General features: G+C 34.9%; 25 protein-coding genes, 1 non-coding gene and 1 pseudogene across 45 annotated transcripts in view; 15 read left to right on the top strand and 12 right to left on the bottom strand.

Annotated features, from left to right (window-relative positions):
- Positions 1-8395: 8395 nt before the first annotated feature.
- On the top strand, positions 8396-8554 carry LOC147402410 (U1 spliceosomal RNA). The gene has a single exon (XR_015178965.1). It is a non-coding gene; the product is annotated as a U1 spliceosomal RNA (small nuclear RNA).
- A 730-nt stretch (positions 8555-9284) lies between these two features.
- APG3 (Peptide chain release factor 1) lies at positions 9285-18254 on the bottom strand. Its single transcript, XM_086444059.1, has 15 exons — positions 17998-18254; positions 17793-17849; positions 16703-16783; positions 16511-16568; positions 16311-16414; positions 15021-15072; positions 14367-14416; positions 13724-13789; positions 13479-13643; positions 13297-13369; positions 12967-13099; positions 11028-11085; positions 10541-10588; positions 10110-10193; positions 9285-9687 (listed from the first exon to the last, which is right to left on the bottom strand). Exons 1-15 carry the CDS (start codon positions 18145-18147, stop codon positions 9616-9618), a joined length of 1251 nt encoding a protein of 416 aa, XP_086300185.1. The 5' UTR covers positions 18148-18254; the 3' UTR covers positions 9285-9615.
- Positions 18255-20988: 2734 nt separating this feature from the next.
- Positions 20989-27155, top strand: LOC147402408 (zinc finger CCCH domain-containing protein 34-like). 3 transcript variants are annotated; one of them, XM_086444055.1, is made up of 7 exons: positions 20989-21299; positions 21458-21600; positions 22331-22393; positions 22495-22614; positions 22744-23034; positions 23123-23416; positions 26431-27155. In XM_086444055.1, exons 1-7 carry the CDS (start codon positions 21233-21235, stop codon positions 26521-26523), a joined length of 1071 nt encoding a protein of 356 aa, XP_086300181.1. In that variant the 5' UTR covers positions 20989-21232; the 3' UTR covers positions 26524-27155. The 3 variants fall into 3 exon arrangements, with proteins under 3 accessions (XP_086300181.1, XP_086300180.1, XP_086300182.1); XM_086444054.1 differs by having other exon boundaries at positions 22313-22393; XM_086444056.1 differs by lacking the exon at positions 26431-27155 and adding an exon at positions 24009-25888 and having other exon boundaries at positions 22313-22393.
- Positions 27156-28525: 1370 nt separating this feature from the next.
- Positions 28526-29823, bottom strand: LOC147402407 (uncharacterized). The gene has a single exon (XM_086444057.1). The coding sequence runs from the start codon at positions 29738-29740 to the stop codon at positions 28790-28792; it is 951 nt and encodes a 316-aa protein (XP_086300183.1). The 5' UTR covers positions 29741-29823; the 3' UTR covers positions 28526-28789.
- An 11796-nt stretch (positions 29824-41619) lies between these two features.
- Positions 41620-42631, bottom strand: LOC147402406 (ethylene-responsive transcription factor FZP-like). The gene has a single exon (XM_086444491.1). The coding sequence runs from the start codon at positions 42568-42570 to the stop codon at positions 41620-41622; it is 951 nt and encodes a 316-aa protein (XP_086300617.1). The 5' UTR covers positions 42571-42631.
- Positions 42632-60184: 17553 nt separating this feature from the next.
- On the top strand, positions 60185-60842 carry LOC147402405 (putative glutaredoxin-C14). Its single transcript, XM_086441634.1, has one exon. The coding sequence runs from the start codon at positions 60402-60404 to the stop codon at positions 60708-60710; it is 309 nt and encodes a 102-aa protein (XP_086297760.1). The 5' UTR covers positions 60185-60401; the 3' UTR covers positions 60711-60842.
- Positions 60843-65775: 4933 nt separating this feature from the next.
- LOC147402404 (membrane-anchored ubiquitin-fold protein 3-like) lies at positions 65776-69380 on the top strand. 2 transcript variants are annotated; one of them, XM_086444052.1, is made up of 5 exons: positions 65776-65936; positions 66241-66375; positions 66487-66714; positions 67787-67957; positions 68912-69380. In XM_086444052.1, exons 3-5 carry the CDS (start codon positions 66582-66584, stop codon positions 68965-68967), a joined length of 360 nt encoding a protein of 119 aa, XP_086300178.1. In that variant the 5' UTR covers positions 65776-65936; positions 66241-66375; positions 66487-66581; the 3' UTR covers positions 68968-69380. The 2 variants fall into 2 exon arrangements, with proteins under 2 accessions (XP_086300178.1, XP_086300177.1); XM_086444051.1 differs by having other exon boundaries at positions 66481-66714.
- Positions 69381-74332: 4952 nt separating this feature from the next.
- Positions 74333-81182, top strand: LOC147402403 (serine/threonine-protein kinase PBL27-like). 2 transcript variants are annotated; one of them, XM_086444049.1, is made up of 5 exons: positions 74333-74824; positions 76478-76677; positions 76838-77027; positions 79332-79723; positions 80347-81182. In XM_086444049.1, the coding sequence occupies exons 1-5, from the start codon at positions 74692-74694 to the stop codon at positions 80953-80955; spliced, it is 1524 nt and encodes a 507-aa protein (XP_086300175.1). In that variant the 5' UTR covers positions 74333-74691; the 3' UTR covers positions 80956-81182. The 2 variants fall into 2 exon arrangements, with proteins under 2 accessions (XP_086300175.1, XP_086300176.1); XM_086444050.1 differs by having other exon boundaries at positions 74335-74824; positions 80362-81182.
- Positions 81183-84087: 2905 nt separating this feature from the next.
- On the bottom strand, positions 84088-85314 carry LOC147402402 (NAC domain-containing protein 87-like). Its single transcript, XM_086444490.1, has 3 exons — positions 84856-85314; positions 84460-84737; positions 84088-84358 (listed from the first exon to the last, which is right to left on the bottom strand). Exons 1-3 carry the CDS (start codon positions 85312-85314, stop codon positions 84088-84090), a joined length of 1008 nt encoding a protein of 335 aa, XP_086300616.1.
- Positions 85315-88679: 3365 nt separating this feature from the next.
- Positions 88680-93032, bottom strand: LOC147402401 (uncharacterized). The gene is made up of 3 exons (XM_086444489.1): positions 92941-93032; positions 90924-92859; positions 88680-90878 (listed from the first exon to the last, which is right to left on the bottom strand). Exons 1-3 carry the CDS (start codon positions 93030-93032, stop codon positions 88680-88682), a joined length of 4227 nt encoding a protein of 1408 aa, XP_086300615.1.
- A 5765-nt stretch (positions 93033-98797) lies between these two features.
- Positions 98798-107803, bottom strand: LOC147402400 (putative chromatin-remodeling complex ATPase chain). The gene is made up of 25 exons (XM_086444048.1): positions 107476-107803; positions 107160-107291; positions 106961-107067; positions 105340-105452; positions 104983-105080; positions 104519-104698; positions 104200-104421; positions 103269-103403; positions 102902-103184; positions 102748-102821; positions 102389-102609; positions 102210-102297; positions 101998-102091; positions 101707-101895; positions 101576-101607; positions 101349-101425; positions 101169-101258; positions 101024-101093; positions 100843-100900; positions 100694-100752; positions 100441-100606; positions 100040-100218; positions 99716-99931; positions 99275-99379; positions 98798-99153 (listed from the first exon to the last, which is right to left on the bottom strand). The coding sequence occupies exons 1-25, from the start codon at positions 107698-107700 to the stop codon at positions 99136-99138; spliced, it is 3231 nt and encodes a 1076-aa protein (XP_086300174.1). The 5' UTR covers positions 107701-107803; the 3' UTR covers positions 98798-99135.
- Positions 107804-110833: 3030 nt separating this feature from the next.
- On the bottom strand, positions 110834-113661 carry LOC147402399 (kinase-like protein). Its single transcript, XM_086441633.1, has 3 exons — positions 112952-113661; positions 111145-111266; positions 110834-111038 (listed from the first exon to the last, which is right to left on the bottom strand). Exons 1-3 carry the CDS (start codon positions 113454-113456, stop codon positions 110994-110996), a joined length of 672 nt encoding a protein of 223 aa, XP_086297759.1. The 5' UTR covers positions 113457-113661; the 3' UTR covers positions 110834-110993.
- Positions 113662-118465: 4804 nt separating this feature from the next.
- On the top strand, positions 118466-123388 carry LOC147402398 (CHY-type/CTCHY-type/RING-type Zinc finger protein). Of its 5 annotated transcripts, none has more exons than XM_086444041.1 (12): positions 118472-118855; positions 119000-119087; positions 119802-119858; positions 119994-120026; positions 120137-120214; positions 120365-120408; positions 120524-120564; positions 121004-121095; positions 121177-121268; positions 121377-121446; positions 122429-122470; positions 122976-123388. In XM_086444041.1, the coding sequence occupies exons 1-12, from the start codon at positions 118806-118808 to the stop codon at positions 123099-123101; spliced, it is 813 nt and encodes a 270-aa protein (XP_086300167.1). In that variant the 5' UTR covers positions 118472-118805; the 3' UTR covers positions 123102-123388. The 5 variants fall into 5 exon arrangements, with proteins under 5 accessions (XP_086300169.1, XP_086300170.1, XP_086300167.1 ...); XM_086444042.1 differs by having other exon boundaries at positions 118476-118855; positions 121013-121095; XM_086444043.1 differs by lacking the exon at positions 122429-122470 and having other exon boundaries at positions 118466-118855.
- A 785-nt stretch (positions 123389-124173) lies between these two features.
- LOC147402397 (putative serine/threonine-protein kinase At1g54610) lies at positions 124174-129156 on the bottom strand. Its single transcript, XM_086444040.1, has 7 exons — positions 128569-129156; positions 127192-127476; positions 126583-126900; positions 125953-126180; positions 125519-125619; positions 125159-125279; positions 124174-124777 (listed from the first exon to the last, which is right to left on the bottom strand). The coding sequence occupies exons 1-7, from the start codon at positions 128827-128829 to the stop codon at positions 124430-124432; spliced, it is 1662 nt and encodes a 553-aa protein (XP_086300166.1). The 5' UTR covers positions 128830-129156; the 3' UTR covers positions 124174-124429.
- Positions 129157-133401: 4245 nt separating this feature from the next.
- Positions 133402-137473, bottom strand: LOC147402396 (rRNA-processing protein). Of its 2 annotated transcripts, none has more exons than XM_086444047.1 (3): positions 137166-137473; positions 134986-135080; positions 133402-133995 (listed from the first exon to the last, which is right to left on the bottom strand). In XM_086444047.1, the coding sequence occupies exons 1-3, from the start codon at positions 137338-137340 to the stop codon at positions 133717-133719; spliced, it is 549 nt and encodes a 182-aa protein (XP_086300173.1). In that variant the 5' UTR covers positions 137341-137473; the 3' UTR covers positions 133402-133716. The 2 variants fall into 2 exon arrangements, with proteins under 2 accessions (XP_086300173.1, XP_086300172.1); XM_086444046.1 differs by having other exon boundaries at positions 134968-135080; positions 137166-137468.
- Positions 137474-139841: 2368 nt separating this feature from the next.
- Positions 139842-142946, top strand: LOC147402395 (pentatricopeptide repeat-containing protein At3g12770 pseudogene; annotated as a pseudogene).
- A 9942-nt stretch (positions 142947-152888) lies between these two features.
- LOC147402394 (CASP-like protein 1E2) lies at positions 152889-155707 on the top strand. The gene is made up of 2 exons (XM_086444038.1): positions 152889-153274; positions 155171-155707. The coding sequence occupies exons 1-2, from the start codon at positions 153012-153014 to the stop codon at positions 155508-155510; spliced, it is 603 nt and encodes a 200-aa protein (XP_086300164.1). The 5' UTR covers positions 152889-153011; the 3' UTR covers positions 155511-155707.
- Positions 155708-160870: 5163 nt separating this feature from the next.
- LOC147402393 (uncharacterized) lies at positions 160871-187074 on the bottom strand. Of its 5 annotated transcripts, none has more exons than XM_086444034.1 (20): positions 186805-187070; positions 186207-186273; positions 184862-184971; positions 183299-183457; positions 182087-182152; positions 181912-182001; positions 181279-181584; positions 180967-181064; positions 179974-180009; positions 178289-178409; positions 177933-178169; positions 175845-175940; positions 175677-175742; positions 175505-175543; positions 175272-175406; positions 170630-170994; positions 165199-165292; positions 163864-164055; positions 162059-162177; positions 160871-161490 (listed from the first exon to the last, which is right to left on the bottom strand). In XM_086444034.1, the coding sequence occupies exons 3-19, from the start codon at positions 184958-184960 to the stop codon at positions 162079-162081; spliced, it is 2298 nt and encodes a 765-aa protein (XP_086300160.1). In that variant the 5' UTR covers positions 184961-184971; positions 186207-186273; positions 186805-187070; the 3' UTR covers positions 160871-161490; positions 162059-162078. The 5 variants fall into 5 exon arrangements, 4 of the variants coding, with proteins under 4 accessions (XP_086300160.1, XP_086300161.1, XP_086300162.1 ...); XM_086444035.1 differs by lacking the exon at positions 186805-187070 and adding an exon at positions 186562-186702; XM_086444036.1 differs by lacking the exons at positions 186207-186273; positions 186805-187070 and having other exon boundaries at positions 184862-184990.
- Positions 187075-198916: 11842 nt separating this feature from the next.
- Positions 198917-202596, top strand: LOC147402392 (P-loop containing nucleoside triphosphate hydrolases superfamily protein). The gene is made up of 10 exons (XM_086444033.1): positions 198917-199712; positions 199798-199881; positions 199956-200117; positions 200210-200316; positions 200412-200596; positions 200701-200865; positions 200966-201184; positions 201292-201329; positions 201409-201536; positions 201772-202596. Exons 1-10 carry the CDS (start codon positions 199490-199492, stop codon positions 202369-202371), a joined length of 1911 nt encoding a protein of 636 aa, XP_086300159.1. The 5' UTR covers positions 198917-199489; the 3' UTR covers positions 202372-202596.
- Positions 202597-206781: 4185 nt separating this feature from the next.
- On the bottom strand, positions 206782-213380 carry LOC147402391 (protein TRANSPORT INHIBITOR RESPONSE 1-like). Its single transcript, XM_086444027.1, has 3 exons — positions 212806-213380; positions 207883-208375; positions 206782-207212 (listed from the first exon to the last, which is right to left on the bottom strand). Exons 1-3 carry the CDS (start codon positions 213258-213260, stop codon positions 207012-207014), a joined length of 1149 nt encoding a protein of 382 aa, XP_086300153.1. The 5' UTR covers positions 213261-213380; the 3' UTR covers positions 206782-207011.
- LOC147402390 (dolichol-phosphate mannose synthase subunit 3-like) lies at positions 209174-216751 on the top strand. 4 transcript variants are annotated; one of them, XM_086444029.1, is made up of 4 exons: positions 209174-209632; positions 214866-215020; positions 215127-215234; positions 216535-216751. In XM_086444029.1, the coding sequence occupies exons 2-4, from the start codon at positions 214919-214921 to the stop codon at positions 216592-216594; spliced, it is 270 nt and encodes an 89-aa protein (XP_086300155.1). In that variant the 5' UTR covers positions 209174-209632; positions 214866-214918; the 3' UTR covers positions 216595-216751. The 4 variants fall into 4 exon arrangements, with proteins under 4 accessions (XP_086300155.1, XP_086300154.1, XP_086300156.1 ...); XM_086444028.1 differs by having other exon boundaries at positions 209188-209632; positions 214882-215020; XM_086444030.1 differs by lacking the exon at positions 209174-209632 and adding an exon at positions 213374-213961 and having other exon boundaries at positions 214882-215020.
- Positions 216752-219255: 2504 nt separating this feature from the next.
- On the top strand, positions 219256-228797 carry LOC147402389 (coiled-coil domain-containing protein SCD2-like). Of its 2 annotated transcripts, none has more exons than XM_086444025.1 (17): positions 219256-220178; positions 220982-221154; positions 221501-221576; positions 221699-221740; positions 222134-222196; positions 223779-223828; positions 223914-223941; positions 224619-224693; positions 224809-224919; positions 225007-225067; positions 225520-225633; positions 225746-225861; positions 226439-226514; positions 226911-226958; positions 227026-227081; positions 227594-227720; positions 228503-228797. In XM_086444025.1, the coding sequence occupies exons 1-17, from the start codon at positions 219861-219863 to the stop codon at positions 228622-228624; spliced, it is 1656 nt and encodes a 551-aa protein (XP_086300151.1). In that variant the 5' UTR covers positions 219256-219860; the 3' UTR covers positions 228625-228797. The 2 variants fall into 2 exon arrangements, with proteins under 2 accessions (XP_086300151.1, XP_086300152.1); XM_086444026.1 differs by having other exon boundaries at positions 219268-220178; positions 227041-227081.
- Positions 228798-230459: 1662 nt separating this feature from the next.
- CSD1 (copper/zinc superoxide dismutase 1) lies at positions 230460-234390 on the top strand. Of its 2 annotated transcripts, none has more exons than XM_086444022.1 (8): positions 230460-230619; positions 232700-232788; positions 232892-232993; positions 233125-233220; positions 233429-233460; positions 233562-233637; positions 233955-234008; positions 234185-234390. In XM_086444022.1, exons 2-8 carry the CDS (start codon positions 232713-232715, stop codon positions 234205-234207), a joined length of 459 nt encoding a protein of 152 aa, XP_086300148.1. In that variant the 5' UTR covers positions 230460-230619; positions 232700-232712; the 3' UTR covers positions 234208-234390. The 2 variants fall into 2 exon arrangements, with proteins under 2 accessions (XP_086300148.1, XP_086300150.1); XM_086444024.1 differs by lacking the exon at positions 230460-230619 and adding an exon at positions 230810-230864.
- Positions 234391-236360: 1970 nt separating this feature from the next.
- Positions 236361-250653, bottom strand: DEG2 (DEGP protease 2). Its single transcript, XM_086444021.1, has 21 exons — positions 250411-250653; positions 250150-250305; positions 249235-249285; positions 247829-247902; positions 247597-247660; positions 245399-245443; positions 245021-245128; positions 243662-243739; positions 242512-242578; positions 242326-242384; positions 241859-241958; positions 241333-241412; positions 240998-241054; positions 239475-239578; positions 238832-238919; positions 238607-238692; positions 237939-237963; positions 237741-237812; positions 237188-237238; positions 237021-237081; positions 236361-236920 (listed from the first exon to the last, which is right to left on the bottom strand). The coding sequence occupies exons 1-21, from the start codon at positions 250594-250596 to the stop codon at positions 236676-236678; spliced, it is 1857 nt and encodes a 618-aa protein (XP_086300147.1). The 5' UTR covers positions 250597-250653; the 3' UTR covers positions 236361-236675.
- Positions 250654-260101: 9448 nt separating this feature from the next.
- LOC147402386 (auxin response factor 2B-like) lies at positions 260102-266153 on the top strand. The gene is made up of 14 exons (XM_086444020.1): positions 260102-260428; positions 261135-261247; positions 261405-261500; positions 261690-261746; positions 261842-261997; positions 262522-262606; positions 262873-262963; positions 263547-263705; positions 263811-263930; positions 264020-264095; positions 264509-264680; positions 264767-265317; positions 265390-265580; positions 265845-266153. Exons 1-14 carry the CDS (start codon positions 260365-260367, stop codon positions 265930-265932), a joined length of 2019 nt encoding a protein of 672 aa, XP_086300146.1. The 5' UTR covers positions 260102-260364; the 3' UTR covers positions 265933-266153.
- A 5529-nt stretch (positions 266154-271682) lies between these two features.
- Positions 271683-277383, top strand: LOC147402385 (bifunctional 3-dehydroquinate dehydratase/shikimate dehydrogenase, chloroplastic-like). Its single transcript, XM_086444019.1, has 10 exons — positions 271683-272140; positions 273065-273170; positions 273832-274050; positions 274502-274842; positions 275253-275316; positions 275494-275602; positions 275922-276071; positions 276192-276340; positions 276428-276590; positions 277179-277383. The coding sequence occupies exons 1-10, from the start codon at positions 271926-271928 to the stop codon at positions 277220-277222; spliced, it is 1560 nt and encodes a 519-aa protein (XP_086300145.1). The 5' UTR covers positions 271683-271925; the 3' UTR covers positions 277223-277383.
- A 4872-nt stretch (positions 277384-282255) lies between these two features.
- LOC147402384 (bifunctional 3-dehydroquinate dehydratase/shikimate dehydrogenase, chloroplastic-like) overlaps positions 282256-283224 on the top strand; it is an 11146-nt gene continuing 10177 nt past the window's right edge. For both annotated transcript variants that reach the window (XM_086444018.1, XM_086444017.1), the window contains exons 1-2: positions 282256-282416; positions 282552-282790. In XM_086444018.1, the coding sequence (XP_086300144.1) occupies positions 282396-282416; positions 282552-282790 (260 nt within the window). In that variant the 5' untranslated portion in view covers positions 282256-282395. The remainder of the gene's footprint in view (positions 282417-282551; positions 282791-283224) is intronic.

Genomic DNA, 283224 nt, shown 5'->3' with positions numbered 1-283224 from the left:
TATAATTCCAATTCAGTACAAGATCTCTTTTAAAATATTTTAAGATTCCAAAGTTGTCCCAAGTTCTCTCTTGTCAATCCAAACATGGGGAGAGAAATTGAGTTTCTCTTCTCTTAATGAGTTTCTATTCTCTCCATTTCTCTCCGTCCAAACATAGCTTAAGAGTTTACAGTGAGTTTATAATTTGCCTATAAGTTTTCCAATCCTCACAACTTAATCTATATATTTTTATTACATAATTCTACTTGAGGAAAACTTACTTAATTCTGGCAACCAAACATAATGTTTTTTGGCTCATAAATTGTACAAGTTGTCTAGCAACTAAACGTGACATTCTTTGGCACATAAGAAGACTCGAGATTGGGATGGATGGTTGAGATTAATATATCAGAACATAGACAAATTATATTTTAGAATAATGCTGAAGTGACCTCAAAGATTGACCTCATTTCACACCTACCTGACGTGGAGATGTGTACAAACCATAGATATTTTTCATTGAGATACAAGTGAAGAGCATCTATGGTTCCGCACATCGACATCAAGAAAGTGTAAAATGTGGTTAATCTTGAGGTCATTCTAGAACAACTCTATATTATAAGAGTCATGATTTTCTAACTCAAAATTTTTCTCTCAATCTTAATGTGGCTGACATGGCAAGGACACAAAACTATAGCTCTTTTTCTTCGAGATCCTCAAGGAAAAGATTCATGGCTTTGTACCCTTGTCACGTCAACTGAGTATAGATCGGGTGAAAATTTTGAGTGAAAAAATCATTAGCGATATTATAAATTAGTAGACATTTGGCTTAGAAGATAAATGTGACCCAAGAAAAAACTAATCCCCTTTCGCTACTACTAACACAATAAGATGTTTTAGCCTCCGTTTTATGCCTCAAAGTTCTTTCACCTCTAAAGCTTTTCTTTGGAGGATCAAATTCTTCAATTCAGAATGAAAATGAGGGTTAGAAGTAGTTTGACACGAGGAAGAGGGAAGACGACCTCTGAAAACAAGTTCTTGTTTTGGATCTTATGGATCTCTAAATTGGACGAATACAATATGTAAAGTTAATGTTTCATATTCTAAGATATACTGATCAAACCGGTGAACCATTGACCTCTTAACTTTGGAAGAAAATAAACCAAATTAAAAAGAATTACATGGAAATGTGTCAAATTCTAGAAACAATAGATATCACCAATGTTTTACATGAAATATTCCTAAGGATAATCAATACAAGAGAAGAGAATAGGATGCATGTGTCAGCCCACCACCATTTCTCTAATAGTTGACATAAGGGATCCATGAGAATTAAACAATTTTGATCTCTAGATATAGAATAGTAAATCAACCAGCAAGTGCACCTAGGGCTGCAACCTGGGTGTGTTGGAGGGTAAACCCAAGCTCAACCCAAGTGGGGCCTAAGCTCACTAACCCAAGTTTGATATTATAAAATGGGTTGTATTGTATTCGGATTAGCCCAATCTATCATTACGAGAATATTTAGACAAACCATACTGAACTTTAACATTAATATTAACTAATTGTCCAAAATTCATACTAATGAGATGGAGCAAAAAAGCTGAATAAAAATACTTATATATTAGTATATGACATCGGGTTCGTGTTGAGTCGGATTGCTTGTACCCTCAACCCGATTAATTGAAATCGGGTTGAGATAGTCTAACCCAGGCTCAAACTCATTTTCTACATAACTCGACCCAAGCTCGCCCATCTATCGGTGTTGAGTTCAGGCCAGCCTGCCCAAGTTGCAGCCCTAGGTGCACCTACAGACTTGGCAAGCTCTTCCAAGAGTTCCTCTGCTCCATAGTGACACAAGACTGCAAGAAACATGCATTAGGCATCAGGAAAAAAAAAGAACAACTTCTCATGTTTGAATTATTTTAAGCTTTAGTAATAAATTGACTGTTTTAAATTCTTCTACTTTTATAAACCACTTATTCGGATTGATAAGTAAGAAAATTGTCATTTTTATTACAGGTAGGTGCATTTCTTAACCTTCTCCCATTCCCTACATTATGAACTGTCCTAAAGCACTTAAAAAGACTACTTCGATTTATACACTAACATATCCGTCACTAAGAGGAATAAAAATATGGTTTTTTTTTCCTTTAAGCCCAACCCATTGACACCCCCAAAGGCACACTTGCATTAGATATGGAAGATAATTAAAAGAGACTGACTAGTTGCAAATCTCCTAGCACTAGTTGCATTCCATCACTTTAAAAAAAATCCACTTGAACTATTGTTAGGATTTCACTCTAAAAACTATAAGTTGCAATGTTTTTCTTCATCTTGAAAATTCATAGAACGACGACAACATCAAAATTTCATAAACTATAAGTTCAATTTTCAAAGCTTTATGACCTTCATAAACTCCTGTTAATGATGGATTATTTATGTTCAATATTGGTGTAAATTTTTTTTGTAGGACATAACAAGTAGTGGTGGGATCATTTTTTTATTTTTGATTTTGAAAGGAAAAAATAAACAATTTTTTTTTTATTGGAGTGCAATTGGTCGGACCCTAATTAAAACATAGAGATTCTATTGCCATACAAACTTTTGCCATGAGCACCTCAATTCATTTGAAATCATCAAAGAATTAGCACGCATCTTGGAGTGCTCTTAGTAAAATTTGGTGTAGCAATAGAAGCTCTTAAGGAGACAATATAATTTAGGGAAAATTAAAAAAAAAAAAAAAAAAAAAAAACCTAAAAAAAAAATTATTTAAAAAAAACACATTTTTTCTTATTATCCAAACGAACCCAAATTGGCACTTTAAGTGCCGATTTTTTTTTTAAAATAAAATAAAATAAAATTCCAGCACTTAAAGTGCCAATTAAAAAAAAAAGAGTCAAATTTGGTGCACACCCTCGATGCCCTATGTGTTGGCTCACAGCCCCACAAATGTTTGACGTGTGGCGCAATGACATCAATAATAGAGAGAGCTTCTCTCTCTTGCCCACTTCCCACATATATATTTTTTTAGATTTCAAATCTTAAAAAGGGTTGTAATTGGGCCCACATTGATTATTACATTGACAATCCAACAACACATTCTTTTAGATTTTATAAAAATATTCTTATTAAAAAAATAAGAAATTAAAAAATAAATTTTTTTGAGCTTGATCCAAAGTGTTGAAAATGGATGACCACCGAACACCCAAATTTAAAAATAAAATACAACGGTGAAAAATAATTATTTTTTTAATTTGTTTTAAAGTTCATATAATTTTGTCCTCTACAACTCCATTGCATCGGATCATATTTTTGAATGTACCAAGGTGATCAAATAAGAAAGTTTACTTTTTTTTTTTTCACTATGGGCAGGAGAGAGAAAGGGCGTTGGCAAAAACACAACGTCCATTTAGCATCACTAAAAAAAAAGCAAACTTTATTATGATTTATTGTTTGTATAAAGTTCGGTACTTAAAGTAGATGCCCCTTTCTCTTTTTTGCCCATAGTAAAACAAAAAACTTTCTGATTTGATCACCTTGTCACATTCAAAAACATGATCCGATGCGATGGAGTTGTAGAGAACAAAATTATATGAACTTTAAAAAAAATATATTTTTCACCGTTGAATTTTATTTTTAAAATTGGATAATCGGTGGCCGTCCATTTCCAGCACCTTGCATCAAGCTCAAAAAATAATTTTTTTTGTGTTGAATATGAATATTTTCATGAAATCTAAAAGGATGTGTTGTTGGATTGTTAATGTGATAATCAATATGGCCCAACGACCCTTTTTAAGATTTGAAATCTAAAAATATAAATATGTGGGTAGCGGGTAAGAGAGAGAAGCTCTCTCACTACGTCAAAAAAGCCCAAATTCTGCACTTATTTAACGGTAAATTCGACGGCCCAAATCTCACGTTTATATTCGCCGGCCCAAAGCCCGCATTTAAGCCCAACACGCGTATTCGACAGCCCCAGCCCAACGACCCACCGGTATTTTATATTTTATTTTTTATTTTTAATAAAATTATCGAACAGTTTCGATTTTCCTTCTCTTCTCAATCTCCCTCTCCTTTCGAAATTTCTTCTCAATCTCCAATCTCCCTCTTCGATCTACTCTTCTCAATCTCCCTCTTCGACTCTGAATTTCTTACCAAAATAGACTGTGGAGAGGCATTCGAGCTGCATTCGAGCGGCATTCGAGAGGCATACGAGAGGCATTCGAGCGGCATTCGAGCTGCATTGGAGAGGCATTCGAGAACACTGATCACCGATCAAACCAGACATTCGAGAGGCATTCGAGAACACCGATTGATCAAACCGATCGATCGATCGATCACTTCGTTGATAGATTTTTGATTTGCTTCAAATCTAGAGATCTCTATTGCTGGTGTCATTGCAGCATATGTCAAATGCTTGTTGGTATGTGAGCCAACACATCATAGGGCGTGCGCCAAAAAACATTGTCCATTTAGCATTTCTCTTTAAAAATAAAAAATTAAAAAAAAAAACAAAACAGAAACTTCGGCACTTAAATGCCAAAATTTGATTTTTTTTTTCTTTTTAATTTGACACTTTAATTGTCAAAATTTTATTGAATTTAAAAAAATATATATTCCGCAAATGCCAATTTGGGTTCGTTTTGATAATTAGAAAAATGTGTTATTTTTTTAATAATAATTTAATATAAAAAAATTTCTTTATAGTTTCCCCTATAATTTATTGTCAACCCAAGTGGAATATCCAATGACTTATGTCAAATAAAAAACTCGTAAATCAACTTACCAAAAATATATTAATTTATCTTTTGTTCTCCAAAAAGATATTTTATAAATCCAAATAGCCCGTGTGTGTTTTCTAACGGACTCAGATAAGTTGACTCGGAGTTTCAAGTTTTGGGTCCATTCCAAACCCAGTCAAGTTTAATCAACTCACCCCAGTTTCAAGTACATGAACGAGTGAAAAACGTAAAACTCCAGATAACAACGCGTTTTATTATTATCCACGTCTCCAGTTAAACAAACAGATTAATTAGAGATAACTCGTTATCTGTACTAAGCCAATCCGATCCCATTTCTAACATTTCTAATAGAAATAGTGTCTCCAAGTTCAAGTCTAACTGGGAAACAATTACTTATAAATATAGGTTGACCTGACCAGTCTCTACGTTTGGTTGCATTAATCTCAACTAGAGCAAAATTTGATTCATTTGGTAATTTCCTCACCACGTAAACTCTTACATTTGCATTGTATATATAGTGTTTTCTTTATGACTGTTTTTAATTCTTGAAGAAAAATATATTTCTGACCAAATGTTTTAATATTTGTGTGGTGAAGAAGAAGAACTAATGATGCGAAGAGAAAGGAGTTCAGGATTCATTTGCTGCGGAGGAGATAATAAGATGGAGCTTGAAGAAGGAGAGATTGGATATTTTGATCAAGATCATCATCATCATCATGACAAAAAATATACTAGTTTTGATATCGATCCAGATGTTGATCTTGCTTATATAGTAAGTAGTATATGTTAGTTTAACTATCTTTATACATGAATTTTTAATTTTCTTCATACATATATTCTATTATATTACAGACTAATTAACAAGGGTTTGTTTTCTGTTTGATTTAGGATCGAAAGGTTGATGATTTACTGGGTCATTTTCGAAAAGATTTCGAAGGTCCACTTACCGTGGAGAATCTTGGTATGTGATTCATAACTCATACTTTGATGTAATATTGTATTTTTCATGCACTACGATGTGATAGGTTTGAAATTTATTTATTTTTTCAGGGCCGAAATTCGGAATGTATGGATCATTTTTACCGGCTTATAAGAGGCCGCCGTCTCATTTAAAATTGACCAAGAAAGATTCTTACACATTTAATCCAGATGTTCATCTTTGTCATATAGTAAGCATAGATACTCACTTCAGATGCATTTTTGTTCTTCATACTTATATATTCAATCCTATAAATTAGACTAACGAGGATCTGCTTTATGTTTCTTTTAGGATGAAAAGGTTCAAAACTTGTTGGGTCATTTTCGGAAAGATTATGAAAGTGGGATTTCTACCAAGAATTTAGGTATGTGATTCATGATTAAGTTAAGCATATTTAGACTTTGACAAACAACATAACTGTTTTTTTTTTTTTTTTTTTTTTTTTTTTTTGTATTTTGGATGTGACAATTTCGCTTTTTTTTTTTTTTTTTTTTTTCAGGAGCTAAATGCGGACAATATAGATCTTCTTCTCAAAAAAATTCTCCACAGAAGAAGACGACACAAATATGTCTGAAAAATAAAAAAAATTCTGAAATTTACCACATTTTGGGGCTTGATCTCTCACCATCATCATCAATGGAAGATACCCATGATGAATCTCCTACAACAATAATTCAGGTAAACCATTTCTTACTTTCTTACCTTTTTTCTCACTGTTTGGGATTGATGATACCTATTGATGTTGTATGTTTTTCTGTTTTGTTTATGTGTCGGACAGAATATGACATCTTTTCCAGTTCCTGGTGGTTTATTATCACCTCTTCCGGATAGTTTGTTGCTCTTACCGGAAAGGGCAATCAAGAGAGTACGAAGATATTAGTAGAGGATGATGGACGTATAGGTACCACGAAAAAGTAAAGAGGTGTATTTTGGGTTGAGTGTGAGACAGGGAAAGAGGGTGTATGAGGGTTTTAGGGTTTGGGTTAGGGTTTGGTATTTATTCTTTTTCTTTTTCTTGAAACTTTGTTTCGTAGAAAAGGTTGCAATTGCAGTTCGACTCCACAACCTCCTCCTTTGCAACATGTATGATAACAATACTATTAAAGAGTTCTGAATTTGTTTCTTAAATTCATTATGACTTTGGAGCTTTTAACGTAGAAAGATGACTAAGAGTGTTGATTTTGAATATCAGCATGGTTTCTATCGTAATTGTAAATAGTGCTGATATTCTAACTAGAAAGTCTCTTTCGATCAATACTGGGCTGACGTGTTACGGATAAGGAACCATAGTTCTGTTTTCTTTGGATACACAAATGCAAATCTATGATTCCGTGTCCGTAACACGTCGGCTGAGTATTGACATGAGTGAAACTTTCTAGTTAGAAAATCATTATTCAATTGTAAAACTTGGCAATTCAATTCTACAGCATCTACTTGGGCTTGTTCCATAAATATATTTTAAATTTTATTAAATATTTAAAATAGATTTTAATTATCTGAGAAAATTTCAAAAACATGTTCAACTTTTGACGAAATTCTAATTCCGTCTCACTGTTCATTTTAATTCACAAAACATGAAGAATGAGATCACAAGTATTTCTAAGTGATGATCTCGTTGATATTTATTTGAAAAATGACAATCTTACTGATTATAAAAGTGTGGATCTCGCTAAAAAGTGACGACCTACGAGATTGCCACTTTTATAATCAGTGAAATTGTCACTTTTAATTTCAAATAAATATCAGCGATCTCGTTACCTTATATCGTTAATGAGATCGTCACTTTGAAATACTTATATATATATATGATCTTGTTCTTCATGTTTGGGGAATTAAAATGATCAATGACTTGGAATTGGAATTAAAATGTTCTTCATGTTTTTGTATTCCTTTCTTTTGATATATAAACTCATAATGAAGATCTGATCACGTCTCGGGATATAGGTTTATAAAGTAAATTCTTTGTGGTCTTTTGCTTTAGTCTTTATTTTTCTGTTTCTATTTTTCTTAATTTATGAACCATTTTAAACTTGTTCTCCTCCAAAAATCTTAATAATTCATAAACATTTTTATTTCTTAATTATCGCTCATCTCTTTTACATGGAATAATTTGGACTAACTATATGGCCTGGGTTTAGTTTCATTAGGCCCTAACCCACTGTATTCTATGGTTATTTTCTTCTCAATTGAACTGGAAGGTATTTTTCAGCAAAATTTTTACAAAAACCGCAAATCTGCATTCAACTATAAGAGGTGTGTTTCATCTATTTATTATGTAAATGATGAATATATTCCATAAAGTGTTGAACTGTGCTAACCAGAGGCAGTACTGTACAAAGAGAATCATAGATTTTTAACTAGTATCTCAAGGAAAATAACCTATGGGCCTAATCTCATGATTGTAAACAACTATGGAAATTGTTTGAAGATAAATAATTTGAGCCAAATCTTTCTAATGATAAAATGGTGTGTTTTAATCTTCAATTGGGATGTGATAACAAATCAGATTGTAATCAGTAAAAGTAGGGGTGCCAATAGCAGCTCACATATTTTATCACACACGTGGGGAGTGGGGCTATGGGTGGTAGTTCAAGGTTGTAGGTGCTTTAGTTTTAGTCCCACATCGTTAACACAGGAGGAAAGAGAAGCATATGGTGATGTATAAAATAGAATTAAAGACGACCAGTAAAACATACTTACCTGGACGGGGTCAATGGGCGATCAAGAAGGTCCATGGCCTAGGTTAGTGACCTCCATTGCACTTAGGAGGGGTGCTCGCCTAAGATCTCCCAAGTGGGAGAGTCTACGTCATTATTTGTTACTGTGGGGGTACGCGTTCGCGCGGCCCCTGCCCCAATTCTTAGTTCAAATGTTTTGGATGGACTTTTGTGTTTGAAGGAAGCAATGAAACGAGATGGTCTGATAGGCTGTCACAAGGTATGGGCAATTTTCCCCAACTCAAAAGAGATTTTCTCTGAACTACATTTACATTTTGATGATCAAACAGCTACGGGGCTAATTTTGGGCTTTGACAATGTCAGTGGGTCCTAAACTGTATGTATTAACTTTGTAACCGTTGAGCTCCGAAGCTTGTCTTCGCTGTAGGTTGCCAAAATTTCATTTCATGAACATAGTCCCCACATCGACTAAGTATAGAAAGGACCAAAGTTGAAATCTACCATAATAGGTGGGTTGAAGCTTGTTCCAAAGCCAGTGTAGTATCTCTTCTTATTAGTTTAGGCCTTCGTTCCACATAATACTAAATTAATTTTTTTTTTACTTTGGAGAATATCATTTCATTGTTTCCCAAATCAAACAATATGCATTGGATCAAAGGATCAGCTGCTAAAAATTATGGGTCTGAATAAAAACACTCATGATTGGAATGGATGGTTGAGATTATATTATAACAGAGACATTTGGCCTAGAAGATGTACGTGACCAAATAAGACTAGGCCACGCGGTTGTAGTTTTCAGCCTCTGTTTAATCCTCCAAGTCCTTAATTTTCACCTCTATAGCTTCTTGGTGTATCAAATTCTTCAGTTTAGAACAAAAATGTGAGGCTTGGCACGACAAGAGAGAAGACAACCACTGAAAACAATACATAAAAGTGTTTCATAGTCTGACATTTACTGATTTTATTTTAAATCCAACCATATATTGACCTCTCAATTTTGTCAGAAAAATAAACCAAAAAGATTTGCATAGAAAAGTGTCAAATTCTCGACACAGTAGATATCACCGATATTTCACAAGAAATCTTCCCAAGTATAATCAATACAAGTGAAGATGTGTCAGCACACCATCATTTCGCTAATAGTTAGCATAAGTGATCCATGCGAGCCAACTGTAATCCCCTGATCAGCAACATGAGAGTTACACATTTTGGTAGCTAGATACAGATTAGAAAATCAGCCAGCAGGTGCACCTACAGAATCGGCAAGTTCTTCTAAGAGTTCCTTCTGCTCCATAGCCACACAAGACTGCCAGAAACATGCATTAGACAGCAGGAGAAAAAAAAAGAAAAAAAAAACCTCTATTTCTCTAACAACTTCTCCTGTTTGAATAATTTTAAGATCTAACAATAAATTAACTGTTTTAAATTCTTCTATTTGGGTGCTCAAATTTGCACTGCAAGGAAATGATCAAAACAATCTCACTTCAGAGTTCTGATACGAACACCTTCTAAGTTAAAAATAAAATAAAATAAAATAGAAGCATAAATACATGAGAAGAAAAATAATGAAGAAAGCAGAATTTTTAGAGGTGGCCGATCATTAAAATCTTTCTAATTCAAAAACACAACTTTTTCTTTCTTTCTTCTTTGCTAAAAACAGAAGAAAATCCTGGAAATTCCCATAATAAAATGCCAATAACAAGTGAATGTAACTGCAAGAACATCTACCTGAACAGCTGTCTCAATATCACCATCCAAGAAGGAGGTCAGTTCAAAGTTCATCTTCAGCCGGTGGTCCGTGACTCTGTTGTCCTATCAAAATTAAAAACCAAATGTGCTATAGTTTCCCACACTATCAAAATGAAGAAAATGGCATCCACCATGTTTTCTACACAACCATATCCCCTTTTCTTATATTTCTATGAACCACTTATTCAGACTGATAAGAAAGAAAATTTTCATTTTTATTACAGGATTGGTGCATTTCTTACCCTTGTCCAATTCTCTACATTATGAGCCTGCTTAAAGCACTTAAGACTGCTTTAATTTATGCACTAACATATCCGTCACCAAGGAAAAAATAAGGCATCGGGATTTTAACAAGAATACAGATCTGCTACATCAAGCTCATGGAAATTCAATAACCAAATTAAGAGTACCTTGAAGTTGTACGTTCGAATTTTTTCTGCACGAGCACCTGTACCAACCTGTCATTTCAGAAAATACCATTAAACACATTTTTATTGGATGCTTAAAACAGTAAAATAAGTAACAGGAGAAAATTTAAAACAAAGTGAAGTTTTAAACAAATGAAAATATGCAAGAAGTATCTTTTATAGCTTTCTCTTGGTTTACAGTCTAAAGAAATAATAATGGAATACTGCTGAAGCTCATATATGTGCTAATGGGCGTTAAAATAAATTTTATTGAAGTATATAAAAACATGACTCTTGTAATGTAAATTATCACCTAGAGAAGTCAACTTGGAAAAGCTATATCAGGCATAGAATTTTGGGATGTGTCTGATATATCACGTTAAATGAAATTTGACATATCAAAGAAGCATCATTTGTTAATTAGAACTCTCATAATGTGGCAACTTCAACATACATATTGTTACATCTCTTCTAAGTCACGATATCAAACCTGTGATTTCCGCTCATTCCTTATTGACACTTGCTGCTCCTTAAGTTTGATCTCATACCTGTAACAAGGAGATACGGTTTACCAGAGAGCACCAGGACCAAAATTTTAGGAATTCAAAGGAGAATCTGAGAAGCTAATTGCATATTCAAAACAGCTAAAAAATAAATTCAAGCATATAAAAATGAAACTCAAACTCAATGAAAATATGTGATATAGACTAGACCTGATGCTAAATTCTGAAATAAGAACTTAAAGTTACATGTGTGATAATCCAATCTTTTAGATATGGACAGAATCATGCAACCAAAAATTTGTTAGTTCTCATGTTTTAGAGCTATTTCACAAAGGTTATTTCATAAATGGAATAAACTTTCTGGGGTGGTAAGGTTCCTCCGAAAATCTCGACTTTTCTATGGATGGCGCCTTTAGGGAGATTTGCTATTATGGATCAGTTGATCAAAAGGGGCTTTATTTCACCGAATCAGTGTAGTTTGTATACTTCTCAGGCGGAATCGGTGGACCATTTACTCATTCATTATCAGGTGACACACCATATTTGGTCGCATTTCTTATCTTTGTTTGGCATCATGGTTTGCTTTCCCAAATCAGTTAAGTTGGCTTTGGAGTATTGGCTGTCATGGGAAAGATCTTTCTCGTCTTCTAAACGGATTCTTTAGTTCTTGGTTCCTTTTGCAGTTTGTTGGGGAATTTGTAAACATCGCAATCATCGCATTTTTGAGGAGAAAGAGACTTCGATGGAAGGATTAGTTCTTTCTATTTTGGAGCTCCTGTTCTCTTGGAGTAAACTTTATAAGAAGTTTAAGGGGGTTTTCTTTGAAGATTTTGTTGTGAGATGGGATAGGGTTTGTTCGTTGGCGTGAGAGTTTTGTTTTCGCTTTTCGTTATTGTTTGCCTTTCTTTTTTCTTTTTTCCTCTTCTTTGTTTTGGGCTGGTCCCCTCGACCCCCCTCGTTTCTTTCTCTTAATAAATTTATCTTTATCGATCAAAAAAATAAATGGAAATCTAATGATATAGTACAGTGGTCCACATGAAACTTTGCTGAAAATTATTTGCATAAAAGAACAACACATGCTAACCTGCAGAACATCTCCGTCAGATTCATGAGGAAGTAATTAAATCTAACTATTTCACTACATTAGCCAATTTCAGTCAGGCCTGCCCATCAAATTCTGAAATAAGACAATGAATTTATATGTGCCATCATTATCGAGCCACACCCCCAACAATGAGCTGCCTCAATTATTTGGTGTTTCTCATCTCTTCCCCTAACTGGAGAAGAAAAGAAGTTCCATGAAGGCCAAACTTTAGTGCTACTTATATCCCAATGCACTAGTGCTGAAGTTTGTGGGAAGTGAGCCAAAAATTTTCTCCCAGACGATTCCACTTTACCAAATCATGCTGAACAGGGTATCAGAACATGTAAGCTTTGCATGATTATAACATTTTTGAATTCACCTAACTAGTAGCATCCAATAAAAGATTTTTATATGTGTGTACATTGGATTTTATACAGCTACCTTATTTATTAATGGTTGCAATATAAGTTTCTGGAAATCATTATATAAACTCTTAACCTATTGAATGTCAAAACTTGCTCCTATTAGAATGTTTCAATGCAATCAAATTTATGCAAGTAGCACCACAAAGTAAAGAGGTAACTCCACTCATGTTTTCCAAACTACAACCTTCTTCCAGATACAGCCAGTAGTTTCTCATCTAAAAATACACAAAGATGTCGAAACAAAAATCTTCTGTAATCGTACGTATGGTAATTTTTAATTCAAATGCTTATGTAAAAATAAGCAAACTAAAAACTGATTAAAAGAAAAGCAAAACAGAAAGAATAACATCATAGATATTGAAACACTAATCTAGATGTCAGTAATTAAACTGCAGCATGTCTTAATAATAAACTCACAGTTTTGCTCGCAGCAACTGAAGTGCACGATTCTTGTTTTGAAGTTGAGTCCTTTCTTCAGTACAAAATATACGGATTCCTGTTGGTTTATGGATGAGATCAACAGCTGTCTCCACCTTGTTAACGTTTTGTCCTGCAAAATAAGCCGATGCAGGTGAGATGAAATGGACCAACTCATTTGATAAGGAAAAAAGATGGTAGATACAAGTCAACAACCAAAATCAAGGTGTAGTGTGAAAGAAGTGGGTATGTCCATAAGTCATGATTTCGATGCATAGAATCACCAAATCCACTTGACTCAAGTGATTATTACAATGTTCTGATCCATACCTCCAGCACCGCCAGACCTCGCCGTTGTAAGCTCAATATCTTTCGGATCAATTACTACCTCAACCTCATCAGCCTGAGACAAAGAAACCATTTAAGAAGAAGAAAAAATGACTTCTTAACAAATCCCTAACTTATGTTAAATAGAGAAGTTTGCTTAATTAATATAATGAGACAAATTGTACCTCTGGCATGATTGCCACTGTTGCAGTTGAAGTGTGCACACGACCCTGAGCTTCTGTCTGAGGAACACGTTGAACACGGTGAACACCAGATTCATATTTTAATTTGCTATAGACACGTTTTCCTTTAACTTCCATAACATATGTTTTAATGACGCCTCTGTCAGCCTGAAAAGTCAAGGTAAATTCACTCATTAACATCAACTAAATATAGCATGTACGATTTATCAGGCTAGCAACATGAATACCTCTGAACATGAAAGTGGGGTGTACTTCCAAGAGTTACGCTCACTGTATCTCTGATACATGCGGACCTAAACAATATATTAAAAAACAATTTATTATGCAAATGGGAATTAAGAAGTCCAACTTGAGATCTTGCTTTGGCATATCTAGAAGTCATCATACCTAATTTGCTCAATGAATGCATACATCGAGAGGATCGAACTCAAACTCAGTGTCAATGAATGCATATGGACAATCTACTTCATGAAGATGCTAGTTTTCAAGAAATGCATATCTACAGTCTAAATAAAGAAACACAACATGCATCCCTCAAACAATAATAGAGATGTTGTCCTTCCTCATTTGGGAAGATGACACACTTCTTCTTAGAAGCTTGAGAATTGTGAATGGCTGACATGTTAAAGTAAGATACTGACTCAATAATGCGATTAGTTAGCATCATGAAAAGAAGAGGTTATTGAGGGTGAAGAAAAAACGAAAACGAAAGAAGGAAAGAAGAAATACTGTGTACAGCAGGATTTTGTTCCCTATTTTCTAATCTCAATGGAGATCACTTCAATTTTACTCTATAGAGATCAGCATAGCAAATTTCTAAAGTCAACCACCATTAGGAAGAACAAAAGCAACATGTACGGATATACCTACAAGATCACCTGCCCATAGTCCAGCTTCATCACCACCGGTACCTGCTCTCACTGCGAAAGAAGATGAAAAGATTTTTTATGGAAATATTTTGTGAAAAATTAGCTTGTTTTACTCATGTGATAGATTATCTTGTCTTCAAGATTTTTTTCTTCTTCTTTTATATGCATAAATGAATGAATTTGTGGTAAAAAAAGTCAAACAAATTGTATCTACAGCTTTCCAACGAGAGACATTTAACAATATGGTAAATTTATAGTAAGCTAAAACAATTTGTTGCACAATATAAGTGTAGTGGCGGTCATGTACTCAAAGAAAACAAGAGCAAACAACATGGTTAACATTTTGATGCTTTACCAAAAAAAAAAAAAAATTGCAGCATGAGCAAGTAACTTAATCAATCTCCAAAAAGTCCCAATTATTTTGATCTTTAGATTTTTGGAATGGGAAGTAGTTTTCTGAAACACAGATTTCTTCTCTGCTGGACTAAAAAAAGGGCAATAACACGATAGCAACTTCATACCAAAAGGAGGATCCAAGGATCTGTTTGTAAATAAGCCTCTCTTATGATGCTACTCTATTAACTGGGACTCGTAATTTTGTGCAATCAGTAAAGGCTAAAAAATAATAGCCAAAATGCATAAAAGGAGCATCTACCTTCAAGCAGGATGTTTCGTGCATCTAGAGGATCACTAGGAAGCAGAAGTACCTATCAGTCAATGATATATAATGATGAGTAGAAAATACAAAAACAGAAATCCTCAAATTATTGTATAGATAGAGATATAGAGAATTAGTTATTCTTATCCCAGCATTCATAAAAGTTTACTTGAAATTGGAAAAATGGAATTTTAGCAAAAAGTGATTTTAAGGATAAAGTTGTAACTGCCATGATTGTCGTTTGTTATCATGTAGAAAGGGAAAGTAGGGGATACGCAAGGATGAAGGAATTGTATCTGGAGATGGACTATGCTTTAAGGATTTGAATGTTGGGGAATCAAGAAACAATGTGGTCATAGGTTGAGTGTAGCATTGATGAGGATGTAAGCATAAATGAGTAGAAAGACTAAGAAAAGTTAACTAGAAATGAATGCATTCAACAAAGCCTAAATAAAAGATAAACTAGAAGGTGCCAGCTAGCTCAGTCGGTAAAGACAATGGATGATGATATAATAAACCTGAGTTCATTTCTCACCACCACTGAGTTATTGATTTCATTAAAAACAAGCTTACCAACAACAAAAAAAAGCGGGTGGGGGGGGGGGGGGGGTGGAATAAAAAGAAAAAATAAATAAACTAAGGGAAAGTTGATCGAGATGGTTTGATCATGTGCAACAAAGAGTAATAACAGCCCCAGTTAGAAGGATGCAATTTGAAGGTTCTAAATGAGTAAAAACGAAAACCAAAAAAGATGTGGATTTAGTAAGTGAAGTGAATACACTTGAATTAATAGAGACAAGGCTTTAGATATAATTGAATGGAGGAACAAGTTGTTTAGCCGACCACAAATTTTTGGGATATGGCTTCGATGATAATGATTAATTTCGGCAATGGTGAACAATCTGATAAGGAAATTCATAGCATGCTTTTTGACAAGATGATCCAACTGCAACAGTAAGAATGGGAAACAAAAAATATCTTAACACATTGATGGAAGTGTAACTTAAAATAATTTTGCACCTAACAATCACCCAAAATGACTATCCCAAAAGAGGCTGTCTTACAACTCAGATGCAGCCCCAAATACCAACACAAAATTAGGATAGCTGATCCATCAAGAACTTAGTAGATGAAGTTTGTTGGACTAAAATAGATAATAAATGACATCATAGATTATGGTGCATTGATATCAGAACAATCCCAATATCAAATGTACCAAGACTTCATCTAGTAGCAGACCACAACCAGCTTTGAAGATAACCAAGCAGCAGGATATTGAATTTTAACCTTCAGATTTTCCTCAAGCAATTTGAGTTGATTTGATAAAGTGTCAATTTCATAAGCTATCATCTCTGCCATATCTTCGTCACTGCCATCCTCTTTTGCTAAAGCTGACACAAAGATAGTAACCAACAATTAAAAATTGAACATATTTCTTCAGACCCTTTTTAAAGTGAATAAAAACATAACCAAAGGGATGGATCAACCTTTTGCTTCTTCTAGTTGTTTCTCGCAATCCTTGAATCTCCTATAGATTGAAACTACCTATAAAGTACGTGCATATTCTTAATAGGAAAAATAGAAACAGAATATTTCACAAATACCACCCACAAGAAGCAGCAAGACTTTGAAATATTAGCAGATAGATCACAAAACATACTGTATACCATCTCCCATACCTCATCAAGCTCAGACATAGATTGTGCAAACTTTTGGTATTCACTAGGATTTGAGACAACATCCGGATCTGCCAGCTTGACCTGCAATCAACAATATATGGATTTAAAAAAAATTTAAACTATTTTTGTAGGAATGATATGTTTTGCGCAAAAAAAAAAAAAAATTTGTTTGAATAATAATTATGGGTATTTTTTTGGGCTTTGGGAATTTGTCGAAAAAAATATATTCCGTAAGCTATGTTTTATCATGTAAAGGAATTGAACAGAGAAAGGGGAAATGGGAACTAAAAATAGGATAGCTAGGAAACGGACTTTAGGTGCAATTATTTGTGCAAAGACTATCGTTAGCTAATTTCAGTCTATCGTTTAGCTGCAATAACTTTAAAAAATTATCCTAAATTTAATTATGATGTAGTGCTTTAGGCTCTCCAAATCTGGCCGAAATTGGTTAGGTTCCCTTAAAATGTTTTCTCCAAACCAGTTGAGAGGGGCGAACTCAAATTTATCCTAAACTTCATGTAACCCAAAAAAAAAGGAATAGAATTCGTGATCCTAAATGTCTGATATGCAAACGTAGGAAGGATCTGGTTGGTAGCTTTGTGCAGAGGTGTCTTAATTGTATTGGTGTTTAGAGGGTATTATGTAGTAAAAATATATAATTTCGACCTATGGTGAAGAAAATCAATCGCCTCTGAGGTCTTAGCCCAATAAAAGGGTGAACATCGTAAATCTGTGTTTACATTTTCTGTTTTATTTCTTGTAAATTTTCTCAACATATAGAACAAGTACAATAAAAAATATAATAAAAAGAACAATGAGGCATAGACCTAAGATCTACATAGACTTCTCAAAAATCATTAAAGATAATTTCTAGAGTTCTTCTGTGGTAGAAGGTGAATAGGCAAATGCTATTAGCTGGGCAATCTTCGATTCTAATACTATACAACAGAGCTTCTAAAAGGTTGGAAATTTAACAAATACAACATCAATTCTCACCGAACACTACATTACTATCGAATTAAAAAAGCTACAAATTGCACGAAATCTGTTTACAGAAGGAATCAATGGTTTCATGATTTCAAGAACTTACTGACAATTCTTTCCATGTTTTCTCGGCAGAATCCAACTTAGTAATCAAATAGGGCTCCTGAAAAAAAAAAAAAAAAAAAAAAACCACAGATGATTCAAATTAACTGACGAAACAAGTAGACAACAAGATTTAGAGAAAGTATACTTAAAGTTCAGAAAAAATTGAAGTTTTATGAGTTTTAGCCCTAGAAATCTTCATAGTTTACCGCCATACAGACGAAGGTTGGATATTTGAAGATCTTCGAAGGTTGGGAAACGAAGAATTTCTTCGTTTTGTTGCAGAAACCAGCTGGAATTGAAGATTGCTTCGAAGAGATTGGGATTTGAGCTGCGCAACTCGTGATTAAACTCTCCATTGTTGGAGAGATTTGTGGAGAAACCAGAGATACAGAAGGAGAGCTTCAAACGACCACACAAATAAAGCCTATCGAGCGGGACTGCGGGAGATACTCAGAACTCAGTAGTAGTGAAAAACAGTAACAGATAATATTTCTTTTCTTTCATTTTTTTTCCACAAAAAATATTTTCTTTGGAAAACTGTTGTTTAATTAGGAAAATAATTTCTGTTCTAGATATAATAATTGGGTCCCCTCCCACACCCAAATTGAGACCAATTCTCATTTTAACTTTCTAGTCATAACTATACATTAGGAAAAATACCTTTGCAGTGGGAGTTGGATATTTTCCAAAGATTATTTAACCATTTGAAGGAAAAAAAAAAAAAAATGAAAAGTAAGAAATTTTTTGAAACTAAAGAATGAAAAAGTCTATCTCACCACAATTATATATCACATTTATTATTTGATTTGAGAGAATTCCTATATGACCCATTTTAATAAATGCATTTCTCAATGCTAAATTGCGAAATGTGAAAATATTCTTTCATTTGCATAATAAAATATAATTGTATGACCCACTTTGCTATAATTTGTAGCAGATAAATGTCCCCTCCAATTAAAATAGGTGGGATCCACACTAAAAGTGTCAATAGGTACAAATTTAATTGAAAACCTCGATTGTATTTCTCATTTGATTAGAATTGATTAGAGTCGGTTCTAAAATGGAACCGAACCAATAGGTTCTATCCAATGGGTGCATGTGGATACCCGGAACCAATTTATTTTGTCATTTCTTATCATACTATAGCTAATTTAAGGTTTTATTTATTTCAAACTAAACGTGTGTTATATAAAATTCTTTAATTTTTTATATAAATTATCGATTGAAACTTAAAATAAGTTCTATTATAAAAATGTATTATTTTTATTAAGATTTGTTTTCTAATCATTAATTTGCATATTTTGAATAACAAATTATAACCAAGTTAATGATTTTGTTGATTATATGTAATTTTTTTTTTAAAAGGAAAAAAAGATTTATTATGATTTGAAGTACTTTTTTTGTCATTCGATTCTTAAGTATTGGAATCGATGGGTAGCCATGATTTTTTACGGTTCCGATTCCATTTATTTTGGGACATGACCTGAAAGCAACAAGACCCGGAATTGAACTAAATATAATAATTATGATTTTAAGTTCCTTAAGAATCGACCCATCGACACCCCTAGTCCACACCACTCACTTTATTGCATTTTTCCTTCACTCCCTTCAACTTTATTATCGTTCCTCTCCCTCTCATTTTTTGCAATAATATCTCAAGAATTTTACGATATTTTTTTTTGTACTTCATTTTTAATAATATTCTTTTAATTTTACTATCCTTTTTACGCCTTCAACGCATTTTATTGTCTCCAACTTAATTATTTTTCTTTTATTATTATTATTATTATTATTTTATCTTGATAATATATGTGTATGAGTTATGCATGCCACCATTAGTGTAATTAAAAAGAAAATGTGGTATTTTAGTCAAATTCTTCAAAATTAATGAAACTCTTTTGTCAAATTGCATGATTCAGCTTTTGTTCCTTAACAAAAAGTCAACCCCGCCGCCGGCTTAAGATAAATTTTAGGGAAAAAGTTGGGATTAATTTTTCCCACAATTTCAGTGATTTGTGAGAAAACATTTTGGTTGTTTTTCCTTATAGGAATCATTGCTGACTAAGAGTGAGAAAATTGTTAACATCAAAGTAGCCAAACTACTTTTGATAGAAATTTTTTAAGTCCATTATATTATTTTTCTAAAAGTTAGTTATGTTTGAAATGTAACATAAAAGAATCTTGTGTCGGGATCGATTCGAAAAGAGAAGAGACAAAAAAAAGTACTTATTATTCCTCCGATTCCAATTCCCTTGCCCACCATATAACCAAAGTTCAAAATGAGATTGGTCATGATGACTTTTAATGGTTAGATGATGCAAATAAGTAAAAAAAAAATACAATCTAATATCTATATTTGCGTTTCAACATTAATGCGATAATATTTTAAGAGTTGTGCTGAGTGACACAAAGATGACAAAAACTCGTGGTGGTGTGCACATTATCGTAGATGTTTTTTTAGTGAAATATAAGTAAAAAAGCATCTATAATAATGTCCACCATATCATTTTTATCACCTTTGTGTCTCCGTTTGTGTAATTTCAACATTTTTTATATTTTAAGTTGTATTAGACGTGAAAAGTTATATGAGTCTTGTTGGAGTAATATTGAAATATACATTGATTCTCATATTGCTGATGTGGAGGTGCACACATAATCAAAAATGTTTTTCACTCATATCTCGATGACATGTATATATGATTTCGTACATACACTATACATTTTAATGTTATTTCAACATTTTCCAAATTATATATGAGATAGATTTTTTGTTTTTTGTTTTTTTAAGTTTATTGCTAAAGTAAGTGTAAAACATAATAAAATAAAAAATTATAATTTATAGAATTCAAATGCTTTATAATAAAAAAGTTGGTGAATGAATCAATTACATAGGCGTGATGATCAAGCTACATAATTTTGATACGTTAATGGAGTAAGTGGTGGGCCAATCACTATGGTTCGTTTGGCCCTAAAATATGCGACGTGGCGCAAGAAGAAGTCCAAGACAGGATTCTCAAACCCCGCAATCAAAATGATCAAATTTCTTATGCAACAAGTGGCAGCTAATAAAGACGCTGTCTGATCGTTATTGTCCTTCTATGACGTACCAAATACAAAAGGTCAGTTTTTCCGCGAAATTACTGGTTCAGGTCCCTGTAACCTTTTTTCTTTCGTTGGCGGTATAAAAGAATGGACGAAAAGTTCTCAAAGACAAGAGAGAGAGAGAGAGAAAGAAAGAAACAAAAAACTTGGAGCGAGAGAGAGAGAGAGACTCGTTCCCGGATTTCTCTCTCTAACAACCTCCCACTTGATCGGACATTATAGGATAGTTAGATCTTTCTAGAACTATCTAGAACTCCCAAGCTTCCTCTCTCCTTGTACATTCTGTAAGCTACACAAGCCCAAGTCTGTACTCACGAAGTTGTACGGTCTCACCCTTAGATGGAAAGGTTCCAATCGGATCCGCCACTAGAATGGAACGCGCCAGCAGTTGAAACCGGACTCGAAGGTCAATCACTTTCTTTTGGCACTTCTGTTGGATTTCATTTCAGTTCAATTTCAAATCTTGCATTTCGTACTGTTGATCTGAAATTAGGGTTTTTTGAGTTTTTTAGGTTATTGAATTGGGTTTATATTTTGGGTTTTGACCTGATTTTGCAAATGTAGAACCCATGTGGCAGTTGGAATTGGGCAGCAGAGATTTCTACCCAGAGCGACCCGGAAAGCCCGATTGCGACTACTATATGCGTACTGGGAACTGTGGCTATGGTGCCAATTGTCGATTCAATCACCCGCGCGATCGCAGTATGGTAACCACTTGATCCCCCTTATTTATTACCTGATTTGGTACAATTTAGGGCTTAATAATTGAGGGTTGACCTCTTTTTGTGTGATTGTTCCATTTAATGTGTGCAATTCAGTTTGATCTTGTAATGTTCACAGTTTCATTATGTTGTCAATTTGGAATCGATGCTGATTTTGCACAATTTGAGTTGTTCCCCCATGTTTTTATTGTCAGTGAAGATGTAACTGAGTTAATTTTCTGAAATTTTTAATATTCCAACTAGCCTTAGTAACTTAGTAAGATTTCAACTCTTGCTAAGGATTGTTGACCTCTCCTGTGGCATCCAAAAACATGATCTGCTGTCACAGGGTTGTAGAGTACAAAATTCTATGAACTTCGAAGAATAAATTAAAAAAAATGTTATTTTTCACCGTTGAATTTGAATTTTAAATTTTGGAGATCCGTGGAAGTTCAATAGCTGTCCATTTTCAAAAACTTGGATCAAGCCCAAATTTTTTTTTGATCTGAGTTATTCCATGAAATCTGGCGGGCTGTGGTGTTGGATTGCCAATGTGGTAATCCATTTGAGCTCAAGGACCCTTAGTTAAAGTTAAAATCGTACTAAGTTAGTAAGGAAAGTGTTTTTGTTTGAGTGTGTGTTGTTTTGATTTGGAGCAAGATATGCATGTTTGAAATATTTAAATGTAAATTGGTATATTTCAATTAAAATGGAATAGGTAAACTACAATACTCAGGCCGAGGGAGGAGTAGGACAAGCAGGGGAGTATCCAGAGCGGGAAGGCGAACCTGTTTGCCAGGTAGCTTGTTGATGGCCTTGTTGGTTGATGAGAGTATAGAATTCATACCGAAACACCATTTCCGTTCATTTTTAGTTATGTATGTTTCTCTTAATTTGCAGTATTTTCTGAAGACTGGGACTTGCAAATTTGGTGCTTCATGCAAGTACCACCACCCACAATTTGGAGGTGGATCAGCGAGGCCAGCTTTACTAAACTATCATGGATACCCACTTCGACCGGTTCGAAATCTTTTATTTATTAAGTTTTGTTATCTTTCTCGGTATTGAAGTGAGTTCTTGAGATGTGGACTTAGATTAGCTCACAATAGGATCACAAGGTGCTAATGTTGTTATTATATTTTACAATAGGGAGAGAAAGAGTGCTCCTACTACGTGAAAACGGGGCAATGCAAGTTTGGTGTAACCTGTAAATTCCATCATCCACAACCTGCCAGCACATCAGTACCAACACGCGCACCTGCATTTTATCAGACGGTGCAGCCCCCTTTGGTTCCTCCTACTCAACAATATGAAGTTTCTGCCCCCTGGCAAGGTGCTAGGGCTCCGCTGTTAACTGGTTCATACGTGCGAAGGGCTTATGGTCCTCCTGTTTTGATTCCCCCAGGGATGGTTCCTATTTCTGGTTGGAACCCTTATCAGGTTTGTTCATTAATGCTTCCTTATCAACGTTGGGGTTTTTCAAAAAATATTTTTGTTTCTTATTTTATTGTTACTCCACTTGATTCAGGCACCTGTGATCCATGTAGCGTCTCCTAGTGCTCAATCCTCTGTTGGAGCAGGCCCACTTTATGGCGTACCACAGCTTTCTTATGCAGGACCTTACCCACCCCTACCTTCCACTGCAGGCCCTTCAAGCAGTAATGAGCGAGTGTTCCCAGAACGACCTGGCCAACCTGAATGTCATTACTACATGAGAATGGGTGATTGTAAATATGGATCCGCATGTAGATATCATCATCCTCCAGAATGGATTGTGCAAAACACCAATGCCCTTGGCCCCACGGGTCTCCCCGTGCGTCCGGTACGTGGCTAGTTCATTTATATATTTATTTTGGTTCTGCTATTATAAGTGGAGTTTCTTGTTAATTTTACTTCACACTGAGAAAATCTGCATCTCGATAAACTTCTTATTGTCGATGTTTCATATCGAAATAAACCGCCAAGCAATTTAATGTTGTAGAAATTACCTGGACTGGTTTATGCAGAGCTTTGATTCATAGTGTCTTGATTTGTGTTATCGTCATTACGTGTGTTTTGAAAGTTCGTAATGATTTAGTCGTGCAGTCTTGAGAACGCTTACTAAAAAATTAAAAATGATTTTGTAGCATTAATTAATCTCAAAAGCAACGTCACTACGAATAAAAGGAAAACAGGTTAGCCCGACATTGTTATCAGGGAATGCTAAGTAAATCACTAAAGGCACTGATGAAATGTCAAAACTAATTTAATATGGATTAGTCACCCCTCTCAAATTTCAGAATTAGATATCTGCATATATTTTACATTTTTACTATTTAATAAGATCGTACTAACTGCAAACATATAATCATAATTGGATATACCAAACTTTCCTAACCGCTTCTTTTATCAATGTGTGCCATATATGTATGTAGGTATGCAATGGTACATGGTTGGAGGGAAGGAGGGAGGGAGAGTAGGGAAACATCTGAGAAGTGAATTTCCCAACAAGTGGGAAACCAAATTGCATGCATTTGGCAAAACCTTGTTTCCTAAAATATCGGCCGGCGAACATGTTTTTTGGATTACAGTTGGAATTGCTAGTCCAGTTATTATGCTTTTTTTTCCATGAGAAAGTTGAAGAATGGTGGAACTTCTGTTCTACTTATTGATGTCTAGGCTTATGCTTTAGTAGTAAGCTAAAAGCTCTTAAGAAAAACTAAAGGAGGATTGGCATAAAAAAAATATAATCTTGGAAGAGATTAGTGTAATTAACTGGGTGGAGGAAAGTGGAAGTATGTTAGCAGAGGAGAAAACCCAAAGGCTTAACCTCAAAACAGAATTTAAGAAATTTCTTCAATGAAAGAGGTATGCTCGAGGCAGGAGTCTGGAGTGAAATGGTTAAAAGAGGGTGATAACAATACATTTTTTTTTCACTGGATAACGAATAATCATTGAAGATCCAACCACGTATTGAAGGTCAAAATCAATGAGGTTATTCTCAAAGGGGTGGATCAGATCAGGGAGAAGGTGGTGGACTTTTAGAAGCATTTCTATTCCGAGAAACTCACAGACCAAATGTCCTAGATAATTTGAGCTTTGAGTTTATTTTGACGAAGTGTTTCAATCGAAGTGGCCTTTATGAGTAGAGAAAAGCTCTGGATCTGATGTCTTTACTGTGGCATTCTAAAAGAGTTGTTGGGACATTATTTTCAATGATCTATTATTGATGATTGAAGACCTTCAAGAGAGAGATTTTTTGTGGAATGATAGGGAAGGGAGTCGGATTTCCCTCTTGTGAAGTGGAAATTTATATGCTTTGTTAAGAATAATTGGTGATTAGAGGTCATGGGTTTTAGGCGTATGAATTCAGCTTTATTGAGAAAATGCCTTTAGAAGTTTGGTGTAGAGCAAGGAAGTCTATGGAGGAAGATCATTAAGGCAAAGTATGTTGTTTGAAGCTTCAGGGGTGGGAGAGCAGAAAGGTGAAGCCCTACTATGGATGTAGGTGTTTGGAAAGGCATTACTAAGATACTTCCATCATTTTGTTGTTAAGTACGTGTTGGTATTCCCTAAGTCCACACTTGTGTTATTCCAAAGTTGCAGATTATGGTCTTCTCGCATGAGGGGAGAATCTCGTGGAAACTAGTACCTTTGTCTTTGGAATGGAAGGAACAAGAGAGTTTTTGAAAGGAGGTAAGACTCTCTTCAAGTTGTGATCATTACCATTTTAGGCTTGGTGCAAGCTTTTCGAGAATTTCAAAGGGAAAGGGCTATTCTTTGAGGATTTTGTGTTTATATGAGATTCAATATGCTTAAATCCTAGGTAGTTTGAGTTTATTGCTTCGTAGCTTTGCAATTAGGAAGGTCTTCTTGACCTCATTCATTTCAATAAAATTATACGTTGTCCAAAAAAAAAAAAAAATGATGTTGTCTATCAAAAATGAAGTAACTCCACTTATTTCTAATTTATGGAGGTATTGGCAGGATTTACTGCCCATTTGTGTATGTGTGTACTGTGCTTCATACATGATGATATATGCTTATTTTCTATTCATCAAAAGTATCACAAACACTTAATTTTCCATTTGTGACTTTTGGTGGAAGTTTGTGAGATTGTAAAGTTTCTTGTGAGCATCTTTTGACATGTGTCCTGACATTCTATCTTTGTTTCGGAATGTTTTGGTGGACCATTCCAATTTTTTGACATGCCCAATGAAACATTGCGAAATTTTGAACGTAATTCTATGTTTTGCAAAACATATGGTACATACAAAAAAGAACCTTTTACTGAAATTCAAATGTTTTGATATATTTCCTGAAACGTAATATAAAAAACAATGTTTCAGTACTTTGTAAGATTCGTTTAATCAAATATATATATAATTTATGCATGGAATGCAATGTTTTGAGGTTTCTATGTTTTTTTGGGTATGTCTCGAAGTGTTACTAATGTACATGAATGTTAAAAAAAATGTATTATTATTTTAGCTTTCATTTTAACCACTGAAAAACTGTTTTATATATTTATTTATGAACAAAAACTAAAATTTAATTATTTAAAGTGAACATTTCTTAACTTTCCAAATGTTTTTGATTCTGTTCCGTTCCAATCTGATTTTGGGGATTTGATGATATGGAATTTTAAACCATATCTTCACATCCCATGAAAGACCACAATAATAGTTTTTTCTGTTCAGGAAGTATTTATCTGCTATGTTTTATTTTGTTGTTGTTGGACTTCAATTTTTGAGGTAAAATGTAAATGATGTCTCGTGGGATTTATTCTCTGATGTGACTTCAAACACGAATGCTTTTACATTACCTATATATGATCTGATCATATTTGATTAACAGGGGACTCCACCTTGCCCTTACTATACACAATATGGAGTATGCAATTTCGGCCCATCATGCAAATTCGATCATCCAATGGGGACACTTCATTGAAGTGGTAGCACAGGTCATGCCCGTGACATTCCTCATTATTCCCCCGCCCCCCTGGATCAAATTTTCATGAACCTATATCTATTCATGCACATCATTTCGCAGGTAAGAACTTCCCTTTTCACAGATCCAAGTCTATCCCACGATACATCCTCTCATCTCTGTGTTCATATAATCTTTATCTCCACCAACTCGGACATCTTGAATAAGCTATGTAGTCGTCCTTGAAAAGTATAGCAAAACCCCACACTTTACTATTTTACTAATAACCATGAAAGCCCCCTTCCATCAGGTAAAAACTGCATTCCTCGGTCCATTGGCAGAGTCTGTTGTATTTATTTACGTTATTGCCAGAACGGAAATGATCCGCCCGTTCTTTTTTTAACGGTGTGATCATACCTACAGGCTTTTAATTTTGTTACCTGCTCAGCTTAGAAAGGAATTGGAAGGTTTTCTTGTTCTACCCTATACCCCCCCTCTATTTTTGTCACAGGGGTTTATTATTGTCAAAAAAAAAAAGGGTAAGCATCTCATTATTGCTCTATCTGAGAAGTTGACATGGGTTTGTTACATTGAGACTTGAATTGCTTTCTATCATATATCAGATTAAGAAGATGGAATGTTAATTTGTCAACTTACGAAGAACTTGTTTGAAGAAATCTCTACCGAAATCATACAAAACTCCATTCCATTTATTAAATGTTTAGGATGGTTCAATATTTTGGGTTATTTCTGATTCCAAGTGGGTCCAGTAGTTATGGGACAGTCTTAATTAACTTAGATGGCAAATACTTGAGTCATTGAAAAATCGATAATTTTATATGTCAAAACACCAAATTTGGTTGACCTGGCCGAGTTTTCATGAATTGGATTGGTATTTTCTTGATCTGATGATTGATTATGACCATTGGGTTCCAGTAGACTTGCCAAGAATGCAATTGATGAGGATAATACTTTGGTGGGGCTTTAACTGATTCAATGTTTTGGATCTTTCCTCTTCAAGCTAAAATCATAAATAATAATGGTCCTAAACTAAATGAAGATTGAGGGCACTATGGTCATTTTTGGGGTTCAGGTAAATGGATTGGTCAATGAGAGCGGTCTGAATAATTCACCTCTGATTATTTTGAGTTATATAGACAATTTATCAGGAGGTTAGGGAAGATCTTTAATTTTTTTTCTTTCTGATTCTGATGTGAATGGCATAGATCAGATCCTCTACCACAAAATGCAATGTGTGATTGGATGACTGTAACCATATAAACTACTACTACTACCATTTTTTTATATATAAAGATCCTGTAGTACAACTAGCTATCCAAAAAAAGTAAATGTATTATATGGCAGAGATTAGCTAAGCAGGTAAATTTTAGAAACTTAAGCACCATTTTCTTCATCGACCGCAATAAATATTAGTTACATGAAGACAGAAAGACTACTTGTAACAAGAGAACTGCATATAACATTTTTGATTTTAGGCTTACCCTCTTGCAAAATGCAAGATTAGGTTTAACCCCCTTGACCTTAAGTCAAGGTTGCTTTTTCTTGATGATTTGACAATGAAATTTTGATATTTTCCAAAATTTGATTTAGTAATTTAAGTATTCAAGAGCATTTTGAAAAAAAATTAAAATTAAAATTTCACTGTTAAATAATCAAGAAAATGCAATGTTGACTTACGGTCAAGGAGGTAAGCCTAATATCACAAATTTTACAGGGGGTGTTTCTAAAATACCCTATTTGTATTCCCATGCAATGATGTATATTTCTTCCCTCTTCTTTAACTATCCTTTGTGAGATTTAGGCTCTGAAGATCACAAAATAAACCCTAAAAAACAAGTGAGCATTCCTTTGAAATCTAAAGTTAACAATGATAAGATAAGAGCGAAGTTGAATCATGATTTGTGACTGAATCTTACCTGATGGTGCTTCTTTTAAAAGTACACTTTATTCCATTTTAAATTGGAACCAAAACAAGGAGACATTCCACTCTCCCGTCTCACTCAAATGTAGGAAGTCTTTAGCCCAATTTCAACAGACATCAAAACAAACGTTAAACTCGAAATATTGGATGTTTTGGAAATATCTACATCGAGAAGGTCTTGACTTTTCACATTTCCTCCAAACAAGATTTTAAAGCTAAATTACGGAGACAGGTTAGTTGCAAAAGAACAACAAAAGTTAATATAAAGAAACGAGAATTACTAATAAGCTTAGTTCAAGAACTTCAAACAGACTTCAAAAGAGCAACCAAGATCTAATACATCACTTAAAAGAAGAATGATGGAGGGTAAAAGTCTGGAGATATGAACCCATAATCAAGATTTTTGATAGGGTCATCGAAAATTGGATATAAAGCTCCCATGCATCCATCTTCCATCGTTAGCGGGTTGTTGATAGCTGAGCTCGCCAGTTCATAGCAATTCATCTCCAATGTATGTTCATCAGCCCGAATTCCATAATTATGCTCGTCAAAGTAAGCAAAGTTATCTAAGTTTGAAGCCTTTGATGATTCTCTTAATGTGTCCAATGGTGTCACTGTTGGGTCAGTTGAACAAAAGCTTTGAACATTAGAGCTACTAAAACTGCAATTTTTAAAGCTCGCGTTGATTGGGTTTGGGTTATAATTTGGTTTCAAGTAGTGATCAGGAATTATGCTCCCTAAATAGCCTGACCCAGAGTCATTGGAGAAGAAAAAGTTGTTAATATTGTTATTGGTGGAAGATCCATTTGAAGTTTGGGTACATGTGGCCTGATTGGATTGGATGGGTTCCAGATACGGGTCATCCAGTTGAAATGGGTGGTTATGATTGATGGGTTGTTTGGTTTGAGGACTAATGAGGAGTTGTGGTGATGGTAGCAAGGTTTTAGCATCAAAAGGTGCAAGGAGAGAGTGACATGGGGTGTTTTCAGCGTAGATGAAGTTGGTTCTTGCTTGGGCTCCCTTCATGGAGAGGGAAGCCTTGTCATAAGCAAGAGCTGCTTCATGGGCAGTGTCAAAGGTACCGAGCCAGTGTCTCTCCTTGGTTGTAGGATTTCTAATTTCGGCAGCGTATCGGCCCCAAGGCCGTCGCCTCACACCAATAAACCTCCCCGGCTCTGCTTGTTTTCGACGCCCTCTTCTCTCACTTGGTTGGGATTTAGTTATGTTCGGTTTGATTAGAGTAAAACCCGTTTTGTCGACTTTGAAGGGTTTATCTAAGGTTTTGGAGGTGGACATTGTGGACTTAGTGAGGGAGTTGGATCAGAATGAGGAGTGAAGTGATGGGGAATGAGATAGGAATGTTAGGGACATTAGAAACAAGAAAAGACTGTATGGAAGATGAATTAAAGAGGTGAGAGTTTCATGGTTTGTGTGAATATGTGAAGTTGTGGGGAGGGAGGGACTTATAAAGCATGTGATTTGATCATGTGAGAAGGAAAAGGACATGGTTAGTTGTCATCAATGGAAAGACCATATCTCCTTTTATTCTTTCTTTCTATTTTTCAAAGAATTATGATATGGGAACACATGGATGAAACCGAAGGTTCTTCCTTTTTCAATACCATCATCACAACTCCTTGCCCCTAGGTTCTAGACCATTTTTTTTTTTGGGAGATTTGTGAGGTGGGAATCCCAAGGCACTATCAACAGTTGGGATGTAAGAATGATGATTAAGGATTAAAGATTAAGGTTGGTTTGAGAAAGTAGATGGAGATGATTGGTTATTTGAAAAGAAGGGCAATTAGAAGGAACTTGTAAGTTAAGGTTGTAAAAGAGGGAGATGAAGACTCAAAAAGAATATGAATCGAGGTAGAGAGAAAGTGGATATGAGCACTCTTGCAGCAATAAAATGACATGACTTCAGATTGAAACAATCAAATTGGAGAATATGATTTGTTCAATTTACCTTAAAATTTGCAAAAGATGATGCTATTGCTCCTCTTACAATAATAATAATTATTTCTCTCTCTTTGTCAGACTTGAGTGCTAAAATTCTAAATCAAATTCAGAGACCCCCATTAAAATGTTGGGTTATAGTTATTGGGGTTTTTTTTGTTTTTTGGTTGTTGTTGTGTTGTAGTTGATAGGAGCAAAACGATAAGAATAGTAGGGTCAAACCTTCTTAGGAAAATAAACATGAAAAACAAAAGAAGGATTTTGTGGAGCAAATCTTAAATTTTGAATTTGAATCAACGATAGAGGGTATTTGCCAACGTTAGACAAGCACAAGAACTTCCACATTCTAGGCAAAATAAATCATTCAAAGTTTGGTTGGTGTTTAACTAAATTGAATATCTAATTAACCCAAATGTCCAGTAAGTTAAAAACAAAAACAATCATATGGTACCGGTCAACTTTGGTACCAATTGATGATCAATGAATAACGTTTGATATATTTGGGCCTCCAGGGTCCGTTTGAACCTCGACTCAACCAATTGCACATAGGACCTCTAGAGGAGACGGTGTGTGAGACCGTGGGATTAATTTCACCCAATGGTGACAATACCCATGATAAAAAAAAAAATTCAAACTATCTCAAGTAAAAGTAGAAAAGTCTGTAAGGATGAGAAGGTCAAAAGGACAATCAAAATCTCAAGAAAAATTTAAATGGATCATACTTACATAAAACAACAATACCTAGTAGGACATTAAACTGTTTGATTAATAGAAACATTGTAATTTTAGTCCACTTTCTTGAGCCTCCACATTCCTATATGGCCTAGCAAATCAAATGGGTCGACTTCTTTTCTTGTTTGTGCAACTTATAAACTTTCCAGTGCTCTAGTACTTGCCACTCTATAAGGTCTTATCCTAATTATAAAAAAGAGTATCGATCTAGAACGGTGCCTTGTTTCTATAATAACATACAGTGTCTATATGACATGTTTGGTTTGAAATTAAATACACCGGACGACATGTTATTATAGAAAACAGCTTGGTTAAGAGCCTAATGTATTTTAAATGCCTACCAAAATGTACCACATAGGCACCGTTCATATTCTATAAGAACATGACTCCTTACTTGATCCTGATTCTTATAGAAATTGTAGTTAACAAAAGAAATAAATAAAGCTTTGACTCCATTCTAAGAATTTTATAAGCAAATTAATGAGAGATAATTAATTCCTTTTGAACTGATCTTCTCCAATTAAGAAAAAAAAAAACAACTAATGATAACTTGACTCAAAAATTTTCACTCGGATTGTACTCGATCGACGTGGCAAGTGCACAGAAAAAGATCTATGGTTGCGCTTATCATGTTGACCGAGTATAAATCAAGTGAAAATTTTCGAGTTAAATATCATGAATCTTTAAAAAAAGATCAATTTTTCTAATTGAAAAGGTTGTAGTTCTACTAATTTAGAGCTAATCTAGGGAAAGTGCCAAAACAGTAATGTACGAGCCTAAAATTACTTCCTTTGCCTTCTTATGAATCTCAAATAAAAGTCGCACTTTTCTACTAAATTTTGAAGAAAAAAAAAAAAAAATTATATCGGCTTTATTTCAAGTTGAAAATGAAGATTAGTTCAGATAACTGGGCACCCATTTTGGGGAAAAAAAAAAAAAGTTTAGTTATATGAATTTGAAGGTAAATTCTGTTTAATGTCGGTATAGTAGTTACTTTTGGCAAAAGAAATAAATACCAAAATGGGTCTGTGACTCCTTCCATAAATATTTCAAAAAACGTGGCGTGGCTACTAATTTTGGTAAAATAAGATTAAAATTTGAAACAACCTGCACTGCTCATTTTACACAGACTTTAAGACGAACTGCTGGTTGGAAGTACGTACAAACTTTTTATAATGAAGGGGAATAATTTGAACGGCCATACTTTTGGGCCCCTCAAATATATTTCATATTTACATTTTAATCCATGAAAACTTGAAAAGGACTAAAAACTTATGTAAAAAATCACCTCCACCTTATGTCCTCACGAGCTAAATGTAGAATGCATAAAGGAGTAAGATGTTCCTTCTATTATTTTTCTATCATAGTGTATTTACTATTTCACCACCTCATCTTCTCCAATAACCTTGCCCCACCCCTGTAGTTCGGGACATTAAGCAGTGAATGATCTTCTTCTTCTTTTTTTTAGATGATGAGGTGTACAGATTGTACGTCTAACTATTTCGGATGAGGCACCTGGTTTCTTAAAGCGTCATATCTCATCTAAATCGCCTTGGTACACACAATACCCCACAAACCTCGCATACCAGGTAAGTCAAGAAAATCTCTGAAAGTGGTCAACGAGGGGGATTGAACTCAATAACCTCTCCGTTCTTGGAGGGAGGCCTTGATTACCATGGCCAAGACTCATTGGTTTGAATGAACATTGAAAATTATAATTGTCCTTCATATTTTATTATTAAATACTAGAAGGTAGTCTGTGCAAACATAATTGTACCAAAAGGGATTATTTATAATTTAAAATATTAATTAAAAGATTTTTTAAGATTACGTAATAAAAATGATACTTTTGTAATTTTGAAAGCTAAACAACGTGATTACACAGTTGTGGATTGCAATTTTTTTTATTTTTATTTATCAAAATAATTTTGATTATATTAAATTTAAATAGAAGAGTAAAGACATTTATGACCACTCAAACTTTGGTGTCGAAACGCTTCACTCTGCCCTTCTCTCATTATAATATAATATTAAAGAAATTGTGCCAATGAGGTGGGGTATTTTTATCTATTAAAAATATTTGATATTTGAATAATGTTTAACATTTAGTATTCAACAGTGTAATCTTTTTTTTTTTTTATTTTATTTTATATATATTTATAATGGGAGTGTCCGAATTAACGTCCAACTACAGGGATTGGAAGAGCCAGGGCCGAAGCCAAGGCATATGGGTCCCTTCCCCGGGCATGTGCAACTCATATTGTGTATCAAACTCACAATTTATGGATTCTCTTCACTTATTGGATCTGAAATTGCCATTGAGCTACCCATCAGGTTAACAAAATAATCTAATATAATTATCTTTTTATAATTTATGATTATTTTTTATAAATAAATAAATAAATTGTCATTTAAAAATAAATATTTTTGTAATAGTAAAATTTGTAATTAAATGGAAAAAATAAGGTTTATACAGAATTATTTCAACTTGAAAGGAATATCTATAAATAGTACTTGATTTGAGGTATGTCTTGTAAAAAACTTAAAATTTTACGGTACTCTTGACTCTGAGCGAAAGATTTGCTCACGTTTCGTAATTTGATTGGCTAAAACTGCCATGTGTAATTGAAATGATTCAGAACTATAGCCCTTCAACAGAGAGGAAAGTTCACGCAGGTTAAAATCTCGTACGATTCGAAAAAAGCATTTAACAATGGTTGAAAAAATATAAAAAAAATACGTTACGATATGATAATATTTCAGGTATAATTCAAATTTGACATTAAAATAATTTAAAATGCATTTAAATATTTAAAATACAAAATAAGAGAAAATATTTCAGAATTTTTCTGCTTTCAGCACAAAAGGCTGAAACAAAATATTTATTTATATACCCCTAAAAGGTTGGTGAGGTGGCCAAGACCAAACTTCACGAAATGAAGGTCAAGAGTTTGGATCGTGCGAGTGGATCCTCTGTAAATATTTTTTCTACTGTATTGATTCGATCAATTTTAAACTCAATAATCCCTAAATCCTTGAATCTTTTGAGTATGGAATATATTTAAAAAGAAAAAAAATCTATAAAAAAAAGATATATTAAAATCTCAATCAAAGGATTTCATAAACGAGCGATCATTGAAATCTTAAATTTAGTGATTTGTGGATGTGGTGATATCTCAATCGCTTAAAACTATTATAGGGAATTGCAGGAAAAGAAACTACTACAAAGGATCCACTCACTTGAATCATTCCTTTCGGCCACCTTCATGAATTTATCCAGAAATTACGTCATGTGTGGGGAGGGGGGGTACTGTATCTGCATGTGCTTGGAGATTAATCGGGTGTTATAAGAGGCCCAAATACCCTAATTTCAACGGATAATTACTAACGAATATAAATAAAGTATAAAATTAAATAAGATAACTATTAATCAAGTAACTAAACTAATATTAAGATATTCAAAATAGAATAGATCCACCATACTTATCTGTCTTATGATTATATGTCATGTGAAGTAGATAACTCGCATCCAAATAGTTAATGAAAGATACTATTTTCATGATTAGTTGTAGTAGTTTCATCTATTTTTTTAACTTATCAAGATTATCATCTACGTATTCAAGAAGCTGCCCAAGTTGTTCAAGATTGGTTACTTTGTATATTGCTTCTCAAAATCACTTCAATTAATTTTCATTTTTAAATTCATCTTTTTATAGTTAGATAAATTGATAAAATCTTCTAACATGTTTGGTATGTTGCAAGAAATAGTAAATCCACAAAAGTTTGTGCTACCACTTTAATAAGTTTTTCAAAGGTTTTCAATTATCAGATCAATTTTACCTAACTTCTTAAGGGAAATGTTGGGATTGCACAAAATTTACTACAATAAACATAGAACAACCGAGCATCATAAAAAATTTACTATGGTTTGTGAAGAAACAACCAACTGCCCAACCAACAAATTTTGCTCGTAATTTCATTTTTCCAATTTTTTTGTAGGTACCAAGATTTTTGAAATGACGAAAAGGGGTTGATAATCCTCTTTTTTTAATTTTTTTATTTCTATTTTTATTTTTTTTATAAGTTTTTTTCACATCAACATCTGTCCTTACCAATAATTAAGAATCATGATTTTCTGAGTCAAAAATTTTCACTCGGTCTGTATGCGGTTGATGTGGCAAGGGAACAAAACCATTGACCTTTTTCTTTGGGTTAAAAAAGGAAAACGATCAACGGTTATGTGCCCTTCCCACTTCAATTGCATACTGACCTGGTGAAAATTTTAGAGTTTGAAAATCATTAGCAAATAATTAATTAAGAAAAATGTTTGAAGTGACATTAAAATTGACATCATTTCACACATTACTGATGTGGATGTATGTGCAGAACCATAAATGCTTTTCATCGAGATTCGAGTAAGAAGCATTTATGGTTATGTGCACACCAATGTGTGAAATGATGTCAATTTCAATGTCACTACAAATGACTCATTAATTAATTATATATCTCCCCAGTGTTCTATTACCACACTAACTTTTCATTATAATGATTTGATTAATGAAATTGAATAAAACACACGAGATAAGACTAGTTAAACACCAAATATTTTTATTTCTTAATCTTTTAGAGGTTTTTTTTATAAGGTAAGAAACCCTAAATGAAGACTCATTTTTCTTTAAGAGAGAGAGAGAGAGAGAGAGAAATACAAAATCCTAAGTTTGGTGAGCCTCACTACCAACTTAATTTGCTTGGGGAGGGGGACGCCTACATTTAACAAGAGTTTTAAACTTAAGACATTCTTTTGGGTCAATTGGGAATTTAAGTCACTCTCATTTGCTTTTGTCCAGAGATATAAATGAGTAAAGGTTATTTAGAATTTGCCAAATTGTCTCATGAGACATTAGACTTCGATTTAAGAGAAATGGCTGACAAACACCTTAAAACATGATCTTATTGAATCACAATTTTTATTTATTTATTATTTTTAATAAAAAATAGATAATAACAATATATTTTGCATTTAAGAATATGTTGTTGTGGTTATATCAGGCAAGGTTGACAGTGATCCATATTCAGATCACAATGATTAAAAGTTACATATATTATAGAAAACTAAATATATATAGCAAACCATTCTCTAAACAAATCGAATTTTCCATTTCAACTAATAAAACACGGAGCTCAAAAAAAAGGAAAAATCACTTTATATTCACAAAAAACGAAGAACATAAGTCATTCTCTAAAGAGCAAAAATATCATTCTAAATCAATAAAATATGAAAGAAGAAATAGTTACCTCGAACTCATGAAGATTGAGAAACCCATGCCAATCAACTATTGTCTTATATGTAAGTTCAACTGTTAATTAGAAGAAAAACGAAAAATTTGTTGTTGAATATATCAATCACCCCACAATAGATAACAAAAAATTATTTTGAAGAAATATGATAAAAATAGAAATTTTATCAAAGCCAAGATAAATATGATAAAAAGGATAGTTATTTTCAAAATAACATTACTTAAGTTTGAAAAATATTATTTGATAATAATTGAAACATTTAAAATAACAAACATAATGGTTTCTATGGTTTTTTTTTTTCTTTCCTTCTCTTGATTCGAGCTTTCCTCTATGTCTAGAAACTCTACTTCTGACCACTAACTTGATAGCCGAAATGTCATCTACCGCAGTGTCCTTTAGTAAATTTAATATTTTACACAACAAAGATTGAATCAAGAAAAAGTACCTCACAGATTTTTGTTTTATTGGAAAAAATCTCCCTTCAACAATGCATTGGAAATTTGATGGAGTCCTCTAATCCAATTGTCTTCCTAACATATTTAAATGATTTTTATTAATTTTAGGTAGAATAATAATATATAATTGACTCTCACTTCCAACAAGTTCTCCCCATGTGGCTGTGAGTAGAATCATAGATTTTTTTCCTTGAGATACACAACTGCACATCCCCATAAATACATGTAATATTGTATCTCGAGGAAAAATTCTATGGTTCTATGCACAACCATGTGGAGAGAGTTAGAAAATCGCTATTTTTTTTTGCAAGATAATGATTTTTTAACACCCCCGACGTGTCATGGGTTAGAATCATAGATATTTTTTCTCAAGATGCACAACTCCACATATTTATGTTGTGTATCATGATTAAAAAAAGATCTATGATTCAACCCATGAAATGTCAAGGAGTGTATGTTAGAGGGGGCGTCAGAAAATCATGACTCTTTTAAGGTAATATCAAATCATGATATTGCTTTTATTAAATTATTATTAAGTATAGGCTAAATTATAATAATTTATTCAGTTACCATATCTTATATTTTATGTTTCGATCAATCTCCAATATTATAAAGTAAAATAAAAGATCTATAGAAAAAAAAAATGAAGAAGAAGAAGGGAAAAAGGAATAAAAAAAACGTCAAAAAGCTGAAATGACACTAAACATTTATTGCGATTATCACAAATCTGATGTAAGATATGTGTACATAATCATAAATGTGTTTTATTATGATACAGAGTAAAAATCATCTACGATTATATATGCATGTCTAAGTCAGAATCGTAAGAATCATGATAAATTCTGTGTCACCCCAACTCGACTCCTGTAGATATTCTATTCTAGAAGAGCATATGGTCACCAGATACATTCTATTTCTAACGACTCGCATTAAACAAACCAACTAACTGCCACGTACTCTGGTTTGTAGTTCGTACCACGTAACCTTAGACCCATCAAGGCAAATTGAGACATAATACGTGTAAACAGTTCCAACGTACAACAGCACATTAAGCTGGGATTTCCTGATTTTAACGTGCCTCCTGCTGACTCTCTCATCGTCGAGACGAAACATTGCTTACGTTTCGTAATTTGATTGGCTGTAGTTGCCACGAGTAGTTGAAATATGTAGGACTAAAAGTAAGATTGCTTACGTTTCGAAATTTTATTGGCTGTCAAATTACCACGTGTAATTGAAATAATACGATCAGAGCTTCACGTTGCTTACGTTTCGCAATCTGATTGGCTGATATTGCCACGTTTAACAGTGAAACTAAATCTACGGTTGCGAAGATACGGACATCTGAGTTTGATTTGACGGTTCAAAACGACCCTCGTTTCCAATGTTACAAGGGGCATGGGTAGGGGTATCAATGGGTGCCCATTTCACCAGAACCGAACCCGATTCAAAACCAGTAGGATGGTTCTGGGTCCCTTTTTAATGGATTCGGTTAGAGTTAGGGTCTCTTAGAATCGATTTTATTGAGATCCAAAATTGATAGGAACCGGTACAAATTTAGAATGTGAACCGTTTAAAGAGAATTTTTTTTTTTTAATTTTTTAATTTTTAACGATTTTGATTGATATATGAACCGAACTAGAACCAACCCATCGACATCAACGACTTATTTTAAAGAAAGGGGAAAAATAATTTAATACATTCTACTTAGGTTTTTTTTTTTTTTCCACATTCATCTAATTATTCCCTCCTTATATGAGATTTTCAATTGTGATATATTTTGATGATATATAATTATAAATGAAATATTCATCATTTTGAAGATTTAATTATTCATGATGAAATGAAAAATATTTACTCTTTATACACTTTATCATTTGATAAAATTTTAAATAATATTATTTGTGATAATCATTTTTGTCCCTACCTATGATTGTGACATGTACCCTCTAAAACATTATTATTCTCATGTAACAAGGTAGAGTCCAACTCCCGAACTCATTTAAATCAATATGTTAAAGTAATTCACATCTGAGTGAGCTCATATCTGACTTGGACTCGAGCTCGTATCTGACTTGGAATCAAACGTGTATCTGACTTAAATCCGAGCTCGTATTTAACATGACCCCCAGCTCATATCTATCTTAAGTTAAATTAGTATCTAATCCCTAACTCATATCTGACCTAAGTTTGAGCTAGTATCTAATCCTTAGCATGTATCTAAATGCAAGTGTATCTTTTTACATTAAATAAAATGCAAACAAGACCTCGTCAGATTAATGAGACATCACATGTCAGAATTCTTCACTTATCTTTTTTCCTTTAATGATCTGAAACACTTACACATCAGACTCAAATGTTTATCTACAAGTGATTGACACATCTTTTAAAGCACTTAAGTAGATCTCAATATCCAACTCATCATACATCTGAACAAGTAATTTGGTGACACCTGTCTTCAAGGCTTGCCTATAAATACTCTCTAGAAACTAAAGAAATGGTTGGTTAGTGATTGGGTTGGCTCTAATCTCTAGATCAATGAATACTAATCATCTTCTTTTTCATTGATTTTTTTGCTTTTATCTGAGTATTAACTAAAGCTTCAGAGGATCATTGGCAAGTATCACACCAAGACCCCATCTTTCCTACCTTCTTACCATCTATCGTCCTAGAAGTCACAATGAGTAGTAGAGAGTTATACCATTGTCTTAAAGAGAATAAGATCGTAAGATCGAGATCAAACCAAACACCAGAATAAGTTAACCAAGTCAACACCAACAAAGAAGGAAGCTCTTCAGATCAAGCCTATAATCAGAAGATAATTCTCATCTTGAAGAGTAGAAGACCTAAAAAACCCTTCACATTAATAATGTTGGACAAATTGCAGAAGAATTCATTGAACATTTGGATCGTCAACAAGCTTAAGCATAAAACCTAGGCCCATAAACCTAGACAAATGATGGAGACAAAATCATCTCAGGAGACCATTTTCTTGAATGAAAACGTCGAGATCATCAAGATCTATGCTTTTGTAATGAAGTTTCACTTTTAGGTCCAAATCATTCATTTATCTTATTTTTTAGACGATTTTTCTATTTTAGAAAAATTTTGTTTTATCAATAACTTTAGTTTTAGATGTCAGAATCACATACTATCGATTGTACCTTAATTTCAGGGCTAAGTAGTTTCTATTTCCACTCTTTATCTGTTTTTATTATTTTTGATAATTTCTGCTATTTTTGTGTTTTACTAGGATTATAATTAATTTTTTTTTTCTAAAAAGGGTTGTAACTACAATGTATAAATCATCTTCAATTTAATAAAAATTCTCTTTAAGAATTCTTTTTTTGGTGGATTTAAGATTTTTTTATTATTTTATTGTTTCATGCTGCATCAATTATTAATGTGTCAGGATCCCTGGACTCCTACGAATTCGACTCCAATCTTAACCATTGGATTATGTGTTTGAATGATTGGGATCATGTGTTTTTTTCATGAGTTGTTCTTAAGAGTCAAGGGATCCCAACCCATTATAAATAAAATTTAGTTCCCCACAAAACATGATTATATAACGATATCTCAAAAATGACACATGTTACTATTCTTGTGTAATCTTTATAAGAAAATTTAATGTTAATAAATAATATTATTACATATTAAATAAATTTACATACATTATTTACCTATGAAAAAAATTCCTTTAATCCTTCCCAAATCTTTAAGATAAGGTTTCAATAATGATGATATAAATTTTAATTTCAAAATTAAAATAAATACATTCGATATATATTAATCCTGGGCCCACGATTCAAATATTGAATTCTTGAATATAGCTATGGGTGAAAAGAATTGGCTCAAAGCCCATGATTAAGAAAAACTTCAAAACCCAACAACTAAAACATACCTTATTTGGTACATAACTACATGCGCATTTATTTATGTGGTGTACATTGTTATGGTTATTGGATCAAATAATTGTCGGTTTTATTATATGTGTTAATGAAAAATTCTTTAGTAATCAAACCTTTATCAAGTTTATATCTTTTTAGGAAAACTAAAAGAGATAATTACTAAAACAGATACATATTTTGCAAAAAGTACCTGATATAGTAATTTTTATGTAAATCATTATGATCATTGTGTGGACAATTTGATGAATATACCTCCATGCCCCTGAGTTGATTGTTCACATGGAGGCTAAATAAGAAAATAAAAAAATGTGATATAACCATTTTGGTAAAAACAAATAAATGCATAATCAGATATATCACCATATCTTCATAAATATAATAAAAATATGTTGGGTTTAATAATTTTTGCAAAAATACTTTGCCATCTTAAAACACCCAATTAAAAGGTAATTTTAAAAAGTCATTATATTTTTCAACTTCTTTAATGATTTAATCAGGATCCAACCATGATCTAATCAAATTAACAAATTTTTGGTTCTCAAAACATTGGTCCCCATATATACTTGCATCAAACGTGAGAAATTTTTTATTTAGAGATTTTTTATCATGACGTTCATAGGCTCTCCATTGTGTGACATGTGTAGCCTAACGAGGGTAGTTTTGTAAAATTGATCGATCTCGAATCCGGTGAGGAAAAAGTTTGTGAGGAAGGTGTTTTTTTTTTTTTTTTTCATCAAACGTCATTAAAGAAACGAGAATTACTAATAAGCTTAGTTCAAGAACTTCAAACAGACTTCAAAAGAGCAACCAAGATCTAATACATCACTTAAAAGAAGAATGATGGAGAGTAAAAGTCTGGAGATATGAACCCATAATCAAGATTTTTGATAGGGTCATCGAAAATTGGATATAAAGCTCCCATGCATCCATCTTCCATCGTTAGCGGGTTGTTGATAGCTGAGCTCGCCAGTTCATAGCAATTCATCTCCAATGTATGTTCATCAGCCCGAATTCCATAATTATGCTCGTCAAAGTAAGCAAAGTTATCTAAGTTTGAAGCCTTTGATGATTCTCTTAATGTGTCCAATGGTGTCACTATTGGGTCAGTTGAACAAAAGCTTTGAACATTAGAGCTACTAAAACTGCAATTTTTAAAGCTTGCGTTGATTGGGTTTGGGTTATAATTTGGTTTCAAGTAGTGATCAGGAATTATGCTCCCTAAATAGCCTGACCCAGAGTCATTAGAGAAGAAAAAGTTGTTAATATTGTTATTGGTGGAAGATCCATTTGAAGTTTGGGTACATGTGGCCTGATTGGATTGGATGGGTTCCAGATACGGGTCATCCAGTTGAAATGGGTGGTTATGATTGATGGGTTGTTTGGTTTGAGGACTAGTGAGGAGTTGTGGTGATGGTAGCAAGGTTTTAGCATCAAAAGGTGCAAGGAGAGAGTGACATGGGGTGTTTTCAGCGTAGATGAAGTTGGTTCTTGCTTGGGCTCCCTTCATGGAGAGGGAAGCCTTGTCATAAGCAAGAGCTGCTTCATGGGCAGTGTCAAAGGTACCGAGCCAATGTCTCTCCTTGGTTGTAGGATTTCTAATTTCGGCAGCGTATCGGCCCCAAGGCCGTCGCCTCACACCAATAAACCTCCCCGGCTCTGCTTGTTTTCGACGCCCTCTTCTCTCACTTGGTTGGGATTTAGATATGTTTGGTTTGATTAGAGTAAAACCCGTTTTGTCGACTTTGAAGGGTTTATCTAAGGTTTTGGAGGTGGACATTGTGGAATTAGTGAGGGAGTTGGATCAGAATGAGGAGTGAAGTGATGGGGAATGAGATAGGAATGTTAGGGACGTTAGAAACAAAAAAAAGACCAAGGAAGATGAATTAAACAAGTGAGAGTTTCATGGTTTGTGTGAATATGTGAAGTTGTGGGGAGGGAGGGACTTATAAAGCATGTGATTTGATCATGTGAGAAGGAAAAGGACATGGTTAGTTGTCATCAATGGAAAGACCATATCTCCTTTTATTCTTTCTTTCTATTTTTCAAAGAATTATGATATGGGAACACATGGATGAAACCGAAGGTTCTTCCTTTTTCAATACCATCATCACAACTCCTTGCCCCTAGGTTCTCGACCATTTTTTTTTTGGGGAGATTTGTGAGGTGGGAATCCCAAGGCACTATCAACAGTTGGGATGTAAGAATGATGATCAAGGATTAAAGATTAAGGTTGGTTTGAGAAAGTAGATGGAGATGATTGGTTATTTGAAAAGAAGGGCGATTAGAAGGAACTTGTAAGTTAAGGTTGTAAAAGAGGGAGATGAAGACTCAAAAGAACATGAATTGAATTGAGGTAGAGAGAAAGTGGATATGAGCACTCTCGCAGCAATAAAATGACATGACTTCAGATTCAAACAATCAATTGGAGAATATGATTTGTTCAATTTCCCTTAAAATTTGCAAAAGATGATGCTATTGCTCCTCTTACAATAATAATAATTATTTCTCTCTCTTTGTCAGACTTGAGTGCTAAAATTCTAAATCAAATTCAGATACCCCCATTAAAATGTTGGGTTATAGTTATTGGGGTTTTTTTTGTTTTTTGGTTGTTGTTGTGTTGTAGTTGATAGGAGCAAAACGATAAGAATAGTAGGGTCAAACCTTCTTAGGAAAATAAACATGAAAAACAAAAGAAGGATTTTGTGGAGCAAATCTTAAATTTTGAATTTGAATCAACGATAGAGAGTATTTGCCAACGTTAGGCAAGCACAAGAACTACCACATTCTAGGCAAAATAAATCATTCAAAGTTTGGTTGGTGTTTAACTAAATTGAATATCTAATTAACCCAAATGTTCAGTAAGTTAAAAACAAAAACAATCGTATGGTACCGGTCAACTTTGGTACCAATTGATGATCAATGAATAACATTTGATATATTTGGGCCTCCAGGGTCCGTTTGAACCTCGACTCAACCAATTGCACATAGAACCTTTAGAGGAGACGGTGTGTGAGACCGTGGGATTAGTTTCACTCAATGGTGACAATACCCATGATAAAAAAAAAAAATTCAAACTATCTCAAGTAAAATTAGAAAAGTCTGTAAGGATGAGAAGGTCAAAAGGACAATCAAAAGCTCATCAAAAATTTAAATGGATCATACTTATATAAAACAAGAATACCTAGTAGGACATTAAACCATTTAATAAATAGATCCAACAGAAAAATTGTAATTTTAATCCACTTTCTTCAACCTCCACATTCTTATATGACCTAGCAAATCAAATGGGTCGACTTCTTTTCTTGTTTGTGCAACTTATCAACTTTCCAATGCTCTAGTATTTGCCACTCTAAAAGGTCTTATCCAAAATTATAAAATAGAGTATCGATCGAGAACAGTGTCACATTTTTATAATAACATATGGTGTCTATATGGCATGTTTGGTTTGAAATTAAATACACGGACGACATGTAATATAGAAAACAACTTAGTTAAGAGTCTAATGTGTTTTAAACTCCTACTAAAATGTACCACATAAACACCGTTCCTATTCTATAAGAACATGACTCCTTACTTGATCCTGATTCTTTTAGAAATTGTAGTTAACAAAAGAAATAAATAATGCTTTGATTCCATTTAAAGAATTTTATAAGCAAATTAATGAGAGATAATTAATTCATTTTGAACTGATCTTCTCCAATTAAAAAAATAAAAAATAAATAATGATAACTTAACTCAAAATTTTTCACTCGGATTTTACTCGATCGACGTGACAAGTGCATATAAAAAGATCTATGGGCACTTTTCACGTAGAACGAGTGAAAATTTTCAAGTCCAATATCGCAAATCTTTAAAAAAATATCAATTTCCTAATTGAAAATGTTGTAATTCTACTAAGTTACAGCTAATCTAGGGAAAGTGCCAAAACAGTAATGTATGAGGCTAAAATTACTTCCTTTGCCTTCTTATGAATCTCAAATAAAAGTCACACTTTTTCTACTAAATTTTGAAGAAAAAATAAAATCAGTAGAATATATATGCTTTATTTCAAGTAGAAAATAAAGATTAGTTCAGATAATGGGCACCCATTTTGGGAAAAAAAAATGTTTATTTATATGAATTTGAAGGTAAATTCTGTTTAATGTCGGTATAGTAGTTACTTTTGGCAAAAGAAATAAATACCAAAATGGGTCTGTGACCCCTTCCATAAATATTTCAAAAAACGTGGCGTGGCTACTAATTTCGGTAAAATAAGATTAAAATTTGAAACAACCTGCACTGCTCATTTTACACAGACTTTAAGACGAACTGTTGGTTGGGAGTACGTACAAACTTTTTATAATGAAGGGGAATAATTTGAACGGCCATACTTTTTGGCCCCTCAAATATATTTCATATTTACATTTTAATCCATGAAAACTTGAAAATGACTAAAAACTTATGTAAAAATTCACCTCCACCATTTAAATAAGATAACTACTAACGAATACCCTAATTTCAACGGATAATTACTAACGAATATAAATAAAGTATAAAATTAAATATGATAACTATTAATCAAATAACTAAACTAATATTAAGATATTCAAAATAGAATAGATCCACCATATGATTATATGTCATGTGAAGTAGGTCACCCGTACCCATATAGTTAGTGAAAGATAATATTTTCATGATTAGTTGTAGTAGTTTCATCTATTATTTGAACTTATCTAGATCATCATCTATGTATTCAGGAAGCTGCCAAAGTTGTTAAAGATTGGTTACTTTGTATATTACTTCTCAAAATCACTTCAATTAATTTTCATTTTTAAGTTCATCATTTTATAGTTAGATAAATTGATTTAAGTCCTCTAACATATTTGGTACATTTCAAGAAATAGTAAATCCATAAAAGTATGTGCAACCACTTTGATAAGTTTTTCGATGATTTCTAATTATTAGATCAATTTTACCTAACTTCTTAAGGAAATTAAATGTTGGGATTGCACAAAATTTACTGCAATAAACATAGAACAACCGATCATCATAAAAATTTTATAGTGGTTTGTGAAGATACAACCAACTGCCCGACCAACAAATTTTGATTGTAACTTCACTTTTCCAATTTTTTGTAGGTACCACAATTTTGAAATGACGGAAAGAGGTTGATAATCCTTTTTTTTATTAATTTTTTCCACGTCAACATTTGTCCTTACCAACAATTAAGAGTCGTGATTTTTTGGACTTGAAAATTTTCACTCGATTTGTATGTGGTTGATGTGGCAAGGTCACAAAACCATTGAACATTTTCTTCGGGGTAAGAAAGGAAAACGATCAACGGTTATGTGCCTTTCCCACTTTAGTTGCGTACAGACTAGGTGAAAATTTTAGAGTCTAAAAATCATTAGCAAATAATTAATTAAGAAAAATGTTGAAGTGATGTTAAAATTGACATCGTTTCACACATTGTTAACGTTGATGTATGTACAGAACCATAGATGCTTTTCATCAAGATTCAAGTGAAAAGCATTTATGGTTATGTGCACACCAATGTGTGAAACGATGTCAACGTCAATGTCACTTGAGAACGACTCATTAATTAATTATGTATTTCCTCAGCGTTCTATTACCACACTAACTTTTCATTATAATGGTCCAATTAATGAAATTGAATAAAACACACAAGATAAGAATAGTTAAACAACAAATATTTTTATTTCTTAATCTTCTAGGATTTTTTGTAAGGCAATAAACCCTAAGTGAAGATTCATTTTTCTAAGAGAGAGAGAGAGAGAGAAATACAAAATCAGAAGTTAAATAAGCCTCACTATCAACTTAATTTGCCTGTGTGCGTGTGTGGGCGCACGCGCGCGTGTGTATAAATTTAAGTCACTCTCATTTGCTTTTGTCTAGAGATATAAAGGAGTAAAGGTTATTTAGAATTTGCCAAATTGTCTCATGAGACATTAGACTTGGATTTGAGAGAAATGGGTGACAAACACCTTAAAACATGATCTTGTTGAATCACGACTTTTATTTATTTATTATTTTTAATAAAAGAAAGATAATAGCTATATATTTTGCATTTAAGAATTTGTTGTTGCGGTTATATCAGGTAAGGTTGACAGTGTTCCCTATTCAGATCAAAATGAATAAAAGTTACAAATATTGTAGAAAACTAAATATATAGAAAATCAAAATTTTCATTTCAACTAATAAAACACGACTCTCCAAAAGAAACTAATAAAACACGGAGCCGCAAAAAAAGAAAAATCACTTTATATTCACAAAAAACGAAGAACAGAAGTCATTCTTTAAGATTGAGAAACCCATGCCAATCAACTATTGTCTTATACGTAAGTTCAACTATTAATTAGAAGAAAAATGAAAAATTTGTTGTTGAATATATCAATCACCCCACAGTAGATAACATAAAATTGTTTTGAAGAAATATGATAAAAATAAAAATTTTTATCAAAGCCAAGATGAAACGTCAAGAGGCATATGTTAGAGGGGGCGTCAGAAAATCATAACTCTTTTAAGTAATATTAAATCATGATATTGCTTTTATTAAATTATTATTAAGTATAGGCTAAACTATAATAATTTATGCACTTACCATATCTTATATTTTATGTTCCCACCAATCTCCAATATTATAAAGTAAAATAAAAGATCTATAGAAAAAAAAAATGAAGAAGAAGAAGAGAAAAAGGAATAAAGAAAACATCAAAAAGTTCGAGAAAAAATTTCGGTAGAGATAGGAAAATACTGAAATGACACAAAATATTTATTGTGATTCTCACAAATCTGATGTAAGATGTGTACATAATCATAAATGTGTTTTATCATGATAAGAGTAAAAATCATTTACAATTACGTATGCATGTCCAAGTCAGAATTGTAAGAATCATAGTAAATTGTGTCACCCCAGCACGACTCCTGTAGATATTCTATTCTAGGAGAGCATATGGTCACCAGAGAGATACATTCTATTTCTAACGACTCGCATTAAAAAACCAACAACTGCCACGTACTCTGGTTTGTAGTTTGTACCACGTAACCTTAGATCCATCAAACCCAAATTTAGACATAATACGTGTAAACAGTTGCAAGGTACAACAGCACATTAAGCTGGGATTTCCTGCTTTTAACGTACCTCCTGCTGACTCTCTCATCCTCGAGACGAAACATTGCTTACGTTTCGTAATTTGATTGGCTGTAATTGCCACGTGTAGTTGAAATAATATCGGATTAAACGTTGGATTGCTTACGTTTCGAAATTTTATTGGCTGTCAAATTACCACGTGTAATTGAAATCATACCATCAGAGTTTAGTTGCTTACGTTTCGCAATTTGATTGGCTGATATTGCCACGTTTAACAGTGAAACTAAATCTACGGGTGCGAAGATACGGACATCTGAGTTTGATTTGACGGTTCAAAAAGACCCTCGTTTCCAATGTTCCAAGGGGCATGGGTAGGGTAGCAATGGGTGCCCATTTCACCAGAACCGAACCCGAATCAAAACCTGTAGGATGGTTCTGGGTCCCTTTTTAATGGAACCTGTTAGAGTCGGGCCACTTAGAATCGATTTGATTGAGATCCAAAATTGATAGGAACTGGTACAAATTTAGAATGTGAACCATTTAAAGAGAATTTTATTTATTATTATTATTATACAATTTTGATTCATGTAGAATTGAATCAGAACGACTTATTTTAAAGAAAGGGGAAAAATAATTTAATATATTCTACATAGGTTTTTTTTTTTTTTTTTTCTCCACATTCATCTAATTATTTCCTCCTTATATGAGATTTTCAATTGTGATATATTTTTATGATATATAATTATAAATGAAATATTCATCATTTTAAAGATTTAATTTTTCATGATGAAATGAAAAATATTTACTCTTTATACACTTTATCATTTGATAAAATTTTAACTAATATTATTTTTGATAATCATTTTTGTCCCTACCTATGCTTGTGAGATGTACCCTCTAAAACATTATTATTCACATGTAACAAGGCAGAGTCCAGCTCCTTAACTCATTTAAATCAATATGTTAAAGTAATTCACATCTGAACGAACTCATATCTGTCTTGGACTCGAGCTCGTATTTGACTTGGAATCAAATTTGTATCTGACCTAAATCTGAGCTCGTATCTAACATGAACCCGAGCTCTTATCTAACTTAAGTTAAACTCGTATCTAATCCCTAACTCATATCTGACCTAAGTTTGACCTAGTATCTAATCCTTAGCATGTATCTAAATGCAAGTGTATCTTTCTACATTAAATAAAATGCAAACAAGACCTCGTCAGATTAATGAGACATCACATGTCAGAATTTTTCACGTATCTTTTTTTCCTTTAATGATCTGAAATACTTACACATCAGACTCAAATATTTATCTACAAGTGATTGACACATCTTTTAAAGCACTCAAGTAGATCTCAATATCCAACTCATCATATATTAGAACAAGTAATTTGGTGACACTTACACATCAGATGTGACAAGTGCACAGAAAAAGATCTATGATTTTGTATACTTTTCATGTAGATCGAGTGAAAATTTTCAAGTCAAATATCACAAATCTTTAAAAAAAGATCAATTTCCTAATTGAAAATGTTGTAATTCTACTAAGTTACAGCTAATCTAGGGAAAGTGCCAAAACAGTAATGTACGAGACTAAAATTACTTCCTTTGCCTTCTTATGAATCTCAAATAAAAGTCACACTTTTTCTACTAAATTTTGAAGAAAAAATAAAATCAGTAGAATATATATGCTTTATTTCAAGTTGAAAATAAAGATTAGTTCAGATAAATGGGCACCCATTTTGGGAAAAAAAAATGTTTATTTATATGAATTTGAAGGTAAATTCTGTTTAATGTCGGTATAGTAGTTACTTTTGGCAAAAGAAATAAATACCAAAATGGGTCTGTGACCCCTTCCATAAATATTTCAAAAAACGTGGCGTGGCTACTAATTTCGGTAAAATAAGATTAAAATTTGAAACAACCTGCACTGCTCATTTTACACAGACTTTAAGACGAACTGTTGGTTGGGAGTACGTACAAACTTTTTATAATGAAGGGAATAATTTGAACGGCCATACTTTTGGGCCCCTCAAATATATTTCATATTTACATTTTAATCCACGAAAACTTGGAAAGGACTAAAAACTTATGTAAAAATTCACCTCCACCATTTATACACAAGTAGACATCCATCTCATAATTACAATTACTAAAATTCAGTTCCATCAACCTTATGTCCTCTCGAGCTAAATGTAGAATGCATAAAGGAGTAAGATGTTCCTTCTATTCTTTTTCTATCGTGGTGGATTTACTGTTTTACCACCTCATCTTCTCCAATAACCTTACCCCACCCCTGTAGTTCGGGACATTAAGTGGTGAATTATCTTTTTTTTTGTTGAGATGATGAGATGTACAGATCGTAGGTCTGACTATTTCAAATAAGACACCTGGCTTCTTAAAGCGTCATATCTCATCTAAATCGCCTTGGTACACACAATACCCCACAAACCTCGTATATCAAGTAAGTCAAGATAAAATCCCTGAAAGTAATCAACGAGGGGGATTGAACTCAATAACCTCTCCGTTCTTGGAGGGAGGCCTTGACTTCTATGGCCAAGACTCATTGGTTTGGATGAACATTGAAAATTATTATTATCCTCCATATTTTATTATTAAATACTAGAACGTAGTATGTGCAAACATAATTGTACCAAAAGGGATTATTTATAATTTAAAATATTAATTAAAAGATTTTTTAAGATTACATAATAAAAATGAAACTTTTGTAATTTTGAAAGCTAAGCTACGTGATTACATGGTTGTGGATTGTAATTTTCTTAGTTTTTTTATCAAAATATCTTTGATTATATCAAATTTAAATAAAAAAATAAGGACATTTATGACAACTAAAACTTTGGTGTTGAATCGCTTCACTCTGCCCTTCTCTAATTATAATATAATATTAAAGAAATTGTGCCAATGAGGTGGGATATTTTTATCTATTAAAAATATTTGATATTTGAATACTGTTTAACATTTGGTGTTCAACATTGCAATCTTTTTTTTTATATTTATAATGGGAGTGTCTGAACTAACGTCCAACTACGGGGATTGGAAGAGCCAAGGCATATTGGTCCCTTCCCTGGGCATGTGCAACTCATATTGTGTATCAAACTCACAATTTATGGATTCTCTACTCTTATTGGATCTGAAATTGCCATTGAGCCGCCCGTCAGGGTTAACAAAATAATCTAATATAATTATCTTTTTATAATTTATGATAATTTTTTATTAATTAAATAAAAAAAATTGTCATTAAAAAATGAATATTTTTGTAATAGTAGAATTTGTAATTAAATGGAAAAAATAAGGTTTATGTGGAATTATTTCCACTTGAAAGGAATATCTGTAAATAGTACTTGATTTGAGGTATGTCCTGTAAAAAACTTAAAATCATACGGTACTCCTGACTCTGAGCGAAAGATTTGCTCACGTTTCGTAATTTGATTGGCTAAAGCTGTCATGTGTAATTGAAATGATTCGGAACTATAGCCTTCGGCAGAGAGGAAAGTTCGTGCGGGTTTAAATCTCATACGATTCGAAAAAGGCATTTAACAGTTGGTTGAAAAAAAAATACGTTATGATATGATAATATTTCAGGTATAATTCAAATTAGACACAAAAAAAAAATTTAAATACAAAATAGGAGAAAAAATTCTAAAATTTTTGTGCTTTCAGCACAAAAGGCTGAAACAAAATATATATTTACATACCCCTAAAAGGTTGGTGAGGTGGCCAAGACCAAACTTCATGAAATGAAGGTCAAGAGTTTGAATCGTGCGAGTGGATCCTCTATAAATATTTTTTCTACTGTATTTGATTCGATCAATTTTAAACTCAATAATCCCCAAATCCTCGAATCTTTTGAGTATGGAATATATTTAAAAAGAAAAAAATCTATAAAAAAAAAGATATATTAAAATCGCAATCAAAGGATTTGATAAACGTACGATCATTGAAATCTTGAATTTCATGATTTGTTGATGTGGTTATCTCAATTGTAGGGAATTATTGGAAAAAAATTACTACAAAGGATCCACTCACTTGAATCATTCCTTCCGACCAGTTTCATGAATTTATCCTAGAAATTACGTGGTATGTGGGGAGGGTGGGTACTACATCTGCATGTGCCTGGAGATTAATCGAGTGTAATAAGAGGACCAAATACCTTAATTTCAACGGATAATTACTAACCAATATAAATAAAGTATAAAATTAAATAAGATAACTACTAATCAAGTAACTAAACTAATATTAAGATATTCAAAATAGAATAGATCCACCATACTTATCCATCATATGATTATATGTCATGTGAAGTAGATCACCCGTACCCATATAGTTAGTGAAAGATAATATTTTCATGATTAGTTGTAGTAGTTTCATCTATTATTTGAACTTATCTTGATCATCATCTATGTATTTAGGAAGCTGCCAAAGTTGTTAAAGATTGGTTACTTTGGATATTACTTCTCAAAATCACTTCAATTAATTTTCAATTTTAACTTCATCATTTTATAGTTAGATAAATTGATCGAGTCCTCTAACATATTTGGTACATTGCAAGAAATAGTAAATCCATAAAAGTATGTGCTACCACTTTAATAAGTTTTTCGATGGTTTCTAATTATCAGATCAATTTTACCTAACTTCTTAAGGGAAACGTTGGGATTGCACAAAATTTACTGCAATAACCATAGAACAACCGATCATCATAAAAAATTTATAGTGGTTTACGAAGAAACAACCAACTACTCGACCAACAAATTTTGCTTGTAACTTCACTTTTCCAATTTTTTGTAGGTACCAAGATTTTGAAATGATGAAAAGAGGTTTATAATCCTTTTTTTTTTTATTATTATTAACTTTTTCCACATCAACATTTGTCCTTACCAACAATTAAGAGTTGTGATTTTCTGACTCGAAAATTTTCACTCGGTCTGTATGCGATTGATGTGGCAAGGGCATAAAATCATCGAACTTTTTCTTTGGATAAAAAAGGAAAACGATCAACGGTTATGTGCCCTTCCCACTTTAGTTGTGTACAGACCAAGTGAAAATTTTAGAGTCTGAACATCGTTAGCAAATAATTAATTAAGAAAAATCTTGAAGTGACATGAAAATTGTCATCGTTTCACACTTGTTAACGTTGATGTATGTACATAACCATAGATGCTTTTCATCGAGATTCGAGTGAAAAGCACTTATGGTTATGTGCACACCAATGTGTGAAATTGAATAAAACACACGAGATAAGAATAGTTAAACAACAAATATTTTTATTTCTTAATCTTCTAGGGTTTTATGTTTTGTTGGAAAAAATCTCCCTTCAACAATGCACATGCCTTGGAAATTTGATGGAGTACTCTAATCCAATTGTCTTCCTAACGTATTTAAATGATTTGTATTAATTTTAGGTAGAATAATGATATATAATTGACTCCCACCTCTAACAAATTCTCCCCACATGTTTGTGAATAGAGCCATAGATTTTTTTTCCTTGAGATACACAACTGCACATCCTCAAAAATATGTGTAGTATTGTGTCTCAAGAAAAAATTCTATGGTTCTATGCACAACCATATGGGGGAGATAGAAAATAATTATTTTTTGTAAAATAATGATTTTTTAACGCCCGCTAATGTGTCATGGGTTAGAACCATAGATATTTTTTCTCAGGATACACAACACATTTATGGGGATGTATAGTTGTGTATCCCGAGAATAAATATATATGGTTCTAAGCCATGAAAAGTCAAGGGGTGTATGTTAGAGGGAGCGTCAAAAAATCATGACTCTTTAAGGTAATATCAAATCATGATATTGCTTTTATTAAATTATTATTAAGGATAGGTTAAATTATAATAATTTATTTACTTACCATATCTTATATTTTAAGTTTCAATCAATCTTCAATATTATAAAGTAAAATAAAAGATGTATAGAAAAAAAATGAAGAAGAAGAAGGAAAAAAAGAATAAAAAAAACGTCAAAAATTTCGAGAAAAAGATCTCTACGGAGATAGATAGGAAAATGCTGAAATGACAGAAAGCATTTACTGCAATTCTCACTAAACTGACGTGTGATATAAATATAACCATAAATGTATTTTCTCATGATACGAGTAAAAATCTTCTACAGTTATATATGCATGTCCACATTCGAATTGTAAGAATCACAGTAAAGTCTGTGTCACCCAGCACGACTCAGATAGATATTCTATTCTAGGAGAGCATATGGTCACCAGATACATTCTATTTCTAACGACTCGCATTAAACAAACCAACTAACTGCCACGTACTCTGGTGTGTAGGTTGTACCACGTAACCTTAGATCCATCAAGGCAAATTTAGACATAATACGTGTAAACAGTTGCAACGTAATCAACAGCACATTAAGCTGGGATTTCCTGCTTTTAACGTGCCTCCTGCTGACTCTCTCATCCTCGAGACGAAACATTGCTTACGTTTCGTAATTTGATTTGCTGTAATTGCCATGTAGTTGAAATAATATTGGACTAAACGTAAGATTGCTCACGTTTCGAAATTTTATTGGCTGTCAAATTACCACGTGTAATTGAAATAATACCATCAGAGCTTACGTTTCGCAATTTGATTGGCTGATATTGCCACGTTTAACACTGAAACTAAATCTACGGTTGCGAAGATACGGACATCTGAGTTTGATTTGACGGTTCAAAAAGACCCTTGTTTCCAATGTTCCAAGGGGCATGGGTAGGGGTATCAATGGGTGCCCATTTCACCAGAACCGAACCCGAATCAAAACCAGTAGGATGGTTCTGGGTCCTTTTTAATGGAACCTGTTAGAGTCGGGCCACTTAGAATCGATTTGATTGAGATCAAAATTGATAGGAACCGGTAAAAATTTAGAATGTGAACCGTTTAAAGTGAATTTTTTTTTTTTTTTTTTTTAACGATTTTGATTGATATAGGAACCGAACTAGAACCAACCCATCGACATCAACGACTTATTTTAAAGAAAGGGAAAAAATAATTTAATACCCCCCCCCCCCCCCCCATTCATCTTATTATTCCCTCCTTAAATGAGATTTTCAATTGTGATATATTTTTATGATATATAATTATAAATGAAATATTCATCATTTTGAATATTTAATTTTTCATGATGAAATGAAAAATATTTACTCTTTATACACTTTATCATTTGATAAAATTTTAAATAATATTATTTGTGATAATCATTTTTGTCCCTACCTATGATTGTGACATTTACCCTCTAAAACATTATTATTCTCATGTAATAAGGTAGAGTCCAGCTCCCCAACTCATTTAAATCAATATGTTAAAGTAATTTACATCTGAGCGAACTCATATCTGACTTGGACTCGAACTCGTATTTGACTTGGAATCAAACTTGTATCTGACCTAAACCCGAGCTCGTATCTAACATGAGCCCGAGCTCATATTTAACTTAAGTTAAACTCGTATCTTATCCTTAACTCATATTTGACCTAAGTTTGGGCTAGTATCTAATCCTTAGCATGTATCTAAATGGAAGTGTATCTTTTTACATTAAATAAAATGCAAACAAGACCTCGTCAGATTAATGAGACATCACATGTCAGAATTCTTCACTTATCTTTTTTCCTTTAATGATCTGAAACACTTACACATCAGACTCAAATGTTTATCTACAAGTGATTGACACATCTTTTAAAGCACTTAAGTAGATCTCAATATCCAACTCATCATACATCTGAACAAGTAATTTGGTGACACCTGTCTTCAAGGCTTGCCTATAAATACTCTCTAGAAACTAAAGAAATGGTTGGTTAGTGATTGGGTTGGCTCTAATCTCTAGATCAATGAATACTAATCATCTTCTTTTTCATTGATTTTTTTTGCTTTTATCTGAGTATTAACTAAAGCTTCAGAGGATCATTGGCAAGTATCACACCAAGACCCCATCTTTCCTACCTTCTTACCATCTATCGTCCTAGAAGTCACAATGAGTAGTAGAGAGTTATACCATTGTCTTAAAGAGAATAAGATCGTAAGATCGAGATCAAACCAAACACCATAATAAGTTAACCAAGTCAACACCAACAAAAAAGGAAGCTCTTCAGATCAAGCCTATAATCAGAAGATAATTCTCATCTTGAAGAATAGAAGACCTGAAAAACCCTTCACATTAATAATGTTGGACAAATTGCAGAAGAATTCATTGAACATTTGGATCGTCAACAAGCTTAAGCATAAAACTTAGGCCCATAAACCTAGACAAGTGATGGAGACAAAATCATCTCAGGAGACCATTTTCTTGAATGAAAACGTCGAGATCATCAAGATTTATGCTTTTGTAATGAAGTTTCACTTTTAGGTCCAAATCATTCATTTATCTTATTTTTTAGACGATTTTTCTATTTTAGAAAAATTTTGTTTTATCAATAACTTTAGTTTTAGATGTCAGAATCACATACTATCGATTCTACCTTACTTCCAGGGCTAAGTAGTTTCTATTTCCACTCTTTATTTTACTATTTTTGATCATTTATGTTATTTTTGTGTTTTACTAGGATTATAATTATTATTTAAAAAAAAAAGGGTTTGTAAATACAATGTATATAAATCATCTTCAATTTAATAAACATTCTTTTAAGAGTTCTTTTTCTTGTGGATTTAAGATTTTTTATTCTTTTATTGTTTCATACCACATCAATTATTAATGGGTCAAGATCCTGGACTCCTAAGAATTGGACTCCAATCTCAACCATTGGATTTTGTGTTTGAAGAGTCGGGATTAGGTGTTTTTTTCATGAATCATTCTTAGGCGTCGAGGGATCCCAACCCATTATTAATATATTTAGATCCCCACAAAACATGATTTTGTAACAATATCTCCAAAAAGACACATGTTACTATTCTTGTGTAATCTTTATAAGTAAATTTGATGTTAATAAATAATATTATTAGATATTAAATAAATTTACATACATTATTTAGCTATAAAAAAATTTCCTTTAATCCTCCCAAACCTTTAAGATAAGATTTCAATGATGAGGGTACAAATTTTAATTTCAAAATTAAAATAAATACATTCAACATATATTAATCCTGGGCCCACGATTCAAATATTGAATTCTTGAATAGAGCAATGGGTGAAAAGAATGGGCTTAAAGCCCATGATTCAGAAAACTTCAAAACCCAACAACTAAAACATACCTTATTTGGTACATAACCACATGCGCGTTCATTTATGTGGTGTACATTGTTACGGTTATGGGATCAAATAATTGTCGGTTTTATTATATATGTTAAGGAAAAATTCTTTAGTAATCAAACCTTAATCAATTTTATATCTTTTTAGGAAAACTAAAAGAGATAATTACTAAAACAGATACATATTTTGCAAAAAGTACCTGATATAGTAATTTTTATGTAAATCATTATGATCATTGTGTGGACAATTTGATGAATATACGTCCATGCCCCTGAGTTGATTGTTCACATGGAGGCTAAATAAGAAAATAAAAAAATGTGATATAACCATTTTGGTAAAAACAAATAAATGCATAATCAGATATATCTCCATATCTTCATAAATATAATAAAAATATGTTGGGTTTAATAATTTTTGCAAAAATACTTTGCCATCTTAAAACACCCAATTAAAAGGTAATTTTAAAAAATCATTATATTTTTCAACTTCTTTAATGATTTAATCAGGATCCGACCATGACCTAATCAAATTAACAAATTTTTGGTTCTCAAAACATTGGTCCCAATATATACTTGCATCAAACGTGAGAAATTTTTTATTTAGAGATTTTTTATCACGATGTTCACAGGCTCTCCATTGTGTGACATGTGTAGCCTAACGAGGGTAATTTTGTAAAATTGGTCTATCCCGAATCCTGTGAGGAAAAAGTTTGTGAGGAAGGTGTTTTTTTTTTTCATCAAACGTCATTAAAGTGGGAAAAATAGAAAAAGAAGACGTGCAATGCAACTGATGGTGGGAATTTATACTTTAATGGGTCACTTTCTAAGGGGGGGATGGATGTATATATCCACAAAAATCATATAAGAATCGTTTTATCTTTCCAGATTTTCTAAGGTAGAGAAAGATCGATGAGGAATAATAAGTGATCAATTTGTACCAAGCTGTACTGATGTATCTCATCCACATCATGTGTGATGCCACGATTCGTTATCCAAACATATCTATTCGAAGTTGACATTCTTCATCACCCACTACTCATCCCATTCAACTCCCTCTCTCTCTCTCTCTCACATGTACTTGGTGACATATAAACTTGTTTGTGTATTTGGAATGTGTGGCATAATCAATTGACACTCCTGATTAGACATGTTCGGGATCAAAACCTAGATCAGCACTCCTTGGGATACAAAATTGTGTTTTCCCATAAAAAATTCAATTTTATATCTCAAAGAGTGCAGATCTACATTCTCAAACATGTCACATCAAGGATGTCGATTGAGTATGTCATGTGGCTAAGTTAGATTATCACTACTCTACATAAAATGACATAAGTTATGTAAGGATGGATGTCTCTAGTATGGATATTAATTATTTAATTTTTTCTTTTTTACTTTTTTATTTATTTTTTAGGATAGGTTTGTCTAGCCCAACTAGCAAGAGCAACCCAATTGATCTCTTAGAATTTCATATCTCGATCAAATTCCTAGGTAAAAGTAATACTCTACAAATCACACATATCAAGTAAATAGGGGATAAATCCTTATGTGTTATTATCGAGGGGATTTGAATTCAAGACCCCTTCTCTTTTGGAGAGCACCATAAATAATACGGGACATATAATTGTTATATATACATGTATTTTTAATAAGATTTCTAACAACTGATGCATGACTTCCGAAGAGAAATTCAAAAGAAACCGTCAAGTATGACTTCTCAAGTTGTGTAGGCTATGGTAACACGTAATAGGGGAATTAATTCTCAATCAATCAAATCAACCTTGAGTCTCAAAAAAGGAGAGTAGGGTAGGCCACCAGAATCACTTTGATGTGAGCAAATAATCAACAAACAAATCACTAACTCGGACACAATTAAAAGGAGATAGTTATTATAGCATATATGTTCCTGTGACGTATAAAATGTGTATCTCATGAGTATATCATGTATCTCTAGGATAAATCCTGGGTTTTGTCTTTAAATGATCATATTTTTATATATATATATTTTCACGAATCAAAATAGATCCCAACCCATTGTTTTTATGAATAATGATTTTCTAACTAGAAAGTCTTCAAACGGTCAATACTCGATTAACGTCTTACAAACACAGAATCATAAAATCTTTTTTCTCGGGATATATAAATATAAATCTTCATAAAATATACATTTGTATATCCCGAGAAAATAGATTTATGATTCCATGTCTGTAACACGTCAGCTGAGTATTGATCACTTGAAGACTTTCTAGTTATAATATCAGCACCCTATTTTTATACATGCTGTATCCGTTTACATTACTTTTCCATCAAATACATCATAGGGTTTTATTTTTTCTTCTTGAAGTAGATATATGAAGGGAAAAGGTAGATTTATTTTGGATAAATTCTTTTTTTTTTTTTTTTGCCACCTCAGCAGATGCTGTGAGATAGAATGGTAGGCAATTCGACATGAGGTAAAGACACGATACTCCACGTAGTTGGATAGTTACCCAGCTTCACATCCTCTTTGCCAACATGTGGCACAATTTTTGGGCTCACCCCATTTAAATATCTGGGCCCACATGGTGTATAAACCCATCAATTGTGGGCCAAACATTCATAATTCAATGGGCCTGAGAGAGAGAGAGAGAGAGAGAGAGAGAGTTCCATGTGATATAGACATATCATGAATTATCTTCTTTGTTTTTTTTTTGATGAAAGATCTCTAAAATCTTTCAAAATATAAATATGTAATTAATTACAATATAATTGTCATTGTTGCAACAAACATTTGCTGAAGAAGGGAAGTCAGCTTCTACAATGTTTTCAAATATCCATAGATGTTAAAGAGTCCTCATGAGGATTATAGCCATCCTTTATGTCCATACCACTAGTTTTGTGTCACAAATATCGAGGATCATATATCAGATATGCAGTCCAGGGGATGATGGTACATCTCAAGAGAGTATCATAAATTATATGGATATTATACAAGTTGTTATTCACAAGGGGGGTCATAATCAAACAAATGATCAAGAGAAGTATTCTAGGCATCCATCCAATCCAATATCTAAAGGAACATTTTTTTTTTTTTTGTTGTTGTTGATATTTTGGATTAAAGAATGAAACCCACCACCCTTATCTGTCTCTATAAATAAGGGCTCACAAGAGCTCAAGTTCATCACAACCAAGACTCAATCAAAGTCTACTTCCAACCTCACATTGCTACCTAACCAGGTTTCCTCATTCAAATTTCGTAACTTCTAAGCCTTCGATTCCGATTCTAAATTTAATTTACATTCCACGAGTTTGTCTTCCATAGTGTTTGAATTTGTTGGAATGGATCGAGTAACGAGATTGGCGACACAGAAGGCGGTGGTGATATTCACTAAGAGCACTTGTTGCATGTGTCATGCTGTTAAGAGACTTTTCTATGAACTTGGGGTGAGCCCAGCGATTCACGAGCTCGACCAAGACCCTAGAGGAAGAGAAATGGAGAGAGCGCTCCTTGGATTAGGGTTTAACCCCTCGGTACCAGCTGTGTTCATTGGGGGTCGATTGTTAGACTCCACTAACACAGTCATGTCTCTTCATCTCAATGGATCTCTAGTGCCAATGCTCAAAGAAGCCGGAGCTATCTGGCTTTGATACAATGTTAAGAGCTCTTGTTCTCCTTGTTTTTCTCTAAAGCAACTAATGAAAATAATCTATAGAGTCTAGTATGGGTTTTTTTTTTCAATAATCATATTTTGCTAATAAAACCATGCTTTCTTTGTGAATTTGTTTGTATGCCTCCTTTGATACCTTAATCTTAAGCTATTGGTAAGTAAATTTGGAATATTTGCCTAGTTTAAAAGAAATATATATATATATGGGTCAGGTTCAAGGGCCATATAAGGAAACATATGAGAAAACTTTCGTTTTTCAAAGTAAGGGTTAGAGGTTTTGGATTGAGCTGATTTTTTGCAAGGATGGTCACTATGATGAGAAGATCATCCTCACAAAAAATCAGCTCAATCAGAAACTTCTAAATCCATCAAAAGTGATTTACAAATTAGTGATAAAAATTGATAAAAAATCGACGGTCCACATTCTAAATCACTTTTAATGGGGTTAGAAGTTTCAGATTGGGCTGATTTTTTTTTTTTTTGGATGATCTTTCCATCATAGAGATCATCCTCACAAAAAATCAGTTCAATCCAAAATTTCTAACCCATATTTTAAAATTTTATTTACCGTCGAAAGTTTTCTCATATGTTTTCTCATATGGCCCTTGAACCTGACCCTATATATACATATATATATATAAAATTTTAGAGTCGTGATTTTTTGACACCCCCATATGCTCCCTGACATGGCATAGACGAAATAAATCTATGATTCTAGCCCATGCCACATTAAATAACGTATAATATGGGGTGTGTGTCAGAGGCGTGTGTTAGAAAATCATTATTCAAAATTTTATGCAAAAAAAGTTGAAAGATGAGAGCTAGTTTGCCTATTGCATGAATATGCCAGATTGTCTACGAAGGCATTGATGAAGACAGACTACGAATCGCATAGTGCAACTGGCATGTGCAACTTAATTGAAATGACACTCATACTAATGATATTACATCTTATGTGCCTCTTTTTTAGCTTTTTGGGATTCTTTTGGTTGCGCCAACGAATCAGAGATAAGTTATCCCATATGAACTCATGATGTCTTGAAAAGTTTGTACATCGATTGATGATTGATTTAGGAGGTGCGGACAGAGATGACGAAACATATTATTTCGACAATATAGTATGTCTGATCACATATATTTGAGATTTGGATTATAAACAATTAGGATTAATTAGATTAGAACGAGTACTTGAATGTCCTCTTACATTCTTATAATCTTCCAAATGAGTTTTGGATCTAAGATCTGTCTCTCACAAATCATGATCTCTACACCTTAAATACAATGTTACTAGCACCTCATCAATGAGTAACAATATCATAGAACATATATTATATGAGTCATGATAATCTGACGCTCCCCTCACATACGCTCACATCACAAAATCGTAGGTTATTTGCCTCGGGATACATAAGAAAAGAATTATGGTTCTAAGTATCCCAAGACAAATGATCTATGGTTCTGTGATGGGGGCGTAGGGGGTATGTCAGAGAGGACATCAGAAAATCATTATTCATATTCTATACATACAACTTATAACAAATACTCAATTCGACTATTCTAATTGAAGCAATATTGATTCACTAAGTATGATAAAATAATACATTATATGATTCACTAATTGGCCTAGTTTAATGTGCTAAGTAAATCTTTGCATGCCTCATGCCACAGACAAACCATTCCAAAAGGGAGACAAAATATTGATAACTATTCAACTTTTTATGGCCCTCTTGTATTCCTCCATATCTAGAAAGCTTTAAAGTAAATGGCCAGCTTTTGTTGGTGATGATGCCATCTAAGAGCTCCCACACCACTTTTTCTAGGAAAAGAGAGGTAGACACTTTTCATTTTATTTTATAATTGTTTGCTTTTTTATTTTACTTATTTTTATATGGAGTGAGTAAATTAGATATTCTCCATACCTTCATGCAAAGATGTTCCCTTCAAGTTCATGTATCATGGTGGGTACCTATACTCTTTTAATGCCCTCATCATTTGATTTAAGTATTGAGGTTGATTGACAAAATAAATACAGTTTAATTAGCTTATTTTTTCATGTTAATTAAGGTTTTGACATTATTTTATGTTGGCTATCAACCTAATGCAACCTTTCTCTTTTACTTGAGCCTGTGAACAGCAATCAATATGAAATGATTCATTCATTCGTGATGATGATCTTACTTGAAATTATCTGAGAAGGAAATGATTTAATAAAAGGAAGGCCCTTCTAACCACCAACTTGTGGATCAAAAAAAATAATATAAAAAATGAAAGCTTTATGTTCGAAAAGAGAGAATTTGCACATACTCCCATTGCATGCAAGTCTTTTTTTTTTTTCCAAGAGTTTGTGCTGGAGTGACCTCAAGATTGTACCTCATATCGCACATACTGACTTGAAAGTGTGTAGGGACCATGGATGGTACTGCCAACATTTTTTTATTTTTCATAAACGAAGTATTCATGTCTCGTGGTGTCAATGGATTGGATCAGATCCTTACTGTATCCCAAACCCATGCCCCTCAACCCTACATTTGAGAATGTAATATACGTCACAAATTTTACCTAAGTATGTGATGTCTATCTTTATTTTCCATAATACTGTTTATTGATACAGTTATGAACGGATCAAGACCCAATTCGATTGTTATATAATGATATTTTAGATCCAAGCTGATAACCATAAGTTCCAAATTTCCAATCAATAAGCTATTTGATTGGATATGGATCTGATCAAATTGGCCCATTCCAAGCCATTGATAGCCCAATTCATTTCCATGGTGTTGGACCAGGGTGTTCATGGGTCAGGCCAATATAATGGCCTTTTAGGTCTAATCAATCATGGGCTTGGACTCTTAGTATAGGGACAACTGTAGGATTATTGTTAGGCCCATTAGATAAACAATATAAGTTTATGCCCCGGGTCTAGCAACTATTGATCTGAACTTGGGCTGGTACTTTTTGGGCCCATAATGGGCCAGATCATGCTCAAATGCACGTGTGTCGGTCACTTAATACATGGGTGATTTAAACATACTCCACGTTTTTGTGAATATTTGAGATACTCTATGTTTTCAAATTTATGACTTGCCCCTTGACCGTAATCTTATCTTATAGATTGGGAAAATGCTACTGCACAGTCACTCTAGCATGATTATATTTTAATAAAAGAAAATGACTTAAATGCCCTAATATTGAAAAATCCTTAATTTTTTTTACTATCAATTATATGTTATTTTCAGTCGATAAATTAATTTTAATCCATTCAACCTCATCTTCAATTCATTATTTTCAATCTCTTTTTAAATCTTTTATAGAAAATCTTAAAATTTTTTATTCAAAATATATCTAGCGTCTTTAAAAAAAAAAAAAAAACATATCTTGTTCTTAGAGCAACTCAAACCATCCTTTAAAACTTCAAATATAAAAGCCCTTTTAGATCATTATTCAGTACTTTATATTTGAAGGGGGGAGAGAAAATTTGAAACTCCACATTTATATCACTATTCACCTTTTTCAATAAATCCTATTGTGACCCTTTTTTTTTTATAAATGTCAATTCTAACCTTCTCTTTTCATGTAATATGATTTGAATGCCACTTTTGTCTCTTATAAAATTTTAAGTCTTTTCATTTAATATTTTAAAAATCAAATCAATCAATCAATCAAGATCGATAGAAATTTATCACAAATTATGTTTGACTGTAAACCTCCAATTTTCAAGATTTTCTTATTTATAATGTTTTATAATGTTGAGATTAGAATTTAAGACAAAACTTTGTAATGTCAGAGAGTGTTAATTTTTACACAACATGAAAAAGGCCTATATTTAATGGTCCTAGGATACCAAATTTCATAAAATTTGATGGACGAAGGCATCAAATTTTTTATTATTAATTTTTTTTTTTTTTACGGATCGAAACCGTTAAATTAATAGAGGATGGGAGAAATTTGATGACTCTAAACCATTGTGTTGGGGATCATCAAAATTTTCAATGACCATAGGTTGTCAAATTTTACATTCTAAAATTTGTGGGCTTTGGCCCGTCGAATTTTCTTGTCAAAATTTTCAGTTTTCACATAGTGTTAATAGGGGTGTGATAAATAATTTAAGAAATTGGAGTGTAATAAATTAAAGTTGGGTGCCAATAGTAATTCTCTTTTTACCTTTTTAATTTGAGTATAATAAGTAAAAGTTGGAGTGCCAATAGTAACACTATTTTTATTTTAAATTTTTTTAATGTGTTTAAATAGTGTTTTAAAGTAATGAATGATGATTTAAGGGTGGAACCCATCAAAGTAGAAAAGTGGCTTGGAGTCTTCATTTTGAAGAATATATCAATTTGAAGATAACTTATAAAGCTCTCAGTTGGAGTTGCTCTTACGGATTCAAGTAGATAAAGTCCCCCCCTCCCTCTTGGCCACCCACAGGGATTTTTTTCCTACTGACTTAGTATGTGTGGTATTGCATGTGCTTAAGGGATTTGGACGAGATATAGTGTTCTAATTGCCTCGCCCCTACTAATCGGCCTATAGGCTCAAAACCACTTATATAAAAAAAAAATTAAAAAATAAAAAGAGTTGTGTTGGAGTAACATTGTGGGGGACATTTTGGTCGTGAAAGTGTGTAAGAACTCTATATTATCCACTGAAGTAACATTAAAATTGACATCGATTAGGGCATTGGTGTGCACAAAATCATAGATGCGTTTCACTCATATATCGATGATAAGCGTCTATGGTTCTATAGACACATCCACTTCAGCAATGTCTGAAACGATATCAATTTCAATGTTAGTGTTGTGGCAAATGTTTGAAGATAATGGTATTTAGGTCATTTTTATTAGTGTATTTGAAAAGACTAATGTCAAGGGGCATATCTCTAATTCGAAAACATAGGAGGTGTCAAATATTCACCAAGATTTAACGGTTAAAACTTCTAAACTTTGGCCTACGAACAGTTGATTACTCTCTCTCCCCCTTTCTAATCTATATATAATCACCTTTAATTCTGTCTTATTTCCTTTTCAGATCTCCTGTAAGGCTGTAATTTCGTAATTTTTAGAGAGAGAGAGAGAGAGAGAGAAAAAAAAAGAAAGACTAAAAGCCTCGTTTAGTGTTCGAAACTCGAAACACCGATACTCGCTGAAAACCTAACGAGACTGAAAGATTCTCTGAGCTTGACTCTCGCATTAATGGCATCTTGAATCAGGTACGATAACTGGCTTCTTTCTTTCTCTCTCTTCAGCTATTTCTAGGTTTTTGTGTGATCTTGTAGATTCCCCCGGTTTCAATTTCTGTAATTTTGTCGATTTTTGTTAGATCTTTTAGGGTTTTTTCTTTGTCTGGACTTGTCTATGATTGATCTGATGTCAAAATTCGGAAAATATTCTGATAGATCTGGCGTTCGTCGTCACTTTGAATCAGCAAGAAATTCAGGATCTTTGTTTGATTCTTTTCTTTTTGAATCTCCGTATATCGAACCTCTGATTTTAGGGGTTTTTTGTCTGTTGTAGAATTGCTGATTTTAGTGCTTGTTGAGAGAAGCGCTCGGATCATATAAAGTGCTTATTTGGTTGAGTTCTTGATTCGAATGATTTGTACGTGTTGGAGTATTAGCGTTAGGAGGGATTTGTATTTGTTGCGAGAAGGTATGAATTTGGTCTAATTTTTTAGATTTTCAGTATCTTTGTTTTAGATTTTGATAATTGAAATGTCGACATAAAAAAATTGGGAATTTTGGTTGTTTGTTTAAGTGACAGGAAAAGGATTGAGTTCTTTGGTTGAAACTTGGAAGAAGTGCTCTTATGGTTTTGGATTGGATCTGTAAGTTTGGAGGTGAAGTCGAATACCCATAATGGCAGAAGGAGAGGAGAGCGTCGAACTTAAATTTCGCATCTATGATGGTACAGATATCGGGCATCGTAGCTATGCTTCATCCACTACTGTTGCAACTCTTAAGGAAAGGCTAGTTACCGAATGGCCTCAAGGTTTGAATCTGTTTGCTTTTGACACCTCCATAGACACAAACTCATTGTTGAAGCCCTCACAACAGTATTATAATCATCTTCTTTGAAGGAAAGAAGAGATAGCTTTGGTGGTTTTTACTTATAAAAAAGAAGAAGATTGATTTGGTGGTTTTTGTTTGAGCCCTGAATGTGAGAATTTACTTCATTTGAGACCGCCTGCTATGTTGATTTTTTTGAACTTTCTTTTGGATGGAAAAACTTAGATTCTAGTAAAGAAAGAGATGAAGGTCGAGAGACCTAACAATAGAACAAGAAACAGCACTGAAGACCTACCTGCCCAATATAAACCAAAACCCATCTAGACAAAAGATAATCAAAGAACACTCACTTTGAATTCCTTAAGCACTTGACACCAAAAAAAATAACAAGCCAAAAATGTTAAGAATAACCTGTGAAGAAAGTTATCCTTCCCTTCAAAATAGGTAGTTTTTTCTATTCATCCAAATGCCCCAACAAACGGCGAAAGGTATCAGCCGATCAGGTTCCACGAAATCCATTTCTTTAGAAACAAAGATTTTGATTTTACCAACATTGAAACAAGGATTTCAAGAACAAATATCACAAGCAAAAGAACTATGGATTGGTAAGTGATTAAGAGATTCAATACTAGCAAACATTAACTGTGGAGATACTCCTATACTCCTGATGATGATATAATTTGGCGTTAATACCTCATCCAATGCAGTGAACTAAATCAGAAAATGCCAACTTGGATGGAACCCTCGGGCTCCAGAACATGGGAGCAGGCATATATATGGTTTGTGAGATCTTCTAAATATATTGTGTTTGGGGTATCAAACATGTATCACCTCCATATAAACAACCAAACCATTGTGTTCTTGATTTGAGCTCAAACCTGGTAACCAATAAAAACGATAAATTTCCAACCAAATCAATTAAGGCATTGAGGCGCTCATGATTGAGGAGCCATAGCAAATAGCTGTAACGCTACGAGGGACTGCATTTTCTGTTTGGTTTTTACTGCTATACCCTTATATACACTGAATTTCTAATGAAGCTTTTTCATTGCCAGACAAAACAGTCATACCCAAATCAGGAACCGATGTGAAACTTATATATGCTGGAAAAGTCTTGGAAAACAACAAGACACTCGCTGAATCCAGAATACATGTGGGTGATCTCCCTGGTGGGGTTCTTACCATGCATGTAGTAGTGCAGCCTCCACCAGTTAGGAAGAAGTCAGGTATGTGTTGTCTTTCCCTTCTTTATGTCATTGAACTTATATGCTTTGCTGCAATTGCATATAGATTATAGAATTTAACAAGGAAGAGTTTTATATCTTCAATACTTACATTTGTTAGCATGTGTTGCATTGAATGCTATTAGGTGTAAAGTTCAACATAAACCCAGAAGAAGTACATGGTGGTAGAACATTAACAAAGTATCCTCAACGGCAGTGAAAATTCATGGGGAATAAAAAAATTATCCAAAAAAAAAAATTGTCTGTCCTTGTCTTCTTTTGTGTAAGAATGGTGGGCTTGTACCTGTGACCTTATAGGACAAACCCTTTTCTCCAAGATGTTCCATATCCTTGTAGAAACCTCTTCCTAACCAAAGGCCAATGTCTTCTTTTGAACGTCTGTGGCCCACTGCATCAAAATTTTCATTTGTTCATATTCGGTCAAGTCTGTGAGCTCCATTTGTTTAGTTGAAGGGTGATCCAGATGCCTTGTCCTTTTGGTGAAAGCTAAGCCAAACTGACTGCAAATTATTGTTAAAAAAAAAATGGGGGGTACTTGATATGGAGCCTAATTAAATATACCCCCTTGTGCCTCCTTTGTGTTTCCTCATGGGTAGGGATGGAGAGGAAATTCCCATAATAGTGCATTTTATTTTGGTTAATGGAAGTGAAGGTGGGTTTAACAGGATTTGAACCTAGGTCAACACCACGTATCCATAAAAATCCACTGAGCTTAAATTTGTATGAGGTAAGAAAATAGACCTGTTGGTTGCTCAATCCCTCAACATACTTAAAAACTCGGTAGATTGCAGGATCAACGATCCTTAAAACTTGCAAATCCATTTAATGAACTACAAGATATTTTCCCATGCCAGATTGGCCATGTATTCTGTTCAGCTACTAGAATTGGTTGTGGCTTGCCCTCATTATTATTTTATTTTTTTGGTGCAAACACAGACAAGAACCAGGACAAGATGCCAAAGCAGAACCTATGCTCTTGTACAATCCTTTAATAGGGGAGAGCTGCCTTCCACTATGGAAAATTTTCCCTCGTTTTTTCCCCCCTTGTTTATCTTTTGAAGTCTGGTCACGATATCCCAGTTATACCTTTTTCTATTTGCAGTTGTTTTTGTTGCTGTTCTTTATGTTGTAATCATTTTCATTTTAAGTGGCTCAAAATACGTACAATATTCCTGAATATATAATTGAAAGGTCAGCTTTTTCTTTTCTTTCTCGTTGGAAGTACTCAAAATTGTTTGTTTTAAGGCTGTCGAAGCACTAGGTGAAATTGTGAAGGTCTGATATTGGTCCACCCAATCTGTTTCTCGATCAGATGTTTGGTTAATGTTCTTATCCCATAAACAGTGTATTTGTGTTCCATTTGTAGCAACGGACTTAATATTTTTGAACGAAAAATTCTCTTGTATGCTGGTGATCTTATGTTTTCAGTTTCTCAGCTGTTCTATTAGGTCTTGTTTGGGAACGTGCTACGCAGTTGTATGTATTTCCAATGGAGGTGCTTCCTGTAACTTTTGATTTTTGGTAACAAGTGCTTAAAACTGTTTTTAACTCGATTTACATAGGCCAAGTTCAATGGGCATTAACAATGTTGAATGAGTGATTTAGTGAGACATTAGAATTTTTAATGGGCTAATCTTCTAGGATATGTTGGTCTTTATTGCCATTAGTGTGGGCTTATAAGAGCACTTCCAAATTTTGAATTAAGTGTGGTAAATCTGACTTTTCTTTTAAGACATTAGCTAGGATGTAATTATTTATACTTGGAATCCATTAATAAGTAGGGATTCAAATGTCTTATCTTCATAATCAAACGATTTGGCAATTTTGTGCAAAAAATTAGTAATTTTTCCTAGCAAGGTTTTATTTCATGCTTAGCGTACTTTTAGCGGTAGGTACTTCTTCTGAAGGTCCTAAAAAATTGAGACCCAAATGAACATAAGAATGGATATGAAATTAATCTCAATAACATTGTTCAATCCCAAACTTTTGGGATAAGGTTTTCTTCTTCTTCTTGACCTCACTTGGATGACAATGAGAATGGTTATGAACTTACCCTCAATAACATTTGTCAATACCAAACCTTTGGGCCATTCTTTTCTTGATATTGTTGTTGTTGCTTGGGCATTTGTTGACCTCAGTTGGAAGATTTCTAGTAGACATGTGCCATCTCATCAGTGATGATCTTAACCGTTCAACCAATTATATGTGTATAGACTATTGATAAACTGATGCTCTTTGTTCGCTCTCTGACGTGGCATGCGAACAGAACCATAGATCTTTTTCTTGTGTATCTTGAAGAAAAATACCTATGGTTCTATGCATTGTCATGTCAGAAAACATATAAAGATCGTTAGTTTATCACAACTCATGTATATATGTTGAATAATAAAAAATGGAATACATTTTTTTGTTTTTTGATAATGGGGGTGTTCGAACGTAGGATTGGATGAGCCAGGGCCGGAACCAAGGCATATGGGATCCTTCCTTGGGCATGTGCAACACCTGCACGTCACATGCACCAAGTAAGTGAGAGAATCCCCAACATCAGGCTCACTGATCCATGGTCTAGTTTGACAAAAAAAAAAAAAAAAATTTAAAGTTATGCTGGAGTGACTTCAAGATTGTACCTCATATCTCATTTTTTTTTACGTTGAAGTGTGTAGGAACCATAAATGCTTTTTCCCTCGTATCTTGGTGAAAAATATTTATAGTTTTTATACACTTCCACTTCAGGAAAGTAAAATATGAAATGAAATACAGTCTTGAGGTCACTTAAATAATAATAATAATTATTATTATTATTGTTGTTGTGGTTGTGATTAACATTGAAATTTATATCGTTTTGAAGTGCACAGAATCATAGACATATGATGAATCACATCCTCGTCAGCAATGTATGACAGGATATGTTACTTGAGCATTTTCCATTTTAATATGAGTTGCTAGAATTACACAACGGACAGTCCCGTTCAAATATGATTGGCCCTAGACTAATTTATTACACTAATGATTAAACAGCCGGTGAGATCATATATCGCATTGTATTAACTGGTCTTAATAAAATTTGGACCACGTGTTTGGCATGCCTAAGGTAGGCGGTGGACAGGAACGGTCACATTGACCTAACTAATCCTGACTTATTCATAGGAACTGTATGCTAGACCCCTAGACCTCCCAATCATTATTATCATCCATGCATCCCCTCATTTTAGACTTTCTAATCAATGTCGGGATCATTTTTCTTTCCAACACAATCACTTTGATATCACCGACAATATTAATTCAAATTTTCTTTTAAGTTTGTTGTCTCCTTAATCCTCATTAGGTATAGAGATGGAATCCTTTATTCTACTTTTTTTTTTTTCTCTCTCTCTCTCTTCTTTCTATTTTTGTTGTTGACGATATACGACATAGATACTTGACTATTTCGTAGGACATGTGTAGTGCATTAAATAATTTCTGGGATAAATCCTCAATAATTGACCCCTAAAGAGGGAGGGATTCAAATTCAAGACTTTGTTTCTTGAGACGTGATCTTGATGATCTTGTTAACTCTTAAATAATTCTCTATAAATAATTATAGAATTACCTTTTTAAATTCAAAGTTTTTATATTTTCATGATATCTTCTTCGATCTCAAGATTTGTCCTTGTTGTTTTTTTGACAATAATTTTGTTTGAGGAGATTGTTTTATCCAATGAGTGAATTCCATCACTTTTCAATAAATGACTCTTCTCGTTGGACAAGACAATACATGTCTCGAGGAAATCATATCATATCTTAAGATATCACCAAATTTTCCTAATTTATAAAAGATTGATGCTGAAGTGACCTCAAGATTGTACCTCATATCATCTATCCTGGTGTCGTTGAAAAGCATCTATGATTCATAGCACTGTCATGTCAGGATGGACGATATGAGGTACAATCTTAAGGTCACTCCAACACGCCTCTTTTTAAAATACCTTGCATGGGGTTTAGTACTATATTATGTATATGTCAAGATAACATGTGTATATATGAGATTAGTTGCATATGTTTATTTATACAAATAGGTATCCCAAATGATGAACAATTGATATTAAAGACACTATGCTTAGACTTGAAAGAAATGAGTTTCGAAGATGAAAATATCAAATTGAAAAATAAGATTTATAGAAAATTTTGTCAAATTTTTAGGGGAAAATGCATAATTACGATAATGTTTTCGATATTATTACTTATCAAACAATTATAAAGTGTATTAAAGGAACCAACACTCACCAAGCAATGGGTCCCATCTATGGAGTTATCTTTATAAAAAATCAACACAATCAGAGTCTACAAGTTTTTTTTATTTAATTGAGATTACTCAATTGAACTAACATTTGACTTATGATTAGCCTCTTAAAACATTCAAAACTAAATCACCCTCCCCACCCTACCATGATAGGCCTTGTAGTACAGTAGTACTTTAAACTAAAGTGGTACTTATTTCCAAGACATTGGATCATGAACCCTTACATCAATTACTTTTCTTTTGCTGACATCATGATCACCAATCCAACGGTTGGATAGTAATGATCAAAATAACTTCTAATAGGTCTAGAGCATCAAAACCCTTCATTTATTTTAAATATATATATATATATGCTAAGGATGTTAATATGTCAAGTGGACCACTCTACCCTGACCTTGATGACGTTGATTTCCACTTACAGTACTGTCAGTTTCCCCTTAAGGAAGGGTAAATTTGTCAAGATGAAGAATTAATGGCATTTCTGTATATATATATATTCCAAGAAATATTATTTAAATTGGTGGTTATAATTAAAATATCAAACCTAGTTAAAAGTACATATTATTAATAGTGAATTTGCCACATAGACAGTGAAGATAAGAAATTTCCAATGTGACACAAAAGGCCCAAACTGTTCACCGTCATCCCTCCCCACGTGAAAGATAAGATGATGTGGCAAAAAAGCCTTTACTTTTTCTATTTTTAAAATTAAATATATTATATTTTTAAAATTATTTTTCATTGACACACCAAATTTCTTTATACCACATCAGTTATATAGATAAATAGATTAGGTGTAGGGATAAGATCTGCCTTTTTATTTGAAGATGAAATCACTATCAAGAAAAAAATAAGAAAGATTATGAGGAAGAAAAAGGGAAAAAAAGAACAAAAGAGAGGAGAAATAGACAATAAAGATATCGAAATAAATTTAGAGAGGAGACGACAAAGATTATTGAGAAAAATATTTTATTTAAAGGAATGTCCCCACCTTTGAAAGATGAGACTTGCATACTTGAAAAAAAAGATAGTGTCGGGTAATCAAATATCGTTGAATTTGAATAATTATTTAAAATGTCCTTTTAATATTGAAATTGATACTTTAAAAAAAAATGGAGATAAAATTGGAAGAATCTACATTGCTTGATTAAATAAAATTGTAGAATTCGTCTTCTTTATTGAGTAAGTTCATCATTCATAATTTTTTTAATCAAATTCATTCTTTTACTTATTTTATTAGAAAATATTCTGTATTAGTCATTCATTATTTTTTTTGTCCATCTCTTCTTTTTATATTTTTCATTAGCAATATTCTTCATTGTCATCTTGAATTAATCATGTGAAATCAAACTCAAAAGTTCTTCTTTCATACGATTGGTGATGGTAAAAGTTTTCGATTGAATTTCTACACATATTTTCAACTCAAAATCTTTATTTAAAAAAAAAAAAAGGAAAATAAAGAAAATAAAGTTTAAGGTTTTTAGTTTTGTCTTAGGAAGAGGCATTGATTTTAGTATATATATAATAATTTTTGTTTTTGTATTATTATTATTACTATTAAATTTTTTTTTTTGCATTTTCACTAACTTGAACAAAATACTAAAATTGGGAGGGAAACACGTCTAAATAATTTTTTTTTTTTCTTTTGTTTTTAGTGTGTGTTTATGTAGATTAATGCTAGAGTGACCTCAGTAAGGGATACACACATCTTGATGTAGTGGTGCACGTATGCCCATAAATGTATTTTCTTTGAGATACGAGTAAAATACATCTACAGACATGTGTGCACCACCATGTCATGGTGTCTCCGACTAAAGTCACTCTAGCAAGACTCTTTTATGTATTGCATGAAATTTTATTAATTGGTGTACTGTAAAAAAATTTGGTGTGGCATACTTACAACATGAGTGGAGATGTGAAAAAACAAGAAAACAAAACACGTGGATGCATCGATTTCTCATCTCACTTCCAACCTAGGAAACGCCTGAGAACTGTGGAGTTTTTCTCCATGCACTGTCTGTGCAGGAAAACGTTTTTCCTTGCAAATTTACCTTTTTCTAGCTTTTTCTTTGCCTTTCAACCAAACCTCTCTCTCTCTCTCTCTCTTAATTGATTTAATAAACAATTTTTTTGTTCTTCTTTACCTTCTCTCTATGACAGTCTCGATTTGTTGATCTGCTCGCATAGCGATGATGATCTTCTTCTCTTTCTTCTCTGTTCAGATAGACTTGTAAGAACTTTAAAGGTCTAAGCAACTTCACTGTTGATTGGCTCACAAAACCAAAAACACAGTGAGATACTAAGATACTGAGATAAAGAAACATTGAATCTGTTTCTGAGATGGGTTCTTGTAGAAGATGAAAAGTTCTTGTTAAATTCTCTCTCTCTCTCTCTCTCTCTGTTTTTTTTTTTTTTACTGGAATTTTTTTGATTTGAGATGGGCGGGTGTTTCCCGTGCTTTGGATCATCGAATAAGGAAGAAAATCAAAGTGTCAAGGAAGGTGTGACGAAGGAATTTGTGAAGGACAATTCAGTTTCTCAATCTCATAATAATAGCAGAGTCAGTTCAGGTAATTCTTGATCCTGTTATTTGTATTTTGGATAAATTTATATATTTTTGTGGTTTGGCCATGCCCCCGTTGTTGATGGTTATGTAATTTGTGTATAACTTAATGTAATTTTGTGTAATTTGAGATGGGTTGTGTTTGTTTTCTATAATTTATGACTGTTTTGATCTGATCTCTGAGATTCTATCACATTTACAGTTCATGAGTAGATGCAGATGAGTGGTTATTAACTCCAAATTCTTGACTGATTTCTTGTTGGATCAGGAAAAAATTTGTATATATACAGTGTCAGATGGAAGGCTAAATCGTAAGGGGCCGTTTGGTAATTGGGCTTGTTACTTGATTATCGGTCACATAATTGACTTTGAGAGCTTTTTAGGGTGTTTGGCTAGCACATAAATAAGCATTTATCAGATATTTAGTAAACAGAAAAAACCCGTCTTTTTTACTAGGCATTTTCTTTAACATATATGTAGAATCACCATGTAATGTAGTTGAAGATGGGTCTATTTTTATTCAAACACAATGGTATGGATAAGCAAGGTAGGACCCACTTAAACGCTTACCATACACACATGAAGCATCACTTGATTGATAATGGTAGATAACCAATGGCATAGATATGCAAGACAGTTAGACCCACCATTCAACAACAATATGTAGGAGATCTTAGTGCTTGGGGAAGAAAGGTGGCAAGTTCTATCAAATCACCCATTTAATCTAGACAATAAGATCTTATGATAATGCCACATAGAGATAGATATACAAAGTAGATATTATGATAGATGCCTACTATTGGACATCATGAAGAACCTATTATTCATCTCATAAATTTTATAATCATACAAAAGACTACCACAGATCTTCAATGTCCTTGTACACTAACTAAATAATTTCCTATATCCTCTTACTTAGGTGATTGGTTTTCTTCGGCATTTGCATGTAGAGCAACATATTGAGAACATTAAAATGTCTAGATGTGAGAATTGAGAGATGGTGGTGTGGGGTTGGAATTTGAGAGGAAAGGAGAAGAAAATAACTTCACATGTTCGGGAATATTTCTTTAAGAATTGATTATGCTATAATTGTGTTTGGCAGAATCAATTCTAGAAATATAATCAACTTTTAAAGAATGGTTACCAAACAGAGACTAAATCTGAAGAGAGTTATACTCATATGCTGATATTCAATTGATTACAGACATAGTTGCGTCCAAAGGATGAGCTGTGATAAAATATTATGCACAGGAAAGCTAAGAAGTTTGCATTGGAAAACATAATTAAAGTGGTAACTTTTTGATAGGCAAATGGAATTTATTAGAAGAAGAATTTACAAACAAGGGAGGATGAGTGTCTAGCCCCAGAAACAAAAAAACACGGCCCGAAAACATAAGAAAACAACAGCCCTACAATGACTACTCTTCCGCCAAATTACAAACCCTATCCCATCTTACAAGAAAGTCTTCAAAGAACACCCCTTTAAACACCTTAAACATCTTATCCCAGTAGAACAAAGATCTAAATTGGGAGACCTCTATTCCACAATTATAATTTTTTCATCCTGTTTACAGATATTGTTTTCAAAAGGTATAAGTGGATGTTTAATTCTTCCTTTTATTTCCCCCCTATATTGGAGCTGACTTGGATGGTGGTGCAGACAAATTGAAATCTCAGAATGGTTCTGATTCTAAGAAGGAAACATCCATTCCTAAAGATGGACCAACTGCACATATTGCTGCACAGACTTTTACATTTCGAGAGCTTGCTTCAGTCACTAAGAACTTTAGGCAAGAGTCTCTTTTGGGTGAAGGAGGGTTTGGACGTGTGTACAAGGGTCTCTTGGAGAGTACTGGGCAGGTCAGTTGGGATATGTTTAACTTTTTACAATAGTATACATTTCTTCACTTGTAACAGCAATCAAAAGCCTTTTTTGTTATCTTTCTCACTTCAATAGAGTGAAATGTGATGATCATTAATCTGGTGTTTTTTGGTTGACGTAAAATAATTATTGTGGCAGGTAGTTGCAGTGAAACAGCTTGACAGGAATGGCCTTCAAGGAAATAGAGAGTTTTTGGTGGAGGTTCTCATGCTCAGCCTCTTACACCATGCTAACCTCGTCAATTTGATTGGCTATTGTGCTGATGGGGACCAACGCCTCCTTGTTTATGAGTTCATGCCGTTGGGATCCTTGGAGGACCACTTACATGGTTAGATCGCCCCACCACTATGAAAGTTATTATTTATTTCATGGTATACTTATGTTATAACCCCATGGGTTGGTTATCCCCGAATGACAGCAGTCCAAGCAGTTGGTTTTGTTCTCTGACCATTTTCATGGATTCTGAAACAATGCCTTAGATTCTGGCTTATATGTGCTACTTGGTAGCATCATTTCCCTATGATCTATTGGTTAATTTATTGCACAAAAGGTTCAAAGTGTTTACGAGTTCATAGCATTGGGATCCTTGGAGGACCACACATGGTTAGACTACCCATCATCGGTATGGAAGTGATTATTATTATTTTTTTTTGTAAGTGTAAAATTGTATTAATGAAGAAAAAGAAGTTCTAAGGAGGCTGGGGTAGCCCCCCATACAAGGAAAAAAAGAGAAGAGAAAAACAAGTACAAGAGAAAGTTAAGAAACCTATAGAACAAAAATAAAATTCTATGTATCACAAAGAGAATCCCATCTGAACGCAAAATCCTGAAAAGAAACCCCCATAAAATCACTGCTCAACTTGGACCATAGGTATAGTAATCCCAAAATCTCCAGAAACATGGCTTGGGTCATACTTTCGCAGTGGTTGATGGAAGAATAGCTAGACTGATGCCGTAGCCCTGTGGGTTGGTAGTCAATGACAGCAGTCCACGCAATGGTCTTGGTTCACTGACCACGCTTATGGCCTTGGAACCAAGGTCTTGGATTCTTGCACATTGGTTAATTTGTTGCATGAATAGTTCAAACTTCAAAGTGCTGCCTTTTAGCAAAAAACCATTACTTTGTTGCACATTGGAGATGTCTAGCTTTTTGTTTGCATTGTGATTGCTGCTTAGCATAAATTTTCCTTTCATACAGTTGATAAGATTTTTATTGTTCTAAGAGTCACTTGGGTTTTTTGTAAGTATCTTACTTCAAAGAATCACACAAGAATAAGGATTGCTTATTGTACTTGAGCATTCCTTTAAGAGTAAAATGCACCTCTGTTAATGACCTAAACACATTTGCTATCTTTCAAAATAATATGCATTATTTACACTGAAAATAATGAAAATGTATGTGTATTATGGCTAAAGGTATCATAATGTCTTGGATTAGACCAACCTAGAGCTTTCATTTTTTTTTTTGGTTAACCAATACAAAATGCTTTGGGTGTGTTTCTAGTTTTTTTTTTTTTTTTTCTCTCTTTTTCTCAGTTCTCTTTCCATTATCTCAATTTTCATTGCACCATGTTTGTTATGTACCAAGTTTTCAATTTATAGAGACCTTGTCTCTGCAGTAAGCCAATGCCATAGATATGTATCCACATGTTATGGGTCTTCAGTGACCTTTGAAGGCGAGTAATCTGTTTTTTTTTTATGGGTAAAAGGTGAGTAATCTTGTCTTGAGAATTATGATGTTATTGCTGGTTCTCATCCTAACCAAGGTTGTCAACCAATAGGTGAGCCCATGCATTGGACCTGATGGTCACCTCCTAGGTACTTGGCCTGGTGATCAAACCAACCTATGTTTTAGAGAGTTTCAATTATATAAATCTACTTTATACTACATCATGTTTAATAGTTCAATTTTACAGGACTAAGCTAATAGTATGCCATCCATGGATCTAACCAAGCTCAATTATGATTTATATATTCTAATGTGTTTGCGTCCATGCATGTATACAATATCACCTCTTACGTACTAGATGGTCGCTTGACTGTAAATCTCATCCAGATACTCCCCTAGATGCTTCGATACCTGTCTTTGAAACGAAGTGAGTTCCCAGTCTAGGCCCGTGTAGGAGGGTTACTTCATGTCCTTTGAAAATTGTTTAGGTGCTCTTGTTACCCATTTTTAACAATAGTGCTTTAAAGAATTTTTTATTTATTTATTGTTCTTTTCATACTGTTGTGAACTTTATGCCAAAGAAAGAGGATTCTTGGCCCTAGGCACACAAATGTTTGATCCATTGATCTTGACCCCAGATTCTTATAAAACATATGCCAATGAGGATAATTGATCCACCGCTTCTTTTCTTTTTCCTGGAAATAACTTATCCATAATTCCTTGAGCTGTGGTATGCAGGGGCCACACAATTGTGATCTATCATGTATTAATGTAAAATTTTGAACTTTGCTTACTTCAAAATATAATAAAACATACCCTAGTATTTGGTTTCACACTGTACTTTCTTGGGCGACTTGGGATTCGTACTTATTGGTGCCCTTATATGGTATTAGGCAAATATCAAGCTCATATGAGGCAGCTTTGAAAATCAACTACATGTCTCAATTTGCCTTCTATTTGTAGATCTTCCACCCAACAAGGAGCCTCTTGATTGGAATACAAGGATGAAGATTGCAGTTGGTGCAGCTAAAGGCTTGGAGTACTTGCATGATAAAGCAAACCCTCCTGTAATTTACAGGGACTTCAAATCATCCAATATCCTTCTAGATGAAGGGTATCATCCAAAGCTATCTGATTTTGGGCTTGCAAAGCTTGGCCCTGTTGGTGACAAGACACATGTTTCCACGCGAGTGATGGGAACATATGGTTATTGTGCTCCAGAGTATGCTATGACTGGCCAACTCACTCTCAAGTCTGATGTTTACAGCTTTGGTGTAGTCTTCCTTGAGTTGATCACAGGGCGCAAGGCAATCGACAACACCCGGGCTCCTGGAGAGCATAATCTGGTTGCATGGGTAAAGTTTCTTTTCATTTCTTCTTCTCCCTACTTTGGTGAAATCCATTTACATTCATAGTAGGAGAATGAAGGAAGTCACAAATAATTATGAATATCTCTAAATTTTAATTATAGATTAAAATCATCTTTTAATATTTTAGGTTATTCCAAGAGAAGATAAAAAAAAAACTCAATCTTGTCATCAAAGCTTTTCTTTTCTTCTTTTTTAGATTTTTCAAATGTCATAATTTGCAGTCTGAACTGGTTTGAAAGTAAAAATGGATCCCTTAGGAAGTTCTTGCCTAGATTTTTCTAATCACATCCTTTACTAACTATAAAATTTACTCTTTTAAAAAAAATAAGTCTAAGAGTCCAAAATTCCAGTAAAATTTTGTTTTACTATTATTATTATTAATGAGATACAAAAGAGTAACATAGTTTTTTAGAGGAATTTATTAGTTTTTTTCAGAATTTTTCTTCCCTATAAATTGTCTGAATAGCTCTCATTTTAATTCATTCCCAATGCACCAAGTTAAAATGTTGTTGAAGTAAAAATCTTCTGTGAAAATCACTTTCCTTGTTTAAGGTTGCCAGATTTAGTAGAAGTAAAATCTTATTACATGAGCATTGATTGTATTCTAGAATGTGGCATTACAGGCACGTCCGCTGTTCAAAGATCGAAGGAAATTCCCAAAAATGGCAGATCCACTATTACAAGGTCGTTATCCAGTGCGTGGTCTTTACCAAGCACTTGCCGTTGCAGCAATGTGTTTGCAAGAACAAGCTGCTACTCGACCTCTCATAGGGGATGTTGTGACCGCTCTCTCATATCTGGCTTCCCAAATTTATGACCCAAATGCACCTCAAAATAACAAAGTTGGTCCATTGACCCCTAGACAAAAGGAAGATCAAAAAGGCCGGGGAAATGGGTCGAACAGCCAAGATGGTTCCCAATCCTCCCATCAGGATTCTCCCAATTCTAGACACAGAGACCATGTTCGGGGGGTGAGCTTCGGTGCAGAGGGTAGTGGATCTGGGAGGAAGTTTGGGTTGAATGAATTAGAGAGGCAGGAATCTCAAAGGGACAGCCCTGCTCATATAGGGAAAGCAAGGGAGACGCCGAGGAATTTCAACCGTGATCTTGATAGAGAACTCGCAGTTGCCGAGGCCAAAGAATGGGGTGAGAATTGGAGAGAGAGAAAACGAACAAATGTGATGGGTAGCTTCGATAGGGAAGGATGGATGATTTGAAAAAAAAGGACCAGAACTGTAATTCCAGATCAATGTGGGTTACTCCTCAACACAGATGCCTTGCAGTGTCAACTTCTTGTATGTAGGCTTTGTGAAATTTTCCCCATATGGGGGAGTTAATTAGTTTCTTTCAATCATTGTTATAAGGTGATATCTTGTACTGTTATCTCATCATGTATGGATTTTAGAGTCATGTTTCGACTTATACGAGTGTTTGGTCATCACCATTCTTCTTCCAAAAAAAAAGCAAGAGTTACTGATCATTGTAATCTATGATGTTTCGTTTCCAGTTCTGTAATACCAAACCAACCCATTTTCAAGGTTTCCTTAGTTCTTAGGATCATGCTAAGGTATATTAAATGATGTGATTATCAGATTGATTTGGTCTATAATTATCTTGGACCCGATCTATGGTGGGGCCTGACAGACATTGATTGGCTCTTAATCGAGGTATTGGACCCGATCAATCTTGAGTTGTGATCCAAAATGTGTTGGATCAGAATTTCGTCAAACCCAAAGAAGTACAGAACTAACCAGATTGCGAAAAGATCAAACAAAACTAAATTATATCGATGTTTCCCAGTTAATGTGTCCTTACGACCCAGCCCAGTCCATTAATACCCCTATTCTTTTCAATTGAGTGTAGTTTTCACCTCCTGGCAAATCCTTTGAACTCCCTCAGAGAATATATGTATATGAGTCTTTTAAACTGGGACTTTGTTCGACAGTGTTCAACACCATGCTATTGCAGAGAGAAACAACAGGGTGTTCCAGGGCAAAGAGAGCAATTCGCATACGGTGTACATGGAGATTTTAAGGCTGCTATTTTTTTGGTTAAGCAAGGATTTCTCCGGGATCTCTTTTAAAGACTTTGTATCTAGATGGGATAGCCTATGTAACAGTGGAATTTCCTTTTGCCTCTATTGTTTTATAGCTTTTCTGCCTGTGGGCTTCCTCAGTCTCCATTGTATTGTTATTTATAAAATCTTATACTTATTACCCAAAAAAAAAAAAAAAACAGTTTTGTAGCTTAGGAAAGAAAATAATCGATTTTATGAGACTAATGATCATTTCATTTGCTATCAAGCAGGAGATGAACAGGCGGCCTCAGGCTAGCAAGGCGACACTGAAAGCGCTCCTCCCAGTTGCGGCCACTGATTCTGTGGATTGCCACTGGGACTTTATACTCTCTATGGCTTCTGTTGAGTTGAATCAGGGGCTCCTGATATCAAGCAGTAGAGATGGTGCCATCAAGGTTTGGAAGTAGCGCCCAAGTATTTAGGAGCCTCAGTGTATATAGGTAGTGCAGTTCATTAACAAATGTATATTATGTAGAGGAAATATAACCTTATATGAAATGATGATTTGGCTCATTTCTTCGCCATTTTGAAAAGTTCCTGATTTGCCCTTGTACAGCATGTAGGCACAGAGGGACAGATTGAATTTGTAACCCAGCTATTCTCTTCTTTTTTCTAATAACAATTATTTTTTTGTGTAATATAGAATTTCATCAATTGGTGCGTGCAGAAGAAAAAGAAGGTTGATATGGCAATATAATCTATCAACTATTATTATTTGCTTTGCCACCTTACGTGTTAATCTTGCCACCCTCTTTGACACTTCTCTGGTTTAAGGTTTATTGAGCCTCTTATGTCAGCTTTTGAGGATTATTTTTTAAAATTTTCAAAACATCACTGAGATACAAGTTCACATTATTTATGGGCAAGCACTCGATGGTTTTTGCTGAAGTGCTCACAAGATATACTGGCACGGCTTCCATGTTGAGGCAATGTTTGGGTGAGGAGGAAACAGAGATGATCTCGACCAAAACATTCCAAGATATTCTAAAACCTTTTTTTTTTTTTTTTCTGGGTTTAATTTTTGTTATGTTTTAGGTCAAAAGTAGAGTATTGGATCAACTAAACATTTTAAAACAGAACGAAACTTTGAACTATACCTCTAGATGCCTCTATGTTGTCCTTGTGATATATTGAATGGCTATATGGATAGGAACCCAATAGCTGATTTTCTGTTCTTTCAATTGTGTTTATTTTATTCCACTCTGATGGAAATCAAATCTTCTATAATTGAAATTGTGTTTATATGTGCTTTTACCGTCTATCCACATTCTTTTAGGTCGGTTTTCAATTCTTTTAGAACCTTCAACTTGATTATTTCTTTTAAAACTTTATCTTAGACAAGTGGTGCTAGTGCTCTTAAATCAATGAAGTAGTAACTGAAGCTTAACCATTTGCTTCTTAAAGAGAACAGCGTTTCGAGCTCATAAATAATCAAACCATTGAAGGTCCAGCTCGATGTGCTTCGGGCCTTGGCGTCTTCTACTATGTTACAAGTTTGTCAACCTTGGATCAATTGACTAGTTTGATTATAGTTCTAAATTGTAGCTTCCTTAGGACCTGTTTGGATTAGCACCGGAGAAGTTCTAAGCAGCCTTAAGAATGTTTTTTTCAAAAACAAGTTTTGAACTCTAATGGGGAACGCTCTCATCAGACTTATTTACTAAGATTACAATATAATACTGTATAACATATCTCTCTACCTAATTACTGAGTTTGGAGGTCACGCATAATCTTTCGAGCTAGTGTTTTTTTTATAAAATTATAAACTCGATAATAAAAAACAACAGAACCAATTAATCAGATTGCAAATAAATAAATAAATAAATTATATCAATAATAATGATATAAATAGTTAATGTGACCCCTGGCCCATTAACGACCCTATATATTCCCTTCATTTGATCTGGGACTCTTGATCAAGGAATTAGATCAGGGTAGTGATCCAATAAGCTAATTAACTAACGCTTCAATGGATAAATCTTCCAAAGTGCTCAAATTGAATGCAGATCAATTTTCAGTTTTCGTGAATATTTATAATTAAAAAAAATGGTTTGGATAGATTTTGCCCAACATACATACTTTTGGTTCTATTAGAACACTTAACCATAGAATAGAGTGGGTTAGGGCCTACTGAAAATAAACCCATATAGCTAATCCAAATTATTCCATGTAGAAGAGTCGAATGATAATTAAATGTTTATAATCATTAATTATTAACATGAACAAATTGCTTCACTATGAGTATCAAAAAAGATGAATACAAGTTCTAACTTCATAAATCCCAACCCTCGAACTCCTCCATACACAACCCTCCTTCTGGCTCTCTCTCAAGCTGCTCTTGCAAAAGATCGATGTCTGATGGTAACATTGTTGAATGGTATTCACAATAATTTGGAGCAAATGTCGTCGATGTTAATGGCGGTGGTGGCGTGGAATTGTTGACGTGGACTGGGTCAGTACCAATGTAGTTTCCTGCTGAATTCATTTGGAAAGATGATGATGTTGGTGCAGACAGGTCGAAAAACTTATTATTGGTGGTATTGCTAATGTTGGTGTTGGAATTGTCTTCAATATGGATGAGTTGGAGAAGTAAGTAGGTGGCAATGGAGGAAGCAATGGCATCGGAGGTCGAAAAAATACTGACATATCACTCATTATAATCTTATGCATCGAGGAATCATCAACGCTACAAGTAAGAAGATCATGTACTGGTGTTGGTGTACTCAAAGGTGTAGATGATGACATATCAGTACGCATGATGGGTGGTGCTGCTGCTGCTGGAGCTGTATGATCACATTCTCTTTCTTCATCTGCAAGTACTCTTCTTCTTTTTGAAGATGACGATGGCAAGATTGTATCCTCTTGAAACCCTAGTCCTTTTGGAATGTGCCTTGTGATCTTACATAGAACCCATTTGTTGTTCTGTACCACCCAAAAAATAAAAGTTACCAAACATAGAATTAGATACCAAACAAAGAATGAGATATTTAAGTACGTAGTAGTAAAGAAGATACATAAAAGGAAAGGAAAAGTCATGCACCTGTTGTTGATAAGAAGGGAGGGTATATTCGATCATTGTAAATCTCACTCTATCTTTACTTGAGACCGTATGATCTTCACTCTTATGATGAGTGAAAGTCAAGTTGGCCTTCATTCCAATAACTTGGTGTTGTGAGTCGAATATTTTGATTTTTGATCTTTGAATCTTCCACGTTCCTCGTCCAACTGTTCTATTCTTCCTCTTATAATCCTTGCAATCATCATTATGGTTGTTGTCTTTGTCTTTAATCCGAGTAAAAAAGAACATCGTATTGTTATCTGCAGAAGTGGCTTCGAATAATACGGATGGTTCTTCCTCTCCGTACAGATCTCTTTCAATTATTGGACGATATTTAGGTAAGAAAAATTCATCAAGAACCTTATTACGAAGATAATGAAGGATGAGTTCTTGATCGGTCGGTTGGAAATGAAAACCCACTGGAATTTGCATCTTATTCATCTATCGATTATCAGTCTGTAACTTGTTTCTTTTCTACCAAGCTTAACCGTAAGCTAAGATGTTCGTGTTCTTGATGAGAAAATACGGAAACACGTAGCCTAGGGTTAGGTCAGGTCTAAATATTTAACAAACTTTGGCTCTACTTAAGATTAATGCAAAACAGCGGAGTAAGGCTGAACCTATATTTATAAGTAAATGTTTCCCAGTTAGACTAAGACTAAGACTTGGACGCGCCGTGATAAACGGGATATTATCCACTATTTCTGTTAGAAATGTTAGAAATGGGATCGGATTGGCTTAGTACAGATAACTACTTATCTCTAATTAATCTGTTTGGTATCTTGAATTTTACTTTTTTTTTCACTCGTTCATATACTTGAAACTTGGCTGAGTTGACTAAACTCGATTGGGAATGGAATGAACCCAAAATTTGATGAAATAAATTCCGAGTCAACTCGTCTAATTCAGTTAGAAAACATACACGAGCTATTTGGTTTTATAAAATATTTTTTATGAAGAACAAAAGAAAAAATAATATATTTTTTTTTGTTAGTTTGATTAATGATTTTTTTTTTTTTTTGACTCAACTCATTGGATATTCTACTTGGGTTGACAATAATTTATAGTGTCCTCTTAAGAGCTTCTATTACAATACCAAATTTTACTAAGAGCACCTCAAGACGTATGCAAATTCTTTAATGATTTCATATGAATTGAGGTGCTCATGGAGAAAGTTAGTATGGCAATAGAATCTCTCTATTTTAATTGGGAGCCGCCTAGTTGCACACCTATCTGGAACCAATTGCACTCCAATCTAAAAAATTGCTTATTTTTATTTTTAAAAATTAAAAATTAATCCCATCCCTTTTGATTATATATTTTTCACCATTCTCAGATGTGTCGTACCCCAATTAAGTCTCATGACCCTCTTATATTCATCGTTCTCCCCTTCTCCATAAGATGGTCTTTTGGTGTAGATGCTTGATTTTTTTTTTTTTCTTTTTCTCTTTCTCCTCCTTTTTGTAACACAATTTTGTAACTTTATGTGTAATTTTCAATGGAAATATATAAATATTTCGTTTTTCGTTGACTCCCGTGCCTTCTTGTTTTCTTTTCCCTGTATATTTAAGCCCTTGGGTTCGTCATTTGTCCAAGACCGACATCTTGTCTCGACCATAAGATTTCTTCATGGACTTGATGCTAGCAAAGAACCGGGGCTCCGACTCCGCACTAGACTTTTTTAGTTTATCTTGGCTCCCGAGTAGGGGCTAAGGCTTTCCCTTAATCCAACTCTTCAGTTGGGCTTGGTCCCCGTAGTGGGACCAAGGCTTTCCCTTAATCCAACTCCTCAGTTGGGCTCGGCTCTTATGGAGGGGCCGAGGCTTTCCTCAGACCAACTCCCCAGTTGGGCTTGGTCCCCGTGGTAGGACCAAGGCTTTCCTCCAAACCAACTCCTCAGTTGGGCTCGGCTCCTATAGGGGGGCCGAGGCTTTTCCTTAGACCAACTCCTCAGTTGGGCTTGGTCCCCGTGGTGGGACCAAGGCTTTCCTCCAAACCAACTCCTCAGTTGGGCTCGGCTCCTATGGAGGGGCCGAGGCTTTCCTCAGACCAACTCCCCAGTTGGGCTTGGTCCCCGTGGTAGGACCAAGGCTTTCCTCAAAACCAACTCCTCAGTTGGGCTCGGCTCCTATAGGGGGGCCGAGGCTTTTCCTTAGACCAACTCCTCAGTTGGGCTTGGTCCCCGTGGTGGGACCAAGGCTTTCCTCCAAACCAACTCCTCAGTTGGGCTCGGCTCCTATAGAGGGGCCGAGGCTTTTCCTTTGACCAACTCCTCAGTTGGGCTTGGTCCCCGTGGTGGGACCAAGGCTTTCCTCCAAACCAACTCCTCAGTTGGGCTTGGTCCCCGTGGTGGGACCAAGGCTTTCCTCCAAACCAACTCCTCAGTTGGGCTCGGCTCCTATAGAGGGGCCGAGGCTTTTCCTTAGACCAACTCCCCAGTTGGGCTTGGTCCCCGTGGTGGGACCAAGGCTTTCCTCCAAACCAACTCCTCAGTTGGGCTCGGCTCCTATAGAGGGGCCGAGGCTTTTTCTTAGACCAACTCCCCAGTTGGGCTTGGTCCCCGTGGTGGGACCAAGGCTTTCCTCCAAACCAACTCCTCAGTTGGGCTCGGCTCCTATAGAGGGGCCGAGGCTTTTCCTTAGACCAACTCCCCAGTTGGGCTGGTGGGGGCTTGGTCCCGTGGGGGGACCAAGGCTTTTCTTTAACAGCAGGCATAGGCGCAAAGATGGCTTTATTGATAATATTTCTTTAAATTGAATACATTCCATGGTGATTGAATCTCCTCCCCTGCCGGCGTCTTTAAGTAGTACACGCCTGTTTCCCCGATCTTGCGCACGATGTATGGGCCTTCCCAGTTACAGCCAAGCTTACCGCTATTGACTTCCTTGGTGTTAGAAAATACCTTTCGTAGAATCATATCTCCGACTTTGAACTCTCTGGGACGCACCTTCCGGTCATAAGACCTCTTCAACACCTGTTGGTACCGTGCCAATCTTTCTATGACCCTTTCCCGTGTCTCATCCAACCAATCCAAATTTCGTGCCACCAATTCGTCATTGAACTCGGTCTCGGCCACTAGCGTCCTCGTTGTAGGAACCTGTATCTCGGTTGGAATAACGGCTTCCGTTCCGTAGGCTAGTGCGAACGAAGTAAATCCTGTTGCCCTCCTCGCCGTGGTTCGGTACGCCCAGAGGACACTATGTAGCTCGTCTACCCATCTTCCCTTGTGTTCCTCCAGCTTCTTCTTCAAGTTTGCGAGGATTGTCTTATTTGATGCTTCAGCTTGGCCATTTCCCTGTGGATATCTTGGCAACGATTGCAGAGAACGGATTCCGTATTCCTTGAAGTACGATTGCACGCGGTTGCCTTTGAACTGAGTTCCATTGTCAGAGATCAGTGCATAAGGGATCCCGAACCGCGTTATGATGTGCTCCCACGTGAATTTGATAACTTCTTCCTCCCGAATTCGTGTAAGGGGAACAGCTTCCACCCATTTAGTAAAATAATCCGTGGCTACTAGGATGAATAGCTTGCCCCCCTTTCCCCGAGGCAGAGGTCCCACAATGTCCATTCCCCATATCGAGAACGGCCAGGGTGACTTCATAGGTGGAGTTCACTGGCTGGCTGCAGATGCATGGGGGTATTTTTGGCATTGATCACAGGTCCTCACATACCTCTTACAGTCTTCCTGCATCCTTGGCCAGAAGTAGCCCTGAGTGATAATCTTGTTGGCGAGCGACCGTCCTCCCGAATGATTACCGCAGATTCCCTCGTGGATTTCCGCCATTATGAGCTCGGACTCTTCCTTAGAAGGCACTTAAGAAGTGGTCCCCCGAAAGACATTCTATACAGCTCCTCCCCAACGAGAGTGTACTTGCCGACCTGCGGAGCAATTTTCTGGCCTCCCCCTTGTCTGCTGGCGGAACCTCTGAGCGCAGATACTGAGTGAATTTTTCCATCCATCCCGACGTTCTCTCGGCCTGTGCGCACTCCCTCTCCTCATGTTCGATGCTTGCTATAGGCAGGTATTCCACAGGTAAAGACCGTCCCTCCGTCTCTCCTAGCATTGAGGCGATGTAAGCCAATGAATCTGCATGCCTGTTCTCATCCCTGGGTATCTGGCATATCTCCACTTGGTCGAACTTTTCAATCTCTCGTTTGACTGAGATCAGGTATCTCGCCATGCGTTCGTCCTTTGCTTCAAATTTCCCGTTGCATTGGTTGGCTATAAGTTGAGAGTCGGTGCATAGTTTTACCCGGCCGATTTTCAACTCACTTGCCATTCTCAGCCCGTGGATAACTGCCTCGTACTCTGCTTCATTATTTGATGCCCCATACCCGAGTTTGATGACCTTTTCCAATCTATCATTGCTCGGCGTTACAATTACTATTCCCACCCCCGAGCCTGAGTAGTTCGACGATCCATCGACAAAAATTCTCCACCCTGCCTGCTTGTCCCATAGCTCCACTTCTTCTGTCCCTTCGTCTTCATTTTCCAACTCTTCCCAGTTCGGATCCTCAACCGGGAAATCCGCAAGGAAATCTGCCAATACCTGCCCCTTTATTGCTGTCCGGGACTCAAATTGTAAGTCGTACTCTCCGAGGATTACAGCCCACCTCGCCATCCTCCTTGACTTTTCGGATCTGTGCATCATCTCTTTCAGCGGGGTGTCCGTCACAACCCGGATGCGGTGGGAAAGGAAGTAGGGCCTGAGCTTGTGTGCCGAGTAAACGAGCGACAATCCCACCTTCTCCGTCCTGGTGTACTTAACCTCCGATACGCCCAACGTTTTGCTAACGTAATAAATAGGATATTCCCGTCCCATTTCAACTTTAAAGAGAACTGAGCTTACCGATGATGGACTGGTCGCCAGATAAATCCCCAGCTCCTCTCCTTCTTCCGGAGAGCTAAGGATCGGTGGCTGCCCCAAATACCTCTTTAGGTCGCTAAAGGCTACCTCGCACTCCGTACTCCATGCAAAATTCTTCTCCTTCTGCAATAACGCGAAGAGCGGGCGGCATCGATCGGATACCCTGGAGATAAACCTGTTTAGCGCAGCTATTCTCCCTGCCAACTTCTGCACCTGCTTTTGGTTAGCGGGGCTCGGCATCTCTACCAACGCCCGGATCTGGTCTGGGTTTGCCTCGATACCTCTCCTGGTGATAATGTGCCCGAGGAATTTCCCAGAGGAAACGGCGAAGACACACTTCTTCGGATTCAACTTCATTTTGAAACTCCTCAGCCGATCAAATGTTTGCTTAAGGTCTGCCAGATGGTCTCCCGCTCTCTTGCTTTTTACCAACAGATCGTCGATATATACCTCCACGATCTTCCCGATCAATCCTTCGAACATTTTTGTCACGAGTCTTTGGTAGGTTGCCCCGGCATTTCTCAAACCGAACGGCATAACTTTAAAACAGAACAACCCTTGCTCGGTAATGAATGATGTTCGTTCCTGGTCTTCCACTGCTAGGGGGATCTGGTTATACCCCGAATATCCGTCCATAAACGACATTCTCTCATGTCCAGCAGTTGCATCGACCAACCTATCAATCCTTGGCAGCGGGAAGCTATCCTTTGGGCACGCCTTATTCAGGTTCGTGAAGTCGATGCACACTCTCACCCTTCCATCCTTCTTCGGCACTGCTACTATGTTCGCTATCCATTCTGGGTACTCTACCTCTCTGATAAACCCGGCCTTCAAAAGCTTTTCGATTTCCTCATTCACCCCCTGCCTGAGGCGCGGCGACAGCCTCCGTGGCTTCTGCCTAATAGGTCGGAAGCTTTCATCAACATTTAATCTATGACACGCCACCGACGGGTCTATCCCAGGCATGTCCTCCAATGACCATGCGAATACATCCTTGTTTGCCCTCAGAAGTTGGAGTAGTGCTGCCCTCTCCTCCTGCAACATCGTGGTACCAACACTAACTATCTGTCCTCCATCGCCCCCGAGATCCACGGCTTCGACTTCCTCAACTGTTACTCGCTGCTCGCGCAGCGGCTGCTTCTGTAATTGCTACAAAGATTCATTAACAGTTGGAGTTACCTTTCTCTTCTTTGGTGGGACGGCCTCGGGGCCTCGGTCTTGCTTCAAAGCCAGGTGAAAACACCTCTGCGCCATCTCCTGATCTCCCCTGATTTCCATTATTCCTTCCTTACCCGGGAAACGAATAACTTGATGATAGGTTGACGGGACTGCTTTCATCTCGTGTATCCATCTCCGGCCCAAGATCGCGTTATAAGCCGAGTCTGCATCTATTACCACAAATCTTGTCATTACCACTTTAGACCCTGCTGAGATCGGGAGTGTGATTTCTCCTACCGAACTGCTAGCGGCACCGTTGAACCCATAGACGAGGGTCGGCGTTGGCTCCAAACTACCTGAAACCCCCATTCTCTTAGCCGCGCTTAGGAAGAGAATGTCCACCGCGCTCCCCGAATCCACAAGTATTCTTCGGAGCTCGACGTTTCCCACTGGGAGCGCGATTACTAACGCGTCCTGATGGGGCCCTGCCGTCCCCCTTAGGTCACTCTCTGTGAATACGATTGCCCGGGGATCTGCTCCGTGGTTTGTCGTTCCAACTACCCGTACTCCTGACGCCACACTGTTAACCCCGACCATATGTCGGATCTTTTTTACCTTCTCTCGAATCTCCCGCCTAGACGGCACTTCGGCCCCTAATAATCCTGTGATGGTATGAACTATCCTGCGCTCTTCCGTCTCTCGACGCCCTCCTTTAGCTGGCCTTCTTTGCTCGGGCTTTCGCTCAGCTCTCTCGGTAGTCTCCCCACTTCTCCTTCCTCCCGCGGAAACATAACCTTTGAGCTTCCCTGCTTCGATCATATCCTGGATGATATGGCGCAGCCTGTAGCAGTCCTCAGTAGGGTGATCCTCAGCCTCATGATACTCGCAGAATGGTTTTCCGGGTTTCCCCTTATACCCCCGTGGCGGCTGAACGAAATCGGGCTCCCTCCTTATGTGCCTCAGTATTACGGATAGTTTTTCGTTGAGCGGGGTATACACCCGGCCTCTTTTCCACCACGACTGCTCGTTCGAATCTCTCCGCCTTTTCTTACTTCCTTCCACTCCGGGGTGGGTCGGTACCTTTGAAGCGTCTACTCCTCCTTCGCTGTTAGCCACTGTCTGGGTGCTTCTTCTTCTGCCCTTCACAGATTCTTCCACCAGGATGTACTTTTCCACCTTCGCATACAAATCTTCTAGACGAGTAGGATCAGACTTGATCAAGGACTCATGCAACCGTGTTCCAGGGATCACCGCAGCGATGCACGCCGCGCATGCTGTGGCCTCGTCCATGCCCTCTACGTCCAGGGCTCTCGTTCGAAAACGGGTTACGAACGACCTAATACTCTCCCCGGGCTCCTGTCGAAGGTTAAATAGAGTGTTAACTCCGACCTTCTTCCTTCGCAGGTGTACGAACTGCCCAACGAACGTTTCTTCCAGCTCGGAAAAGTTCGTAATGGACCCAGCTGGTAAGGCCTGGAACCACATCATGGCCCCGAGCCTCAAGGTTGACGGAAACAGCTTGCAGAGCAACGGATCATCATTTTGGTACAGCACCATTTGACTTCTGTAGTGCAGTATATGGTCCATGGGATCTCGCGTCCCGTCATAAGTTTCAAACTTTGGCATGTGGAACGACCTGGGTGGTTCTGACTTCATTATCGCCTGCGAGAATGGTGTCCCTTTGAGTTCCCGAATTGCGTTCCGTACCTTTTGCGCGGGATCCTTTCCTCGCGCGAATTCCTCATCCCTCCTTTTGAGCATCTCCTCCACTTCCTTCCTCGTCATGGTTTCTTTAACTTCGGAGCTTCCCTGCTGTGTTTTTACTGCTGCTGAATCTTCAGTCCAATCTACCTCCGTTCTTACCGCTCGAACAGGATGGTCGCTACTCTGCTCTGCCCCTGGGCCTTCCTCGGTCTCCGCACGCTCGCCTAACCTTTGCCTGAGCTCTTCGTTTTCCCTTCTTATTTTCACTATCTCATCATTTTGTTTCTCCAACCCCCTGCGCATTTCCTCTCTCATCTCTGTGAGTAAGTTGTACATTGCTAGCATTGGATCCGGCGCATTTGGGGGCGAGTCTGCTGGTGGTAGATTTGATAGCTCTCCACGATTTTCGCCTCTAGCTCTTCCCATATTGGTCGTTTTTCTCCTTGTAAGTTTCCCACAGACGGCGTCAAATTGTAGATGCACGAAATGGCTCTACACTTTCCTTCTCTTTAAGCTCGGGGGACCTGCAAAACAGCCCACTCCGACGATCAAGTTAGCCAAATTGATCAGTGTAGTGTGTTTAGAGAAGGAGCATTCGAACCTCTTTTACTCGTAGTTTTCTTCCTTATATAGGCGTTCAACTTGATCGTTTTCTGTGCCACCCCCCTTGAGGTGACTTGGGGTAGTTAGCTTACTCCCTGACATGTCAGCTGCAGGAGTTGTTGCAACTGCCCCATCACTTCTGAGAAAGTCAGAGTTGGCCTGACATGACGTGGGTTGTTAGAGCTGGTTGGCTATCGCTGGCACGCCTGTCAGGCTTGTCATACCGACCTAAGAGGCAGTTGCCCGGACCGCTTCACTGGCTGATGGCCTAGCTCCGAGCTTCGAATACAAGCATTCGTCAGGGTTAATAAACCGAGCCACGACCTCAAATCATTAATCTTGGCCCCTGATCGAGCCACGTGTCCGTGCTCAAGAATTTTCCCCCACAATTATCTTCTCATCTTCTCTACTATTTACAAAATAGTAGGAGCCCAAAACGACTAACAACCTTGTAATATGAAATTTTACATGCGTTTAACTATATTTTTAACTTGTCATGTTGTAACACCACCGAGTTAGCTAAATTCAATTGGATTTGAAGTGACTCGCCCACCCAACTTGATGAAATAAACTCTTTGAGTCTACTCATATGAGTCGGTTTGATTTGACCTGACTCAATGGAGATCTAAGTTGAGTGGAGTTATGAGTTTTAAAAGAAAGGGAAAATTGCTTTAAGGACCTTGGTGGAGAGACTTTTTCTAAATAGTCCCTATGTTTTGGGCAATCACTTAATAGTCTATTTAGTAAATTTTTCTTTTCTTAATAGTCCCTGGACCTCATCTCACGTGTATATCTTTCAAACACCCAAACTACCCTTTTGTCATCCTCTTCTCTTAGTTAGGTTTTTCGATGGCGATTGCGATCATTTCTGACGATCTTTGATCATGAATGATGAACGGAGAATGATATTCTCTTAATTTTGAACATTAGACATATATATATATATATATATATATTATATATATATATATATATATATATATATATATATATATATTGAATGATTTATTTTTTTTTTAAATGAATAACAAAGTTGAGATTCTAAATTTTTTATGACTATGCTATAATTTTTTATTAGCAATTAAATTTTGAACTAGACAAAAAAAGTGATAAACTCAATACTATAATATGAACCAGACTTTTCATTTTTTTCGTCTTCAATACTCGGTAAATCTCTTTGAAATGCCCAAAATGCATATATCCTTGTTGCAAATCAAAAGTTGCAATGTAATCATAAAAAAATTTAGACTTTCAACTTCATTCATTCTTTTTTTTTTTTAATGAAACATCAAAATAAATAAATATATATCTAACTATTCAAAATTAAGAGAATATCATTCTCCATTCTTCATTCATGATCAAAGATTATTGAAAATGATTGAAATCGTCATTGGAAGCCTAATAAGCGAAGAAGATGAGAAAATGGTAGTTTGGATATTTCAAAGACATTATAAAAGTGAGATGATGTCAATGGACTATTAAGAAAAGAAAATTTTACTAAATAGACTATCGGGAGACTGCCCAAAACTTAGGGACTATATAGAAAAAAAAAATTTCTCTACTAGAGTCCTTTAAGTAATTTTCCCTAAAAGAAGATCTTAAGTCTTTGCCAAAGTTCGATGTAACCACTAGGGCAGATAGCAATCGCAAATAGTTTGTGGTGACAAAGAGTAATATTATATAACTACTGATAATCTAACGCTCTTTTTTTATACACTCTTTAACTTGGTAGTTACAGAACTATAAATATTTTTCTTGTGTATTTCGAAGTAAAGGATCTACAGTTCTGTGATGGGAGGGTACAAAGAGCTTCGGATTATCACGACTCATATTCTATACAAGGATGAAGACAAAAAAGATGTTATCCATAGAATCTGAACTATATAATTAATGAGTCGTGATGATCTGACGCTCTTTATACGCTCCTTAACATGGCACTAACAGAACCTTAGATCTTTTTCTTCAAGATACACAAGGAAAAAAGATTCATTGGTTCTTTTGATTGGTGAATATTTGAGATACCCCAATATCAAATAATGACATACCCATTGTGATGTTCCCCCCCCAAAAAAAAAAATATATATATATTTGGGGGATTATAATATACCCCTCTATAAAATTTGGTAAATATATATAATATGAGTTGTGATAATTAGAGTAACAAGAAATAGCTTAATGCACTCATTTTCAACCTCTATACCCAACAAAAAAAAAAAATCCGTTATCTTCACCTCTACGATAAATAAATTTTAATTTATTAATTTGATTTTCAGTGCAGAGAATCATAGAATTTTGTATTGAAAAAATTCATAATCTTTATATTCAAAAATCCTATCTTATTCTTTAGGTTTGAATATAAAAATAAATTAATCTTAAAGTTGGAAAATAGGGTAAAAGATTTACCTTAGGCATTGAAGATGATTTATTTAGGGAAAAGAAACCCAATGTTTTGAGTTTTAGGTTGAAGATAAGGATAATGAAGTGATTTTGTATTAGTTTATTGGAAAAGACTGAGGTCAAGGGATCATATAGGTAATTTGGAGCAAATCTGAGATACTTACGTTTTTAAATCGATGACATTGCCCCTCTTGACTTAGATCTATGGCGATAGAGGAAAAGTTGATGGCATCATCATAGGCAGAGCATCAAATCAACTATTCGTTTAACTGTTGGTGTCATCTAATCAACGAGTTAGCTAAACTTGATTGGAGTTTGAATGGGTCCAAACTTGATGAGTTAACTCATGAGTTTTTTATTTTACTCAACTCATTCGCATGTTGGATCAATCTCACTCTCTCACATGCCATACTAAATCGACTCCCCTAAAGTGGGGTGAGTCAGAACCATAACTTTCCTTTCATCGGGATACACAATTGCATAGATTTATGGGATGTGTTGTTGTGTATCCTCAGATATAAAAGTTTATGATTCTGACACACCCCCCACAATAGCAGAGTCAGTTGTGTATGCCACCCAGGGGAGTCATATTATCACCACTCTTTTAAAATTCATTGTAACTTGATCCAACTCGAGAATGAGTTGAGTTAAAGGGCACATCTATCAGGGTTCATTTAAAGTACATTTTACTTGGACGAGTTAGAAGTAGCACGTGAAAGGGCAATCTATCAAAGTTTATTTACAATTTAAAATATTAATTAAATTTTTTTTTAAATATTATATAAATAAAACTAACAAATCGTGATTATAGGTTATGTGTGAAAATTTTCTTGATTTTTGACCATAATGATCTTGATTATAAGAATTTTAAGTGTTAAGGTAGGGACATTTGTGAGATCCAAATTTTCGTGTTTAATCATTTTACTCCTCTCTCTCTCTCTCTCTCATTATAATTGAAAAGAATTTTCCTTCTGAAATATTTTAAAATTAAGAAAATTCTAATCTCCAATAATGATGGAGATTAGAAGAGAAATATACAAGTTTCCTTGGGATCCTTTATGGAACATTGACAAATAAACTAATTTAATTGTGGTAGTATTGCATAAATAATTTAATTTGAAAGATCACAATAATTAATACGTTTTAGTTCTCTTTTTTTTGGGGGGGGAGGCCACGCTTACCGACCTCCCTTGCACATAAAGATTCGAAGGTGTAACCTGAGGAGCGAAACTTCTATTCCACCTCATTGTAATGGTGAAGGCAAAGGAGCGTTATGCTTTCTTTTTATTACTAATCTTAAAAAATTTATCTTGGAAGTAAAAAATTCCAATGGGGGTGTTTTATTTATATTATCCTCTTAATTCAAATCAATTAACGAACAAGAGGGTAAATTAAACAATACCCACTCTTCTTTTAGAAGAGATAAAAATTCAAAAATTACTTAATAAAAACAGTACATGCCATCATTAAGAGGAATTAATTAAAAACACTTATCAATTAATTAAACATAACTAAACAAAGAAACAATAGTAAAAGTGATTTCATTGATTCACCAAGACTCTTGGATCCTCCCTATGCATTTGTTTGCCATCTTGGAGCCCATATGGGGCAACATTTGAACCTTGAAGCTGGATGGCACTAAAGAAGACAGTGATATGGAAATCAAATCCGAAAGGTGCATTCACATTGAAATCTGCTTACAAAGCCTTGCAGCAACCCAATCCAACCCAACCCAACCCACAAGTCATCTGGCAAGTTAATTTAGTTCCCTAACAACATGAAGAGACATAATGCTACCTCATGACTTGGATTGAACAAGGGTCTTAAAACCTAGGACAAATTAATGGCCATGGGAATTATCCAACACTCGAAATGTTATTTCTGCAGGAATGCCCCTGAAAATGAAAGCCACATATTCCTTGGGTCTAACTATGCTTTCGGACTATGGAAAATATTGTTAAAGAGAAATAACATCGACCACTTAAAGAGAGACTTGGACTCTGAGATAGAATGGCTAAAAAACCACATCAAGGGGAACTCCTAAGCTCACTCGTTAAAAAGCTTTCTTAAATGCATTCATACACCACATATGATTAGAAAGGTGAAGAATATTCACGAATAACTTCCTCCCATCAAATCCGTTGGAAAACTTTATCGTTAGAGATGTCATCTTTAGAATTAGAAGCATGGACACAATCATCGAAGACAACACTGCGAACAAAGAGTTTATGAACTCATGGAACATCAACTCCAAATTCGAGGTAAAGAACACCGTGAGATGCAAATGAATCAAACCTATTCAAATTGAATGTGCCCTCAACACTGATAGCTTCCTTAGAAGCAATGTAGAGGGAGAAGAAACTGTAATTAAAGATGACCAAGGAAGAACAATAGGAGTATTGACGAAAATCACCCATGAGAAATCAGTTCTATTCCATGAACTTCAAACTATTCTTAAAGATTTGGACATAACAAGATACCTTTCACATTAAATCCCTGAATATTAGCAGACTCAAAAATAGCTATCGACCGCATAAATGACCTAAACAAGACCCCTTAAAAAAAGAGAACCTGGTCAAAGCCATCAAAGCTAAAACCTCATTGTTCTACAAGATTGACTTCTTCTGCTTTAGAGAAACAAATCAAGCTGTAGATTTCTTACCTAGTGACCTTTATGCCCCTGGTAGCATTAGGTTGGATCCTCTAAATCTCCCTAGTTAATCTCAAGACCATCATATGTAAAGATGCCGGTGGGCACGTCTATGAAAGAATGTAAGGGCCTTACGGTTTCTGGTTGGGGGTCTGCCTACCAAAATCAAACATTTTATTCCAAACCTGTTTTTTCATTAAAACGACGTCTTTACTCGTGCATTCTGCTATACACTTAGTTTCATTCAAGAAAACTCACTTAAATGGAACTTCAAAAGCTTCACTCTCACCTCCAAGCTTCCAACTTGGATCACTTAAAAGCTTCAGGGTTCATCATTCTCCTACAAGAGATTTTGAGGTAAATAATTCAAATGCATCAGAGAGAAAGGGTATAGATCCGTGACATATAACCTCTCAAATTGGAACATATTTGTTTAGACTTGATAAACATGTGGTCAGGGTATAAACTAATAGCGTGGTTGATATATTTGCCATTTAAATTTGAGATAATCCAAGTCCCTCATTTACCTAATAAAAATAAAGGAAGAGTTAACAGTGCCAGTGCCACCAATGTGGATTAAACCAATAATTAGTCGATTCGCGCCTTGGGAACTCCCGTCGACAAATAATACCCAACTTTCCTCATTAATCCAATAGACGACACAAAGCACTGACCAATTGATCTCCTGAAACAAAATAATGGAGTGGGTCTGAGACACTTTTATATAGGAATTACTCAACCAAGATCGCCTATAGACCCCTAGAACCAAATCTCAATACACCAATAGTACAAAAGAGGCTTAGACACGTTAAGCCGAACTTCAGGTCACGGAAACTATGGAGTTCCACAAAATGGAAGGTTATGGGTTTCTGTTGAAGATCATTTTCTCCTCCTCCCCTGCAACAATAAGAACACCATGATCAAAACTTCCTACATTATCTCCAACAATATATTAACAATTCAACAATTAAAGGTATTCTAGAAAGTGGGGATCCCAAACAAATAAACAAGGACTTACTGAGCTAACATAGTCGTCCATCACCAATTGCTTACGCTTCTTTAAAGTAGCTGGGGGGCTATCGGCTGGAGGTCTTGTCATAGCTCTCTTTGATGGTGTCATATTCTGCAAACAATACATAAAATAGATTGTGAGGCATATTATGGGAAGCTTAGACCAATTATACCCCAGCCATCTACATCCCATCCAAGGTTTTAACTAATGAAAGATGACCATACACTTCTATAGTTACCAGAATTTAGATTTTATTTTCATTATTTAATTTAATAAACCCTTCAATTTATATTATTAGAAGGAATTGTGATATTTCAATTAGAATTATTCACATTTCACAAGAGTCCTAGGAACTAGATATAGCATAACTAACAGGAAAAAGGAGAAGACGATGAAAAATGCAGAAAAGCATTCATAAAAGATTTAAAAAAAAAAAAAAAAATTAACCTTGGCAAGTTTCTTATCTTTCCGAGCTTGTCTCTCTCTTTCATCAAATTCTTGGTTTTCCTTTTCCACCAAACGAATTAGGGTATCACAGCGCCTAGCGAGTTCTTGAGTGGTGCGAGACTTTACAAACCAATCAAAACGAAACAAGGGCGATGTGCGAAAAGCTGCCTTGAGCTCATCCCAGTTCCCATACCCGAGCTTGTGAACCATGCACAGCTGTGGATGTAAGAGTAGCGAGGTATGTTAAATCCCAGGGATTATTGTATCCAGAAAAAAGAAAATAGAAGTCGAATAGAAGAACTGAAGAAACTTCAGTAGACACACCATGAAACGATCACATTCTTCATTATAGAGCTTCCCTTTATTCTGACCATACTGAATCTTCAGTTCCAGCCATGGATTCTTGTAACGGTCCAACTTCTTTCCAATTGCTTTCATGATCTCATCTTTCCTAGAGATTCTCGCCTCCCCTCGTTCAATGTTCTTGATGATCCTATCATAATCTGGAGAAGAAAATGCAAAATCGTCAATCTTCACCAAAAAGAAAATACCAAGAATTGTAAGTGTTTCATAAACTCTTCATCTGCAAGTTTAAGAGATCCACACAGCAAAAATTTCCCAATACGAGGGTAGAAATGAGAATGTATCTTCAATTAAAAAATTTACCATAAAAACCCTAAAAGTGATTTTTTTTCCCCTCAATGAGTAAAATGGATATTACTTACCATTTAATTCCTTGTATCTTTCTTTGAAAACTTTGGCATATCTTTCAACTTCCTCTTCTGTTTTGCCTTCCATTTCAGAGGCAATACTTTTTATATCATTTCGCCCATACTTCTCACAAGCTCGGATGAAAGTATTGAAATCTCTCCTAGTCCAGGATGAAAAGCCCTAAAATGCAACAAATGTCCAAGTCCTGAAACAATGAACGCAGGATAGAAAGAAAAAACTTGCATTGTTTATGAATGATCCACTCACCTCTTCTAATAGTTGCTCTTTTTCTTCCTGCTCTTCTGCAGTCAAAGGGTCTCCCAAATCTACATAATCAATTATCAGTTGTCAGTAGGACCTTTTGAACATTAGGAACCGTTTACAGGGAGACACTCGAATGAAAATAATGAATCTACCTTCAGGTTCATCCCCATCTCCAATTGTGTCTTTCATCTGATTCTTTGAATTTGTTTGCTAATGAAATTTATTATCCAACAAGCAGTTAAAGGCAAGAGCTATGGAGGTGCAAATGCAGATCACAGAAAGGAAAAAAAAAAAAAAAGGAAAGAAAGAAAGGGCTATTAAAATGACACCCACCATGAGATAGCGTACTTCTTTTTCATATATCTCATTTAATCTTCGCGTGTTGAAGAACTGGAAGTCATGCCTGAAAACAAAACAAAAGAAAAATGAACTGCAATCTAAATGACAAGACAAGCACCCAAAATCAAGAGATTCTTACAACTGAGGCATGCGAGGAATTCTTGGTTCTTTTGGTTTTGCCTGACCACCTTGGCGCATTGCTTGCTTAAAGTAATCAGATTCCGAATAGCTACAAAGGAGAGAGATCAGATTTGGAGACCAAAGGCAAAATACCATAAAAGAATCAATTGCAGAGTGGATAACTGAAAATTTATCTTACTTGCGCTTTCGCTCCCTTTTGGGGGGCTCAATCCAGTTTTCACTGACAATTTTCTTGAAATCAAACTTGTTCTCATCCTTCATTAAAAAGAAAACAAACACTCAGAGAACAGCTGAGAATAAATTAATATTACGTGTTCCAAACATTATTCTGCAAACATCCAACTAAGAAGCAACATGGTTGTCAATAGTAAGGGTAGCAAACTAAAAATTATCTTATCTCTCTACCTTGTCATCGTCAAAGTCATACATGTCAGCAGCTGCACAGAACCAAATAAAATATAATCAAATATTATAGTTGATTAAATATAACAAAAAAAAGGCTTTTTTAAGCACAACTCTTATATATATCCACATACTGTCATCCATCTTAAATTTAATGGCATCTTCTGTGAATTTTTTCATCTTGGCATCAAGCTCAGCCGTTGCCTCTTCTCCTTTAGCTATGATTCTGTCAATATCCTCATCAGTGATAGTGCTGTCCTTAGAACTGAAAACCATTTCGGCACCAAACCTCACCATTTGCAACAGCTCATCCTTATTAACAGCTGCACCCAAAAAATAAAAATAAAAAAATCATAAAAGCATCGATTGAAGTTACTGTTTCACACTTTATCAACTCATAGATTCTTCTAAAGCATAGGACTTACTTTTCTGCTCTGCTAATCGACCTTGTTGAATCACTAAAGCATCAAGAGCAAGCTTTTTATATGCCCTCTCAATCACTTTTTCCTCTATGGTGTACTGAATCATTATGAATTAGAGAAAAAATAAAAGTCAGAATGCAGTAACATAAAGCATTTCAAAATATACAGCCTGATATCCATGCTATAAAATATAAATAAACATATAAAGACTGAACCTCTGTGCAAAAACGGAACACTTGAACTTCTTTTGTTTGACCAATCCTATGGGCACGATCCTGTGCTTGCAAATCTACTTGTGGGTTCCTGAATGATGTATGATGAAAATATGAGACCAAGCAGAAATAGAACCACCAATTTAATATGGCATTAACACAATCAATGTAAAATAGCCTACCAATCACTGTCGTAAATAATGACAACATCAGCAGTGGCAAGATTGATACCAAGGCCACCTGCTCTGGTTGATAATAAGAAGATGAACTTTTCACTTCCCGGCTGGTTGAAGGATTCAATGGAAGCATCACGATCTTCTCCACCAGTATTTCCATCGATCCGACAGTACAGGTACCCCCGAAACATTAAATAATCCTCCAGAATGTCCAACAGCCTAGTCATCTAAATACAAAACAAAAAGCACCCAACAAAAAGGAAAAATGAATCCACTACACCAGGAATGAAAAGGATTATCAAAAGCAATCACTAGTTATGCATGCATTATAACCACATTACACAATTTTGGAAAGTGAGATTAACCTGTGAAAATATAAGGACCCTAGAATCCCGTTCCTTCAGCTTTGGGAGCAACTTATCTAAAAGAACCATTTTACCTGCAAACAAATTGGAAAAAGGATGATTATAATAAACCAATCAGCACTAATGAACTAGCATCACAGAAGGTTCAGCACACCTGCATTGGTTATAAGATGCTCTCCAGTAGTATAAGGTGGGCCAGGTTCGGCACCTTGGAAAAGGTATGGATGATTACAACATTTACGTAGTTGCATCGCTATATTCAGTAGACGCTTGCGCTCTCCACCAGCATTAACGACCTCTAGATCTTTCTGCAACAAGGCCCGGTAAAAATGCTTCTGCAATTGGGACATTCCTACTTTAAGAATGGTTTCCTTTTTTGGAGGCAGGCCTTTCTCAACATCAGACTTCAACCTTCGGAGTAGAAACGGCCGAAGGACCTGCAAGGGCATAAATGGAAACTTTTACTACATGCAACTCAATCAAACAAATTAGAGCAAAAATGGAGCAAATAGAAGATTTACCTTGTGAAGCTGCTGAACAACCTCCTGCTGGTCATTTTCACCTGATATTTGAAACCATTCATCGAATGTTTCCGCAGAACTAAATATCTCCGGAAGTAGAAAGTTAAGAAGAGACCAGAGCTCATGGAGATTGTTCTGCACATAAATCAATTGCCAGACCATTAAATTTTTGTAAAAGAAATTCTGAAATGGGCAACTAATATTTTATAACTATAGGATCCCATTCAGGCTTTTGGTGATGCAAAACAATCTAGATAGATAAATATTTCAGAGGATACAACAAGAAAAAAGAAAAAAAAAAAGTTTGCTTTTGCTTGCTTGCATTCTTTCTTTGTCTTTTTTTTGTGTGTGTGTGTGTGTACCAGCTCCATTGTCAACCCAGTGAATTTTTTTATTAAAGATGCAAACGGTAAGAAATTGGTGTTACCAGACAATAAATGTAGCTTCAAAAAGAGATATTGCCAATAAGAACTTAGAAACACTTATCACATTCATCTAAAGTGGCCAACCGAAGTCTGCATCAATTCTCAAATGACGACTAACTCATTGTGATCAAGTTTACTGACTCGGTTGCATGCTCAACTTCAACTATCTTATGGTGCAAGTAAAAAGTGGAGAAAAAAGGCCAGGTTTAAAACCCCCTTTTGAATCATTGTCTTGATTTTGGGAAAAGACCCGTCTCGAGCAATGCATATAAAATAAACCGAGACAGTAAAAGACAAACCCAAAACAAACAGAAAAAAACCTGAGGCATTCCTCCGATGTCTCATAATGATGACCACTAAAACCAAAATTTCTCTGCCAAGACAACACTAAATTTTGAACTATGGATGGAAGGTACATGATCCGAAGATTAATCAGTCATCATCGTATCTCATATCCAATGAAGATAGCATCTTGACTAGAGAAACTTAAGGAGCATTTACAGTACCTGAAGTGGTGTTCCCGTAATAAGAAGGCGGTAATTGGTACTATAAAGCCTCATTGTTTTTGAAAGAAGTGAATTCTCATTCTTGATCCGATGGGCCTCGTCAATAATTACATAGCGCCAGCTAAAGCGACGTAAGGTAGTCTTTTCTTTGATGGCCATTTCGAAACTAGTCACACAGACATCAAACTTCCCAGCCACAAGTAGATCCTCACGTATATGCCTCTGCAGAAGTAGAAAGTAACAAGAACATTTGTCACTGTGGTACTTGAAAATATTAACAGGAAAGAAAGAGGACTTAGCTAAGATGTGACTGACCCACCCTTTCATCTGGGTTTCCTAGAAATTTTACAGCACGCAAAATTGGGCAAAAGCGCCGAATCTCCTTTATCCAATTTCCAAGAGTAGATTTCGGTGCAACCACCATATGAGGACCTGTAATTCCTCTAAACTCGTGCAAATAACCCAGTAAGGAGATGGTTTGTAGTGTCTTTCCAAGCCCCTGGACAACAGTTGGACACAATTCTCATCAATATAATGATTTAGAGAAAGTAAACCCATAAGGTAAATGATATATCAAATGGACACCTGACGTATACAGCACTAATGAACCGAAAATGAACTAGAAAACTATGGAAAACAATTATAGCAAGAAAATTTGATTGGCCTTATCACATAAATTTAGACTCATAAGCAAAGACAAGTCCCACTGCCAAAGATGAGCATGAAAGCCACACAAAAGGATGGATTATCAGAACTAGAAGACAAGTATGTGTCAATCCATACCATCTCATCCGCAAGAATCCCATTAATGCCATTTTCATACAGGCGTATCAGCCAGTTCAATCCAGCTAGTTGATAATCCCTCATCTTCCCTTGAACACCTGCAAAAGAGAGCAGCATAAACAGAGGGGGGAAAATAAGGCAACTCAAACCCAAGAAGATCATCCTTGACATTATTTGTAACAAAACCAAACATATTCCATTCAGAAAACCGTCCACTTTGTTAGAAGAGATCACCGTATTGTTTTAGTGTATCATTTATTAATTACAATTTTCAGCGTCAACTTTTCATTTTCTTCTTTTTCTTTCTGATGTGATAATTACACCACCAAGAAAGCATCCCAAGCGATGAAGGCTTACAAGAAGGTTGTGTCAACAATCGTGTGCCTCCCGCACCAGAATAACCATCTTCTTCCTCCTTAAGGCACTCTTCATCTTCTTCCTCCTCAGTTATTTTGGATGCATGACGACCCCTGAAAAGATAAAGAAGAAATAGACATTTAAATCAATGGAAAATGAAATGCAGACTACAATTAAACCATGCAGTAAATGATTATGCTATATTCATTTAAGTAAAACTATATGACCAATTTAATACACTTAAAGAGTGCAAAAAGAAAAGGGTCTAGGTGTTCATGAATATTTTTAAAAAGTTTCCACTCAATATCCCTATTCTTCAAGGAACGTCAAGTGTAGAACAACCTATGGTGACACGTTCTACCCTACATCTCAAACATTTGCACAGGAGCTAGTTGAGATCTAGATAACCGATCAAACAAGGCCCAATTAACAAAACATTTAGCATTCAAACTATTCCAATGTGCCTAGAAAGCAACCAAGAATACACTAAATAACCCTATGTAAGGAACACTCTGCTAATAAGAGAATCATACACCATAGCATACAAGCAATTAAAAAATTGCCTTTTTGTAGTAATGGATCAATTTCTTCATGTTACACCATGTGTCCCTACATGTAGTTCTAGAGATTCCCAATTGAAAAAGATTCGGCCATTTAAGGTAATGGACATACGTAACTCTTAACAAATCCTAAAGGAAACGACTCAATTCAACTATTGAAAATAAAGGTACCTTGGTGTCAAATGAACACAAGAAAGAGACTAAACACAAGGATACTAACAAAATGGAGCGTTGGTGAATCGTCTCCTTGAGCATTATGGGGTGGCGTGGAATATGGAACCATTTTTGGGTTCTATATTGTAATATAAGGTGCCTCCCCGGATCGATACATCTCCTATTCCAAACTTAGTCGTTATTTGGTTTCCCTTTCTTGACCACTAAGAGGATTTTGTCGAGTCTCCTGATTTGTGTTCCATCAGGGATTCAGAAAGAAAGGAATAACCTTTTCTTTGAGAACAAGAAGATTTTGTGCAAGAGATTTGCGGTGTTACTGTTCTTTTGATGTAAACTGTTTTAAGGAGTTTAAGGGAGTGATTTGGGAGGATTTCATAGGTCAATGGGAGTGGGCTTGCCGTCTCTCTGCTGGATTTTTTGTGGGTTGGTATCTTGCTGCTAATTCTCTTTGAATTACAAGGGAGTGTTTTTTGGAGGATTTCATAGGTCGATGGGAATGGGTTTCCTGATCTCAGCAGAGTAATGGTTCTTTTGCGAGTTGGTATCTCTCACTGTTATTCTCTTTCAATTTCTAAATGATGAACTCGACAAGCTTTTCCTTGATGAAATTTACGAGTAACAAGTTGATACGTCATCACAAAAAATGTATAGAATGGCATATAGACAACAAGTTGTTAACCCAATAACACCGAGGGCCGATGGGCCTCAACAAAATTAACAATTAAACAAACTAATGGAAGACCAGTTCTAACTTCCACAAAAGAATTCTATAGGCAATGGAATGTTAACAAGAAGAGTGTAAAAAAACATCCTTGAGAAACATACAGCAAAAGATAAACCAAAAAACTATACAAAACGTATTCATTGACACTAAACAACAACATTACCTTCCCTTTGGTTTCTTCTGAGATGCAGATTGATTGCCCTTTGCAAAATGAGCGAATATCTCTGTTTGCTGTAGGAGATACTTCAGGCGCCCTTTCCCTTTGTTATTCTAAAAACAATTACAAATTAACAGGCAATCTAATTAGCGTAGAATCAACTTTAAATCTTCAATCCCTGAATCTTTCCATGAAAACTACGTACCATGTCGGCATCAATAGAAGCATTCTGTGCTTCCAAAATTTCCTGAATCTTTTGTTTCTTCAACCTTTGCATTTCTCTTAGCCTCGCCTTTTCACGCTTTCCAACTACAGGATCAACTGAAGTATTTCCATCCTAAAAGATGTCAAAAAAGAAAAAAAGATTTTCACGTCAAATTATGTTCAAACCGTTCCCTAGGCACAAAAATACATCAAGCCCTAAAAATGACTTAATCCACAGAAACCCTAACTTTCGTCCCATCAAAATCCAAAAACATAACATTTAAACCGAGTAATGTGGTTCAAACTCACAGATTTACCTCATCATCATCTTCTTCATCGCTCTTCGCATCATTATCGGTAGATTGTGAGTTATCCTCACCTGCTTCGTCTTCTTCTGAACCAGTAGTTCTCGCGACGGCTTCAATCTCTTCTTCGTCTTCTTCTTCGTTAGTTTCTACATTATTCGGCTCTTCCTCTGAAGAAATCGAGTCTTTCGATGGAGATTCTTCGGATGAGACATCAGAATTCGAAGGTCTCGCCATGGAATCCTCGATCGAGGGTTTGGTTGAAAAGAGAAAGAAGGAGAGAAGTTGAGGAGGGGGGGAGAGAGACTTGGAAAAACCACTTTTGCGTATTATGCGATTTGTCGAAAGTGGTGTTACTTATACACGGACAGTGGTGCGAGAGCGGTTTGTGGGTTGGGCGGGCGAATTCCCGCCATTTATTCGGTGATGTCAATTAGGGCTGTCAATGGGCTGGACCAGGTCTGGTGCGAGTCTAAAAAGGCCTTATGCTATTCGAACCTAAACTTTGACCAAGCCCAGTCTATATTGGATTGGCCTGGTCTCAGTCAGTCTATAATTAAGGGGCCTAGCTACACAATCCAAGCCCAATCTATGACATGTTGGATTGGGCCAGAACAAAGCCTAGTCCATGAATGCCGTGACGTTGAGAATTTTCCATCCTCACGTTGAAAATTATTAGGGAAAATTCCTTAAAGATCCTGACAAAGGGATCTCTTTCTAAATAGTCCTTGAATTTTGCGTGGTAGCTTGATGATCAATTTAGTAAACTTTTTTATTACTTAATGGTCCCTCATTATTGTCGAGGTCAGTATTTTTATTGTCGAGCTCACCATTTTTTATTTATTGTTGAGGTCAACATTTTAATCGTCGAACTCATCTCTTTTTAATGCCAAGTTCACCACTCTTTATTGTTGAATTCGACAATTTTTAAAAAATGTAGAACTTGATGATAAAAAGTGGTGAACTCAATGCTGGTAAAATCCATCCCTCTTCGTTTTTCAACTTTTTCTAGCTAAAATCGTGAAAAATTCAACTAAAAACTTGAGATAAAGACTTGTCTAGATGATTTCAGAGACTCTATTTTGTTGGAAATGATTTAAGAAGAAGTCAATAGGTTGTATTATTTATTGCATCCTATCTTATTCTTTAGGTTTCAAGATTCAAGTATATTAGTCCTATGGTTCAAGATTTGGGTAAAAAAAATTACTCAATAATGTTGAAGATGGCTGGCTTTGGGAATAAAAACCAAAGGGATTTTTATCTTAAGTTGAACTTGAGGGTATTGAGGTTAATTTGCATAAATCAATTAGAAAAGATCAACATAGGCAGTAGACGTTATAGTCGATATTTTTAAATTCTTATATGGTTTTAAACGGTTGACATGCCCTTAGACTTAGGTCTTTTCTCATAGACTAATGATAAATGACCTAAATGCCCTTTGTTCAACCTCTAACAAAAAACCTTTGAACTTTCTTCTTGGAAACATCTATCTTCAAGCGTACTCGGAAACTATAGTTTACCCCTATGTTACACAATTCGTTGCTACTAATTTGAACCATGAATTGATACGAAACGAACCAATTTGCAGTACGCTTTGTGTTGGGTTCGTAAAATCAAGCGAACCATGAATATATACATTGAATTTTGGTTGGATTCAACAAACCAAATTTATTATATTTTTGGATCGATGAACCAAACTAATTTATTATATTTTTTCATTGTTCATATTTAAAATTTGGATTATTTTATTATTCTTTAACTTATAATTTGTTAACATTATAATTGTACTTATAACTTGTATACTTGAATTATATATATCCACAAGTGAACCAAGCTAGCGAACTAATCTAGGAAACCAAAGTGAACCAAGAAACGAATCATATCTACCTACCTCTACAAGTTGGGTTCATTCTAGAGTGACAAACCAACGAACCAGGTAACATAGCTAGGTTTGTCCCTTCTTTAAGAATATCTTGGGTCATCCCCTAACATGACCCGACCTATTGCCACCCCTAGATATGGTGTTATATTTAGATGTGAATGAAATTTCTTTAATTAGATCCACGTGCTTATTTTCATTACTTTTATTTATTTTTTAGATGTCAGGGACATCCAAACCCTTAGGTCCAATTAGCACAGGTGAGGCAACTAACCTCCATATCTCACAAAAATTCCCCAGGTACATGGACCATACACACCACACATAATAGGTAAGTTGGGATAGATTCTTATGGGTATCCAAAGAGGGGGCTTGAACTCAATACCTCTACACTTTTGAAGGGATGCCATGTCTACTACGTTCAATATTCGTTGATTGTTATAAAGATCATTCTTTAAAAAAATCAGTCCATTCTGAAACTTTTTACCTATATAGGACAAAATATGTCCGTGGAACCTAGCCCATATAATATATAGAGTCACTTTCCATTGATTCCTAAGAATGACTCATAAAAAAAACAGATGATCCCAACCCTTTAAATGCAAAATCTAATAGTTGAGATTTATCCTTGGGATAAGTATCACAAAATTTTGTGTTATCAAGATACTCATAATTCTCTACCATTGGATTTATTGTTTAAAGGGTTGGGATCACGTGTTTTTTTCATGAGTCATTCTTAGGAGTAAACAGATCCCAACCCGTATAGGGATATTTTTATATTAATTATACATTTTTAAAGTATTTTTTATTTTATTATTTTTTTAAATTAAAGGGAAAAGAAGTTTTTTTTTATTATTATATTTATTACTATTATTATTATTAGTAACAATAGAGTTGTGCTAGGGTAACACAAGTTTTACTGTGATTTCTCACAATTCTGACATGGACATGCATACATAACCGTATATAATTTTTACTCATATCACGAGAAAATACATCTATGATTATGTGCACATCCCACGTTAGACTTGTGAGAATCGCAGTAAATACTTTTTGTCATTTCAGTATTTTTCTCAACAATAAGGACTAAGGAGTGAAGGGAAGTCTCATACTAAAACTCTCAAAATTATCTAACTCTAACCAATCAGATTTTAGAAGCTCAAATTCCAGTTGAGCTTGGGTTATTGAACTCCATCCCGATGGTCTTGTTCGGTTGAGGCTTTTGTCACGTGGGTTGAGCTCGGGTTCACCAGCCAAGGTTGCAGACCTAGTATGGACTTTATGAATTTTTGGAGAGAGAGAGAGAGAGCTGGGCTAAGCCCACAGCCCATCATGGAAATGTTAATATACTCCAGAAAGTATTAATATTTGGGATCCTATCTAATTTACAAGCTGGACATCATTGGTAACAAAAATCTCATTATTTTCCTTAACTAATATTGCTAAATTTTAATATCAACAACCATCAAAGATCGAAGAGGTTTTGCTTAAAATTCCAAAATACCAAGCTGGCCTTAATTTCAAAATTTTGATTCCAAACTATAAAAATATAATAATTCTTCCACAACACATAGAGTTTAAAAAAAAATAAAAGATGTCTGGGACACAAGATTAAAAATATGGCTTTACTTATGATATCCTAATTTCTCCCTCATTTGGTCTTGGGTTCTTCAGGGGATGGATCGCTTGAAAGCACCTGTATAAATAAAAAAGAAACATAAAAACAAAAGAAGGAAAATTTATTACTTTCTCATGTTATTTATTTATCTAACTTGAGCACTAATAAATTAAATTAAATTTACCTTAGTGACGACAAGATTTTTACTATCCTCAAGAGCGATCACTACTTTTTGTTCATCCATTGTCACCACATTTGCTTCTTTTATCAAAATTGGAAGTTTCAAGTCTTTGGATTTTCCCGTATCTAAGAAGTAAGATGACAAAGGTCAACAAAAATAAATAAATAATAATTACAACCCATCAGATTAGAAGTAGTTATACAACAACATTTCGTCTTGTCTGTAAACGAGATCGAGTTGTCTCAGATGAGTTTTACAATACGTTTGAGACATCTTGTTCAACAATAAGAAAAATGAGTTTTAAATCTCATCTGAAACATTGATTTGTCTGTTTGTCTCATTGTTGGGCGATACCGAGATGAATCGGGCGATACGTGTTAAGACTCAAATCAATGCTCCAAAAATACCTAGTTTTTAATGAAGCAGAAAGTTTAAGTCTCAACTTAAGGCTTAACCTAAGGATCATTTCTTCCTAGACACAATGGCCTACTATAGCGGACTCCTTCCATATCCCATGTCATGGTGAGCCCTTTTTTTATTTTTTCCGAACCCTTTCCATATTCCATACTATATAGAAGGCCTTTTTTTTTTTTTTTTTTTAACTCTCCACAATCAAGGGCGGAGCTAGTAAGGAGCTGATGAGGGCAATTGCCCCCCACAGAACTTTGAGACACCCCTATATTTTCAACTAATTACATGCCCCATTTATCCCCATTCCCTCACCTCTCTCTCCATGTGCCCCCACACCCTCACCTACCTCCAATTCTCCCCCCCTCTTCCCCCTTTAAAATTTTTGTTAATGACATTACCTCTTGATTGTCTTCTCATATACTAATTAGAAATTACCTAAATATCTTTTTCTTCAACTTCTAACAAAAAATTTCTGAATTTCTCCTTAAAATCATTCATCTTCAAGTTCTTCAACTATACAATTAACCATAGTTTGCCCCACTACAAGAAAATCCTGGCTCTGCCCCTATCCACAATTACCTCCCTATGACTCGAACTCTTGACGTAGGTGGGCTCTGATACCAAATATTAAGACTAAAACCAAAACTCCAAAAATATCTAGATGTTAATGGAGCAAAAAGTTTAAGTCTTGCAACAATACATCTCGGATGAGTTTTGAAACCATGGATATGAATTATGCTCTCACATGATATGATATTCCATCCAGGAAGTCTTATACCAAAATTTTGATCTTGTTTATTGCAAGCGTGGTCTTAAACTCAAAGAGGGGCTAAGAGAGTTCCTTAAAGAATGATTATTTTGGCATAAAGGCAGTTGATATGGTTAAGAGAATATTTTAATTTATTGGATGCATTAATACCTAAAACGAACTATTTATATATATTTCTGACAGGGGTTCTAGACCCATAGTCCCGAATTGCAGGGAACGAACCAACTAACCTCTTAAAACACGTTATCTCGACCGATCTAAACAGTGAAAAAATCATTAAAATACAATACAAGATTTACACGGTTCAATTAAGTTTGCATCAATGGATAAGAGAAAGATGAGAAAGTTTAACTAATGTAATCTGTAGTAAGATATATATATTTCATTGATTAAAAATATTTTTGTTTACTAATCATTTTACATATTTTATTGATTTATCTTTGTGATGAACGCGTGAGTCCTACAGTTGACTCGAGACTAGACACCCAAATCTGGAGCCATGGCCTCACAATAACCGGTCTAATGATAGGTGGGTCCGGTCCAGATGTATGGACCACAGGCAAAGAATAATAAAACTTCATACAACGCGGAAGTACTAGATCAAAAAACACGCAAATTACAAACACGTACCTTCATCTAATTCTGTCATCTTTTCTTCGACCAAATTCTTCTCTCGCACCACATTATTTTTCTCATCTCTCTCCTTCACAGATTCGTGATGTGGCGAGTAATATCCTTCATCAGTACTAATAGACTCAACTGCATCTCCATCTTTCCTCGATGAGAAATAATGATCCGGTGAATCGCGGGTTACCAATTTTCCTGGTAATTTCTCTTGGGTGACGATCTGATCTTCTTTGTTACCTTCTTTCCTCGAATGCCCTTCCTTCAATTCTGGATTTACATTTATATCCTTCATGTCGGTAACCTGTACGATCTCATTGCTATTGGAATCTTTATCCGTATTACCGGAATCTGGCCGTTGAGCCAATGAATTTGTGCCGGTAATGTTGGGGTTAGATTCAGGGATAGATTCTAGATCTTTCGAATTTTTGCTTTGTTTCTTACTGAGAGGGCGATGGCTAACGGTATTGCCGGTGGCAACGTCGTTGTTTTTGGATTCGTTGCAACCCATGGTTAGAGAATTGCAGAGAGAGAGAGAGAGATGAAGGGTTATAGTTGGGTGGTGTTTGGGGGCACTGAAATTTAGGAATCCGTTTGTATGGGGTGCGTTGAAAGGTTGGGGGTGTGTCGATTGGCAGCTTTGATTACGAGGAAATGTGTGTTTTTAGGTAATGGGCAGTTAAGTTGAGAAGGCAAAGAGACCAAATTTTGACCTTTTCTGTTCTCGAGAATACTTCCTTAAATTTTGCTTACTTAAAAAAAAATTCTAAAAATACCTTCAACAGGAGTTCTAACGAGTTTATTTGAGAAGCCACCTCCCTAGTGGATTGAAAATATTGAGTTGGCTCCTTAAAAAATTGACCTTAGTAGTCCTAAATGCAATAACAAATTAATTCATTGGCCCATCCTATTGGATTCTTGTGGGGATCTCTCTCTCTCTCTCTCTCTCTCTCTCTCTCTCTCTCTCTCTCTTTTTGAAGTAATTGTGGTAAACTAAAAATACAATTTCTACTTTTAACAAGTCGTGCTGAAGTAACATCGAAATTGACATCGTTTGGGACATTGGTGTGCACAGAACTAGGGGTGCAACTTGGTCTGGTTCAAACCAAACCGAGAGTTTTGAATTGGTTTGATTTGATTTATAATGAATTTCGGTCAGGTTTCAAGTTAACAAAATAGAGAACCGACCAATTTAATTTGATTTTTAGTTCATGTCTTATAAGAACTGAACCAAACCGAAAACCAAATTCTTATATTAATAAAATTATAAACAAATATTATTAATCTATTTAAAAACTATACCCATTATTTATGAGTAAATTGATTTTTTTTTTAATGGATAGATTAATGACATTTTTTTTGTTGGATGGGACTCATGACTTTCTTTAATTGATGAAAAAATTATGAATTTTTTTTTTTTTTTAATAGATACCTTAATGATTTTTTTTTTTTTTATTGATGAATAGATTAATGACTCATTATATGATATTTCATATTCGTATTTATTTATTTTTATTAAATTAAGTTTGAAGTTATTGACAATCCATAGAATCGAATCGAACCAAACCGACATTAGTTCAGTTCAGGTTGGTTTGGTTTGATTCTGATTCTCATTTAATGAAATCGACTTAGGCCAGTTCGATTCCAATATGACCTTAAACCAAACCAAGTTGCACTCCTATACAAAATCATATATACTTCTCACTTGTATCTCGATGAAAAGTATTTATGATTCTATATACACATCCATGCCAACAATGTTTAAAACCATATCAATTTCAATGTTTTGTCAACATTTTCCTTTCACAAAGGACAGTTAGTAGTCTGACGTCATAAGGAAGCACATACAATCATGTGCCTGAACTGACAAAAGCTATTATATGACACCAGATTGCACATGTGTTCAAAATGATCAAACCTCTATAGTTATCTATCGCCATAATCAATGCATCATGACATGTGAGGAGTAACAGATCCTAGGACTGATGCTAGACCACGTACTTCGAACAAATGAGAATATATGTCTAAAAACCGATGTGATGCATCTAAGAAGATAGAAATCTATAAATAAGGCAAAAATGAAGTGTGGTACACAAATTTTCTTTTCAAGGAGTCTAAATTCTATTCAATTATGAACTAAATTGATCATCCAAATGTTTGTAAGAATGAAGTCCACGTGACTTGGGCTAGGACGAGATCAATGTGATTGATAATGCCAAAAAATATTAAAAGATTAAATTATACCATCATATACCTCGTGATGGATGATAAACTTAAAGAGAAATGGATCCATACAAATCAAGGCTTTTATTTGACTATTGGGATTGGGATTAATTAGTTTATTGAAGGATAGCCGGTATGCCATTGGAGAACTCGTATGTTAGAGAGATCACCTCGAATCTCTAATATCAAGTAGGTTAGTGTTATCGGATTCATTCCTATCCTTGGTCAAATTGCGAATTGATTCACATGTTGATCAAAATTTAACGTATCCATGTTTTGAAATTAATGACATATATATCCCTCTACCTATGTCCTTTACTTTGAGATTAATTAATATAAATGGAATCGTGTTGGGGGGACTTAGTTTTTCATTGTATTTCACAAAGCACTGACGAGGAGGTGCACACATAACCATAAACACTTTTCACTCGTATCTCCAGAAAACATATATATGGCTACCACATTCATCGTAAATCCAAATTTGTACTGAACCATTGATGAACCAGGTGACATAGATCCAAATCGAATGTGCATCTCTCTTCAAACCATTGGAATTGTAAAACAAATCGAATAGTTGCCTATAAAAATAATAAATAAATAAAGAGCTTACCAAGTAATAATAAATAAATAAAAATCTATAAAAACACGAGGCATTTAAAGTCCATTTCCTCTCCATTCTTCAACTACAATCCGTTACAACTTAATGGTCCTCTCAACGTCATATTGTTGACGATCTTCTCTTTTCGCACTTTTTTTTTTTTTTTTTCTATCTTTCAATTTATATTCTCTTACGCCACGTAGTTGATAAGACTGTATTCCGTGCGGTTTAGAGCAATCCACATGAGCTTGACATCACCAGATCTGGAAGTTTCTGACTTTCATGGAATTCTAGCTAAACTTTCATATTAAATAAATGCCAAAATAAATATTCCTAGATGTTAGAGCTAGGGTTTTTGACTTTTGGTTTCATCACAATTACTTGTTTTTTTTTTTTTTCTTCCGATAAATAAGGTAAATAGCTCATAAGATCTTCAACCGTTTTCAGTTTTTCAATTTGTACAATTTATTTTACAATATAGATGTTTTGTTTGTTCCTTATTATATACATTTCTCATGCCATGCCATGCCATGAAATTCACATATCGTAAGTAGATTATGTTTCAACGAGTAATGGATGAAAGATAACTAGGATTTTTGGATCTTAGTCTCTTTTACATTCACAAAAGGTAACATGGATTGAATAGAACTGGGTTAATCTTATTTTGTGAGATTTCAAATCTTATTGAGAGTCATTGGTTTCAAATGGATTATCACTGGTAATCCAACACTACAACATTCTAGAGTTTATCAAAATACCTAAATTCAAAACAAATAAACAAAAAATATAAAAAAAAATTAAAATTCATTTTTTCAGTTTGATCCAAGGTGTTGAAAATGGAAGGTTATTGAATTCGCAAATTTAAAATTAAAATTCAACTGTGAAAAATAACTTTCCTTACTAACTTAATAAGTGTTTTCATATGGATTCGAGTGTAAACTACCTTCAACATTGTGATTTTAGAGAATCATTGATTTTCCTCAGGTTTACAGCTCTCATATCTTAAGGAAAAGCATCTATGATTTTTTACACATTGTCCTATCAACAATATGGTTTGAGGGGGCAGTGTTATAAGAATCACTTTAGCATTTTTCTCTGAGTTTAATTGTGGCCTAATGAAGTGATGGTATTAGATTATTAGGAAAAGTTGGAAAGATGGCGAGAATAATTTAGGCAACAGTGTGTGAGATTATGGTAGCCATACCTCAAACGTACAACTATGTTGAAATGGGAATCGTTGAATTAAGTATCTTATGCTTTAGCAAAGTCCATTTTTTATTATTTTCATTCATAATTAGTTTATTACTATAATAGTTATTGCACCCCTTCATCTTTTGGTGAATAATGGAGATATCTATTCGATGTCAAACTAATGATGCACCCTAGTTAATTGTCTTCTACCCATCTTCTTTCTCCTGTCCCAAACCCTTGATTTTCTCTAAAGATTCATTCTATTTAATGATCTCCCTAAAAATCCCATATCTAAGTTCTTTAGCTTAAAGTTTAAGGGTGATATCGTTGACCGGAGTTCAATTCTGACCATTAATTTGTGTTCTAACATCATTACAAACAAGTTCACTGGTGAAGTCTTTGGATGATAGTACCATAGACTTAGGTTTGATTCTCACTAGCATTCGACTCTCACAAACATCAAGTTACTTACCTCTTTTAAAACATGTTTATTGATTTAAAAGAAAAAAGAATGGTAAGGTTTAAAATGGGCATAAAACTTTTTGTTTTTGTTTTGGAACGAGGTATTTTTAAGTCTAATAGACTGATCATGGTCCATTAGACTTTATCTAACCCATAAGACAACCTTATCCATCAGAACTAATTCATGAGTGTCACGTTACATCTAACACCCTATCATGTGACACCATTTAAGTAGTCATGATTCATTAGACTTTGCCCAACCCATATGACAACTTTATCCATCAGAACTAATTCCTAAGTATCACGTCCCATCCAATACCCTATCGGGTGACACCATTCAAGTAGTCACATTATTGTGGAGGGGCATATAAAACTTTTAATCTAATAAGTTGAAGAGATTGAATATTATTAATTTTTTAAGAAAAAATATATAGATCTTGAAGGCAAGGTCATCTCGATCGTGTTATTAGTTTCATGAGACCTTTGTCAAAATGCATGTAGTCGATTTAAAAATATAAGAATATCTAAATGAAGGAGGGTTTTTTTACCTTATTTGTAAGTGCAATGCTGAGGTTGAGAAATATAATAGAAAATTATATTAAAAAACATCAATATTTATACTAGTTATTAAAAAAATATCAAATTTTAAAAATTACATAAAATGACTTACCTTGTTGTACTATCCAACATTTTAACACCATTTATAAGTTAAATATTAGACGGTCAAACGAGTTATTGGACAATCCAACAAGTTGAATTCATGAATTACCCATTGTCTTCTATAAAACTCTAAATTGTTGGATTGTCCAACAAGTTATTCAAACACCACAAAGTCCAGTGTTCTAAATCCTTTTGAGTAATATTTTAAAAAATATTAGTTTTCAATAAATAATAGAAATTTAATTTAACCCTCTTTTGATAAATTTTCGAAAATATAATTACGAAATTAGCTATACGATCGTTTTGGTAAATATAACAAAACATGACTGTTTTAGTAATTTCCTCTTATTTTTATTTATTTTTGTAAATCCAACTGTAGAGCGTAGAAGCATAAATGCTCTCATCTACCGATTTGCCCACCTCTTTCAAGAGATCCTATTCGCCAGGAAAACGGCACGCTTCCGCAATTTCTCCAAGAAAGATAGCGTTCGAGTGAACCAATCAAGCAAACTCAACTTGCTTATCGAACCTTTACATCTTCGTCGCATATATATTAATATTTTATTTATTATTCAATTATTAATTCTATTTCTGTGTAATAATATATATATATATATATATATATATATATATATATATATAGCTGTCTCTCCTCCTCACAATCTTTCTGGATCAGGATTATTATTGGTTTCCTCTTCTGTGCCCTAACTGTTGCTTTGATCATCAATGGAAGGCTTTGCCAATGAACGTTTGGATTTCGGCAAAATGGGATATGGGTATATAATCTTCTTCTACCCTGATTAAGTCTTTTTTTTTTTTCAAATAGATTTAAAAAAAAAATAATAATTGATGGGTTGCGGAGTTTTGTTCGATTGATTATGGTCTGGGTTTTGATATCTGGATTGTGGGTTTTCTTTTAGTTGCAAACATTATAATAGAAGATGCAAGATTCGAGCTCCCTGTTGTAATGAGATCTTCCCCTGCCGCCACTGTCATAACGAGGCCACGGTATGGAAAAAAGAAGAAGCAGCCTGGTCTTCTCTTGTGGTTTTGTTTTTGTTTTTAAAGAAAATTTGATTTTTTATGCTTTTGTTGATTTGGGTTTGTGGTAATTTTCTTTATTTTTACGTGAATATAGCTTGCTGAGAATTGGGTTTTTGTAGAAAATTTGAGGGGTTTTTTTTAATCCTTTTGTTGATTTGGGGTTGTGGTAATTTTCTTTATTTTTATGGGAATATAGCTTGCCGAGAATTGGGTTTTTGAAAGAAATAAATTTTTATCCTTTTGTTGATCTGGATTTGTGGTAATTTTTTCTATTTTTACCGGAATAAATAGCTTGCTGGGAATTGGGTTTTTGAAGGAAATTTTTAGTTTTTGACCCTTATCTTGATTTGGGTTCTTTCCTTTTCTTGATTCTTCTTGCTTTTCCTTTCTGAGTGGTTATCTCAGCCTTCCCTTTTTGTATTTCTGCGGTTCTCCTTTTTTAATACAATTTCACACTTATTAAATTATATATTTTTTAAAATAGAGCATTCTGAGAGTTGGGTTTTGGACGAAAATTTAACTTTATGACCTTTATTCTCTTGATTTGGGTTGTGGTAATCTTATTTATTTTGATGGGAATAGAACATTCTGAGAATTGGGTTTTTGAAGTAAAATTTGACTTTATGACCTTTTTCTTGATTTGGGTTGTGTTTCATCGTATCTATTTTGATGGAATAGAGCGTTCTGAGAACCCTAAGTGATCGCCATGAACTCAACCGGCACGAGGTTAAGCAAGTGAGTTAAATCTGCCCTTCTTTTTATCCATCCATCCATCACTATTTGTCTGTTTTTGTTCATTTCTCTGTTTGATTTCTTATGAACCTTGATGGGGCATTGATGCAATTTGTAACTTAAAATTGATATTTTCAGGTCATTTGTTCAGTTTGCGACACCGAGCAGCAGGTTGTTATTGATGGACTTGGATTAACATGCTTCAATCTGTTTTGTTCTGTTTTTCTGTTTCTCTTTCCTGTCATGAGTTGGTTTGCTGTTATTGTTTAATTTTTGTTTAGGTTGCTCACATCTGTTCAAACTGCGGTGTTAATATGGGCGAATATTTCTGTGAAGTGTGCAAATTTTACGATGATGATGTAATTTAACCAGTAATGTTTCCATGTTTTTGTTTTTTACATCCATTTGGAATTGGGGTTGGGATAAGATTTCGATGATTTGGAATTTTGGGCTAGTAAACTAAGTTTGACTAGATTTGGTACTAATTTCGCTGTCTTTTTTCTTTCCAGACCGCGAAGAAACAGTTCCATTGTAATGAGTGTGGGATTTGCAGGTTCATGAACAGTACAACAAAATTTTCTTTCTTTTAGATTTCTAGGTTTTGTTTTATGTCTACAGTGCACTTAATTGAATTGGTGAACTAATCCGAACCTTGAAATCTCAAACAGAGTTGGGGGTCGCGAGAACTTCTTTCATTGCAAGAAATGTGGTATGCACCCTTTAAGCACTCAATGTCGTTGTTACTTAAAAATCGAAATTTGCATCTTTTTATCTTTTTCCAATGCCATCAACTGGTCAACATATGTGAGTTTTTGTGCATATATAAGCACAGTCTAAAATATCAGAATGTATCGGTCAATATGTATTGGTATCGGCCAAGACCGATATGCCCCGAAACATTGAGTGTATCGGAAGGTATCAGTTCGTATCGAATGTATCGGCCAATACCGTATCAGTTTTTTCATTAACCAAAACATTCAATCAATACGATATTTTAAACCTTTTATACAAGTGCATCAAATTGTTTCATTTCATTACTTAGCTTAGTAAACATGCACTAATTTTATGCTTGGAGACCCATGTACATGCACCACACCATATTACCTTTCACGTAAAGATTCCTTTTCCCTCTGTTAATGTTTGCTAAGAGCGCACAGGATCTTGTTATGCGGTTGGTTTGCGTGATAATCACTTGTGTGTGGAGAACTCAATGCAGCGCCACTGTCCCATTTGTTATGAGGTTTGTGTTCTTGAATAATTTTATTGTCATTAAATGTTAGGTTTTTTTTTAATGTCTAAAGAATTCTTTACTATGTCTCAGTATCTTTTTGACTCGTTGAAAGACACAACTGTTCTCAAGTGTGGACACACAATGCACATGGATTGTTTAGATGAGATGAGAAAGCACGATCAGTAAGATTCTATGTTACCTTGATCTCTTTTTTCGTTTTTTTGTTTTTTTTTTTTCTTTTTTGCCATTAATTTTATGAGTCTAAGTGTTTCTCCGGGTTTCATTCCAAGTTATTGTTGCCCCATATGCTCCAAATCACTGTGTGACATGTCTAGAGCCTGGAAGAGAATAGACGAGGAGGTACGAGGGTTTTTCTTTCTGCTTATCCTACTTCTTGGCATGTTCATTTTTGTTGTAGGAAAAACTACCCACATATTAAGGGCAAGTGAAATTATATCTGGAGATCAATGTTAACATCTTATTGAGAGAGTGGTAAATTGTTAACACAGATTAAAAAAGCAATTTTGCTTTTCAAATGGTAAGGTTATTTGAAAAATTAAATTTCAATTATAACTGTAGCCATGCCATAACCAAGAAAAAAGTTTTTTTTGCGTTTGGTTGTACTTACTACTTAATTAACAGATGTTAATGAACAAATGTACATTTTTTTTTGGAGAACTTATCTTGGAACTAAGTTTACCATCCTTATAGCTATTGGTCAGGAATCTCAATCATTATTTCCTCCTACATGGGTTTTTTGTTACTAGTGAAAATTAGTTTCCATATTTCATGTTTCTGTATTTTTGCAACAATTTGAGCACACTTTATCGGATTTGGAGCTTTTCCATCCTCCCTCTATCATTTTGCTTGAACCTTTTTTTTTAATATTTTAAAGGAAAATTTGACACAATTTTTTTTTTCAAGTATAAATTTTATTAGAACAAGAAAAGGAGGTCAAGATTCGAGACAACCTACCTAGACTACAAGCAAATTAACCAACTATTACCTTAGCAACCTACCTAGATTACAAGAAAATTGACCAACTATTATCTAAGCCGAACACAGAAAGTCCCACTTAAACACAAACTTCTCAAAGAGTATACCTCTAATCCATTATCTTGTCAACCTTAATTTTCAAACATGTATGTGGGATGATGAAGTGGTGTGTAGACAATGTTCTTTATAACTGTATATTTTGTAATCGTCTTCACTGATAATTACCTTTTATTTCTGGGATTTTTTATGGTACCGATATCTCCTTTAAAATCAATCTTTTTGTTGGACTGCCCGTACAATTTATATTCTACACTAACCTATCTACCATCTACTTTTGTCATCTCAGGTTCAGGCAACCATCATGCCTGAAGATTATAGGAACAAAAAGGTGGCTACTTCATCCTTGTTATTTCTATCTTAAATTATTAAAATAGTGCTAGTTAGGACACCTTCTTACCTCAAATGTGACAATGCCATCCCCTTAATTTCATTAATTAAAAGATTTCTTCACAATAGCCGAAACACATACACACAAAAAATTATGTGTGATACATATACACATAAAGCATAATTTTAACTCTTTCACCTTCTTGGGATATTCATCAATTTAGTGAACTTAAGAGTAACCTTCTGTGTTGCTTAATGAGGGTCTGGTTTTCAGAAAACATGAAAGGCTTGGGTTCAAGTCCATGTAAATGGTGATTTGTTTGATAATGGCTTAATTAATGATGATGATGATACATTAATATGGTTGGAGCGTAGTAACCCCATCGTCGTTAGTGGGTTGTTGTCCCATTTTTTCCAGTTCATCATTCAATTGTTATCAAGTGGTGCTGCTATTTCAATAATATTTGTTCTATTAAACATGTCTGATGTAGAAAGGTATTTCACAGGTTTGGATCCTCTGTAATGACTGCAATGATACAACTGAAACTTTCTTTCACATAGTTGGGCACAAATGCAGCCATTGCAACTCCTACAATACCCGCACAATTACTCCACCTGTCGTTCCTCAATAACTGGAAATTTCTCTCTGGAAAATTCCATAAAATTAGGGTTCTGTTAATGATTGGGCCCGCTTTTATACATTCTTCATGTACCCCATACGGCTTGCAATGAAGGGGTTCTTATGTGGTATTCAATCATGAAATCTAGTCTTTTGATTGGTTGTGTACCATTGCTTTATAATTCGGGCAAATATTATATTGGATTTACATGACTTCATAGACTTTGCTTAGGTTATATTCATCCTCAAATGTGGAGTTAAAAAGACCCATTTTACTAATTTTGGCTTGGTTCATGTGTATATTTTTTCTTGTATTAAGCTTTATTGTGATGATCACTGGTGCTTTGTGTAACTACAGTTGCATTCATGTAGGGTCAACCTACTTGAATCTAGTTTTGTTGATGCACAAAGTAATGGTTCATTTGGTATGATCATGAATCATGATTATGGTGTATGTGTTATTGTTGGTACTTGGCTATATCTTTCTGAAACAAGCTAGAAGAAAAAAGTAATTTTCTAGGGTTCGAAAATATTGAATATCCAACGAATGGTTGGGGATGTTTGGGAAAAATACAGAATTCCTGGGGATTGAAACTTTAAAAATAGAATGAGGCACTCAAAAGGGACTTTTAAGAAGAAATAATGTCAGATTCTTTTTTTGTTTCTTGACGGGCTGTCCAGACCGTCGGTCCAACTAGGAGGGCGAGCAAACCGGCCTCGTAGAGCACCATTAACTTGCCCTGTTACAAGTATCTCAAGGAAAAAAACAATTCTGCTTGGAAGGATATTGGACTGAAGAACAAGTTGAAAAGAATATTAAATACCTCAATAAGTTGAGGATATACTGCATGGTTTATATTCTACAATGAATACACATTTATTAGATGAGCCATGCAGGAGTAACCTCAAGATTGGACTTCATATTGCACATCTTGACGTGAAAGTGGATAGAACCATAGATGCTTTTTCACTTGTATTTGGAGGAAAACATCTGGTTCCCAATACTTTAACGTTAGGGTGTGCGATGTGTGGTCCAATCTTGAGGTCACTTCAACATAATTCTTATTAGATCTTTCAGTAACCTATGGCAATCAGTTTTCAACTTCTCACCTTACTTATAATTATTTCACTCTTTCAAAAATTTGAACCATTTAAAAAAATAAAGAACTTTCACCTCTTAATACACCTTCAACTAGGCTTCCGGCTGATTTGAGACACTAGGAATAACATAATGGGCATCCTCATGAACCGTGTTGGAATAAGCAGAGACATGGCATGTTTGCACATTGGGCGGTTTTTTTTTCTTTGGGGGGGGGAGGAGGAGGTGGTAGCAGGGGAATATCATGGCATGTTTGCTTTTCCTTTGACACAAACACCACTCTTATCTTTTTGAGATTTTTTCGTATGTAGTTTGGAAGGTACACGTGTATCACCCGTAGTCTGCTTCTTCCGTATTGAAGCACCCACTGCAGTAGGTTCCACCAATGGACCAGACCATGTTTGCACCGGTCCTTTAGGGTATGTGAAGGTCATGGAACTGAAAGGGGTATCAGGTGGATCCTCATCAAAGGAAGGATCAATGTGATGTGAGGTACCCAACGGGCAGCCAAGTGCTCCATCCTGGTGTGGTGGAGGAAACTTCTCACTTTTGCTCTTCGCATTTCCATGTGTAATTAGACGTTGTCGCCTCTGAGAAAAAAAGCAAATACATTAAACAAACTTAAAATTTATAAAATAACTTCATTAAATATAGCATAATCAAGAAAAAAAAAAAAAAAACCCCATCAATTATACAGACATTTGCATTTATTTTGAAGATAACAAAATGGATTTCAAATAACAGTTTGTTACTTTGATTTCCACTATTTTAGTTCAGAATTTAAAATTCATTTTGAGAAGCTCTTATTTTTGTCCCATCTATTGTTTCTTTGGAAAAACAGAAAACTATAACCAATCAATGAAATGTTGGTTGTTCAGAATAGGTCATGTAGTATTTTTTTGTAATCCAAACCTACTCATCAAACCAAAAAAAAAAAAAAATGATAATTAAAAGAATCTTATCTAGCATACATCAAGATTGGGTTGAAGCTCTGCATTCACTTTGGGAGCAGGAAATGCCCTTGCAGCTCGATCACGCGAGTGAGTTTTCTTCACACCAACACCATTGGCTTTGTCACCATCTACTCTCAGCCTACACAGCCCCAAGCCCACAAGTATGATTTACCAGCATGAATAAAGTACAAGCAAGAGACCTATATATAACTACTACTAATATCCCATCAAATGGTTGACAAGGAATTTAAGGCCTCCCCTCATGGAAGTTTAGAATTTTTTTTCGTTAAAATGTAATTTTTACTATTTTAGAAATTATGAAGAAAGCTACAAGTATTGAAATACAGGCAAATAATGTAAATTTAGTCACCCACAGACCTTCTTGCTTCTTCATCCCGTAGCTTAGCATCCATTTCTTTGCTTGGAGGATATTGTGGGAGGCTTGAGGGCTCACACGCATATGGTTTGGTTGTGAAGAACTACAAAACAGAAAACAAGCAATCATGGAAACCATCTTGCCCAATACATTGGAAAATATAAAGGGAATTGTAGAAAGACTATCGACTCACACCGAAAAAACCTCATGAATCTAAACAACCAACAGCTTAACAGAAATTGAACTATTGTTAGATGGGATTCAAAAGCTCATTTCATTTTGCCGTCGATCAAGAACATGGAACATCGGTCAAATGACCTCAAGAGAAGTTAAAGTGAAATATCATATAGAAACTAACAATGTGAGTGGCCATGTTATTGGAAAAAGATAACCAAACAGAGCAAATAAAACAGAACAGTGTGATATACAAGCTTACTTCACTCCTCAGTGCAGTCGTGGAAGTTTGACGTTCGGCTGGGTCAATTGCAAGAAAAGTTTCAATTAGTGGTAGTGATGATAGCGGGAAATCTTTAAACGTCTCCGCTATGCACTGCTTGTATGATTGTCGGGCTTTAAATAAGGATGCATGTGGCAACTTTGATTTTTTCCAATATCCCTCAGAAGAGGAGCCACATAGCTTGAAAATCTTATGTAATTGCTCTACCTATTTGAACAGAAAATGGTCATCAGAAACATATTCATCAGCATTTTCAAATTGTCAGTAGTGTATGTCCAACAATTAATCAGTTTAAAAAAATAAAAATAAAACTTAGAATGAGAATGAAGTAATAAAAGAAGACCAATTTCTCATAGGTAAACGAACAATGAAAGAAGAGTCGTGATTTTCTGAAGCCTCCTCTGACATATACTCCCTGACGTGATATGGGTTAGAACCATAGAGTTTTTCCTTCGGATACACAACTGTACATCCCCGTAAATATGTGTCGTTGTGTATCCTGAAAAAAAAATCTATGGTTCTAGCACATTCCATATCAGGGACCGGATGTCGCGGGGGGGATAAGAAAATCATTATTCAAGAAAGAAAACTAAAGCATAAACATCACACCTCCGTACGCCCAGGCATGATAGGCTCCCCAGCCAATAACTCGGCTAGAATGCACCCTACACTCCAAAGGTCTACACCAACGCCATAATCAGTAGCACCCAAAAGAAGCTCTGGGGCTCGATACCATAAAGTAACAACTCGACTAGTCATGGGATGCTTGTGATTGGGATCAAAGAAAGTTGCCAGTCCAAAATCAGCAATTTTAAGCATTCCTCCATTATCAAGAAGGAGATTCGAACCCTTAATGTCGCGGTGTAGTACACCATGGTTGTGACAGTGCTCAAGACCCGACAATAATTGATGCATGTAACATTTTACCTGCCATATCAAGAAAAAAAGCAAGTATTTTATTTTTAAAGTAATCCGACAAACCTAATAATTAAAAAGAATAATGTTGAAGTGACCTCAAGATTGTACCTCATATAGCATATCTTGACGTAAAAGTGTGTAAGAACCATATATGTTTTTCATTGATATATGAGTCAAAAAGCATCTACAGTTCCTATATACTTTGGGGTACAATCTTGAGGTCACTCTAGCATGACTCAATTAAAAACTATCCTACAGAAAAGTCTGATCGAGGCATGTACTTTTAAGTCCTAACCTTACCTGAGACATCGAAAACCTAATACTTGGGTTTGCTGCGAGTCCAGCCAAATCATGCTCCATGTATTCAAATACAAGATACAAACTACACGACACCCTTGAAGTCACCAACCCTTCCAACTTTATAATATTAGGATGATCTAGTCGGCGCAAGATGAGAATCTCTCTAGCCATAAAATTTACACTTTCAGGCTCCAAAATGTTGAACCGGACCTTCTTTAATGCCACAATTTTCCCTGTTAATGTATCTCTAGCTTTGTACACATTACTGTAAGTCCCTTGCCCAATCTGAAGAAGTGGAGGAACAAATTAATACACCAACTTTAAAACCCCCATTAAATGCAATATTAAAAAAAGGGATCTTGTTATTTAGTTAGTTTTGTAGGAAAATCGATACAAGAATAATAAAGAAATAAAATAAAGCAAGATGCAGTCACACCCACAGAAACACAAATTCTACGTGGTTCCCTCAAGATTGATGTACGTCCACAGATCACACCGATTCCACTATGAAGATAAAAATTGTGATTACAGATTACACTCTTTCACTGAAAATAGAAATATATACCCCCAACATAGTCACCAAGTCGGAATACTGGTTTAAAACGGCAAGGGAAAACTTCAGAAAAAAAAAAACAAAAAAACAATAAAGACGAGAATAAAATGGGAAAAAAACAGTAAATTAAAAATAATAAGTATATATTAAAATTATGAGAAATATAATATGTAATGCATTAGACCTAACTTTGTAATATATTTTTACATTAAAATAATACTATGGAATATCTATACCTAATAACATTTTTCCACATAATTATAAATTTTATGATGTTAAAAGTTTAGAGTAAAAAATTTCAAAATAATAACACCAAGTCATTATCATCAAACTCCACATTAACAATATTTATAGATCAAAATACAAACAACCATAAGACTATAAAAATTAACTATATGCTTAAAAACAAATAAGTTTTTTATTTTCGTTTCTTCTTAAAAAACGTGTTTAAAACATAAAATGCATCTTTTTAAAAAGACGAGTTATTTATTTATTTGTTAATCATTAGAGTTATAGAACGTTTTTTAAACTATTTTGTAAAAAAATGGACATTCTGATACTATGCCCCCCAGGAAATTTAACTAGGGTTTTCAATAATATCAGTGAAATTATGAAAATGCCTTTCAGAAATCCAATGTGTTAAATGATGATCAATACTCTTTCCTGACCAATATCATTAAGCTCCACAAACTATAACAAGGGTTTTTGTACTAGGTTAGTGTTCAAGCAATAAGTTAGAAATCCAATTCAACTAAAAATTTCAAATCCAAAAGGAAATCTTGTTGGAGTTGGTAAAACTTTTTCGAAGAGAAAGGGATACTGACCTTATCGATTTTCTCGTAAGTGTCGACTCGCCGAGGAGTCCAACCTTTAATGGCCTCACCGGCTACAGCCGAGAGCCATGACGGCCATCCGGCTGCGACCTGCTCTCCATATACATGCGTAGGGGGACTACCTAGTCTTGGATTGGGCCTCAACCTTCTCCGCAAGCCGCGTAAACTTCGACTTCCATGACGTTTCTCCTCCTCTTTTAGATTCTCCCCCACTTCTGAAGAAGACACTTCTTTGCCAATTACACACCCCATATCTTATATATTCAAACCTCATTTCTCAACAAAGATTACTTCCAATCTCTTTCATCCAATCCCTAAGAACTTTAACATCATGTGAACTAAATCGAAACCCTACAAATTCTCTAACCGTTACTTCGAGTCAGGAACGCTAGCTTTAATCGATAAAGCTTAAAAAGTGTTGATTTTCAGCTTGCAACTATCTGTGGAAGTCAACAATTAGTTAAGAAAAAAAAAATAGAGTAAGAAACATGAAGCAGTGAGAAATTATTATGGATTTTCAGTGATTGATGACGATCAGCCATTAAAGCTTCTCTCTCTACTGAGCTTTTTTATTCTCACAGAGACAGAGAGAATAAAATCCAGAAGTAATGTAGTGAGGCTGAAATAACATAACGAGTCGCAATCGAGAATGGTGTCTCGTCTCTATAGAAAGATCTGGTGTTTACGTGACACTTTTTCGTTGAAGATTAAACACATTGGGCTGCGTGCTATTAAAAAACAGCTTGGTTAGGAGCCCAATTTTAACATCCTACCTATCAAAAGATGCCACGTAGATACCGTTTCTATTGTATAGGAACGGGATACTGTTCTAGATCCTGATTCATAACGGAATTCCGATTTCCAGTTTCCACCCGCCATATCGATTCCAATCATTCAGGATCACGAGGGACTTTCACTCTAGTCAATTATCCAATGGAATTTTGACGCGTGTAAATTATATTATCTACTTGTATCCGAGAAAAAAAATTAGAGAAATGATAATCAGACATCCCCACGTGGCATACTCAAAATACCCCCGCTGATGTGGCATGTGCCAGAACCACAAATTTTCCTTCATCGGGATACACATACTTATGGGAATGTTTACTTATGTATCCCGAGGCATAAAGTCTATTATTCAAAATCATGTCACGTCACGAGAGTATGACACTCCATAGGGATGTGCACTTGTGTATCCCAAGGCATAAAGTCTATGGTTACGAGGCATACCACCTCATGAGAATATTTTGAGGGGGTGTTAGATTATCACGACTCAAAAAAGAATCGTGATAATCTGAGTATCCCACGTGATACACTCAATCGACTATTCCAATGTTGACAAGTTCGAGAATCGTAGATATGTACGTCTCGAGATACAAATTTACATTTCCCCATAAAAATATGTATCCCAAAGGAATCATGTATCTTGAGACGTACAGATCTATGCTTCTTGAACTTGTTACATTAGGAGAGTCTATTGAGTGTGCCATGTGAGGTAGTTAGATTATCACGACTCCTCAAAAAATTATGGTTCTCTATCCATTGCCACGTCAGTTCAGTGTTGATCATAGTGTCGAAGGATGTGACTCATGATAATCGAACTCCTCCACGTAGCATACTCAAAATACTCTTTTGACGTTACATGTGCTAAAATCATAGATTTTATGCCTTGTGATACACATCTGCACATTCTCATAAATATGTGCAATTGTGCATCCCAAGGAAAAAATGATCTATGATTTTAGGATATACCACATCAAGAGAGTATTTTGAATGTAACACGTGGAGGAGTCCGAAAATCATTACTCAAGATTGAAACACGCTTTTAGATCTTATTTATGGGTGGGTCGTTTCTCGTGTGTATGTGTGAAAAATCATTTAGACGAGGCATTTATTTATTTATTATTATTATTATTTTTAATTTCGAACCGATGACATATCCCCATGCTTTCAGTCTTTTGTAAGAGACTACTAAAGAATGATTTAAATTCTCTCATTTCCATCATCGATAAACATCTTTGATCTTTCTTTCTCCTAAAAAATCACCACCAAAAACCATATCTTTCCCCTCAAAAGTCATCAACTAAAATCATTAAGGTACAAATATTTCCCTCGTCTTCAACCTTCAAATCTCAACACTATATATAAAATTATGGGGTATATGATATGAACAAACAGCACATGTTTTGACAATTAGATAAAAAAGAAAGAATAATTTCAAGCATCAATACGTGCCCAACATGTGTAGAATCTAGGCCCGTCAATGGATAGTCGAAATCCGAATTCGAATTTAAAAAATCGGATATTATCCGAAATTTTTGGATATCGGATTCAAATTCGGATGTATTTTTAGGAATCAAATAGATTTCGGATACGAATTTGGATATCATTATATCCGATTCGTTAATATCCGATCTGAATGCTTCTCCCTTCCTCTATATATATATATAAACGTTAATTAATACAAGATACATCTGTTTTTCTTTATATATATAAAAAGACAATCTCTCTCTCTCTTTTTATTAAAGACAAGACAATTCACTCACTCTCTCTCTCTCTCTCTTTCTCTCTCTCTCTTTCTTTATGTGTAAGATGAGACAAGCCAAGACTAATCTTTCTTCCCAACTCCCTCTCAACTCAAATTATGCAAATAATTTGCAAGTAAGTTTCATGACGAGCCTAAACTTCAATCCAACTAAAATCAGAAACCACAAGCCTGAGATTCAAGATCAATATTAGATATTAAAGGGAAGAAGGTTTGGGAGCTTGTCGTCTGTGATGGTACACTTTCACTTCAGTATACAAGCACTTCCCAAACAATGTCATCGATGGTATAACTTTAAAAGATGCATTGGTATCGATTAGCGATGAATTATGTGTTCCCTTACCAGAAAAAATCCTATTTTTCAGGTAATTTTTTTACTTTATTTAACTCTATTTTGCCTATAAATTGATTTTAAAAAATCAAAGATTTTTTTATATTTAAATTTGAATCGAATATTTTCGGATATCCGATAATTCTTTCAGATGCGAATTCGAATAGTGATTAGTGATATCCGATCAGATCCGAATTCAAATTCGAATATTACTATTTTTTTTTTGGATTCGAATTCGGATATAGCACTATCAGATTGGATACCTATCTATTGACAGTCCTAGTAGAATCCACGAAGTCTTAGAAGAGGCATATAGTACAATTTTAATTGGAATTACTTGGACAAATCCAAAGATGATAATCAGGAAGTTTTAGAAATTATATAAACATGATGACAAAGGTAAAGATACATAATATTACTTGATAAATGTCATTAATTTACTATAGAGTTAAAGTTCAATAAAAAGAATTCAAGACAATTATTTTACCATGATTTTCAAATCCAATATGGTCTCTTATCATTCTCCATTGATATATAATTGACTCGATCGTCGAGGACATGATTACTCTGAAAGAGAGTAAATGCAAAGGTTCGTCCCATGAATTTAAAGAGTAGAGTGTGGGGGCTTAAACACCCCTACCTGGATATAATTCGAATGGAAGATTCATGAATATTCTGATTATTTATTATAATTGTGTGGTCGGAATCCGGTGAACGACTACAATGAATCCAACCGCACTAATCCGAAGTCGTTCCTAGCACCTCCCTTCTCATGGTGGCGTGGTATCTGTCAAAGTCACTTCGACACTCCAGTTAGAGAAACAGAGGAATAGTCCATCTTACTAATTAGACTCTAATCTCCCCGAAAGATCCCCCTCAATAGTGCTTCATGTGCTATTTGTCCCCCCTAACTGTCCATAGGGTTTCCTCCTCTATAGACTGTAATCAAGGGATTTCCACTAACTCTACGGAGTTGCTTACTTAATCGGGATCTTCTGAATAGATTGTACTTACCTGCAGAGATCTCTTTCGAAATTTTCGGGATTTACGTGCACGCAACAGTTTTATGGTTTTCCTATGACCTGGCCTGTCCTGCTTGGCAGGCATGATCTGACTTATTGTTATGCTGCCCTGTCAATTAGGTTAAGGAGGTCCTTGCTCTGATCTACCTTGCCTGCAGGATTGTGTCCTGTATACTGTTCTGTGCTTGGTACCACTTATAGTCGATTCGGACACGTGTACTGCTTAGATTAACATGCAATTATTTCCCTCTACAATAATTATAGAATTTTTTCCATTTTTAATTCTGAATTGATTCATGTACTTCCCTCAATCCAAATGAGAGAATTGGATTTGTTTTTACGGCTTAGGATCCCCAGAAGGAGGCCTTCTTCGCCCTCCACCCCCAAAGCCAATCCCAGAGAACAGTAAAGCTTCATAGGGTCTTTCTATCCAAGTGAGGGTAGTCTGCATTTTCACAGACATGTCTATTTCACTAAGCCTCTCTCCGAGACAGTGCCACATTTAGCTTGCAGGCAGGACTTTATATAGGTACACATGGGGTTCAAATTATCTTCTGCCCAGTATTGTTGAGGATGTTTTGGCGTGAGCAGGATTTGAAAATGAAATTGATAATGATTTCTAACCTGATCCTTTGAAGACTTCTCTTAGCTTAGTTAAGAGATCAAATACCCAAAGAAAGAAGCAAAATGATTCTCATTTACCTTACTTTCTTCCGATTTCTTTACTGCACACGATTCTTGGAAATTTCCATGGATCCTCAAGATCAATTTATCTGTAATTTGGGTATTTGGTATCCAACAATAATCGCTGATACAAAAACAATATAATTATTCTAGATATTAATTTTTAATATATATTCTAGTGCTTTTATCAAAAAGACATACATACTACTTATAAAAACATGCCAAAAGATGAGAGAGAAAAAGAAGAAAACAAATTGGTGAATAAAAGATAAATAGTCTTTTGACACACTAAGTACACCCATAGGACTCGTCAGAAGATGTAAATTCTTACAATCCGAAAAACAAAAATGACCACGCCAGCTGAATTTACTCTCTCAATTTCCAAACCATCTATGTTACAAAACTTATAAACATCTAAATTTTTTGGATTTTTTATCGGTGAAGGGTCGGTGGTTAGCAAATTGAAGATGGGTTCAAGGTGGATTGGGTTTGAACCTGGACGAAAAACACTCCACACACCTTACCAACTTAACTAAGTTGCCACTTCCAGGCAACATCTAATCTGTAGAACCTTGAATACTCTTAAGGAGATGCTCTATTCTGTACTTCATGACGGGCTGACCTGACCTTGTCTTCTTAAACATCTTCTCTCTCTGCGTCTTTCTCTGAGCTTCTGCTCTTTCTCTCTCTTCTTTCTTTGCTTGGATCATTGCTTCTTTCTCCTTCCTTACCTTCTCTTCCTCCTCAATTTTATTCTCATATACGTCTTTCAAACTCTGGAAATTATTCTTCTTGTTCTTATTTACCTTTCTACCAGCACTAGTTTCATCACCCACCTGTCAAAGTAGTCCAAAATGATTGGTGACTACGTGGTCAAGCTTATTTAAGAACATTAATGCACAAAAATGTAGCCAAGATATTTAACTATGTGATTTCCCATGAAATTGGGGTTCAGAGATTTTTTTAGTTGCGAGCTAGAAAGCAATACTTCTTCAAGGTGTGAGGAAGTGCAGACACCAAAAACCAGTAATAAGAACAGGGTTTGGTTAACATGTGCCCTAAGGGCACTAGGAGTGCAACTTGTTTCGGTATGGTTCGGTTTGAGGTCAAATTGGAACCGAACCGACATAGGTCAGTTCCACTAAATAAGAACCAGAACAAAACCAAATTCCATTGGAACCAAACCAACCCAAACCAAACTAAAGTCGGTTTGGTTTGGTTCGGTTCTATGGGTTGCCAATATTCTATAATGTAAGTAACATTTTTTAATGAAAAAAATAAACAGAAAATTTAATACAGTAAATCACCAATCTATCCATAAAAAGTCATTAGATTATCCATAAAAGATCATTAATCTATGTCCTAACTCCTAAAATAATTCATAATAATTATTATATACATATATATTTATTTATTGCATAAGGGTTCGGTTCTCGGTTTGGTTTGGTTCTATACAAGCTTGATCCGAGAACTGAACCAAATCGATCGGTTTTCCATTTTCGTAACCCGGAATGAAACCACAACTTGTTCCAAACTGAACCAAACCACCCCAAAGCTATCAGTTTGGTTCGGTTCTCGGTTTGAACCGGACCAATTTGCACCCCTTTAGGGCACACATTAAGATGCATTAAATACATCTTCAAATTTTATTTTCCTACTAAAAATGCCCTAAAAAAATTCTACCAAAAATACCCTCAGATGCTTATTTCCACGGTGTATTTAATGCATCTTAAAAAGTGCCCTTAGGGCACACACTAACAAATCTGATAAGGATATTGCATTCCAAGGAAGTAAATCAGCAAATTAACCTCTGGGAGTCTCGTAACTGTAGAAGGATGATTCTGCTGTCCAGTTTGTTGTTTCAGTGACTTCTTGTATTTGTTCACATATTTGGCATTTTTATAGAACTCCCTTTGCTTCTCTGAAACAAAACATAAATGGCTTTGATCAACAAATGAATTAGATTTGTTAAAAAAAAAAAAAAACTCAAACCTTCATAAAGCCTATTTGCATGGTGAAAATTCATAATTGCAATTTTTTAATAGGTGTTGTATTAAGCACATGTAGGCCAAATCATCAATTCTACTGTTGCTGGTGCATCCCTTTGTTGTTGTTGTTTTTTTTTTTTTGATCGATAAAGATAATTTTATTGAACCCTTTGTTGTTTTTTTAATAACTAAAGAAATTTATTAAAGGAGGACAAGGAGTCATTAAGAAGGAATATTTTTTGTTGTTGTTGCTTTTTTCTTTTGGAGGGCATAATCCAAAAATCAGTGACTCCGGGATGACTGCAAGCTTCTGTTCTAACACTAAATTTGAGAGGCAGAAAATGTGAAGAAAATGTTCTTATCTCAGGTGAGGCAGTTCATATGGTTTAATGCCATGTCAGCCCCAATCAGAGAGGGGGCCCCACTACTCATCACTGAGTACGTAAGTTACATTAGAGGAATGGGGGTAATTCCAATCTCATTGTTAATTTTTCCCCTTTTTATTTGCGCATAGTCTATACATCAAAGCTGTTTTACACTAGGAACCGCAATGATTCATGCATGCTTGTGGTATTCTTGACAGTATGACCAAAATTTGCAGTGACTTTATCATCTGCGACTACATTTACAGATTAACTAACTTCTGGTCACTACATCTCCATATTAACTGGTATTGCTAAAGGAAATGGTGTGGACTCTATGCATATTGATTGCAAGGACATGTGCTTAGCCATGTGAACTCTATGGAAGACGTGTCAAGTTTCATCAGGATGAAATCATGCAAACAGTAATTCATAGGTCCTTTATTTAGCAGGATAGATGGTATTGAAAGGGGTCATCTATTGCCCATGAGGAGAACTTTGCTATTCCAGTAAAACCACAATGGTCAATCCGTGATATGCAACTCATTGCGGTGGTATAACTTTGGACTGCTACACAAACAAGTAGTGAAAAGGACTTGAGGAGAACTAATCTACCTAACCATCTAGTAGAGATTGTGACTGACCAAACAATTCTTCAATTTCTGAAGAAACAACAATATAAAAGGGGACTAGGATATAAGCCTCTAACATGATCAATGAACAATTTGTGTGCAACTTCAAACGTTGTGTGCTCAAATGAAGGAATCTGACCCCAATTTCACCCCTTGTGAAGAAACTTTTAGGGCTGCTGAAGTCTTTCTCAAATATGACATAAACCCAAGTTCATGCTTCAGTTGGGTGAGGTTCAAAGGCATGAGGTCAAGTTGGGTGGGCTTTAGTTGGGCTCGTCATGTGGTAAAGAAAAATTTGCATTAATTCGATCACTAAATTTGCTAACTTTATTTGGCAATTAGTAGGAGCTTCACAAATTTAGCCAAGCTAATGGAGTTTGCAATTGGATGGCTCCAAGATTGGATCGAACCCAAACCTTTGTACACTTTTCAATATCACTCCATTTCATTATTATCTCTTCATCAAACTTTCCTTCATATGTTCACTTTCCAATTGAATATGTTAATAAATCCTGGTTTAAATCCATGTTTATAAGTAATTCAGTAAAAACAGAATCAATTGAAACCAATTACATTTAAACCCTAAGTGAAAAACCCTAATTTCTATGTATCAAACTTTGACCCCCACCTAGAAACTTTCGGTTGGGGTTCGTGGGTACCTGGTTTTTCTCTAATTTCAATATCCTAAACAGACTATAAAGCCCTAATATATCTGTAATAACATTTGCAATCCTCTCTTCTTTTTTCTTTTCCTTTCTATCCTCTAATTTTCGTCCATCATAAATTTCTTCGCCAATTAAAAAATTAGGTTTTTTTTTTTTTACTTACGTCACACAAAATTTCGGGTTTGAGGTTACCCTAAGCTTACTAGATCACCACCATTTACATGAAAATAAAATAAAATGGAAATAAAGATATTCGAGAATGGGTGGAAATAAAATAAAAGAACATATAGAATTCAAGAACACATCGAGTTTATTATTATTATTGAGTAAAAGTGAGGGTTTTGGAAGGAGAGATTTACTTATGAAGGCTGGATTGTAATTGAAATCCTTCGATTTCGCGTTTGCGAACGCTTGGAGCGACAGGCCTGCCCCTCCTAATCTCTTCTTATTGTTCTTCTTCATCGTGATTGATTTGGAACCCATGTTCTTCTCTCTGTTCTCGTCTCTGTGAATTTGCGGCTTTTGCTTCTTCATCGTTTCCAAGAAAGAATATCGAGGTCAAAGTAGAAGGCGAAACCCTAATTTGCCGTGCAGTAGGGTATAAGAGGAGAAAGATGAACAAAATACAACTACAGACTCTACAAGTTTACAAATGAGATCATATGCAACACTCCTACTCGAAAGATGCCTGTATAAGCTTAGATAGACGGCCAAACATGCGACATTGGAATTACAATTAATCTGAACCACTCACTTTTGTTAATTAAAGGGTTTTTGAAGATTATATAGTAATTTTTACTGTTTTTGTAATTTTGAAAATTAACTAGTAGGATTTCAATTGTTTTTTTTACAAAAATGACTTCAATCATATTAAGGCTATGTTTGGTAACACTTCTATGAAATCTAGAAATTAGAAATCAGACTCCAAAAATTTTATCCAACGCCTTCCCATTGTTGGTTCAAAACTTTTGAATTTCACTTATAAAATTTGAAATCTGAAACAAAACAAATAGAAATAAATAGAGTTTCTGGAGCCTAAATTTTAAAGGTAAACACCCCTATTTGGACTTTAGAAGTGTTACCAAATGTATGGTACTCAAATTTTAAGTTTAAATGTGAAAGTAGCAGTATTGGTCATTCATATTTTAGTGTGCAATGCCTTCTCTCATTATGATAGTAAAGATATGCAAACACACATTATCAAAAAGGGTTTTTGAAGATTACATAGTATTTTTTACTATTTTTATAATTTTAAAAATTAACTAGTAGGACTCCAATTGTTTTTTTTTAACAAAAACGACTTTGATCATGTTAAGGCTATGTTTGGTTACACTTCTAAGGTATGAAATCTAGAAATTAGAAATCAGACTCCAAAAATTTTATCCAACGCCTTCCCATTGTTGGTTCAAAACTTTTGAATTTCACTTATAAAATTTGAAATCTGAAACAAAACAAATAGAAATAAATAGAGTTTCTGGAGCCTAAATTTTAAAGGTAAACACCCCTATTTGGACTTTAGAAGTGTTACCAAATGTATGGTACTCAAATTTTAAGTTTAAATGTGAAAGTAGGAGTATTTGTCATTCATATTTTGGTGTGCAATGCCTTCTCTCATTATAATAGTAAAAATATGCAAACACAATTTATCAAAAAGGGTTTTTGAAGATTACATAGTAATTTTAAAAATTAACTAGTAGGATTCCAATTATATAACAAAAATAACTTTGATCATGTTAAGGCTATGTTTGGTTACACTTCTAAGGTATGAAATCTAGAAACTAGAAATCAGACTCCAAAAATTTTATCCAACGCCCTCCCATCGTTGGTTCAAAACTTTTGAATTTCAATTATGAAATCTGAAATGAAACAAATAGAACTAAATAAAGTTTCTGGAACCTGAATTTTAAAGGTGAACCACCTCCATTTGAACTTTAGAAGTGTAATCAAATGCATATTAAATTTTAATATAAAAGGGAGGGGGTGGGGGGACTTAAATTTTGGTGTCAAAAAATGATCTTGATAATATTAAGTTTAAATGTGAAAGTGGGAGTAGTATTAGTCATTCATATTTTGATGTGCAACGTCTTATCTCATTATGATAGTAAAGATATGCAAACACACATTATCAAAAAGATTTATTTGTAATTCAAATATGAAAGTTGCTATGGGCACACCAATTTTTATGTATCCCCAATTAAAAATTAAAAATAAATAAAAGGATTTTCCCCAAAATGTGCACAACTTATTTTCAAATTCCGATTTCAGTACACTGTTCATATAAATTTCGAAAACATGCATGAATCATTTCTCGGCAAGTTCGTTAGTAGGTATTTTTAATTTGAAGTGACAAATTTGCTAGTATTAAAGTGATGAAGTTGTTGGTAAATTTAAAGTCAAAATATCCTTCATTTTAAAGTGACAAATTCTCTAGCATTAAAGTAATGAATTCACTAGTATCAAAGAGAAGATTCGTAGGTAAATCTTGAAACAAAATATCCTTATTTTTTAATGGTGAATTTGTTGGTAATTTGTCAACGAGTTCATCACTTTAAATTAATGTATGTTTTTCAAAATTAATATGATCAGTGTACCAAACTTGAAATTTCATCATATTCAACACATAAAATGATAAATTCACCTTGAACAAAAGAAGTGAACAAATGAGAATAGTAAAATTTGGGATGCCAATAAAAGAAGCTCTCTTGTTATTTATTTATTTTTCTTGGCTAGATATTACTTTTTGGGTTTAGGATTTTAAATTGAGTCTTATATTGTTTTGTAATATTGACATTATAATTTGAGCCAAACCTTTACAACGTTGGAAGGGAAAGTTTTATTCTTTAATTGGGGTATGATAAATAACTTAAGAAATTGGGGTGTAATAAGTAAAAAGTTAGGGTGCCAGTAGGAGTTCTCTAAAATATTGATTAAAGGATTTTGAAGATTACATAATAGAAAGGATATTGTAGTTATACACTTAACAAACTTCGTGGAGCACGGAGTCCTCGCTCTTTACTTATTGGCCAAAAAAGCAGGACCGTTGGCAAATTTAAAAATACAAATAGAACTAGCGCGTTATTTCCAAACAGTTAAAAATCAAACACTGCTATGCTTCCATTCAATCCTTCATGCCTTCTCTTTCTCCATCTTCACGTATTTCTCATATTCTTCCCAAAATACCCTTCAAACCCATCTCTTCCTCCACAACCTTCACACCTGCCATTAAAGATACCCAATTCAACCAATCACCACCCATCATACACAGACTTCTCTCTCTCTTGGGAGAATTCTCAGAAAGCCTCATTCACATTAAATCGATCCATGCACAAATCATTACTAATTCTTTGTTCGCAGACGAATTCATTGCGACTAAACTTATTAAGATATATTCCAATTTGGATAGTTTGACTGATGCCCGCCATGTATTTGATCAAAGCCGTGACCCAAAAATCTTCGTATGGAATGCCATGATGGGTGGGTATATCCGAAATGAACGATACTCGGAAACCCTTGAATTATACGCGACAATGAGATCTAAGAGTTTACAAATGGATAGTTATACCTTCACTTTTGCACTCAAGGCTTGCACGAATTTATCAAATTTTGAAATTGGGATGAAAATAATAAGTGACGCCGTGGATGGTGGTCTAGAAAATGATCGCTTTTTTGGGAGTTCAATGATTAGGTTCTTGGTAAAATTTGATAAAATCGATGAAGCTCGAACTATGTTTGATGACTTACCTTATAGAGATGTTGTTTGTTGGAATTCAATGATTGGTGGGTATGTGCAGATGGGTAATTTTAATATGGCTTTTGATCTGTTTTTTAAGATGCGAGGTAGTTGTATTAGACCAACCCCAGTAACAATTGCGAGTTTGATTCAAGCATGTGGAGGGATGGGAAACTTGGAGCTCGGGAAATGTATTCATGGATATCTGAATGAATTGGGAATGGGTTATGATATTCTGGTTCTTACCTCTTTGATTGACATGTATGGTAAAATTGGTGACGTTGAAAGTGCTCAACGAGTTTTTGATTGGATGCCCATTAGGAATTTGGTTTCATGGAATGCCATGATCGCAGGTTATGTACAAAATGGAGTGGTCTCTGAAGCGTTTGAACTCTTTCATAGATTAATCTTAAATGGTAGCCGGTTTGATTCGGTTACCATGGTTAGCCTTCTTCGGGGTTGTGCTCAGATAGCTAGTTTGGATAATGGGAAGGTTCTTCATGCTTGTGTTTTAAGAAGAGGGCTAGATTCTCTCATTGTCTCAACCGCGATTGTTGACTTGTATGCCAAGTCAGGTGCTCTATATCTGGCAAGTTTTGTTTTTGGTGCAATGAAAGAGAAGAATGTTGTCTCATGGACTGCAATGTTGATGGGTTTAGCGCAAAATGGGCATGCAGAGGAGGCATTGAAATTGTTTGGTCAGATGAAAGAGAATGGAGTTGCTGCAAATGCTCTTACTCTCGTTAGTCTAATCCATGCTTGTGCCCACGTGGGTTCTCTGAAGAAAGGACGGAGCGTTCATGCTTATTTGACACGGTTTGGATTTGTTTTTGATGATATTGTTAGAACTGCCCTCATTGATATGTATGCCAAATGTGGAAAGATAGACTCTGCCCAAAAAGTATTTGATAATGAATCAATATCTAGAGATGTGGTTCTATGGAATTCCATGATCACTGGCTATGGCATACATGGTCATGGACATCAAGCTGTTGGTGTTTATAGTAGGATGAAAAAAGAGGGAATTAAACCAAATGAGACCACCTTTATTTCTCTTCTCTCTGCTTGTAGCCATTCAGGACTCGTAGAAGAAGGGATGAACTTGTTTCACACCATGACTAGGGACCACAATATTAGACCTCGTGAGAAGCACTATGCTTGCTTGGTGGATCTTTTTGGCCGTGCTGGTCGGCTTGAAGAGGCTGAGGCCTTGATTGAACAAATGCCTTTCGAGCCTGGAAATGCTGTACTGGAAGCACTACTGAGTGGATGCCGAACTCACAAAAACATAGATATGGGTATCAAGACTGCAGATAGATTGCTTAGTTTAGACGCCACGAATCCTGGTATTTACATTGTGTTATCAAACGTATATGCTGAAGGAGGCAGATGGGCTGATGTAGACTACGTGAGAGGTCTCATGAGGAAGAGAGGGCTGAGGAAAACCCCGGGATATAGTTTGATTGATGTAGGAAACAAGGTCCATACCTTTTTCGCAGGAGACAATTCACATCCATATTGGGAAGAAATTTATCGGACGTTGGAGAATTTACGAAAACAGATAGAAGCTTCAGGGTATGTGCCCGACACAAGCTGTGTGCTTCGTGATGTGGATGAGCAGATGAAGGTGAAGTTGCTTTGGGTCCATAGTGAGAGGTTAGCTATTGCATTTGGACTAATAAGCACGCCAGCTGGAAGCTTGATTAGGATAACTAAGAATCTCCGTGTTTGTGGTGACTGCCATACCGTGACTAAGTATATTTCTACGTTAGTTAGGAGGGAAATCATTGTCAGAGACGCAAATCGCTTCCATCATTTTGTTGATGGGAATTGCTCTTGTGGTGATTACTGGTGACAAGGGCATTTCCAAATGACAAAGCCAGAGTGACATTTTGTATGAAATTGCGTTAGTATCGGTTCTTATTCTCCTAGAGAAGATTAATCATTGATTTCCTAACTGTATCATCATTGCCCATTGTATTATTGCAAGGGGGAAGCAGGGACTCTCTCACTGCAGGACTAGACTCATATTGGGAAAAGAACCCATGAGATTGTCCTTTTTCATGCAAAAGAATTGACATGAGAACAATGAATGAGATTATAACTGAAAGTATAATTTCAATAAAGATTAGCTTTGCATGAAATTCTTCATGAAATAAATCTACTTATGTTTCTACCTGTGTAGTTATATATGTTTGCAATATATGTATGGGTCGAGTTCAAGAGCCAATAACGTAGCCGAAGTATTTTGTCCTCTATGGGCTAAACGTTTTGGAACGGGCTGATTTTGTGTGAGGATGATCTCTATGGTGAGGAGATTATCCTCACAGAAAATAAGCCCATTTTGAAACTTCTAGCCCCAGTTTACAAGTTGAATAATCGTGGACCGTCAACTTGTAAACCACTTTTGATGGGGTTAGAAGTTTTGGAATAGGCTGGTTTTTTGTGAGGATGATCTCTACACCATAGAGATCATCCTTACAAAATATCAGCCCATTCCGAAACTTTTAGCCATATAAGACAAATTGTGAGGATGATCTCTACACCATAGAGATCATCCTCACAAAAAATCAGCCCATTCTGAAAATTTTAGCTGTATAGGACAAAATTTTGGCTGCCAAACACTACTCTCTCTCTCTCTCTCTCTCTCTCTCTCTATATATATATATATATAGAGAGAGAGAGAGAGAGAGTAGTGTTCGGCAGCCAAAATATATATATGGGTCCTGTCCCCCACCCTAAGCTTTACCCTACACTTTAACAAACGCGTTTTGTCCTACATGGGTTAGAAGTTTTGGAATGGGCTGATTTTTGGTGAGGATGATCTCTATGGTGAGGAGATCATCCTCACCAAAAATCAGCCCATTCCAAAACTTCTAACCCCATCAAAAATGGTTTACAAAAAATGGACGGTCCACGATTTTTCAACTTGTAAACATGGGGCTAAAAATTTCGGAATGGGCTGATTTTTGGTGAGGATAATCTTCTAATCATAGAGATCATCCTCACCAAAAATCAGCTCATTCCAAAACTTCTAACCCATGTAGGACAAAACACGTTTGTTCAAGTGTAGGGTAAAGCTTAGGGTGTTGAACATTTCCCTATATATATATATATATATATATATATACCTGAACTCGAATTGATCTATTCATGTAATAAATCATTGTCATGGACATAGCTTTTCATCTTCTTCTTTCTATTTTATGATGCTTTCTTTTGTAGCTTGTTTTCTTTTGATTATGAGGGAGAATCCAATGTAGAGTTTGGTTCCTTGAGATTCTGTGCTAGAAAGAGAGGAGAGTGACAATTGTATCCCAAAAGGTGACAAGCCAGAAGCCCTAAAACATCCATGGTAGAGTCGATGTAAAAAAAACAGAGGTAAATAATGGGTTAACTAAAAGTATTGTGGGGCCACCACATTATTCTAGAGCTGAGTTGGGCAAGTTGAATTGGTTAAAGTTGGAAGGCCTTACGTAATATCTGGGGATAGGAAATTTTGTTAACGGGTGTGAGCCGATTGGTGGACAAGATTTGGTGTTTGTTCCTTGTCAATTACGAGTTGTGGGAAGATAAGATTAACCAGGTTCTTCTTGGTGGACCCATTTGAGCAGGGAAACATGCCATTCAGATTTCTGGGTTAAGAACCCAAATTATTGAAAGTGCCGACTAGGTTAATGGAATTTTCATTCAAGTTCTTTCTTGAATATTGGTGTTGAGATCCCTTTTTTGGTAGAAGATGCTATGGAGTTGGTAAATTTGAGTGCTACAATTCAGTGGAGAGTATGTTGGTGTTGGGTCCTGAGGTGGGGGATGCTTATGTTTATCAACCAGTTTCATGACATAGCTTCTTGTACGGTACGTGGTACTTTTTCAGTTTATCTTAAGATAAATTTCTTTATTTTCAGATGCAAATTTTTATTATTATTATTATTATTATTATTATTATTTTAAATATCAGTCTGTAAAATGATAAATTCTTAATGAAAATTTCAGTTGCATAAGCTTTATGTAATGTTCTTGTGTGTACTTTGAGATAAAGGGTAGGTGATTTTCAATTTCAATGTTTACCCATTTGTTGAGTCAGAGTGATTCCATTAGAATTGAAGATGAATTTTTGTTTTAGGCAGATAGTATGGGGCTGTAGGTAGTGAGAATATTTTATGCTCCATGACAAGTTTTCAGATACTCGTGTCTTGAATCTTGACCAATTCTATCACAGGCTGCCTTCATCATTCTTAAGTTAGCCATCACCACCAATTGACTAGATTTGGGACCATAGAGTTTGTCAGATGAAGCTCTACTGAAATCGAGAGAAATTGAGCTGTGACACTGCCTTGATCCCAAAAGTCTGAAACTCTGCCACTCAGGACATCATGGGTCTTCCTGGCCCACCGATCACATATTCTCTTCTCCAAATACACTGCTTAACAGACTCAGAAACTTATTTTACTATAATCATATTATCAGTACATGACACGCGCATAGTAGCATCAAACGATTCTACGAAAATAAAAAAGAAAACATGAAAGAAACCAGAACGTGGGAACAAGCAGAAATGACGAGAGAAGTCCAACGAGACATTTGAAACTATTACATGGGGAAATCAAAAGAGCCCTTGTTGCTAAACTTGAAGCGTTGATACGGGTCTCACATTATATGGCCTCCATACCTTCGTGCAGCCTCCCTGCTGTCAACGGCTGATGAGTAATCTCCTGTTTTGACTGGTTGAGGTGCTGCTGACAAGCTACCATACTTCCGTCGAGCCTCTCTGCTGTCTATAGTTGGTGACTTCTCTAGTTTTGGCGCGATTGGAGTTGGTACTGTAAACCGACGTGCTTGGGACGTCGTGACAGAACTAGGATTAGTTGCCTCCTTCAAGTACTCAATGGCAGTACCTATATCATTTGTTGGTCTGCTAAGTGGGGTGTTGGGATTTGGTGGCGTTGCCCAACCTGCACGGCTGGGCCTAGTCCATCCACTTGTGGTGTTCATTGGTGGGTCCTGATAATCATTTGGTTCGAACTGATTCCTTCCTCGTGAAGCATCGAAATATGGATCTCGTATAGTGTTAACACTCGGCTTATTCCATGTGTATGAGCTATTATCACCGTGCCCACCATAGCCGTTCGTCCCACCATAACCATCAGAATTAGGCTTCTGTCCCCAGTGCATGCTACTTACAAGATTTGTCCTACTTGGTCGACTTGCTTCTGCTTGGACTTTGCCGAAAAAATCATCAACTTTTGATGGTCGGTCACGAGATGGACTTACGGGCCTATTCCATCCATTGTTAGGAACTCCATAATCTCTCCTTACTCCCATTTCTGTAGGAGAGCCACTTGCATATATAGTCGTCCCTTGAGGCACGTGAACTTGTTCTACAAAGGTTTCAGTTTTGGTAACAAACCCTTCCATGTTATGGTTTCCATCACACGCAATGAGTGGCCTTTTTCTACCGTAAGCATCAATGATGACAGGCCTGCATACGTGATCCTGATAGCCCTCACCATTGTTGGCAAAGCCTGTTTTTCCCCATCCATGTGAGTGCGGTTCAACACCATTATGTGACCCCTCCCATACTTCATACCTTGTGTTTTCCTGAGGCTTGTACCCTCCGCTCGTGTAAGTGTAGGAAGCCATTAATTAATTGTTCTAGGCTTCTATTCTTAAAGAACTCACACTTTCTTCTTATGGAGATAAAGATGCCAAGCTTCTCCTTATATAAGACTCTCAACTATAGAATGGAACAGAAAATTTCCTTTTAGTGCCCCACCCAACAAATGGTGTATAAAAGTTTTGGAGGGATCAAATTCCATTCTTTGCTTAGCAAACACGACGTTGTTATTTTTTATGTGAGTGTCACATTGAAGATAGAAGAGAATCTACATTTATCTTCTAAAGAGCATAAAGAGAAAAGCATTGGAGAATTTCTGACTTTATTCAAAGAAAGGATGTGAATTCCTCATAGTGCTTCTGTGGACACAGATATTGAGAAGGGAGAATCAGAAGAGGTTAGCAATATTGCAAGTTGTGGCAAGTAGGAGTTTTTTTTTGTGGGGGGCACCTAGTTGCTGAATTAAGACAATAAGAAGCTAACAAATACACTAAAAGATGGTCTTTATGGGGAAAGTTGCACCCACATCTTTTGGGATTATAACACCAACATGCTCTGCGGCTGACGTCCGCGATGGCCCACTTTGGTGGCTTTCACTCTGATAACTTTCTTTTGTGATTTGTTACATTGACAATGATACAATGCATCTCATGCATCATGATATGATGAATCTTATTCTCTAACAGCTGGCTTCTTTTTGGGCCCCAGGTAACTCTTTCCCCATGTTGCTCTGTGTAGGCAACGATATAAGGAAATATGAACCTTTGAAGGATCAGGTGTGGACTATAGCACTGATGTAACTAAACCCAAGTCGGATTTGTGTAAGTTGAATATGTCATGAAAAATGCACACTGAAATGGGATGATTGGTGGGGGAATTTCATAGTTCCTTATCATGTGGAGCTATATCACAAGCATAGGTGATACATTGTGCATCAAAACCATATAGAAAGACTCAAACTGGCACCATGACCTTGTCAAGTACGCAATAAACAAACAACATGTGAGTCCTTTTCTTGCCTAAACACTTGACCCAGGGACACAACTGTGGGCGTGGGAAGTCCTCAATATAACATGTCAAGCATCGTATTGGGTAGCAGCGCATACTCGGACCATTCAAGGCTTTTTCTAGTTGGACCACGACCAGGTGTACTGTCTAGTCCTTCCGATTCCAAATACTGACATCTAACAACAATTGGGTTGGACAGCCAGGGATTTAAGGCGATTATTTGTATGGGAGTTGCAACTCCTGGGAGTACACTTTCCAAATCAATGTGGAAGCTGAATTGAGTCATGAATGTTACACCTCAAACTCCATCTTCCAAACATGCCCCTAATTATCATTCATATTAATTGATATGTTGTTGAACCATTTGCAATAAGTTCTGTCCTTCCATGGCTAGTGATGTGGCAGTCTTATGATCCTAAAAAAGAAAAAATAGGAAAAAGCTGGAATGACACAAACAGACACAAAGGTCATAAAAATGATGTGGTGGGGTGTACATAACCGTAGATCCTTTTTTACTTGTATCTCGAGAAAAAGCATCTACGGTAATGTGCGCAACACCACATCATTTTGGCACCTTTCTGTCTCCGTTTGTGTCACCCCAGCAAGACTCTCATAAATTTGATCTATAAGTAATGCTTATTGTTGTAACCGTTTCATTTAAATGAAGTACATTTAATGATAATAATTTGGCCACCCAAGGATTTATCTCGACTTGCTTGGTATGTGTGGTTAGTTGCCTCACCCCGCTACTAGTAGGGCCAACGGTAAGGACAACCCATCATCAATAATAATAAGAAGAAAAATGATAAGCTGATTCCCCCTCTATTCTCCTGATTGATGTGGTATGTGCATAAAATCATAGATTTCCTCGGGATACAAAATTGTACATCTCCTAAATGTGTAATTGTGTATCCCGAGAAAATCTATGATTCTATGCACATACAAGGTCAGATTATATCATAGGGGGAGTCAGAAAATAATGACTCAAAATTGTACTCCATTTTTTTTTTTTTTTTTTGGATTTATTATCTCCCTGAAGAATGAAATGAATTTGACATACCTCCCTAATTTTAAGACAATTGGAGGTGCCTCCTCTTCTTTAAAAGTTTGGATTGTGTACTTCTGGGAGATGGTTATTAACTTTTTTCAGATCCTGTGACCATGAATATATGGAGCCCACCTAAACAGGGTCGTGATTGCAATATTTATAAGGAACAACTACTCAAATTGAGTTCAAGCTAACTTTTGTTTTTTTTTTTTAGTGTTTGTCGATTACTCTAGAATCATTTTAAAGATAATATATTGGATCTTCACTATTTTAATTCCTCAAAATTCAGTTACAAAATTTAGTGAATCAAAATGGTTGGATTTGCAAATTGATTAGATTCACTCTAATACAAACGTGCGACAAATTGATTCGCTTAGTAATGATTCAATCTATTAAGGCCGAAATTAGATTTCACACGATGTGAAAAGGAGATGAGAATTGAGCAGCTAAGAAACCTGTCTTTTGACCTTTTGACCTTTTGATTAGGTAGGTGGGAGGGAGTGGGCTGCACAATTTTATCTTATTTTTTTAGTTAGAGACGTGAGAGAGGGTTCTTAGACTCGTGTGCTAGAGTGACTGTTTTTCACATTGCGCGGACATGAAGATGTGCATAGAACCATAGATGCTCCTCACTCGTATCTCGAGGAAACCTCTATGGTATAGCATTTTCCAGATTTTCTTGATATAATAGAGTAAATACTACCTGACCATACTGCTATGATGGCTGCTTCAAAGTTATGGAGGAACCCTACCCTTTATCTGACATGACACGTGGTTCCTCGAACTTTTGGTGATATCTTTATGTCTTCAAATTGGTGATGACATGGACCTTGAATTTGGTCTTCTCTCATCAACCAAAGAAAAATGATCCAGAAATCTTTGATTTTTTTTCTTTCCGAAATCCATCATCTTTAAACTCTTGGATATAATGATGATGATGACGATGGTGTTGATGTTAATGTAGGTGTCTTCCTAGTCAAGCTATTTTTCTAAAATTTCTACCTTACTTTATTTTTGGTTAATTGATATTTTAAAATCCTTAATGCAACATACCAGAGAATTTTTCGGGGAAAAAAACCAATTTTTTTTATAGAAAGAAAATAATTTTTTTTAATAAATTAACATTTTATCCAATTGAAGAAGTTGCAATTGGTGGATTTTTTTTTTTTAAGGTAAGGTTTTTGGGCAAAGAAAAATACTTTATTTACTAATTTAGTAAGGAAAGTTTCCTAACTGCATCATCTTATGTCATCCTTAAACATTATCCGATGTCACATGAATGTAGAGGACAAAATTCAATGAACTTTGAAAAAAAACATATTTAAAAAAAAAGATAAATTTTCATTGCTGAATTTTAATTTTAAATTTGAGAGTTCATAACTTTCCATTTTTTAACAATTTGGCTCAAACTCAAAAAAAGATTTTTCTTTTGAATTCAAGTTTTTTTTTATAAAATCTACAGGATTGTAGTATTGGATTATCAATGTGGTTATCCATGTGGACTCAACGACTCTTGGTAAGATTGAAAATCTTACTAAATTATTGAGACTAGCCTTGTTATTTAGCAAAAAGTTGAAGTTCAATTAATTGATTATTTTTTTGATAGATAAATTATTTATTAAGAGAAAAATAAAATAAAAAAACAAGTCGTACGGAGACGGGAGACCTATTTACAAAATAAAAATACAAAGACAATAAAACGAATAAAGACAAACAACACAAATTCAACTATAAAAGAACTCTCATGTGAACACAGAGTCTTCAAACAAAGAAAACATCTCAAATTCTTTGAAAGATTAAAACCCAACTATTTTGATTAATTTACTCGCTTGTAATTACAACCATAAAACGTGGTGTCTCATCCCTTCTCGCCTCTGAAGAAAAGATAACAAAGTGGACTTGTCAAGTCCTGTAATCTTAGGTGCACCAACCCTTTTAATTAGTTTAAAATTATTTATTAATAATTGTTTGTGTTCAATAATTACAATTTTATAATTATAAGGCAGAGTAATAAATGATTACTAATAAGAGTCTCGATCCAAAATGGTGTCACATTCGAATAGCAACATATGATGTCTATGTGACATGTTTTGATTGTAGATTGAGTGCATTGGACTCCATGTCAGGTAGAAATGGCTCGGTTAAGTGTCTGATGTGTTTTAAATTCCAGTCGAAAAATGCCACATAGACATTGTTCCTATCTCTATCGAAAAAGGGACACCTTACTTGATCGCAGTAATAACAATTTTTTTTACAAAGTAATCATTTTATATTAAAGTAATCCCTTGAGTTTTAAATTTGGTCAATATTTCAAATTCCTGACGAGAATCATCTTGGATCTTGGACAACTCAATTGAAGGACGATTCACAATGACTATCTAGATCGATGCACAAGTTTTTCCGTAAGTTTAAAAACCTAAGGGTACCTCATATGTTTATAAAACCACCATGGCGTAATATTTAAAGAGATATTTTTCAAACATGCACAACTTATGACAAAATTTTGGCTTCGATACACTATTCATTTTAATTCTCAAAACATGTTTTTCTACTGAATTCGTCACTTTTATAATCAACAAATTGGTTGATAAATTACCAACGGAATTGTTGATTTTTTATCAGTGAATTCGTTAATTATAAAAATGACAAATTCACTGGAAAAATATGTTAGAATTTTGTCATATTAAGGAAATGGTGATTCACCCATACTTAAAATAGAGATGTTCTCTTGCCACCCCAACTTTTACTAAGATTACCCCAATTTATTTAATATTAGACATATATCAGGGTGCTCTTAGTAGAAGCTCTCTTTAATTAATTATTAGTTTGATCGAAAATATGGTTGCGGTTGCCATATACAGTGAGACACGCACACTAAGACGCCGCGGACCAAACACCCATACCTTTTGTATCTCTTCTGTTATTCTGTTCCCATGCACTTATTTCCTTACAACGGTCCAAATTAGTTTTAGTTTTATGGGAACACAAAATCTTTGTGTCAGCCTCCTCCGTACCCATTCCTTGATAATTTATAGCCACTAGATCCAAGCATTTTCTAGGGTTTGAATTTTAGCCTTCATATTTGGTGGGACATTATTTTAGGGCTTATACCATTGTTTTAGGGCTTATATGATAGTAGATAAAATATTTTCTAAGAAAAAATTAATCTCTCTCAAAATCAAGGAAAAATAAATTTCTTGAAAAAATGAATTATCTGTCAATTTCATTGCACTTGCAAAATATCTATAGTTGCATGTCCTCACCCAATGGAAGTTTTCTAACGTGAAACAATGTAAGTCAAGTGACATCCAATTTCAAACACAATCAACACTACATATATACTTTTGATATTAGAATTTGAATAATATTACATTAATTCTAAAAAAGGACACTCAAAATACTCAACTGATGTGGTATGTGCACATAACCATATATTTTTTTTCTAGGTATCCCGAAAAAAAAAAAATCTATGGTTCTGTGCGCATGCCACGTCATTTGAGTGTATTTAAGTATATTCTTTTTTAGTCAGTTTAGCATGGCTCTAAGAATTTTTCATCAGGTATTTTAAACTGACTTCCTTTGACACAGCACTCAACATTGTGATGATGTGACAGCACATAGAGAACCGCATTTTTTTCCTTGTGACACAAGAAAAAAAAATCAACGGTTCTCTTCACATTACCACATCAGCGCAGTGTCGGAGAAAGTTAGTTCAACATTTACATTTTCCATTAGTTACAAATCACCCATCAATATTCAATAGGTCAAAAATTCATGGATATTTTATAAGAACAATAATTCAAAAAGTCATGTGGCATTATAATGCTAGTGTGTTTTTTATAATGAAAGTGCTGAAGTGAAAAAGAAATTCCCAACTTTTCACATTACGCCCAAGTATCTATGATTTTATCAGTACCTCCTCCACATCAGCATAGTGTGAAATATAGTGAATTTTGTTGTTACTGTAGCACGAATCTTGTCATAAAGATTTATGTGCCTTAGGTGTCCATCAAATCTTAAAAAAGAGATTTACCCGAAAGGTCTAACTGATGCATTTTTATTACAAAAACTCTCTTGGAGTTGACAACTCATGTTTGTTACCAACGACAAACCTTGTAGTAGCAACCCACGTCATAAAATTCAAATTGATGGGGTTAATTTGTTATTTAACAAACTTTAGAGTGACTTTTAACAGCATTAATTTGTAACATCCAAAAACACAATCTGATTCCACAAGACTATAAAGGAAAAAAATTCTAAGAACTCTGGAAAAAAAATTAAAAAGAAAAAAATTAGGTTTCACTGTTGAATTTTAGTTACGAAATCTAGAAGATTGTGATGTTTGATAATCTATGTTGGCTCAACGACTCTTAGTAAGATTTGAAATCTCACTCAGTAGATTGGTCATGTTAGCATGTTCATTAAGTAAGGTTTGTTCAGTAATAAATTTGACAAAGTAAGGGAGTTTTTGTAATAAAATTACAACAGATATGTCTACCCAGTAAATCAAATCTCTCATTTAAAAACTGTCCAGGAGGATAAGAATTATAACTTAAAAGAAGCTGACTTGTGACCTTCTTTGAACTATTAAAAACACGTATTTAATGCGGTTTGAATTTTCCAACCTAACCCTTTCACACTCTTAAATCAAATCTCATCCCCCTCAATTTATACGTCTTTCTCACTTCTCTCAATCTCTCTATTTATATAGAACCATTTTTTCCTCTGTTTCTGTCTCAAATCTCAAATATTCAGTCTTGATTTTGTGGATTTTGATCCAAATTAGTTGTGATTTAGAGAAAATGGAGACAACATTGAAACCAAACGGGAATGAATCTGGAGTGGGGATTGAAAGTAGGGGGAGCGAAGTTAGGGTTGCAAACCTTAAAACTGTGAAGTATTCAGAGTTGTTCCTTCGATTTCTTGCCCTTGTTACTACTTTGGTGGCCATTATTGTTTTTGGGGTGAGCAAGCAGACCAAAACTGTACCTGTTACTGTTTTTCCGAATTTGCCACCAATCAATATCGAAGCCAGTGCTAAGTGGCAATATTTATCTGCCTTCGTGTAAGATTCAACATTTCTTACTTTTTTTTCTGATATTATTTGTTTAATTTTTAGTTGGATGGCTAAAAAAAAATTATGATTTTCTTTTCTTCTTCTTTTTTGTTTTTTGTTTTTTTTTTAATAATTTCTTAGGTGTGCACATGTGAATCACACGAGGTTTAAACAATCCATTAGTTGCAACATTTCTTACTTATTTTTCTGATATTATTTGTTTCATTTTTAGTTGGATGACAAAAAAAAATTATGATTTTCTTTTCTTCTTCTTTTTTTGTTTAAAAAAATAAAAATAATTTCTTAGGTGTGCACGTGTGAATCACACGAGGTTTAAACAATCCATCAGTTGCAACACATGGTTTTTAATATGGTTTAATTTGTTTTGGAAAGAATTTTACTTGGAATTTTGATTATAAAAAAAAACTGTTCTTTTAAATAAATAAATAAACAAATAAACCAAGCAAATGAAATAAACTATATTATTACAAAATTGTTTACTTATTATTTATGTTTAGTGCATTTTAGTTCTAGAGAGCTTCCCTTGTCACACCAATTTTTACTAAGAGCGCCTCAAGATGTGTGTTAAATTATTCTTTAATATCACATGAATCAGAGTGTTATTAGTAAAGGTTGGTGTGGCAATAGAACGTCTCTAATTGTAGAGAAATGAGTCATGCTGGGATGATCTCAAGATTGGGCCTTATTGGCACATCTTGTCGGGGAAAGTGGATAAGATCCATAGATGTTTTTTCACTCGTATCCCAAGGAAAGACATGTATGGTTCCCGTCTATTTTCTCGTGAAGGGTGTACGTGTACGATGTGAGGTGCACTAATGCGCCCACTTCATCATTATTTCCGTTTTTCTATTTTCAGTAATTTAGCTATTAGTTAATGTTTAATAATTAGTTGGTGGTTGGTGGGTTTGAACTCGTCTCTTTATGTTAGACTCATGGACTTTATTAGCTTATCAAGCTGTCACCTTTTGGAGAAAAAACAAAACTTATTAATTACACAATTGCGTAATATTTGGAACTACATTCTAGTTTATTAATATGATGCAAATATTAAATTTAATAGCTCATATTAATTAATTTCAAGATAATTTATAATAATAATAATTATCAGACATCTTAAGAAGTTGTGAGTTATAAGGATGCTCAAAAATGCTTCATAGGGAGGCCGATATCTTCTAAAACTTCATTTTTTTTAAACATTATCTTTGAAGTTTATTATTTTACATTTATATATATATAATAATTAAAAAAGATACCTACAAAGGTCAGTATTCATGTGTTTTTTTTTTTTTTTTTCCATTGAAAGATAAATTAATAATAAATGCTTTGTGGAAACGCGTCAAATTTTTTACTATAGAGTCATTATAATCTGACTATCCTCATGGCACACTCAATCGACTCTCTTAACGTGATAAATTCATGAATGTAGATCTATACGTCTTGGGATACACGATTCTCCTCAGATACATTTTTTTTTATGGGAAAACTTAGTTTTTTATCCCGAGACGTACAGATCTACTATTTTCGAATTTGTCATGTCATGAGAGTCGATTGAGTGTGGCATGTGGGATAGTTCGATTATCATTATTCTTTATTATATTTAGACATAAAAATAAGTACACACGGTTGCGTCCCAAAAGTGCCACCTACATCATCTTGCATGACTATTTGACTTATAATTAAGTGATTGATCTGACACGTGTCCACCGAAATCTTCGTAAATGAATAACCTCTTGTGCTGATGAAAGATTTTGGTTCTTTATCTATATGTTAATGATCCCATTTTATAACCTATTTTAAATTTGAGAAAATATAAATAAAATGTATTTTGTATTTCATTATATATTAATATCGCTTAAATAACTAACAGTTTGATTCTATTATTAGGTACTTCATGGTGATAAACATCATAGCGTGTGTGTACGCAGCATTATCGCTGGTATTATCGATAGCAAATCGGGTGGGATCGAAGGGTTTGGGATTAACGCTAGTCGTCCTTGATTTGGTGATGGTGGGACTACTATTCTCAGCAAATGGAGCGGCGGCTGCCGTTGGCGTGATTGGCTACAAAGGAAACTCGCACGTGAGGTGGAACAAGGTGTGTGATGTATTCGGGTACTTCTGTAACCATGTAGCAGCGTCCATCGTACTGTCATTGATTGGGTCACTGATCTTCGTAGTGCTGATCGTGCTAGCCACGTTGCACCTCCACAAGAAATCTCACTAAACTTGTTTTGGATTTCGTTTGTTGTTATATCGCGTGAGATTGTTAAATGGGTAAACGTAATAACAGTGCCCTATAAGTACTTGAAGGCATTTCCAACCTCCACATGTATTCTACTTATGTTTGCGCATTGGACGTAGTGGTTAAGGCATTCCTATAAACAGAAGGGAGAGGTCTAGAATTCAAATCTCCTTGGCCAACATCACAAGGATTTATTTGGGGGAGATATGGTTCGTTACCTCACCCTTGCTAGTCGGGTATCTCGTCGTCATCAATATATATATACTCTCGCATGCCTTATTAGTTGAATTATGTCGACACTTTAGCATGTTTCGATCACATGGAAATTCACCAATATACAAAAGAGTAAGTTAGGACGCATAATACAATAGAGTAAGTCAAGAGACCACTTGATTTCGAACAAAGATCAAAATTAACGTACAAAAAAGTATATTAAGGATACCCAATACAATAGAGTAAGTCAAGAGACCACCTAATTTCGTACAAAAGACCAAAGGGAGCTAGCAAAACCTTATTGCTAGTTTTGACATTGATCCAACACTTTTGTTCAATCGGTTTCAAATCACCACTAAATAAGTTAAAAAATCACAAGCCACTTGAAAATAATAATAATCTCTATTACTATAATGAGAGAAGGTGGATTGAATTGCTTGAACATTGGAATATTTGAACTAATTATAATCATGGTCATTTTTATCAAAATCAAGAAAATTGCAATCATATATTCTTAGTTTGTACTATATGTTTTAGTATTATAATGAGGGATTTTCTTAAATGTTAAAATGCATTAAATACAACTTAGGAATAAGCAATTTGGAATATTTTTTATAAAAGAAAAAAAAAATTGAGGGCAATTTTGGTATAAATATCAAATATCAAAGTGTATTTAATACACTTTAACATGTATCCTAGAGCATCTCCAAGGGACTCTTTAAAGTCTGTTCTCTTTATTTTAAAGAGTGAAAATTGAAAAAATTATTTCCGAGAAATTTTTTAAAAGTAAATGTTAAAATAAAGTGGGGGTTTCCACCCTCTAAATGTTGGGAGCCTCCAAAATGACTTATATTAAAGTATAAAAAAAAATATTTTGAAAAACATTTTTATTCCAACTTAGTAAGATTTCAAATCTTACTATAGTTGTTAGCCCCACATGGATTATCATATTCGCAATTCAGCACAACATCCTTCAAGATTTCATTGAAAAATTCATATTCAAAACAAACAAATAAAAAATAAAATATATTTTTAGAACTTGATCCAAGTGTTGAAAATGAACAATTACCGAACTCCCACAACTTAAAATTAAATTTTAACATTGAAAAATAATGTTTTTTTTAAAAAAAAATTCTTAAAATTTCATTTTCTACAAGTTTGTGGTATTGAATCATATTTTTAGATTTCAAGATGTGAGTTCACGGCGTTTAGTAGGATTTAAATAGATTTTAATAAATATTTGTTTGTAAAATAAAATAATATTAAATATTAAGAATAGATAAAGAATAATTGAGTCTATTTGCCATCAAATTTTATATTATCTAAAATAATTTTTATAATTTTTTTACAAAAGATCTTTTTTATTTTAAGAATAATGATGAATGCACCCAGTTTTGGTACGCGATTGGGTACGCAACTGATGTGGCAAAGGCACAGAATCACAGATCTTTTTCTTGTGTATCCCAAGGAAAATCATCTATGCTTCTATGCCCTTACCAGATCGTGCATGCATCACAACTCTTATTTTAAAGAACAATGTTGGAGATGATTGTAAGTCAAGATTTAAAGTGCATTAAATACGCATTGGGATCTGATTTTTGTACCGAAACTGCCCTCAATTTTTTTCCAAAAATACCCCCAGGTGCTTGTTCGCAAGGTGAAAATTTAACGAGACCCTTCAACTATTACACACGTATTTATTGTTGTTCGAATTTCCAACCTAATTCTAGAACGGTTGGGGTCTAAGAGTTCTTCCTTCAATTTATTGCCCTTTTACTACTTTGGCGGCCATAATTGTTATGGGGTCGGCAAGCAGACAAAAAAAATTGAAAATTAATTGTACATGTTATTGTTCTTCTGAATTTGGTGCCATTAAATGCCGAAAACACTCCTAAGTGGCCAATATTTATCTGCCTTCGTGTAAGATTCATTATTCATTATTTTTTCATAATATTGTTTTATTTATTTTTGTTTAATTTTTATGTCGTGATAATATGACTTGCCAGGTTGCATACTCAATCGACTCCCTGACGTGGACAAATTCAAGAACGGTAGATCTGTAACCTCAGGATACACTTTTTATGGGGAAGTGCAATTGTATATCCTGAGGTGTACAGATATACGGTCCCAAACTGGCAATAGTTACAACACATGTTGGTGGTGGTTTTTATTGTTTTGAAATTTTGATCAAAACCATTCTTTTTTTTTTAAATAATAACAAATAAGAATAAGTTAAGCACATGAAATAAAGTAATAAACTATATTATTACACAATTGTTTACTCATTGTTTCTACAATTGAGCCCCAAAGATGTGTGCTAAATTCTTCTTCTATAATATCACAAGAATTGGGTTGCTATCAGTAAAAGTTGGTGTGGCAATAGAATGTCTCGAGTTTTATTATCTATAACTATACTCAACTTCTTTTCCATTTTCTGTTTTCAACGAGTTTGGTATTAGTTAGTGATTAATAATTAGTCAACGAAGGTGGGTTTTCCATCCATGTTATTATTTAACTTCCAAGGACTTTAATAGCTTATTTAAGTGGGTACCATAGGAAACAGATATATTAAACTTATTAATTACACATTTGCCTACTATGTATCCTTAGCACATTCTAGTTTACTAGTATGACTCAAATATTGAGTTAAATTATTTATATTATTTAATTTCTAATCAATTTATAATAACTAGAAGGTAGCATGTGCAAACGCTCATATATCAAATTGATTTATTTGTAATTTAAATTAATGATCGAAGGGTTTTTTTTTGTAAATTAGATAGTAAATATATATATATATATATATGCTCATTCCAAAACTTCTAACCCCATAAAAAATGATTTACAAAAAATGGACGGTCCACGATTTTTCAACTTGTAAATATGGGGTTAGAAAATTTGGAATGGGCTGATTTTTGGTGAGGATGATCTCTATGGTTAGAAGATCATCCTTACCAAAAATCAGTACATTCCAAAACTTTTAACTCATGTAGGATAAAACACGTTTGGCAAAGCGTAGGGTAAATAGTAGGGTGGCAAACTTTTTGGCAAAACATTTTTCAAAACATGAGTTAGAAGTTTTGGAATGGGCTGATTTTTGGTGAGGATGATCTCTACGGTGAGGAGATCATCCTCACCAAAAATCAGCCCATTCCAAAACTTCTAACTCATGTTTACAAGTTGAAAAATCGTGGACCGTCCATTTTTTGAAAACTGTTTTTGATGGAGTTAGAAGTTTTGGAATGGGCTGATTTTTGGTGATGATGATCTCCTCACCGTAGAGATCATCCTCACAAAAAATCAGCCCATTCCAAAACTTCTAACTCATGTTTCGAAAAGTGTTTTGCCAAAAAGTTTGTTAAAAAGTTTGCCATTGAACGTGACCCATATATATATATATATATATATATATATATATATATATATATATATATATGAGTAGCGTTCAATGGCCAACAGTTTGGCAAAACATTTTGGCAAACACATTTTTCAAAACATGGGTTAGAGGTCTTGGAATGGGGTGATTTTTGGTGAGGATGATCTCTATGGTGAGGAGATCATCATCACCAAAAATCAGCCCATTCCAAAACTTCTAACCTCATCAAAAATGGTTTACAAAAAATGGACGGTTCACGATTTTTCAACTTGTAAAATGGGGCTAGAAGTTTTGGAATGAGCTGATTTTTGGTGAGGATGATCTCCTCACCGTAGAGATCATCCTCACCAAAAATCAGCCCATTCCAAAACCTCTAACCCATGTTTTGAAAAAGTATTTGCCAAAATGTTTGCCAAACTGTGGCCACGGATAGGGACCCTATATATATATATATATATATATATATATATAGAACAGCGTTATTACGACCCCCTTTGTATATATATATATATATATATTTATAATTTTGTAAACTAAGTAACGAGCATTTAGAATTTCATGTTGTAATTTTTTGAATTTTTGACTAAAATGACTTCTGATTATATTAATTTTAAATATAAAAATAGGGGCATTTATGACAACTTAAATATGGGTGTCCTGAAAATAATAATGAGACGTGTTAAGTAGTTGTGGGTTATAAGGATTGTCAACTTCATTTTTTTTTCTTTTAGTATCTTTGAAATTTGTGATATTATTTTACTTTTAAATATTAAAATCAAGACTAAATAATTTATGGGTTTTGTTAACATATGCCAAAGGCCACAAGTTGAAGTGCATTAAATACGCTTTGAAAATTGATTTTTTTTTTCTACCAAATCTGCCCTCAAAAATATTTTTAGTAACAAAAATACCCTCAAATGCTTGTTTCCAAGGTTAAGGGCATATGTCAACAAGACCCCTAGTTTTTTCTTGAAATTCCGTGTAGTACCCTTCCCACACAGACATGTAAGGATCGTGTTTGAAAAAAAAAAAATTCTTTAACTTGATTAGGGACTCCAAATTTCGAACAGATGGATTTTTAAGTCGCTGCCATGTAAAACTCTCAACCGCCTTCATGAATAAACAATTACAGAGAATCCACTCCCCAAACATACACACACCCACCTACAGAGGGTCCGATTATGTTTTTGGATGTCAAATGGATAGGCGGTCAAGACACTTTCTTAAGGAAAGTGTTTTTCTATCCTAAATTGGTGTGTCATGTATAATTTTGTCAATTAGGATTAGTATAAAAAGAATAGAATGATAATTAAATTTTTTATAAAATTATGAGTAGAAATATATTTATTCTGTGTGTGTGTGCGTGTGTTGCACAATTAAATGGAGAAGATTGATTTACCTTATTAGAAGCAATTGGGAGGATTTTGAGTTGAATCACTCTCCAAGTACAATGTTTGTCTGAATTCTCTTTCCATTGAGTGCCTTTACACTTTGTTTGGGTTGAGAGAAGAGAAACCCAATTTCTCTCCACCATGTTTGGATTGAAAAGAGAGAAATTGGGACAAAATTGAAATTTTAAAATGTCTTAGAAGAGATTAGGGGCAAAGTTGGAATTATAAAATATTTTAAAAGGAGAAAAAGAAAACTCACCATTCTTTTCTCTTCTCTTCTCTTTGACTCTAGAAGACTAGAACCAAGTTACTCTTAAAGAAAAACAAAAGATTGATAACCAAATACAATAATAAATCAGCAATAATGAAACACATTCTGATCATGTATTTTAATCCATCAATGAGAAAATTACAGAGAAACATAGAATGCATCCTCTACTCCCACAAAATGAGAAAATGTTCTTGTAAAGATGTATATATTTCTCGAATGATTCATCGTACACGAAACTGTTTTATTCTCTAAAACAAAACTAATTACCTCAAAAAGTTTCACGTCCAACAACAGAGATACACATCCTAGCTGCTTTCGACATCATCCCTACTTTGGTTCCTCCTCAGGAGACTTCTAGATCTTTCCCATCAGTCCATCTCCTTAAAGAGTTCTTTACAGTCTCAAGCCTTTGCTTTCAGCAGACAGACTCAAATTACAACACCGTCGTCTTAAGCAGTAAATTTGATTTGCATGCCTGCCATACAAGCTAGAAAATTGCAAATACCATGGAATTACCCAGAAAATTTGCTTAGATAATACAAACTTCGTTGATTGATTGGCGATCTAGATTTACAAGGAAACAATAAATAACACTGACGATGACCAGAAGACTTGAAAACCAGTTTCATCAAGTATTTCACACAAGCAGAAGACAATGCACCCTCCACCCACTACTGCGGGACAGTAGTTCCAATCCCGCCCACAATGCATCTAAAGCAAGTAAGCAACATGGAAATAAGTTAGAATGTAAAATCCAAATCGATGAGCTCCGAGTACACAGAGTTGATAGCTGTTAGTGTGTTACAAGTAGTATTTCATGATCTGAGATAGAAGTACAAAATCTATAAAAATAGAATAATGATTTTCTGATGCCTCCTCTAACACGCCCCCTGACGTGGCATGTGCTAATTCCATAGATTCTTTTCCTCAGGATGTACAACTCCACATATTTATGGGGATGTGCAGTTGTATATCCCAAGGGAAAAATCTATGGTTCTAGCCCGTACCACGTCAGGGGGCGTATGGAGCCATGTGTCAGAGGGGGCATCAGAAAATCACGACTCAGAAATAATATCAAATTGATTACAAAAATAGTGTTCATTGACAATCAAGTAAATCTTGGAATAGATCATATTCCGCCCTTCCTAAAACAACTAAAAAAATGAAAGATACTAAAGTAAATCCAGAATTCTGAGATGTAGCTAAGCTGGAAGAATCAACAGAACATAAACTTTGCAGCAATGAAAAATTCTACCAAATTAGTCAGGATTGCACTCACCTCTTGGTTGTGATACAGATTTATCTGCCTGGCGCCACTCTGTAATTAAGGATCAAGTCATCGGCTTTCTTCCATATATAAGCTCGAACTGTCGCTAAGCTCATTTCAGGTAACAAGACCTGGAAACCAAAATTAATCCCAGGGGTATCCATATTAAGCAACACAGCCAAAAACAGATGCACATTGCCTCTAGTGTCAAATAAATAAAGGCACACAATTCAAGCGGTCAATTGCTATTTCCTATCAAAAAACGTTTTACAAGCAACTAGACAATGTACTCCATGTCTGTGGTCTGTCCCTCTCATGAACTCATGGAACAAAAAAAATACGATTTTAGGATTTTTTTCCACAATACAAATAATTGGCAAGAAAATTTTAAAGGATGCACATAAAATAAAAAGGGAATGGAGTTCCCCAAGTATAAATATAATCAATTTGCTCGGCCCTTTCTCAAGCTTTAGAAATGGTTGCCCAACTTCAAGTCTCTTACCAACCAAGTTATACACAATGTTGCCTAAACACATGGCACGGATGCCAGGTGTGAAGGCCTCGATGGGTGTTTGGCACATAAGTCTTTAAAATTTGAATATAGTGATAACGAGTTAACGAACATATATTAGTATTGTCATATTGAAGCCTTATCCCAAAAATTTGGGGTTGGCAAAACGAATTTGTTTCTCCTCCATTCAATTCTGCTCATGTTATGACCATACAAAAATAAAAAAGTTCCTAAAAAATAAAAATCAGATTACAGTCCAAAAACTATTTTAGAGATGGTGCTTATATGAGCACCTACTACTCAAAAATAAAGAAAGTATAATGGACTAAGGTAAAAGGAAGTATGTAATAATGAAACAAAACTAAAAGGAAATCTTAAAGAGATGATTGGAAAACCTACTTGATGTAAAAATGAAAAGTTAAACCATGTCAATCAGCACATAACTTAAATTATTCGATATCATACAAACAATATTTGAGGACCCAAGTATTTTCATTTTTTAAGTTGCTGTACTTTTATACTTTACAATTTTTTTCTTAATATGACACTTCATGAAATGAGACACACTTTGATGACATCATGCTTCTAGTAATGTCAAGAAGTGTCGAGCCATGTTGAGGAGTGTCTAAGTGCCAACATTTGATGGCACAGAAAAAATTATAAAAGTTGAAGTGCCAAGGTAACACTAAGTGAAAGAAATTAAAATAATAGCCATCAGATCTGAGAACAACCAGGAGACACAAAAGCTAAGATGAAAATATTAGCAGAGTAAGCACTGAGTTATGAAGCAAGGTGGGAGATCGAGCATTGGTAATATTTTGGCATTTCCATATTGGTAATGCACATTCAATAGGAGAATTACAAAGATAGTCCTAACAAGGTAGACATGAAGGAAAAAAACTGATTCATTTCATACGAGAAAGAGAAATCTTTGTTATAGTAATTATCTATTATTTGAGGGTTTCGGAAATAAAGAAAAAGCATAATGTAACTCTGAAGTCTTTATGCTACTAAAATCTACCACCACATAAGGTGCACAACTCTTAACATAAGGCATTAAAAGGTATGGTATACAAGGCAAGACACATCCGCTTTCTCAAAACTTTGGTGAATGATCCATATGCATCATGAGCTTTCATGCTAGCAAGCACAGGGCATTTTGAGTAGTCATGCACCAAGACAAGCTTCGAGGTGTAAATGGATTTTAAAAAACAGATTGAAATACTATAGATGACTAGATTTGTGGTCTTGCATGTTGGAACTTATAATACAATTGGCATGCAAGTAATTTGGTAATGCCACTTGCCTGATTATTGCACAAGATCTCAATGGAAGTCTTTAGCCTTTGCCTGGATTTCAAGGACCCAAACGTGTCATCCCCTCCAATTGTTGAAAGTTGTGACTGCCCCAAAGCTAGTCCTGGAGCAAATGTTCCATCGGAATTCCCACCATCCAATGGTTTGTCAAGAACCAATTTTTCTAGGACATAGTTAACAACCTGCAGAAACAAAAAAATTCATAGATTAATTCGCGAAGTTTTTTCACAAAATATGCATTTTTCTCAAAAAATTGTGAATTAATCATGGCTTTTTCAAAAATTCAAAATTTTGAATAATATTGTCAATATGGTCATAACCAGAGTTTTCAAACACTACGGTGTGAGACTGTGAGGCGAGGCGCTCGGTGCAGAAAAGGCTTAATCCCTACATTTAAGGAATTTTTAATAGATAATTAATTAATAAACAAATAATAGTTTAAAATAATCCCTTCTTTCGTTCACTGAAACTGGGTATTTAAAACAAAATCCAAGTACTTAACTGAATTTATCAATTTTCAGTTATTGCAAACACTTATATTTATTAATTTCTTTTACTTGTGCAATTGTGTTTTTGTTGACAAGTTGGACAAGCATTAAAGTTACAAACTACAGATATACACCAATAGAACAGGGGACAAGAAAAGGAGAGGAGAGGGGTAGCAGCATTAGCAGCACCCTTCATCATCATTCAACATGTTGACCTCTGTGCAACATGTCATAGTATTTTATGAAAACTTGTTTTCCTAACCAACGGAAGATTGCTAGGAAATTCAAAACAATACAAACAACAGAAATTATTCGTTTCCACAACGACCCTTAAAGCATTCCTTCCAGTTCTGGAATCGTACTGTCCCGAGCACCTGATTCAAAATCGTGAGATGTCTCTGGATGCCTCAACTAAAATGTCTCGGATTTTGAGGTAACCAGAATGATACATCATGTCCATGTAGCTTCAGCCTCCAGTAACCAAGTCCAAGTAAATCTATCCCTAGGGTCCTATTTCAGTAGATATGAAATCCAGAAACATATTGTGGGAATCATTTTTTCTTCTTTTCAGTCAGTGGGAATCAATTTTTCCAGAGAACATTAAAGTATTCCAGACAATCCATTGTCTTTTTATTCCTTTTCAGTCCACTGGATGAAATAGATGTACTTTGGATGAATTGAATTGGAGTCAAAAGACATGGTCTTCTGGAAGAGATAATTCTTGAAAAAACATCCCCTATATTATTTATGAACCATCACAAACACCTGATTACTATGAGAGGTAACTGATCTCTTAGACAATTAACTGTTGAACAAAAACAAAACAAGGATCCTTACTTTTTGTATTCGCAATATCCGAGGTGCGCTCAATTTCCCTTGTGTGAGGACTTGGACAGTTGAACCTTCGCATGGATGTAAATAAAAGCTGCACCTGCCCAAAACAACATGATAATACATATTTAAAGTTTAAACCTCAAAGTCAGCCAAAGCTGACAAGATTATCAAACCACACCCTTAGCCCATGCCATTGCAAAGTGAAAATACAGAGATTTTCTTAGAGACAATGTTTTTTTGACAACCTGCTTGCTTATAGGAAAAAAAGAAAAACAGAGCTTTTGTGAGTTGTTTGTTATTGATCGAGACTTTTAGAGTTGGGTTTCAAGAACAATGAAGATGCAGAGAGAGATTTGGGAAGAATAGCAGTTAGAGTTAACCATCCATACACCCAAAATACCCTATAGCATGCGGTATTCAACGCTCCCCCTCAAGTGGGTAAGTAGACAACATTACACACTCCCATCTTGCTAACAACACTACAAAATTGCAAACTGACGAACGCCTTGTTTAGGATATCCACCAACTGGAGGAGCTCGAATTTTCTTTGATGAAATGAAGGTCCACCATAATGTGGTTGGTTCTATCATGTTATATTGTCATAGTTTAATCTAATACATCCATCATAGACAAACCCTTCTCTATTAGTAGCATTCGAACCCAAAAGAATTTCACATACCCCAAGTGCCATAGCTCGAAACTCGGCTCCTACAACGGACCATACAAGACAAATTGTTTTACTTCTCCAAGTCACAAAGATTGCGTCCCACAAAACTGAAATACTCTATATAGTAAAATGTCGATCTAAAATCGATCATGCCCAATTTGCATCAATATAGGTTCAACTTTAGTGTCACCACATCATGCATGCAACGAACCCTTGCCAAGAGGGGACTTCAGATATCTAAGTATTTATGTTTATGGCATCCAAGTGTCAAGGCACGCATAAACTGACTCACTACACTGATGGCATATGCAATATCAAGTTGGATGAGAGATAAAAGGATAAGGTGACCCACAAGTCTTTTATATCTTCCTGCATCAAGACGATCACCACAAACTTCATTCAGTTCGGGGTGTTACATGGTTTGCACCCCATCATTCAAATCCCTATAGGAGGTCAAGAACATACTTTTGTACGAAATGAAAATGCTAATAATGGATTGGGCAATTGCAATACCAAGAAAATACTTTAAGTCGAAACATCACTTTTTGACTTAAAGTAAACCTATATAACACAAGAGAAGTCATCCATAAAAGTAATAAAATATTGAAAACCACGAAAGGAAACAACACGGGAAGGTCCCCACAATAAAATAAACAAGATCAAAAAATGAAGTGTCTTTGCTAACGTTAGCAAGACAACAAATTCTACGTTTCGCATATTCATAGTTCTCAAATTCAAGTTTAGAAACAATAAAGGAATGAAAAAATTGTGGAAACATTTGTTTTAATAAGAAAAAGGATGGGTTGCCAAAATGACAGTGTCACAATAACTTCTTAGAAGTACTACTCTCAACTGCAAAAGATATGCTAGGCCGGTAAAATAACATGCGATGGAAGGTCCAATAGGTAAAGTCTTCCCTCCTCACAGTTTGTACCACCAGCCTTCCACGTCATCAAATCCTGAAAAACACGAGATGGAAAGAATGTGACACTACAGTTCAAGGACTTGGTGATGTGACTAACAAACAAGAGATTTAAAGCAAAGCTAGGCACATCAAGAACAAAAGATAATGGCAAAGGATTCACAGTGAAACTACCCTTGCAAACAATGGCAAAATACGGGCCATCAACAATTTTCATTATCTTTATCAAAACAAATATCATATGACAAGAAAAATGAGGACATACATGATTGGAGACCCTTGAGTCAATAATCTATTAGCGACTAGGAGTGGAAATTGAGGCATTGATGACCAAAATAGATGCATCCAAATGCGCAAAAGAGAAGTACCAGACAACTCCAACTAAGCCATGAAATGTCTAAGCCTCTCAATCTCATCACGAGATAGGTGGATGCCATCCACAGAAGAAGTGAATGTAGGTGGAGAAAGCGACGATGAAAATCCAATAGAGACCACAAAATGGGCACTCGATTCCCCTGTACTATGATAGTGGTTTTTTACTCACACACAATTGAAGAAACCTCTTTACTTAGAATAACTATGGAAATCCTAATAGATGTTTTCAATATGACGAATACGACCACAATTTTCACACTTTAATTTATCACAATCAATTCCAAATGTTCTCGATTGACTAGCCACAATCACTACCTTTGCCGCGTCTCTAAGTCATGGAAACCAAAGCAAATCTCTCTATATAGGAGGTTGTTGTATAGCACTATGATATCCCTCCTCGTAGTGAAGATAAGCATACACTTCATACAAAGATGATAGATACTCTCTACCAAGAATTTTAACTTGCATTTGCTCATAATCAGGCCATCAAGGGATTCAAATACCCTAGTTATTACCTCAACCAATTTACAGACAACCAAATCTATTGAACACTAGGCTTGGAAATTCTGATAGTGGTCCAACTCTAAAAAGCAACAAAGAGTAGTGTGATAGATGGATAGGTGCTTGTTTCCCAGTTACATTAGATAGATACTTTGTTGCACCTTATGCACGAGCGATATTCTCAATTTCAAAATATGTTGCACTAATTGTATCCCATATCCATTGTGCAGACGATAAAAACAAATACTAGTTACTAATACCTAATGCCTAGATGTACCAACTAAGCTAAGTTGTAAGACGTTTGGAGTGTTGTTCCCACGTCCTAGGTTCAAACCCCTTATCGTGGGTATCCCCACCCTTCAGGTGAGACTAATCCCATGGTCACACGCACCGCCTTCCTGAAAAGTCCTACATGACATTCTCTGATGCATAGAATGAAGAAGTCAAGACATGACACTAACATTCTCTTAATCCCATTTAACATACACAGGATCATAAAAACTAGGTATAGTGAGAAAAATCGACAACTTTTTCTAAAAATTGCAATTAAAACGGGAGTTTAATAATCGTGACTCGAATTTTTTTTAAAAATAGGAGGCTTTATGCAACAACAACAAAAATGTCATAGAAGGCTCTTTGCTTAACTTTAAAACATAGGGCTTTTTAAAATTAAAACATTAAATGAGGGGGCATTTCAAAATACATAAGAGTTTTGAACTGCAAAACACAATATGATGGGGGCTTTTTTAATTCTTTTAGGTTTTGCAAGTTGAGTTCTTAGCTACTTATTTTAGTTTAGAAACAAGCTAAACAGTATGAGTTGCTTCTACTGATAGTTAGTACCTCTTCAACTATTTGGCTATCAACTTATTCTAAATTTTATAATTTTTAATATTATGTTTATCATTTATCATTTAATATATAAAATACATATTTTTTATATATTTTTATATAATTAATATAAAAGATTAAATGTTTCCTATGTTTTCTTGACTTTTCCATTTTTTTTTCCAAAGCGTTCTCTAGGCGAATTATTCATGAACCCTGACTTTGACACTATGGAGCTAAGACCCGACCTTGATAATATGGGACTAGGGCCAATGATGGCACCGGTCAAGTATCCTACCTTTCCTTTTCCCTTAACATATAGCATAGCAAACTAAGACCCCAATATAAAATTTTCTCCATTAAATTTCCTAGTGATTCTAAAGGTTGGGAGCTTCATTCTGAGTCACATCCATGCTTCCTTCAGCATATACTCAAACATTTAAGAATTAACTAACCTCAAACATTGCAACAACCAACTGATCTACACAAATCAAACCTTACTACTTTACTCTTGACCTCCATAGATCAAATATTATCTGCCTAGGAACAACAAAATTCAGAAACTTCAAAACAGATCCAAAGTGGTTCCCGACCATACCAATGTGGATTCCAACCACAAAGAACATTTGTAAAACTTCTATAATCCTCAAGCAACAGTCTCTACAATAAGAATAACCAAGAAGTATGGCTGAAATAAACAAAACAAAACAAACAAACAAAAAAGTAAAAACCAACCTAAAATCATCAAATATGGTCTGAAAAATACCTCGCTAGACAATTTGAAACTACTTCCATAAGCTCTACTGGGAAAAAATGACCAGCTGTCTTGTGATCAGACTTCTACAGAACTAACTGCATGATTCAGTAGGCAAGAAAACATCAAATCTGGATTTTTTTTAGGTATTTTCTTCGATTTTTCACCAAACAATTCTGGAACTCACTCGAAACTATACCAACACTCAAAACTGACCAAATCACTTGATACATGTTCTATAAATTCAAAAAATCAAAACCTTAAATCTTCCATCACAGTCCAGATCCAACATGTAACTCTAGACCTCCCAAGGATTTGTAGATGCTTTGAAAATCGAGTTAATTAACCTATCTACTACTACTACTATTTTACTTTATTTTTGCTAATCATGGGTATCCCCACCCTTCGGGTGAGACGAATCCTACAGTCAGATGCACTGTGCCCTCGGAAAGTCCTACGTGCAACTGGATGAGTCGAGGGTCAACCAGACCATGGAGGGTGGCTCCAAGGAACTCGTGGGGTTTCGAACACTTGACCTACCTTTCCTGAGGAGCTTATCAAGGCTCGGCTTGCCACTAGGCCAACCCCTTGGGGTTTACTACTCCTATTACACACACACACATATATTTATGGGGAATGTTAACGTCCAAGACCTCACGGGGACGTTAGCATTCTCCACCACATTCTTTTTCCAATAATACCATTGCCCATTTTGTCTTTTAATGAAAAACACAAGAGTAAATTAGTCTTTTACATTATAAATGATTTTATTAAAAGCATAATAAATGCATTTATTATGAAAAGACTAACATACTCTTGTCTTTTTCACTAAAAGACAAAATGGATAGGGGTATTATTGGAAAAAAAAATTGTGGTGGATAATGCTAACATCCCCATGAGGTCTTAGATGTTAGCATTCCCCTATATATATATATATATTATACATGTATGTATAAATAATTGAGAAAGACATCTCTTATACTAACGAATGACAAATATACCAACCTATCAAATATATGTATATAAGTATACCACTAGTACCCAAAATACTCTGATGACATGAGGTATTCTCCACTATGTTTGTTAATGTCATAATGATGAGTGACTCGTGTCAGCATAGCAAGCAAAAAAAAGAAATAGCATAGATATGGTTATAAATAATCAACAGAGTCCCCAACAAAGATTTCTTGGACCATGATAAAATTCCTTTTCCAAAAACTATTCATGTATTTTTTGCAAATTCAACAAAAAGCAGCTAGACATCCACTGAAGGACATCATAAATTGCAGCTAGATGCATGAGTCAATGTCCTTTACAAGCAAAGGTTTATTTGAAATGAAAGAACCAAAAAAAAAAAAAGACTTGTGCATTAATGCGAAATTATTACTTTGTATTATCTTTGGATGGGATTCTTTTATTCAAAACACAATCCAGACACCACCACGGAATATCCTTCTCATCTTCAGTGCCATCTAAGTCGGTGATTTTCTTTCTCCACGGGCCCCCATAAGAACCCTCCGTGATGATGGATGGTGGGGAAACTGCTGAAAATTCAAATGCAGGATGAACCATAGAACTGTGGTTTTCAGCATTACCGTCAACCTCAAGCCTTGAATGGGAATGGTTTCTAACAGAAAAGTCCTTCCCTGATGGAAGGTCACCATTTGTTGAAACTTGCGATCCAGACTTCTGCCTTCTCTTAGCCAACCAATGAGCCAACAAACCTTTAAGAGTCTCTTCAGCTAGATTGATCTGCAGTGTTGCATATTAGTTAATGATAGGAATGAATTTAACTTTAATAAACTTATAAGAACAAGATGGAGAATCTTTAAAATTTCATCGAGCACAGGGTTTCAGGAGTTCAATAGCTTTGTATAAGCAGAGACACCTATCAATGATGGACACAAATGTTAAGACGTGTTGCAGCATGACTTTGCATAATGTCAGGTGTCTACCATTAAGCCAGTAAGTTGAAATAATAGCATGAGGTTATAAGATGATGACAGCAACAAACACAGGTGGCATTTAGAGGATGATAAAGAGTACAAAAGAAGTTCTGACATTACCCAAGGTAAGAAACAACTAGTGAAATGTAGTACCACTTCTTCCGTACACTTGCACCGATATTAGACAAGGAACAACATTAAAATTTAACAAGGAGATGGAGAGTTGCAATACTAGTGAAAACATATTTTTGACATTAGTAAGTAATAATCATGATGCCTCTTTGTAAGAGGTGAAATGAGGTGACGTGAGGCGACAAGTTAGTGGTGAGTTCCAATGCATTTCTCGTGCCTTCTGTGTTATTCTTGGGTCTTCCAAGGAATGACTCTGCCGCATCTGTCAGCAAAGGAATGCAAAGGCAAAAGTTCATCTGGACAATTAGTGGTGGTCAAAGAAGTATTGGATTTTTGGGTTCCCTTGGGGCACCCGATAAATTTGAACCATGCAATTTATGAAATCCCAGCCAAGGGGACTTCAGTGACTGGTTTGTGGAGATCATGACAACTTGCAAAAATGACATCGATAGTCATTAAGTTATACAATCTTGTTACGTGGGAACTTCTTCAAGTTAGGCAACATCAAATACTCATAGATGGAAGAATTTCAAATAGATGTAACCATATCCCTCCACCTATTGTACTTTATCTCTAAGAGGTTTGTCCATGCATAGAAATATCAGCCAATAAGAGCAAGGCACGTGGATCAAAAAATTCAAACTAAAAAGATCAGAGTTGAAAGAGTTTGAGTCACCATGTGGCAACAAACTGAATCACACAATCCAAGCTCGTGCGACATGATACATGCTTAACTCCCGCAAACTAAAGACATTAGAAAGTAATAAACTAACAAAGAGTGATCGTGAGAATCCACGGTCACAGATCAAAGGGATTGCATATAAACCACTACCGAAATCAATAAGGTACGCATGAATTCCCATCACTAGAGTCTCTCAGAAAACTACTTTCTAACTTAGGCATCAGGGAGTCTATTTGGCAGGGACCAACACCTTCATTTACCATATGAGCTAAGTCAACTCGTAATTCACGATTCTCGACGAGTTACTTCGAGTGAAACTCGGAAAAATATCATTGAAGTTCGTGCGGTCAGATTAAGGCCTCACAAGGTAGATGCACCACATGTGAACTCAGTTGGTGCATGAATTGGACAAATCGAACAGACTAAATCAACGTTGCCTTCAAACATGCCAAGCCCCTCTCAAAATGTGATGCATGTTTTGATCATTCCCTTCCTGCAAGTACCAAGGGAAGACAAGGCTTGTGTGCCCTTTTAGAAAGGTTCATGTTGCAACTTGAGTAGGCCAGATGAGTGTTGCTTTCTGTCTACAATGCATTTGTTATTTACTACTAAGCATGTGCGAACAAGATTGTTGCCAATGATGTTTCAAAGAAAATAACAATGAAGTATTGCTACACCAATTTATAAAAAATACAACAAAGAAACAGAAAAACTATCGAATATAGTAAAACATTTGTTAATCACACAATCAACTGAGGAGTCCAGACTGTTAGCTCAGCATGGTTGAAAAGTTACAGACAAGGAAGCCCAGGATTTCACACTTTGTTCCACACATGAAAAGAGAATGACATTTTTTTTATTGTTAAAGATAAAATAAAGAATGCCATTGATCTACAATGCATATAGCATTTACCATTTAGAACGTGTAAACAAGAATGTAGCCTATGATGTTTCAAAGAAAATAAAGCTGAGGTAGTACTGTACCAATTTAAGAATGATACAAAAAAAAAACAGAAAAACTATTGAATATAGTAAAACATATGTTAATCACACAGTCAACTGATTCCAGACTGTTACCTCAGAAAAGTTGAAAAGTTACAGGACCTGAGAAGCCCATACTTTATTTTGATAGGTAAACGGCTTATTTTATTAGAATAACAGGTGGTTGATAGACTAACTACAGTGAAGTACATAAAATAAGAAGGAAACAATACAAAAACAGAAATCCCAACTCACAATACAAGTATCCTAATGGATATCAAAGCATACACAGTCCCATCTAAATAATAGATCCTCGAAACGAAGAAACCTTCAAATTCTTTAAAAGCTTTAATCTAATAGAACAGGTATCCCATGGCAGTAATGATGTCATTGTGGATTAAGCCATCTTTCCTTTTGAAAACCCATTTGCTCCTTTCCTTCCATACTGCTCAACAAACTGCAGAGGGAGTCATTTTCCATGATTGAAACTATGCTGAAATTGAACACGGGAAGACCCAAGGAATTTTGAACAAAGAGAGAAAATGAGACCAGATTTTCAGTGTCAAGGAACAATGGATAAGAATAAGTGTCTTCCCCGCTGGACTTACAAAGGGAGCAAAAAATTACTACAACAATCCCTCTAAAGATGATGTTATCACGTATCACAAGTGAGGATTCTATTCCAAGAGGTTGTCCAAATGAAGAACGCTACTTTTGATGGGGCCTTTGCCCACCAGATTGCGACTTTGGGAAAAGATATCTGTGTTGAGGTTTGGAGAGCCTTTGGCCACCAGATTACAACTTTGAGAAAGGATATCTAGGTTGAGGTTTGGATGGCCTTATAGAAAGATTGACCGAAAATTCTCCATACCGAGACATATTCCATCTCCTTTGATTCTCTTTCGATGGATCTATCCAGGCAACAGATAAAACAATAATGAGATAGGGGTGTCAATGGATAGTCAAATTCCGAATTCGTATTCAAATAATCGAGTATTATCCGAAAATTTCAGATATGAGATTCAGATACCAGTATATCCATTTGAATAATATCCGATTCAAACTATTATATAAATATAATAATCATATTATTTTTTTATTATAATAAATAGTTTTTCTCTTCTTCCACTTTCATGAATCCGAGAATTAGGGCTTGGATGTTGGAACCAAGCTACACATCATCTTCAACTAAGAGGCACCCCGATCGATGTCTCTAGCGAGGTGGCAATCATCCTAGCATCCTAGGTAAACTCACCCCCTTCTCTCTCTCACTCCCTTCTTCATCCTCCAAGCTCCAACCCAAAAACCCTTGGTTTTGTCTCAAAACTGATCGTCTTCAATCTTTCCCTAACCCTTTTTTACCAAACCTCAATGGTTTTTCTACACACAAAAAACAATGATCATTTTTTTACTTTCCTAAAGAACCCTAATTTTCCTTGAGGTTTTTAGGTTGAAATATATAGAACATTAGGGTTGAATATGACTGGGTTTTGGTTGAAGATGACTGGTTTTGAAGAGGGGGGGCAGAATTAGGATCTTCATCGTTTTCTACTTCTCCCCAAACCCTAGCTTTCCTTGAGGTTTGTAGATTGAAATTGATAGAATATTAAGGTTGAAGATTACTGGTTTTTCAAAGGTTGAAGATAACTGTTTTTTTTTTTAAATTCGGGGGGGGGGGGGGGGGGGGGGGATTGGATTTTTGGCCATGGTTTTGGAGACTAGGGGCATTTGGGTATGTCTTCATTTAAATCGAATATTATCTGATACGTTAATCGGATTCAAATTTGAATATTACTTTATAAAGTCCGTCGGATTTCAGATATACACACATCCGATCCGTTAAATATCTGGTGACAGCCCTCAATGATACTCTCAAGCTCCCAGTCATTAAAGTTTCTCCTAAAACCCAGGTCCCACGATAAAGCCAATCTTTCCCATATCGTGAACCTCTGGACAGATAAAATGGCAACTTCATGATGCATTTGAGTTTCAACATTGCAAACTCAAATGTTCTTCACCAAAAATAAATTTATCTGTATATCTTACACAAATGTCATCTCTCTGTCAGTCTTTACAGATTTCACCATTTCAGTATCTTCTACGTGCATATATACATATGTGTGTGCACGTCTCTATATGTGTGTATACTATAATTTAATATTTCATATATATTCTTAAAAGGCAAGCATACTATATCCAGCTGGGCTTACACTTCACTGCAGCATAGACTAATATGGACAGATAAAACTACTACGATAAAGTACAACAACATCATCAAGTATATTTACCTTGTGATCTTCCGCTACCCCAACAGTGTTCAGATCAACAGAATACATCTCCGCAGAAAAGCATTGTGGGGATTCCAAATGGATAGACAAGCTTCCAAGCCGAGTATCCGTAGTGAACCATGCAGGAATACTTATCTAGAAAAGTTAACAAACAATAAAAAAGGAATCTTTGCTAAAATGTCACATGAAAGAAAATATTAAACATATAAATTCAAAAATATCAGTGTCTATACCATCTCAAATAGTTCTTCCTTCTTCTCTTCAAATGAAACCTGCAAGATAGATATTATATGCATGAATATTTATTTCAGGAATTTTTTCCCCTCTGGCTCATTCACAGTACTAGCAATTCTATATTTGAATCGACAATGGAACATAAAGACCAAGTCTAATCATATATGACACCTTGCCATAGTCCTCAACCACAATGCCCCTGGTGATGTCCCATAGCTTTATTGTGCCCATAGTATCCTACCATAGAGAAGGATATTAGGTTATAAGACATTATTTAATCAGTTGGTATTAAGATAAAATAGTTTTGAGATAATAATGTAAGGTAAGCATCATAATTACCTTAGTCAGGACCTGCCTTCTATTATTTAGAATTTCATTCTGCACAATTCCTGGAATTCCAGGAATGGTAAATGATGGTTCTTTGTAAACTGGAACCTGGAAAATAGTTCAATAGCCAGTAAGTCTGAAGTGCTACTGAAATAACATTGAAAATTCAAATTGCTAGAGTATTCTTCACAAATTATGAGTATCAAAACATAACAGATAAATCTGAACCCAAAATTCAAAAATCTTGATGGTCAATCCTTCCTTCAAAAAGAAAACCTTTCAATATTTAGTGGGAGACTCAATAGCCAACACTAGATGTTTCTTGGATAGATAAAGAAAATATATTACTCGATCAAAAGCAGAGGTTGAGAAGTCCTACTGAGAACGGGGAAAGAAGAAACAGATACAGACAGCCCCAACACGAAGGCTACAAAACTACACAAAGAACATGATTCCAACCAAATTTTAAAAATAAAAAATCTTCAAAGAAAATCCCTTGAAGTCATCTCAAGAATAGATAGTTCCTTTCCCGTAAAACTCTAAGAAGGGCAAACTTCCACTGGATTCACACAACCCACAATAGTAGAAAAAATAAACCCACGAGCTATAAGATTGTTAATTACAAGAATCTTTTTAAGAGAGGTAGGCAAAATTAAAAATGCCACCTTTTGAGGGATTGTATGGCCACAAATTGCTGACGCAAGGAACTCTGGATTCTCTACATGACTTGAAAGACTTGACAAAGAAATCACCATTACTGTTCCCCAACCATAGCTAACGATCTTCATTAGATATAGAAATCGGACACCTTGAGATCCGATTAATAAGGTTAGAAATGGAACCAAGTTCCCCAATCATTCAATCCTTGTAAATCCCTCCCAAGAAAAATTCTCTCCACATTGAATCATGAAACCATTTTTTTAGTCAAATTTATTATGAAAAAGTTAGGAGGTCGAGGGACTTACCTACAACACAAAAAGCATCAATGAGAGAGAGAGAAATTGGGTTGCATGGACTGAAGGACAACTTATCTATATGGACCGAATGTTCGTGTGGCAACCAAAAATGATGGTGTGATACATGTAGTTGCAACAAATTTTAGGAACTGAAAAAAAAGACATTTTTCTCCATTGGAATGGGATTTTAAATTTGGAAGTTCAACGGAAATATTTTCAAAGCCTTCGATTAGGAGAAAATACATTCTTTTTTTTATTTTCTAAATTTCCTTTTAAGCCTAATCTAGACCATGAACTCTAGAGGGCTCAGGTGTCATTAAGGCCAACGTGGCAATCCACATGCCCCGAACAGGGACCTCAATCCATGCTATACATAGTCCTTCTACATATATATACATGTATATATATATATATATATATATATGGGTCGGGTTCCGTAGACACATAAAGCTACAACGTTTTTGTCTTATATGGTTAAAAAGATTCAAAATAGGTTGATTTTTTGTGAGGATGATCTCTATGGTGAGGGGATCATCCTTGCAAAAAATCATCCCATTCCAAAACTTCTAACCCCATCAAAAGTGATTTACAAAAATTGGACGGTCTAAAATTTTTCAACTTGTAAACATGGGGCTAGAAGTTTCATAATAGGCTGATTTTTGGCAAGGATGATCTCCTCACCATAGAGATCATCCTCACAAAAAATCAGCCCATTCCAAACATTTTTGCCCATATAAGACAAAACACGTTGTAGCTTTATGAGTAGCTTTATGTGTATACGGATCCTAATCCTATATATATATATATAACAAACAAATAATTTCAAACTCAAAGGATGTTGGGAAAAGAATAAAAGATTCATTGTCCCCAAAGAAGATGATTTCTCTGTTGAATGAATTATAAAGGAGATGTCAAGTTCTCTTCTTTCTTTCTTTCTTTTTCTTCTTTTTTAGATAAAAGAATTTTTTATTGGAAAGAAGTAAGGAGGAGAACGAGATGGCCTGCCTCATAAACAAGGATAAGTCAAGTTCAATATTAATTAAAAACAAGAAATAACAGGTGTCAACATGTCTGAAATTATCATTCCTTCAAGAGAAAGTGTCGTGGTATTTGTAATAGAATAAAAGGAATATGTGTAACTTACAGGGGTGGATCCTTCCAAGGAGGCTCTTGCTCTAGTAAAGGATAAGTTACCAGCCAAGAATGAACCACCTCTTTGAAAAACCTTCTGAGGGTTACGTCCTTCAGCTGGCCACCTATGCACAGAGGAATCGGTTGTTGCAACCCATACGCTATCATCATGCAATGCTAGCTGCGTAATGGGGTGTTCCTTTGTGCAAAGTAAAAGGCTCTCTCTTGTCGTCAAGTCTGTGAGGTATAACTGAAAAGAATCCACAATAATAATGTAGTTACAGAAAGACAAAAACAACAAAAAATAAAGAGGGGGAAGGATACCAAGGGAGAATAGCATTAGTTAAGTCCTGTTAGGAAATGACTTACAGAAAGATCCCGTCCACCACTATAAACATGGCTGAAAGTTGGAGTGCTGGCAAGTGCCCAAACAGAATCTGTATGAACAGCGTAGGAATGTACACATCGTTGCTGACTGAGATCCCACAGTCTACGAAAGATATCCCGAAATTAATTACTGCCTGATGCACTATAAAATCTTCTTATATTACATCCACCACAAGTATATTTCTCATGCTTAAAATGTAAGCCACAAGGTCAGTCCCTTTCATTAGTTATCCAGGCTACTGCTAGACATGATCCACGAAATGAATGTTTTTTGTGTACAAAGTTCCTCTCAGAGCAAACAAGGAAAGAAAACAAAACAAAGACACTGGAATTACATATCAATCATATATTTATTAAAGTTGAATAGTTGACGAAATCTTAAGCTGATTTGTTGTACACAACAATTTAAATAGAAAAAATTTAACCACCAGTCGATTGATAGTGTTAAACGCAAACCCAACCGTGGTATCCTTTTCTCTACAGCACAATCCCAGGCAGATTGAGGGGGATGGGTCAGGGTTGATTAGTGCTGAACTCAAAACTTTGTCTAACCTCAAAGGTGCTATGCTGAGTAAATGTATGGTAAGGGACAAGGACGAAGTCCATGATAATTTGCTATTTTAAAAAATACATCTAAAAATCCAATCATTAAATGTGGAAAATTCAGATCTTTTTGTTTATCGCAACATGTTCATCTAGGGCTGATTAAAATGATAAACAAAAAGAAACATGGTTCTCTATCTTTGTTTAGATTGAACAAAGCACAAATCAAATCCAATTCAGCCTCCAAGAAAATACAAACCACATTTTGGGAACTTTCACTTCCCACAGTCCATAGAGAACTACCTGTCCTTTATCTAGACATGTCCTATTTATAGAGAGAGAATAGGTTGGGAAATTGGTTATCAAAAAAAAAAAAAATTGGTTTGGACATCCCTAGAGGGTGAGAGGTTATTTTGGGTTACACCCTCTTGGGCTATTGAGGTTTAATTTGTTTTCTCCATCTAATTTTGACAGGAGAGAGATTATATTATTTAACCCAGACAAACGTGAGGTTGAGCCTGGGTTTGTTCGATGTAATCAGACTGTGAAGTAGGACAAGAACTTACCCCCCCCCCACCCACCCACCCACACACACACACACACACACACACAAAATGCTATTAATCTCAAATTTTAAGTTGAATAGTGAGGCAAAAGCACCAAAAATCCAGTTACTTTTTTTCTTTTTGACAAGTATACTTCCATTCAAAAAAGGGTGATCAAGTTGACCAGCCAGGCTTAAAAGAGAAAAGAAAAAGAAAAAGTAAGGAAATTTGATTACAATGAACACAACGCCTCCCATCCAAAAAACACTCCTTTAAACTCCATTCTAAGCTTTGACCAAAAATACAATAAGCCCAAAATATCTAAAAGATCATATCTTGGTTAACCATGACCGTTTTCTACTAAAAAAATGTAATTGGAAAGTGAGATAACATTGTCCGCTCCTGTAATTAGCTAGAAGGTTAAACATAAGGTTTGCTTTCAAAATGTTGAGCTTGACAAACTAAATGTCCAATTAACTACTATCAAACAATTAGGATCTAAAATGGTAAAAAAAAATATCAATCACAAAATAAAACTCCTTACTTTCATGACAAGAAAAATATAGGAGGAAATATTACCTGATCATAGAATCAGAAGATCCTGATAGGCAAAACCTACATCACAAGAATGGGAAACGATGATAAGCTTACACAAAACAATAACATTAGAGTAGTAGATCGGAAATATCACTAAGTCGGATATGAGCTATGCAAGTAGATGCACCAAGCGTGTGACCTATTTGGATAAGTGGCAGCAGTCTGACTCCAAACTCAGTAAGGAATGTCAGGATATTAAAAAGAGTGGTCTTGGGGCCAAGTACCATATCTAAGGAAAGCTTGCTCAAGGTTTCAGAAAAACATCCTTTTTCTTAATAAGTGAAAAAACATCCATTTAACTTCACTTCAAAAGCCATTTCTTTCATCATTAACAAATTGCACAATATTCATGTATATAGTATACTATGTAAACCTCAAGGGTTTGGCCTAGTGGCAAGCTGAGCCTTGATAAGCTCCTCAGGAAAGGTAGGTCAAGTGTTCGAAACCCTACGAAGCAATGAATTCCTTGGGGCACCCTCGACTCGACTCAACCAGTTGCACGTAGGACTTTTCGAGGGGGCAGTACGTGTGACCTTGGGATTAGTCTCACCTGAAGGGTAGGGATACCCATGATAAGCTAAAAGAAAATAGTATACTATGTAATTAAATAGGAATATAGGATTCTTAAACATCTTACATGAATATGATACAGTTCTTTTCTTAGGCATTTTATAATTATAGCAATATCCTTGCATTTAGTTTATAATATATATTGCAATCTACAATTTAGTACGATCTCACTCACATGTTCTAAATGGTTAATATGGGAGAGGCACATTCATAAGTCATAACAAAGAGAAAGCACTACCATGTGTGGCCCCAGCAATAGTAAAATGCAAAAGCAGAATGGACACAGCGAAATGAAGTTTCACTCTTTGGTGGAAGGAAACAAATAACCATTTAGAAGGTAAATTTTGGCTAAAAAGAACAGTGAAAAGGAACAAGTGAATCAAACTGCATATTTTTTCAGCCAACCTGCCAGTAGGATCCAGAATCAGAGCCCTTATGTTATCAGTATGCCCTCGCAGCTTCATAGCCTTCGAACCAGTTCTTGTATCCCAAACACGAACCACCTACCAAGAAGCATTGCATAAATAAAGAAATCATCACTCCTAAACAGTTAGGGACATTAATTTCCATATATATGTTCCAAATCGTCAATTAATCTATGTGATGTAGTCAAGTAATATGTACAGAGACAACTAAGGTTCAAGGAGCGTACAGTAACGCACAAGTAACATAAAAAATAAAAATAAAAATAGGAGGAATGTAACCATCACTATATACCTTTTCTGTTCCCCCAGAAACAAGCAGAGTCCCACTATCATTCATTGCCAATGCATACACTGATTCTTTATGGCCTTTGGCAGCAATCGGACTATATCCATGTGTCAGGGTCGTGTGCAGTGAAATACTGTTGCTTGAACTAATAGATCTTAGACTGGAAATGGGCAAACCAGAGTTGCCAGAACCAATCATACTAGACGTGTCATCCTCCATTACATCAGTTGATTTTGAGAGGGGAACAAGTGCGGCTTCAAGATCCCATATAAAAACCTCCCCACCAAGGCCACCAGAGGCAACAATATTTCCCTAAAACGTGTGACACTATAACCATGTCAGTAGTGCATGGACATGTTAGTATGCCAGGGTCTTCCCCTTCTCTTTTCACAAATTAAAAAATGGATGACATGGTAAAAGGATCACAGACTAGTAGAAATCATACAAAATATAATGCCTACAACCATATTTGTTGTCTCTCCTACATTTTTTTTGTAGGTAAGGATAATTTCATTGAGGAAGAACGCGGGTTGAGGAGACCACCCGAAAGGGTACAAACAGACACAACCTATCAAATAGAAATGGTATTTTTCTGCATGCATTAAGCAGGTCGTCCTCAAAAACTGAGTAAGAAAGTACATTTTTTTCTGCAGCAGCAAGACAAGTAACATAGTCCGAATGTTGACGAAGAGTTCTGGTACAAATCCCATCAGACAAGCAATTCCATGTCTGGTACATATCAACATGAACAAAATGTTAACAATAAATGAAGTATATCTTACAAAAGCAAGAATAAAAATGAATGTTAGTAAACCTTGAGGGTGGTGTCTGAAGAGCACGATACAAGGGTATTGTCTCCTGCAAGGACTGCATCATTAACCTGCACAACCAAATGGAACGCAGCTATAATCATAAGAATAGAATACACTCAAAGATGAAAAAACAACTACTATGATTGTATGCTTCCTATCCTTCTTTCCATGGCAATGGCACTTACAAAGAGTCAGCCCTCCTCTAGGGAGAACTCACAGAAGACAAAAAGCTCCCAAAGTTTCCAAATGACAAAAGTCCAAAATTTACCCAGTCCAGAGGACAAAAATCCCCTACCACAACCCCATCCAGGGGTATTTATACTTGCGTCAATGCATGTCATGATTTTCTCTGTGTCCTGGGTTGAGGTAGTTCCTCATCAGTTACCTTCCATGGCATCATTCACCGGCACAATCCAGAAAGATTCTAAGCAACCCATGGTGGGATTAGGTGAGATCAAACTGAGACTTAAGATTAACCAAGATTGTAAGATCGGACGAAAACACCAAATCGACAGAGAGACTAAAAAATTGGACCGCCACTGGAGATCGACTGAGGTTGACCGGGCTGGAGATGTTGCTAGCAAGCTAGGGTGGGTGTAGCCTCAGTGAACTATATATTTTTTTATGATTGTTTTCCCTATCAAAGGCAATAAATTGATAAGTGCACCTCCACTTTAACCCTCCAATTACCTCAATCTCTCCAACATATGTATAAAAGACCAGAATAACAAAAATAGTCGCTTCAGTTTCAATCTATCATTTTTTACTATATTCTTCTTAGGATGTCAGAACTAAATTTACACTCAACATACTTGATCTTGGCTTTACTTATTCTACAGCCCTTGAACTCCCGACACCTCTCTCCATGATTCTTTTTGGCATTGACGCTCTCTCTAGTCTCATCAATCATAAATAAGAACTTAATCCTTCAAACAAATAAATAAGTACACCAACTACTTCACACTTGGGTAAATTTTTTATGGAAAACTTCATAATGATTAGGCATGTCGACAAATACATGTTCTGAGATCAACCTATTGAGAGAGAGAGAGTCATACTTAGATTAAGAAAACAAATAAATTGGCAAGGAACTTCTAAAATAACTTAATCCTTAGTTTCTCAAATTCAAGACTCACAATTTAGGTGTTAACTAAAATATTCATAGGACATGGTAGCCTAAAGAATGTCAAGCAACATAAAGTATAGGAAAATACCCAATCAACATGTGATTCGAATGTGGCAGAGCAGCTGGCAGCATCTTCAGCCAATGCCCACCTCTTCAGTGCCCCATCTCGGCTTCCAGTGAATAGATAGTCACTACTCTCAGGTATTGACGATTTTAGTACAGCCAAGCAATTTATGCCTGCACAATGCTGCAAATAGACAACATTCATCAGCGTTGAGCAAATTTGTAACCCATTCGATAGTATAAAATCAAGACAATAATACGTTCTTTGAAGTGAAGATAAATTTCGTTTTACATTATTATAGCAGATAATTTTCATTCAAAGAAGTCTGAAGCTTAGGGAAGAGAGTTCCTTACAAATAAGAAAGTTTTTTTTTCAAAGGCAATTCAAGCAAGAGGCTATAGAACACATAGGGCTATGCATGATATTCCCAAACATATCAATTGTTTCATTGCATATCATTGTGGCTAAGGAAAGATAATTTAAAATAGATATCAAAACATGGAAAAAAATGAAAGTCAAACTATAAAAAACCACTTTTATTTGTATTATTTTTTTTACACTAGCCCTCTGTCCCATGGATTTTGTACCAAACCCGTATAAACTTAGATCAAGATTTATAGTTCACCTGGAACTATTGAGAATATCCATAAATTTCAAATAAAATAATATTGAAGTAATTATTCAAGATTCATTTAGCAGACCCCAAATCTTTCAGAAGCTTTAAGGATCACCATTAGGTCATTGATACACCAGATCCATATATCCATATTTTTTTAACAGTATATATCCATGCTATTTCAATAAGAAATATTTTAATCTATTCAGTAACTCAATTTAGTGTAAAATATCTCAGAGTATAGATGAACAAAAGTGTGATTCCTTCTGGAATAAATGGTGGTTGTGGTAACTACTAGTTTTCAATAGCATGTTTTATAGTATTTATGCATCAAACAAGGAAGTTGGGTTACTTGCCTCATTAAGGGCCTGCAACACAGATACTTAAAAATGTTAGAACCTAACATGTAATTTAGAGAAAGCAAAGCACCCCGACAAGGTAATTACTTCAGCAAGAAACCTAGGCTAGCTTGGAGGTCGGATAGAAGGTTACTTAAAAACCAAGTACCACAGTTAAGTTAGCAGTTTGGTAGGATATTATTTAACCATTATCTTAGGTTGAAAAGCGTTAGAACTTTAAATGTGTGGATGAATTCATATGTCAGGGGAAATTAAGTTTAAAATAACTTTTTTGAGATTTCATAGTTCCTCATGCGGCCTTGACTCCATGCAACATCTAAGATAAAAAAAATTATCTATTTTGTTTAGAACAGAAACAAAGAAAAGAGGGAATCAATTGTGTTCTGTATACAAGAGTCTCCGTCACTTGTACAAGAGCTGTCGCAGCAGAAACACTACCCGAGTTTTTGCTCGTTCAAGATCAATTTCTAGTTTCATATCAAAAAAATGGATACCTATATCCACAGTGAATGGTGGAATCCCAAAACAACCCACGCTTTGTTCCAGCTCCAGATCCTAGATCAATAGATCTAGCCAGACCAAACAAGAGAAAAAACAAAGAGGTCATCTCACCTTAGTGTCATCAGCATCATTGAGCACATATGTTAACCGCTTCTCCTTGCGAGGACGAGCAGCATTCAATGTATTCCCAGCACTAGCCACACGGTGCATCACAGAAATCCCTGTAACAGAAATAATTTCCAAAGTCAGATGTTTCCCTTGGATCAGGGGTTCTTTACCTGTGAAATGACGCGATGACAACTTTTTCTTCCTTCAACACATTTTTTTTTCCTATGTAACCATATGCACAGTTTACTGATCATCAATCTAAAATATCGGTTGAAAAAGATTGTAGAATAAATATGTTGCGAATGGAATAATTTTACCTAAAAAACAGTGTCAGATCACTTAAGTTGGATCCAAATTTGTTGGTCATGACTCGTACTAGGTCGTTCTTTTGAAATGAAGTGTTGCATCATATAACAAGAAATCAGGGTTCGGAATAATTTGGAAGGGAAAATTCAGGGGAAAAAAAGAGAGAAGGTGAAGAAAGGGAAAAGCCATAAATAACTGTGAAAATTAAAAAATTATATGTGTGAGTGCGTGCGCGAGTGTGTGTTATGAAAAAAATAAGAAAATGTATATTTCATATATTTTAAACATAATATTGTTCAACTGCAAATTTCTTGATTAAATTGCGAAGTTTATGATTTTTTGAAAATCTCACAAATTAATCAAAGATTAAATCGCCGATTGAAGAGTCACAAATTAATTCTGACTTTTTCAAAAAGCCAACAATTTGCCATTATGGTTGCTAGAAATAGTAGGCAGGGGTTCCTGCCAGATTAGACTATTGTAGGAAATAATTGGGTACGTTAATTCCTTCTAACTTCAGTGTTATCAACCAACTCTCACTCCTTATTAATTCAAAGCCCCAAAGGTCCAAATGTCGAAAAAGAGCACGCTGCATTGTAACCTTAATAAAATTATTTTGCCAAGTTTTTTCTACTGAATAGTTTATCTATTTTACATCGGGTATGTTAATTCCTTCTAACTTCAGTGTATCAACCAACTCTCACTCCTTATCCTTCAAATCCCCTAAAGTCCCTAGTGGCCAAATGAATGTGATGCATTTGGGAGGCTATTCAATCATATGGAACTTGCCATTGTTCTACCCTGACCTTTCTCTACACTAATTATCTACAATGTTAGGTGACTACAAACGATTTTTGTTAACTATAATCAACAAAATTCCATTGTATAATTTGTGTTTCTTCTCCAAAGAAGAGAAGATAGAATTATACTCAACTAGTTAAACTTGGATAGTAGTTTACAATCAATGCCTGCTTATTTATCGAAATACATTGCACTTTACAATCGAACGAAATACATTGGTATTGAGCATTATTAAATCTACCTCGATAAGAAGACAGAAATTAATAGAGATTGTCGTCGTCCACAAAGATGCGTCAAGCAAGATTAATCTGCAAAACATTAGAAAATAATCAGTAACAAATTTTTCGCAACCATTACCAAATTTTCAAATTGAAATATTCTCAAACATAACATATTATGTTCCAAAATGTTTAGGGATGGGAGTAGTGTAATATCTTCATCAATTTTACTCTTCTTTCTTACTATTTGATCATCGAGATTTCCATCAGGCACATAAGATAACAACGACAGCAAAAATATTCAAGAAATAAGAAACTAAAACCAGAACAATGAGAGAGAATCAATTTTTTTAAACAATGGAGAATCAACAAAATTACATGAACGAAACCGATAACAATGATGGTTTCAAAGATCAAAACCCTCGTATCGTCGGAATCAAACATAAAAAACCTAAACAAGAGGGGCTTTTCTGTTCAATCCAACCCGATCCAGATAGTTAGGTTTCCAATAATCAAGACTAGAATCAAATCAGTAAAAATCATCCCAGAATTCATAAAATCTTATCGGTGCAAACTCCCCATAAAGAAATCAGGGTTTCGAGTCGAAGAAAAAACCCTAACCGTGAAATTGATGAGAAGTTGCAGATTTTGCTCGGAAGTTTCGAAGTGCTGGACGAAGAGAATTTTCGCAAAACAGAGCCAAAAATTTCCTTCGCTTTGTAGTTTTGTGGAATAAAGGGTGGACACTGGACAGTGGGGTTCGATTTTTACTCCGCGACTCTGATTATGGGGTGGGGCTGGGCATTTTCATCTTTTATAAACTTCTAAACTAAATTAAAATTAAAATTTAGGAAAAAAACACTTGAATACTTGATCACTTTGATGCATTTAAAATGGATTTCTCAGACTTAGGGATTATGTAGCTACTATTCCAATTGCTATAAGGTTCTTATTTTGATGATCAGGACGTGCCCCCTTTCAATTTGGTCAAAATTTAGAGGGGTTTTGTAATATGTGTCCTAAGTGCACAATTTAAGATGCATTAAATACACCTTAGAAATAAATTTCCAAACAACAAAATGCCCTAAAAAAAATAAATAAAGCGGTGGGAATTTTTTTTTTTTTGGTAGGAAGTTTTATTTTCAGTGTATTTAATGCATCTTAACGTGTGCGCATAAAACTCATGTTAACAAAACAGTAGAGATCTAGAATGGTGTCTCGTACCTAGCAAAGGTCAGGTGACATCCCATTTTATGACATGTGGCATTTTGGGGACCCACTGACCGTGTGGATATGTGGTCCATCCCTTGCTGAACTTACGTACCAAAAATCATAGTATTTGATAACTTGTATCCACTAGATCTAAGCTTTTGAAAAATAATTTAAATCCAACGATTACAAATCATTCTCAAGACAATGCAATAATCATTGCATGCACATTACCAATCAAACTGGTCTTTTGTGTATAGATTCATCAAAGAACGGACTACATATCCATAAGGGTCAGTGGACCCCAAATATGCCATTTGGCATAAAATGGGGTGCCACCTAACCTTAGTTAGGTTTGAGACACCGTTCTGGATCCCCACTCTAAAAAATTCATATTAGATATATCCTATCGGGCTCAACCTGATTGATGGATAAACATGGGCCGAGTTATATAGAAGATGAGTTGAGCTTGGGTTAGAACTCAGGGTTCAAGTGACCCAACGTAGCCCCAACCTAATGCTATATATATATAAATATTTTTATATTAGTTGTAGAATTTTTATTTAGTCTTATCATCATGGTTTCATGGACAATTGGATATTATTAATGTGGGCGTTGGTTTAGTATATTTGTCCAACATTCAATTGATGATGGATTTGAAGATTGTATGCGATTTTATTTCTTAGTGGTTTTGATTTTGATGTTGTATTTATTTTTTTAAATATAAAATTTATTTGCTAATCAAAGAAATTAAGGTTTTTTAACCTGACCAAATCACTCAAAATTTCCTAACTCGGGCTAACCCAATTTTATAAGGTCAAGCTTGAGTTGAATTTAAGTTAGTGAGCTTAGGCCCAATGATTAAGTTGAGTTGAGCTTGGGTCAAAGGTTCTACTACTTGGGTTGAGCTCGGGTCCACCCTTCAATCGACCTAAGTTGCAGTCCTACTCATGTTTTCATTAATACCCATGTTTTCAAATTAACGACATACCATTTGGCTTAAATCTCTCTCTCTCTCTCTCTCTCTCTTGTGGGTAAGCCAATTTCTAATGAGTTTAATAACTCGATGCGAACGGAATTTAAACCCATTTTTGGAATCACCACCCGAAAACTTTACCAACTAAGCTAGTTGGCACCTACAAAAAGTGAGGCTAATAACTATATTTTATGAGCTGGTTGGAATTGAACCCACGACCTTCGAGTTATTTTTGAAATGTGTCAAATCAAGTACCAACTGAAATATGATTATAACCGGTAGCTTTTGACTTAAGTCTTACCTCGACAGAGTACGGTAAATGACCCAAAAGCTAGCAACATCACCAAATCATTCATCTTCAATGGTCATATTTTTACCATCCACTTTCAATCTTAAGGTGTTATACTCTTCATACCTTGATAATAAGATAATCTTTTTTTTTTTTTTTTTTTTTGAGAAGAAGGAGGACCATCCCACCACTACCCTCTTCTTCAATACATGTCATCTTCAATCTGAAAATTCTATTTTAACTTATAAATCTCAAAAATGATATAATTTTTTGAGGAAGTAAAGACAATGATTGATTTTGGGTAGGAAAAAAATCAAAGATTTTTTACAAGAGTTTATGATACTATTGAAAAGATTTTAATACATTGATTAAAACAACGTACTCAATTGAAGTGGCGTTGAACAAAACCATAGATTTGTTACCTCGAGAAAAATCTATGGCTTTGTCCATGGTCCATGTCAACCGAACATGTTTGAGTATCTTTTTTTTTTTCTGAGTCAGTTTATCATTATTATATTGAAAATGATGGATTGAAAGAATAGGAAGAATAGATTAAAAATAAGATAATGCTGAAGTGACCTCAGATCACACATTTTGACATGAAAGTGTATGGGAATCATAGATGTTTTTCATCAAGATACAAGTGAAAAAGTATCTATTGTTCTTATCTACTTTCATGCAAGAAGTGCGATATGAGGTTCCAAGTTGAGGTCACTCTAGCACGACTCTTAAAAATAATCTCTCTCTCTCTATCCAATTTTTTTTTATTTTTATGGGTACGTTAGAACCGACAATCTCAAAGTTGAGTCTAAACCCCAAATAATTTCTCATTAAGATTGGAGAGCTTGAAAATGACAGATTTTAAGGAATAAATCAAGGATTTTTTGCTAACTTTGTAGAAAAAAAAATTATAGAAAAAGAAGTAAGGGGATTTTGGTCAGAAGCTGAACAAAAGAGTATTTCAATCAATTATACTAATCTCATATAAGAAGACTTATGTAAAAGGGCATGTCATTACTTTGAAAATAGAGGGGTATCTCTAATATTGATCAAAACCTACAGAGGTGTATCTAAATCACCATCCTTATTTTGGCTAAATTGCACTGATTATTTTAGGTTTGATAATGAATCTTGCTTTCAAGATGACTAGATCTTACCTTGGCACATTTACCATTACATGAGAGAAGATAGAATAGAAGTGGTTCGATACCAAATTTTAGATCCCACAAATGTCTCCATCTTTATATTTAAAATTAATATAATTAGGGTCCTTTTGATTTCATTTTTATTTTTGAAAAAATAAAATAAAATTGCCACTCATAACCTGCTGTTGTCAATTTTCAAAATTAAGAAATAAATTACAAAAATATTGTTTTTTTTACTATCTAATAACCTTTAATCAATGTATACAAGAGTCGTGGTGGAGTGACCTCGAGTAAACCTCATATTGCACCTCTTGACGTGAAAGCGGATAGGAACTATAGATGCTTTTCACTTGCATCTTGATGAAAAGTGTCATCAAACATGATTTTTAAACTCGTCCAAGACTGACACATGTTGCCCAAGTTAACTCGGTATAGAGCTGAACGAGATCAACTCATAAAGTATTTTGAGATGATCGCATATCGTGAGATAAACAAGTCGTCTTGAACGATATTTTTCAATATCTCGGGCGATACAAACAAGACTGCGTAGAAAATTATTAACTCATGAGTTAAACGGGACGTATTAGACGAGATTTTTAAAATCTCGTCCGAGTTAACTGAAACAAACGAGTTAAAGCCTCAACCCTCTATTCTTTCACCACCAAATCAATTTTTTTTAATTTTATATATATATTTTTTTAGTTCATTTTTTTTATCGGAATCATTTCTAATTTTTTTTTTTAGAATTTTTTAGATTTTTTAATGATTAAAAATCATTGTCTCAATGTCGAACGAGACGAGACGTGTCATCCGAGTCAACTCGATCTCGGAGTTGAATGAGACGAGACGTGATACCAAGTTTAATAAATGCGGCCGATCTTGTCAAGAGTTATCTATGTATCAAATGATTTAGAAGGAGAAACGTTTGCTACATCATTGGTGTACCAAAGCTTGATGCACCATCACTTCAAAATTGTTGTCTGTCATTAAAAAACCCCGTTAGGGATGCGTCCCTTTCTTTTTCCTGAAATATGACAAACACGTATTTTTCTCATACTTAGAGAATTATAATTATAACATTTTTTTTTTTGGGTGATTGTGACTGGTTCAGCAACAGAAGAGTAATAATAGACAATGGTATCTATTATGATAGGAAAACATTTTTTGAAAAATTGAATTTCTAAGAAAATAGTCATATGAAAATGTAATTGACTGAAAAAAAAATGTTTGTCCTTGTTTGATTGCACAAAGAAAATATTTTGATTTCAGGCCATGAAATCATTTTTCCATGGGTTAGGTAAAATAATTTTTTTCCCTCCAAGATGAGAAATCGTGAGTTCGATATCCAGTATGAGCATTAATATCCTCAGGGGACACCACAAAGGCGCACCCTCACTTATCTGGTGTATGTGATATGTGGGCGTTGCACTTGCCTTGAGACTAGTCCTTAGACAATACCATAGCCTATGGACTAGCCAAAGCCCAAATATGGACCCTTTCTATCTACAGGGATATTCGATATATATATATAGGTCAGGATCGGTTGATTCCTAAGAGTGACTCTTGAAAAAAATACATGATCCCAATCCTTTAAATGTAAAATCCAATGGTTGAGATTTATCATCGGGATAAATATCTCTGAGATCTGTGTTATCAAGATATTCATAAATCTCAATCATTGAATTTTGTGTTTAAGTCATTCTTAGGAGTCAACGGATCGTGGCCATATATATATATATATCATATTTTTTGAAAGAAATTATTTTATGAGTTTCTCGCTCAATAATTTATACACAAGGTACGGAAATACGATGCAATGAGAGCCATAGAGAATGATAGTAGCTGGACCAAATCAAGGTTGATAGAAAATACTACCAAACCATAGACATAAGTGAAGGAATTAAATCTATCAATGACCCGTAGGTATGGTACTTACAAAACACAAGTGACCATACCAAGCAGGACAAAGGATGGTGACAGCTAAAATAATGTTTTGGGTTGATTAGCCAAATTAATGTTTCAGGTTAGATCCGAAAGCGTATAAATTTACATAAGAGTATGTCTAATGAGTTCAATTATATGTATATTCTTGTGACACTCAAGATAACTTCCTAGGTGTAATTTATTTATTTTTATTTTTTTACATTTTTAACCATGGTGGAGCCAAGATTTTCTTGTAGTGGGGGCAAATTATAGTTAGTTGTATAGTTGAAGAATTTGAAGATGAATGATTTTAGGGAGAAATTCAAAGGTTTTTGGTTATGAATTGAAGAAAAGGATATTTAGGTCATTTTCAATTAGTATATGAGAAGGCTCGATCAATAGGCAATGTCATAAAAAATTGAGGAGGGGGAGGGGGAGATCGGGGAGGGGGTTGAGACAAATGGGGTATGTAATTAGTTGAAAATATAGGGGTGTCTTAAAGTTCTGTAAGGACAATTGCCCCCACTGCCTCCTTACTAGCTCTACCCCTTGTTTTTAATGTATGCTTCCATGTTATTGCTCTTGTTCTTACATCAACTCCTGAGTTATAGTTCAATTATATTTTATTTTATTTTTTGAAATCGAGGTATTTGGGTCTCTAAGCACCAAGTAGTTTCTAAGGTTTAAAGTCAGAACTTCACCTCCTGAGGAGTGGTCTTGGCCATCTCACCAATCTTTAGATAGTTAGCATTTTCTTATTATATTTTATTAGAAAGATGGCATGAACATAGGCACATGTATCATAATGATTAATTTGTAATTTTAAACATTAATTAAGGATTTTGTGAAGATGAAGTGGTATTAATGGATATTCTTGTTATTTTCAAACCTAACCAACATGATTATAAGGTGGTTGGATTGCAAATTTCTCAGTTTTTACCAAAATAACCATATGACTATATTAAATTTAAATAAAAAGGCAGTGGTATGTATGGCAACTAAAATTTTGGTGTCAAACCACTTCTACTCCACCTTCTCTCATTATAACAGTAAAGATAAAATAAATGTGCGAGCAAGTTATCCGACTGATGAAAGGCAATCTCATCTACGAAATAAAACACAACATTGACTCCCACTCAAGTTACAGTGGATTGGGGTCCTCACTATCTCGTTCTATAGCCTTTCCTATCCACCTCCTTCAATTTCATTATTTTTCATATCCTCCCCCTATTTGAATAATATCCCTCCAATTTTATTATCTTTTCTCTTTTACCCTCTAACTTTAATTTCTTCCATCTTTTACCCTTTTAACTATTTTATTTTCTTTCCTCTTCTTCCCTTTTTTTAATAATATCTCTCAAATTTTCTTATTTTTCTATTTTTATCTTTTTAATCTCAAATATTTTTAATAATACCTTTCCAACTTTATCATTGGTCAAATAAATTTTTACACGTAACCAAGTAAGCGACTACCCTTACACTCACGTAGCCACATAATCCTCAAGTTTAAACGCAATGCTACTATTTGTGTGTCTCAAGCATCATCACAAGTGCCCCTGACTTGTGATTATATATGTTTGTTTCTAGCATTTGCTAGCTTGTAAATGGCTAAAAGAAAATTGAAAATTCTAACAGTAAAAAATGGTTAAACTTCGGCCAAAAGAATTTGGCTTTGAATTAGTATCTTACAATTAATTGACGAGGGGTGTGTATTCTTATCCAAATAATTTGAGGTTAGCTTTGCATACCATTAATGGGGTATGCCCATTAATCAATTTTGGTTAAATCCATGTCTAAATGAAATGGAGAACTCAAATTCATATTAGGAGATAACAAAATAATTGTTTTGGCTTCCAACTTGATGTACTCATTCTTCTTTATGTAGCCCTTGGACCATAATGTATGATAAAAGATACATTGCATGGGTCAAGATTGTGCACTTTTCATTTAAAATATAAAATAGTGCCAAGTGATCGAATGAGAAACATAAAGTGTAGATGATGATGATGTGGTAGGCCGACACTAATCAAAACAATGATATGCCCTTCACACTTATGTTTTAAAACTTGTCGATTGGACTTGGAACTCAACCACTCAATTACATTTTGATTTGGCTCGATAACAAAACTAAAAAAGTCGTTAATTTAGGTAAGTTGGATTAAAAAGAACTTTTATTGGCACATCAAGATTTACTTACTATTATCGAAAAATAGAATTAGACACCACGTTCCTAATGGAATTAAAGATGCCCAAAGTATCTCTTTTTTCCTTCGAGCATCTCTAACCATGCTCTAAATCCTCAAAATAAAGACTTGTAAGATGAAATCATGCTCCAACTGTGCTCCAAATTCTCAAAATAAAGATCTATCAAACGAAAATTATGCTCCAATCATGCTCTAAAAGGGGTCTCTATTTTAGAGACCCCTAAACTATCTCTAATACTATTCATTTTCTTTACACTATGATTTACCCTTCCTCGTATATTATATTTAAATTTGATACCGGTTAAGTCATTTATATGTGGGATATTTATGAAGAAGTGATCAACTTTTGACAAATTTACAATTCCAATTCACTGTTCATTTTAATTACCAAAATGTGAGTGATGACAAATTCAAAGGTTTTTAAAGTGAATATTTCGCAGGTTTAAAGTGACTAATTGGAAATAGTCACTTTAAAACTGTCGATTTTGTTACCATTCTAATTTTTTTATTTTTATTTTTTTTAATAACGAAAACATGATCATTCATGTTTTTGTAATTAAAATGAACAGTGAGTCAGAATCGTTAATAACTCATTTTTAGCTCACGAAAGGGTAATATATTTTTTAACCATATTTTTATAAATTTAGTATAACTTTCAATCCACAAATCCAATTTCTATAAAATTGGTATTGCGGAAAAGATTGCATCTTATAATATTGAATATTTTTAATATACATTAATTTTTGTTTCATATTTTTAAAATAAATGATCAAACTAGTGATTCTTGCTATTATAACTTAGATCAGTGAGAGTTGAAATTAATAATGACATACTCTAAACATGGTTTTAAAACTCGTTTTAACGTCTCATCTCGTTCATAAATGAGACCAAGTTGTCTCGGACGAAAGATCTAATTTATTTGAGTTAGATGAATTTAAAAAAAAAAAAAAGTCTTATAATTAGAATAAATCATGTCTTTGCGACAACTTGTCAACTCGTCTTGTTGGTGGACACTATAGAGGCAACTCGGATGAGTCATCTCCGTCTCGGACAAGATTTAAAACCATGACTCTAAAAGCTCTTTTAACTTTTATATTTTTTACTCCCATTGTTGTATTAGAATTGTAAGTTTGTCTGGCAATAAATATTATATATTAAAAATAAAAATAAAAATTTCGTATCATATATTTTACACAAAATAAACGCTACAGTCTACAACGTGCCTGGCAGTATGCGCCTTACCTAATCAAACGTTCGTAAGTCGTCCACCATCCCCATGGGGCCCACTTGTCCAATATCATGGAGCCATGGACCTCTCGTGTGTACATATCATGGATAGCTTCATATCGATCTCATGTTACCTTCTTTACGATGGCTAAAAGCATGGGAACCCAATCTTTGGTCCCACAAAAAATTTACTTCATCGTACGCACAGTAAACGATCAAGAAAAAGAAATATATATATATATATTACTCCATCACTTGGTATGATTGATCCAGTTGATATGACTCTCTCGGTGGGCCCACTCTTTGCACGTTCACCACGCGTGCAGAAGTTTTTGGTGGGACTTATTAGGAGAGTGCACCTTAGATGCCCTCTTATCAAGTATTACCTGGCAAAGAAGAAAACCCCAATAAAGGTCTCTCTTACCTTTCTAGCGAAAGTAACATATGTAGTAATAGTATTGCACTGTACTCTCTAAAGAATCCATGGGTATTTTTGTCTTTTAATCCACTAAGGAATCGTAACCTCAGACAGAGACAGAGGAAAAGCTTTCCCTTTATTTAATAGGCCTGATATTGGCATCCCAATTTTTATTTATTACACCCCAATTAAAAAAATATAAAAAAAATGAATTTCTAAATCGTGCATACAATATGTCAAAATTCTGATTTCCGTGTACTATTGGTTTTAATTATCAAAACATGCACACGGTACACTGTTCACTTTTTATACATCTACGGACTCATAAACAGTGGCGGAGCTGATAGGGGCAATTGTCTCCACAAAACTTTGAGACACCTTATATTTTCAATTAATTATATGTTCCATTTGTCCCTACTCCCTCACCTCCCTCCAACCCCCTCTCTCCCTTTTAATTTTTTGTTGATCATATTGCTTCTTGACTGAGCCTTCTCATATACTAATTGAAAATGATCTAAATATAATTTTCTTTAAGTTTTAACCAAAAACTTTTGAATTTCTCCCTAAAACTATTTATCTTCAAGTTCTTCAACTATACAACTAACCATAGTTTACCTCCACTACAAGAAAATGTTGTCTCTGCCCCTGTTCGTAAATTCATCATTTTTAATATTTACGAATTTGTAAGTTCGTCACTTTTAAATTTACAAATTCGTAGATGCGTAAAAAGTGAATAGTGTACCACACACATGTTTTCATAATTGTAAATAACTATTGAAATTATTTGATCAAGTATTATAATGTTTTGTAATGTTGAGATTATAATTTAAGCCAGACCGTTGTATTGATTGAAGAGTGTTTTAAACTTTAATTATAGAGTGATAAGTAATTTAAGCAATTAGAGTGTAAGAAGTAAAGTTGGGGCACCGATGACAGCTCTCTTATTTATCTTTGGGGCTTTTTTAAAAGTAAATTATATACTTCAAATATTTGATCAGACGACCCTATTTGGTATTGATGTTGGCTTGTGTTGTAAAAGATTTGAGAAGCAAAAGTGAAATTGGAAAGTTTAGACAAATTAATGTCTGGTACATGTTGGTGAAGTTCGATTTCATATGCGAAATATAAAATAATATTTTGGTAAAATTAACTTGGTGAATGAATAAAATACCTTTTATATGAGAAAACTAAGTAACAATTTGGATATCTTAAGACATATACCATATAGTTATATAAACTATTTTTTGTGACCTCATTTAAAAAATTTATGTAATAAAAGAGGAAAATTGTCCTTTCTCTTTATCTCAAGTTTTATTTTTGTATAAAGGGAGGTGAGGATTTAATTCAATAATGACAACTTTTAACTTTATCATTTTCTTTTTCAAGAATACCCCTTCCAATTTTGTTATCTTTTTTTTTCTCTCTCCTTTTTCAATAATATTCCTCTTATTTATTGTCTTTCCTCTTTTACCCATTAGTCAAAAAGAAGAAACCTATTTCGTAAGCACAAACAATGTCTAATAACAAATTATAAAATTTTAACAACAGAATAAAACATGACATTAGTTCATAACATACTAAAACTCTAATAAAAGTGATTTTCATAATAAAATCATCACTTCTCTTACAGTTCAAGTTCCAAATTGTCGTAGATCCAAAATTCAAAAGCTTGTCAAAAATTAAAGTAGTCCCAATTCAGTTTTCTTATCTTAGTTTCTTGTAATTTAGAAAAAAAAAATGTAAATTAAGTCATTCTTATATTAAAATGTCGTTGATTTTTTAAGTTAGTTATAAAATATTATTAGAATTATTTCTCAAATTTTAAGTTACTTAGTATAAAATCCTATTCCAATGGTAGATAGAAAAGTGCCTGAAAACTTTTTGTCATGCTTGGATCCCATAAAAAATCTGCAATTAAGCATGTTTGGACGAGAGTATTACTAGGATGAATGACCTCTAATTGCACCAATCACTTATTGAAGGTGCCACTTGAGCTAAATTGGTAAAAGCTTGTGGAGAGTTGATCCCGTGATTTAATTCCGTTGAGCCCATCTTCACATTTGTTTACCACTAACCCCTTAAAATGTCTCACAACTTATGAAAGTGTTTCCAAATACACCATATGAACAATGTCTCAATCACAATTATTATAAAAGTTTGATTAAAAACACAATTAATTCGATAAAAGTACTTTTGAAAACAAAATTACTCTATACTAACCCTATAAATCATGATTCTTAGTTCTTATACCCTTGAGTCCCCCCTCATTTTACATACCAAAAGAACATGGATAGAGACAATGAGAGCATATTGGAATGGAAGGTTGTAATTATAGCCTACCCATAATTTATTTAAAGCCCATAACAATAATAATAAAAAAATCAAGTACGACTATCGAAAACTACTTATTAAGCTGATTTTCTCCATTGCAATTAAAAGAAAAATAGAGTCGCACTGGAGTGACCTCAAGATTATACCTCATATCACTCATCCTGACTTGAAAGTGCTTAAGAACAATGAAAAACATTTATAGTTCCCACGCAATTTCACACGATATGGGGTACAATCTTGAGGTCACTTCAGCATTATTCAAAAATGGAAAATGTCGAAGTAACATTGAAATTGACATTGTTTTACACATTACTAACTTGGATGTGTGTATAGAACCATAGATGCTTTTCATCGAGATACGAGTGAGAAGCATTTATGATTATGTGCACACCAATGTGTGAAACGATGTCAATTTAAATGTTACTCAAGCATCACTCAAAAATAAAACAAGAGGCTGATTTTTGTTAATAGCTCTAACTTGTGGTGGGCCACATGTGTAGCAAGGGGAGTAAATAGCTACCTATCTCTCAGGATCACAGCACCAGAATATTTCCGGGTCGAGGAGGCAAAGCAAAATTTTTAGAATTTTAGGGAGGTCCACGAAATACACCTCCTTATGTAGGGAAGCTAAACCGAGAAAAACTTTTCTCGTTTACTATTTTACCCTTATATCATCTAGTGGCCACGAGCTTCTGTAAATGGCGCATTTTCAAGATTACAATTATGGAGATTCACAATACCTGAAGAAACTTCCAACAAACATAGACTTTCGCTCCGAGATTCCAGCAACCGATGTTAAAAAATTTAAATTTAATATCTAACGGTCAGAAACTCTGTCTTTTACCGCTATAATACAAGTTTGTCTTTAACGCCAAGTATTCTCCTGTTTTATTATAATAAATAATGGGAGTTATTACCCTCCAAAAATTGCAGTCAAAGTTACTTTTTCTGTGATTCCCATTTTACCCCTCCCCACCTCACACGCTCCTGTTTCAGCTTTGAAACTCCCACCTTTTCAGATCTGAACCAATGTGAGATTCAGTTTATTTATTTGCTTTAATGTCGTCACCTAACAGTGTTAGTTGTAGAAATCCGAATCTCTAAATTAGGGTTTGTGGAGAGAACCTAGAGACCAATTGTGGAAAATAACTGATACCCACTCTGTTGTTTGTTTTGATATCTGATTATGAATTTCTGGGGTTTGGGGATCTGTCCAAATGTTGGTGTCACGGTTGTCTTAGAGTTGTAGAAACCCTAATCTCTTAACAAGGGTTTGTTGAGAGAATCAAGAGGTCTAATCATGGAAAATAAATGATACACAGTTGGTCTGTTGGTATGGGTTTTTGGATTTCTAGGGTTTTGGGGTCTGTCAACTCTGTCATGTTTTGCTGATGCAATGCTGGTGTCACAGAAGTAGTAGTGAAGCACTCACTGCTATAGCGTTGGATCTGTGTAGTTTTAAGTTAAAGTAATCTTACCCATTTAATTTGTTATTTATTTCTCCTATTTATTTGGAGAGTGAGATCTTTGATCCTCCCCAATTGAAGCTTCTTTGAGGACTAGTTATAGTTCTTTGGGAAGAAAATGTTTGTAGTTTCAGAAGAAGAAGAACAGATCACATTGTCTCTAGAGAAAGTTGGAGAGGCAATGGAATCCCCTCTTGGGTCAAATCCGGCTTCCTTCGATGGGCTTCCTTTGGTTTCTGATTTGCCCGAGTCACCTTCAACCCGGGCTGTTTATACCGATGTTAATGTGGTTCCCGAGCATGAAAAGAAATCGCTCGAACAAACGATCTCGAATCTGGAAGGTAAGATTTATTATTCCTGCTATGATTTGTAAATCAATGTTGTCATTATTGATCTAAATATTTTGAATTTTAATTAATTTTGTAGGAGAGGTTATGGGTTTGAGGTTGAAGCAAAGATCTTTGGATGAGAAGAGAAGAGATGCATTAAACAAGATTTTAGATCTCAAAGGTAATGGATCAACTTGGTTTAATTATGGGTTTGCGAAACATTGTGTTTCAGAGTAATTAATTCTCAATTTTCAGGCAGTATCAGAGTCTTTTGTCGAGTTCGGCCATTTTTATCTACCGACAAGAGAAGAATTCGAGAGCCCATCTCCATTGGATCAGAAAACGTGGTAATTAGGTTTGCTGGAAGTAAGAAAGAATTTTGTTTGGATAAGGTGTTCCCTCAAGAAGCAACCCAAGGTGAATACTAAACATTAAATGTTTTCAAAGTTCTCTCATTCGGTTGTTTCCCACTCAAATTAAGAGATTCTGTCTTGCTTGAAATCCTGCAGAGGAGGTTTTCGTGGAGGTCGAACCAATCCTTAGATCTGCATTCGATGGGCACAATGTTTGCATTTTAGCTTATGGTCAGACTGGAACGGGAAAGACGTTTACTATGGTCAGTAATAGAATTGAAATTTGGGTTATTTTGAAATTCTTGTTATTGAATTTTCCATTATAATCATTTGTAATTGTTATGATCTAATTCTTCAGGAAGGAACAAATAACCAACACGGGATTGTTCCTCGAGCTCTAGAAGAGCTCTTCTGTCAAGCTTCTAGGGATACCTCGGTTTCATTTACTTTCTCAATGAGTATGTTGGAAGTCTACATGGGTAGTCTCAAAGATCTACTGGTCGCCAAGCCGTCCAATAGAGCATACCGAACGGTTTCTAAATGGTAAGCACATCACCAAGAGAGAACCTAAAAGAATAACTGAATTTGTGAATTCGGGACTCCATTTGTTAGGTAACTTATATGATTTAGTTGGTTCTATTCTACAGCAATCTTAACATTCAAACAGATCCAAATGGATTCATAGAAATTGAAGGGATCACAGATGTGAATATATCCAATTTCGTAGAAGCAAGTCGGTTGTACACAAAGGGTAGACGTGCACGATCTACGTCGTGGACAAATGTGAATGTGGCATCTAGCAGATCTCATTGGTGGGTTCTCCGGGCCTCTTTTGATTTTGAATTGTTCTTGATGGATTAATTTGGATTTTGGATTGGTAATTATATCATCTGTTTAGTTCTATATATCTAGTTTAACTAGAATTACAATTTGCCGATCCGGAGGCACGGAGGAAGGTAAAGCAGAAGTAAGCAAATTGTGGATGGTGGACCTCGGAGGAAGTGAGCGGCTGTTGAAGACGGGAGCGACTGGGCAAACTCTTGATGAGGGAAAAGCCATAAATCTTTCTCTGTCAGCTCTTGGGGACGTTATTGCAGCCCTAAAAAGAAAATGTAGTCATGTTCCTTATAGGCAAGTTCAATTGGGTTGCATTTTGTCTTGTATTCTTTGTTATTTATATTTATATGTTTTTTCCACATAATCCAGCTTGACTTTCGTTTTTATTTCTTTGGTTGCAGAAATAGCAAGCTGACACAAATTCTCAAAGATTCACTTGGTAGAGTATTGTAATCTCATAATTGATTGAACTGTTTATATTGCAGTTCTCTTACTTGTTTCTTACGTGATTGGTTTAGGTGACGGATCAAAGGCGTTGATGCTTGTGCACGTAAGTCCATGTGAAGAAGATGTTGGGGAGACAACTTGTTCTTTGAACTTTGCAAAGAGGGTGAGAGCAATAGAATCCAATAGAGAACTTCATGAGGTATCCTACTCAAATTTCCTCTTAACTGCGCTCGCGGGTCTTTTTAACTATATAAGTGCCACATGTTGTGTGCCATGGTTGTGCCCATGTTGCATGTTAAAACATTTTTTGCTCCAATCATTTTAATTTCAACCGAACAGGTTTATTTTCAAGAATGTATTTCCTGAAAATGTTTTCAGGAGGAGAAATATTTCTGTACATTTTCTACTTTCTAATCCATCCCGCCTTTGTTCAGGAGTTGAAGAAGCATCGGGAGAAGAGGATTGCAGACCTTGATCAAGAGATGAGAGACACTGAAGAAGAATGGCAGAAAGTCAATAACCAATTACAAAATGCCGAGTTCCTATTACGAGAAAACAAGAAACTTTTCTCAACTACATATGTACCTCTAGAAGATCAGAAAGAGACCCCAAGAAGCCCTCGAGAAGTCATAGGTAGCCCTCAAATAGCTGAGAAAACAGTTCGAAGAAACAATTCAAATTCTCTGCCTCGGTTCATGACTTCCACAGCAAACAGTCGACAAAGACAAGGTGCTGCAGATGGAGAAATAAATGTAAGATTGAAAACTTTGACTTTGGGAACTAGAAGATCATTCCAATTTTCTCAATCCCAGACACTTAGTTATTCAGATTCGCATTTCAAAACCATTTTGCGAAGTTCAAATAAGAAGTCCGGGCTTGGTGAACCGAACATTAACACCAAAGAAAGTCCCAATTGCAATGTCTTGGATTTGAAGACACCCTCCTTACGCAGAAACAATGGGGTCAATACTAGTTATCCAAATTTGAAAGTAACGGTGTGTCACCACAGGAGAAGGATGTCCGATCTAACTTAAGGAAAAAAAAAATCGTAGTAAGAAACTTTTGATCTTTGTAGATTGTGTTTTTGTTTTAGAATAATGTTTGTGTCATCTTCCATTGTGTAAAGGTTGGTTTCTTGAGTTTGGTTGGGATCTGTTAATTATTTCTTACACGATCCTTGTGGTGGTCGCCACAACTTTGTTATGTTCCGACTTTGATATTGGATTTGAGTATTTAAATGTTCTGTTTTTAAAGCCTTATTACAAGTTATACAAACAATATATTAGTATAAACTGTATCTTAGCTGTCGCCTCGATCTTTCACTCATTGAGTTTACCCGTCCCTTTGGGGTATACCATGAAGTCAGTAATTCTTTTGTGTGATAGATGTCTTGAATTTAGTTGATGATTAATCCTCCTTGAGGATGTATTGTATACACTAAGGAAGTACAGTAATACCCAAATTAGGTAATAGAGGGGCAATTTTGGCATTTTAGGTTTTGAGCATATATAACCATGGTTTTGAAAATTACCCGAGACCAAGATGACTCAAGTGATTCATCTTGGTATCATTTGTGGATGAGATATCAAACTTGAGATCGCTTTATTTCCCTTTCCTCTTCTTCTTCTTTCGGGCGCATATTGATAAATTTGGGGTCCAACTCAAAACCAACTAGCAGTCAGTGGAGAGGCCTTGGAGCTTATAAGAGAGAGACAAGGCAATTTCATTCCGATGTGGGACTAAACTCAACAAATATATCTGAAAAAGTTCTGTTGCCTTACTTAATTATCTCGGTCTCATTTGTGAATGAGATATGAGATTGGAAATCAAGATTGTAGACATAGGGCCACGGGCCTTTTCGTCTTTCTCACGCTGGCTCATCCCCCACTACTTGTAACTGCCGAGCTTCAATAACCTTTAATTGCCTCACTCTCTACTTATAATCACTCTCTCTGTCTCTTTCTTTTAATTTCTTCTTAATTTGCTTTGTTTAGATCATGGTTTTAAAACTCGTTTTGACGTTTTGTCTCATCCATGAAATCGATTAAGTCGTCTCGAACTAGTTTTCGGATTTATTCGAGTCATCTCGTGTAACAATGACTTGATGAGACATTGGATTGACTTAAATCAGCGATTTTTGAGGATGGTTTCAGTGTTTGAGATGATTTATCTATTTGTATCATTGGTGGTCGATACCGAGACATATCAGACTAGTCGTCTCGCTCTCGGACGAGATTTAAAATCATGGTTCAAATTGAACCCCTAACACATCATTTCCTCTTATCTTTTCTAACGTAGCGGAAGCGTGTGAATCGATAGCTTGTATTCAATGGAACACTTAAAATTAATTTGAATTAATTTAATTGATAAACAAGCAATAACTTGAAAGAAAATAAAACATAAAGTTAAAAAAAATAATCAAAAGAGAAAATATAATTAAATTAATTATTGATTTTCGGATTTGGAGCTCTTTATATAGATAACTCCATTATAACAATTAATAATCATATTAAAATATTAAAAATTAATATTTCTAACCTATCGATAACATAATATTAATTTTCTAATCATATTAGAACTCAAATTGGAGACTCTAAGCACTTCTAATTATAGTCTAAATAATAAAAATGAATTTAAAACAAATTAGAAACTAACAAGGAATTGTACTCTTAACATAACTATGAAATAGAAATCCTATTAGAAGTAGAAATATAAATCCTACTAGAAGTAGAAATAGAAATACTAGTAAAACTTTAACTAGAATTATAGATATCCTACATCATTTTCTCCCTTGTTTAATTATTCAACTTTAGCTTCTTTTTCATAGGAACTCCATTAAAGGCTTCTTTATTTGTTAGTTGAGATTCATTTCTTTAATTTCATGTTCTTCGCTTCTCTTGATATCAATGGTCGACATTTTTTTACTCGCTTTTAAGCTTAGGGATTGAATTGTATCTATAGGCAAGGTTTAAAATTTTGTTTTGATATGATGTTTCAGTCATGAGGATTTTGATCAAAAGATTCTGCAATAATTCAAAATATGGAATATTTTGGACAAATGTTTTGTGCCAAAACATTGTGAACCATGCCACCTACTAGTCTCATTAAACATAGGCCTACTGATAAATTAAAAAAAAGAAGAATAAGAGACAATACTGGCTCCTAACACCATATTTAATTGAGTTATGCTAGAGTGACTTTAAAATTAACATTGATTCGCACATTGCTGATGTGGAGGTGAGCACAAAACCATAAAGCTCGTATCTCGATGAAAAGCATTCATTTCCGTACATACATCCACATCAGCAATGTGTTAAATAATTAAACGATGTCAATTTCAATATTACTTCAGCCTTTTCCTATTTAATTTCATTGTTTGGCATGTGATAAAAAGGTGGTTGGGACAATATAGATTTAGTTTTCGATCGCATATCTCTAACATTCTTCCTTCTTTCGTTACATGTTTAAATGTGAGGATGAGCTAATACTCGACTTGGATAAATATATCTCAAAGACTGGAACACATTTCAAATTTGATCAATATATTTCTATGGTTGAATTGAAAGAGAATTAATTCGATTAGTTTTGGATAATTTGCAACCTTTACGAGTGTTTGATATGGAAATCTATAAACACCACTATCACATCTCTTAAATCACAAAAAATCACCTATGTCAAACTCATCAATGATCATATTTGGTTTTAGATATGGGGCATCACCATAATACTTCTCAAAATAACATCAATTCTGCATTAACCCTCCAGCAATCCCTCGTGCTCATGAGCGAGACGAGATGCTTCGGTCTCTGACGAGATTTAAAAACATGATATGTAAGTGGTGCTTATTAACATCATAATTACAAAATTCTCCGAATTTTTCAAAAAATCCGTAAAAATCTTCGAATTAGGGATTAACCGATTAATTTGATGAATTGACAAATTAATCAATGATCCCTCACTTAATCAGGGAATATGATAACATTTTTATCATTCCTCTCGAAAATTTTAGTTTTTTCAACATTCAGACCCCAAGAAAGAAGTTAGGACTTAGAAAGAGGTCGCAGATGATGGGCTTTAGTGAGAAATCCAATAAAATATTTTATATAATCTCCAAAATTTTGTCGATTTTTTTACCAAACTTTTCCAAATTGAACCTCATCAAATAATTATCAAGTCCGAACTTTGTGACTATGATTAATACTAGTTAAAAATAGTCATTCCACTGAATAACACCCATATTGAGGAAAATAAAATAAGAGTCGTGCTGGGGTGACACAGGATTTACTGTGATTCTCAAAATTCTGATATGGACATACATACAAAACCGTAGATGGTTTTTACTCATATCACGAGAAAACACATCTATGGTTATACGCACATCCCACATCAGACTTGTGAGAATCGCAGTAAATATCCTGTGTCATTCCAGCATTTTCCAATAAAATATCATCTACAAGTACAAATGTTTGACATGTTGAAAAGATGCTGGGAACCCACAGCGCCCACCCATTCGATAATGGTTTGAACCTTTTATTTGCTTTATTTTTCTCTTTTTGAAAGTTTGACTTGAGAATCTTCTTTGTTCAAAAAGTAACATTATTGGGTGATACCAATTGTATATAATGTGAATCATTGAAGAATCTCTAACCACGAAACATCGATACCTTCCCATATGAGATGCCCACATGACACAGTTGATAAAATCGAAACCCATCTCCAAAAGAAAGATGGTTAAATGGTCAATTTATTATTAGAAAAAAAAAAACCAACCTATCATTCTAGAGAAATTATTGCTCTGTAAAGATCTCATTTCCTACAAGATAAGTAGGAGAAGAAAGAGACCAATAAACCTTAACCTCAAAAGAAGGGTTTATGCTAAAAGTGAAAATAATGGATTCAGCACTCTCGTGAGACGTCTCTCAGAGCATAATGTAAGATAGATTTTGGACAACGAACCTCGTCAACAAAAATTGCTTCGTTCTATCATCTTTGTCTTCATTTTTGTGTTTGCAATTGTATGTCTCTCATCTAAGATTGAGTTCGTGTGAGAATTCTCGAGGAGACATCCCGATTCTTTCCCACATCAACCAATGAAAGTTTGATGGTTGCCGTCACCCTTAAAGGGTCTTGACTCCCAACACTTGCGATGATCCCGAGCAATAATCCAACGAGGGAGAAGATTTAAGCAAGTTGAAATTCAGAAACATAATCCTAGAAGCAGGTAGTGTGTTTCTGGTATGAGATTGCTCCTTACCCTACTCAAAAGCCACTGTTGATAGACATTATAGTTTACTTGTTTTGTAAAATTTGACTTTTATTTTCTTGGGTGAATAGGAATTCCACATGTTTTGAGCAGAGTTCAAATTACTCAAAGTAAAGAACTCAAAAAGAACATAATTTGACCACACCAAACAACTTTCTCTCTGTGCTTCAACTCTTACATAAATCAGAATCACAAATCTTTATTAACTGCTAATGCATCTATCTCAATATCCATGATCTCTTTAACCCTTTCCCAATCTCAATATCCATGGCGGTATTATACTAAAACTTCAGAAAATGAAACATTAAATGAGTACAAATAAACAGAGACCATACCTTGATGCAAGTAATTGCAATAATGGATTTGATTGACGGTCGATCTGTTATGAGAGCCTCAAAGTGGAGTCCTCATTCACTGTCCAAACAAATCCCGGTGAATCATACCTTGGCCCTGCTTGGGACAACCCTCACAGACGGAAACAAGGCCATGTTCTGTCAGGGGCACACCATGTGCCATGCCATATGGGTTAGAAGGGAACACTCGCAGTTCCTTTAGGTCCTTGCAAGACGCTGCAATAGCATCAAGGCCAGTGTCTTCAATATAATCCAGTACCTATGGCAGTCTCATTTGTTAGGTTTAAACGAATTTGCAATATACATGTTTCATGTCTAGACTCTAGAGCATGGTTTTAAATTTCATTCGAGACCGAGATGGACACACAAGACATCTCAACTGTGCGGAATCTCATGAGATGACTCGGCCGAGATTATGAAAATCTTGTCCAAATCAGTAAAACTCGGCCAAGTCAATTGGGATTTTGTATATTTTAATTAAAATAATAAATTTTTTATATTCATATTCAACCAGATTTGAAAATTATTCTTTGAAACATGCACAAAAGTTGATTGATAACCATTACATTACATATAACTAGTTTGATCCCCCACCTTTTTTCATTCTTTATAATTTTAATACGTATTATCTAAATAAAATATGATTTTATGATTAAACATCTTCCAATCAATCTTATTTTATAAAAAAAATTATAATTATATTCATATAAATATACATGAGTAAATAATTGTAAATCGAGTTAAAGGATTTATCTTGTCCGAGATGAGTTGACTCTTCCGAGACAACTTGGTCTCATCCATGGATGAGACGAGATGTCAAATCAAGATTTGAAAACATGATCTAGACTAACCTCTTCCATAAAAAAAATCGAAGTACATGTGCAAATGGAAGAATGCACCATTATGGCACTGAGTTGAAAGGAACATACCCATAACTGTTGTAGTTTCTGACACTGGCTAACGAGCTTGATGTGACATGGGCCTTGGATAGAAGCGTAACTCAAGTTCAAAGATGTGAGAGCGGCACAGATTGAGTAAACGGCTGGAAGGTAAGTGGGGACCACTTCCTTGAACCCAGATAAGCTCCTAAGCCCCTTGCAGCCTCCAAAGGCACCCACAAGGTTTGAGTAGAGGTCGGGGTGGAAGTCTGCAGAGAATGTACCCGTACCCAGATCAACCAACTGAGCGACTCGACTGAGAAGATTGGGGAGCTTGTCAAAGGGCACAGCACGGTTTAGTCGGAGGGTCCTCAGGTTGGTACATCTACCCACCAAGCACTCCAAGGCAGAGTAGCTCACCTCCCCATCGACACATGCAAAGTTGAAGTACACTAGTGATGTGCAGGACTCGGGGAAATGACTAAGCCATTGGCTACTCCGATCATCTACTTCACACTCCCTCAAGTCGAGCTCTCTCAGATTCCTACAATGGCAAGCAGTAAAACCTAGCGAAAAAGGAGGTTAGCAGACTACGGGTTTATCACCTCAACAATTGCAGGAAATAAAGTGAGGAAAAAAAAGTAGATCAATTGCTCCTCTAAGTTCAAACAGATAGCAAATAGAAGGAAAGTTGAAACATTGGAAATACATTGTGGAATGAAATTATCAATTCCCACTCTGGAGTTCATTTGATAGTGTGAGCCTGTTTGGATCCAGTTCGACTTTGAAGCGGCCAGGTCGCTTCAAAAATTTTGGAGAAACCTTCTTCGTAACATGACACGTAGCTTTTGGTGTTTATTTCAGCCCCTACTTTTTGGTTAACATTTGGGAAATCTCCTTGGAGACACCACATATAATCTAAAAGAGAGGGTTCTATCGAAATTTTGAAGTGCAGCGGGATAGGCACTTCAAAATTTTAGAGGAATCATCTTCCTAACATGACACGTAACTTTTTGTATTTATTTCAACCCCTACTTTTTGGTTAATATTTGGGATACCTCCTTGGAGACACCACGTATAATCTGAAGCAGAGGGTTCTATCGAAATTTTGAAGTGGGTTGGACCACCATTTTTGCTCCACGACTCATTTTATATATATATATATATATATTTTTTGGCAATGAAAATATATCTTTTTGTGGATCCTTAGGTGCTGATTGATTGTATTTTTAAACGCAGTTTTACCGGCGTTTACGTTAAAAAATTGTGATTTATAATTATTTACGTGTTTGATAACGCTTCTAAATGGAGCGTTTTGAATTTGAAAACGCAATTTTGTGAAAAAAGACGATGAAACAGAAGCCAATGAGAGCAGCTTCGCGAAGCGGCGTTTTAAAACGCTCGAGTGAAATGACGAAATTACCCTTCGTCATATGTTCTATTTCCACGCACCAGTCCGCGATAAAAAACCTCTTCGTCTTTATCTCTCTCTCTCATCGATTTCAACAGCATCAGTGACCCACCTCGACGACGACGACGACCATCATTCCGATCGAAACCCATCGACGACGGTGACGTGCTAATCGTTAAATCAAAACCCATTGACGACGACTGTAAACAGTAAGCTTTCGAAACCCATCGACGCCATTTCTCGTTGAACCTAACTCCGATCAAGACAGCGACGTCGATCGACACCATTGAAGACCTCTTTTGCTATCGACGCCATTGAAGACAACGATTGGAAGTCCGATCGAACGCATTCTCACCGTTTGCCCCTTTTCCATCGACGCCATTGACGACTGTGAGCTCTCTCTCTCTCTCTCATCGATTTCAATTATCATGACTAATTTTTGACGAAATTTCATATTGAATGTTGGATTTACAGCATAAATTTTTTTGTTAGGGTTATTTATAATTGCTAATTTCTTGGTAGATTTCTGTTAGGGCTATTTCTAATTTCTCTTTGATTTTTGGAATATTATTGTCTCTTTATATTCAATAAATATATTTCTTTTTTGTGATAAATTTTGAAGGAGTTTCAGGCATTCTTGTTATGTAATTTATAGACATTTTCTTATTTTAGTTTCTCGATTTATACTCTATTGTTGTAGGGTTTTTGTTTCTGATTAAGAACGCATGCATTTTTTATTTTATTTTTATCTTCAATGATTTTATCATGATTTATATATAATTATTCACAATAGGGAATTTTCATTATTTTTATTTTTATTTTTATGATGAACAACAAATTCTCCTTGACTGCTTTGCTCAACTTATTTATATTTAAGAAGCTACAAACACTTTTTATGATTATTTGTTTTTTTTTTCTTTTTTAATTTCATTTATAAGTTTTTTTTTTGTTTTTAATGGTTTTGATTTATTTTATTAATACGGGGATTGTATAATTGCATTTGAAAATAATTTTCAAAGAAATAATTTCTCAAGCAAATGGTCCTAATAAAATGATAGTTGATTTTTAGTTGAATGGTTGATGGTAATTATGGGGAATAAAAATCTGATTTTTCAATCCCGTCGAGAAAATCATTTTTCGTAGGACTGCGTTGAGTAAAATGCCATATGTTTTCCAATTTTCTAACATGCATCCTTTGACCTCAGTCGTATTTTATATACTAATTTCTAACATGCATCCTTTGACCTCAAGGAGGGCATATCATTAGTTTTTTAAAAAATAGGTGTATCTCAAATATTCTTTAAAATGTGTAAGGTGTATCCAAAACACTCTATCTTATAAAATATTCTAAAATTGACTTTAATTCTTGCTTGTATATATATGGTTCAGAAGCATGTCTATGCCCGACAAGAATAAACCTTGCTTCTTTTGAATTTAATAAGTTTAAACTATTGGATGAGTTCTTGAAGGAAAAAACTTTGAAGCGGGTTACCCATTTCAAAATTTTGAAGAAACCCTCTCTCCATTAGATTACACGTGGCATTTCTTTACAATTATGTGTAACCAGCAAATGAGTTACTATTGTCATACCACCTTTTATTAATGTCATGCCAATTTATAGTACCAATCACAAACATAATTAGCCAATTTATATGTTCTTTCAATGGAGTTGTTTTGTTTTTATAATTTATAAATTTATAAAAAAAAAATTACATCATTCAATTACATACACACACACAACAATTACTGTATTTTGTACTAGGGGTGCAACTTGGTCTGGTTCAAACCAAGAACCGAACCAAACTGATGGCTTTGGGGTGGTTTGGTTTGGTTTGGAACAAGTTGCGGTTCAGTTTCGGGTTACAAAAATGGAGAACCGATCAATTTGGTTCGGTTCTTGGATCAAGCTTGTATAGAACTGAACTAAACCGAGAACCGAACCCTTATGCAATAAATAAATATATATGTATATAATAATTATTATGAATTATTTTATGAGTTATTACATAGATTAGTGATCTTTTATGGATAAACTAATGGTTTTTTATAGATAGATTTGTGATTTATTATATGAAATTTTATGTTTATTTTTTCATTAAAAAATATTACTTATGGTAAGATGTCTGATTTTATGGCTGGAAAAGATTTTTAGACATGCATGTATTTTGTTTATCAGGAAAATTTCATATGTTCAATTTTAAGAGGAGATGCTATCGAAATTTTTATAGAATTTTATTGTATTTATCTATATTTAGTGTAATTATATATTTATAGGGGTATTTTAGTAATTTTTGATGCATTCTGCGTACATTATGTTGGATTGTGTATTATGCAGGTATTTTGTTTATCAGGAAAATTTTATATGTCTATTTTTAAGAGGAGATGTTGCTGAAATTTCTATAGAATTATAAATTTTTTTATATTTTTTTTAGAATTATTAATATGTTAAAATTAATACAATTATTTTTTTAATTTTTTATTTAATTTTATTATATTTATATATATTTACTGTAATTATATATTTATAGGGGTATTATGGTAATTTGAAATGCATTCTGGGTGCACTAGCAACCTTAAGGGTATTATGGTCATTTTACCCTAATACAACAGATTGTTGAAGCTTTATCAAACAGTAATTACCAGATTCTGGTCAACAGTACAACACTTTTACAAAGCTCTATCAAACAGGCTTTTCAATGTTTCAGCTTTTGACAGCAGATTCAGACAGCAGATTTAAGAAGCTGAATCAATCAGCACCTAAATGATCTTGATTAGATTTCCCCCATTAGCCATTCAAGTACCGACCCCCCAAGTCCCCAATAGATCTTTGTTTGAGAAAAACAAAAGCAAACCAAATAATCATGACTAGATTTTCCACATTAACCATTCAAACGCCTAACCCCCATCCAGTACAACTTTGTCTGAGAAAAAGCAAAAGCAACCAGAGCCACAGAACCTCTTCTAGTTCTTGGTTACAAGACCAAGAACAAGGCATTAAAACACTTCTAACGCAAAAAAATGCAATCTTTTTATTAATTAACCGTAAACTAATTTAGGGTTTCAGCTCCACGAATCAAAATTACAATAGAACAGTAAAACCCCAAAAATACAAATTAGAGAATAAGATTAGAAAGAATACTCAACCAAAAACAAGAAATTAAAGCAGCAAAATCGATCAAAAACTAGGGTTTCAGATCACTTTACTCAAAATTAGTGGCGAATGAGAAGATTTAAGAAACAAAAATAAAAGGCAACCAGAGCTACTACACCTCGTCTAGTTGTAGGTCACAACAATAAGACACTAAAACACTTCTAACGCAATAAAAATTGAATCTTTTTATCAAATTAACTGTAAACTAATATAGGGTTTCTGCTCCAGGAATCAAAATCAATAATAGAATGGTAAAATCCCAAAAATACAAATTAGAAAACAAGATTAGAAAGAATACTTGAAATTTGCAACCAAAAACAAACAATTAAAGCAGCAAAATCGATCAAAAACTAGGGTTTCAGCTCAATTTACTCAAAATCAGTGGAGATTGAGAAGATTTAAGAAACAAAACCTGCAATTTCCAGCAATGGCTGCTAATCCATCAGTAGAGAAACCCTCGCACGATGAGAAAACCAAAACCTTAACATTCTTAAACGACTTTGAAATCAACTCCAAGCTCTCATCCATCACCACCATCCGCTTCAGTCTCAGTTCCTCCATCCATGGATACGCCTCCACCATTGCCGAGATCCATGGATATACATAGCCTCCCCAACCATCAGGAACAAGACTGAAATTAGCAAAATGTGGTTTCCCTTTCAAATACAAAGATCGGATCTCTGGAAATCTTCTAATCACAATTCTAGGGCTCACAGCATAGCAGTTCCCGACAAAAATCCTTCGTCTGTTCCATCTATCGATCTCATACCAAGATTTGCAAACTAAAGAAATGGAATTTCGATCTTTATCTAAATGAACGAAAGAGAAAATGTGCTCCACAACCTCTTGAGGAAACGAAAATGCCATTAAAGCTAGCTTCCAATCTACAAAGCTTCAATTGTTCAAGAACTAGGGTTAGATATTAGAAGATTAACAAGAGAGATCTCTAAAACGCCATTAAAGAACTTTGTTCAAGCTGAGAGTTGCAGAAGGTGTAGTGTTTTATTTTGAGGCCGGTGCAGGTTAAATAAAGTGAACAGTACTGTTTGTGGAGTATCTTAGGATTCTGACACGTGTCATAATGAAAAATTTTCAGCCGTTGATTAACGACGTTAATGTCAGGGTGGATCACACTTATCCTTTTGGGACCAACCGCAACCGTAGAAAAAGGAGTGTATATGGAGACGAAAAAGAACAACGTGGTCGTCAACGACTGAAAATATCGTATCGGCATTTTATCGTGAGAAAAAAGCAAAGAAGTTATTTGGTTGTATGGTACCAGATTAGTTTTCAAAAGGTAGATTGGGCTAATAATGGGCCAGTCCTGTGTAAGAGTTCGATTGAATCTGGTCCAAAGTTTCTTGGATCAAGCCCAAAACAGATTTCAATATTTGGATCCAAATTTAAGATCAAAACAAGGCACCCTACTCTCGACTTTTCCTTCTCTTTCTCCTCTCTGTTTTTTTGCTGTTTCTGTGTATCTATAGCTCTCTGATCTCGCGCGGGAATGACTATTACGATTAAACGGTGAAATAAAAACAGCTACATCAACATCAACGTTATTGAAGGTAAATTATAATATATGCGTTATTGAAGGGAGGTAGAGGTTCTAGGGTTTTAATTTACATTGATTTCTAGGGTTATGGGATTTAAATATTTTGTGTTGTAGGGTCTTAATTTTATTTACCACCTATAAATAATACCAATTTCTGAGAATAAAATCAGTGTTAGATTATTTTATTTTATTTTTTCCGAGTCTATTAAACCTCACCATGCTTTCTACTGTATGCTATAACGGCGTCAAGAGGGGATGACGTTACCGTTATAGCAGTAGGACTCATTGTTCATGTTTCATAAATACATAAAGTTTAAAAACTTGCTTCAAGAAGGAAGAAAAAAGAAAAAGAAAAAGAAAAAGAAAAAGAAAAAGAAAAAGAAAAAGAAAAAGAAAAAGAAAAAGAAAAAGAAAATTGGAATGAATTGCATTGGATCTCCAATTTTCTAAAAATATTTTTTTTCCTTCTTGAAAGTTTTGAAATTATTTTAAAGTTGAAACTTAAACAATTGTTCTTAAAAATATTTTGCTAGAAGAACATTATGTATTGGAAATAATGACTTTTGTTTTAATAAAACAAGTACTATATTAAGGTGCATTATATACAAAAATGACATAACGGGCGAGGGTCGTTACCCTATAAATGGCAATAATCATTGGCTTGAACTCAGTTTTTTGATCGATTAGCTCACCCGACATCATTATATGGTTGAATTTAATTGCTAGATGATGTTGGGATATTGCGCAAGGGCTTTGACTGTTGCATTGTATTGCAATGTCGCAATGAAATAATTAACCGGTGATTCTCTTCGTTCCATGGAAATGCATCCATTGCTCGTATTACTCAGGAGTCATGATATACAGTTGACATTTGATAAAGGAAAATTTCGTTAACTACTAATTTAAATTCACGGTAGATTTTGTCTTTTGTAGAAAAGAATTAGAGGGTATCATCTCATTATAAGATCGGATGAAGCATATCATAAAGATTTTGTCGTTGCTCGTGGCCATCTCTGCCTTTTGGATTGGTCTGTTGGAGACATCAATAGTTCCACGAAGCTATGCGTGGTTGGTAAGTTTCTATTTTTTTCGTGGTTCATCATATGGTCTATGTTGGTCTAGGTCCCTTTCTTTGTCAACATATAGCTTACTTTTGTCTCTTGCGAATTTCTTCCCAGCTACCAATCTATCTTGTGGTCTCTCTTGGATGCTATGGTCTTTTGATGGTTGGAATTGGTTTGATGAGATTTCCAACATGCCCTCAAGAAGCAGGATTGTTGCATCAGGTTAAAAAAAAAATATTTCTTGTTATTCCTTTCACTTGCATTGTTAAGCTCTTCCATAGCTTTAAATTTGTCGAGTTAGTGCTTTTTGCTACATTTCCTTTGTGTTATTTTGTTTGTTTGAATGACATATCATGTGAGTGAACTTCTAGTTTTAGCACTACAGGTTATGAGACAGTAATTACCAGTTATAAACCATCATAACGTGGTACTGGTAACCCATGTGTACTAACACAACCCACTTATGTATGACATGGAATTTGGATGTATGACATGGAATTTGGATATAGTTTCTCTTGGAATCTGGACTCATCATGGTATTATTATCTCTTGTGCATGAAAATCACCTGAAATGCATAACTTTATAGTGGGAATCTGACCTTTGTAGGATGCGGTGTTGTCAAATGCAGTTGCATAGCATATTTTTGTGTGCGATGGCATATGTGGTGGCATATTTTTCTGCATTTTGTTTTCTTGCAGTATATGCCACCGCATATGCGATGTGCAAAATCGCATATGCGAACAACATGTGCTGGTCCCATTTGCTATTTAACAACATTGGTAGGATGAAAGCAACTCTTCTGAACTGATTGTAGAATGTAACATTAGAGAGTTCGTATCGATTTCCAAGTCCTTCGAGATTTATTTCAGGACAATTTCGTACATGCTCCCTTGACTTATTTGATATCTCCACAACCTTGGTTGTACAAGGAAGCAGCATATTTAGCTCCCCATTTAGTGAGTCTTCTGTTTTGTTTTTAGTTCTCTGCAATCCAATCCATTCTGACCTCCCAACCCATCTCAGCTGCACCTATTAACAAGTCTTTTATCCTGAAATATCCATTTGCCTTCAACTCTTGAAACATTAGCTTCGTGTCCCCTTGTGTAGTGTCTATAACAACACTAAAGCTAATCCCCCCGATATAACTTAAGTTAGCCTTACCAACCGTGTCCTAGGAGTTACTCTACTCACTTAGGGACTGACGCTAGGCCAAGGAATGGCGCTGAATCTACCAAACTTGGTTCTCAATTTAAAAATTGCTCTAGTGTGAGCTTCACAAGAGAAGATTGCAGTCTCTCTCACAAGTCAGATATCAACTTGACTTATTTGAAAACTATGCCATTGATTTGTGGTCACATGTGCAGCTATCACATTTAATGATTTATCCTCCTGATTTCACAATTTATCACCATTTGGCTATTTCATTATATATATTGGATTCAGATTGAAATTTCCACAATTTTTTTGGGATAAAGCTATAACGATGATGACGATGATTAAGAATTGAAATTTTCTGTGCAGGACATTGTGGAGGCTAAGGAATTCTTGAAACAAAGAGGGGTTGATGTGAGCAGTGATTAAAGTTTTTGATGAAAGGCTATTTTTTCTTTCTTTCTGTCAATTGTTGTTTTTAAAAGAAACAACCTAATTTCCTTGAAATTTTCACTCAATCCAAAGGAAACTACACAATAATTGTAGCAATGGCTTTTTGTGAGAAATTGAGATTATATTTTAGTTATCGTGATTGTGTTTGAAACTGTACTACAGACACACGTACAGCGAAGGCACAGAACTGATGGGTATGCATGTCTAGGAAATCTCCAGCAGTGAAAATCACCAGGCCAAGTGATTGTGACCATCGAATCAAACTTTTTCATTGATTTTTGTACTATTTTGGACCACCAAAAATGACAGATCAGGCAAAAAGTTGTATGGTACTCTTGGGACCCATTTCTGTCCCTTGTTCAAGAAACTTCCTAGTGAAAATTGTTCTCTCTACCACCCGAGTGATGGAGCAGTGGTTCAACGGCTTGGGTGTGCTCCCCAAGATTGTGAGGCTGAGTCCCCTTACCCGTGACTTTACCTAATACACCAATTTATAGTGGTAGGGTGTGTACACCGGATTAGCTTCACTTCCAAATGTGTCCCATAAAAAAAAATTGCTCTGTTTGATTTTTCTCTTAACTATAAATTTTTAATTAGATTACATTCTTATAATTTTTTATCTTAGCCTTACCCTTTCAAACTTTTTAGCTCCACCAAAATACTCTCATTAATGAATAAATAAAGCAAAGTTATTTGAAAATTAGTGATACACCCCCGAACTTTTAAATGATGACTTACACTCCTGGATTTCCATGTCTTCCATGAGAGATTGATATTAAATGATGAAATGCCCTTGTTTTCACACCTTGCCAAACCCTTGATTTTTTTCCACCCAAGAGCCCATTGCCTTCGGCCTCACTCATTTTTTGTTGAATAATGATTTTTTGAACCCTCTCTGGCATATGTCCCTGTCATAGAATCGTAGATCATTGCCTTGGGATATGTAGAATCATAGATATTTTTCTTGTGTATCCCAAGGCAAATGATCTACAGTTCTATGATCGGGCCGTATGTGAGAGGGGGGCGTCATAATATCATTCACACATGACCATGTGTGGATAATATAGATGTTAATGCAAATTTAGGTAGATTAATAAAGGTGCAAGTTTTTCATTATCATACAAAGATTGGCTAATTGAAGTTGGGTCTGATAGAAGAATGAGATTTGATTGTATTGTGCGGCAGTGTAACAGGAGCAAAAAAGTAAAATAAAAAATAATCACACAAAGAACTCAAGGTTTATATAGTTTGGAAAATTATCAATGTCCGGAGAGGAGAGGGAGATCAATCCACTATCAGAGATAAAGATTACAAGTTCTCAAGCCTTTGCAACTCTATCTCTACTACAAGGAACCTTGTAGGGAAATCAAAGGGCAGAAAACATAAAAAACCCTCACCCGAACATATATATATATATATCAAAGAATTTTTGCCTTAGAGGCACTGCCCTATGGGTCGATCCCCGACACTAAGAAAACCTCTGAACTATTGATTTGCCTCTTAAAACCCAAGCCCAACAAGAATATTAGACATATCACGATAGATTGATTTTGATTAAGTACAAAGAATCCACATAGGATTTGTATACAAATTATAAGAGTAGATAAATCTTATCTTATTTAATCTAATAACAATTTTTAGCAATTTAATTTGATCCCAACATTTAAAATTATTTGATCTATCATGATACGCTTTAGACAAACACTTTCCTTACTTACTTAGTAAGATTTTCCTAAGAGTCATTTTGCTCAAATGGACTATCGCATTGGCAATCCAATACCATAGCCCTTTGGATTTCATGGAGAAACTTAGATAAGAACAAATAAAATAAAATTGCGGGGCTTGATCCAAGTTTTCAAAATGAATAAAAGTAAAATTCAAAAGTAATATATATATATTTATATTTTTCCAAAATTTATCCTTTACGACCTTGTGACGCAGATTACACTTTTGAATGCTACAAGGTGAGCTCGATGACGACCCTTATCAAGAGTTGAAATCTTACTAAGTTAGTAAGAGTAGTCAGACTCTACACCACCTTATTTCAACACATCAACTCTATTTGCTCCAATCTTATATATAATAATAAAACACAACTATAGACTCAATTTTGTGGTAAATATCTCATCCAATTATAATGTTTATACGACTCACTTTATTGTTTTTCCTCTTTACACCATTTTATTAAATTTTCTCTTTTACTTTTTTAATCTACTTTATTATTTTTCATCTTTTATCTTTTAACCTCAATTTTTTTAAATAATATCTTCTAACTTTATTTTTTTCTATTTTCACACCCATAATCCAAAAGAGATGCCTATGCCAACTTTAATAGAATTATATAATCCAATTGAAAATATAATTTTGTATCGTCTCATAATGATCCAATCAAGATATCTGAGAACTATGTGAGGATGAGTATCTCAACATTCTGAAACACAACTTTGCTAGTCAAAAACATTTCAACGATCTTGATTGATTAGAACAGGTGGGCCATGGGCTTCGGGCCCACTCAAGCCCACTAATCTCACAACTACGAAGAAATTCCTCTGTTTTACAGATTTCTAATGTCGAGAATATCTGCTTCGAAAACACCACCTCGTACTTTAATTTTTCAATAAATTAACAATTTATAGGAAGGGCTTTGATTTTGCCATCCCATTTCCTTGATAACCAAGCATGTTAAACGAATTTCCCGCCATCACGTTACTTGAACAATATGCCTGACCATATCAAAGTGCCAATGTGATGATCCCAGCTTAAAGTGTAAGCTTTCGCTCATCATTCCTTCTCGTAATCTCGTTCCCTCCTTTTTGATTTTGCCCTTAAAAAGCGCCTAATTTGGCGGGGAAACTCTCAACAGACCAGAAAACCCAAATATGTCTTTCAGATCTGTTTCTCAACAATTTCGCACGGATTTCTGCTTCAATGTAACCCAAAATGGCTGAAATTTTAGCAAATTTGCCAATTAATTGATGTCAAAAGAACCCAAAAACTGAATTTTAGATCAAATTTAAGCAGAATTTTGGTCTTTTTTGAGAACAATGACTTTATTTTTCAGATCTGTTTCCCTACAGGTTGGCTCAAATTTCTGCTTCAATGGAACCCAAAATGGATGAAAATTTAGCAAATTTGCTGCTTAATTTATGCCAAAGGAACCCAAAAACTGAATTTTAGATCACATTTGAGCAGAATTCAGGCTTTTTGGACCAATTTAGGGATTTTTTACTAGGGCAAAAGCGATGGATCGGGTGAGAACAAGGAGTCCAGTGTATCTTAGGCAGAAGAGCATTTCTAGTTCTGCTTCTGGAACTCCTTCATCTCCTATGATGTCCCCCATGCATCACCATGCACGGTCAGGATCGACCGGCGGGGCGAACTTTAGAAGAACACAGAATAATGCAGCGAAAGCTGCAGCTCAGAGGCTTGCGCAGGTCATGGCCCATCAACCGGCTGAAGACGATGAGGACGATGATCTCTCCATTGATTATACTTCTTTGAGTGGCACATCAAGCCTTGGACTTGCATCTGGAAGAGCAGTGCGACCTCGATCTCCTGCGGTAATTAATCCCATTTTGAGATCCACATTGCATGAGTTATTGATAATCTGATATAAATAATGCAAATTTTACACGATTTTGAATCATTTTTGATAGATTAATGCAAGATAATCAGTTTTTGGGTTGAAAGTATCAATTTTGTTGTTGAACTTCTGTAGGTTTTAAATTAATATTTTGTGCAAATATTACTACACATTCGATAATTATAACTTCATTAATTCTGTAAAATAGATTAAAAAAATTATATGTTCTTCTATCGATTTTTATGGGCAAATGGTTTTCTGGAGCTACAATCCAGAACACTAAACTGTAGTGTCGGACATGGAGGTCTGATGTGGTACATGCAGACACTGATAAATGACCCTTTGAATTAGCCACATCGATAATGTCATTGACCTCTTCATTTTTTTTTTGTTTTTTTTTTGCATAATTTGTCTACAAATTGTAGCTGCTATATTTAAAAAAAAAATAATTAGAAAAAAAGAGAAGAAATATGCCTTGTTTTTCCACATAGCGAAGTGATATTTGGCAGAAATTTAAAGCTAGAAGCTTGTTAAGTTGGTAAGGTCTGCGAATCTTGATTTCATGACCTTGATTGAAAATACTTGGCAGATGTGCCCCACATGGGGGGATGATGAAATCTATGGATCCATATGGGCCCTTCAACCCCAAATGGAACCATAAACTCGAAGACATTATAGTATATGGGTGTTTCAATCATATAAGGTGTCAATCAGCATTTTGCTTCAATTTACACTATATATGATACAAGGTTTTCTGAAGCTTCTATTTGTTTCTATTAGTTTGCTCGTAACTCAATAGAACAACCTTCATCTTCTCGTTCTACATCAGCTAGCCGACCAGCTTTAGCAGTGAAGACAGTTCCCATGGTACCAGCTAGCGTACAAATATCTTTAAGGCCTCCCTCTTTCATCCCTCCCACAGAGATTCCTAGAGATAGTCGAAGGGAGAAAAGGTACACTTGAACTCCAAACTTGTATAAATTATGTTTTGATGAAAGTCTCTTTCTGGGTCATGTCAAGCTTGAACCACAGAATTTTTTCATCCATAAATATATCTTTGAATCTTAGTCATCGATACAACATAATGCCATCAAACTATTTAAGGGCAAAAATCATGTTTCAGTAGTATTCAACATTTTCCCCATATGTGCGACACGAGTTATATGATCTCGTAGAATTTAAAAAATTTATGAATCATACAACATTTTAATGGTGGATTTGAATGACATGCAACTTTGTATTCTTTCCTGCTTGGTAATAGATCGTTTGTCTCTTTTATATTTTTCCATTAATGAGCAGGATGCCTTCAGATTTAGGAAATTTGAATATGCGAGAAAGTGGCAATCAGCATTCAACTCCTGATCTTCAAGATGAGGTATATATATTTGCTTCTATTTTGATTAAGCTTCAATTGTTAAACTTAGATATAACATGGTCAATCAGAAATGATATTCTTGTAAGGTTTCCTTATTTTATGGTTTTGCTATCTAATTGCAGCTTGACATGCTACAGGAAGAAAATGAAAGTATACTTGAAAAGGTATGGTGCTAGCAGATGTTTTTGTTTCTGATCTATTACAGTTGTGAGCTATGTTACCTGGGTACTTCAAAATGAGTACTACATCAATGTTGGATAGTTAAAATTGAAATTCTGGGTAACATAGGTTGTGAGATTCCCTTTTTTTTTTTTTTTTTTGGAGTGTTCAAGTAGCGCAACTGGTTTGATACTCAAGCTGCTGGAACACTGACTGGTGTTGGTTGGATGTGCTGCCGCAGCTGGACCTCTGTGGTGCTGTCCAAGGTTTTACTTCGCGTCCAATCAAAATCAGACGCTGTCAACAGCTTGAGCAGCAAATCATAGTGCTGCAGCTGAGCAATAGATTGATCCTGTTATACCATTTGCACAACTTGATTATGATATGTACTACCCCAGCTTCGACTTGCAGAGGAGAGGAGTGAGGAAGCAGAGGCCAGAGCTAGGCAGCTTGAGAAACAGGTATCTTTTGCCTCAATAGGACAACTGGAATGCTTTCATGTCTAAATTGATACTCATACTTTGTAGACTCTACAGTAAATATTTACTCGATATGCAAAACCGTGTCCAAGTGCATCTTGACCTAGAAAAGGAAGATAACTTGAGTTTTTTTAAAACTTTTCAGTTTGATAATGATTAATTTCTGTTTATTTTCACATCACTATCATAAGCATTACATAATCATCAAGCCCTTATCTTTCAACCTGTGCACAACACCCCAACTTGAATATTTGCCAGTTGGACGGAGAGTCCGTGAGTCATTTCTGCTCCATTATGTGGTGGCTACTAAGCTTTGGTATCACTTCCTTGGGTTATTTGGGGTGTTGGGCTGTCTCGGAAGGACGCTTTGGGAGAGGTCTTTGAGAGTTGGATGCATTGGGGGGGGGGGGGGGGGGGGATTTTGTGGCGTTAAAGTGGAAGTTATGGAGCCTTATCCCATTTGCAATCTGTTGGGGATTGTGGCGCAAAAGGAATGCAAGGGTTTTTGATATTATGGAGCGGGAAGAGCATGAGTTCTTCTCGACGGTTGTTGCATAGTTAGATCTTGGTTTAACCTAATAAAATGTGAATCTTCTTGTTGATAAGGTTCAAGATTTTTATTTTATTTTAACGAAATGTTTGTTTTTTCCATCATAGATAGTTCAAGTGGGGTTGCCATGGAGTTGGCAAGAGAAGGTGAAGGTAGAGATATGTTGTAGACGGAATTCTTCTCGAGTCTCTTCTGTTTTATTTTCTCTAGTAGAATTCTGTTACCTATCAAGAAAAGCCCCTTGTTTTCACATTTCTGTTTTGTTTTTTCCAGTAGAGCTACAATATTTTTTTTTATGCATTTAAGTTTAGTTTATTGACTTTTCCCAGCTATTCTTAAATTTTCATTTCCTTAGCCTTTGAACACAATTAGAGGGTCAAAAGTATCACCTATGATCCTTTGCCACTCAAGAGGCAAATGAGCCTAAGCCTCAAAGATCCCCCATTTCCCTCCAAATAAAATATTAGTGGTAATAGTTATGGTTATAATAAATAAATAAGAGAGCTTCTGCATTACAGTATTCTTTTTGTCTACTGAGCAGGTAAAGTGGAATTTGTAAATTTAAGTGGGCAACGAAAAGTGGTTAATGAAATTTTTTTCATGTGAATGCTATTTATGTTTTCCACTGAAACTGCGTGTTGAGATATTGAATAATAGAAGAAATATGGTTTCAACTGTTGAGGCTCAGACAAGCGTGTAATTAAATTAGGCATTAGGTTACTAAGTCAAATTCTTGACATACCAATGACACATGACTGAGCTCTGGCTACATGATTCCTCCATCTCAATGGTCTACTTTTTTTTTATAATAAATATCTAGTATACCTTTCAATTGATAAATGGTAGCCTACTAATCTAATTTATATTTTCACTGCTTATGATTTTTCACTGTCACTTTATTTCTTCCACCATGCATCCTGTTACGTGTTTCCTAATTGGGCCGTGACCTTTTTTTTTTTGTTTTTGAAAGTCTAAGTTCCTTTAATTTTATAATTATGACATAGTTTCTCTCAGGTTGCTTCTCTAGGAGAAGGTGTATCTATGGAAGCCCGTCTTTTAAGCAGGCAAGCTTTATAATTCAGGCACACTTATGCTCTATCTTCAAATGTTTCATGTGCATAATTCCTCATGGTTTGTTTCACAATTCAGGAAGGAGGCGGCCCTGCAGCAAAGGGAGGTAAACATGGTTACCGGTCTGGTTATCATTATGCCAACACCAATATGGGACTCCTGCTCGCTTGAATGTGCATGCATATATTTTGATGAACATACATTCAATGCACGCACATATACATACAAAACATTTAGATTATGTGGGATGTATGCTAGTGTACATTGCTTACATATGTTTATATATATTTGGTTTGCTTTTTATTCACTTCTAAGTGTATAGCAACTTTACATCAAGACATTAATTTGCTAAAATAAAAAAAAACAATCTTTTTTTTTTCTTTTCTTTTAATGCAGCCTCATCACTCAAAGAAAAAGAAAAAAAACGAAAGAAAGAAATAGCATGCAAGAGTTACTAATATAAAAAATAAGATACCAATTTTCCCTGTGAATAAGATGAGATGGTACATCTGAGGGCACTCTAGTTTCTTCAGTTCTGTCATGCCAACACCATTGTCTGTTAGAATAGCTCTAAAGAAAGTGTTAAATTGCTTGTATAATACTCATAGATGATATGGTTTACTTGTAATGATTAGTACTCCTGAAACATTGTATTTTAGACAAGGTCTGTTCAATGGATTATGGACTTCTGTCTCTTATCTTAAGTTATGTATGCATTGAATATTGCTGAAAATTCAATTCATATTTTAAGAATCCTTGCTACTGATATGTTTTCTTTTATAGGCTGCTTTAAAAGCTGCAGCACAAACCCATGGTGTTAAAAATGAAGAGATTGCTTCCCTTCGGATGGAAGCAGAGGTATTGAGAACTTGGATCTTGCATAATTGATTCTCTTTCTGCTGATCCATCATTTGAACAAGTCATAAATCTTCAGCTGCACAATTAGATTGACACGACTGTACTTTTGAATTAGATCGCTAGGGATGATGCAATGTCTGCTGTTGAGCAGCTCCAAGAAGCTGAATATGAAATTAAAGCTCTTCGAACAATGACCCAGAGAATGATATTGACCAAGGAAGAGATGGTTTGTAATTATTATTAGTCTATAATGGTCATTTGCTCTCCCATGCTCGTCGATGCCATCTTAAAATGTTGTACATCGTTATCTCAGGAAGAGGTGGTTCTCAAGCGGTGCTGGCTGGCTCGATATTGGAATTTATGTGTTCGATATGGTAATAAAAGTGATTTTGGAATCATTCTATTGGTTTTTATGAAACCTTTTATTTACCAAAAACGGTTTGTAGGTGATTATCATGTTTGCATATTCAGGAAAGCAAGCAACATTCAGTTCTCTAAGTACACAAACTAATTGTCATTCTTGCTTGAATAAGTTATCTAGCCTTTTTCTAAATGTAACTTTTAAGCAAGTTTGTGAGCCATACACACCTTATGTACGCACACGTGTGTGTGTGTCGCTTCTAGGGTGAAGCTATATTGCTCTTTATTCTTGAAATGATGCTTTATAGTGTAGGGATGAATTTGAGTTACAATTTTTTATGCATTGTTGCCTCCAAGTAAAATGCACGTGTCACTGTTATCCTTCTAAGTTTCTAATTTACAATTATTTCAAGGTTTCGTTCTTCTCATCTATAATAAATGAGCCTTACAGTTTTTTTCCATGTAGGTATTCATCCAGAGATCGCTGGATCAAAGTATGAGTTTTGGTCATCCTTAGCTCCTCTTCCTCTTGAAGTTGTGCTGTCTGCTGGACAGAAGGCTAAAGAGGAAAATTCAATAGGTTAGACTTTAGTTAGTATTAGATATATAGGCTTCCATAATAAATATATAAAAAACAAGTTGGCCCCACTTCATCTTTCTTACTATTTTTTTCTCATCCATTTATTGTACAGATGTTGCTGAAGAAAGGGATAAAGTACCGTGTGACATGAATGATCTTTCTGGAGAGGGAAACATTGAGAGCATGCTTTTAATTGAAAAAGGCATGCGTGAACTAGCTTCACTGAAGGTCTGATGTGTCCTTACATTTGACATATTTTCCCGTGCCAATCTATACATGTTGCTTATTTTCTTGTTTTCAATTGTTGTCATTTCCGTTGAATCGAGCACCTCCACCCCACACACACACTCACAAACACAAAAAAAAGGGGATTGACAACATGAATCATATTTTGCTATTCAACTTTGTTGAGCCATATCTTCAGTTAAGTTATGCATATTCATATTGTTACTTTACAACCTACATCCACATCATCTCATCTTTTCACTTTTATGGAGCCTTCGACTTGCACCAAACATTCCTTATTGTTGCCGTCGTTGATCATCGTTTTAAATGCAGAAACCTTCCCCTTCGGCTTTCCTTTATATTATCTCCTATAGGGTCTATTTCTAAAAGTATTTTTTCTTTCCAAGTCCAACAACTCATCCATCCCAATATCTCTCATCCCTCAATGCTCATTCTATGAACATTTTGTTTCTTTACTTCCCAACATTCACCGCCATTTAGCATGGCAGTCTTATTACTTATAAGTGAAGTCACCTTTTCTATTAGAAATTTTTCATGCCTTCTTTTTTTCTCCTTTAAGGTAGAGGATGCTGTAGTGCTTGCAATGGCTCAAAATCGACGTCCAAATTTGCTGAAGTCTGGTCAAACTGTCTCAGGTGCAGAATTTTCAAAAAATTTACTTTTCCCCTGCGTAGGAAACCATTTTTTTTTATACAATTGAAGTTCTTTGTTCCATTTCAAGTAACATCAAATGTTTTATAGTCTACAATCAGGTGATATGTGTCTGAATTTTCCTTTCCTTAAATCATAATGATTTTTCTATGTTGTGGCTTATTTTAAGTGGAATAATATCAGGTTATGACAATCTTTATGTCAAAAAAAGTATGATTAGTTCAAACTTTTCCTCAAGATTTACTACATAAAAACATCTCATTCTATTTATCAGAGAATTATGATGAAGTGAGATAATTTTTTAGTAAAATAGAATAATTTTAATTTATCAAGTCATATATTGTTTGTATGGGTCATAATTCTTTCTGTTGTTTGTGCAGAAGACCTAAAACTACCAACTGAAGGCCAGAATCTTGTCGAGGCCTTTGGTAAGTGATCCACTAAACACTCTCTCTGTATGTCCCTTCACTTAAAACTGATGTTCAATTTAAAAAGAATATTTGCTCTCAGATTTGAACCAGGAGGAGTCTGAAGATGTGCTTTTCAAGCAGGTATGATGACATTTCTTTGGAAAGGATATTCTTTATTAATTAAAAAACTTATATGCTTTACTCTTTTGAGCTTCTTGTAAATCTGCTCCGTTCAATATTTAATGAATTACTTTGTAAAAGAAGCGGATTCTGCATCAATATATCTGCATTGTTCTAGGCTTCTAGCCATACTTATGATGATAACTGTCACATATTTATTCCTTTTTATTTCTCAATTTTGTTTCTTGGTCTGGCTGCTCGGGTTCTATCTGAAAAAGAAAGATTTGAGTGATTGTTTTGCCAAAAAATTTATTTTCCTTGATTTTGTTTCAGCTATAATCAGCTTTTGTAAAGGAGAACTTGTTGAAAAGTTGAATGTATTAGTACAACTTTATATTCTAGATGATAAAATAATAGCCAGTGACACGATTAACCAGGAACAAGAACGCCAATGGCTTTCCACTCAAAAGGGCTTTTAGTTGCTTTGTTTCTTTAGCTATTTTTGTCAGTTCTTTACTTTTATGACCTTGCAGGCTTGGCTTACTTATTTCTGGAGAAGAGCAAAAGATCATGGGCTGGAACCGGACATTTCAGATGAGCGTTTGCAATTTTGGATCAATCATAGCACTCGATCACCTACCTCACATGACGCTGTTGATGGTAATCTACAAACATCAATACATTTTCCATATCATTTTTTTTTTTGGGTGTGTGTGTTCATCCACTTTGGGGACCTACAGAAACCCACACACACAAACTTCCACTGATAAGTTTGGGGGTTCAACTCAAAACCAATTGGCAATGAGTGTCTGATGTGAGACCAAACTCAACACACCCCCGCACTTGTAGGCTGGACTGGGCTAAAGCACGTGGAGATATGAATTGGGTGACGTGGAGGAGAGAAAGACCTGCTCTGATACAATGATAAGTTTGGGGGTCCAACTCAAAATCAATTGGCAATGAGTGGAGAGGCCCACGAGTCTACAAGGAGAGAGACAAGGCAATGAGCGTCTGACGTGGGACTAAAATCAACATCCACACATGGATACACACTAATGGGTCATGGAGGAAGAAAGGGTGTTCTTTAACTATTGACATTTTGAACACACACAATAGCGTTATATTTTTGTGCAGTAAAATTGAAGAATATTTCTTAATGAATGAATTTACGATCCTTATGACGTTCATGTACAATATACATGCTCACAGTCATCCCCTATATGCTAAGGAGATCCCACCACTAGTATTTTTGCTTGAATCAGACTCCTTTTTGATTTCCACTGGCCAGATCTCAAATGAGCTGACATAAGGGAGTGAACATGTCAAATATGAATAATATAATAATTCCTTCCTAATTTTACATTTTGTGCAAAAGTTTGATCCATAGTAGTTGATCAATGTGAGTTGTTGTTTAACTTGATGTTTCATTTTCCATAATACAGTTGAGCGAGGTCTGATGGAACTAAAGAAGTTAGGGATCGAAAACCAATTGTGGCAGGCATCTCGTAAATGGATCGACCCAGATTCCATCTTCACCAGAATGCAAACCGACTCTGATTTTTAATGGCCGCGTGAAATTTAGTTAAGTTTATCACCTTTTTATCTCCTCTGAATGTGTTTATGTTATTCGTCGAGAGGCTTTCGTAAGCCACATTATGGCTGTTTATTTTGATTGGTCTGTTAAATTGTGGAAGGTGTCCCAACCATATTAATCTTACTCATTTGTAATTTTTTCCTTTTTTTTTTTGGCTTCCACAAATAATGAAGTTTAGGAATGTTTTGTTCAACTTTATTTCGGATGAAGTGTTAGTGGCGGTGTAACTGTAAAAACTGTTTTTTCTAGAGAAAATATTGTTGGTTGGACTTTTTTAGAGTCCAACCCCACAAAGGATGGAAATGGAGATGGAGATGGAGATAGGAAGAGAAAAATACAGGTTTCTTTGGGAATTTATTTTCCCATTTGTTTCATTCATTTAGGACTGTCAATGGTCCAGGTTGGGCTAGATTGGGTTGGGACGGACTGAGCCAACTAATTAATAGTACAAGTCTACGCCGGTCGCCTCAGCCTTGTTTGGGTCTATTTGCCTTTCTAAGAGGAATTTCTTTTCACACCATTTTTCCACAAATACTTCTTGTATGCATTTTTATATAAGGGTCAGGATCCCTTGACTCCTAAAAATGACTCATAAAAAAAACACATGATCCCAATTCTTTAAATGCAAAATTCAATGGTTGAAAATTTATCCTCGAAATAAGTATTTTCACGATTTGTGTTATCAAGATACTCCTAAATCTCAATCATTGGATTTTGTATTTAAAGGGTTGGGATCATGTGTTTTTTTCTTGAGTCATTCTTAGGAGTCAACAGATTCTAATTCTTTATATAAAGGGTCTTGTTAATGTATGCCTTAAGGGCACATGTTACAATGCAATAAATACACTTTGGAAATTGGATTTTGTAATGAAAATGCCTTTTTTTTATATATATCAAAATGCCTTTGGATTCCAATTTCCAAAGTGTATTTCTTATACTTTAACGTAAGCAACAAAACCCTTATTTAAAATATTCTATTTTATATAAATAATCCGTCCATTCTTCGATAAATAATTGAATTGAGATATATACTCTTGTTTTCAAACTGATGACATACGCATTGACCTCTATTATTTGAAAGATCACTCAATAACCAAAATGCCCCTTGTCTTCAATCTTTAGTCAAACCCTTGATTTATTTTTAAATTTTAATTTTAATTTTTTTTAATATCTGTAATTCTTTTTTATTTTAACTTATTTAGAGAGAGATATAAGTGGAGTTTGTTTTGTGAGAACTTTTGCCGTAGTATATCGTTTTCTAGAGCTTTTCGGAGTGAGATTTAGGGAAGAATGAATTTCTGAAAATACTGGAAATGTAAAATAATTTTTAATGATCTATAATTATTTTTTTGGGGGGGTAAATGGAAGGTATCAACATTTTCAATCCTCTTATTCCACAAGACCATGAAATGGAACGGGTCAGATCAGAGATACAAATCTTTGGTACTAAATAAGAAACCATTTGCTTTAATCCTTTAATTTAACAATTTAAAAAAAAAATCATTAACTAAGGAACACTTCAATAATTCATGAATTATTCAACGAATTAATAAAAAATTCCTTACTATGTTCATCTAATTCAAAATTCATAGATTCACTATGAGGTTTTTCAAGTTGATCTGATTCAAATATTACTTGGATCCGACCCATTTTATAACATCCGGATTTAATTTAATTATTGGCAACTCGGAATCATTAGCATTTGGAAATGATTTCATAATTTTACGGAAATTTAAAATTGTCCTTCAAACAGGAGAAAAGGAAAAGTTTTTATTTTTTATTTTTTTATATAATAAAAAGTGGGGTAGGTGAGATAAACGACGGGAATCACGTTGGTCTCGTAAATTATCTATAAAATAGTCCCTCTCTCTCTCTGCATTTTCTATGTGCCTCTACATTTGCGTCATTGTTGAATAAGCGACTCCATCAACTCTCTCTCTCTCTCTCTCGAAGGGGTGTGCTGAGGTAAAGCTAAGCTTCTCTTGTTTCGTCTGTTAGAGATTTGAGGGTTTAAAGCATCAATTGTTCTTTTAGTATAAGTGTTTTTAAGTACTTCGATACGATTCGATTCTCTTTGGCCACTCTTAGCGATGGATTTGAGTTCTAGGCTTATGGATCTAGGGTTTGATTTGATGATTGGATCTTCTCTATGTAGCTGAGAGGATCTATCTGGTTTATATAAGTAATCTCTGCTCTACTCGTGGATTTAAGTTCGTAAGAAGCGAAACTGTTTTTAATTTTAGTTGAGATTATGGATAAATAGGTTATTTTTTGGATTTGATTAGTTTTAATAGTCATGAAATATGATTCCTTCATTAAATAGAGAGAAAAAAAAAACTTTTATTTTTCTTGAAATTAGAACAAAATCTTGTCCGAGACTGAGACGACTCGTCCGAGTTGTCTTGGTATCGTCCACCTTCGAGACGAGTTGACAAGTCGTCTCAATGACATGGTTTGTTCTAAGGAAAATGCTGAAGTAACATTGAAATTGACATCATTTGGGACATTGCTGACGTGGATGTGTGTACAGACTATAGATGCTTTTCATCCAGATACGAGTGAGAAGCATCTATTGTTCTGTGCACACCAATGTCCCAAACGTTGTCAATTTCAATGTTACTCCAGCGCGACTCCTGTCTAATTCTAAGGTATTTTATTAAATCTTGTCTGAGATGATTCGGTCATGTTCATGGACGAGACGAGATGTCAAAACAAGTTTTAAAACCATGAGAACAAGTGCTCTTAAGTTGTAATTTGTATCTAGTTGTTTTATTAACTAAAAACTACATATTAAGCGTAAGATCATAAGTATGATCTGGCACCAGAGAGGTGGGAGAGGTTTAGTGGATTACTGTGATGCCATTGTGGGGTAACAAAGTAAGCACTAACTATTTTCTGAATTTATATTTATTTTGTGAACTATTTGCTAAAGTTGCTTGACAATTGAGTAATTCCGATTTCTCTTGAATACTTTGGTTTGTTTTTTTTAATATTTTGATGGAAATTTTTGTTGCATTCTTATTATGTAACAGCTAGACTAAATCCTTGGAAAAAAAAATGTTGAGTTCGTCTTTAGTTTTTTTGATGGATTAAGTTTGTCTTCAGTTATTATCTACGTCCCCATAAATGTTTTAACTGATCTAGTTGGTTTGACTCTTCTCTTTATATCGATTATCACGATGTTCATCTATGTAGCAAAAAAAAAAAAAGAACTGGGCTGAAAATGTACGTTTAAGCTGGGGAAAATATTACCTTTTATTTCTTGGATTCTTCAAATTGCAATGTACATTGGGCACCCTTCCAAAAGCATGTGAACCCAAATCCAGTTGATTTTTGGGGTTCATTCAAACAGCCTTTAATTTGTTAAAATCATCTCCATACTATATCTTATACCAAATAATGGGGTTGGGGACGTGAATCCATTTTATTCTATTTTTGCCATAACTCCTCCAATCAGTGCATGATCACATTTTTTCTTACTACCTCCATCCACGTTATTTTTTCACTTCCCTCTTGCCTTATAGATCTTTTATTTGCACCATAGTGCTCCTTATTGTCGGTCGTGAATTTTCACATTCCCAAACCATCACAAACGACTTTCCTATAATTTATCTTCTCTTGGACCTCAAATAGTCTCATCCAATTTTGGCTTTCCTAATCTCATCACTCATCTATCTTGAAAACCTCATTTTTGTTACTCTCACTCTATATGGAATATTGTTCTTTTAGTGCCCAACATTCAGCTCTATAAAGCATGGTCAGCTTAATTGTGTCTTGTAAAATTATTCTTCTAGTTTAGTTGGTGCACGTCCATCCCATAAAATTCTAAAAGTGCCTCTCCACTTTATCCATTACAGTAAATCAGTCTTAACTTGAGTATCATCTCAAGTTTGTTAAAATCCACGTTACTAATAGGGGAAGATAGAGAACTTTTATTGACCTTAATTCTATTTATAGGGTCCTTATTAATTTTCATGATCAGTTACTTGTTTTTAGCAAACCCCGTACTTGTTTTTCAAATGTGTCTAATTGGTTATTTGTACAGATCACATAAAGAGATGGTGAAAGCTGTTGTCGTTCTTAACAGCAAGGAGGGTGTCAGTGGCACTATCTACTTTACCCAAGAAGGAGATGGTAACTAAATTTAAACCCAAGTATTTAAGTTGATTGCAATGATCTCTTATCTCTAATTTCTTTTAGAACCCAAATCATGTTTAGGTGGTTGTTTCTGTTTCAGGCCCAACTACAGTAAATGGAAGTCTCTCTGGCCTTAAACCTGGGCTTCATGGATTCCACGTCCATGCCCTTGGTGACACAACAAACGGTTGCATGTCAACTGGTATCGTGCATCGCCAATGATCTCCCTCTTATTTATGACTTCTCAGCCAATAGGAGAAAGAAAAAAAATGGGAAAAATCAATTTTTTTTCTCCATGGATTTAACTTTAATTATTTTCCTTTTAACTTGCAGGACCACACTATAATCCTGCTAGCAAAGAACATGGTGCCCCAGAGGATGAGAACCGTCATGCTGGTGATCTTGGAAATGTCTCAGTTGGCGAGGATGGTATACAATTTTTTTCGTTCCCCTCTCTTATGAAGTTATTTCTGTTGTAATCATTGATCACAATCATCTCCACGATCATGGCTACCAATGGAACAATATGTTTGAAACTTGAAAGATTTATTTGAATGCTCGTGTAAATAGACTTATATCCTTTGAGATCTATTTGCCGTTAACAAAATAAGATTGTTTTGTGTTTTTCTTGTCACAGGTACTGTCAGTTTCACCATTGTTGACAAGCAGGTGACTAGTTTATTTCTTATTTCTTTGTCTCCCCTTTTTAATTTCTTATGCTCAAATGCAAATTTATGTACTTATACTCAAGTATTGATTAATGTCTGCAGATTCCTCTCACTGGTCCAAATGCCATTATTGGAAGGGCTGTTGTTGTCCATGCTGATCCTGATGATCTTGGAAAGGGTAATCTTAAATCTTCTTTTCTTGATTTTTGTGTTTTTTCTATAGTATTGACTTAAAACCCTAATGTTGGAAAAAATAAAAAAAAATGGAGAAAATGTTAATTTGATTGAAGAGAGCTTCAACTTTTTGGTGGAAGGAGATGAACTAGAAATCAATCAAATAAAACAGATTCTCACCCCTTTATTCTAGATTTGCTAATAATAATTTTTTGCAAGTTAGAGAGAACATTTGCTATTTGCTTTGCTTTGCATTTTTACCTTGTCTTTCCCTATAACAGCTTTGCTTTATAATAGTTGCATTTTTTGTTTCTCTTTCAGGGGGTCATGAACTCAGCAAGAGCACTGGAAATGCTGGTGGCAGAGTCGCCTGCGGTAAGCATGATGGTTCCCTTTATACTTTCGAACACACACACACATACACTCAATAAAAGCATGTGTGTGTGTGAGCTCTTCTCTCCTAATGCTTTTCTCGTTAATTGTTTTCTTCACCTTGATCATCCATTTTAAGTGATTATTGTATAACTTCTTTTTTTTCCCTCTTTTCGCAGGTGTCATTGGCCTGCAGGGATGATCTACTATTTGCGACTGTGCTTCATGGTGGTAAACTTCTGTAGTTGATTACAGATTTACCATTAACTGCTGTGAAACTATGCTTTAGTTCACTCTTAGTACAATAAAGAAATGGACCATTTTAGGTTGCACTTTGGTTTCAAATATGCCAAAATCATAAATTGCTTGAGCTTTTTTCATTTCATTCCCTTCTTAATATCCATATGGTATAGATACCTACTACTTCATTTTGCATCGTAATTTTTTCCATCTCTAGCATTCAAATGGAGTCGAAACGGTTTCCAGCTTTGCTAAGTTAGTTAAAGTTTGCCAAGTGTTGATACCATGACCTAGGTTCAAAACACGTCTTCACTTAGGCCACTAATATTGCTTGCTTGGCAAAATAATAATAATAACAATCTTCAATTTGGTCTGTGTGTAAACTTACACAGCTAGGCATATGTGAGACTATTTTTGGGCAGGTTTAGAAGGTGAAGTAGCATTATTTTCGGTGAACAAAAATATGGATGAAGCACATTGCCTCCAGCAACCACTTGAGCAGTGTGGAGTTAACTGATTTTTTTTTAAATTTTTTTAATGGATTTTGTTCCAGTAATTTCGTGCAATAAATTTTGGCTAATCCTAGGGATTGAATGAAAATTAGGGATACTGCAGGTTTTCAAACTGATGGTGTACTTCCTGACCATTGTCTTCCATGAGAGACCTAACAGGTGGTGTTTGAGATGCCCTCAGACTTCAAACTCTCCTAATTCTTATTCAAACAAAACCTTTATGAGAAAAAGAAACATTTTCCTTTGTGTGATTTTAAGCCTTACTAAGGGTGGTTTTACACAAATGAAGTATGTCATTAGCAATCCAACATCAAAAAAACTTATATTAAAAAAAAAAAAAAAAAACAATTTCTTGATGAATTAGACTAGCATGACTATCTTATTGGCTCTTACTAAGGGTCTTTGGCTGATATAGATTATCAAATTGGCAATTCAACACCCCCACAGCCTTCTAGATTTGATGGAAAAATTCAGATTCAAAAGAAAAAAATTGAATAAAAAAATCGGATGTGGATATGAGTAGCATCTGACTCGAATCAATTAATTCATTTTTTCAATTTTATTTGAAATAGAAATGAATGGTTTGACATTATTTGACCTAAATTAATTAATTCAGTTGTATCGGATCTAAATATAAATTTAATGAAAGTAAAATGATTTGGATATGATTTTAATTAGTAGGATCCACAAATGAATCCAAAAAAAACAAAAAATAAAAAATGGTATATAGATATGAGTAGTATCTTAGCCGAATCAATTAATTCGATTGAATTGGATTTAGATATGAATTTAATGAAAGTAAAATAGTTTGGATATGATTTTAGTTAGTAGGATCCGAATATGCATCTGAATAAAAAAATTGGATATGGATATGAACCTACTCATATCCACCCAAAACTGACCCATTTGAAGCCATCCAACATTGCCCACGTGTACCGAATCCATGTCTGATTTACAAAACTACCTTGTTAGGCTTGACGTGGCACACTTAAAGACTGGGCACCATGACGAAAAAAATCTTTGGGTGGTATGGGGGAAGAAAAGGGAAAGAGGATGGCCCTCACTGCCTACGCTTTTATTTAATTATTTGATTGGTCTGTCATTATCAAGAATCGACTGGTAATAAAAAACAAATAAAGATAAACGTTAGTAGTTGTCCCTATTTTCATTGTATCACCATTTGTTTAAAACAATGATTACAAACCATCCTTTGAAGTCCGTCGATTCAAAACTTAATCAAATGCTCGATTTATGATTTTTGGACATAATTAAAATAGAAAATTTAGTTTTATTGTTACTCTTTTTTAGGACCCTATTCCTACTCATCTCGCACCAATTTTCTCAAACTAGGGTACATGTGGTAAAACAATACGTAATGGGAAATTGCCGATTCTCAACAACAACAACAACAAAACATTTTTTTTTTCTTAAAATATCCTCTCGAGAGAGAAATCTTGGTCAAAAGGAATTCTGGACCATTTCAACACATTCTGATACAATGGGCCGTCCTAGAAATATTTGAAAAAAAAGTTTATCTGCAATAACTTGTGTGAAACTTTAAACCTTGGATATACACTCATCACTAAGCAAGTGGGACAATAAATAAATAAACTATTTTTAAATAAAATTAGAAAAATAAATGTTATCACTACATAAACACTCAATTTGGCAACAAAACAAAAAAAACTCACAATTTTCATTTAGGCATCAAATGCCTCCAAGGAGCTGGTGGCAACCACGTTCGGCATGCATTTTTAAGCTCTCAACTTGAGGAGGAGAATGAACAATTGACTCGAATCATATAAAAAAATTGGAGACAGAGCCATGGTGGATCAAATTTTGTCAGTTCCCCTGTATCGCGATTTGCAGCCTAAAATGATCAGATTGGAGAAATTTAAGTTAATTTGATGTTTCATGTTCATGCCCAGAGAAGCCCATCGAACCCAATTTCTATATTTGAGATTGGGCAGTCACCAAATTCCTGATCTATCGTCTCGTTGTTCTCTGATGAATCAACATATGGCTCCAACAAATCAGATGACCTTTCAGATGGTATCCCATAATCCTTGAGAATGCAAGCTGAGGCAGCTGCAGCTGCCTCACGCTCCAAAACAGCAAGGAAGTTGTCTTCGAATTCAAATACTAAATACTTGTCCTTGCACGCTAGTTAAAACCATGGTTGAATGGTATCAGAACAGTTGCACTTTAAAAAAAGAAGAAGAAGAAGCAAAGCAGTTAAAAAGAAAAGTGCGATAATCCTTACTGTCAACAAGATGCGCAAGGTGCTGTATGTTTTTTATTTGGACTCCATTTAATTTCAAAACCTGTATTTGTGTATCAAACTTAGCTTAATTCTTTCTAGAGAAAGGTATATGAGTTGGCAATAAAGTGTCAATAGTTCAAGAAAGAGAGTAGTAGGTCAAGACATACCTGCTGATTGCCCATATCCTCATATCCAATGTTAACTTCGTTAGCCAAGACCTACGAAAAGAAACAAGTATAAGTAAAACAGGTTTACCTAAAGTAGAATGGTGGATTCTCAATAGAAGTCTAGTAACATGGTGAAAAACAGGCGTGTTAGATGGTTAGTAAGCACATGTGGATCCCTCCCCTTCACCATTTTGACATCACGTGGTTCTTGGGGACCATTTGGGACGAAGATTTTTTATTCCAGAGGACGAAAACACTTAAAAGGACATGAATGAGTGATATGAGAAATAGATTACATGTTAACTAAAACTTTCTAGATTATAGATTATATATTAGTGCGCCATATCAAATGATTTCATGAGTTTCTGGTTTGGATGATCATGTCTTCAGATGGGAAGAGCTCGTTAGAAGGTACCCTAATGTATTTCAAGTCCCTCACTCTCTCTCTCTCTCCCCGATTTTTTGGGCTATTTCTTGCCCCTCTTTTTACGAACTTTCCCTTTTACTTATACAAAATTGAATGCATGTTCTCATGGGAAAGGTTTTAGCTGACCTGTGATAAGATGACAATCTGTTCTCCTTTGAACTTTGCCAATGAGTATCGAGACTTCGCCACTAGTTTCAACTGAGAACAGAGAAATGCCTTGTCAACTTTCTAGAGAACACATAGCTAATCCCAATAAGTAAATACAACATTAGGCAGAAACATCAGTGGTCAAAGGTGAATATCATCCATAGATTCAAGACTTACCCCCATTGTGTCTTCGCATTCCTCACTGCCACAAAAAACAAGCTCATTACAGGAATAATTATTAGAATGTTATTTTTTCTGAAAATTTATCTACTTTATGCTACTGTGTATATATATATAGGGTAGTGTTCGGAGGCTCTAAAGAGAGCCAAACATTTTTTCAATGTATGGGTTAGAAGCTTCAGAAAGGGCTCGTTTTTGCTGAGGATGATCTCTATGATGAGGAGATCATCCTCACCAAAAATCAGCCCATTCTGAAACTTCTAACCCAATCAAAAGTAGTTTACAAAATCGGATGGTCCACGATTCTTCAACTTGTAAACTAGGTTTAGAAGTTTTGGACTGAGCTGATTTTTGGGGAGGATAATCTCTTCACCATAGAGACCATCCTCACAAAAAATCAGCCCATCCCGAAGCTTCTAACCCTTGTTTTAAGAAATATGACTCGCGATAATATGACTCCCACCTCTGACACACGCCCCCATCACAGAACTGTAGATCATTTGCCTCGGGATACACTAGAAAAGATTTATGGTTATGCTTATCCTGAGGTAAATGGTCTATAGTTTTGTGATGGGAGCGTGTGTCAGAGGGGGGTGGGGTTAGAAAATCATTATATATATAAAAGGAACAAAGATTGCAATGTGACATAGTCAGACAGAACATACTCTATGAGAGGTTCTGAGAGGGGAGTGAACACTAGACCAGCGATAATCAGATAAGAAGGCTGACCTCCTTCGATGTGATAAGGAACCTTGAAGAAAGAATAAGAATCTGATTAATACTGAATATAAAGTGGATAAAACTAAAATACCAAATAAAGAAAAATGTTGGGAAAAAAAAAATGAATTCCACATAATTTGGTACAAGATTACAAGTCTCGGTCAGCCTACCAAATGCACGCGTGGATTTAAGACTGCTTGAACTTTCATTAAAACCCCTTGTCGAATAATACCAAGTTCTGCCACATCACCTGCGAACCTGATGATTCAAATGTCACTCGATCCAAGAGACTGTTATTCTAACCCTAGATTGACCATCTGCAGAGATGGAGGAAAAAAAAGTTCCTAGACTTGTGCTACAAATGCAGACTGGACACACACGCTAGGGGTTGAACCTGATCCACAAAGGAAGATCTAGAATGCCAGAATTTGACAATACAGAATCATAACCCACCATTTCATGGTATTCTTCCTGGACCCCCCGTATTCTTTTGCCGGTAATTTCCTAGATATGAACAATTTAATTGTACGCCCTAACCCTGCATGAGCATGCCACCAGATGACTATTTCAAGTCCACCCAACAAGAATATTAGGTTTTCACTTGACGAAATAATGAAAATTTTGGGGTTTTAGGACTGACACGACATACTGTCACTATGAATAAGAATAAACCCAAGTGAGACAGTGACTCTTTTCATTCCAAGAAGTGCCGAGTGTGTCCCCAAAAAATAGATATAACTACAATATTGGGAATTTGCAAAAGTTGTCAAGTTCTAATTACAATTGCTTAGTATATAGGTTGTAGGGCCCTACTTTTGACTTATCAAGTAGCGGAATGCAATGCGCTCAGTTGATCGAAAAGGCACTGTTCCTTCACACCCTACATGGACATCATCAAAGCTTACAATCACGTCCCCCTGGAAAAGCATAATATCTAAATTATTTTCCAAGAATTTTGATAACACTACTATGATTTTAAAATATTAATATGTTTTACAATGTCAGAGAAGAGTCATAAGTTGATACATTTTTTTGATTGGTAGTCATAAAGTCAATATAGTGTCAACACATAACAGTATAAAAAATTAAAATATTTAAACTGCTATTGGATAACGTAAAAGAAACAATCATCAACATCGTTATATCAGATACACAATAAACTGGTCATTAAAGCAAAAAACATTAAATGAATGACATGACTTTTATATGGACACTTTGCATAAATGAATACTACAGGTAACCACGAAAGGCCTAACTGATGCACAATTGGAAATAGACTCTAAATAGAGACCTTACACGTGAGATCCAATCCAAACAAGATGTCCTCAAAAAATTCACATGGACTTTGTAAAGATCTTACACCAACAAAATATCCAATATGCAAATAATCATTTCTTGAAAAGGGTGCTCAAAGATTTTTCCGTTCACTTCCATCCAGATTCCTCAGCACACAGGAAAAGGAGTTAGGGACCATAGGATCCTCTCTCTTTGCGAGTAAACCTCAATTGCCAATCTTGGAACAATGCTAGAGTGGAACTAGGAAAGCACCAAGGTTATAGAATAATGAAAGAAAGTGGGACCAAACCTCGCTAACAAAACTGCAATGAATGAGCAAGGGATCAAGAGATTCACCACTCGATTGACAAAAGAAGCAGATATTAGGTATAGCAAGACCCCTTTTGATTGGGTGGTCCATGGTGAGCATCCTCTCCAAGGTATCCTACCAAATGAAAAATATCACCTTCGGCAGGTAAGGCCTCTGCACTCTACCAAACAGAGATGCCAAGGGTAAGGAAACTACTTCTTGATCAAAATGAGAGAATACGGACATGAGTTCTGGCTCCTTGATATAAACTAAGAGGAGGTCAAACATCCTTAAGGGGCACATACTTCCTAAGGCATGTCAGACCCAACAAAAACACAGGATATTTTAACCGGGACTGCTGCTTTTCATCAAGAACTATAATCTTTTATACTCTCCTACAAGCCCTGTGTCTCTTTAGAAGTCGCCAAATGAAAGAAGAGATTCGCTAATCATATTCCAAAACCCGGTAAAAAAATTTCACTGGGAACAATAAAAATCCAATTTGCTACTTAAATGTTACGAGGTACCATTATTAACTCTTTCATCCAACAAAGGAAGAGTGATAAAGTATCCGTTAACATGATGATCATTCGTTATTTTTATATGGGTTTGACTAGCCTGTAAAGAACTTCAATGGCCAAGCTATCCCTGTGCATAAATGCAAAGTTCCCATCCCTAGGATTGTTTTTACTGCCACTGTTACAAGAGTAGTATATTTCAAGGTAGCTATGGGAGTTAGAGGCTCACATACCTCTTTTAAAACATTATTTGCATCCGAAGTGGGTTCAACTCTCCGCACCAGTACACCCTGAAATAAATACAATGTCGTGATCAAAAACCATGTTACAACTTGGATGATCAGTACATACAAGAACAGAGATGTTTATATACAAGTAGGAATGCATAATGCGATGACATAACTCGTTTCAGAAAATATCATTATACATGCACTTAATAGGTATTACATTTAGTGTACTACGCCCCAAAAAGAAGAAAAAGAATGATGATACAGCCATGTAAACGAAAGCATACATAACAAAACAGATGATGATGAAAAATTAAGTTTGGATTACATAAGAAATATACCTCGTTAGATTGCACTTTCAAGCATGTACGAAGTGCTGGATTCTCCAACTTTTGCAGCAAGACTCCAAGACTAGGGAACCCTGAGAGTTTATGTATGAAAGATGACTTGGGCTCAATCCACATCAGAATGGTAAGATCAAGTTAAATTTCCAGATTCCAGACTTAATATTAGTTATGTGCTTAATTATAATGCCAGAAAGCGACTTAATGTGTGAGACTACACCAAAGGATTCTGCAAACAATTCTGCTGATCATAGAATAAAAAGAGCAGAAATTTGAAGGTCTGTCAATAGAGAACGTGAAAGATGAGATCAACAGTATACTTGTAAATAACATAAATAGATCATGATTTTTGTGATATGAAGGTCAATGACCAGAATTGGAAACAAGAATAACTTAGTGTCATGTCATCAGAATTGCATTTTAGTTAAAAGTCTTGGCCCTCCTAATAACTGTAATTGGGAGTACATAAAGTAATCAGCATGCCAAAAAAAAATAGAAGGGAACCCGAGAGCAAGTTCCTCACCAGTATACTTCCCGTTCCTCTCGTAATCATTCAAGAAATGAGACACAACAGTAGTGGGAATAACATATCCAATGTTCTCAGCTTCTTCAGATCTGAAAACCTAAATGAAATGTATGATAAGAATTTTGACATAAGGTATAAAATGGTAAAATGAGTTATTCTCAAACTACCAGGAAAGAGTACATAGATCACTTAAAGTAATAAAATTGGCGTATAATGAGATTACTTCCATTTTTTTCTTCAACATGTTCATCTAATTTGTTGCCGTGTTTCCAAGATCTCAATTTCTTTTTCTTTTTTTTTTTTTCTTCTATCCTTTATTTATTTATTATTATTATTTTTTTTGGGGGGGGATGCCGGATCCTATTTACATGAAAGAAAGCATCCACATATTCTCTCAATAAATTAACATTTTTCTCCAAATGATTATTCAGTTCAATGACTTTGGAATGCACCAGAAAGCCTACCTGAAACGCCACCCCAATGCACTCCCCCTGGTCGTTGAATGCAGGACCACCACTATTTCCTACAATATGACAAGTATACCATGGGGATCTCTCAAAGAAATAAAATTAGTGAAGAAATATCACGATCTTCAAGCAGCTAGATTATTTCAAATATGTGAACAAATAAAGTTGAAAACATCCACTAACCAGGATTTATTGCTGCATCAATCTGAATGCCCAGTAAGTCTGATGCACCATGAGCATATGATGTAACCTGATATGAAAAAATAAAATAAATTTTTTTTATGGATGCCTACGGAAATTGTTTTGCAATTCACATAAAAAAAACAATGTTAGACTAAATAAACACTTCATAGAAAAAAAAATGTTTTCCTTGCCTCTAGCTATGATATCTCCTATGGATAGGCATAAAAACTACTCTAGCAGTGGTTAAATATGCCACCGCGAACAAAACTTAAGCATGAACCGATCCCCAGCATCTTGATCAGATCATCAACATCACAAGTGTTACATCTTCATCTGTGCCGTATTCCAACTAGTTTAGGTCTGCATACTGATTTTGATTTCGTTGTTTAATTATTCTATTATATTTATATCTTCTGTCAAGGCATGTGCTTTTGGATCTTTATTTACAACCTCGATCCACTTCATTTTCCCTCTTTTATAACCTTCAACTTGCACCAAAGCACTCCTTGGTGGAGTTGTCATTGCTCTTTATTATACATGCTCAAACAATCTAACTTTTATTTTCTTCTTTTCATTTTTTATTTTCTTTTCTTTTGATGTAAAGTGCTCAAACCATCTCTTAACTTCCCATTATTTTCTCTCCTATAGTATCTATTATTAGATTCCTCCAAATGCGCTCATTTCTGATTTGGTCAAGCTTAGTATGTCCACTTGTCTATCAATGTCCACATCTCTACCATACTCTTGTATGAAATTGTTTCCTGGTTGCTGAACATTGAGCTCCATAAAGCATAGCAGGTCATATTGTTGGCTTGTAAAATTTTCTTGATGGGTTTGTTTTCATATAGAATTCTCAAAAGCACACCTCCACTTAAGCCAACCAGCACCAATCTGGTTGGACACATCTGATGAGATCCATTTAGTATTTTCTTCATCCCCTTATTGGAGGGCAAAGTACTTTTATGCCTTTTGTACAATTTTCCTTATGAACCAAATGCAAAAGTTTTGCAGAAAAAGAGTTGTATTAAACAGATGGAGAGATGCAATTCATTAATAAAAGGAAAAAAAATATATATATATATATATATATATATATAAATTTAAAGGTTATGTTACTTGGCCAAAAAAAGTTTGTGGTAACCAATCAGACCTCTATCCGCGACACCACTCCCTTTGTCACTGATATGGTGTCTCCTCCAAATGGGTATCCTACAACAGTAACCGCATCCTGCCCATTCAAAAGCACCACTAGCAACACTTCAAGTTTGTGCATGATATCACAACAAAAAAATATGTTTACAGCATGGACATAAACATTTTAAATGAGAGGAAATAAGCAAAAATTTGGCCTTTCATTTAGTTATCATATTTTCTGCAAATACAAATTTATGTTGAATGCCTACTCTTTCATACATTCAGGAACAGTATCCTGAAATGCGTATAAGGACAATAAGAAGATGGTGCATGATAACCTTTTGCAATGAATATGTATCATACAAAATTGATATAACAAAGATTCCTTGCCAATTTTTCGTTGTCAGAATAAATCATGTATAGCACTAAAACACAGAAGAAATTGGAAACCAACTTAAGCAAAGCATAATTTATTTATTTTTTCAATACATGGGTATCCAGACTTAGTTCCAATAACCAGAAGGATAGGAGATTTTGCAATGCAGGATGAAATGAAGTAATAATATTAGGGTCAAATGACTTCTTCAGGTACAAAAAACATCATAGATCCAGTTTGTCAGATACTTTAGTTATGTTCGTGTTCAAAACAAAATGATGGATCAAAAATATTTTTACAATGACTTCCCAGATCAATATATAAACAAAACTCCATAAGAGTAATGTTAGATACGTAACCACAGCATCATTGTCCTAGTGCCACATTGAAAGATTTACCATATAAAACCACATGGACAAATGGATGACTTGTTTCCAAAGACCATGACTAACTAATAATTTAACTTTTTGTGGTCCTAGCTTGATTCTAGCCTGGGGGAGACATAAAATGTATGCTACTTTGCATTTTGCTCATTTGTAGGAATACAATTCCCTAGCCCTGATGGTAAGGTATACCTGTCAATATAGAAATATTTTTGTATGAACCTTTTCATGATATCATTATTCCCATGCCCTACAGTTAGCATTGGGGTGGTGCAATGTTAACAAGTCAACAGGACTACGAGAGATCTCTTCAATTTTTTTTTTTTTTTTGACACCTTTGGTATCCGGGCCTCTTAGAGATCTCTTCGATTTTAAAGCAAAGACATTTTGGTTAAGTCAACCTTTCTAAGTTTATGTAGGGATATCACTCTTTAACAAATGAGAATGTTTAATTTGGAGGCCTCTAAAGTTTTCCACTGAGCTTAGTGAATGTGCTGTGCAGTAGTCATTTGAACTGCTACAGCTATCACTAGAAAGACACACTGAAAATGCCAAGGAAAAAAAATTAATTAATGTAAGTGACACTACTACTTATTAAAGAGAATAGGTTCAAAACCTGAAGACATGGCAGGCGTCCAAAACAGAGAGGCTCGGCTCCTTTCCAGAATTCCTCACTCTCTACTGAAAGCAAAGCAATGTCACATTCGACACCTCTAGCTAAAACCTGTACATCAGATCATTGAGGATTTAGTTACCGAAAAATCCAAGTGAGCAATCATTCACAGTTTTTTACTCTATAAAAAGTAAAAAACTTTATTCCAATGTCTTATGACACCAAAAAAAAGTGTAACATCACAACGTAATGAATAAATATTTCAAAATTTTCCATCCATTAATATCTAAGATCAATCATAATTGACATATATTTTACTTAAGGATTTTATAATGATATAGTTACAACACAAATCCCATACTTGATATTAGAAGGAGATACCTTAGCCACAAACTTTGTGTCATCTCCTCTTCTCTTCACTTTGACCTACAGTCGCAAAAAATATTATATAATCAAGCTGGCAAATATGCGTCCCATAGCAAGATGTTCAGCAGATAAGGGTAAGATCTCATGTAGTCACTTTAGAAAGTAGTAGAAAATAGCCTCTAAAACCCCCACGACAAACACCTGGTTTAATTTTCTTGTAAAAGTAATCAGACTTTGATATCCGTATGGTTCCTCTTCTATACAATTGATGGAATTAGATAATTGGTAAAACAAGTTTTATTAAGAAAGTTAGACTAAGACTTATAAAACAGTCATGGGGGAGAAAAAAACAACGGATAACATTTTTTCTGACAATGTCACCCCACTCAAAGACAAAAACTTTGAAACAGATTCCTCATAAAATTCTTGGTGAATGGCCGACCAAGTATAAAAGAGAACATTCACCTTGAGAACAATAGATACAGACTTCCTTCAAAACGGCTATTACATTTCTTCTAGAGGCTCCAAGAAATGATAAATATATTTTCTACTATCAATCTCTAATGGGTTCCTTTATGCTCCCCCTAAGATATTGAGGAGAAAACTTAGGGGTCAATCTCCGAATCATTGACATTCCATCTTAGGCCCAAACTCCATGAAACGTTTGCTCCTTCCAAAGAACAACATCCACTATAGAGAGCACTTTTCTTCTCAACCACTGGAAAGATATGGTATAAACAGATATTAGAGAACACCCCCCACCCCAAACAACCACCCACACCCACTAGATATCGTAGAGCTCTTGAATAAACCTGAAATATTTGAAATACCTTTCCATAAAAATGAAAGGGTATTGGAATTCCAACTTGGCCTGAGATGCCACATTTTTCTACAATAGTTCTCCTCCACGGTCCATCCTTTCCTTCCAAAACCTCCCTAACCATTTCACTAATAGGGTTCATTCTTTTGAGATCTCTACAGCCAAAACCCCCTTTATGAAACTTAAGACCCCCCATAAATAGCTCAAACATTCCCAGAACATAAGCACAGATCATGGCCCTGCCCAGCCCAACCATAAGCAAGGAAGTAAATGAATTAATTTCTTATATTTAAGATAATCTTCAGGCAATCTGTTATACAGTTGTATTTCCATAAAATTCTTTTTCTTTGCTTTGATAGGTATAAAGACGGATCCACTGGCATCACCCAAATGAGCAGAATCCCTGCAACCAAGGATCTTACGCATCTGTTTCATAGCAATAGCAATTACGTTTCTGAAAAGCCATTGCAGTTCACTGTTTGCACTGACTTTGGTCTCTTACCTAGATCCTACTACCTCAATCAGTATAGGATGAAGTTGTCGAGCACTTCAGAGTCATCAAATCGTTGCAAATGTGATAAAAACAAGTGTCTGCCCAAGTTCATAAAATAAACAAGAATTTCCTGACAGAAGATAGCATATTAAAGTAGAACATACTTAAAAGTCCATTTCATCCTAACCAAAATATATTATTTCATACTTAAAATTAGTCTCCAAGTATATTTAGAAAATCTATAACAGCAAGGTTTGTCAAGCTCTCACTTCCAGCTTGAGAATAAATGGTGCAAGGGCTTGGTCTTGTTGTTATGTTCTCAATATCTAATGTTACTTTTCTTGTTGAATATTAATCTGTAGTGCATACCAACTCCCTTTGCTTTCTTTTTTACAACTAATATAATAATAAATTAAAATGTTGTATCATTTTTGTGCTTTCCACGCAATTAAAACAGTTGAGGTGATTAACAGGGTGGGCCAGTAATGTTTTCTCTTCCAGAAAAAGATTCTTGTGGGCTATTCTTCCCTCGGCTATTGCTTGGGGGGTGTGGAATGAGAGAAATAACAGGGTGTTTAACAATAAGATGAGAAGCTCCCACGACACATTCTTGGAGATTTTGGGCTTGTTATACCTTTGGGCGAAGCAGAACATTGAGTTCAAGGGGATTACTTTTGATGACTTCGTTTTTAGATGGAACTCTTTATGTAATCTTTGATGCTTTAATTTCTTTTTGATTTGTAGTTTGTTTAGAGGCTTTCTCGGCCTCTTTGTATTTTGTTTCTTTCAATCAATATATTACACTTATCAAAAAAACAGTTGAGGTGTGATCCTTCATATATGAGTAAGGCATGCAACCTTCTCCATCTTTTTTAAATCTCAGAAAATGTAGAAGATTACCTGTGTATCATGTTCAACACAATGTGCATTTGTCAAAAGCTTTCCATCCCCTATCATAAAAGCGCTGCAAAACAAAAAACGTCTCAGAAAGTATCACGCCAAATGCTAAACACTACAATGAAGAATAAGTCCAAGAAACTACAAGAACAAAGGAAATAATCAACTCCGAGAACAATGAACAAAGAACTGTATGTTCTTCAAGGACAACTAAAAGCTAGAGTTCAAGACCTGCCTTCCCGTGCTTGTGTATTGTCTTTGTTTTTGCCAAGGAAGAGAATAATCCGGTGCAGTATGGGTGCAATATACCTAGAAAAATGTATTAAATACATGTGAAAATAAAATTAACAAGAAATGTTTAGAAAAGAAAGTAACAGGAATAGGATTATGAAAGACCAATTGTAAAGTTAGCATTTGTGAGGTAGCTGAAACAGATTTTGATAAGAACAGATAGAAGTCTGTAAAGAGAGATTCCAGATTGGCATCATCTTCAGCTTTGACCAGGCATATTTAGATAACCAAGTAAAGGGGGCACAAATCATTTGAGGATGATGGATGGTCCACTATACATTTTTTGGCAACTATTCATATACACATCTATAGTGATCACCGCAGAAAGTTTTCATCAACATCAAATAAACACAGCTTCCTCTTTCACTCTTTGTACAAGTGACATATGTGCTCTTCAATCTGAAATGTGCAGTCAACGGGACCAACATAAGAGATCTTGCACAATTTTTCAGACTCATCAGCTTCACTTGGACACAAAGTTAAGATCAACAGTTTAGAAAAGAGTACATCTATTTTTTTTCTCCTAGATGTGAAAAGGTACACTTAGTAGCTGGTATGGACCATCAAATGATGTAGGACAAGTTGCAAAAGAATTCATGGAACGTTCGGATCGCCAAAAGTCCAAGCGTAAGGCTTACGCCCACGGACCCGGATGGGTGATGGATTCAAAATCATCCAAGAAGACCCATTCTTGAATGGAAAAGTCAAGATCATCAAGATCAATTGCCTCGCAATTGAGTTTTTGTTAGTGACTTGATTCAGTCATTTACCACGTTTTTTAGGCAATTTTGCTATTTTTTGTAATTTTGTTTTGTTGTAGAAGTCAGAATCATGAACCATCGATTCTCCCTTACTTCTACTGTTAATTAGTATCTATTTCCATGCTTAGGTCATTTTTTTAACTATTTTTAGTATTTTTTCTATTTAGGGAAATTTTCATGATTTTACTAGGACTAGGAGTTTTTTTTTCCTATAAAAGGACTGTCATTGTAATGCAGAGATCATCTTCAATTTAAGAAAATTTCTCTTTAAGAGTTCTTTACTAGTAGATTCCAGATTTTATTAGTCTTTTCATTGTTTCATGTAGCATCATCAAATTAGATTGGTTTTGGCGGTAGATCTCTAAGGTGGAAAACAAAGATTGGATAATCCAGACAACCTTGGGTGTGCCCTACATGTCAGACAGTATACAAAGTGTGTGTGACTGGAGGTTTCCTCAGCCATGGCTGGGGAGACCATTCCCTTATAAATATTTATGTTCAAGAGAAGCTTTCACTTGAGAAATTTGAAGACAGAAACTTCTTGTGCAGCTCTGAACTACTTAGTCCGATGCAAAGTTAGGAACCATACCTTCACGACAGCATTAAGAAAAGCTGCATCTTGAAGATTCCCTGTGTCAGCCTGAAAACACAGTAATATTTCTTAGATTGAACAGATCCCCGTACAAAGATATGGGAATAGGACACTAGAACACTAAAATCAATGCATATCAAGCATTACAGGACTAAATGTACACCAGAAAACGGCAGGAAGCACAACGAAACTATCGCAACTAAACTCTTCTGTGCATCTTAGTCAATTAAGCTTCATAATTCAAACAAAGAATAAGCTGACTCTTAAATCTTCGAACTCAGGAAAACTACAAAATCCAACTCACTTAAGGGGTTGAATAGAATATCTCTTATGACTGTAAAGAGCATAATACATGCAATGTTGTGCCCATGGAATACTCTGTTCACTTGGATAAGTGGAGTAGCTCAGCATGTACATACTTTTAAATATCAGTTTCTCTCCTAGTTGAAACCGATGCAAAATCTCAAAATTTCAATCAAGATACCCTAAATTCTGCACAAGACTTGATCAAAATTTGGATTTCCAGAATATAAACCTTGCTGTGTGTAATTCTTGAAAGAGATCAAATTTGAAAGCTACAAAGCGAATCAAGGTCCGTGATTGAGCTGATCTTCTGCTCAGGTGTCCAAGCAAATCAACACTTCAAATCTTGGCGATTGGTAGGCATATCAGGAGATAAAATAGATTATCTCTTATCATAAGCATCATTAAACAACGAAATGAAACACAAGTACATTAGCTCATATAACCATATAGATACAGTTTGATCATCAGCATCAAAACAAAGAATCAAAATTCCAAGATAATTTCAGACAAGACGCTTAAATTTCATATAAACTAAGTACGAACAAACTCACTTAATGAACTAAACAGATTGACAGAAACATTAACAGCTCTGTTTAAGATCAGTACCTGTTGTTCCTTCAGATCATAAACAAATCCTTTCTTCTCTTTTCTCTGCGTGCCAATCGATTTAAAAACTGTTGATTGAGATCGACCGTCTGGAGCCGAATTCAACCTCTCATCTTTCGATCTCCCGGGAAACTTCTTCTGAGACACAGCTTCAATCTGAACTCAACAAAATGCGAGTACAAGCAAATCAAACAAATTAGGCTTTAGATTTCAATTTATGATTAAAAGTGAGAGAATTTGGTGAAATTAGGGTTTTGATACCTCTTCGTTGGTTTTGTTGGTAGAAGATGAACCTCTCTTGGAAGCTCGCCTTGTGGAGTACAGAGGTTTTTTGATATTTGAACAAAATGATCTCTGCAGAGAGGCGAAGCGGCAATGAGATTGAGAAGGAGAAGTTTCTGTGAAAGTTGAGAGAGAGAAAGAGAAGTTGGCGGCTGTCATCGCCATTGAAGAGGAGAGGAGAGAGAGAGAGCAGAACAAATGTAGTTCTGTCTGTGCATCTCCTTATCCACTCGCAAGTAGAAACCAGTTTGCTCATGATTCAGTACAGTTGCCCGTATAATCAGTCATACGGTCTCTCAATTGTTGAGCAATAAGAGTATGCCACGTGTATTTATAATGTGGAATCTAGATCCTGTACTTCAGGGAGTTAAATAGAATCATCAGGGTCATAACAAAGCTAGTTTACCTAGTTCGTGGTTCTCTCATTTCGAATCCTGGTCTGTAATTCGCGGTTTATCTTGTCTCTCTGCAAAGTCATCTCCTTTGGAGTTTTGTGTGAAGTTGAATGGTTAATTTTTTAAATTTTATTTTTTCACGTCAACTTCTTCTTTTTTAATTTATTCACAAAGAAAAGATAGAAAAATCATCATTAAAACCTTTAAAATGATGATTTTTTATTGAAAAACTCAAGAAGATTTTGTTCAGTAAGTTTAGGTCGAACATGCTTTAACTAATTCAATAGGTACATATCAACATTACAAAACCAATTCGGTATGAACTTACTAACATTAAAAAAAATTAAACATTACAAAATTTATTCGATGTATCAATACCGAATCATTTTTTTAAGGTTTGATAGGTGCCTATCGATCATATACATAAAGATTATCGATCATATACATAAAGATTTGGTACTAGCTTGTAGGACTTATACAAAAAAGTTTTGTTGTTAGATGCTAAATTTTGCAAAAATGATTTGGTATTAGCATTCTAAACTAAATATTTCACACACAAATTTTTTTATATGAATGACTTTGACTTTATTGAATTTTAAGGTATTAGGGTAAAACAAAAAAAATCAAATCGAAGAATGAGAAGAAGGATATGACCCTCGTTGCAACTTAAAATATATATATATATATAAGGTCCTGTTCAGCAACAAACATTTTGGCAAAACATTTTTCAAAACATGAGTTAGAGGTTTTGGAATGGGCTGATTTTTGGTGAGGATGATCTCTAGGAGATCATCCTCACCAAAATCAGCCCATTCCAAAACTCTAGCCCTAGTTTACAAGTTGAAACATTGTGGACCGTCCATTTTTTATAAACCATTTTTGATGGGGTTAGAAGTTTTGGAATGGGCTGATTTTTGGTGATGATGATCTCCTCACCGTAGAAATCATCCTCACAAAAAATCAACCCATTCCAAAACCTCTAACCCATGTTTTGAAAAATGTTTTGCCAAAATGTTTGTTGCTGAACATTTCCCATATATATATATATATATATATAGGGGAATGTTAACGTCCAAGACCTCATAGGGACATTAGTATTGTCTAATACTTTTTTGTTCCTATAATATCATTTCTCGTTTTATCTTTTAGTAGAAAAAAATCAATGATGTATTGGTCTTTTACACTATAAATGTTTGTTTATATAATAAATATTATGAACATTCAAATATTTTGAATTAAATTTTTTTTTTAGTAAATGTTTTGACAATCAATGCCAACATAATAAATACATTTATTAATGACATAATAATGTATTTATTGTGTAGAAGACTAGCATGCCCTTGTTTTTTCACTAAAAGATAAAATAATGAGGGGTATTGTCGAAAAAAATACGTGTTGGACAATGCTAATATCCCATGAGGCCTTTGATGTTATCATTCCCCATGTATATATATATATATATATATATTCAACAACCAACAAAAAAAATCAATGTTGGTAGCCAACATTTTTTCCTATATGAGTTAAAAGTTTTAGAATAAGATGATTCTTTTGAGAGGATGGTCTTTTCATCATAAAGACCATACTCACAAAAATCAACCCATTTTGAAACTTCTAACCCCATCAAAAGTAATTTTCAAGTTGAAGAATCGTGGATCATTAATTTCTAAACAATTTTTGATGGGGTTATAGGTTTTGAAATGGGATGAGTTTTTAGGAGGACTCATAAAAAATCAACCCATTTTTGAAATTTATTACTCATATATGACAAATGTTGGTTCTTTTCAGTGGTTGTTGAACCTAATCTCTCTCTCTCTCTCTTTGTATATATATATATATAGATATAGGGTCGGGTTCCTGCAACACACATATAGACAACGTGTTTGTCTTATATGGGTAAAAATGTTTGGAATGGGCTGATTTTTTGTGAGGATGATCTCTGTGATGAGGGGATCATCCTGACAAAAAATCATCCCATTCCAAAACTTGTAACCCTATCAAAATTGATTTACAAAAATTGGACGGTCTATCATTTTTCAACAAAAATTGGACGGTCTAGAAGTTTCATAATGAGCTGATTTTTGGCAAAGATGATCTCCTCACCACAGAGATCATCCTCACAAAAAATCAGCCCATTCCAAACATTTTTGCCCATATAAGACAAAACACGTTGTCTATATGTGTGTTGAAATGGTTGTCGTTTGAACCTGACCCATATATATATATATAATATATATATATATATATATATATATATAATATATATATATATAGGATCCCGTTCCCCACCCTAAGCTTTACCCTACACTTTAACAAACGTGTTTTGTCCTACATGGGTTAAAAGTTTTGGAATAGGCTGAATTTTGGTGATGATGATCTCTATGGTGAGGAGATCATCCTCACAAAAAAACCAGCTCATTCCAAAACTTCTAACCCCATAAAAAATGGTTTACAAAAAATGGACAGTTCACGATTTTTCAACTTGTAAACATGTTCGTAATGGGCTGATTTTTGGTGAGGATGATCTTGTAATTATAGAGATCATCCTCACCAAAAATCAGCCCATTCCAAAACTTCTAACCCATGTAGGACAAAACACATTTGTTAAAGTGTATGGTAAAGCTTAGGGTGTTGAACATTTCCCATATATATATATATATGGGTCAGGTTCAAAGGCCATATGAGAAAACATATGTAAAAACTTTCGTTTTTAATAAAATTTTAAAATATGGGTTAGAAATTTTGGATTGAACTGATTTTTTGTGAGGATGATCTCTATGATGGGAAGATCATCAAAAAAAAAAAAAAAATCAACCCAATCTGAAACTTCTAACCCCATAAAAGTGATTTAGAATGTGGACCGTCGATTTTTTACCAATTTTTATCACTAATTGTAAATCACTTTTGATGGATTTAGAAGTTTATGATTGAGCTGATTTTTTGTGAGGATGATCTTTTCATCATAGTGACCATCCTTGCAAAAAATCAGCTCAATCCAAAACCTCTAACTCTTATTTTGAAAAACGAAAGTTTTTTCATATGTTTTCTCATATGGCCCTTGAACCGCCCCCCATATATATATATATATATGGGTAGTGTTCAATAACTAACTTTTTGGCAAAACATTTTTCAAAACATGAGTTAGAAGTTTTGGAATGGGCTGATTTTTGGTGATGATGATCTCCTCACTGTAGAGATCATCCTCACAAAAAATCAGCCCATTCTAAAACTTCTAACTCATGTTTTGAATAATGTTTTGCCAAAAAGTTAGCTATTGAACGGGACCCTCTATATATATATATATATATATATATATATATATAGGGTCCCGTTCGGCACCCTAAGTTTTACCACACACTTTAACAAATGCGTTTTGTCTTACATGGGTTAGAAGTTTCGGAATGAGCTGATTTTTGGTGAGGATGATCTCTATGGTGAGGAGATCATCCTCACCAAAAATCAGCTCATTCCAAAACTTCTAACCCCATCAAAATTGATTTACAAAAAATGAACGGTCCACGATTTTTCAACGTGTAAACATGGGGCTAAACATTTCGGAATGGACTGATTTTTGGGGAGGATGATCTTCTAATCATAGAGATCATCCTCACCAAAAATCAGCTCATTCCAAAACTTCTAACCCATGTAGGACAAAAAACGTTTGTTAAAGTGTGTGGTAAACCTTAGGGTGCTGAACATTTCCCATATATATATATATATATATATATATAGAGGGTCCCGTTCGCCACCCTTAGTTTTACCATACACTTTAACAAACGCGTTTTGTCTTACATGGGTTAGAAGTTTCGGAATGAGCTGATTTTTGGTGAGGATGATCTCTATGGTGAGGAGATCATCCTCACCAAAAATCAGCTCATTCCAAAACTTCTAACCCCATCAAAATTGATTTACAAAAAATGGACGGTCCACGATTTTTCAACGTGTAAACAGGGGGCTAAACATTTCGGAATGGGCTGATTTTTGGGGAGGATGATCTTCTAATCATAGAGATCATCCTCACCAAAAATCAGCTCATTCCAAAACTTCTAACCCATGTAGGACAAAAAACGTTTGTTAAAGTGTGTGGTAAAACTTAGGGTGCTGAACATTTCCCATATATATATATATATGTGTGTGTGTGTGTGTGTGTGTGTGTGGTGTGTGTGTGTGTTATAGTTGATTTTTGGCGAGGATGATCTCTATGGTGAAGAGACCATCATCATCAAAAAACAGTTCATTCTAAAATTTCTAACCCTAGTTTACAAGTTGAAGAATCGTTGACCTTCCAATTTTTGTAAACGACTTTTGATGGGGTTAAAAGTATCGAAATGGGCTAATTTTTAATGAGAATGATCTCCTCAATATAGAGATCATCCACACACACAAAAATAGCTCATTCCAAAACTTCTAACCCATACATTGAAAAAAAAATGTTTGGCTCTTTTTAAGGACTCCGAACGCTTTCAAACATTTTCAATATATAGGCTAGAAATTTTTGAATTGAGGAGATCATCCTCACAAAAAATCAACCTATGTTGAAACTTCTAACCCCACTTTACAATGTTCAAGAATTGTGGACCATCAATTATCTATAAACCACTTTTGATGGGATTAGAAGTTTTGGAATTGGTTTTTTTTGTTTGTTAGGATGATCTTCTCACTATAGAAATCATCCTCACAAAAGAAAACCAACCCATTCCGAAGTTTCAAACCCCATATAGGACAAAATCAGTGTCACAATCGTTTTTACAATGTTTGTTCTTTTGAACCGGCAGGGGGGGGGGGATGTTTTTTACAACGTTACCTATATATTGTCCAATTTTCCAAGGATTCTTACAACACTTTTAGATTTTGTATTTGCCAAATGTTGGATGTTATCTTTTGAGGGCTAGCAACTTATCCAACGATCACACCAACCATTTCCAGTCATTAGATATGAAGCAATTTGACAGTTAAGATTGTGTTAGAAAACTATCCAAGTCTAACACTTTAATTTTTTCAAAATTACAAAAATCGCAATACAAAAATTTTGGTAGTAACTAACCCTAAACATCCATTCATTTCTCTTTTGTTTGTCTTCCCCAAACCTTCACGTTCCTAATGTGACTCCACACGAAACCCTCGACACCACGACAACATAGGCAAAAATTGTTGATGGCAAGAGCTCAAAGATATCTCTCTCTCTTTCTCTCTCTCTCTCTCTCTCAATATATATATATATGTCTTCTCAGACATCCTCTTTCTCCCTTTCCATGTACGTGAAGGCATTCAATATATATATATATATAAAGAGAGATTGAGAGAAAGAGAGAGAGAGAGAGAGAGAGAGAGAGAGAGATGGTGGAGATACTAGATAATGAAGACAATGAGATGGTTAGGCCTTTCCATTCATTGAGAATAGATAGTGAAGATGGTGAGTGTATACAGTAATGCGAAATGACATTTCTATCATTTACTTTAAGAAAAGAGTCGTGCCGAAGTGACCTCAATGGGGGACACCTTGATGGGGTGGCACACACATGTCCATAGATGCGTTTTACTCGTATCTTAGAGAAAACACATCTACAGGCATGCCCATGCCACTATGTCAAGATGTCCCCACGCCATTGAGGTCACTCTAGCATTAATTAAAAAAAAAATCACTTAAGTGGATGCTAAGAGATAGTGGGCGCCAGTAGAACGACTTGAAAAAAAAATTATATGTATTATAATATTTTTTGCAAATTAGGTAAATTTTTATAAAATAAAAACTAAAATTTCACAAGGTTATAAAAAGTTGAACCCACAACCATTGCTTTGGAAGCTCCTACACTACTACACAAGATGACTTTATCTAATACATAGGGCTTTGAAAATAATAATTAACCTCATTTATCTAGGTTTGTTCTATTTTACAATACAGTGCGAACTGAACCACATACGGTTCCGTTCGTACTAAATTGTGGTTCATAGATCTAGCAATGAACCCAGTAACATAGGTATCACATGATTAAGTGAGAATCATAACGTCTATATTTATTAACTACTTTAACATAATTCAATGACGCGTGTTACAAGTTTTGCACATGTGGAGATAATATAACTAATATTTTTTAGTTGACCTAATAGTTAACGGGAGACAATTGAGAAGTAACGGTGTTATATTTGACAGTCCTTAGTCTTCGGATTTCAACGGTAATAGAGGATTTGCTTTTTCACCATGTCTGAGACACGTCCCTACGACGGTGGACTTTTCACCATTTTCTCGCTTACTTTTGTCACCTTTGACTTTTAATCATTTTACTTCCTCGGCTTGTTCGATCGCCGTTGCATTAACTCGCCCAAATTAAGAATATTAGATAAGTTGCATGAAAGTTAGCAAATGTACAAAAACTCATCATGACCATTTATTTTCCCACAAATGGTATTTTATCTTATAAAGTTAATGATCAACTTGATTGAATAATTATAAGTTACTTATTGTTCTAATTAGAAAAACACTTACTAACTTAGTAAGTTAAGTTTCTTGACTGATCACCTTGTGGCATTAAAAAACATGATCCGATGCCACAAGATTACAAAGGACAAAATTCCAAGAACTTAAAAAGATGAAATAATAATAATTTCTCATGATCCGATGTCACAATATTATAGAGGACAAAATTCTAAGAACTTAAAAAAAATGAATTTTTTTCTCTCACCATTGAATTTTAATTTGAAGTTTCGAGTTTGGTAGCTATCCATTTTCAAAAACTTGGATCAAGTTTCCTCACCCAATATATATATTATTATTATTTTTGTTTTGTGCCCCGCAAGCACCATCCCACCCTGTCATGTATTATAACAAGTAAGTAGCCACTTTATGTGGAGGGGCATATAGAGACTTAAACAATTTATATATAAGGAAGTGTTGGAGGCCCTAAAGAGAGCCAAATATTTTTCAATATATGAGCAAGAAATTTCGAAATGGACTGATTTTTGTGAGGACGATATCTATGATGAGGAGATCATCCTCACAAAAGATCATCCCATTATGAAACTTCTAACCCCATCAGAAGTGATTTACAAATAATTGACAATCCACGATTCTTCAAATTGTAAACTGGGGTTAAAAATTTCAGAATTTGTTGATTTTTTGTGCCTTAAAAAGGTCGAACATTGTGCCAAACATTTTTTCAATGTATGGGTTATAAGTTTCAGAATGAGATGATTTTTTGTGAGGATGATCTCTATGATGAGAAGATCATCCTCACAAAAAATTAGCCTATTTTGAAAGTATTAACCCCATCAAAAGAGAGTTGATTTTTTCTCAGGATGATCTCTTCATCATAGAGATCATCCTCACAAAAAATCAGTTCATTCCCTATTTTGAAAAATGTTTGGCTCTCTTTAGGGCCTCCGAATGCTTGCCTATATATATATGAATAAAAGTTTTTCCATAAATCTAGGTGGTTGTCATATTGGATTGCCAATGTGGTAATCCACATGGGCTCAACGACCCTTAGTAAGAATTGAATTCTTACTAAGTTAGTAAGGTTAGCTTGAGTCTTCTTATTAAGCTCTCTAACTAAGCTTATCCTTCCATTAATTAATGTTTTATCCATTATTATCAGAGTGTCCCCTACTCTATAATGTTTGAGGGAAAACAAATTATGGATAATGCTGAAGTAACATTAAAATGTGATGGGGCGTCAAAAAATCATTATTCATCTAAAAAACATTACAATGGTGTTTCATTTTATATATAAGGGCATTCTGATCACTTTGATAGAATTCAACAACCAGAATATACTTTTAACAAACAAAGATTCCAGTTTCCGCAAACAATAGATTCTTAATCACAAAAGTAGATAACACTACAAATAGGCCCATAATAAGTGGCGCTTAATACGATAAAATGTAACACTACCTATACTCATATATGATCTTCTCACATCACAAAATCATATATATTAACCTTTCAATTAACTTAGACTATTGATAAATTCACTATGGAACCATAGATCTTTATATTTGTGTATCCTGAAGAAAAAGATCTATGGTTCTTAGCATGTGCCATGTCAGCAAGTGAATTTCAAGTCAGTTTATCGCAACCCACCTGGCATACTCAAAATACTCTTTTGATATGGCACGTGCTAGAACCATAGATCTTTTTTTCCTTGGGATACACAATTGCACATATTTATGGGGATGTGCATGTGTATCCCAAGACATAGAATCTATGGTTCTAGCACATGCCACATCAGGAGAGTATTTTGAGCATGCCATGTGGGGGAGTCCGATTAGCACAACTCAACTTAATATCATCTTATAAGTTTCACCACCACATTGAGAATTCCATATTTGATTTCAACTTTACATTCAAACACACTTTAATCACAAGAAACTGATACAATGTAATCACATCTGTAAACAATATTGAAGTTCAACATTCAAATCACGGTTCCACAACAATGATGCTCAAGTTTTGTTGATTCATGGAAAATGGCTCAAGAAAAAACATGACCTTGATCGTATAAACTCGAAATTCAACGAAACAAAATATATCCTTCAAATAAAACAAATGAGATAAGTACCATCGAAAAATGTATAAATCTCATTTGTTGGATTTCACACTTAACATAGTCGAGAACATGTTTATGTTCAGTCATTTTTCTTGCATCAATAGGGACACACTTCTATTTTTTAGAGATAAAAATAACACAATATCTTGATCATGTAAACTTGATATCCAATGGCTGAAATTTATCCTCGAGATAAGTATAATTGGGATATGTATTTTTAATATACACAAAATCATAATCATTGGATGATGTAAGGTGAGTGCAGATCGTGTACTGGTGGGAGTGGTGGAATGGTTAGCTACCACTTCACATAACTGATCCATTTGGCAAAATTTCACACCAAAATTCAGTCTGATTGGTGATTTATAACAATCCAATACATGCGTTTTTCATGGTAGTTCGAATCCAACGGTTAGAAATTATACTAGTTGAAGGTTCCATTAAAACGTAAAACGAATATTTAGTGGGGTCAGAGTTTTAAATCCACGTGGCATAAAAAGATAAAAAGTAATCAAGTACCATAAACAAAATCGGCGTGGTGGGTTTAACACTTTAAGAAAAATCGCCTGAAGAAGAGAGAACGTTATGGTTGAAATTAAAGGAGGGAGAGAGAGCTCAAAAAAAGGACTCGTGTTTGAGAGTGAGGTGTGACGGTGTCGAAGAATGAGAGCAAGTGTAAGACAAAGGCGTTACGATAAGAGCTATAAGAGACAGAGAGACTCACACAAACACACACACACACACATACACACACACACACACACACACACACACACACACACACACACAGAGGTTTTGAATTATGAAGGGTAGAGGAGATGGGAGGAGGATTCCTACTTTGAGCATTTTGTAGGGTCCCTTGATGTGTAGGAAGGTCTCTGTTGGTGTTGTTGTTGGAGTTGTAAAGTGGGTGTTGTTTTAGTTTTGCTGCATTGTTTACTTAACTTGTTTTTCTTCAAGTTCTGTGTTTTGGTAACTGAGAAAGAGAGAGATATATGGCTTCTGTTGGGTCTACTGAGGGGTTGAACGTAGAGGGTATCTGCCCTTCTAAATCCCAAGGTCTCTCTCTCTCTCTCTCTGTGTTTGTTTGTTTATTTTTTTCTGTTATTTTTTGATGGAGTTTGAAGTTCTATCTCTCAATTTTATTTATGGTTTGAAGGTGGTGGGGGCTACTAGTTTGCTAGAGGGTTAAAAGGGTCATTTTTATTAGTATTTCATGGATGAAGAAAGTTAAGCCATTAATTTAAGAATGGGTACTTGCCTACGTGTCCATTTGGGGGGTATTTGTTGAGTCCAGCATTAACCCAAGTTCCTGTTTGCTTTTGTGAGTGAGTTTTCTGATCTTGAAATTTGAATCTAAAACATTCCCTCTTGAATGACATTTTTTTTTTCCCTAGTTAAGGTGGTAGGCTGGTAGCCTAAAATGATCAATATTTTTATTTTTTATTTTTATAAACTTCATTTCTTAGGTGGAGAAGGTTAAGCCATTAAGAATAGGCTCTTGGTTCTTAGTCATTTTGGGGTACTTTTTTGAGTATGTTATCAACCCAAGTTTCTGTTTGTATTTTAAGTGTGTTTCTTAGTTCTGTTCTTGAAATTTGAATCTTGGATTCCCACTTGAATTACATATCTGGGTTTATTTTTGTTCCTGATTTTCTTTAACTCAATTCCATTCTGATTTAATTCTACCCATTGCAAAGAATTGCTCTTCTTTTATACATTTTTTGTTTCCACCCTCATCTTTGATCTGAAATTCTGATCTCAGATGAGAAAGATGGAATCTATGGTGAACTCTGGCATGCATGCGCGGGTCCCTTGGTTAGGCTGCCTCGTGTCGGGGAGAAAGTCTTCTACTTCCCTCAAGGTCACTTGGAACAGGTTCTGTTCTTCTATGTAACTCTTTTATTGTTGCATTCATGTCAGATCTTATTTTTCAGAAAATAGTGTACAATTTATAAGCATCACAATGCAATTACATACTTTATTTTGCATAAAATTCTTACTGATTTGGTTATCTGAATTTGGTTCGGTGGAGGTCGAGGCGTACACAAATCAAGAATCCAGTTCACAATTGCCTGCCTATGATTTACCTTCTAAAATCCTCTGCAGGGTTGTTCATGTTCAGCTTAAGGTATATTCGGGTTTAGATTTGAATTTATTTATAAAAAAAATTGAATGAGGACGGGTCTTGTTTTCGAAATGTAGTTTTAGTTTTATGAATATGTCGGGCTTAGTGAGATCTTGGGTGGGAGAAAGATTTAAATTTTGTAAATATTTGAATTAGGATGGTTTCTGTCCTCTACTGTGGTTTAATTTGCAGGCTGAATTGGACACAGATGAGGTGTTTGCACAAGTGACATTGCTTCCAGAGACAAAGGTTTACTACTAATTTGTTGAAATCGGTGTTACATTTAATTTTGAATATTTGATTCGGTTTATTAATTGTGTGACTAATTATTTTGATCATTGCAGCAAGAGGAGTTTGGTTTGGATAAGGGAACAGTTCAAGCTCTGCCTCAAAAGACTCGTGTATACTTTTTTTGCAAGACACTCACCGCATCTGATACAAGCACTCATGGTGGATTCTCTGTTCTTAAGCGACACGCTGACGAGTGTCTCCCACCTCTGGTTTGTGTCTTTATATGATTTTGGCTTCTATAACCTATTCAATATTGACGGGATCTTGTAATTGGGAAGTATGTTTAATTTTGGTTTCCTTCTGTTTGTTCGTTTTTGTTATCCTTGTTTTATCTATATTTAGGTAGTTCTCCTCTACTATATTTTCCTTGTCTTATGAGTTTATCAAAAAAGTAAAAAAAAAAAAAATTGGGCACAAGGGTCGTCTTCTAATGTGGCCGTGAGTACATATGGCACACATGCAAGAGGTTCAAACTCCATGTGACATGCAAGCTATGTGGCTATGCACATGCAAGAAAATACGTGACGCTTCTCTGGGTCTTGGATTGAAGAAGATTGCAACTTCCACTCAGCTAGAATTTTTTTTTTCCTTTGTATAAGTAGAGTTGTGTGAATCTAGGCACGCCGTGCTCTTACCCAACAGTAGAAATTCTTCTATAATTTAAAAGTATTTCACACTCAATACTAATTGGACATTTATAAGGATGGGGCAACTTATAGTTCTTTTGTTGCAGGACATGATGCTGAAACCCCCAGCACAGGAATTGGTGGCAAAAGACTTGCATGGAGTAGAGTGGCGCTTCCGCCATATTTATCGTGGTAAGTATCGCCTAATCTTTTTCAAATCTCTTGTACCCATTGGTCAACTAGTCCTAAGAGTATATTTCAGTGATAAAATTAGTAATTTGTGACATCATAGCAGACTGAATTTGCTTGATACCTCATTTCTCATTGTTTTCATGGATGGATTATTAATTACTAGAGTTAAGTGTTCCCTTTTTTTTTTCCCCATTTTTTTGGTCGTTGATTTCCTATTTGTTTCCCTTCTTAGTTTTCTAAATATATGCTTCCCTTCTTAATTGTAGGTCAGCCTAAGAGGCACTTGCTTACCAGTGGTTGGAGTACATTTGTGAGCTCAAAAAAACTTGTTACTGGGGATGCTTTTATTTTTCTCAGGTCACCTTCATCTCTCTCTCTCTAAAAAAAATTAGAAGTAAAAAAATCAGCCCATTCTAGAACCACTTACCCCAGTTTACAAGTTGAAGAATCGTGAACCTTTTGATGGGGTTAGAAGTTTTATAATGGCCTGATTTTTTGTGAGGATGATCTCCTCACCATAGAGATCATCCTCACAAAAAATCAACCCATTCCGAAATCTCTAATCCATATAGGATGAAACACATTGGCCATTTAGTTGGCTCTTGATCCTGACTCTATATATATGGGGTCAGGATCGGGGGACAACTATTTGATACAACACTCGGATGCTGCCCATTTTGCAATATCCAACAACATCCAACGGTGTTGTAAAAAAATTGAAAAACGGATGAAATCCAAGCGGGGTTGTAAGAGCATTGTAGCAAAAAACTTTTCCCCGATCCTGACCCATATATATGTATATATAATTTCATTTTTTCACAAACTAAATAATTCAAGTAAGGAGAGGATGGATTACATACCTGTAATATTTCCCAATGTTCAGTTCTTTGTATAAATTGTTACTCCATTTTTTAGATTTAAGGATATGGTTGATTTACAGAGGAGAAAATGGAGAACTTCGTGTTGGGGTCCGCCGTGCTATCACACAGAACACTTCGATATCTGTCATTTCCAGTCATGGCATGCAACTTGGCATACTCGCAACCGCTTCTCATGCTATTTCTACTGGGACTATGTTCACTGTGTATTACAGGCCTAGGTAAACATTTACGATGTTACGATGTTACGAGGCGTAACTTTTAATGGTTTAGTTGACACAAAGATGTTTACTTCTACTAAACATTTTATTTTGTATCTTCTACAGGACCAGTCCCTCTGAGTTCATAATTCCATATGATCAATACATGAATTCTGCGAGAAACAACTTTTCAGTTGGAATGAAGTTCAGGATGAAGTTTGAGAGTGAAGAATTTTTAGATAAAAGGTTAATGAACCAAGTTTTTGTGATTTTTTAAAGCATCTTTGGTCTCGGGTTTCTCTTGATGAAACTTATGCTTGTTTGTGGTAAACCAGCCTTGTAGGTACCATAGTTGGCATCAGAGAAGTTGATGCAGTTAGGTGGCCTGGTTCGAAATGGAAATCTCTTGTTGTAAGGATCTCTTCCTTTTTCATAATTTGAGATTGGAAGCTTAACAACCTTTTCTCTACTAAGAGCAACTCCAAGGGGAATATCCAAAATGACTTGCCATAATGTCTAGCCATTCCATTATGGATAGTCATTTTGGATATTCAAGAGGTATGCACTCCAACTGTGCTATCCAAATGACTATCCATAAATAATTTAATATTTTTTTAATTGAGATGGAGATAACTAGTGCATTGGAGACCCCTAAAATCCAAAATGATTCTCCAAAGTAGTAGGTGGGGGTGGGGATGGATAGTGTGTTGGAGACATATTTTGGCTTTGGCTATCTAAAACGGCAGTTGAGAGGGGATGGCAAGTGCATTGGAGTTGCTCTAAGAAGATTATTTTGTCTCCCATTTTTATTTTTCCCTGTGCAGGCTCAATGGGATGAAACCTCTGCCAACTTTGTGCGTCCGGAGAGAATTTCTCCATGGGAGATTGAACCATTTGTACTCACCAAAACAAAGTGGCCTTCGTTCCAACCACGATCAAAGAGGGCCCGGTCCCGAAATTATTCATCTCTTGGATCATCTTCGTTGGTTAACAAAGGTCATAAATTCATTTCTTTGCACTTGAATATAGTTTTGAAGTTTATGCTATTATGTTGAGTGATCTTGGACTGGTTCACTCCTCAGGCCTATCTCAGGGTTTGATCGAGCCTGCACCACCACCACCTCAGAGACACTCAGGGGTCTTACAAGGTCAAGAAATCAGTGCCATAGGTGCTCAAAAGTCGAGAAATTCACAATCTCCACCATTGGCACATTGGGTTCCTCCACCGAACCCGAATTGGGATCAGACACAAGCGGGGGTTTCTCTGTATCGTGGCAACAAATTACCTATACCAAGTAGAATTCCGGACAATTTGGGACTTGGTAGCTTCTTGGTGCCTCCACATTCCACTTATCAGAATGGCGGAGATGTTGGACTTAGTGGAAACCGCTCTACTCCAAATGTGGGTCCTGAGTCCCAGCCGAAACGCAGTGGCATGTGTATTCTCTTCGGTGTTGATTTACTTAAGAGTCAACAAGAAACCGCACCACCCCTTGTTGCGACTTCAAGTGAGCCCCAGCATCCTTGCCCGGTCCCTCTCGTGGACCAACTTTCGGAGTCAACTTTCGGGCCTCACATTGGTTTGGAGAAACCATGCAAAAACTGTTCCATCACCACTAGAAGTTGCGTCAAGGTTGTCCCTGATCAAACTCCTACATTCTTGTTATCGATATTTCATGGGCTTTATAATTTGTTTTGGTTTCAGGTACATAAGTATGGAACTTCTCTTGGGAGATCAGTAGATCTCATGAAATTTGATGGGTATGATGAACTTATACGCGAGCTTGATCGAATGTTCAATTTCGAAGGAGGGTTGATGGACACAAGCAACGGCTGGCATGTGATATACACAGATGATGAAGGAGACACAATGCTGATTGGTGATTATCCGTGGCTGTTAAGTATCAGAACCTGTCAACTGGCTTTAAACTAAGGAAAATACTAAAGTGACTGTGCAGGACACTACGTTAGACACTGAGCTGATGTGAAGGTATGCATGGAACCATAGATGCTTATCCTCGCCATACGAGTGAAAAGCATCATCGGTTCTGTGGACACCTCCACGTCTGCTCAGTGTCTAATGCAGTCACTCTAGGACGACTCTTACACTAATGATTTCAATCTAACAATACTGTCTGAAGTACATTTGTTCAAATGCAGGGAATTTCGGTCTGTAGTGAGAAAGATGTTCATTTACCCGAAGGAAGAAATCAGTAAGCTGAGGAATCCCCTTCCTTGTGGAGTCTGATATCGCTTTAAATGCTTTATCTGAGAAGGTTACTTGTGGTTTATGGTTCATCATAATTTTCTGGGAAGGTGTTTGAGAAACCTATAAATATATAATACAGATAAATAAACATAAACTCTAATTATGTGTCTGTTGTTGTTTTCTTTTTAAGGTTACTTTCTGTAAATATGGTGCATTATATGAAGTGTGTGGATGCAAAATATGTTTCCAATTTGTTTTCATGTAAGGGGATTGTGTTTGTTGGTTATATATATATGGGGAATGTTAACGCTCAAGACCTCATGAGGACGTTAGCATTCTCCAATACTTTTTTTCCTTAATAATACTTTTACTCATTTTGTCTTTTAGTAAAAAAGATAAGAGTATATTAGTTTTTTTACATAATAAATGTTTGTCTCTCATGTAATAAATGTTAAGGGCATTTAATCTTTAAAACTAAATATTTAATTTACAATAAATATTTTGACAATTAATGCAAACAAATATTTATTATATTTAAAAGATTAATATACTTTTATCTTTTTCACTAAAAGACAAAATAAGTAAGGATATTATTAGAAAAAAAAAGTGTTGGAAAATGTTAACGTCTTCATGAGGTCTTGGACGTTAGCATTGCCGAAATGATGATATTTAGATGAATTAGTAGTAAGGCTGGAGAGATAAAGAAAAAATATTTATGCTAAAAAAAGTCTAGTAATAATCCCAATAGAAGATAAAAAAAATTGTGAGGAACAATAGTGGCGTTCTGAGAAATATTTTGTTGCAAGTTGACGGATCTAAAAATCTGTTTAATATGAGAAAATGATGTGTTGAGGTAGTATCGTGTTCTTGGGTCAAAACAACTTGACCCATTTCAACCCAACAAGGTCAAAGCCTCATGGCTTTAATAAGGGTTTGGTTGAAATTATAATCTCAACATTATAAAACTCGTCCAAATAATTTCACTAGTTGTATACAATTATGATTAGACTCGTATAAAATCCTAAACCCAAAAAATGGAAATTTAACAAAAATAAAAATAATGAGAGAGCTTCTATTGGCACCCCCAACTTTTACTTATTTTCTTTATTTTTAATTTAAGTGTAATAAGTAAAGTTGGGGTGCCAATAGCAGCTCTCTTGATTATATGTCAGTAAACATCTCTCTGTGGGTAGGACCCATTAAATGATAGGTTCTAGCCAATTCAAATTACCGTCCCAAATATATGGGTGTAAGTGGGTTGGGTCGGGGTTTAGTTTTAGGTTACTTTTGGAAAAAGCCCAAATCCAGAGCCCAATCTTAAGAAATTCAATTTCAGATACAAAAACCTTCCATGGGCCCTGAGTGGGCCACACCTTAATGACCCAGACAGAGGACCAGAAGAGATTGGAAGGCCTACCAAAGTAGGGTGGGTACACAACTCTTGAATAATTATTTTATGTGAATTGATGGGCCACAAGCCTTGCCCTCACCTACCAATCTCTACTACCTAACATACAAACTATTTTGGAGCATTGTGATCTATAGATTGAACGGTTAGGATTATATACACATGGACAATCTCCAAGTGTCAAGGCTGGGATCGTATATGTAGAGGTAAAGATATGACGAAATCCAATTATACATATGCAACCTCGAGATAAGTAATAATGACAAGAGAATGGTATCCTAAAAAATCTAAGAATACCTAAATCTATAAATAGATGTTGAGAAACATTTTCCTTACTAACTTAGTAAGATGTTGTTAAGCCTTACTAAGGGTTGTTTTGCTCAAATGGATTTCCACATCACATCACACTAAGTTTCTTCGAAAAGCTCAGATAAAAAAAAAAAATCTTTTGAGTTTGATTTAAGGTTCTAAAAGTGGACAGCTACTGGACTTCTACATAATTCCCAAACTTAAAATTGAAATTCAACGGTGAAAAAAAATTTGAATTTTTTTTCAAAGTTCATAGAATTTTGTCTACTACAACTCTTAAGCATTAAATCATGTTTCTGGATACGATAAAGGTGAGTCCAAGGACCCTTAGACTATGTTTGGATTGAAAGAGGTGGAGAGGAGAAGAGAAAATAAATGAGTTTCTCTCCATTTCTCTTATTTGGATTGTTGAGTGGGAGAGAAGAGGAGAGAAACTCTTTTAAAATATTTTATAATTCCAACTCTACCCCTAGATCTCTTTTAAGATATTTTAAAATTTCAAAGTTGTCCCAAATTCTCTCATGTCAATCCAAATATGGTGGAGAGAAATTGAGTTTATCTTCTCTTGCGTGATGGTGAAATCCTTAATAGCTTAGTAAGACTAGTCGGATGCATAGATGTATTATTTGTCGGTGTTGATAGACGATTCTTGCCCATTAGCAAATAAAATTGTGAATCTTGACCATAAGAGGCTCTTTCCAAGTACCACACCAATTTCTAGATCTGAAGTAGAGTAATAAAATTAAATTCATCATAGTGATGATCTCGAGGTTGTAGACAAATATATGATCTTTTAGACGGCCATTCAAATGAAATATTAGTGGTAGAGGTCAATATTTCTGTATACCACGTGTATATCTTTGAAAAAGTGAGGTAGAGTCGTAGGGATGAGGTGATGTGTGTTAGGTGAGTCAATCTACCAACCACCGAGTCCACGTAATCAACTATTTATTGACGAAAGCAAATTGGCACACGAGAAGTCCGTTGCGTTAGCTTCGAGAGCCAATTATTAAATGGTAAAGCGACCTCATCAGCCTTCCCCAAGTAGGTACCAAATTGACCATTTGAGGCTTTGTGGCACAACAGTGTCCTAGTCAAATGGACAAAGCCGCCAAATAGGGTTTATTTTTTAAAGGAATCAAATTAAATAAATGGAATAGAAAGTCGTGTAATATTTTTGTAATATATAAAGTGGTTTACTTTGAATCATCTATAGCTTCCTCAAATATATATGGGCCCCGTTCAACACCCAACAATTTGGCCAATATTTTGCCTAATATATTTTGCCCTACATGGGTTAGGAGTTTTGGAATGAATTTTATTAGAGATCATCTTTCATTTCAAAATTCCTAACGCATGTAGAACAAAATATTGGACAAATTGTTGGGTGTTGAACATTTCCCATGTTTATGAGGAGTCTTGAATGACCATTCTTTTCTTAGAAAATTATTTAATACACTTTAATCTAAGTTCTTCTTATTAGATGCCTCCTAATTTTTGAATGATAACTTCATAGAACAATTAATAAAACTTTTTTCCTACTAAATATCCTCAACTAGTAAACCTTTAGTCTCTGCCTCTATTTCTTACTCATCTCACTAGAAATTGGCTATCCCTAGATCCAAACTATTTGTCTTTTTTTTTTTTTGTTGTGGCATATTTTAGAATCCCCGGCATAATAACACTAATTGCACTCGTTATCTTACTCGCAAGAGTTGACACATAACGAATTAATGGACATAAGCAAGCATCCTACCCACGTGCACTATTTATATCAAGTTGACGTTGGTGGACATTTGTTGGGAACCTACTTTTGTTAGCCAATCGTTGGTATTAGATGTTTGTTATGGCACAATTAAATTAGTTGGTTGTGACCTAATTTTGTTAGATAATCTCCTTAATTGGGTCAAATCGATATTAAGTGACCCAGTCGTAAAGGGTTGTATCGTTGTGAGATGCTCACGAGATTTTTTCCCCAAAACATACAGAATCTGGCGATATCATAGATTTTGTGCTCTAAGTATGTTCTAATGAATTTGCTCCATAACTCGAATGTAGGTCTATCATGAGTTGTTACTTCTTGTTCTATTGAGTGGCTAAGATGATCTTGACATTGGTAAAAAATAAAAATTTCCACTTACAACTACCACCATTGTGACCCAACAACTAATGCTTCTTTTTAAACTCAATTACCAATTTTATTTATTTATTTATTTATTATGGGACTCCGAGGGGTGGGTATTTAAAATAGCAAGTTATTTAATGTTTGGTTCAGGGTATCATTTGACAATCATACATGTTTTGGGTAGACTTTGCAAAATACCACAAAGGAATATATAATAATAGTCAAATGATCTTTAGATAAAAAGAAATATGCTATTTTTTTTTAGAGACAACGAATTTACTACTACTTCAAAAATTTACAAAATAACCAAGTGACACGACTTTTTATCTAAGAGTCCCTTTGGCTATAATTATTTATGATTTTGGGGGACTTGCAGAGACCTACCTTAAAAACATATAACTTTCAGACTAACCAGGCGCGTAGGGGGGTGGGGGTTGCTTTTTTGCAATTTTGTAAAATAAAATTTTCACTTTTACAAGTGATGGATTCACCGTTTTCTAAGAAAAGATACAACTTTTAATTCAAGCACACATTTGATTATGAAAAATGATTCATGGAAAGAGCGAAAGCAATGAGTAAGAGCATATCAAGGGCGTTATTTGACGAAAGAAAAAAAAAACAATTCTAAGGATTTCAAGAAAATAAACACAAAAATTTCGACCGGATCATGGCTATAGAAATTTTTATGTTCCCCAATTCGACGACGTATAGTTATTAAATTTCTCCCATCCTCCATTAATTTGACAATTTCGATCTGTTGAAAAAAAAAATTGACAATAAAAAATTTGACACATTAATCCATCAAATATAAGCTTTTTTCATGTTGTAACCCCATCATGAGTCGTAATGGAATCATAAGATGAAAACAACCATTTGAGTCCATTTATCTCCGTTTCGAAAACTTTTGGACCATGTCTAAATCAACCTTCTATTTTATCTTATTTTTCACCATACCCACAAAAAAAAAAAAAGAATTATGCAAAGTGGCCTCAAGATTGTGCCTCGTATTGCACTTTCCTCATGTTCATCATGTGGAAGTGTACAGGAATCATATATATCTTTTCGCGGTACAATCTTGAGGTTGTGGAGACAAGGGCGGTGCTAGAAATTTTAAAAAGTAATTCAAAAATTTTTGATTAAAAGTTGAAGAAAATAATATTTAGGTCATTTTCAATTAATATATAAGAATTTCGGGGTAAGAGACAATGTCATCAACAAGAGATGAGGGTGTGGGGGCAAATAAGAAGAGAGGTGAGGGAGTGGGGACAAATGAAACATGTAATTAATTAAAAATATAGGGGTGTCTTAAAGTTCTACGGGCAATTGTCCCACAGCTCCCTACTAGCTCCGCCCTTGTGTGGAGAGGGATAACTCAAACTCAAGATGATTTGGAACGCATGTTTTACAGGTAGATCTAAAGGACAATCCAATGGTCTGGACGTACGGAGGACAGTCTGCCCAGTGGACGACAACACTACTTGTCTATTACCACGTCACCCTGTCGTTTGACCTTTTCCTGGAAGTTGAAGTAATCAATCAAACTTCAAACCTTTCTAAAAACAAAAGGGGTAAAATCGTAATTTAGAAGGGAAAAAAATGCGAAAAAATAAAAATCGAGACAGATACAACCTCTCATCCCACGGTCCTACCTAACTCTCCAACAAACAAATCGCGATTTTTGTTGAGACGGCTGCGGGTCGCCAAATAAAATAGATTAAGATTGTGAGAAAGATTGCGGGACCCTCACATCCTTCGTTCTTGTTGAGCCGATTTATTCCCGTAGTAACTCTCATTTCAAATACGACCTACCAACTGCTACCTCCAATCTCAATTCCTCGCCTCTTTTCTTTTTTTATTTAAAAAAAATATATTATCTTTATCCGTTTTTCTTTCTTAATTTGCTATTTTATACTCGCTTAATCCATCCACCAGCCTCACCTACCAACTCCACCATTTACTATTTTAACTGAAAAAGTTCATCTTCAATCTCATTGAGCTCCTTTGTATACCCTTTGATTCGATTTTCAGTTTTTTTTTTTCTTTTTTTCTTTTAATCTTTCTGGGTAGTATTGAAATGTTGAGGAACTCATCTATTGTGTGTGTCGATTAAGAGTTCAATCTCATTAAGCTGTTTGTGTGTCATTTCGATTTTTTTATATTTTAAAGTTGGTCTTTCAATCTTTTCTTCAAATGGGTAGTCTTGGAGTTTTGAAGAATTCAACTATGGTTTGTGTCCCATTAATGGGTCAGACTATCAAACAGATGGCAACTGAGATGGATCAGGCGAAGGCTCAAGGTGCGGACCTTGTCGAGGTCAGGTTGGACTATATAAAGAACTTTCGGCCGAGTGAAGACCTGGAAATCCTCCTTAGAAATAGGCCATTGCCCGTACTCGTTGTCTATAGGTATATAACTAACAGAAAATTTTGTTCTTAAATCTATTTAGCTTTAATGAAATTCACTTGTTCAATTAGATTTCTATTGGGCCTATTCTGTTTCAATTGACAACTTTTTGACGTTTTTTAATCGAAAAAGTAGTCTTATGTGGGCTTTGATCAAATCCAATGAAATGTCTCTGTTCCCTTCAGTTACTTATTTGAACCTATTTTATTTTAGTTAGTAGAATTAATGTTAATTATGCTGAGAAATAGTTTTCATAATATTTTTGGTGTTAATCAGATTCTTAATATGAGATTTCCTCAAAGAGATAGAACCCTTTTTTTTTTTTTTTTCATGTATTTGTATTTTTTATACGACTATCTTTTCGCGATTTTTTTTTTCTTGGATTCTTGGTATCAAGTTCTATGAAATATGATTTTAAAACTCGTTTTGACATCTTGTTCAACGGTGAGACAAATGAATCGTGGTTTTAAATCTCGTCCGATACGTTTGACTTGTTTATCTGTCTCGTTGGTGGACGATACCAAGACGTATCGGACAAGTTGTCTTGGTCTCGGACGAGATTTAAAACCATGCTATGAAAATTTGTTAGTGAATCTTGTATGTGTTATGTTATATATACGAAAACAGCCTAAGTGTCCCCGAGACTTGGTGATGACTCTGATACCATTTGGAACCTAACCAATACATGAAAACTGCCAAAGCGTACTTGAGACTTGGTGATGATTCTGACACCATTTGACACGAACCTAACTAATACACGAAAACCGCCTAAGCGTTATTAGTGAGGAATTTAAGCCCTTATCTCTTTGGGGCTGTCACATATGAACACTTCAACACATTCTGCTCATGTTACTTGAAAAATATTGCTTTTTTGAGCAGTATGGAAAGCTCATTCTTCTATGAATTTTTTTATGTATTTGTTTCAGACCCAAGTGGGATGGCGGTCGGTATGAAGGTGATGAAAAGAGCCGATTGGATACACTTCGTATGGCCATGAAACTGGGAGCTGATTATATTGATGTCGAGTTCAAGGTTGCTTTTATTTAATGTTCTTTCACTTAGATATATGACATGTTTCTTTAATTATAATAGATCTGTCGGTAACACAATAGCTTCATTGATTAATGTTTTTTTTTGGTTTTATTGTCTTACTTTGAAGTAAGTTGTACCAAGTATACCAGTAAATGATCTTGATGATTTCTTATCTCTTCAAAATATTTTCATATTCTAGGCACCATAATGAAATTGTTATTGCAAAGCTTCTCTAATATCAGTTCTTGTTGAGACAGTATTTAGGTTTATGGAATCCAATAACACATGCATCATAAAGTAACAAAATAGTAAATGAGGCCAAAATACTTTTTTCCTATTTAGTCCATTTTTATTTTGCAACATAAAACTATCTATTTCAACTGCCTATTTTTAAGAAAAAAAAAATATAATAAATGTCATGCTCATAATTTCCACTAAGATGTTTGATTTGTTCATTTTTTTTTTAAACAGTTAACATTGTGGAAGGAAACAATATTAATTCAGTAAATATTTATCTAAGTCCTCTGTTTTACTCTCTTAAGAGGAGTGTTACTGTCATAGGAGGCGAGGATCAGTTTTTCGTATCTTTGACGTGTTTGTTATCTAAAAGTTTTATTAATCCCTGAATTTATTTTGATGTATTTTGTATAATAACATTCAGGTTGCTTCTGAATTCTTGGTGGATGTAAATCTAAACAAGCCTTCTCGTAGCAAAATAATCGTATCATGTCATGTGGGTGGTGGGACCCCTTCGAGGGAGAAACTCAGCACTCTTGTTGCATGCATGGAATCTACTAGAGCCGATATCATCAAACTTGTCACGGATGCAATCGATATTACAGATCTATCACAGATTTTTCATTTGCTTTCACATTGCCAGGTATGTATAATTAGCATTATAAATTTTTTTCTTTTTATGGATATTGATTGTAAGACCGATTAATTAGCATTATAAATTGTATTATTTTTATGGATATTGATTTTAAGACCGATTAATTAGTATCATTGTCACCATTATCAAAGCCTTAGCTCAAGATATTGGGATCATCATCATCTTTATTATTTTCAATCTATATAAATGTTTCTTCATTGCCCAACATTCGGTTCCATAAAGTGTAGGCGGTCTTATTACCATCTAATAAATATTGAGAGCTTCTATTGTGACACCAACTTTTTCTAGCGCCACCCCAAGATGCATGCAAATTTTTGGTGATTTACATATGAATTGGGGCGGCGTTATAAAAAGTTGGCGTTGTAATAGAATGTCTCTAACATTTTCCTTTCTAGTTTAATTGGGATGCATTGGTTTTCTTAATATGTCATCCCTGCAGGTACCATTAATTGCATATTCCGTAGGAGATCGAGGCCTTATAAGCCAAATACTATGTCCAAAGTTTGGGGGTTTCTTGGTTTATGGATCATTGGGAAGCAATTCGATACCCGGTCTTCCTACCTTGGACAGTCTTAAACAAGCTTATAGGCCTGAGTATTTAGATGCAGAAACAAAAGTTTTCGGGCTCATCTCAAAGCCAGTAGGCCACAGTAAAGGCCCTCTTCTACATAATCCTACCTTTAGACATGTTGGTTACAACGGAATTTATGTTCCAATGCTCGTCGATGATCTCAAGGAGTTCTTTAGGGTTTATCCATGCTCGGACTTTGTGGGTTTCAGGTTAGTACCTACTTGTCTTTGAGGATCTTTTCGCTTGGAAATATGGTAACTCTTTTCTTGAGGTTACCGGATTTTTTATTCACATATGGGGATCCTTTCACCATATTTGCTTGATTTTTTTAAAAAAAATGACTATTTTAGGGTGTGGGGGAGGGGGACTGAGCTTGAGTTTAGGTGAGACTGCATTACATGTTGCTATTTGCATTGTGTTTGACACTAATACATGTGTCAATAGCAAGAACCTGAACTTCTTGTGTCGTTACATGATATGGATGGTTGGGTCTTGCACACATCTAGAAGTGGCATTAGTAAAAGTTGGTGTGGCAATAAAAGCTCTCTATATTTATGATCAATCTCATCCTGAAGTATAATTTTTCTTCTTCTCTTTGTTTATGTGATCTGTTCTGTAGTGTTGGAATTCCTTACAAGGAAGATGTCATTGGGTACTGCGATGAAGTCCATCCATTTGCCAAGGTCCGTGACACTTAGTTGTTTATGTTTATGAGTCTCAATGCTACATTCAAGCTTACGGTTACATAATGTTTCACAAATAAAACATTTCAAACCTTCATTTTGATCATCATGAATGATTTTTATTGTGGATCATATAGTAATATTATATATTAGTTTCTGATTTTCCTGCTTCATCAGGCCATAGGAGCTGTAAATACCATTGTAAGGAGAGCTAGTGATGGGAAGCTGATCGGCTATAATACAGATTGTGAGGCTTCTATCACCGCCATTGAGGATGCATTAAGAGGTTTGATGATTTACTCAACAATTTCTCCAATTCTCTCAGGTTTTGAAAAACAGAAGAAGAGAAAATACCCTTCAATTTTCTCTAGTTGACCCTTGAATGTAAACTGATCCTTAGGTTTGTTAAAACTGCGAGTACTGAATTTCTTGAAAATGATGAAAAACATCACTAATTCTACTAATTCTCTAGTGTTTTTTAATCATAATCTAATACCTTTATAATGAATTAATGATGATTCTTTGAAATCAACTTCAGTAATTAATGATTCCAAAATGTGGACAAAGTTCGACTGTTTTAACATTTGTTAGAACTGAATTTACAGCAAACAAATGCATCGATGAGGAATCATCACTCGTATCTCCTCTCAATGGGAAAACATTCGTGCTAGTTGGAGCTGGAGGTGCTGGTAGAGCACTCGCTTTTGGTGCCAAAAGCAGAGGAGCCCGAGTCGTCATTTTCGACATAGATTATGGTAAAATACTAAAATTCTACTCTCTATAATGATCATGAATTGGGTTTTTCTTATATTTTTCATACAAGTTCTGTTTATATTTTTCTAACCATCTTTTTTATTTTTTTCCTATCCAAAAAGAGAGAGCAAAGTCTCTGGCACACTCAGTTTCAGGGGAAGCTCAACGATTTGAAGATTTGGTAAACTTCCGTCCTGAAACAGGAGCGATCCTTGCAAATGCTACTCCTTTAGGAATGCATCCAAATACAGATCGAATCCCCGTGGCTGCGGTTTGATCCTACACTCTCTCTTTCATCTCAATTAAAACAACTCATAGTGTTTCGAGTACTAAAAACTTTGCTTATTTGATTGTGTAGGAAACCTTGGAAATTTACCAACTTGTCTTTGATTCTGTTTACACACCAAGAAAAACAAGACTTTTGAAAGAAGCCGAGGCCGCTGGAGCCATTGTTGTGAGTGGTGTCGAAATGTTCCTCCGACAGGCAATGGAACAGTTCAATCTATTTACTGGCAGAGAAGGTACACTTGTTTCTTCGACTCTATCCATTTCATACCTCATTGTCATCATCATCATTGAAGCCTTATCCCAAAGATTTGGGGTCGAAAAACTATGTGAAAAAAGTGTTAAATTTGACACCAAGGTCCGGCAAATTTGGCTAAATCAAAGCAGATTCAAAGGACCTTGGTGTCGAATTTACCCCTTTTTTCACTTAGTGGTATAATGGGGCTTAACTATGATACACCTGAGAGTTGAGGAAAATATACACTCAACATTCACCGTCACCCATAAGAGTGGAATGAATCGAATCCATGACCTATACAAACCTAGCACTCTGATACCATGTTAGCCAACCAACTACTCCAAAGACTTATCTGTTGGATAGGAGGAGAACTATGAATATGAGGGCCACGTGGCTTAACTGGGGTTATGACACCCCCCGAGGGCCGAGAGTGGAAGAAAATATATACTCAACATGTTTAGATCGGATTAAGGAGGGTGTATCAATCCATCTTATCTAATAATATATTCACACACACACACACACACACAGTTCCACTGAAGTGGTTGCGTCCACGACTAACATGTGTTTCCTCATGTGTCTGCAGCACCGGAAGACTTCATGCGCGAGATTGTTTTAGCAAAATTCTGACGTACTGCGTTGAGAATGATTGTTGTGTGATCAACTCATTATCTTATTTTTTATTGATTTTATTCAAGGATACTGAATTCCAAAATTGGAATTATAATATTATTCAATGATACCAAATTCCAAAATTGGAATAAAATTGTAATTTATAGATTTCATTTTTATCAAGTTGATTTAAATGAATGGGATCGGCATCGGATATGGCTCAGCCCTACCCAAATATTGTACACTTTCCGAATCCAAATCTGTTGACACCTAATGGATTGGCTATGACGTGTGTGCTTTTTATTTTTATCATGAGACATTGTCGTTTGGTTGTACCACTCCATCAAAAAATAAAACAAAGTTGTAGCTTGGAGTCTAATGGAGTTCTTAATGGGTGCGACAAAAAAGGTGCTAAAAGTCTAGTTATCGATGTAGCGACAATGAGCGTTAGGATCTGTTGAATTTTAACAATGCCTTTGAATCATTATCATCATCTTCGAAGCCGATTGGTTGGGACGTTCTGATATTTCTAACCTTATAAAAAATAGTTTACAAGTTTGAACCATTATGGACAATCCATTTTCATAATTGATTAATGCCACATGTGATATTATTTGAAGATTCAAATAATCCCTTTTCTCATCTTCATGTTCCCCCTTCAGTACTTCACCTAGTCCCCGAGAGCCGAAACCTCTAGTATGTTGGCAGGGGTGGAGCTAGTAAGGAGGTTGTGGGGGCAATTGCTCCCACTCCTTTGCCTCCCTTCAATTTTTGCCCTTCCCCTTTTCAATTTGCCTCCTGACTTGGGCCTTCTCATAGACTAATTGTAAATGACTTAAATATTATTTTTTTCAACTTCTAACCAAAGATCTCTGAATTTCTTCCCAAAACCATTCATCTTCAAGCTCTTCAATTGTACCATTAATTATACTTTGTCCCTACTACAAGAAAATCCTGGCTCCACCTGTGTATGTTGGTATATTTGACAACTTTAATTTTAGTTTTTTAGAGAGTCATTCTAAACAGACTTCCTTGGACACTGCATTCTAATGCGGCAGTGTGCAGAGAAGCATAGATCTTTTTCATCGATATACAAATTAAAAAAATTTATGCTTCTCTACACAATGTCACGCTAGTGCAATGTTGAGCACAGTGTCAAAGGAAGTCGGTTCAACATTTTTCTTTTCTAAAATATCCTTAAAATTCATTTATTATTTAGTACAAAAAGTGAAGATGTTCAATAATTTTTTTTCACAAAATACCATTGAGATTTAAAAAAAATATTATTATATAACGATCAAAACATTTTTTATTATTGATGACTAGATTTTTATTATTATTATACTTATAAACAAAAATAAATCCCAAACATTATAATATGAAATCCAATTGTTAAGTTAAAATACACATATGAATGTATTCATGTGTTCCAAACATAAATTTCTACTATAGATTTCGTAATTGGAATTCTTCATGAGTCAACCGATCCCAATCCAACTATATATTTAATTACCTTAATTAATCATTTTAGCTTTTAAGTTGGAATCCATTGACTCATGAGAAAACACATGATCCTGACCGATGTAAATAAAATGTCCGACGGCCAAGATTTATATGTATCTCCATAACACACATATTGAAGATACTTATCTTGAGGATAAATCTTATTAGTTGGATTTTGTATTTAAAGGGTTGGGATGATGTGTTTTTTCCATGTATCATTTTTTTTTTTTTTTTTTTACTAACCGAGTATTCGGGCCAGTTTGCACGCGTCACAACTAATCTCGGGGAGGACAACCCACTGCCATAGTCCCTCACTTAAATCATGAGAAAAATCCAAGAGGGGAATCGAACCCGTGACGTGCGCCTAACCCACACTTCACGTGCTCGCCCTTACCACTTAGGCAACCCATGTATCATTCTTAACGTGTCGACTCATCCTAATACTTGAACTTTGTAACATTTTTTACTCTTTTATCTTTTGGGACCCATCTTATCGTACCAACGTTTCCTAGTTAGATAGATTAGATAGATTCTGCTCACCTCATTGTGTCTCGTTGTCTCTGGAGTCTGACCCATCTATTATCCATCAGTGGCGTCACCTACCTTTCTCCCAAACATAAACTGATCACCACCAATAGTTGAATAATTATTGATCGACGACTATTATTCATTTGCATCGAATTTTGATGAGGTGCACCATAACTAACTCTCTCCATCTCATCTCAAAACAAAGGCATCTTTCCCTACCACGAAATTCGTAATAAAAACATCAGCAAAAAGGTTGGTGAGAGTAATGGAGGGAGGTCTCGATCGTACACCAAACAATGGAATATGGACCATCGAGTAGTCGGTCACGATTCCTACCCATGATTGTCAATGTTGGCACCTATTAGGTGTAATCCCCACTTTGAATTTAATGACGTTGACTTGTGTCGTTGTTTTTAAACATCAGAGTTCAGGTACGGGCATCTTCTTTCGAGTTAATGAATTAGAAGTGAACAAAAAATTGGAGAGATATTATTAAAAAAAATTGACGTTAAAAATGATAAAAGATGAAAAATAATAAAATTAGAGGGAGTGAAGAATTAAGAAAATAAAATAAATCCCACAAAATTATAATTTGATAGAAGATTTATCTCACCAAACTATACCTGATGAAAGGTTTATTCCCGATCGTTATGGAGCGAGGTCTCGATCGTACACCAAACAATGGAATATGGCCAATCAAGTAGTGGGTCACGATTCCTACCCATGATTGTTAATGTTGGCACCTATTCGGTATAATCCCCACTTTGAATTTTAATGATGTTGACGTGTGTTGTTGTTTTTAAACATTAGAATTCAGGCATGGACATCCTCTTTCGAGTTAAAGAATTAGAAGTGAAAAAAAATTAAAGAGATATTATTAAAAAAAATTAACGTTAAAGGTTCTAATTACAAAAAATAATAAATTTAGAGGGACTGAAGAATTAAGAAAATAAAGTAAATCCCACAAAATTACAATTTGATAGAATATTTATCTCACTAAACTATACATGATGAGAGGTTTATTCCTTGCTCCCCCTCAAAAAAATAAAAATAAATAAATAAACAAACAAATTATATCGGTCTCTATATCTTTTTAAATTGAAAAACACTTTTCTTATTAACTTAGTAAGATTTTAACTCCTACCAAGAGTTGTTGAGCTCAAATGGATAACCAGATTGGTAATCCACCAAAACCCTCTAGATTTTATAGAAAAATTCAAATTTAGAAAGAAAATTCAATTTCTTCTTCTTTTGGGCTTGATCCAATATTTTGAAAGTGGACAACTACAAAAAAAAAAAACATTATTTTGAAATTAATAAGGGCTTGTTTGGATTGACTTTTTCAAGTATTTTTTACTTTTGCGAGGAGTTAGAAGTAATATATATGTATTTGGATGGTTGAGTACTTCACAAAATTACTCTACCTAAGATTAGAAAAAAAAAAAAGGGCCTGTGTGGATTGACTTTTTTAAGTTCTTCTGACTCTTACGGGGAGTCAAAAGCACTTTAAGGGTGTTTAGATAAATAACTCTTGGAGAGAACTACCGATGATGCTACTTCTCTAAACTACTCTTACGTGAAGTCACAAAACACTATCAAAATGACTGGATTGGAAAAAGTATGCCCCTCATAAATTTTGAAAATTACCCTAAAAAAAGTAATTGGAATAATATTATACTACTATTCATTGATGTGGTAGCAATCTTTTGGTGTAGCATTTGGGACAAGTATGCTCCTCATAAATTTTGAAAATTACCCTAAAAAAAGTAATTGGAATAATATTATACTACTATCCATTGATGTGATGATAACTTTTTAGTGTAGCATTTGGGACAAGTATGCCTCTCATAAATTTTGAAAATTATAAGCATATCCTCAAAAATGCAATTGCAATAATATTATATAGTTCATTGATGTATTGATAGCCTTTTGGTGTAGTATTTGGGACAAGTATGCCCTTCATAAATTTTAAAAATTATAAGTATACCCTTAAAAATGCAATTGAATAGTATCATATTACTGTCCATTGATGTGATGGTAGTCTTTTAGTATGGCATTTGAATTTGGATTTCTAGTTCTCCCAAGTGTTCATTCAATGATTTATCTATGAGGGTTCCAACCATGATTAAAATTTTCTTCTTGCAAGATTGATGTAAACAATTACATATAAATTTTATTATCCATTGATGTGGCGAAAGTTTATTCATATTTTTAGTTGTTATATATATTTGCTCACAATATCTTTCATTTGTTTATAATTGTTGGGTGTTTATGTAAGTTTTTATGGATAAAAATAACAGTTACTTTTATTTCTTTTGGAACATAATTTGTTGAGTTATACTGTTAAAAATAGTAATTGATACTTATAAGGGTATTCTGATCATTTCAACAAAATTCATAATAGTTTCCAAACACAAAACTCTATCAAAAGTACTTTTGACAGTACTTTTCAAAACTTGCATCCAAACATACAATAATTATTTATTTACTTCAAATGGTACTTCAAAAATTACTTCTAGGAGTACTTATGTTCTAAGTACTTTTGGCTTTTATATCCATATTGATTCTTGATATTCAATTTAGAGTTCTAATAATATGATTGGTTAGGTGGCATACTCAATGACTTCATGACGTGGACAAATTTGAGAATCGAAGATCTATACGTCTCGGGATATATATTTTTTAAATAGAAAAGTGCAATTATGTATCTCGAGACTTACAAATCTATCATATCCAAAGTGTCACATCATGGAGTCATTTGAGTATCCTACCTGCCGAGCCATGCTATCACGACTCTTCAATTCAAAAGTTACCAGACAAGTCTGGTTAATATATAGAAATCGGTTCGGTCGAATGGACCTCAATCCGATCAGCCGAGCAAAATCTCGGCTCGATCGTTAGTCGTGGCTCTCCCTCTGTCACCCACTTCTCACCTACATCGAAAAAACGCGATTAAATAGATTGATCGCCATAACGGAAGACAACTAATCGGTCAAGGGAAAGCGACCAGTTGCCAAATCGCCATAACCCGACTAATTTGCCAACTAGCCCTTCACCACGACCCCACCTACAAATATAAATATTTCCCATCTTAGCAGTCGTCACCAACCTCTCTGTACTCTGTATCTCATTCAGTTTTCTCTTCTACGCGCCGTCTACAATGAAATCCAGAAGTCTTTCGGTAACTCCGTACTCCCTCAATTTCTAGGGTTTTTATTTTGTTAGTTTTGGTTCTCTGCAAATCTGTTCGAGGAACCTCGTCAAATCAGCTCTGACATTCAATTGTTCTTTTTTTTTTTTTTTGTGAATTTTTTAGTTGGCTTCTTCGGATCTTATTCCAACGAGTAGTGGAGAAATGAGGAAGAATTCGACTCTGATTTGTGCTCCATTAATGGGGAAATCTGTGGATCAGATGTTGATTGGGATGAATAAGGCGAATGCAAGTGGTGCTGACCTTGTTGAAATCAGAGTGGATTATTTAGAGAATTTCAATCCTCGTCAGGATCTTGAAATACTTATCAAAGAGTGTTTGTTGCCGACTCTCATTACTTACAGGTATAACCAACGTTCAGTGCTTGTAACTTGATTGAACTCTGTGTTTGGTAGATTCAAGTGGTTGTTGTAAGTAGACTTCCATTGCAAGTTTTGTTTTTTGTTTTTTTTATGTCATAGAATGGGCAATCTAGGTCAAATTTTATCAAATCTTATATGCATATTGATTGGGTGGTTCCTAAATCAGTCAAATTTCTCCTTCACAGCAGGATTATGGGTCTATAGTGTGTCTGGTGCAAACTGTCTGGAGAATTTAGATGGGTTATGAAGTTTCCATTTTTAGGTGGGAGTCTGTGATTTTAGACGAAACTTAAGAGGGTTAGATCTTTGGTCCTCCTCTTAATTGCACTATGTTCTTCCTTTATTAATGAAATTTAAACTTACCACAAAAAAAGAGAGAGAATGGGCAAGTTGGAGATGGGATCATAGGGACCAAG

Source organism: Akebia trifoliata, chromosome 5 (genome assembly GCF_017979445.1).
Source record: "Akebia trifoliata isolate Shusen 1 chromosome 5, ASM1797944v1, whole genome shotgun sequence".
Taxonomy (NCBI): Eukaryota; Viridiplantae; Streptophyta; class Magnoliopsida; order Ranunculales; family Lardizabalaceae; genus Akebia; species Akebia trifoliata.
This window is presented reverse-complemented; position numbering and strand designations above follow the sequence as displayed.

Excerpts from the sequence above, each read along its gene's own strand:
- LOC147402407 (XM_086444057.1), bottom strand. The coding sequence starts at position 29,740 with ATGTCCACCTCCAAAACCTTAGATAAACCCTTCAAAGTCGACAAAACG.
- APG3 (XM_086444059.1), bottom strand. The coding sequence starts at position 18,147 with ATGGAGAGTTTAATCACGAGTTGCGCAGCTCAAATCCCAATCTCTTCG. Across the intron at positions 16,569-16,702 it reads CTATGTCTGAGCTTGATGAG|GTAGTTTCAATCTATAGGAG; the intron begins GTATGGGAGATG and ends CGTACTTTATAG. Across the intron at positions 13,644-13,723 it reads CCCCACTTTCATGTTCAGAG|GCTGACAGAGGCGTCATTAA; the intron begins GTATTCATGTTG and ends TTGACTTTTCAG.
- LOC147402400 (XM_086444048.1), bottom strand. The coding sequence starts at position 107,700 with ATGGCGAGACCTTCGAATTCTGATGTCTCATCCGAAGAATCTCCATCG. Across the intron at positions 102,092-102,209 it reads TGTTCCGTTTTTGCACAGAG|TACACCATAGAGGAAAAAGT; the intron begins GTTCAGTCTTTA and ends ATAATGATTCAG. Across the intron at positions 99,380-99,715 it reads AAGATAAGAAACTTGCCAAG|AATATGACACCATCAAAGAG; the intron begins GTTAATTTTTTT and ends TATTGTTTGCAG.
- LOC147402393 (XM_086444034.1), bottom strand. The coding sequence starts at position 184,960 with ATGCACCGTGTGGCTAGTGCTGGGAATACATTGAATGCTGCTCGTCCT. Across the intron at positions 164,056-165,198 it reads GGATATTGCGAATACAAAAA|GTTGTTAACTATGTCCTAGA; the intron begins GTAAGGATCCTT and ends TTGTTTCTGCAG. Across the intron at positions 162,178-163,863 it reads AGATCTTGTGCAATAATCAG|GTCTTGTTACCTGAAATGAG; the intron begins GCAAGTGGCATT and ends TTTGGTTTCCAG.
- LOC147402389 (XM_086444025.1), top strand. The coding sequence starts at position 219,861 with ATGGATCGGGTGAGAACAAGGAGTCCAGTGTATCTTAGGCAGAAGAGC. Across the intron at positions 220,179-220,981 it reads TGCGACCTCGATCTCCTGCG|TTTGCTCGTAACTCAATAGA; the intron begins GTAATTAATCCC and ends TGTTTCTATTAG. Across the intron at positions 223,942-224,618 it reads CGGCCCTGCAGCAAAGGGAG|GCTGCTTTAAAAGCTGCAGC; the intron begins GTAAACATGGTT and ends TTTCTTTTATAG.
- LOC147402405 (XM_086441634.1), top strand. The coding sequence starts at position 60,402 with ATGGATCGAGTAACGAGATTGGCGACACAGAAGGCGGTGGTGATATTC.
- LOC147402386 (XM_086444020.1), top strand. The coding sequence starts at position 260,365 with ATGGCTTCTGTTGGGTCTACTGAGGGGTTGAACGTAGAGGGTATCTGC. Across the intron at positions 264,096-264,508 it reads CGAAATGGAAATCTCTTGTT|GCTCAATGGGATGAAACCTC; the intron begins GTAAGGATCTCT and ends TTCCCTGTGCAG. Across the intron at positions 265,318-265,389 it reads CCACTAGAAGTTGCGTCAAG|GTACATAAGTATGGAACTTC; the intron begins GTTGTCCCTGAT and ends TTTTGGTTTCAG.
- LOC147402396 (XM_086444046.1), bottom strand. The coding sequence starts at position 137,340 with ATGAAGAAGCAAAAGCCGCAAATTCACAGAGACGAGAACAGAGAGAAG. Across the intron at positions 135,081-137,165 it reads TTACAATCCAGCCTTCATAA|AGAAGCAAAGGGAGTTCTAT; the intron begins GTAAATCTCTCC and ends GTTTTGTTTCAG. Across the intron at positions 133,996-134,967 it reads CAGTTACGAGACTCCCAGAG|GTGGGTGATGAAACTAGTGC; the intron begins GTTAATTTGCTG and ends CTACTTTGACAG.
- LOC147402391 (XM_086444027.1), bottom strand. The coding sequence starts at position 213,260 with ATGGCATTTTCGTTTCCTCAAGAGGTTGTGGAGCACATTTTCTCTTTC. Across the intron at positions 208,376-212,805 it reads GCCATTGCTGGAAATTGCAG|GAATCTGAGAGAGCTCGACT; the intron begins GTTTTGTTTCTT and ends TTGCCATTGTAG. Across the intron at positions 207,213-207,882 it reads AGAAACTACAACAGTTATGG|GTACTGGATTATATTGAAGA; the intron begins GTATGTTCCTTT and ends AGACTGCCATAG.
- LOC147402406 (XM_086444491.1), bottom strand. The coding sequence starts at position 42,570 with ATGTCCACCTCCAAAACCTTAGATAAACCCTTCAAAGTCGACAAAACG.
- LOC147402397 (XM_086444040.1), bottom strand. The coding sequence starts at position 128,829 with ATGGGGTGTGTAATTGGCAAAGAAGTGTCTTCTTCAGAAGTGGGGGAG. Across the intron at positions 127,477-128,568 it reads CTTACGAGAAAATCGATAAG|ATTGGGCAAGGGACTTACAG; the intron begins GTCAGTATCCCT and ends CCACTTCTTCAG. Across the intron at positions 125,280-125,518 it reads CGGGATGAAGAAGCAAGAAG|GCTGAGAGTAGATGGTGACA; the intron begins GTCTGTGGGTGA and ends GGGGCTGTGTAG.
- LOC147402401 (XM_086444489.1), bottom strand. The coding sequence starts at position 93,032 with ATGGGAAGAGCTAGAGGCGAAAATCGTGGAGAGCTATCAAATCTACCA. Across the intron at positions 92,860-92,940 it reads CCGGATCCAATGCTAGCAAT|GGAAAACGAAGAGCTCAGGC; the intron begins GTACAACTTACT and ends GAAAATAAGAAG. Across the intron at positions 90,879-90,923 it reads TCCCACCAAAGAAGAGAAAG|CCGCTGCGCGAGCAGCGAGT; the intron begins GTAACTCCAACT and ends TTACAGAAGCAG.
- LOC147402399 (XM_086441633.1), bottom strand. The coding sequence starts at position 113,456 with ATGGGTTGCAACGAATCCAAAAACAACGACGTTGCCACCGGCAATACC. Across the intron at positions 111,267-112,951 it reads GATGACAGAATTAGATGAAG|ATACGGGAAAATCCAAAGAC; the intron begins GTACGTGTTTGT and ends CTTACTTCTTAG. Across the intron at positions 111,039-111,144 it reads AAAATCTTGTCGTCACTAAG|GTGCTTTCAAGCGATCCATC; the intron begins GTAAATTTAATT and ends TTATTTATACAG.
- LOC147402403 (XM_086444049.1), top strand. The coding sequence starts at position 74,692 with ATGGGCGGGTGTTTCCCGTGCTTTGGATCATCGAATAAGGAAGAAAAT. Across the intron at positions 77,028-79,331 it reads CTTGGAGGACCACTTACATG|ATCTTCCACCCAACAAGGAG; the intron begins GTTAGATCGCCC and ends TTCTATTTGTAG. Across the intron at positions 79,724-80,346 it reads AGCATAATCTGGTTGCATGG|AATGTGGCATTACAGGCACG; the intron begins GTAAAGTTTCTT and ends ATTGTATTCTAG.
- LOC147402402 (XM_086444490.1), bottom strand. The coding sequence starts at position 85,314 with ATGAATAAGATGCAAATTCCAGTGGGTTTTCATTTCCAACCGACCGAT. Across the intron at positions 84,738-84,855 it reads TCCCTTCTTATCAACAACAG|AACAACAAATGGGTTCTATG; the intron begins GTGCATGACTTT and ends TGGGTGGTACAG. Across the intron at positions 84,359-84,459 it reads AAGATTATAATGAGTGATAT|CAATACCACCAATAATAAGT; the intron begins GTCAGTATTTTT and ends CACCAACATTAG.
- LOC147402385 (XM_086444019.1), top strand. The coding sequence starts at position 271,926 with ATGGGTAGTCTTGGAGTTTTGAAGAATTCAACTATGGTTTGTGTCCCA. Across the intron at positions 275,317-275,493 it reads AAGTCCATCCATTTGCCAAG|GCCATAGGAGCTGTAAATAC; the intron begins GTCCGTGACACT and ends CTGCTTCATCAG. Across the intron at positions 276,072-276,191 it reads CATTTTCGACATAGATTATG|AGAGAGCAAAGTCTCTGGCA; the intron begins GTAAAATACTAA and ends CTATCCAAAAAG.
- DEG2 (XM_086444021.1), bottom strand. The coding sequence starts at position 250,596 with ATGGCGATGACAGCCGCCAACTTCTCTTTCTCTCTCTCAACTTTCACA. Across the intron at positions 250,306-250,410 it reads CCAACAAAACCAACGAAGAG|ATTGAAGCTGTGTCTCAGAA; the intron begins GTATCAAAACCC and ends TGTTGAGTTCAG. Across the intron at positions 245,129-245,398 it reads ACACAAAGTTTGTGGCTAAG|GTTTTAGCTAGAGGTGTCGA; the intron begins GTATCTCCTTCT and ends TCTGATGTACAG.
- LOC147402404 (XM_086444052.1), top strand. The coding sequence starts at position 66,582 with ATGGCAGAAGGAGAGGAGAGCGTCGAACTTAAATTTCGCATCTATGAT. Across the intron at positions 66,715-67,786 it reads AGTTACCGAATGGCCTCAAG|ACAAAACAGTCATACCCAAA; the intron begins GTTTGAATCTGT and ends TTTCATTGCCAG. Across the intron at positions 67,958-68,911 it reads ACCAGTTAGGAAGAAGTCAG|ACAAGAACCAGGACAAGATG; the intron begins GTATGTGTTGTC and ends GTGCAAACACAG.
- LOC147402394 (XM_086444038.1), top strand. The coding sequence starts at position 153,012 with ATGGAGACAACATTGAAACCAAACGGGAATGAATCTGGAGTGGGGATT. Across the intron at positions 153,275-155,170 it reads CAATATTTATCTGCCTTCGT|GTACTTCATGGTGATAAACA; the intron begins GTAAGATTCAAC and ends TTCTATTATTAG.
- LOC147402398 (XM_086444041.1), top strand. The coding sequence starts at position 118,806 with ATGGAAGGCTTTGCCAATGAACGTTTGGATTTCGGCAAAATGGGATAT. Across the intron at positions 119,088-119,801 it reads ACTGTCATAACGAGGCCACG|AGCGTTCTGAGAACCCTAAG; the intron begins GTATGGAAAAAA and ends TTGATGGAATAG. Across the intron at positions 120,565-121,003 it reads CTTTCATTGCAAGAAATGTG|AGCGCACAGGATCTTGTTAT; the intron begins GTATGCACCCTT and ends ATGTTTGCTAAG.
- LOC147402408 (XM_086444054.1), top strand. The coding sequence starts at position 21,233 with ATGGAAAGGTTCCAATCGGATCCGCCACTAGAATGGAACGCGCCAGCA. Across the intron at positions 21,601-22,312 it reads ACCCGCGCGATCGCAGTATG|GTAAACTACAATACTCAGGC; the intron begins GTAACCACTTGA and ends AAAATGGAATAG. Across the intron at positions 23,035-23,122 it reads CTGGTTGGAACCCTTATCAG|GCACCTGTGATCCATGTAGC; the intron begins GTTTGTTCATTA and ends CACTTGATTCAG.
- LOC147402390 (XM_086444029.1), top strand. The coding sequence starts at position 214,919 with ATGAAGCATATCATAAAGATTTTGTCGTTGCTCGTGGCCATCTCTGCC. Across the intron at positions 215,021-215,126 it reads CACGAAGCTATGCGTGGTTG|CTACCAATCTATCTTGTGGT; the intron begins GTAAGTTTCTAT and ends ATTTCTTCCCAG. Across the intron at positions 215,235-216,534 it reads AAGCAGGATTGTTGCATCAG|GACATTGTGGAGGCTAAGGA; the intron begins GTTAAAAAAAAA and ends TTTTCTGTGCAG.
- LOC147402392 (XM_086444033.1), top strand. The coding sequence starts at position 199,490 with ATGTTTGTAGTTTCAGAAGAAGAAGAACAGATCACATTGTCTCTAGAG. Across the intron at positions 200,317-200,411 it reads CGGGAAAGACGTTTACTATG|GAAGGAACAAATAACCAACA; the intron begins GTCAGTAATAGA and ends CTAATTCTTCAG. Across the intron at positions 201,185-201,291 it reads TGTAGTCATGTTCCTTATAG|AAATAGCAAGCTGACACAAA; the intron begins GCAAGTTCAATT and ends CTTTGGTTGCAG.
- CSD1 (XM_086444022.1), top strand. The coding sequence starts at position 232,713 with ATGGTGAAAGCTGTTGTCGTTCTTAACAGCAAGGAGGGTGTCAGTGGC. Across the intron at positions 233,638-233,954 it reads TCCTGATGATCTTGGAAAGG|GGGGTCATGAACTCAGCAAG; the intron begins GTAATCTTAAAT and ends TTTCTCTTTCAG. Across the intron at positions 234,009-234,184 it reads TGGTGGCAGAGTCGCCTGCG|GTGTCATTGGCCTGCAGGGA; the intron begins GTAAGCATGATG and ends CTCTTTTCGCAG.